Raw genomic sequence first — 288,358 nt, 5'->3', positions numbered from 1 at the left:
GTGGCTGCCTTGCAGATTTCAGCAATCGGCACGTTACGGAGCAGAGCCGTCGTGGCAGCTTTGCCCCTGGTGGAATGAGCCTTAGGCTTACCTCCTAAGGTCTTATTAGCCTTCTGATAACACAATTGTATGCAGGACACAATCCATCTAGAGATGGACTGCTTAGAGGTCGCAAGACCTGTCCTGACCGATCCATAATTGATAAACAACTGGTCAGACCTACGAATATCTTTGGTTTTATCCAGATAAAATTTCAACACCCTCCTAACATCCAGAGAATGGAGAGACCTCTCCGCTGGGGATGAAGGGTTCTGAAAAAACGTAGGCAAAGTTATAGTCTGGTTGACATGAAAATCAGAAATAACCTTGGGAAGAAATTTAGGGTGAGTACGCATAACAACCTTAGCAGCATGAAATACAGTATAAGGTTCATTACAACACAACGCCTGAATTTCACTCACCCTGCGGGCCGATGTAATGGCCACGAGGAACGCCGCCTTCCAGGACAGGTGCTGCAACGAAGCCTTATGAATAGGTTCAAAAGGTTCCTTCATCAATCTGGACAGCACCACATTCAATTCCCATGAAGGCGAGGGAAGCCTGACAGGAGGGAATACTTTCTTCAATCCTTCCAGAAAATCTTTGATCACGGGGATCTGGAAAAAGGAAGTCTGTGAAGGGCATTTCCTGTAGGCAGTCAATGCAGCCAGATGAACCTTAATGGAATGCACATTAAGGCCAGACTGCGCCAAATGTAAAAGGTAAGGAAGGATGACATCCTCCTTACAGGTCGTAGGATCATGGTTCTTAGACTGGCACCAGATACAAAACCTCTTCCACTTGTAAGCATATGAAGTCCTAGTGGAAGGTCTCTTGGACTCCTTCAGTATGTCCATGCAATCATCGGGCAGATTCAGATGGCCATATTGCACTATCTCAGGAGCCATGCCGCCAAACTCAAAGACGAGAGGTTGGGGTGTAACATCCGTCCCCCGAACTTCGTGAGAAGGTCCGGCCTGCACGGCAACCGAATGTGAGGAAGGAGAGACCGGTGAAGTAGGTCCGTGAACCACCATGCCTGGGCCACTCCGGGGCGATGAGTATCATCCGAGCTCTGGACCGGGCCAGCTTGATGAGCACCGCCGGAATCAGGGGAATGGGAGGAAAGGCGTACAGAAAGCTGTTCGTCCAGTCGATCCATAACGCATTCCCCAGCGTCCCTTGCTGGAAGTACCTGGAGGCGAAGTTTCTGCACTTGCTGTTTTTGGCGGTGGCGAACAAATCTACGTCTGGAGTTCCCCACCTTGCGAAGACTTCTCCTAGTACTTCGTCGTTTATGACCCATTCGTGGTTTTCCTGAAGCAGTCTGCTCAGTGCGTCTGCCTGAACATTCTGCACACCTGGTAGATGGGTGGCCGTTATCGTCAGTCCTCTGGCCAGGAGCCAGTGCCAGATCGTCTGCGCCTCCTGTGACAGAGTGCGCGATCTCGAGCCCCCCTGCTTGTTGAGGTAATACATCGTGGTGGTATTGTCCGTCTGTACAAGCAGAGAGTTGGTCCGGAAGGACGGAAGAAAGGCCTTCAGTGCCAAGTGAACAGCCCTGAGTTCCAGGAAATTGATGTGATACGTGGCCTCCATCGGTGACCACGTGCCTTGAATCTGTAGAGTCCCAGATTGCGCTCCCCATCCCAGAAGAGACGCATCCGTCACAACAGTCTGCGTGGGAATGTCCTTGTGAAAGGGAACCCCTCTGAGGAGATTCTCCGCCGAACACCACCACTTCAGAGACTGAAGAGCATGCAGCGACAGTCGAATCTTGTCGTCCCAAGATCCTTTCCTCTGATCCCACTGGTCCTCCAAGCACTCCTGCAACGGTCTCATGTGCAGCCGTGCGTGTGGCGTCAGGAAGATACAAGAGGCCATCGATCCCAGTAGAGAAGACACCGTCCTCACTGTTGTAGATGGAGTCGTCATAAGAGCCTGAGCTTTCCGAAGGAGTGATAATCGTCGCTCTTCCGAAGGAGACACGCTTGCTGACAGCGTATTGATGGAGGCTCCCAAGTACTGTATGCATTGGACCGGAGTCGGGACAGACTTGGCCATGTTGATGTGCAGCCCCAGCTTGTTCAGGAGAACGCACGTCTTCTGGAAGTGTGCTCGCGCTTCCGAGAAGGAGGATGCCTTGATCAACCAATCGTCCAAGTAAGGGTAGACAAACACCTTGTTCTTCCTCAGGTGTGCTGCTACCACCGCCATGCACTTCGAGAACGTTCTCGGCGCAGACTTCAGTCCGAATGGGAGTACTGTGTATTGATAGTGATTGGTGCCGACTTGGAACTGCAGGAACTTCCTGTGTTTGTGTGCAATGGGCACATGGAAGTAAGCATCCTGTAGGTCTATAGCGCAAAGCCAGTCTCCCTGTTGCAACTGAGGGTAAATCTGATGCAACAACAGCATGCAGAACTTTTCCCTGCGAATCCATTTGTTTGCTTGTCGCAAATCCAGAATGGGCCTGAACTCGTTCTTGTCCTTCTTGCGAACCAGAAAGAACCGGGAGTACAGACCTCTTCCTCTCTGAGACCGAGGTACGTCTTCTATCGCCCTTTTCTTTAACAGGACATTCGCTTCCGCCTGAAGCTCACGCAGTTGAAACTGCGAACTGACCGGGGGAATCGCTGGAGGAGGGCTGGTGAACCGAAGACTGTATCCATTGCAAACAATATTCAGCACCCACTTGTCCTGAGTAATTTTTCTCCACTCTGCCAGAAAAAGTTGTATGCTTCCCCCTACCGGAGTGGGTAACGGATCCGGGGGAAGTAAGTTCCTAGGGCCTAGACCCAGCCTGGCCCTTGGGCGCCGGAGCCGACTGCTGGCCTCCCCTGCCCTTCTGCCGCTTCTGGAACGGCTTACGGAACTGCTGCTGCTGTTGCGAGTGCCCCGAAGCCTGTCCTCTTCCTCGGCCCTGTCCGCCGAACCGCCGCTGGAAGGAGCGGTACTGCTTCTTGGTCTCCTTGGGCTTCTCCAGGCCCACAGCCGTAAGCGTTTCTGCCTCCGCCTTCATGCGGGCCATTTCATCATCCGCATGCTTTCCGAAGAGGGTCTCTCCGGAGAACGGCAGATTGGCCACCCTCTGCTGTGCGTCCGGTTTCAGGGACGTAAGCCGGAGCCATGCGTGGCGCCGTTGGTTGATTCCGTGGCAGAATCCGTGAGCCGCCAACAGGGAAGAGTCCGCTGCCGCGCTGATTATCTGATTGGCCACCAGCATCCCCTCACTCAGGACTTCCATGAAGTCTTCACGCTGCTCCCGAGGCAAATGCTCCGCAAAGCGCTCGAGGGAGTCCCAGAGGGCGCGGTCGTATCGGCCCAACAGAGCCGTGGCACTCGCCGCTTTCATGGATGTAGCGGAGGTTCCACAGACTTTTCTCTCCGCCGAATCCATCCACCTTGACTCCTTGTCCGGGGGAACCGTGGAGGACGGAGTAGTGGCATGCTGCTTGCGGGCCGCCGTGACGATGACAGAGTCAGGCGGAGGCTCCGCTCTCAAAAAGGCCGGATCCGAGTCGGGAGCCCAGTACTTCTTTAGTAATCTTGATGGAGCCGCCCTTGTCACCGCCGGGGTGAGAAACAGAGCCATAGCCGGTTCTTCCAGGCCCGGCACCAGAGGCAGGAGAGGACGAGCCAGGTGCTTCTGATGTAGAGTCTCGAAAATGACCGACGTCTTTGGAGTAGGCACCGTCAGGGATATGCCTAGCTTCGCAGCGCCCCTCAACAGGACGTCCTGAAACGCCACCAGGTCATCTATCGGGGACACTCTGGTGTCCGGTGACCCCGATAGGGTAGGGGAATAATCCCTGGTTCCAGAGGACCTCGTGTGTGAGCGAGATTCGCGCCTCCTATGGCGGTGTCTCGATCTCGTGGATGATCTGCGCCGCGATCTCTCCTTCCTCCCAGAGCGAGAGCGAGACCTGCCAGCTCGCGGGCGCTCCTTCGGTCTACGTGGAGGGGTCTTCCGTGGTTCCTCACGGGGTTTCGTCGGTTCCTCCCGGGGTTTCGGTTTTGCAGTCCCCTTAGGAGGAACAGGCAGGGACGGCAGGGAAGTGGACCTCGGAGGAGGAACCTTCGGCTGCGGGGTGGGCCCATGCAGAGGGACCGGAGGTGGAGGAGGGTCTCCTGAAGGCAGTGGCGGCTTGGGTGGAGGGTCCTCCTTAGGAACAGGGGGAGGAGTCGGAGTCCGTGGCCGAGATGGGGTGTACACTTCCGAGTACACCGAGCCCGGTGACCCTTTAGGCGAAGGGCGCGGAGAGCCATCCCCATCCGCAGGCGACCGCTTCCTCTTGTGCCCCCCACTGGAAGCAGCGTGACTCCTGGGACTAGAGTCCCTTTTTCGCCGTTTTGGAGAGGGTGACCTACTCCTCGACGCTGACCGCTGTCTGCTGGACGCAGAGCGACGCTTCTCCGGCGTCGAATGACGCTTCCTGGACTCCGGCGTCGATCGCCGTCTCCTCGGCGTCGACCCTCTTCTCCTCGGCGTCGACCGTCGACTCCTCGACGTCGGCCTCCTCTTTCGCGACTTCTCACGTCGCCCTCTCGACGTCGGGCGTTCCGTCTTCGACGACGAACGCCGCCGTCGTCTTGATGTTCCCGACGTCGAGGAGCCCCTCGACGTCGATCGACGGTGTCGCCTCGACGGCGACCGACGGTGTCGCCTCGACGGCGAGCGTCGGTGCCGCTTCGACGGCGAGCGCCGATACACGTCACTTTGCCTTCGGCGTCGGTAGGAAGATCTCGACGTCGACGAAGACGATGACGTAGACGGTGGTTTCGACGTCGGCTTCTCCTTCGACGGCGAACCGCCACGGCGTCTCGACCCGGAGCCCCGGGGAGAAGGGGAGCACGCCGTTGTCATCCCTCTCAACGCCGTCGTCGATGCTATCGACGTCGACGGAGAATGGGACCGTTTGCTGGACTTCCTGCCCCCGGGGAGCCCCCCAGGGGCCTCAGCAGAGGCAGAGGGAACCTTCCCAGGCTGCCCAGACCCACCTGCAGCCCGCAGACGCCTATCCTCCAGGCCAGCCAGCCTGATCTTCAATCTGTCCCTCAGGGTACGAGCAGAAAGCTGCTGGCAGATGACACAATCCTCAGGGACATGATCTTCTGGAAGGCACACGATGCAGACATCATGGGGGTCACTCTTGGCCTTCTTCCTCTCACATGCTGGGCACTTAACAAAAAGGCCAGGCATTTTGGAGCCCCAAAACGCCTAAAACAGCACAAAAAGGAGAAGAGAACACCAAGAAGTAAACTGCAACACTTTTTAGAATCAAAAGTGCAAAAACAATTCCAATAAACCCTTGAAAAAGGGAGAGCTCAATGCCAGGGTCCTGTAAGCAGGAGCCGGAAAAAAGAACTGAAAGTGGAGGGACCTGCTATGCATTCTGGGATACTGGGAGAAGTTCTGGAAAGTTCTCTTAAAGGCACAGTATCCTATTTAAGCCACATAATGGCAGCCTATGGGGCTTGTCTGTCCCTACCTTCCTCTCTATCATTCCTGAGTCTTTGACTGGGGGAGGCAGGTTTCTCTATGGTAGAAACTAGCAGGCTGTACTGTGTGTGGTGTTTTTTTGGTGGAATTTCTAGTTGAAGTACTGGACAGTGTAGCCTGTGGATATAGGCTGCATTATTTGTCTTTAAATTCTCTCTTAAGTGTCTTTGCAGTTTCTGCATTGTTTTGACAACTTAAGAGATTATTTTTGATTGCCGGGGTCCACGCACATGGGCGGGACTATTCCCTAGATTATGACTATACACAGAGATCCCCTACTACAGAACAAGACTGCCCAGCTCGACGAGTCCCGGATTCCCTGGCATCTCTGACCTCTACCTGCATCATCAACCCAGCTGAGATTCGTGGGTGCGACGAGACATGAGGGACCGGCCATCTTCAAGACCTGCACAACGCTTATCCAGCACGACCGCCGATGGATCCTCGAGTGAGTGCTTTGGGGTTTGAGAAGCCCTAACCCTGAGCAGCTCCAGCACCGAAGTCCAGCCCCCCAGCATCCACGAGATCTGCGTGGGGCCCTTCTGCTCTTTGCTGCTCACCGCGTTGTCCGGTCAGTTGCCTGCTGGCTAGTGGCCCTCCTGACGACAAACCACGACGATTACACCGCTGGTCTGGTTGCTCTAGACTGGCCCTTGCTCCCCTCCAAAAGAGGAGCACCACGGACCCTCCTGGTCCACCCAAGACGCCATCTTGACTCCACCGCGTGGGCTTGCCTTTGCTAAGGCTTGTTGCTCCAATCCTGGTTCCAGCAGCGCCGACAGCAGACACCTTCGTGGGACAGCTCGCACCTCCATCCTGGTCGCCGACAACGCCTCCTGGTCTGAGGGACAGCAGAGTCCAGCGTCGCCCACTCACCTGGTCGAGGTGACTTCATCCGGTGCCATCCTGGTGCCCACCTAATCACTGGCTAGTGATTAAGAACTGAGTCCCCTCTGCTTTCAGGTCATCTCCATCATCGATCCAGGCTTGGATCCCTCCGAATATCTTCACTGGTCGCCTGCCAGCAACTTCTTCTTTCAGGCTCCATAGACTTCAACGAGGATTCCCGGCGTCTTTTGAACCCTATGCAGCCGCAGCCCCTGGGCTAGGTAACCTGAGCATTTCGGTGCTCCAACGTAGGTTCACTATCCAAGTGTCCAGATCCTTTTTCGTTTTCAGTCTAGCTAGTCGGATTCGTCCGGAAACAGTAACTTTACAAATACTAGCCTCCATAGACTTTGTCCCGCATCCCGCGTGAGAGTGCACACTCTGCACCCGATCTCCATAGGCCTCCTGCTCCTAACCTTAGGGTTCAGTAGTGTAGTCCTAGCGATCCTGAAGCCTCTGGATCTTGTTACTTACCTGCTAGTATTTCGCATTCCATTTTTAGTGTATATGGTTTTTCGTGCCTGTGAGAAGGTGGCCTGATATGCAGTGCTCACTATTCTAGTGAACACTATGTATCAGTCCAGCAACCCTTATTGATGATTGGTTGTAAGTCAACCTTATAGACCAGCTATCCTAGTAGCGTGGATACGAGCAGTCTAAGGCTAAAGACTCGAGAGGGCGTGTTAAGCCAGCTGTTTAACACACATATACCCCTTGAACACCAAGTGAAAGGACACCACACAAGTGTTATGAAAATAAACAGTTATTTATTAAGTATCACAACAGCCCTGTACTCTTTATGAGGACAGGGTACTAAGCACAAACCAAAACTCTTACAAAAATACTTAAGTTAGCACCGTATATACAAATGCCCGAGGGGCACGTGAAACCATATACTTGAAAAGTGGAATGCGAAATTACTAGCAGGTAAGTACAGTACTAATAGGCTTTGGAATCGCTAGGACTTGACTATAGAATCGTTAGATTACTTCTAGGAGACCCAGGGGACTCGGGTGCAGTGTGTGCACTCTCACGCGAGATGCGGGACAAAGTCTATGGTAGCTAGAAATTGCAAAGTTAGTGTTCTCGGGCGAACCCGACCTGGTGGGAGGAAAACGAAAGTAGATTCTGACCCTTGGATAGTGAGGCTATGCTGGGGCACCGAAATGCCGAAGTTACCTAGCCCAGGGGCTGCAGCTGCATAGGACTCAAAAGACGTCGGGAATCCTCGTTGCCGGACCAGGAGCCTGGAAGAAAGAAGTTGCTGGCAGGCGACCAGTGAAGAAAGTTCGGTAGATCCAAGCCTGGATCGATGGAAGATGACACCTGAAAGCAGAGGGGACCAAGTTCGAGACTACTAGCCAGTAGTCAGTGGGCACCAGGAGGGCACCGGATGGTAGCCACCTCGACAAGGTGAGTGGGTGACGCTGTGACCGCAGATCTCACGGACCAGGAGGCGTTGTCGGCGACCAGGATGGAGGAGCGATCTGTCCCACGATGGATGAAGCTGTCGGCGTCGCTGGACCCAGGATTGGGCAACAAAGCCTTGGCAAATTCAAGCCCACGCGGTGGACTTAAAATGGCGTCTGGAGTGGACCAGGAGGGTCCGGGGTGCCTCTCTTGAAGAAGGAAGCAAGGGCCAGTCTGGAGCAACCAGACCAGCAGCAGTGATGTCGTCAGGCGTCGTGTAGAAGGCCACAAGCCAGCCGGCTAGTAGCCACACAGCGCGGTGAGCACGCAAAAGCAGAAGGGCCCCACGCAGATCGTGGAGATGCTGGAGGGCTGATCTTCGGAGCTGGAGCTGCTCAGGGTTGGGGCTTCTCGGACCCCAAAACACTCACCAGTGGAAGACTCGGTGGGCTTGTTGCAAAGAAGTCGTGCAGTCTTGGCGATCGTCGGTCCCTCGAGGTCTCGTCGCACTCACAGTTCTCAGCTTTGCTGTAGAGGTGAGTAGAGGTCAGAGGTACCAGGGAAGCCGGGTCTCGTCGAGCTGGGTCGTCGGATTCGTGAAGAAGGACTTGCAGCAGACCGCAGTGTTCTTAGGATGGTGCCCGCTTGATGCAGGGTGACTACTCCTTAGCCACAAGGGAGAATCTTGAAGAAGAAATCTTGAAGTCCTTTCGAAGAAAGTCGTGTCTTGATTCCAAAGATTATCTAATTTGAACAGGGGGCCCGCTCCTATCTTTATACTAAAAAAGGGGGCTGACCCGGTGACTAGGTCCTGCCTATGGGTGGGACCAGGAGGGGGGTGGTTACACCCCTCTGCCATGCCGGACTTCCCCAGGCCAGGGGCTGGTGTGCCCCTGGAACTGGTTCAGAATGGGCCTATGCGTAGTGAGCACCGGGGTGCCACTCAGCAGTCACCTTCCTGTAAAGCCCTGCCTACCCAGGATACACAAAACCATGTCTGGGACGGTGCTAGCACCGCCCCTGACAGGAAACCCTTTGTCCAGGCCTCCCTCGCTGGAAGGACTCCCAGCAGCAGGAGGTCAGACTCGTGTCTGTGGTGGCAGCATCCATTTTGTGGAGCTGAGGCTTCAGTTAACTTTAACCGGGGTTCACAGTTACCTACATGTCGTGTCCCTCTAGAAGGGTGGAATGCTAACCCCGTCGCCAGAATTGGCCAGGGGTTAGTATTCCAATTCGTATGACACCTTACTCGACATGTTTTGATAAAGCAATACCAAAGTTAGCATTTAACCGCGAGGATTATAATGCACTTAAGAGTATATGGTATGCGATATCATGGAACAGCTATTAGGACTTGATTCCGCAAGCTGCAGACAGGCTCAGCTCATGCCAGAGCACCATCTCACACGATTCCAAGCACTCTGCCTTCAGGATTGTCAAGGCCTGCCATAGGAGTGACTGATAGGAATCTGTGTGTCCATTTTAGGGTTAGGTATAGGTATACTACACCTACAGCAAAGGGTGATTACACGACTCTGCCCCAGCTGTCATGCAGCCAGTTGTGTCAAATTTAGGAGGCCAGCCAGGGGTGGCATAATACATGCTGCAGCCCCTGGCAGCCCTGGGTACACCCATGCCCTGAGTTACAGGGTCTGATAGGGTGGCCCAGTACCAATTGGAAATGTACCTAGGGTACATGGAATCCATTTTAAAGAGAGAGCAGTAGGCCTGGGGTCCTGATTGGCAGGATCCCAGGTCGACTATGTCAAAAACCAGCTAAAACACAAGGCAAAAAGTTGGGGGCAACCATAGTCAGGAGGTACCTTCCTACACAACCCCCCCCAAACGAAAGGAGATAAGGCTATCCTTGTCCAGGTAAGCCTCTATTACCTAAGTGGCCATATAAGGAAGGACCAGCTCTGGCTTGGTTTCCCCCTGTGTCATGGTCCACTAGGCAACCCCTCACCCTAAGGGTATCTGAGGGTCTCCACCATAGGGAATCTCTGTCTTTGGTGTGTCTTGGGAAAGGAGAAGGCTGATGCTGGGGTGGAGTACTGAAGTGAGGCTCCTCTACCTTTGGGCTCAACTTCCTCCAATCACCATTCATCATGTGTGCCTTTCTTCCTTTAGCTGAGATGCACTGAGCTCTCAGGGTCAGTCTCTGGCTACCTAAAGCTGGAGGCTGAGTCCCTCTGTTTGGCTTACTGGAGGGACAGGTCAGGTCTGGGGTTTTTAGGCCCCATGTTTGGCTGTGCCCAACAGTGTCCAGCTGGGGGAGTTCCCTAACTACTTTTAAGGGGGATCCCTCAGGAGTCTGTTCTATTTTCACTTGGCTAGGTTTACCAGCTTCAGTGATCCTAATCTGCTGATTAAGGGGTTCTTTTGGACAGGGGGCCCTTTGGGGTCCACCACTGGCCTCCCTGACCTCTTCAGCCCTGGGCTGACTGAGGCAGGGTAGAGAGGTGCAGTTTACCTGCTCCAGACTGGGTCCCACCTGGGAAGGGTCCACTGCCATCAGGGGCTCTGCCAGGCTAGGCCTGACTACCTCTGGGGCAGTTCCTTCAACAGGGGTAGAGTCAGTTCCCTGAGGAGGCTGGCTCTCACCTAGTGTCTGGGAGGGGGAAGTCTCTTCTTCCTCCTCAATGCTCTCTGTTTGAGTGGAGTGATCCATTGTTTCAGGCTTCACAACCTCACTATCTGTTTGAGTAGAGGCTGAGACCATTTCAACCTTGCCAACCTTTTCAGGAGGGCACTCAGTTTGTGTTTGGGCTGTGACTGTCACAGCCCTCCTATCCTGTTCTGGAAAGTCTGTCTGAGCCTGGGCAGTGGCCTTCCAACCTTTTCAGGGAGGACTGGTGCTTGGACTGGGGCTGTAGCTATTACTGCCCCACTAACCTGTCTGGATAGGCCGATCATTCTGGAATGAGTTTCTTGTTCCACCTCAGCCCATGCTGAGAGTTCCAGGTCATTCCCCAGTAAGCAATCTACAGGTAGGTTATCTGTCACTGCCACTCTCATGGGCCCTGTGACATTACCCCAGCTGAGTTTGACCACTGCCATGGGATGCCTTCTCTTCATTCCATGAATGTCTGTCACCTGATAAGTAAAACCAGGGGTCAGTTGAGCAGAGGGGACCAGATGGTCACTCACCATGGTGAGGCTGGCCCCTGTGTCTCTGAATGCCTCAACTTTCTGACCATTCACTAAAACTTCTTGTCTATACTTTCCCAAAATGTGGGGTCCAGTAGTGAAGTTGGCAAACCCCATGCCAGTCTCACAGACAAGAGTGTGGTCAGGGAACCTGGCTAGGCCATAGTCCTCCTGATTGCCCAAAGTAATGCCCACCACATTCTTGGGGGCACTCCCACCACCTGGGGGATTACCACTAGTGGTAACAGGAGGTCTGGGAGTGTTACTTGGGGGTATGTTTTCCTTATTGCTATTTTTAGGGCACTTGACATCACTTTTGTAATGGCCCACCTGTTTACAGGTATGGCAATAAGGTTTCTTCTGTTCTGAAGGAGTGTTCTGGGACCCATCACCCTTGTTGGAGTTTTGGGGCCCTTGGGAAGTCTTCTCTGTGGATTTATCCCCACCCTTCTCTTGAGGCTTGGTTGATTCCTTTTTCTGGTCACCACCCTGGTTTTTAGGCCTGACCCTGGTTCTGACCCATTTGTCTGCCCTCTTACCCAATTCCTGTGGAGAGGTCAGATCAGAGTCTACCAGGTGCTGATGTAATAACTGGTTCTGACAATTATTTAAGATTTGCTCCCTCATAATTAGATTATACAATCCTTTAAAATCAGTAACCTTACTACCCAGTAGCCAGCCTTCAAAAGCCTTAGTGGCACAATCAACAAAGTCAGTCCAATCTTGAGACTGAGTTTTCTGGGTGTCTCTGAACAGCATCCTGTATTGTTCAGTGGTTAAACCAAACCCATCAACCAGTGTATTCTTCAAGATTTGGTAATTGTTAGCATCCTCAACTCTAGTAGTGAGGAGCTTATCTCTACCTTTACCATCAAAGGAGAGCCACAAGATAGCTGCCCACTGACTTTGGGGAACACCCTGCACAGTGCAGGCTCTCTCCAAAGCAGTAATCCATTTGTGGATGTCATCCCCTTCTTTAAAGGGGGCACTATCTTATTCAGGTGCTTTGTATCAAAACTCCTTTCCCTATTGCTAGGTTTATTGCTGCCACCAGTGGGCTGTAGCCCACATAATTCTTGCTCTCTAGCAAGGGCAAGTCTCTCTTTGGCCAGGGCAAGTTCTTCCCTTTCAATCCTCAGTTTGACTGCCCTTTCTTCAGCTTCATACACTCTCCTCTTAGGGGAAGACATCCCTCTGTGAGAAGAGTTGAGAGAGCCATTGGTTCGAAGGGATCTGTTAGAGCCTCTTGATAGAGACCTAACTCGTCCATTCCCAATGTTAAGCTGACCTGAGAGTGGCCCCAGGGGTCCCCCAGTACCAATCTCATGTCTGCTTAAGTTGGACCTGGTTAGTCTTCTGACTTCTACCTGTCCCTTATCTGCCTCATCCCCTGACAACTGATCATCATCCTCATCCTCAGCATCATCTGCTTCCTGGAGAGGATGGTCAGTGCTATCAAAGGGTCCCTGTAAGGAGGGCAAACTTCCTTCTGGATTAGAAGGGTCTGGGTTACCAGCCCTACTGGCATCATAAGCCTCTAAGAGTCCAATCAAAAAGGAAGTGGTGGGGTTAGACCCCTGTTTTAGTTTCCTGAGAGTACACACTTGTCTCATCTCATGGAAGCTAAGAGCAGCATATTTTGAAGTAAGGACCTGTGGAGGGTCCACTGACACAAGGGGATACTCAGAGTTTCCTCCTTTGTCTGACATGCTGATTCTAGTGTGGTGTAAGTGATGCACCTACCTACACTATGTGTTTGCCTACTGATCTCTTGCTAAGAGTTGCAGCCAAGGTGTGCTAGGCCTTGAGGAGCTGCAACAGCTGGTTCAGTAGAACTCAGAGTATTCTAAGCTTAGTTATATGTACTAACAGTACTTATGTGATCTTTCAACAAGATATTCTTAGGATACGTGTGGTAAAACAACAGCAAGCTCAAATCCCAACCGCTGCTCACCAATGTGAGAAGGTGGCCTGATATGCAGTGCTCACTATTCTAGTGAACACTATGTATCAGTCCAGCAACCCTTATTGATGATTGGTTGTAAGTCAACCTTATAGACCAGCTATCCTAGTAGCGTGGATACGAGCAGTCTAAGGCTAAAGACTCGAGAGGGCGTGTTAAGCCAGCTGTTTACCACACATATACCCCTTGAACACCAAGTGAAAGGACACCACACAAGTGTTATGAAAATAAACAGTTATTTATTAAGTATCACAACAGCCCTGTACTCTTTATGAGGACAGGGTACTAAGCACAAACCAAAACTCTTACAAAAATACTTAAGTTAGCACCGTATATACAAATGCCCGAGGGGCACGTGAAACCATATACTTGAAAAGTGGAATGCGAAATTACTAGCAGGTAAGTACAGTACTAATAGGCTTTGGAATCGCTAGGACTTGACTATAGAATCGTTAGATTACTTCTAGGAGACCCAGGGGACTCGGGTGCAGTGTGTGCACTCTCACGCGAGATGCGGGACAAAGTCTATGGTAGCTAGAAATTGCAAAGTTAGTGTTCTCGGGCGAACCCGACCTGGTGGGAGGAAAACGAAAGTAGATTCTGACCCTTGGATAGTGAGGCTATGCTGGGGCACCGAAATGCCGAAGTTACCTAGCCCAGGGGCTGCAGCTGCATAGGACTCAAAAGACGTCGGGAATCCTCGTTGCCGGACCAGGAGCCTGGAAGAAAGAAGTTGCTGGCAGGCGACCAGTGAAGAAAGTTCGGTAGATCCAAGCCTGGATCGATGGAAGATGACACCTGAAAGCAGAGGGGACCAAGTTTGAGACTACTAGCCAGTAGTCAGTGGGCACCAGGAGGGCACCGGATGGTAGCCACCTCGACAAGGTGAGTGGGTGACGCTGTGACCGCAGATCTCACGGACCAGGAGGCGTTGTCGGCGACCAGGATGGAGGAGCGATCTGTCCCACGATGGATGAAGCTGTCGGCGTCGCTGGACCCAGGATTGGGCAACAAAGCCTTGGCAAATTGAAGCCCACGCGGTGGACTTAAAATGGCGTCTGGAGTGGACCAGGAGGGTCCGGGGTGCCTCTCTTGAAGAAGGAAGCAAGGGCCAGTCTGGAGCAACCAGACCAGCAGCAGTGATGTCGTCGGGCGTCGTGTAGAAGGCCACAAGCCAGCCGGCTAGTAGCCACACAGCGCGGTGAGCACGCAAAAGCAGAAGGGCCCCACGCAGATCGTGGAGATGCTGGAGGGCTGATCTTCGGAGCTGGAGCTGCTCAGGGTTGGGGCTTCTCGGACCCCAAAACACTCACCAGTGGAAGACTCGGTGGGCTTGTTGCAAAGAAGTCGTGCAGTCTTGGCGATCGTCGGTCCCTCGAGGTCTCGTCGCACTCACAGTTCTCAGCTTTGCTGTAGAGGTGAGTAGAGGTCAGAGGTACCAGGGAAGCCGGGTCTCGTCGAGCTGGGTCGTCGGATTCGTGAAGAAGGACTTGCAGCAGACCGCAGTGTTCTTAGGATGGTGCCCGCTTGATGCAGGGTGACTACTCCTTAGCCACAAGGGAGAATCTTGAAGAAGAAATCTTGAAGTCCTTTCGAAGAAAGTCGTGTCTTGATTCCAAAGATGATCTAATTTGAACAGGGGGCCCGCTCCTATCTTTATACTAAAAAAGGGGGCTGACCCGGTGACTAGGTCCTGCCTATGGGTGGGACCAGGAGGGGGGTGGTTACACCCCTCTGCCATGCCGGACTTCCCCAGGCCAGGGGCTGGTGTGCCCCTGGAACTGGTTCAGACCGGCCTATGCGTAGTGAGCACCGGGGTGCCACTCAGCAGTCACCTTCCTGTAAAGCCCTGCCTACCCAGGATACACAAAACCATGTCTGGGACGGTGCTAGCACCACCCCTGACAGGAAACCCTTTGTCCAGGCCTCCCTCGCTGGAAGGACTCCCAGCAGCAGGAGGTCAGACTCGTGTCTGTGGTGGCAGCATCCATTTTGTGGAGCTGAGGCTTCAGTTAACTTTAACCGGGGTTCACAGTTACCTACATGTCGTGTCCCTCTAGAAGGGTGGAATGCTAACCCCGTCGCCAGAATTGGCGAGGGGTTAGTATTCCAATTCGTATGACACCTTACTCGACATGTTTTGATAAAGCAATACCAAAGTTAGCATTTAACCGCGAGGATTATAATGCACTTAAGAGTATATGGTATGCGATATCATGGAACAGCTATTAGGACTTGATTCCGCAAGCTGCAGACAGGCTCAGCTCATGCCAGAGCACCATCTCACACGATTCCAAGCACTCTGCCTTCAGGATTGTCAAGGCCTGCCATAGGAGTGACTGATAGGAATCTGTGTGTCCATTTTAGGGTTAGGTATAGGTATACTACACCTACAGCAAAGGGTGATTACACGACTCTGCCCCAGCTGTCATGCAGCCAGTTGTGTCAAATTTAGGAGGCCAGCCAGGGGTGGCATAATACATGCTGCAGCCCCTGGCAGCCCTGGGTACACCCATGCCCTGAGTTACAGGGTCTGATAGGGTGGCCCAGTACCAATTGGAAATGTACCTAGGGTACATGGAATCCATTTTAAAGAGAGAGCAGTAGGCCTGGGGTCCCGATTGGCAGGATCCCAGGTCGACTATGTCAAAAACCAGCTAAAACACAGGGCAAAAAGTTGGGGGCAACCATAGTCAGGAGGTACCTTCCTACAGTGCCCCTCGGGCATTTGTGTAAATTGTGCGACTTAAAGTATTTTCTTAAGAGTTTCTTATTGTGCTTAGCTCCCTGACTCATAAAGAGTTCAGGGTAGACTTGTTATAAATAAATATACTTTATTTTTCATAACAACTTGTGTGGTGTCCTTTCACTTGGTGTTCAAGGGGTATATGTGATGGTATAACAGCTGGCTTAACACGCCCTCTAGAGTTTAGCCTAAAGACTGCTCTTGTCCATGCTACTAGGATAGCTGGTCTATAAGGTTGACTTACAACCAATCATCAATAAGGGTCGTTTGGAATGATACACAGTGATCACTAGAATAGTCAGCACTATATATCAGGCCAACTTCTCACAGTCAGTTCTTATACACAGCTTTTCCACGCCAAAAACGCAGAGCCATGTAAAAAAACAACACTGGTGCATTTGAAACTAGGGCCCTGAAAGGGGATGACCTTAACCCTAGATATCGGTTCACAGATCGGGGAGGATGGGTGGGGCGGTAAGGAATCTAATACTAACTACTGTTTCTTACAGATATATCATTACCGAAGGTCCTGCAAAGGGACTCCCCGGCCCAGGGCAGTGGTAGCTGCCGTGGCCCGAGTGGAATGGGCCCTCAGCCCAACAGGAGGCTCCTTCTTCGCCAAGGAGTAACAAGCCTTGATACACAAGACGACCCATCGAGAGATAGTCCGCTTGTGCACCGCCCGTCCCTTCTTAGAGCCCACGTAACCAACAAAGAGTTGGTCATCCACCTGGAACTGGCGTGTGCGATCTAGATAGAATGAAAGCGCGCGTTTTGGGTCCAGACGGTGGAGCCGCTCTTCCTCTTTTGAGGGATGCGGTGGCAGAAAGAAGGTGGGCAAGGTGATAGACTACCCGATGTGGAAGGCCGTGACAACCTTGGGCAGGAAAGAGGGTCTAGTCCGCAACAAAACCTTGTCCGGATGGACAGAAAGGAAAGGAGGTTTGGATGAAAGAGCCTGGAGCTCACTCACTCTCCTGGCAGAGGTGATGGCAACCAGGAAAGCAGGCTTCAGAATAAGAAGGCGGAGAGGACAGTTGTGAAGTGGCTCAAAGGGAGCGCACATCAGATAAGTAAGAACAAGATTCAAGTCCCACTGAGGCATCACAAACGGAACAGGGGGAAACATGTGTGTGATGCCTTTCAGAAAGCGAGTTACAATGGGGGACTTGAACAGGCAGCCTTAGAAAGGCTGAAAGGGCAGGAAGGAAGCCCTTGATAGTGCCCTGAGCAGAGCCCTGCCGGGCAAGAGAAAGAAGGAAGAGAAGAAATTCAGAAAGAGGGGCAGAGAGAGGATCCACAGCCTTTGCTGTGCAACATCCCACAAATCTGTTCCACCTGCAGGCATTTACCGACTTTGTGGAGGGACGCCTGGCTGCCAGAATAACATTACAGACTTCAGGAGGCAAGTCAAATGGCTTCAACTGTCGCAGCTCAATCTCCAAGCATGGAGGTGGAGACTGGACAGGTTCGGGTGGAGGACCGTCCCCTGCTGCTGCAACAGAAGGTCCTCTTGAAGAGGCAGACAAACCGGGGGATCGACTGACATACTGAGTAGCTCTGGATACCAGTACCTTCGTGCCCAGTCCGGAGCCACAAGGATGACTTGGGCCCGGTCGCGTTTGATCTTCTTCAGATCGCTGGATAGAAGTGGTATAGGCGGAAAGGCGTACAACAGACCGGAACTCCTCTCGCGACGAAAAGAGTCTCCGAGCGAGTGCTGCCTTGGAAATTCCAAGGCGCAGAACTGATGACATTGCGCGTTCTCTTCGGTGGCGAATAGATCTAACCGAGGCTCTCCCCACTGCAGAAAGAGACCTTGCGCCACGTCCGAGTTCAGACGCCATTCGTGATCCATCATGCACCGTCGGCTGAGTTCGTCCGCCCTGGCCTTCAGAGAACCTGCCAGGTGTAGAACCACCAGGGTCACGCCCTGATGTGCCAGAGGCGCAGAGCCTCCTGGCTGAGGGTCCACGACCCCACCCCGCCCTGTTTGTTGCAGTACCACATGGCGGTGGTGTTGTCCGTGAACGCCTGCAATACACTCCCCCGTACAGAGGGGAGGAATGCCGTCAGTGCTAGACGAATTGCCCGCAGCTCCAAAAGGTTGATATTGAGCCGGGACTCCACCGGAGACCAGAGGCCTCTGATCTCCGCCTCTCCCATGTAGCCTACCCAGCCCTGGAGGGACGCGTCCGTCACAACTACGTCCTCTGGTTGGGGAAGGGAGAGGGATCTGCCGCTGACCCAATCGCGGTCCGTGAGCCACCACTGCAGCTGTCTCGCAGTGCCCTCCGAGATCAGGACATGGTCGGACAGGTTGCCCTGATGCTGGGCCCACTGAAACTTCAGGTCCCACTGCAGAGCCCACATCCACCATCGGGCGTGATGCACCAGAAGGATGCAGGAAGCCATCAGCCCCAGAAGTCGCAGCGTCATCCTGACCGAGACTCGGGATAAAGGCTGAAGATCGGAATCAGAGCCTGAATATCCCGAACCCGCTGTTCGGGAGGATAAACCCGAAACTGCAGCGAGTTGAGAACCGCTCTGATGAAAAGGAGCTTCTGAGAGGGGCACAGGTGTGACTTCGACACATTGATGGAGAACCTCGGCAGGTGCAGGAGGTCGGCCGTAGTCTGGAGGTGGCTGACGACTGTCTGGGGCGAGCCCGCCTTCAACAACCAGTCGTCAAGGTACAGGAAGACTGAAACCCCTAACCTGGGCAGATGAGCTGCGACCACCGCCATCACCTTCGTGAACACCCGTGGGGCGCTGGTAAGGCCGAAGGGGAGCACGGTAAACTGAAAGTGCTCGTGGCCTATCGTGAACCGCAGGTAGCGCCGGTTGTCCGGCAGGACAGGAATGCGGAAATAAGCGTCCTGCAAGTCCAACGCTACCATCCAGTCTCCTGGGTCCAGGGCAGCTACGACCTGAGCCAGTGTCAGCATTTTGAACTTCTCCTTCAGGAGGAAGCCATTGACGCTCCGTAGATCCAAGATAGGGTGTAGACCCCCTTTGCCCTTCTTGGTTACCAGAAAGTAGTGAGAGTAGCAACCACACCCTACTTCTGGCCCAGGAACGCGCTCGATGGCCCCCTTGGCCAAGAGGGCCGTAACTTCCTCTTGCAGAAGTCGCAAGTAATCCCCAGACACGCGGTGGTATTGCGGTGGCATGGCTGGAGGGGTCGCCTCGAAGGGGAGGGAGTAGCCCCTTCGGACGATTTGCAGCACCCACCTGTCCGATGTGACAGTGCGCCAGTGGAGGAGGTGATGGCGAACCCTGCCCCCCACTGGCGTCACATGGGCCTGAAAGCTCGGACTAGGAGGGTTTTGAGGCGGATGCTGCAGGGGTAGGTGTGGACTGACCTCGCCGTGTTCCCCAACCGCCGCCACGGCGGTTTCCACGGCCGCCACCGCGTTGGAAATTAGTCTGCGGTGCGTGGCTGGCAGCGCGTGTGGGGGCGCCCCTTCCTTGGCCACAAAAGGAGCGAAAGGCACCCGATTGCTGGCGCGGAGCTGAGAGGCCCAAGGACTTGGCCGTAGCCCTGGAGTTCTTAAAGCACTCAAGCACATGGTCTGCCTTGTCGCCAAAAAGGCGACGGCCATCAAACGGCATGTCCATGAGTGTATTCTGGACATCAGCCGAAAAGTTGGCGGACCTCAACCAGGCGTGGCGTCTTATCGCCGCCGTCGTTGCCATCGCTCTGCCCAGTGAGTCGGTGGTATCCAGCCCACACCGGATGGAAAAACGTGCTGCATCTCGACCCTCCGCAAGGGCTTGGGTGAGTTTAGCCCTGACCTCCGCCGGGCATTCTGCCAGCATGTCCGTGACCGTGTCCCACAGAGAGTGGGTGTAGCGGCCCAAGAGGCATGCGGTGTTGGAAGTCCGCAGTCCCAAACTCAGGGAGGAGAATACCTTCTTGCCGTATTGTTCATACCTCTTGGATTCCCGATCAGGCAGAGCCGTCGGGAATGCGGTCTGGGAGTTGGAGGCCTGGATGACCAGGCTCTCGGGGGTGGGATGGGTGGACAGAAAACAAGGGTCGCCCGAGGCCGGGCGGTGGCGTCTAGCCACGTTCCTATCTACAGGCGGATCTGTAGCGGACCTGGACCAAGTGCCCAAAAGAACGTCAGTCAAGGCCTCATTAAACGGCAGCAGAGGCTCAGCCGAGCTTGACTGCGGTTTAAGGACCTCAGTGAGGAGGTTAGTCCTCACGGCCGCGAAGGGGAGCTCAAGGCCCAAGGCCTTGGCCGCCAGTGTCAGCACCACACTGTAGGTTGCCCCCTCCTCCATAGTCACCGTAGGAGGGGAGACAAAACCAGTGTCCGGCTAAGTGTCCAGACCACTGGCATTCCCAAGTTCACCTGTCCAGTTCTGCTGGGACTGACAATCACGTGTCAGAGGGTCCTCAGACCCCTCCCAATACACCTCATCACCCATCTCCTGATAATCAGGGTTGTCAAAGGATGGGGCCGGTTCATTGAAGTAAAAATTTCCAATCAGCGTCGAATACGGCACCGAGCGGCGCCGCTCCGACACCGGAACCGGATCGAGGGAGGTATCGTGGACGGCGTCGCCCGAAGGCGGCGCCGGAGGTGACACCCTAGGGATAGGCACTGGCGAGGTCGTCAGGTCAACCGGCGACGGCCCGGATCCGGAAGCGGATCCAGCAGGGCCCTGCGGCGCCGCTCCGAAGGCGTCGGGCCGAAGCACCTGACCCGCTGGGGCCCCCAGACGCGTCCGCTGGGCCCGAAATCGCCGCGGAGCCCGTCGGAGGAGAGAGCGACCTCATGGCCATGAGGAAGCGCTCGATCTCCTCTGGCGTCGCGTCCTGCCGATAGAGCCGCGTGGGCGGTGTCACCCGCACCCCCGGCCGCGTCACGCGAGCGTCAGGGGGAGTCGAAAGAGCGATGACATCTCTTCGACTTCTTGTGCTTACCTGACGACTTCGAGCCCGAAGACTCCCGGAGCTATGATTGCTCTGACACCGCGATCGTCCCTCGACCTCCGTCCGGACCGGGACCTCTCGCAGCGCGGGGCCGACTGCCGGAGCTCAAGCCGCTTGCGGGACCGCTCCCGCCCAGCTTTCGACGTCAGGGCTCGGCAGTCGGGGCAGGCCTTGTCGTCGTGGTCCAAGCCGAGACAGTGAAGGCACCGGAGGTGAGGGTCGGTAACCGACATCAGTCGGTCGCAGTCCTTACGGGGTTTAAATCCAGGCATCCTTACCGGCACCGTTCGGAGTCGAGAAGACTCACAAAAATGATCAAAAAGGATCGAAAAAGTTAGTAAAAAATTGACTATGGGTACCACTTTTTCCGGATCTGCGCTGCTGGCGCGGAAAAAAGAAGAACTGACGTCAGCGCGAGGGCGGCGTCTAAGTACTCCGGCGACGTCATCCCGGCGCCAACGACGGACGCGGAGCCGCAGACGACGCCTGCCGACGCGCAAGGGTACTGCTACGCAAAGGTTTCCGGATCCAGACTGACGCCTGGGGATATTCTAAGGTAACGAATCTAATACTAACCTGTTTCTTTCAGATTTTCTAATACAGACAATATATTTAATAGTGGGCTTTGGGTCAGCTTGTTGATCATGGCTGGATGGTTTTGTTGTCAGTCTTGTGTATCTGCTCTTGACTTGATGGTTTTGCTCACTATTCTAATATCTATCCCACCCAGGACTATTTTGGTATCCCAGCATTACGATTGAATGGGTTGTATCATTCCACTCCTCACTTAAGGGGACTACTCTCGTTTGACAGCACAGCTGTTGCCAGACCGAAAGCGATCAAGAGTAAATTAGTTTTAAGAAGGATAAGTTACTTACCTGTAATCCTAGTTCTATTCCAGGGGTATCCTCATCAAAGTCATAAGCACTGAATATTCCCGCCCATGTGCTGGGACACCGGGAATTTATCATTTTTTCTCTTACCAATGCAGCTCCCAACTAGGAGGCTAAACAATGTAATAACACACATAAAACTGCATTTGCAAATGTATAGAAACACAAGAGGGCGAGTAGCATTTGAACTGTTTTTAATGAGTAAAACTAATGAAGAAAAAACTGCAAATAGAGCAGACATTGTTAGCCTACAGGCTGCATTGTAAACCAATAGCATAGAAAATTAAAGCATTTTTACACAAAAACTGGCACCGTGCCTTTAAGGCAGCCATGACCCCAAGCTTACCATCATGCCTCAGGGGTGACAGTTAGACTTTGATGAGGATACCCCTGGAAGAGGACTACAATTACAGGTATGTAACTTATCCTTCTCTTCCAGGGGATACTCACCAATAGTCATAAGCACTGAATAGAATAGCAAGCCCCATCTTCCACCTGCAGGTAAATGAGAGTAAAATGACCCAACATACAATAACAACCGCAATCAGCTGTTAAACACATTCATCGAGGAGGCCTGGCCTACTTGGGTGTCTGCTCTGGTGTCTGAATCTAGACAATAGTGCCTCATAAATGTATGGACGGACCTCCAAGTCGCTGCCTTACAGATTTCAGATATAGGCATGTTATGAAGAAAAGCAGTCATTGCCGCTTTTCCTCTGGTAGAATGCGCCTTAGGAGTAAACCCAATGGGCCTCTGGGCTAACTGATAAGCTAGCTTGATAAGGAGTAGATTCTGTCCTGTAACTCCAGTTCTGTAGTAGGGGTATCTCTGTTATAGTCATAATCTAGTGAATAGTCCCGCCCATGTGCGCGGACCCCGGAGCAATCAAAAATAATCTCTTAAGCTGTCAAAACATGCAAAACTGTATAGACACTTAAGAGAGAATTTAAAGACAGATAATGCAGCCTATATCCACAGGCTACACTGTCCAATACTTCAACTGGAAATTCCACCAAACACCACAACAGCACAGCCTGTCCAGGGTTTTCCACAGAGAAAAACCTTGCTTTGAACAGCAAAACCCTCTGGAATGATAAGAGAGGAAGGAGTGGACAGACAAGCCCCATAGGCTGCCATTATGTGGCTCAAAACAGGATACTGTGCCTTTAAGAGAACTTCCCAGAAGCCTCACAGTATCCCAGAATGCAGTGCAGGTCCCTTTCACCTTCAGTTCTTTTTGAAGGCGTAACACGCCAGACCTGTAGCATTCCTTACATGAATATCTCTCTCCACCGGGGAGGAGGGCGGGCGCTTATGACTATAACAGAGATACCCCTACTACAGAACTGGAGTTACAGGACAGAAACTACTCCTTCTGTAGTAGGGGATCTCTGTGTATAGTCATAATCTAGTGAATAGAATGGCAAGCCCATCCCCACACCAAAGCGGCGGTGGAGAAACGAGAAATAACACCACTATCGTGCGAACAAATTTCGCAGCGAAGCCTGCCCAACCTGAGCATCTGCCCTGGTATCAGTGTCCAGACAGTAATGCTAAGCCAAGGTATGGACCGTCTTCCAAGTGGCGGCCATGCAGATTTCTGCAATCGGAACATTAAGCAGCAAAGCAGTCGCGGCAGCTTTGCCCCTGGTGGAATGAGCCTTAGGTTTACCTCCTAAGGTCGTATTAGACTGTTGGTAACACAATAGTGTACAGGACACAATCCACCTAGAGATGGACTGTTTTGAGGTAGCAAAACCGGTCCAGACTGATTCATAATAGTCAAACAATTGATCTGAACCACGAATATCTCTTTGGTTTTAGCCAGATAAAATTCCAAAACCCTCCTATCATCCAGGGAATGTAGGGACCTTCCCGCTGGAGATGCCGGATTCTGAACAAACGTAGGCAAAGTTATTGTCTGATTGACATGAAAACCAGAAAGAACCTTAGGAAGACATTTAGGGTGAGTATGCGTAACAACCTCAGCAGCATGAAATACAGTATAAGGTCCTTGGCAACACAACGCCTGAATACCACTCCCCCTGCGGGCCGATGTGATGGCCACGAGGAACGCCGCCTTCCAGGACAGATGCTGCAACGAAGCCCTATGAATAGGTTCAAAAGGCTCCTACATCAATCTGGACAGCACCACATTCAATTCCCATGAAGGCGAAGGAAGCCAGACAGGAGGGAATGCTTTCTTCCAGCCTTCCAACAAATCTTTGATCACAGGGATCTGGAAGAAGGAAGTCTGAAGGGCATTTCCTGTAGGCCATCAGCGCAGCAATATGAACCATAATGGAGTAGACATTAAGGCCCGACTGCGCCAGGCGTAGAAGATACAGAAGGAAGACATCTTCCTTACACTTCGACAGGGCATGGTCCTTGGACTGGCACCAGATGCAAAAACTTCTTTCACTATTAAGCAGAAGAAGTCCTAGTGGAAGGATGCTTAGCCTCCTTCAGTATGTCCATACAAACTTCTGGTAGATTCAAATGGCCATATCACACTATCTCAGGAGCCATGCAGTCAAACTCAAAGACGAGAGGTTGGGGTGCAACGTCTGCCCCCTGAACATTGCGAGAAGGTCCGGCCTGCAAGGCCTCCGTATGAGAGGACGGAGAGACCGGTGAAGCAGGTCCGTGAACCACCACTGTCTGGGCCATTCCGGGGCAATCAGGATCATCCGCGCCCTGGACTGGGACAGCTTGATGAACACCGCCGGAATCAAGGGAAAGTGTGGAAAAGCGTACAGAAAGCTGTTCGACCTGTTAATCCAGAACGCATTCCCCAGCTTCCCCACAGGCAGTACCTGGAGGCGAAGTCTCGGCATTCGCCGAAGACTTCTCCTAGTACTTCGTCGTTTATGACCCACTCATGGCTTTCCTGAATCAGTCTGCTCAGCACGTCTGCCCGAGCTTTCTGCACACCTGGCAGATGGGTAGCCGTTAGAGTCAGTCGCCAGATCGCCCGCGCCTACTGCGACAGAGTGCGCGATCTCGAACCCCCCTGCTTGTTGAGGTAATACATTGTGGTCAAATTGTCCGCCTGTACAAGCAGAGAGTTGGTCTGGAAGGACGGAAGAAATGCCTTCAATGCCAAGGGAACAGCTCTGAGTTCCCAGAAAATGATGTGATACGTGGACTCCATCGGGGACCACGTTCCTTGTATCTGCAAGTCTCCGGAAAGCGCCCCCCAGCCGTGGGGAGACGCATCCGTCACGACAGTCTGTGTGGAAATGTCCTTGTGAAAGGGAACCCCTCTTAGGAGATTCTCCGCTGAACACTACCACTTCAGAGACTGAAGAGCACGCAGAGACAGTCGTATCTTATCGCCCAAGGATCCTTTCCTCTAATCCCACTGATCCTCCAAGCACTCCTGCAAAGGTCTCATGAGCAGCCGTGCGTGTGGCGTGAGGAACATACAAGAGGCCACCGACCCCAGTAGAGAAGACACCGTCTCCACTACCGTAGATGGGGCGGTCACAAGAGCCTGAGCCTTCCCAAGGGGAGATAATCGACTCTCCACCGAAGGAGACACGCTTGCTGACAGCGTATTGACGGAGGCTCCCAAGTACTGTATGCACTGGACCGGAATGGGGACAGACTCGGACATGTTGATGTGCAACCCCAGCTTGTTCCAGAGAACGCACGTCCTCCTGAAGTGCGCCTGAGCTTCCGAGAAGGAGGAGGACTTGATCATCCAATCGTCCAGGCACGGTTAGAGAAGCCACCTCGTTCTTCCACAGGCGTGCAGCTACCACTGCCATGCACTTCGAGAATAGTCTGGGCGCAGACTTCAGCCCGACTGGCAGTACTGTGTACTGATAATGATGGGCGCAGACCTGGAATCGCAGGAACTTCCTGTGTGCAATGAGCACATGGGAGTATGCATCCCCTAGAACTATGGCACCAAGCCAATCTCCCTGTTGCAGCAGAGCATAAACCTGATGCAACGACAGCATGCGAAACTCCTCTACTGCGAATCCACTTGTTTGCTTGTCGCAAATCCAGAATGGGCCGGAACTCGTTCCTGTCCATCTCACGAACCAGAAGAACCGGGAGTACAGACCTCTCCTCTTTTGAGACAGAGGTACGTCCTCTATCGCCCTTGTCCTAGACAGGATAACGGCCTCTGCTTAGAGCTCACACCGCTGAAACCGCGAGCCGACCGGAGGAAGTGCTGGAGGAGAGCCGATGAACCGAAGACTGACTTAGACCCAGCCGGCCTTTGTTCGCCGAGGAGCCACAAGCTCTCCTGCGTATGCGCACAATATACTTGTAAAGCATCAAATGGCGGCCCGGGACCACCGGCAAATCCTGGGAGGAAAAACGCCGCTAGAAAGGGCAGAAGGCCTCAGGCCGTTCTCCATGCCCCAAACCTACAGCCGTCCAAAAGTCTCCGATTATTGCCACTCACTACTCTCATGGCAACCCAAGGGTTGCCCAAAGAACGGGAGAGTAGAAGCACACTGCTGAGCCGCAGGCTGCAGAGACGTCAGGCAAATAAAAGTATGGCAATGTAGGACAAACCCACAATACCTGGGGGTCGGCAGGAGAGAAAAACTTCGCTCCGACACCGATGCCTAGATCCGAAACTATCAGGCCCATTAGACCACCTCTTGTAAGGCTTCCCTCCTGTCTCTCGGCAGAGGAACCACAAATCAGTGAAGAAAACCCCCCCACAGAGGGATCTCACAACAACGGTCCAACAACCGCGGGCCACAGCGCGAGGCCTACATGCCGCCACCCCTGCGACCAAGTCAGGAGCACGGTCGGAGCCAGAACCTCCTGCCAGGCGGTAGTGGACGAAAGGTAAGTCCCGCCAACCAGTAAAGAGTCGGAGAGGGACTCCCCGTACTCATGGCAGACGCATCCCTGGCATCAAGGCACGGAGGTTCGCAGACTGAGGGGCAAAAGGCCCCTGGGGTGGTGGACGGAAGAGGGAACCGAGGGGATTCTGAAACATCCCCGGTGGTCTCACCAGTAGTGGTTGAGCAGGAGGCGACCTAGCAGACGTGCAGGCATGCAAGCACTCAAAACTAAGCAAAAGGACAAACGTCCCTCGTGTACACGTGGTGAGTAACCACAAACTCCTCATCAGAAGGGTTCCTCGACGCTGATCAACTGCTCTGCGTCGTGAGTGGAAGGTGCCGGGAACACAAAGTCCCCTCTACGACGGGAGGCTCACCAAGTAGCGAGGACTGGAACCAGACCCAGGCGTCAAGAGCCGGCAGTACTCTGCGGCTGTAACCCATGACGCCGACCTCACTACGACGTCACCATCACTAAGACAGTGACTGTCTCTATGACAACCAACACTCAGACGTCAAAATGTCACTAGGTGTCAACCAAGGAGGCGCCGAGCCATCCCTAACGGTGACGTCCTGACCCACCGGAAGAGGGCAGAGCCCAAGTGACCAATGCCCCAAAAGGAGCATCACTGCTCCATGACGTTGAGCCTCACCGCTCCATGACGTCTAGCCTCACTGTCCCATGACGTCGAGCATCCCTGCCCCATGACGTCGAGCATCCCTGCTCCATGACGTCGAGCATCACCGTTCCATGACGTCGAGCAACACTGCTCCATGACGTCGAGGCACCCCATGACGTCGGGGAACCCCATGACGTCGAGGTACTCCATGACGTCGACTTCGAGACACTCCATGACGTCGACGTCGAGACACTCCATGACGTTGACGTCGAGACACTCCATGACGTCGACGTCGAGACACTTCATGCTCGAGGCCCTTCATGACGTAGAGGCACCTCATGACGTCGAGGCACTTCATGACGTCGACGTCGAGGTACTCCATGACGTCGACGTACTCCATGACGTCGACGTCGAGGTACTCCATGACGTCGAGGTACTCCACGACGTCGACGTCGAGGTAATCCATGACGTCGACGTCGAGGCACTCCATGACGTCGACGTCGAGGCACTCCACGGCGTCGACGTCGCGGCACTCCACGACATCGACGTCAAGGCACTCCATGACGTCGACACTCCATGACGTCGACACTCCATGACGTTGACGTCGAGACACTCCATGACGTCGACATCGAGGCACTCCATGACGTCGACGTCGAGGCACTCCATGACGTCGACGTCGAGGCACTCCATGACGTCGACGTCGAGGCGCTCCATGACGTCCAGGCACTCCATGACGTCCAGGCACTCCACGTGCCGACTGGAACCGCGTCATAGCTCAGACGTGCCCTTACTGGGGATAACCCCAGAGATCACAGCATGGGACTCGGTAGAGGATCTACCCTCACCTCACCCAGAGGCTGAAGATGCCTTCAAACTCCTCTGTTTGAAACCTGGAAGCCGAAGCCCCCTAGAAAAGAAGGTACAGAGAAGACAGGTGTCCAAAGACACAGGCAAGCACAGAGTACAAACCCTGTGAGCTTCAGCTTTGGCCTTCAGTTCAGCTGCAGACAAAGCACATGTCAGACTAGAAATAGTCTAAAGACAAAAAGACTGCAGAAATTCTGCCAAAAAACCACAGCAGAATGCAGATAAAGGCCAAAGACGTCGAGTGAAGCTACAAAAATCCAAAAATATCACAAAAATAGTATAGAAAAAGCTCCGAAAAGAAGAGCTAATGCTCCAGGGTCCTGCTAGCAGGAGCCGGAAAAAAGAACTGAAGGTGAAAGGGACCTGCACTGCATTCTGGGATACTGTGAGGCTTCTGGGAAGTTCTCTTAAAGGCACAGTATCCTGTTTTGAGCCACATAATGGCAGCCTATGGGGCTTGTCTGTCCACTCCTTCCTCTCTATCATTCCAGAGGGTTTTGCTGTTCAAAGCAAGGTTTTTCTCTGTGGAAAACCCTGGACAGGCTGTGCTGTTGTGGTGTTTGGTGGAATTTCCAGTTGAAGTATTGGACAGTGTAGCCTGTGGATATAGGCTGCATTATCTGTCTTTAAATTCTCTCTTAAGTGTCTATGCAGTTCTGCATGTTTTGACAGCTTAAGAGATTATTTTTGATTGCTCCGGGGTCCGCGCACATGGGCGGGACTATTCACTAGATTATGACTATACACAGAGATCCCCTACTACAGAAATGAAACTATCCATCTGGAGATGGATCGCTTTGAAGCTGGAAAACCCGTTCTGATCGACCCATAATTAACAAAAAGATTTTCTTGTGGACTTGGACCTATCCAGATAGAATTTTAAAACTCTTTTCAGGTCCAGGGAGTATAAAGCCCTCTCAGCTGGAGTGGAGAGATTAGGGAAAAAGGTGGGCAGAGATATGGTCTGATTTACATGAAAATCTGACAGCACCTAATGGAGGAAAGAGGGATGAGTCCTCAATAGGACCCTACTAAGATGGAAGACGGTATAAGGTTCCTTAAAGCGGAGGGCCTGTATCTCGCTCACTCTGCGAGCTGACGTGATCACTACAAAGAAAGCTGCCTTCCAAGAAAGGTGTTGTAAGGTTGCTTTGTGTATGGGTACGAAAGGCGGACCCATCAATTTTGATAGCACCAGGTTTAGCTCTCAGGGTGGTGAAGGAGGCCGGACTTGAGGGTAGACCTTTTTTAGACCTTGTAAAAAGTCTTTAACAACCTGTAATTGAAAGAAAGAAGGTTGAGAAGGTGATTGCCTATACGCAGTGATAGCTGCTAAGTGCACCTTAATGGAAGGAAACTTCAATCCTGCTTTCGCCAGATAAAGCAGGTATGGAAGGATGACCTCTTCCTGCCCTTTGGTTGGGTTACAGTTGTTTTCAACACACCACATATAAAAACGCATCCACTTGCAAGCATATGAGTGTCTAGTGGACAGTCGTCTTGTTTCTTTTAAGATGGACATGCAGTCCTTCGGCAGTCCTCAATGGCCATACTGGAGGACCTCAGGAGCTATGCTGCCAAGATCAGTGAGGGAATGTTGGGGTGAGGAATCCTCCTGTTCATCTTGGACAGCAGGTCAGGTCTGCAGAGCAGCCTCCTGTGAGGGCATTCCGACAAATGTAGAAGGTCCGGGTACCACCACTTTCTCAGCCAGTCCGGGGCAATGAGTATCATACTTGTGTGGGAATGTGACAGCTTGGTCACCACCTTCGGGATGAGAGGAAGGAGTGGAAAGGCAAACACATATACCCCTGACCAGTCTATCAAATTGGCATTCCCTTTCGACCCTGGTCAGTAGAACCTTGAGGGGAAGTCTCAGCATTTTGTATTTTTCGTCGTTCACGAAGAGGTCGATGGTGGGACGACCCCAAGTCTGGAATATGTCTTCGACGACCTCGTAGTTGAGAACCCAGTCTTGTCTGTCTTTGAAGTGCATCCGCTCTCGCGTTCTGTTCTCCTGGCAGGTGGACTGCTGTGATTGATAGATTCCATGCCAAAAGCCAATGCCAGAGGGCTTGAGCTTCCATTGACAGTGTGCGTGAGCGAGTTCCCCCCTGTTTGTTCAGGTAGTACATGGTGGTGGTATTGTCCGTCTGTATTAAGATTGAACTTGTCTGAATCGAGGGGAAGAAAGCCTTGAGGGCCAGGTGAACTGCTCTCAGCTTCAGCATGTTGATGTGATAGGACCGCTCTTTTGGTGACCATAGACCTTGTGTCTGGAGAGATCCATGTGAGCTCCCCAGCCCTGGAGGGAAGCGTCCATGATCAGGGTTTGAGAGGGAGGTGCTTGGTAACAAGGTATCCAGACTTGCATACTCTCCTTCCTCATCCACCAAGGTATGAAAGCTCTTGCCGGGTTTGAAAGACTTATCTTGTCATCCCAGCAAGCTGTCTGCTGGTCCCACATGTCCTCCAGATCCTGCTGAAGAAGAAGCATTTGTAGCCTGTCATTGGGAACCAGGAAGATGCAGGATGCCATCAGCGCTAACAGGGAGGCGACAGCCTTCTGTTGTCCAGAACAAGTTTGCATTTCTGAATGATGGAACACTGTCTCTCCTCCGAAGGAAACACTTTTCCTACCTCGGAGTCTAGCAGAGCACCTAGATAATGTATTCTCTGTTTGGGTTGTGGAGTAGATTTGTCAAAGTTCACATGGAGGCCCAGTAGGTGACAGAGCTCTAGACATTGCAGGAAATGACTCCTCGCGCTGTGTGGTGAGGGACCCTTCAACAGCCAGCCGTCCAAGTACGGGTACATGAAGATGCCTTTGCGGCACAGTGCAGCTGCCACTACTGCCATGCACTTCGTGAACACTCGGGGAGCTGACTTCAACCCGAAGGGTAGGACTTTGAACTGGTAGTGAGAAGATCCCACCAGGAACCTGTCTGTGATGCCGATTGACCGGAACGTGAAAGTATGCATCTTGCAGATCCAGCTAACACATCCAATATCCCTGCCTGAGATGTGGTTATATTTGATGGAGAGCCAACATGCAAAACTTCTCCCTTCTGATTGATTTGTTGAGTATTCGCAAGTCCATAATGGGTCTGTATTCTGCTCTTCGACCCTTCTTCTTTACCAAGAAGTATCTTGAGTAAACTCCTCTCCCTCTTTGACATATTGGCACCTTCTCGATGGCTGACTTTCGGAGAATGGCGGCAACTTCCTTCTGTAAGATTTTCAGCTGGTGAGACGATGGTGCGACCGGAGGGATTGAGGGAGGGCGATGGCAAAAACGTAGAGAGTACCCATTCTGCAGCGTAGCTAACACCCACTGGTCCTTAGTGATAGTTCGCCACTCTTCGAGATGATTTGCGATACTTCCCCTCACTGGAGTGGTAAACGGCGACAGGGGAAGTGGGCACTCATTGTTTGGTCTGCGTCTTGGCGGTGGTGTTAGACTGATTTCCTCTTCCTCTGGAGGAATGCCTGCCCTAATACTGGGATCTTTGCTGAACTTTCTGATCCTGATTTTTCTGCCAATGAGGGGTTTGAACCCTCTGTTGGCAGGATCACCAATTGTAAGGCCTGAATCGTTTGCGAAATTTGTGAGAAGTTGGCCTGATATATAGTGCTCACTATTCTAGTGATCACTGTGTATCATACCAAACGACCCTTATTGATGATTGGTTGTAAGTCAACCTTATAGACCAGCTATCCTAGTAGCATGGACAAGAGCCGTCTTTAGGCTAAACTCTAGAGGGCGTGTTAAGCCAGCTGTTATACCATCACATATACCCCTTGAACACCAAGTGAAAGGACACCACACAAGTTGTTATGAAAATAAAGGATATTTATTTATAACAAGTCTACCCTGAACTCTTTACGAGTCAGGGAGCTAAGCACAATACAAAACTCTTAAGAAAATACTTCAAGTTGCACAATTTACACAAATGCCCGAGGGGCACGAAAAACCATATACTCCAAAAGTGGAATGCGAAATACTAGCAGGTAAGTAACAAGATCCAGAGGCTTCAGGATCGCTAGGACTACACTACTGTACCCTAAGGTTAGGAGCAGGAGGCCTAGGGAGATCGGGTGCAGAGTGTGCACTCTCACGCGGGATGCGGGACAAAGTCTATGGAGGCTAGTATTTCTAAAGTCACTGTTTCCGGATGAATCCGTCTAGGTAGACTAAAAACGAAAAAGGATCTGGACACTTAGATAGTGAACCTACATTGGAGCACCGAAATGCTCAGGTTACCTAGCCCAGGGGCCGCGGCTGCATAGGGTTCAAAAGACGTCGGGAATCCTCGTTGTAGTCTATGGAGCCTGAAAGAAGAAGTTGCTGGCAGGCGACCAGTGAAGATGTTCGGTGTGATCCAAGCCTGGATCGGTGATGGAGATGACCTGAAAGCAGAGGGGACTCAGTTCTTAATCACTAGCCAGTGATTATGTGGGCACCAGGATGGCACCGGATGAAGTCACCTCGACCAGGTGAGTGGGCGGCGCTGGACTCTGCTGTTACTCGGACCAGGAGGCGTTGTCGGCGACCAGGCTGGAGGTGCGAGCTGTCCCACGAAGGTGTCTGGAGTGGACCAGGAGGGTCCGAGGTGCTCCTCTTTTGGAAAGGAGCAAGGGCCAGTCTGGAGCAACCAGACCAGCGGTGAAACCGTCGTCAGGAGGGCCACTAGCCAACGGGCAAGTGACCGGACAACGCGGTGAGCAGCAAAGAGCAGAAGGACCCCACGCAGATCTCGTGGAGGCTGGGGGGCTGGACTCCGGTGCTGGAGCTGCTCAGGGTTGGGGCTTCTCAAACCCCAGTGCACTCACTCGAGGATCCCTCGGCGGTCGTGCTGGTTAAGCGTTGTGCTGGTTTTGAAGATGGCCGGTCCCTCAGGTCTCGTCACACCCACGAATCTCAGCTGGGCTGATGATGCAGGTAGAGGTCAGAGATGCCAGGGAATCCGGGTCTCGTCGAGCTGGTCAGTCTTGATCCGGAGGAAGGACGTGCAGCAAACCGCAAGCGCTTAGATGGTGCCTGCTGGTGCAGGGTGGCTACTCCTTAGCCACAAGGGAGAGTCTTCAGAAGGTATCAAGAGTTCCTTTCGTGGAAAGTAGTTCAAGATTCAGAGTTATCTAATTTGGGAAGGGGTCTGCTCCTACCTTTATCCTAAGAAAAGGGGCTGGCACGCGACTATGTCCTGCCCATGGGTGGGACCAGGAGGGGGGTGGTTACACCCCTCTCCTTTGTCCAGTCTCTCCCCAGCTCAGGGGCTGGGGTGCCCCTGGAACTGGTTTGAGCCGGCATATGCACAGTGAGCACCGGGGTGCCACTTGCAGTCACCTTCCTCTCAGCCCTGCCTACCGGGGATACACAAAACCTTTCTGGGGTGGTGCTAGCACTGCCCCTGACAGGAAACCCTTTGTCCGAGCTCTCCTCGCTGGAAGGACTCCCAGCGGCAGGAGGTCAGACTTGTGTCTGTGGTGGCAGCATCCATTTTGTGATGCTGAGGCTCGAGTTAGCTTTAACCGGGGTTCACAGTTACATACATGTCGTGTCCCTCTAGAAGGGTGGAATGCTAACCCCGTCGCCAGAATTGGCGAGGGGTTAGTATTCCAATTCATATGACACCTTACTCGACATGTTTTGATAAAGCGATACCAAAGTTGGCAACTAACCGCGAGGATTATAATGCACTTAAGAGTATATGGTACGCGTTATCATGGAACAGCTATTAGGACTTGGTTCCGCAAGCTGCAAACGGGCTCAGCTCATGCCAGAGCACCATCTCACATAATTCCAAGCACTCTGCCTTCAGGATTGCTAAGGCCTGCCATAGGAGTGACTGATAGGAATACATGTGTCCATTTTAGGGTTAGATATAGGAATACTATATCTAAAGCAAAGGGTGATTACACCACCTTGCCCCAGCTGTCGTGCAGCCAGTTGTGTCAAATTTGGATGGCCAGCCAGGGGTGGCATAATACATGCTGCAGCCCCTGGTAGGCCCTGGGTACACCTATGCCCTGGATACCTAAGGTATGCTGAAGAGGGACTGATAAGGTGGCCCAGTATCCAATTAGATATGTACCTAAGGTACATGGAATCCATTTTACAGAGAGAGCAGTGGGCCTGGGGTCCTGAATAGCAGGATCCCAGGTCAACTAAGTCGAAAAACCAGCAAAACACCAGGCAAAAAGTTGGGGGCAACCATAGTCAGGTATCCACCTTCCTACATAACCCCCCCCCCCCCCAAACGAAAGGAGATAAGGCTATCCTTGACCAGGTAAGCCTATATTGCCTGAGTGGCCATATGAGGTGGTATATGCACTGGCATGGTTACCCCCTATATCATGGTCCACTAAGCAATCCCTCGCCCTAAGGGTATCTGAGGGTCTTCACCATAGGGAATCTCTACCTGTGGTGTGTTTTGGCAAAGTAAAAGGCTGGTGTGGGAATGGAGTACTGAAGTGAGACTCCACTACTGTTGGGCTCAACTTCCTCCAATCACTATCCACCATATGAGCCTTTCTTTCCAGGACTGAGTTGCTGTGAGCTCTCAGGGTCAACCTCTGGCTACCTAAAGCTGGAGGCTGAGTCCCTCTGTTTGGCTTACTGGAGGGACAGGTCAGGTTTGAGGTTTTTAGGCCCCAGGTTTGGATGTTCCCAACAGTGTCCATCTGTGGGAGGTCCCTAGCTAATTTTAAGGGGGATCCCTCAGGAGTTTGTTTTATTTTCACTGGGCTAGGACTACTAGCTTCAGTGCCCTTAATCTGCTGATTGGGGAGTTCTTTTGGACAGGGGGCCCTTTGGGGTCCACCACTGGCCTCCCTGACCTCCACAGCCCTGGGCTGACTGAGGCAGGGTAGAGAGGGGCAGGTTACCTGCTACAGACTGGGTCCCACCTTGGAAGGGTTCACTGACATCAGGGGCTCTGCCAGGCTAGGCCTGACTACCTCTGGGGCAGTTCCTTCACAAGGGGTCAGATCAGTTCCCTGAGGAGGCTGATCCTTTCCTAAAGTCTGGTGGGAGGGAGATTTCTCTTCCTCCTCAATGCTCTCTGTCTGAGTGGAGTGATCCATAGTTTCAGGCTTCACAACACTATTATCTGTCTGAGTTTGAGCTGTGGCCATCACAACTCCACCAACCTTTTCAGGAAGGGACTCAGTTTGGGTATGGGCTGTGACCATCACAGCCTTGCCAACCTGTCCAGGGAAGGCATCTTTCTGGGATAGGGCTGTGACTGGCACAGCCCTCCTGACCTGTTCAGGGAGGATATCTTGGACTGGGGCTGTGGCCATCACTGCCCCACTGACCTTACCATGGAGGTTTACCATTTTAAAATGGGTTTCTTGCTCTACCTCAGCCCAGGCTGAGATCTCTAAATCATTCCCCAGTAGGCAATCCACAGGCAAGTTTGGTGACACTGCCACTCTCTTGTGACCAGTGACACCTCCCCAGCTGAGATTGACCACTGCTATGGGATGATCTCTCTGTACTCCATCAATGTTGGTTACCTGGTATGTGGCTCCAGGTATAAGTTGCCTTGAGGGGACTAGGCTCTCAGCCACCATAGTGATGCTAGCCCCTGTGTCTCTGTAGGCCTCAACTTTTGTACCATTGATGAGGGGCTCCTGTCTGCACTTGCCCAAAGTGTTGGGACAAGTTGTGAAGTTGGCAAACCCCATGCCAGTCTCACAGACAAGAGTATCTAAGTTTGGGGACCTGGTTAGGCCAGAGTCCCCAGGAACTCCCAAAGTAAATGCACCCAGATTCTTGGGGGCACTCCCACCACCTGGGGGATTACTACTAGTAGTAACAGGAGGCTGGGAAGTTTTATCTGGGGGTATGTTCTCCTTATTGTTGTTGGCCTTTGGGCAACTGATGTCAGTTTTGTACTGGCCTACCTGTTTGCAGGTATGACAATAAGGTTTCTTTTGGGTATTGGAAGGATTTTGGGACCCACCCTTTTCAGAGGAATTTTGGGGCCCTGGGGTTTGATCAGAAGATTTATTCCCACCCTTCTCTTGAGGCTTGGTTGATTCCTTCTTTTGGTCACTACCCTGGTTCTTAGGCCTGACCCTGGTTCTGACCCATTTGTCTGCCCTCTTACCCAATTCTTGTGGAGAGGTCAGATCAGAGTCTACCAGGTGCTGGTGTAATAACTGGTTCTGACAATTATTTAAGACTTGCTCTCTCATAATTAGATTGTACAATCCTTTGAAATCAGTAACCTTACTTCCCAGTAGCCAGCCTTCAAAAGCCTTAGTGGCACAATCAACAAAGTCAGCCCAATCCTGAGACTGAGTTTTCTGGGTGTCTCTGAACATCAACCTGTACTGTTCAGTTGTTAAGCCAAACCCATCAACCAGTGTATTCTTCAGGACTTGGTAATTGTTAGCATCCTCAGCTCTAGTAGTGAGGAGCTTATCTCTACCTTTGCCTTCAAAGGAGAGCCACAAGATAGCTGCCCACTGACTCTGGGGGATGCACTGGACAGTGCAGGCCCTCTCCAAAGCAGTCATCCATTTGTGGATGTCATCCCCTTGTTTAAAGGGGGGCACTCTCATACTCAGGTGTCTAGTGTCTAAACTCCTGTCCTTTTCTCTAGGTAAAATGCTGCCACCAGTGGGGTCTGCCCACTCAATGTCTGCTCTCTAGCAAAGGCAAGTCTCTCTTTGGCCAGGGCAAGTTCTTCCCTTTCAATCCTCAGATTGACTTCCCTCATCTTGGCCTCATGCTCTCTCCTCTGAGGGGATGTCATCCCTCTGTGAGAAGAGGTCTGAGAGCCATTGGTTCGAATGGATCTGTTAGAGCCTCTGTATAGAGACCTAACTCGTCCACTCCCAATGTTAAGCCTGCCTGAGAGTGGGCCTGGAGCTCCCCTAAGTCCATTCTCATGCCTACTTAAGTTGGTCCTGGTGAGTCTACTGACTTCTACCTGACCCTTGTCTGCCTCATCCCCTGACAACTCCTGATCCTCCTCCTCTCCTTCACTAACTGTTCCATTGAGTTGGAGGTCAGAGTCCCCAAGGCTTCCCTCTAAGGGGGGCATGCTCTCATCTGGATTGGGAGGGCCTGTGCTAGAAGCCCTCCTGGTATCATAAGTCTCTAAGAGACCAATCAGGAATGGGATGGTCGGGTTAGAACCCCGTTTTAGCTTCCTGGAGGTACACACTTGTCTCATCTCCTGGAAGCTAAGAGCTGCATATCTTGATATGACCTGTGGAGGGTCAACTGACACAAGGGGGGCCTCTGAGTTCCCTCCTTTGTCTGACATGCTTTTCTAGTGAGGTGTAAGTGGTGCACTTACCTACACTATTTGTTTGCCTACTGATCCCTTGCTAAGAGTTGTAGTCAGGGTGTGCTAGGCCCTGTTGAACTACAACAGCTGGTTCAGTAGAACTCAGAGTATTCTAAGCTAAGTTATATGTACCTTGGTACTTATGTGATCTTTCAAATGATATTCTTAGGATACATGTGGTAAAACAACAGCAAGCTCAAATCCCAACCGCTGCTCACCAATGTGAGAAATTGGCCTGATATGCAGTGCTCACTATTCTAGTGATCACTATGTATCAGTCCAAATGACCCTTATTGATGATTGGTTGTAAGTCAACCTTATAGACCAGCTATCCTAGTAGCATGGACAAGAGCAGTCTTTAGGCTAAACTCTAGAGGGCGTGTTAAGCCAGCTGTTATACCATCACATATACCCCTTGAACACCAAGTGAAAGAACACCACACAAGTTGTTATGAAAATAAAAGGATATTTATTATAACACAACAGCCCTGGACTCTTTATGAGGACAGGGCGCTAAGCACAATACAAAGCTCTTAAAGAAATACTGAAAGTCGCACAATTTAAACAAATGCCCGAGGGGCACGAAAAACCATATACTCTAAAAGTGGAATGCGAAATTACTAGCAGGTAAGTACTACTCTCATAGACTTTAGAAACGCTGGACCTACAATGCTGAACCCTTAGATTAGAAGCAGGAGGCCTAGGGACGTCGTGTGCAGAGTGGAAACTCTCACACGTAATGCGGGACAAAGTCTATGGATCCTAGTAAATGCAAAAGTTAGTGTTCTCGGGCGAACCCGACTAGGTAGGTCAAAAACGAAAGTGGATCTAGACACTTAGAGAGTGGATCTACGCTGGAGCACCGTGGTACTCGGTTTACCAAGCCCAGGGGCTGCGGCTGCATAGGGTTCAAGTGTCGTCGGGAATCCTCGTTGACGAACCAGGAGCCTGAAGTGGAAGTTGCTGGCAGGCGACCAGTGAAGATGTTCCGGGCTGATCCAAGGACGGGATCAGCTGAAGAAGAGTACCTGTAAGCAGAGGGGACCAAGTTCTGAATCACTAGCCAGTGATTAGGAGGGCACCAGGATGGCACCGGACGAGGTCACTCAGCCAGGCGAAGAGGTGACAATGGATTCTGCTGCTGCACGGGCCAGGGGCGCTGATGTCGACCAGGCTGGAGGTCTGCGAGCTGTCCCATGTCGGATGTCTGCTGCTGGCGATGCTGGATCCGGTGAAGGAGGCAACAAGCCTTGGCTACGGCAAGCCCACGTGGTGACACAAAATGGCGTCTTGGGTGGACCAGGAGGGTCCCCTTCAGGAGGAGACTAGGGCCAGTCTAGAGGAGCTAGACCAGCGGTGAAAACAACGTAGGTCGTCGTCTGGAGGGTCACTAGCCAACGGGCAAGTGACCGGACAACGGAGCAGCAACCCAGGAGCAAAAGGGCCCCATGCAGATCTGGTGGATGCTGGGGGGGGGCTGGTCTTTGGAGCTCGTGCTGCTTGGGGTTGGGGCTTCTCTTACCCCAGTGCACCCACTCGAGGATCCCTCGGTGGTCGTGCTGGTTCAGTGTCGTGCTGGTTCTGATGATCGCCGGGTCCTCTGGTCTCGTCGCACCTACGGTTCTCAGCTGTGCTGTAGAGGCAGGTTGAGGTCAGAGAGGGCAGGGAGTCCGGGTCTCGTTGAGCTGGGTAGTCTGGTTCTGGAGGAAGGACGTTTCAGCAAACCGCAAGATACTTAGGTGGTGCCTGCTGCTGCAGGGTGACTACTCCTTAGTCACAAGGGAGAAATCTTAAGAAGAAGTCTTGAGTTCCTTTCGTAGAAAGTAGTTTCAGGATTCAAAGATGATCTAATTTGGAAGGGTCCCCGCTCCCACCTTTATTCTAAAGAAAGGGGCTGGTACGGGACTAGGTACTGCCCATGGGTGGGACCAGGAAGGGGGGTGGTTACACCCCTCTCCCCTGCCGGACTTTCCCCAGCTCAGGGGCTGGTGTGCCCCTGGAACTGGTTCAAGCCGGCCTATGCATAGTGAGCACCGGGGTGACACTTGCAGTCACCTTCCTATTCAGCCCTGCCTACCTAGGATACACAAAACCCTGTCTGGGATGGTGCTAGCACCGCCCCTGACAGGAAACCCTTTGTCCAAGCTCTCCTTGCTGGAAGGACTCCCAGCAGCAGGAGGTCAGACTTGTGTCTGTGGTGGCAGCATCCATTTTGTGATGCTGAGGCTTGAGTTAACTTTAACCGGGGTTCACAGTTACATACATATCGTGTCCCTCTAGAAGGGTGGAATGCTAACCCCGTCGCCAGAATTGGCGAGGGGTTAGTATTCCAATTCGTATGACACCTTACTCGACATGTTTTGATAAAGCGATACCAAAGTTGGCAAATAACCGCAAGGATTATAAGGCACTTAAGAGTATATGGTACGCGTTATCATAGAACAGCTATTAGGACTTGGTTCCGCAAGCTGCAGACGGGCTCAGCTCATGCCAGAGCACCATCTCACATAATTCTAAGCACTCTGCCTTCAGGATTGTCAAGGCCTACCATAGGAGTGACTGATAGGAATATATGTGTCCATTTTAGGGTTAGATATAGGGATACTATATCTAAAGCAAAGGGTGATTACACCACCTTGCCCCAGCTGTCGTGCAGCCAGTTGTGTCAGATTTAGATGGCCAGCCAGGGGTGGCATAATGCATGCTGCAGCCCATGGTAGGCCCTGGGTACACCTATGCCCTGAGTTACAGGGTCTGATAAGGTGGCCCGGTACCAATTGGTAAATGCACCTAAGGTACACGTGTCAATTTAGTGAGAGAACAGCTAGGCTGTGGGTCTGATTAGCAGGCCCACAGCCAGGGAAGTCGTAAACCAGTGAAGCAAAAAGCAAAAATCTGGGGTGATCATAGGATTGCAGACCCTACTCTCCTACATGACCCCCCCCCCAAAACTTTGGGACAATAAACTAACCTTGACCATGTGAGTCTTCTTGCTCTAAGTGGAAATACCTGGAGAGCCCATCTGCATTGCCATGATCAGTGCCAGGTCTCTGCTCCACTGTAAAATCCATCCCCAGTAAGGAAATGGACCACCTAAGCAGTTTGGGGTTTTCACCCTTCATCTGATTTAGCCACAAGAGGGGCTTATGGTCGGTCTGAATCTTGAAATGAGTGCCAAACAAGTATGGCCTCAGTTTCTTCAGGGCCCAAACCACAGCAACGGCTGACTAATTTTTCTCGCTGGGGGTCAGCCTTCTGCTTATAAAAGCAAACGGCTGGTCATGACCATCAAAATTCAGCTGAGATAGAACAGCTCCCACACCCAACTCAGAAGCATCTGTTTGGACAATGAATGGTTTGGAGTAGTCTGGACTCTTTAGGATAGGTGCTAAGCACATGGCCTGCTTTAGGTCATCGAATGCTTTTTGACAGCCTGCTGTCCACTGAACTTTCTTTGGCATCTTTTTACTTGTCAGTTCATTAAGTGGAGTCACAATTGATCCATAATTTCTGACAAATTTCCTGTAATAACCAGTCAGGCCCAAGAAAGCTCGAACCTGAGTCTGGGTGGTTGGAGGAGCCCAGTCCTTGATGGACTGTATCTTGCTCTCCAGTGGCTGAACCTGGCCTCTACCTACAAGGTGGCCCAGGTATACAACCTGTGTCTGCCCTATCTGGCACTTTGTGGCCTTGATAGTGAGACCTGCTTCTTGCAGTGCCTCTAACACTTTCCTCACCAGGTGATCCTCCCAGGTGGAACTAAAGACAGCTATATCATCAAGATATGCTGCACAGAAGTCATCCAGCCCAGTGAGAACTTGATTCACCAGCCTTTGGAAGGTGGCAGGTGCATTTTTCAAACCAAAGTGCATTACCACAAATTGATAATGCCCACCAGGGGTAGAAAATGCTGTCTTGGGCTTGGCATCCTCAGCTAACCTGATTTGCCAATACCCAGCTGTCAGGTCAAATGTGCTTAAGTAGTTGGCAGAAGCCAATCTATCTATAAGTTCATCTGCCCTTGGTATTGGGTGGGCATCAGTCTTAGTGACTGCATTGAGGCCTCTGTAGTCTACGCAAAAACTCATCTCTTTCTTACCACCCTGGGTGTGAGGCTTTGGCACTGGAACTACTGGACTAGCCCAAGGGCTGTCTGAGGGCTCAATGACTCCCAGCTCCAACATTTTCTGCACTTCTGTCTTAATGCAGTCTCTAACATGATCAGGCTGCCTGTAGATTTTACTCTTGACCGGCAAGCTGTCACCAGTGTCAACCTCATGGGTACACCAATTGGTTTGACTGGGTGTCAGAGAGAACATATGTCTGAAGAATTGAAGAACTTGTTTGCAATCCTTCTGTTGATGGTCAGAGAGGCTGCCACAAAAGACAACACCATCTACTGATCCATCATCAGGATTCTGAGTGAGCAGGTCTGGGAGAGGGTCACTCTCCTCCTCCTGTCCCTCATCTGTGGCCATGAGCAAGCTCATGTCCTTCCTGTCAACATATGCTTTGAGCCTATTCACATGGAGCACCCTGTGGGGGCTCCTGGGAGTTCCAAGGTCCACCAGGTAGGTGACCTCTCCCTTTTGCTCAAGGATTGTGTGGGGCCCAGACCATTTGTCTTTGAGTGCTGCTGGGGCCACTGGCTCCAACACCCACACCTTCTGCCCAGGCTTGTACACAGTCAGGACAGCCTTTTGGTCATGCCAATCTTTTTGGAGTTCGTGGCTTGCCTCAAGGTTTTTAGAAGCCTTTTCCATATACTCAGCGATCCTGGAGCGGAGACCAAGTACATAGTCCACTATGTTGGTTGCAGGCTTTTTGAGAGGTCTCTCCCATCCTTCCTTCACCAAACATAGGGGTCCTCTCACAGGATGCCCATACAGAAGTTCAAAAGGGCTGAAGCCAACCCCCTTCTGTGGGACCTCTCTGTAAGCAAACAAAAGGCAGGGTATCAGGACATCCCATCTACGCCTGAGCTTTTCAGGTAGTCCATGAATCATCCCTTTTAGGGTTCTGTTGAACCTTTCAACAAGCCCATTGCATTGTGGATGATAGGGTGTGGTGAACTTGTAGTTGACACCACATTCCTTCCACATAGCAGGCAAATATCCTGACATGAAGTTTGTACCTCTGTCAGAGACAACCTCCTTAGGGAAGCCCACTCTGGAGAACACTCCAACTAGGGCTCTTGCCACAACAGGTGCTGTAGTGGTCCTAAGGGGAATAGCTTCAGGATACCTGGTGGCATGGTCCACCACCACCAGTATAAACTTGTGCCCTGATGCTGTCTGGGGTTCGATTGGACCAACAATGTCAATCCCCACTCTTTCAAAGGGCACCCCCACCACAGGCATTGGTATAAGGAGGGCCTTTGTTGTGCCACCTGACTTACCACTGGCTTGGCAAGTGACACAGGAGCGACAAAACTCCTTGGTATCTCCATTCATGTGAGGCCAGTGAAAGTGTGAGACAATTCTGTCCCAAGTCTTATTCTGGCCTAAGTGTCCTGCAAGGAAAATCTCATGGGCCAAGGTGAGAAGGAAACCTCTCAGAGACAAGGGGATGACCAGCCTCCTGGTTTGGGGTCTCTTGACTTAGAGTACAGGAGTCCATCTTCCCAGTATACCCTGTGGGCACCTGTGGCGTTCCCTGCAGCCTCAGCAGCAGCCTGCTGTCTGAGGGGTTCAAGGGAAGGGCAGTCTAACTGTGCCTTCCCCAGGTCTTCTCTGGAGGGTCCCCCTGAACCCAGAAACTCAACCTGATCAGGTTCAAGTTCTTTAGGCTCAGTTTCCCTCAGCTCTTTGAGGTCAGCCTCCTCCGAGACTTGATCCACAACCTGGGGCAAGGGGGAAGGCAATGCCTTAACCCTACTGCTCTTCTTCTTGGAAGGTGTCTGGTCCATTGTTCCAGGATCCAGCACCTGTTCAGTGGGGCATCTTCTGGTCTGTGACCTAGTCACAGCAAGCACATGTGCTGGCAAGCCTAACATTTCCATGTGAGTCCTCTGCTCCACGTCTGACCATAGGGATGACTCCAAATCATTGCCCAACAAACATTCAACTGGGAGGTCTGAACTAACAACAACCTTCTTTTGGCCACTTACCCCTCCCCAGGAGAAATCAACAATTACCATACTATGGTGGGTAGTGACATTGCTGGCATTGGTCACTAGGTACTCTGGTCCTAGCATGATCTGTCCAGGGTCCACAAAGTTAGGTGTCACCATTGTGACACTGGCACGAGTGTCCCTGTAGGCCTGAGCCATCTTTCCATTGATAAAAGGTGTCTGTCTGTATTTGCCCAAAGTATTGGGACTGGCATCAGGGGATATATCCACATCCCCTGTACAGACAAGGACAGCCTGAGTGAGTGTGCCAACTAAGTTGTCATACCCCTCAGAACCCAAGGTTAACCCAACTAATCCCTTGGGAGGTGCACTACCACTACTGGCTGTACTAGGGGGTGCAGTTGCCTTTGGGGCTGTAGTGGTAGGAGTTTGCCCTCCTTTCTTGGTGCACTCACTAAACCAGTGAGTTTTACTTTTACAGTATTGGCACCACCTTTTAGACTGGCCTTCTTGAGTCTTCTTTTTCTGCTGTGAAGCCTGACCCCCACCCTCTTTGGTTTGTTGGGGGCCTGTCGAAGACTTCTGGTCATTTTGCTCATTCATAGTATTACCCTTCTGGTCTGCTTTCTTCTGACCACCCTGGTTCTGGCCCTGGTTCTGCTTAACCCTTGTTCTGACCCATCTGTCTGCCTTCTTTCCCAATTCTTGGGGAGAGGTCAGATCTGAGTCAACAAGGTGCTGATGCAACAACTGGTTCTGACAATTGTTTAAAATCTGTTCCCTCATGATCAGATTGTACAATCCTGTATAATCAGTAACCTTACTGCCCAGCAACCAGCCCTCCAAAGCCTTAGTGGCACAATCCAAAAAATCAGACCAATCCTGAGACTGAGTTTTCTGTGTATCCCTGAACAGCAACCTGTACTGCTCAGTGGTTAGGCCAAACCCATCTATCAGTGTACTTTTCAGGGCTTGGTAATTGTTAGCATCCTCAGCTCTAGTTGTGAGGAGCTTATCTCTACCTTTGCCTTCAAAGGAGACCCACAAGACAGCTGCCCACTGACTCTGGGGGACGCACTGGACAGTGCAGGCCCTCTCCAAAGCAGTTATCCATTTGTGGATATCATCCCCTTGTTTAAAGGGAGGCACTATCTTACTCAGGTGTCTAGTGTCTAAACTCCTGTCCTTTTCTCTAGGTAAAATGCTGCCACCAGTGGGGTCTAGCCCACACAATTTCTGCTCTCTAGCAAGGGCAAGTCTCTCTTTGGCCAGGGCAAGTTCTTCCCTTTCAATCCTCAGATTGACTTCCCTCATCTTAGCTTCATGCTCTCTTCTCTGAGAGGATGTCATCCCTCTGTGAGAAGAGGTCTGAGAGCCATTGGTTCGAATGGATCTGTTAGAGCCTCTGGATAGAGACCTAACTCGTCCACTCCCAATGTTAAGCCTGCCTGAGAGTGGGCCTGGGGGTCCCCCAAATCCATTCTCATGCCTGCTTAAGTTGGTCCTGGTTAGTCTACTGACTTCTACCTGACCTTTGTCTGCCTCATCCCCTGACAATTCCTGCTCTTCACTAACTGCTGCATGGAGGTTGAGGTCAGGGTCCCCAAGGGTTCCCTCTAAGGGGGGCATGTTCCCATCTGGATGAGTAGGATCTGTGTTAGCAGTCCTCCTGGCATCATAAGTCTCTAAGAGACCAATCAGAAATGGAATTGTAGGTTTAGAACCCTGTTTTAGCTTCCTGGATGTACAGATTTGTCTCATCTCCTGGAAGCTAAGAGCAGCATATCTGGAAGTGACCTGTGGAGGGTCAACTGACACAAGGGGGGCCTCTGAGGTCCCTCCTTTGTCTGACATGCTTCTAGTGTGGTGTAAGTGATGCACCTACCTACACTGTTTGTTTGCCTACTGATCCCTTGCTAAGAGTTGTAGTCAACGTTTGCTAGGCCCTGTTGAACTACAACAGCTGGTTCAGTAGAACTCAGAGTATTCTAAGCTAAGTTATATGTACCTTGGTACTTATGTGATCTTTCAAATGATATTCTTAGGATAAGTGTGGTAAAACAACAGCAAGCTCAAATCCCAACCGCTGCTCACCAATGTGAGAAGTTGGCCTGATATGCAGTGCTCACTATTCTAGTGATCACTATGTATCAGTCCAACAACCCTTATTGATGATTGGTTGTAAGTCAACCGTAGACCAGCTATCCTAGTAGCATGGACAAGAGCAGTCTTTAGGCTAGACTCTAGAGGGCGTGTTAAGCCAGCTGTTATACCATCACATATACCCCTTGAACACCAAGTGAAAGGACACCACACAAGTTGTTATGAAAATAAAAGTATATTTATTTAGAACACAACAACCCTGAACTCTTTATGAGGACAGGGTGCTAAGCACAATACAAAGCTCTTATGAAAATACTCAAAGTCGCACAATTTACACAAATGCCCGAGGGACACGAAAAACCATATACTCTAAAAGTGGAATGCGAAATTACTAGCAGGTAAGTACTACTCTAATAGACTTTAGGATCGCTAGGACTGGACTACTGAACCTTCAGATTACTAGCAGGAGGCCTAGGGGGGTCGGGTGCAGAGTGTGCACTCTCAAGCGGGATGCGGGACAAAGTCTATGGATGCTAGATTTCGTAAAGTTAGTGTTATCGGACGAATCCGACTAGGTAGAGCTGGAACGAAAAAGGATCTGGACCTTTGGATAGTTAAGCTATGCTGGAGCACCGAAATGCTCAGGTTACTTAGCCCAGGGGCTGCGGCTGCATAGGTCTGAAAAGACGTCAGGAATCCTCGTTGCAGTCTATGGAGCCTGAAAGAAGAAGTTGCTGGCAGGCGACCAGTGAAGAGATTCTGAGGGATCCAAGCCTGGATCGGTGATGGAGGATACCTGTAAGCAGAGGGGACCAAGTTCTGAATCACTAGCCAGTGATTAGATGGGCACCAGGATGGCACTGGATGGAGTCACCTCGACCAGGTGAGTGGGCGACGCTGGGCTCTGCAGTCTCACGGACCAGGAGGCGTTGTCGGCGACCAGGATGGAGGTGCGAGCTGTCCCACGAAGGTATCTGCTGTCGACGTCGCTGGACCCAGGATTGGGGCAACAAGTCTTGGCAAATGCAAGCCCACGCGGTGGACTTAAAATGGCGTCTGGAGTGGACCAGGAAGGTCCGGGGTGCTCCGCTGTTGGAGGGAAGCAAGGGCCAACCTGGAGCAACCAGACCAGCGGTGTTGTCGTCGTGGTGCGTCGTCAAGAGGGCCACAAGCCAGCAGGCAGGTAGCCGGACAACGCGGTGAGCAGCAAAGAGCAGAAGGGCCCCACGCAGATCTGGTGGATGCTGGGGGGCTGGACTTCTGTGCTGGAGCTGCTCAGGGTTAGGGCTTCTCGAACCCCAAAGCACTCACTCGAGGATCCCTCGGCGGTCGTGCTGGATAAGCGTCGTGCAGTTCTGAAGATGGCCGGTCCCTCGAGGTCTCGTCACACCCACGGATCTCAGCTGGGCTGATGATGTAGGTAGAGGTCAGAGGTGCCAGGGAAGCCGGGTCTCGTCGTGCTGGTCGGTCGGATTCTGGAGGATGGACGTGCAGCAAACCACAGTGTTCTTAGGTGGTGCCTGCGGGTGCAGGGTGACTACTCCTTAGTCACAAGGGAGAAATCTTGAGAAGAAGTCTTGATTTCCTTTCGTAGAAAGTAGTTTCAGGATTCAAAGATGATCTAATTTGGAAGGGGGCCCGCTCCTATCTTTATACTAGGAAAAGGGGCTGGCACGCGACTATGCCGTTTGCAGCTTGCGGAACCAAGTCCTAATAGCTGTTCCATGTAAACGCGTACCATATACTCTTAAGTGCATTATAATCCTCGTGGTTATTTGCCAACTTTGGTATCGCTTTATCAAAACATGTCGAGTAAGGTGTCATACGAATTGGAATACTAACCCCTCGCCAATTCTGGCGACGGGGTTAGCATTCCACCCTTCTAGAGGGACACGACATGTATGTAACTGTGAACCCAGGTTAAAGTTAACTTGAGCCGCAGCATCACAAAATGGATGCTGCCATCACAGACACAAGTCTGACCTCCTGCTGCTGGGAGTCCTTCCAGCGAGGAGAGCTTGGACAATGGGTTTCCTATCAGGGGCGGTGCTAGCACCATCCCAGACAGGGTTTTGTGTATCCCAGGTAGGCAGGGCTGAGAGGAAGGTGACTGCAAGTGGCACCCCGGTGCTCACTGTGCATATGCCGGCTTGAACCAGTTCCAGGGGCACACCAGCCCCTGAGCTGGGGAAAGTCCGGACAAGGGAGAGGGGTGTAACCACCCCCCTTCCTGGTCCCACCCATGGGCAGGACCTAGTCACGTGCCAGCCCCTTTCTTTAGTATAAAGGTAGGAGCGGGCCCCCTTCCCAAATTAGATAATTCTGAACCTTGACTACTTTCCACGAAAGAACTCTTGAACATTTCTGAAGACTCTCCCTTGTGGCTAAGGAGTAGCCACCCTGCACCAGTGGGCACCATCTAAGCACATGCGGTTTGCTGCAAGTCCATCCTCCGGATCAAGACTGCCCATCTCGACGAGACCCGGATTCCCTGCCATCTCTGACGTCTACCTGCATCATCAGCCCAGCTGAGATTCGTGGGTGTGACGAGACCCGAGGGACCGGCCATCTTCAAGACCTGCACAACGCTTATCCAGCACGACCGCCGAGGGATCCTCGAGTGAGTGCTTTGGGGTTTGAGAAGCCCTAACCCTGAGCAGCTCCAGCACCGAAGTCCAGCCCCCCAGCATCCACGAGATCTACGTGGGGCCCTTCTGCTCTTTGCTGCTCACCGCGTTGTCCAGCCACTTGCCTGCTGGCTTGTAGCCCTCCTGACGACGAACCACGGCACTTCCATCGCTGGTCTGGTTGTTCCAGACTGGCCCTTGCTCCCCTCCAACAGAGGAGCACCCCGGACCCTCCTGGTCCACTCCAGACGCCATCTTGAGTCCACCGCGTGGGCTTGCCTTTGCCAAGGTTTGTTGCCCCAATACTGAATCCAGCATCGCCGACAGCAGACACCTTCGTGGGACAGCTCGCACCTCCATCCTGGTCGCCGACAACGCCTCCTGGTCCAAGAGACTGCAGAGCCCAGAGTCGCCCACTCACCTGGTCGAGGTGACTTCATCCGGTGCCATCCTGGTGCCCATCTGATCACTGGCTAGTGATTAAGAACTGAGTCCCCTCTGCTTTCAGGTCGTCTCCATCATCGATCCAGGCTTGGATCACATCGAACTTCATCACTGGTCGCCTGCCAGCAACTTCTTCTTTCAGGCTCCATAGACTGTAACGAGGATTCCCGACGTCTTTTGAACCCTATGCAGCCGCAGCCCCTGGGCTAGGTAACCTGAGCATTTTGGTGCTCCAACATAGGTTCACTATCTAAGTGTCCAGATCCTTTTTCGTTTTCAGCCTAACTAGTCGGATTCGTCCGATAACACTAACTTTACGAAACCTAGCATCCATAGACTTTGTCCCGCATCCCGCGTGAGAGTGCACACTCTGCACCCGATCTCCCTAGGCCTCCTGCTCCTAACTTGAAGGTTCTGTAGTGTAGTCCTAGCGATCCTGTGTAGGAGATTGGATACCTGACTATGGTTGCCCCCAACTTTTTGCCTGGTGTTTTGCTGGTTTTCCGACTTAGTTGACCTGGGACCCTACTATTCAGGGCCCCAGGCCTACTGCTCTCTCTGTAAAATGGATTCCATGTACCTTAGGTGCATTTACCAATTGGTACTGGGCCACCTTATCAGACCCTGTAACTCAGGGCATAGGTGTACCCAGGGCCTACCAGGGGCTGCAGCATGTATTATGCCACCCCTGGCTGGCCATCTAAATCTGACACAACTGGCTGCATGACAGCTGGGGCAAGGTGGTGTAATCATCCTTTGCTTTAGATATAGTATACCTATATCTAACCCTAAAATGGACAAATAGATTCCTATCAGTCACTCCTATGGCAGGCCTTAACAATCCTGAAGGCAGAGTGCTTGGAATCGTGTGAGATGGTGCTCTGGCATGAGCTGAGCCAGTTTGCAGCTTGCGGAACCAAGTCCTAATAGCTGTTCCATGATAACGCATACCGTATACTCTTAAGTGCACTATAATCCTCGCGGTTATATGCTAACTCTGGTATCGCTTTATCAAAACATGTCGAGTAAGGTGTCATACGAATTGGAATACTAACCCCTCGCCAATTCTGGCGACGGGGTTAGCATTCCACCCTTCTAGAGGGACACGACATGTATGTAACTGTGAACCCCGGTTAAAGTTAACTCAAGCCTCAGCATCACAAAATGGATGCTGCCACCACAGACACAAGTCTGACCTCCTGCTGCTGGGAGTCCTTCCAGCGAGGGAGGCTTGGACAAAGGGTTTCCTGTCAGGGGCGGTGCTAGCACCATCCCAGACAGGGTTTTGTGTATCCTGGGTAGGCAGGGCTTTAGAGGAAGGTGACTGCAAGTGGCACCCCGGTGCTCACTATGCATAGACCGGCTAGAACCAGTTCCAGGGGCACACCAGCCCCTGACCTGGGGAAAGTCCGGCATGGGAGAGGGGTGTAACCACCGCCTTCCTGGTCCCACCCATGGGCAGGACCTAGTCGCGTGCCAGCCCCTTTTCCTAGTATAAAGATGGGAACGGGCCCCCTTCCAAATTAGATCATCTTTGAATCCTGAAACTACTTTCTACGAAAGGAACTCAAGACTTCTTCCTAAGATTTCTCCCTTGTGACTAAGGAGTAGTCACCCTGCACCCGCAGGCACCATCTGAGAACACTGCGGTTTGCTGCACGTCCTTCCTCCGGAATCCGACCGACCAGCACGACGAGACCCGGCTTCCCTGGCACCTCTGACCTCTACCTACATCATCAGCCCAGCTGAGATCTGTGGGTGTGACGAGACCTCGAGGGACCAGCCATCTTTAGAACTGCACAATGCTTATCCAGCACGACCGCCGAGGGATCCTCGAGTGAGTGCATTGGGGTTCGAGAAGCCCTATCCCTGAGCAGCTCCAGCACCGAAGTCCAGCCCCCCAGCCTCCACCAGATCTGCGTGGGGCCCTTCTGCTCTTTGCTGCTCACCGCGTTGTCCGGCTACTTGCCTGCTGGCTTGTGGCCCTCTTGACGAAGCACCACGACGACAACACCGCTGGTCTGGTTGCTCCAGACTGGCCCTTGCTCCCTTCCAACAGAGGAGCACCCCGGACCCTCCTGGTCCACTCCAGACGCCATTTTTAGTCCACCGCGTGGGCTTGCATTTGCCAAGACTTGTTTCCCCAATCCTGGGTCCAACGACGTCGACAGCAGATACCTTCGTGGGACAGCTCGCACCTCCATCCTGGTCGCCGACAACGCCTCCTGGTCCACGAGACTGCAGAGCCCAGCGTCGCCCACTCACCTGGTCGAGGTGACTCCATCCGGTGCCATCCTGGTGCCCATCTAATCACTGGCTAGTGATTCAGGACTTGGTCCCCTCTGCTTACAGGTGTCCTCCATCTTCGATCCAGGCTTGGATCCATCCGAATCTCTTCACTGGTCGCCTGCCAGCAACTTCTTCTTTCAGGCTCCATAGACTGCAACGAGGATTCCCGACGTCTTTTCAGACCTATGCAGCCGCAGCCCCTGGGCTAGGTAACCTCAGCATTTCGGTGCTCCAGCACAGCCTCACTATCCAAGGGTCTAGATCCTTTTTCGTTTCAGCTCTACCTAGTCGGATTCGTCCGATAACACTAACTTTATAATTTCTAGCAACCATAGACTTTGTCCCGCATCCCGTGTGAGAGTGCACACTCTGCACCCGATCCCCCTAGGCCTCCTGCTAGTAATCTGAAGGTTCAGTAGTCAAGTCCTAGCGATCCTAAAGCCTATTAGAGTAGTACTTACCTGCTAGTAATTTCGCATTCCACTTTTAGAGTATATGGTTTTTCGTGCCCCTCGGGCATTTGTGTAAATTGTGCAACTTTGCGTATTTTCTTAAGAGCTTTGTATTGTGCTTAGCACCCTGTCCTCATAATGAGTCCAGGGTTGTTGTGCTCTAAATAAATATCCTTTATTTTCATAACAACTCGTGTAGTGTCTTTTCACTTGGTGTTCAAGGGGTATATGTGATGGTATAACAGCTGGCTTAACACGCCCTCTAGAGTTTAGCCTAAAGACTGCTCTTGTCCATGCTACTAGGATAGCTGGTCTACGGTTGACTTACAACCAATCATCAATAAGGGTTGTTTGGACTGATACAAAGTGCTCACTAGAATAGTGAACATTATATATCAGGCCAACTTCTCACATTGGTGAGCAGCGGTTGGGATTTGAGCTTGCTGTTGTTTTACCACACGTATCCTAAGAATATCATTGTGAAAGATCACATAAGTACCCAGGTACATATAACTTAGCTTAGAATACTTTGAGTTCTACTGAACCAGCTGTTGTAGTTCAACAGGGCCTAGCACACCCTGACTACAACTCTTAGCAAGGGATCAGTAGGCAAACAAATAGTGTAGGTAGGTGCATCACTTACACCACACTAGAAGCATGTCAGACAAAGGAGGGCACTCAGAAGCCCCCCTTCTGTCAGTTGACCCTCCCACAGGTCACTTCCAGATATGCTGCTCTTAGCTTCCAGGAAATGAGACAAATCTGTACATTCAGGAAGCTAAAACAGGGTTCTAACCCTACCATTCCCTTTCTGATTGGTCTCTTAGAGACTTATGATGCTAGGAGGACTGCTAACACAGATCCTTCTCATCCAAATGGGAACATGCCCCCCTTAGAGGGAACCCTTGGGGACCCTGACCTCAACCTCCATGCTTTTTAAAGTAAAGGAGTTAGGTCCTTAAAGTGTGGGAATGGCTGAACCTTATATGTACGTTTATAGAAAAAATATATGCCAACCCACTTTGTTTAGTTTGCTCTGAGTTATTAGCAACAGATCAATATGAATTTTGATATGTTAGGTATATTTATTTTTACCTTCTCTTTAAATACTCTTTTGTGCAAAAATCATTGGTTTCTATGTCAGAAAAACAACACAACATATATAACAAATATATACATCAACTTATACACAACATTTACCAAAAAACATTATTACATACATATATGCATTCACTATACATTATACTTTCATTATACACAATATTGCTTATGCAAATCTCTTTTAGACTGTTCCAAAGGCAAATCTCAGCTCCTTGCCTCGTTAACCATCAGTGATTTACAATTATAGGAACAGTAGTGAACAAAGTCACGATCAACCGGAGATAACACACAATATCAATTCTGTGAGTCAATAGTTGTAAATATTTTGAAATGTTATCTCCGTTCTGCCGACGCGTTTCGAACACCACACAATAGTTATGGGTTCTCCTCAGGGCCTTGTCACTTCTATCTGCATGTGTATAGGAAAAAAGAGAAACACCAAAAAACGTTTCAGTGTAAGTTTCTCTAGCCTCATCTTTTGCAGTGCTCACATTATACTGCATATCAGGTCCATATTACCTTTCATGTAGCTGCAGTTGTCCTATGTCAGATTTTAAGTCTTTAGAGCTGCAATCTAAAGAATATTAATGAATCCTATTAGAGCCAGACTTGGATTGAACCTTTAGGTTACTTTAACAAAAACACTGCAAGACATACCTTTAGATGTCTTTTTGGGTCCGTGTATGGGCGTCTCCCTATGGCTCGGAAACACTTGTCACCTACGGGCAATGCAGGAGTGGTTTACTAAATGTGGGCTTGTATTACCTCTCAAACGTGTGCAACACCTTTTAGCTATCTTCCTACCTTATTAAGTGCACCGATCACTTTGGGAGCGTCTCACTCCATGTTCACGTTATTTTGTGTGCGCGGGCAATCTATCAAAAAAATAATAACATAGAACAGGTTCTAAGTTTGTTTGTTTCTATTTTAGGGGGGCTATATTAGATTCATCGCCCGTCCGTACTGACCTTGTTTACAACGGTCCTCTGGACTCTAGTTGTGCGCGCCACTTTGTTCCTTTCAAGTTACTTCCCAGTGGATACACTGTTACGGAAACAAAGCAGAACGCGCATTAAGTCCCCATTATTTGCTAAAATCCCTTCGCGTGTACTCCATTTCTCATTCAGACTCTCCTTACCTCTTTGCACCTCGATGTAGCTCTTCCTCACTTCATTATGGAAGGCGGCGGCCGTGTAACCTAGTTACTTATGGCGGTCATGTGACCTATGGAATTCTGGGACTTGTAGTTTTGCGCTTTTGGTCGTTATGGGTTTGAGTTGCATGGACTAAAAAAATAATTTAATTTGTTGCCCGGGGGTTTATATTTACGCATTGCCACAGTATTGGTTTTCCATTCTTACATTTAGGATCACCAGTCTCTCGTGGAGCCCTATGAAAATTCTCACATTTTACATTATAATCTTGATACCTCAGAGAGAGTGTTTAATCCGTTTTGCGCGCTGTTAAATTTTAGAATCAGGTACGCCTCTTTTCTAAGCAAAGTATTTTCCATGTCAATTGGACCTTTATTTCCTGATTGCACTATAGAACACAGTACAGTCCATTTAAAGTCCATTTCGCTGTGATTTGAATCCAAGAAGTGTTGGACCATTGGTGCACTCAGCACCTTCTTTTTAATTCTTGACCTGTGTTGAGTGATCCTGCTGTTGACCTGCTGTGTGGTTTTGCCTATGTACATTTTTTGGCAGGCACAGACTACTGCATAGACTACATTACGTGTCCTGCAGTTCGAGAATCCGTTGTTCTTCCACGTAACGCCCCTATGTTCAAATAAATGTAGGAATGGCAAACCAATACTGTGGCAATGCGTAAATATAAACCCCCGGGCAACAAATTAAATAATTTTTTTAGTCCATGCAACTCAAACCCATAACGACCAAAAGCGCAAAACTACAAGTCCCAGAATTCCATAGGTCACATGACCGCCATAAGTAACTAGGTTACACGGCCGCCGCCTTCCATAGTGAAGTGAGGAAGAGCTACATCGAGGTGCAAAGAGGTAAGGAGAGTCTGAATGAGAAATGGAGTACACGCGGAGGGATTTTAGCAAATAATGGGGACTTAATGCGCGTTCCGCTTTGTTTCCGTAACAGTGTATCCACTGGGAAGTAACTTGAAAGGAACAACGCGGCGCGCACAACTAGAGTCCAGAGGACCGCTGTAAACAAGGTCAGTACGGACGGGCGATGAATCTAATATAGCCCCCCCCTAAAATAGAAACAAACAAACTTAGAACCTGTTCTATGTTATTATTTTTTTGATAGATTGCCCGCGCACACCAAATAACGTGAACATGGAGTGAGACGCTTCCAAAGTGATCGGTGCACTTAATAAGGTAGGAAGATAGCTAAAAGGTGTTGCACACGTTTGAGAGGTAATACAAGCCCACATTTAGTAAACCACTCCTGCATTGCCCGTAGGTGACAAGTGTTTCCGAGCCATAGGGAGACGCCCATACACGGACCCAAAAAGACATCTAAAGGTATGTCTTGCAGTGTTTTTGTTAAAGTAACCTAAAGGTTCAATCCAAGTCTGGCTCCATTAGGATTCATTAATATTCTTTAGATTGCAGCTCTAAAGACTTAGAATCTGACATAGGACAACTGCAGCTACATGAAAGGTAATATGGACCCAATATGCAGTATAATGTGAGCACTGCAAAAGATGAGGCTAGAGAAACTTACATTGAAACGTTTTTTGGTGTTTCTCTTTTTTCCTATACACATGCAGATATAAGTGACAAGGCCCTGAGGAGAACCCATAACTATTGTGTGGTGTTCGAAACGCGTCGGCAGAACGGAGATAAAATTTCAAAATATTTACAACTATTGACTCACAGAATTGATATTGTGTGTTATCTCCGGTTGATCGTGACTTTGTTCACTACTGTTCCTCTAATTGTAAATCACTGATGGTTAACGAGGCAAGGAGCTGAGATTTGCCTTTGGAACAGTCTAAAAGAGATTTGCATAAGCAATATTGTGTATAATGAAAGTATAATGTATAGTGAATGCATATATGTATGTAATAATGTTTTTTGGTAAATGTTGTGTATAAGTTGATGTATATATTTGTTATATATGTTGTGTTGTTTTTCTGACATAGAAACCAATGATTTTTGCAGAAAAGAGTATTTAAAGAGAAGGTAAAAATAAATATACCTAACATATCAAAATTCATATTGATCTGTTGCTAATAATTCAGAGCAAACTAAACAAAGTGGGTTGGCATATATTTTTTCTATAAACTCAACCTCCATGCAGCAGTTAGTGAAGGGGAGGAAGAGGATCAGGAGTTGTCAGGGGATGAGGCAGACAAAGGTCAGGTAGAAGTCAGTAGACTCACCAGGACCAACTTAAGTAGGCATGAGAATGGATTTGGGAGACCCCCAGGGCCACTCTCAGGCAGGCTTAACATTGGTAATGGACGAGTTAGGTCTCTATCCAGAGGCTCTAACAGATCCATTAGAACCAATGGCTCTCAGACCTCTTCTCACAGAGGGATGACATCCCCTCAGAGGAGAGAGCATGAGGCCAAGATGAGGGAAGTCAATCTGAGGATTGAAAGGGAAGAACTTGCCCTGGCCAAAGAGAGACTTGCCTTTGCTAGAGAGCAGAAATTGAGTGGGGTAGATCCCACTGGTGGCAGCATTCTCCCAAGAGAAAAAGACAGGAGTTTAGACACTAGACACCTGAGTAAGATAGTGCCCCCCTTTAAACAAGGGGATGACATCCACAAATGGATGACTGCTTTGGAGAGGGCCTGCACTGTACAGTGTGTCCCCCAGAGTCAGTGGGCAGCTATCTTGTGGCTCTCCTTTGAAGGCAAAGGTAGAGATAAGCTCCTCACTACTAGAGTTGAGGATGCTAACAATTACCAAGTCCTGAAGAATACACTGGTTGATGGGTTTGGCTTAACAACTGAACAGTACAGGTTGATGTTCAGAGACACCCAGAAAACTCAGTCTCAGGATTGGACTGACTTTGTTGATTGTGCCACTAAGGCTTTTGAAGGCTGGCTACTGGGAAGTAAGGTTACTGATTTCAAAGGATTGTACAATCTAATTATGAGAGAGCAAATCTTAAGTAATTGTCAGAACCAGTTATTACACCAGCACCTCGTAGACTCTGATCTGACCTCTCCACATGAATTGGGTAAGAGGGCAGACAAATGGGTCAGAACCAGGGTCAGGTCTAAAAACCAGGGTGGTGACCAAAAGAAGGAATCAACCAAGCCTCAAGAGAAGGGTGGGAATAAATCTTCTGATCAAACCACAGGGCCCCAAACATCCTCTGAAAAGGGTGGGTCCCAGACTTCTCCCAACACCCAAAAGAAACCTTATTGTCATACCTGCAAACAGGTAGGCCATTATAAAAGTGACAGCAGTTGCCCCAAGGCCAACAACAATAAGGAGAATATACCCCCAGGTACTACTCCCAGACCTCCTGTTACCACTAGTGGTAATCCCCCAGGTGGTGGGAGTGCCCCCAAGAATGTGGTGGGCATTACTTTGGTAAACCAGGTGGATCATGGCCTAGCCAGATCCCCTAACACAACTCTTGTCTGTGAGACTGGCATGGGGTTTGCCAACTTCACTACTGGTTCCCACATTTTGGGGAAGTATAGACAAGAGCCCCTTATCAATGGTCAGAAAGTTGAGGCATACAGAGCCACAGGGGCCAGCATCACCATGGTGATTGACCATCTGGTCCCCTCTGCTCAACTGACCCCTGGTTTCATTTATCAGGTGACAGACGTTCATGGAGTGAAAAGAAGGCATCCCATGGCAGTAGTCGAGCTCAGCTGGGGTAATGTCACAGGGCCCATGAGAGTGGCAGTGACAGACCTGTAGATTGCTTACTGGGGAATGATCTGGAACTCTCAGCATGGGCTGAGGTGGAGCAAGAAACCCACTCCAGGATGATAGGCCTACCCAGAAAGGTTAGTGGGGCAGTAATAGCTACAGCCCCAGTCCAAGCACCATTCCTCCCTGAAAAGGTTGAAAGAGCAGTGGTAGCCACTGCCCAGGCTCAGACAGACTTTCCAGAACAGGATAGGAGGGCTGTGAGAGTCACAGCCCAAACACAAACTGAGTGCCCTCCTGAAAGGGTTGGTAAGGCTGTAATGGTCTCAGCCTCTACTCAAACATAGTGGGGTTGTGAAGCCTGAAACAATGGATCACTCCACCCAAACTGAGAGCATTGAGGAGGAAGAGAAATCTTCCCCCTCCCAGACACTAGGTGAGAGCCAGCCTCCTCAGGGAACTGACTCTACCCCTGGTGAAGGAACTGCCCCAGAGGTAGTCAGGCCTAGCCTGGAAGAGCCCCTGATGGCAGTGGACCCTTCCCAGGTGGGACCCAGTCTGGAGCAGGTAACCTGCCCCTCTCTACCCTGCCTCAGTCAGCTCAGGGCTGCAGAGGTCAGGGAGGCCAGTGGTGGACCCCACAGGGCCCCCTGTCCAAAAGAACTTCCCAATCAACAGATTAGGATCACTGAAGCTAGTAGACCTAGCCAAGTGAGAATAAAACAGACTCCTGAGGGATCCCCCTTAAAAGTAGTTAGGGATCTCCCACAGCTGGACACTGTTGGGCAAAGCCAAACATGGGGCCTAAAAACCCCAAACCTGACCTGTCCCTCCAGTAAGCCAAACAGAGGGACTCAGCCTCCAGCTTTAGGTAGCCAGAGGTTGACCCTGAGAGCTCATAGCAACTCAGTACTGGAAAGAAAGGCACATATGGTGGATAGTGATTGGAGGAAGTTGAGCCCAACAGTAGTGGAGTCTCACTTCAGTACTCCATTCCCACACCAGCCTTTTACTTTGCCAAAACACACCACAGGTAGTGATTCCCTATGGTGGAGACTGTAGGAGAGTAGGGTCTGCAATCCTATGATCACCCCAGATTTTTGCTTTTTGCTTCACTGGTTTACGACTTCTCTGGCTGTGGGCCTGCTAATCAGACCCACAGCCTTGCCGTTCTCTCACTAAATTGACACGTGTACCTTAGGTGCATTTACCAATTGGTACTGGGCCACCTTATCAGACCCTGTAACTCAGGGCATAGGTGTACCCAGGGCCTACCAGGGGCTGCAGCATGTATTATGCCACCCCTGGCTGGCCATCTAAATCTGACACAACTGGCTGCACGACAGCTGGGGCAAGGTGGTGTAATCACCCTTTGCTTTAGATATAGTAGTCCTATATCTAACCCTAAAATGGACACATAGATTCCTATCAGTCACTCTTATGGCAGGCCTTAACAATCCTGAAGGCAGAGTGCTTGGAATCGTGTGAGATGGTGCTCTGGCATGAGCTGAACCCGTTTGCAGCTTGCGGAACAAAGTCCTAATAGCTGTTCCATGATAACGCATACCATATACTCTTAAGTGCATTATAATCCTCGAGGTTATATGCTAACTCTGGTATCGCTTTATCAAAACATGTCGAGTAAGGTGTCATACGAATTGGAATACTAACCCCTCGCCAATTCTGGCGACGGGGTTAGCATTCCACCCTTCTAGAGGGACACGACATGTATGTAACTGTGAACCCCGGTTAAAGTTAACTCAAGCCTCAGCATCACAAAATGGATGCTGCCACCACAGACACAAGTCTGACCTCCTGCTGCTGGGAGTCCTTCCAGCGAGGGAGGCCTGGACAAAGGGTTTCCTGTCATGGGCAGTGCTAGCACCATCCCAGACAGGGTTTTGTGTATCCTGGGTAGGCAGGGCTTTAGAGGAAGGTGACTGCAAGTGGCACCCCGGTGCTCACTATGCATAGGCCGGCTAGAACCAGTTCCAGGGGCACACCAGCCCCTGACCTGGGGAAAGTCCGGCATGGGAGAGGGGTGTAACCACCCCCCTTCCTGGTCCCACCTATGGGCAGGACCTAGTCGCGTGCCAGCCCCTTTTCCTAGCATAAAGATAGGAGCGGGCCCCCTTCCAAATTAGATCATCTTTGAATCCTGAAACTACTTTCTACGAAAGGAACTCAAGACTTCTTCCTAAGATTTCTCCCTTGTGACTAAGGAGTAGTCGCCCTGCACCCGCAGGCACCATCTAAGAACACTGCGGTTTGCTGCACGTCCTTCCTCAGGAATCCGACCGACCAGCACGACGAGACCCGGCTTCCCTGGCACCTCTGACCTCTACCTACATCATCAGCCCAGCTGAGATCCGTGGGTGTGACGAGACCTCGAGGGACCGGCCATCTTCAGAAGCACGCCGCTTATCCAGCACGACCGCCGAGGGATCCTCGAGTGAGTGCTTTGGGGTTCGAAAAGCCCTATCCCTGAGCAGCTCCAGCACCGAAGTCCAGCCCCCCAGCATCCACCAGATATGCGTGGGGCCCTTCTGCTCTTTGCTGCTCACCGCGTTGTCCGGCTACTTGCCTGCTGGCTTGTGGCCCTCTTGACGAAGCACCACGACGACAACACCGCTAGTCTGGTTGCTCCAGACTGGCCCTTGCTCCCCTCCAACAGAGGAGCACCCCGGACCCTCCTGGTCCACTCCAGACGCCATTTTAAGTCCACCGCGTGGGCTTGCATTTGCCAAGACTTGTTGCCCCAACCTGGGTCCAGCGACGTCGACAGCAGATACCATCGTGGGACAGCTCGCACCTCCATCCTGGTCGCCGACAACGCCTCCTGGTCCGAGAGACTGCAGAGCCCAGCGTCGCCCACTCACCTGGTCGAGGTGACTCCATCCGGTGCCATCCTGGTGCCCATCTGATCACTGGCTAGTGATTCAGGACTTGGTCCCCTCTGCTTACAGGTGTCCTCCATCTTCGATCCAGGCTTGGATCCATCCGAATCTCTTCACTGGTCACCTGCCAGCAACTTCTTCTTTCAAGCTCCATAGACTACAACGAGGATTCCCGACGTCTTTTCAGACCTATGCAGCCGCAGCCCCTGGGCTAGGTAACCTCAGCATTTCGGTGCTCCAGCATAGCCTCACTATCCAAGGGTCCAGATCCTTTTTCGTTTCAGCTCTACCTAGTCGGATTCGTCCGATAACACTAACTTTGTAATTTCTAGCAACCATAGACTTTGTCCCGCATCCCGCATGAGAGTGCACACTCTGCACCCGATCCCCCTAGGCCTCCTGCTAGTAATCTGAAGGTTCAGTAGTCAAGTCCTAGCGATCCTAAAGTCTATTAGAGTAGTACATACCTGCTAGTAATTTCGCATTCCACTTTTAGAGTATATGGTTTTTCGTGCCCCTCGGGCATTTGTGTAACTTGTGCGACTTTGCGTATTTTCTTAAGAGCTTTGTATTGTGCTTAGCACCCTGTCCTCATAAAGAGTCCAGGGTTGTTGTGTTCTAAATAAATATCCTTTTATTTTCATAACAACTTGTGTAGTGTCTTTTCACTTGGTGTTCAAGGGGTATATGTGATGGTATAACAGCTGGCTTAACACGCCCTCTAGAGTTTAGCCTAAAGACTGCTCTTGTCCATGCTACTAGGATAGCTGGTCTACGGTTGACTTACAACCAATCATCAATAAGGGTTGTTTGGACTGATACAAAGTGCTCACTAGAATAGTGAACATTATATATCAGGCCAACTTCTCACAGAGACCCTCAGATACCCTTAGGGTGAGGGGTTGCTTAGTGGACCATGATATAGGGGGTAACCATGCCAGTGCAGGTACCACCTCATATGGCCACTCAGGCAATATAGGCTTACCTGGTCAAGGATAGCCTTATCTCCTTTCGTTTGGGGGGGGTTGTGTAGGAGGGTGGATACCTGACTAGGGTTGCCCCCAACGTTTTGCCTGGTGTTTTGCTGGTTTTCCGACTTAGTTGACCTAGGACCCTGCTATTCAGGGCCCCAGGCCTACTGCTCTCTCTGTAAAATGGATTCCATGTACCTTAGGTGCATTTACCAATTGGTACTGGGACACCTTATCAGACCCTGTAACTCAGGGCATACGTGTACCCAGGGCCTACCAGGGGCTGCAGCATGTATTATGCCACCCCTGGCTGGCCATCTAAATCTGACAAAACTGGCTGCACGACAGCTGGGGCAAGGTGGTGTAATCACCCTTTGCTTTAGATATAGTAGTCCTATATCTAACCCTAAAATGGACACATAGATTCCTATCAGTCACTCTTATGGCAGGCCTTAACAATCCTGAAGGCAGAGTGCTTGGAATCGTGTGAGATGGTGCTCTGGCATGAGCTGAACCCGTTTGCAGCTTGCGGAACAAAGTCCTAATAGCTGTTCCATGATAAAGCATACCATATACTCTTAAGTGCATTATAATCCTCGCGGTTATATGCTAACTCTGGTATCGCTTTATCAAAACATGTCAAGTAAGGTGTCATACGAATTGGAATACTAACCCCTCGTCAATTCTGGCGACGGGGTTAGCATTCCACCCTTCTAGAGGGAGGCAACATGTATGTAACTGTGAACCCCGGTTAAAGTTAACTCAAGCCTCAGCATCACAAAATGGATGCTGCCACCACAGACACAAGTCTGACCTCCTGCTGCTGGGAGTCCTTCCAGCGAGGGAGGCTTGGACAAAGGGTTTCCTGTCAGGGGCGGTGCTAGCACCATCCCAGACAGGGTTTTGTGTATCCTGGGTAGGCAGGGCTTTAGAGGAAGGTGACTGCAAGTGGCACCCCGGTGCTCACTATGCATAGGCCGGCTAGAACCAGTTCCAGGGGCACACCAGCCCCTGACCTGGGGAAAGTCCGGCATGGGAGAGGGGTGTAACCACCCCCTTACTGGTCCCACCCATGGGCAGGACCTAGTCGCGTGCCAGCCCCTTTTCCTAGTATAAAGATAGGAACGGGCCCCCTTCCAAATTAGATCATCTTTGAATCCTGAAACTACTTTCTACGAAAGGAACTCAAGACGTCTTCCTAAGATTTCTCCCTTGTGACTGATGAGTAGTCACCCTGCACCCGCAGGCACTATCTAAGAACACTGCGGTTTGCTGCACGTCCTTCCTCCGGAATCCGACCGACCAGCACGACGAGACCCGGCTTCCCTGGCACCTCTGACCTCTACCTACATCATCAGCCCAGCTGAGATCCGTGGGTGTGACGAGACCTCGAGGGACCGGCCATCTTCAGAACTGCACGACGCTTATCCAGCACGACCGCCGAGGGATGCTCGAGTGAGTGCTTTGGGGTTCGAGAAGCCCTGACCCTGAGCAGCTCCAGCACCGAAGTCCAGCCCCCCAGCATCCACCAGATCTGCGTGGGGCCCTTCTGCTCTTTGCTGCTCACCGCGGTGTCCGGCTACTTGCCTGCTGGCTTGTGGCCCTCTTGACAACGCTTCACGACGACAAAACAGCTGGTCTGGTTGCTCCAGACTGGCCCTTGCTCCCCTCCAACAGAGGAGCACCCCAGACCCTCCTGGTCCACTCCAGACGCCATTTTTAGTCCACCCCGTGGGCTTGCATTTGCCAAGACTTGTTGCCCCAATCCTGGGTCCAGCGACGACGACAGCGTATAACTTCGTGGGACAGCTCGCACCTCCATCCTGGTCGCCGACAACGCCTCCTGGTCCGTGAGACTGCAGAGCCCAGCGTCGCCCACTCACCTGGTCGAGGTGACTCCATCCGGTGCCATCCTGGTGCCCATCTGATCACTGGCTAGTGATTCAGGACTTGGTCCCCTCTGCTTACAGGTGTCCTCCATCTTCGATCCAGGCTTGGATCCATCCGAATCTCTTCACTGGTCGCCTGCCAGCAACTTCTTCTTTCAGGCTCCATAGACTGCAACGAGGATTCCCGACATCTTTTCAGACCTATGCAGCCGCAGCCCCTGGGCTAGGTAACCTCAGCATTTCGGTGCTCCAGCATAGCCTCACTATCCAAGGGTCCAGATCCTTTTTCGTTTCAGCTCTACCTAGTCGGATTCGTCCGATAACACTAACTTTGTAATTTCTAGCAACCATAGACTTTGTCCCGCATCCCGCGTGAGAGTGCACACTCTGCACCCGATCCCCCTAGGCCTCCTGCTAGTAATCTGAAGGTTCAGTAGTCAAGTCCTGGCGATCCTAAAGCCTATTAGAGTAGTACTTACCTGCTAGTAATTTCGCATTCCACTTTTAGAGTATATGGTTTTTCGTGCCCCTCGGGCATTTGTGTAAATTGTGCAACTTTGCGTATTTTCTAAAGAGCTTTGTATTGTGCTTAGCACCCTGTCCTCATAAAGAGTCCAGGGTTGTTGTGTTCTAAATAAATATCCTTTATTTTCATAACACCTAGTGTGGTGTCCTTTCACTTGGTGTTCAAGGGGTATATGTGATGGTATAACAGCTGGCTTAACACGCCCTCAAGAGTTTAGCCTAAAGACTGCTCTTGTCCATGCTACTAGGATAGCTGGTCTACGGTTGACTTACAACCAATCATCAATAAGGGTTGTTTGGACTGATACAAAGTGCTCACTAGAATAGTGAACATTATATATCAGGCCAACTTCTAACATCCTGAAGCCTCTGGATCTTGTTACTTACCTGCCAGTATTTCGCATTCCACTTTTGTAGTATATGGTTTTTCGTGCCCCTCGGTCATTTGTGTAAATTGTGCAACTTGAAGTATTTTCGTAAGAGTTTTGTTATGTGCTTAGCTCCCTGACTCATAAAGAGTTCAGGGTAGACTTGTTATAAATAAATATCCTTTTATTTTCATAACAACTTGTGTGGTGTCCTTTCACTTGGTGTTCAAGGGGTATATGTGATGGTATAACAGCTGGCTTAACACGCCCTCTAGAGTTTAGCCTAAAGACTGCTCTTGTCCATGCTACTAGGATAGCTGGTCTATAAGGTTGACTTACAACCAATCATCAATAAGGGTCGTTTGGACTGATACATAGTGAGCACTAGAATAGTGAACACTGCATATCAGGCCAACTTCTCACAGGGAGTACAGACCTCTTCCTCTTTGAGACAGAGGTACGTCTTCTATCGCCCTTTTCCTTAACAGGATATCGGCCTCCGCCTGGAGCTCGCGCAGTTGATACTGCGAGCTGACCGGAGGGATCGCTGGAGGAGGGCTGATGAATCGAAGACTGTATCCATTGCAAACAATATTCAGCACCTACTTGTCCTGAGTAATTTTTCTCCACTCTGCCAGAAAAAATTGAACGCTTCCCCCCACCGGAGCGGGTAACGGATGACGGGGAAGTAACCGCTCAGGGTCGAGACCCGGCCGGGCCCTTGTTCGCGGTAGAGGACTGCTGTCCACCTCTACCCCTCTGGCGTTTCTGGAAGGGTCTTCGGAACTGCTGCTGTTGTTGCTGCTGCTGTTGTCCCGAAGACTGTCCTCTTCCTTTCCCTTGCGAGCCGAACCGCCGTTGGAACTGACGGTAGGGTTTCTTGTCTTTGGGCTTCTCCAAGCCCACAGCCGTCAGGGTTTCCGCCTCGGCCTTCATCCGGGCCATTTCGTCATCTGCGTGTTTACCGAAGAGCGTGTCCCCGGAAAACAGCAGATTGGCCACTCGCTGTTGCGCCTCAGGCTTGAGCGACGTAAGCCTGAGCCATGGCGGCGTTGGTTGATACCCTGGCAGTAGCCATGTGCAGCCAACAAGGAGATATCCGCCGCAGCACTGATGGCCTGGTTCGAGACCAGCATCCCCTCCTTGAAGATTTCCATGAAGTCCTCCTTCCTGTCACGCGGCACAAGGTCCGCAAACTGCTCCATGGAATCCCAAAGCGCACGGTCATATCGTCCCAGTAATGCAGAGTCGCTGGAAGCCTTCATCGTGGTGGAAGAAGTCCCACATGCCTTCCTTCCCGCCGCATCAATCCAGCTGCTCTCCTTATCCGGAGGCACGGTGGAGGACGGGGAGGTACAATGTTGCTTCCTGGCCGCCGTCACTATCACTGAGTCGGGCACTGGGTCCATCCTCAAGAAGGCCGGGTCCGAGTCCGGTGCCCTGTATTTCTTCAAAAGTCTGGACGGGGCAGCCTTCTCCACCGCAGGTGTAAGAAATAGCTCTTGTGCCGGTTCAACCAGTCCTGGCACCAAAGGCAACAGGGGGCGAGACAGGTGCTTCTTGTGCAACGTCTTGAATATCACGGACGTCGTAGGTGTAGGAGCCGTCACCGTGATACCCAACTTTGCAGCCCCCCTCAGGAGAACCTCCTGGAATGTACAGATGTCGTCGATCGGAAACACCCTAGTCTCCGGGGAATCGGACAAAGTAGGTGAATAGGAGCGGGTCCTAGAAGTCGTACTGGACCTGGACCTATGCCTCCTATGGCGCCGTCTAGAACGGGTGGAGGACCTGTGTCTGCTCCTCGATCGTTCTCTCCGTCTGGAGCGCGATCTCGATCTCCTGGGCCTCGGACGGTCAGCCGGAGTCTCCGGGACGGCCGACTTGGGCTTATGCGGTTCCTTAGATTTAGGAGTCTTCTTGGGAGGGGTCGGGAGCCTGGGCAACGAGACCGACCTCGGCGGAACCGGCGGAGGATTTTCAGGCGCAGGTGCCCGTGGTCCGGTTGGAAGTGCAGGCAGCGGAGGCAACGGAGGATGGGTAGGAGCCCTCGGATGCGGACCTCTTGGTAACGGAGGAGGAGGTGTAACAGACTTCTTCGGAGTATACACCTCCGAGTGCACCGATCCCGGTGACCCACCATCCTTCCCGGACTGAGGGGAGCCCCCCACAGCCCTAGGCCGCGTAGTACAATCTCTCGACGCCGGCGAACGGTGACCAGACCTCGAACGTCGGTCCCTCGACGTCGAGCGTCCCTTCGGCGTCAACCGTCTCCTCTGCTTCGGCGTAGAACGCCTGCCATGTCTCGACGTCGACCCGAACCATCTCGACGACGATCCTCTGTGTCTCGACGGCGATCTCTTGCGCCTCGACGGCGACCGCGACCGCCTCGACGTCGCCTTCGAATGTCTCGACGTCGACTTCGTCTGCCTCGACGTCGACCTCGACTGCCTCGACGGCGATCTCTTCCGCCTTGACGGCCACCTCTTCTGCCTCGACGGCGAACGCTTGTGTCTCGCCGGCGACCGCTTCCGCTTCGACGGCGGTCTCGACGACGAGGATCCCCTCAACGACGATGATGTCTTGTCTCTCGACGGCGAACGACGGTGTCGCCTCGACGGCGAGCGCCGACGCCGGACCGGCCGACGCCGAAAGCTCGACGTCGACGTCAAAGACAACGACAAAGACAAGGTCCCGGGGGTCGACGGCGGCCTATGCAAGTCCCTCGACGTCGACGGGCGACGTTTTCTCGACCCAGAGCCCTGGGGAGACGGGGAGCCGGCCTTGGACCTCCCTCTCGACGTCGTGGTGGGTGCCACCGACCCAGACGGAGAATGGGGACGTGTGCTGGACTTCCTGCCCCTGGGGAGCCCCCCAGAGGCCTCAGCATGGGCAGATGAAGCCCCTCCAGACCCACCTTGCGCCTTCAGTCTTCTTTCTTCGAGTCCCTGAAGCCTGATCTTCAGTCTGTCCTTCAGGGTCCTGCCAGAGAAGCCTTGGCAGATCTCACACTCCTCAGGGATGTGGGAAGAGGGAAGGCAGAGGATACAGACCTCATGGGGGTCTGACTTGGCCTTCTTCCTGGAGCACTCCGGGCATTTGTTAAATAATGCAGGCATTATGGACAACAAAAGGGTGCAAAAAACCAAGAAGAAAGTCACCAAAGTACTTTAAAAGTACACAAAATCGAATTTAGTGAAAAAACACCAACAAAACCTTTGAAAAGGGAGAGCTCAATGCTCCAGGGTCCTGCTTGCAGGAGCCGGAAAAAAGAACTGAAAGTAAGAGAGACCTGCAGGGCTTTCTGGGATACTGTGAAGTTCTGGAAAGTTCTCTTAAAGGCACAGTATCCTATTCTGAGCCACATAATGGCAGCCTATGGGGCTTGTCTGTCCATGTCTTCCTCTCTATCATCCAGAGGGGTTTGTGCTAAAGGCAAGGGAAATCTGGACAGGCTTTGCTGTTTTGTGGATTTTTGGTGGAATTAGGCTGCATTATATGTCTTTAAATTCTCTCTTAAGTGTCTGTGCAGTTCTGCATTTTTTCAACACTTTAAGAGATTTAAGCGTTGTGCTGGTTTTGAAGATGGCCGGTCCCTCAGGTCTCGTCACACCCACGAATCTCAGCTGGGCTGATGATGCAGGTAGAGGTCAGAGATGCCAGGGAACCCGGGTCTCGTCGAGCTGGTCAGTCTTGATCCGGAGGATGGACGTGCAGCAAACCGCAAGCGCTTAGATGGTGCCTGCTGGTGCAGGGTGGCTACTCCTTAGCCACAAGGGAGAGTCTTCAGAAGGTATCAAGAGTTCCTTTCGTGGAAAGTAGTTCAAGATTCAGAATTATCTAATTTGGGAAGGGGGCCTGCTCCTACCTTTATCCTAAGAAAAGGGGCTGGCACGCGACTAGGTCCTGCCCATGGGTGGGACCAGGAGGGGGGTGGTTACACCCCTCTCCTTTGTCCAGTCTCTCCCCAGCTCAGGGGCTGGGGTGCCCCTGGAACTGGTTTGAGCCGGCATATGCACAGTGAGCACCGGGGTGCCACTTGCAGTCACCTTCCTCTCAGCCCTGCCTACCTGGGATACACAAAACCCTGTCTGGGATGGTGCTAGCACCGCCCCTGACGGGAAACCCTTTGTCCGAGCTCTCCTCGCTGGAAGGACTCCCAGCAGCAGGACTCCATGCGCATAGGCGTGAGCCGAAATAGTAGCCCCATCAGCTGCCACGCTGATAACTTGGTTAGCCACCAAGCTGCCTTCCTGCAAGATCTCTTCAAAGTCCTTGCAGTCTTCCCGTGGCAACTTCTCTGCGAATCTCTGCAGGGAGTCCCAAAGAGATCTGGCATACCGGCTCAAGAGAGCTGATGCACTGGAGACCTTCAACATAGAGGCTGAAGTGCCACAAACCTTCCTTCCCCACGAATCCTGCGTTTTGCTCTCCTTGTCTGATGAAACAGTAGAGGAGGAAGCAATAGAATGAGTCTTTTTTGGTGCAGCAATTATCACAGAATCCGGAGAGTGATCAGATCGAAGGAAGAGTGGATAGTCTTCCGGTGAGCAGTACTTTTTCAAAATTCTAGCTGGCGCAGTCTTAACTGTCGCCAATGTTAGAAAAATGTCCATCATTGGCTCTATGAGGCCTGCTACCAATGGTAGAAGAGGTCTAGATGCTGCCCTTTGGTGAAAAGTCTCAAATATTATAGAGGACCTACTCTGTCGAGTCGGCATAGGAATGCATAGCTTTGTTGGCCCTCTGCCAAGAATGTCCTGAAAAGTTGTCACATCATCCACTGGAGAGACTCTCAACGGTGGACTGTCAGTGAAGGTAGGTGAAGAGTCTCTATGGGACGTGCGAGTGGAAGAGGAGGATGGAGTTGGAGATCTGTGCCTTCTCCTCCTGCTTCTAGATCTAGACCTCCTTCTGTGCGAATGCGCCGGAGTGCGAACTCTGGCTCTCGAAGGAATACGTTCTCTATCCACAAACTATAACAGACGAGCCAACGGAGATCTGTGGAGAGGGCTCGAGTAATGATGCTCCGCCGTGGCTGGAACTGTGGCCCAGTGATGTAATGGCCTGTTCCATTGTGGAAAAAGATGGATGGAAGGCGATCTGTGCCTCTCTCGCCCCTCAGGAGACTGTGTAGGAGGAGGAGAGTTCACCTTTTCTTGCGCAGGCCTGGTTGGGGAATCTTGGTGTCCCCTGGACACTGGGCTGCTGGATGTCAAGATCCCCACCTCTGGAGATCTTGACGTTGATCCTCTATGAGAACTGGTGGAACCTGTTCTAGACGCCGGAGACGGTGACGAGGACAGGCTTACTGGATGTGAGGCCTCTTTGGATTGGTGCCTCAACGTTGATCTGGAACGCCTCTGCACTGACTGTCTACTCAACGGAGACGCCTGCCTCAACGTCGACTCTCTTCTCCTGGAAGGAGGGTTCAATCTTGTAGCCGAGAGGCCTCTTGACGTCGAACATCTACTCAACGCAAATGGAGCACCGTGCTTCGACGTCAGCCGCCTCTGTTCTGAAGACTGCTGTGTCTCGCCGTCGAACGACGGTGGGCTGCCGTCGACGGAGAATTCTGCCTCGACGTTGACGATGGAGTATAGTGTATGGACGTCGAAGAACCTTGGACTGGCTTCAACAGAGTCTTCTGCCTCGAAGAAGCTGTCCTGTGCCTTAATGTCGAAGATATTTGGACTGATCTCGGCGGAGACGTGTGTCTCGACGTCAATCGCCGATGATTTTTTTTAAACATATTTTATTGATTTTAATTTGAACGTATACCACATACCAATACAATATGGAATTCTTAATTTATGCCTGTCTCACATAGTCGCTTTCCAAATACTTATTTTTACATGTACATTTTAACAATATTGACATTGAGTTTCTCCATCATTACCCACTTTATAAATGAACAGCCATTATTTCCGCATTGGGGCATTACATGCAACTATAAGATTTCATGATTTCTACCGAACTCTTTTGAACCCCCCCCCTCCCTGAACTTCCCTGGTCACAGTTCCTTTACTGCTGCTGTTTTGAACTATTGGTAACATATCATATACCCAAATTACGTGTGTTTAAACATACAACATCTCTGTATTACACAATGAGTCGAGGCATGGGTATCACATGTTAAAATTTTACATAAAACAACTAAACATCTATATCCATATCAGTTGATTTCAACTCTTCCACCATAGCCTCCAATTCCAGTGTTATAGGTGTCTTACGCAGTCCCCTTATTTCTTCTCTGTGCAGTGCTGCACCCTCTGCTTAGCTCCATTCTATCATTTCCGTGTGCCACTTTGACACTTTAGGAGGTTTACTTGATTTCCAACGCATTGTAAGGGTTCTACTAGCCAATATTAGTACAAGATCTATGAATCGATATTGTGTCTTGTGTTTGGATAAATGCTTGTGCGAACCTAACAGGCATTCCTACACTGTGTCGTAGATCCCATGATTTGCTGCTGTCCCGGTCACCCTTCTAATCGTGTTCCAGTATCCCCTTATTGTCGGGCAGCCCACAGCATGTGTATTAAGTCCGCCCCTTCTGTCCTACACCTTGGGCATGAATGTTGTGTGTGGGGGAACATTTTGTCCAATCCACTTGGGGTCAAATAAGCACGGTGTAACACCACAGTTTGGATAAATTTGAATTTTGAATTTCTCGCTACTTTTCTGAGATGCTCAATGATTGCCGACCATTCTTTATCTGTCAGGCCTCTACCTATATCCCCCATCCAGGCGAGCTTCAGGGCATCCAGAGAGACCCGTGTATGAGCGCTGATACCGTTGTATATCCAGCGGATCAAGTGTCTACATTTTCCCATGTAGTGTACTATCTTAAACAGCTCATTGCTGGTAAGTTCCGTTCTTAGAGGCACTTAATACATTTTTACATTTTGGAACAGCGCAGCGTGCGTTAAGTACAGGTGTGTTGGGGCTCCCGTCTCGTTAACGAAATTGTCGTGATCGAGCAGTGTTTCATTACCAAATAGATCCGCTACGGTGCTAACACCCACTTCAGTCCAGGGTGTTAAACTTGCAATTGGTGAGTTTGCCACTCGCTAGTGGGATACCTAACAGTGGAATATTGCCAGCGTATGCAGGACGCGCATTCGTATATCGCAGTGCCGCTTTCCAACATTTAAGCGCAGTGTCTAACAGAGGGGGCAAGTCTCTTAGGGGGTCTATGTCCTGGCAATAACATTCCATTACCTACGTCCAAGTCAGTATATCCTATTTCCTGTAGATTACGTCCCGCCAACCAGTATGATAACCATTTGAGTAGGCATGCATAGTAATAGGCGCGGAAATCAGGAACTCCCAGTCCCCCCATATGAGTGCTTACTTGCAGTTTCTTCAAACTTATACGTCTTCTACCCGTGCCCCATATAAGGTCTATTAACATAGTATTCAGTATTGCGAAGGTGGCCGGCGGCACAATTAATGGCAAATTTGTAAAATAATACAGTAAACGTGGCAGAACAACCATTTTCGCTAGTGCTGCTCTTTCCATAAAAGACAATGGCAGTGCAGTACAAAAGGTGACACTGGACCGTAAGGCTTTAATTGCCCTATTAAGGTTACCTTCAAGCATATCTGCATGTGTCCTTTATATCTGGATGCCCAGATACTTAAACGTGGTTGGTGCTATCTGAAGTCTGGTATCTCCGAATTCTAAGTCCATGTCTTCCATATGTTCCGTAAAGAAAAATGCATGCGACTTTGTATTCTTCAAATTGTTTGTATAAGTCAAACATTGGGGCTAGGGGCAGATGGAGGTCTCGTATATATACAATAATATCGTCGGCATAGGCCGAGAAGAGATGTGTTGTGTTCCCTATCGGTATTCCCCAGCCCAGGAAGTCCGGTCTCATTTTCATTGCCAAGGGCTCCAGTGCCAGAATAAAGATAAGAGGCAACAGTGGACAACCCTGTCTGTTTCCTTTATGTATTGTATATTCTTCCGATATGTGCCCACGCTTTGTTGCACGTGCTGTCGGGGCCTTGTATAGTAGACGCAGCCATGCTATGTACCCTTCCGGTATCCCAAACTTCAGTAGCGCCTTAAACATATATTCCCAGTTTATTGACTCAAAAGCCTGCCTAAGATCTAAAGAAATACAGCCCACATGAGGGAACCGTTTTGGCGCTTCTGACAGTAAATAATGTCATTTCCTAATGTTTAGCGATGTGCTTCGCGCAGGCAGAAACCCGGTTTGATCTATATGTACCAGTTCTGACAGATATGGCAATAACCTATTGGCCAGCACTTTACTCAGTATTTTGTATTCAGTGGGCAATAACGACAGCGGGCGGTAGTTAGCCATATCCACTTGGTCTCTCACGGGCTTTGGTAGCGATATTACTAGCGACTGTGCAGTGGTAAGAGGTAAGGAGTCTTTCTCCCAGGCCGCTTTGTACAGGTCCGTCAGTTGGGTTACTAGTGTTTCTGCATATGTGGCATAGAATTCAATGGGAAGCCCATCCATGCCAGGGGTCTTATTACGTGGGAGCCCCTTCATAGCGCTTTTGATTTCATGTGGCGTGATGGACCCCGCCAGGTCTTTTTGTGCCGAGATCGGGAGCATTGGAAATGGTAAAGGGGAAATAAAAGCCTCTATTTGCTCACTGGTGGCAGTTGCTGTTGCACTATATAATGTGGCGTAATATTTCCTGAAGGCCTTATTGATATCTCCCTGACTAGAAACCCTTGTTCCATCCTCCATGCTAATTTCGCTTATCACTACTTTATGAGGGGTATGCCGTATCAATTTAGCAAGCAAATTTCCTGCTTTATCTGCGTCTGCATGTGCGCGCCCGGTATATGCCTGATAGTATATGACTCTAAGTGATTCCAAGAGGTTGGCGTGTTTAATTCTTGCCTCCTGGAGTGGGCCCTTTTATTCTCCGTCAATCCTCCTGTTCTAGTCTGCCCATTCGTTCTTCCACTTCTACCAAGGATCTATGGAGTTCCTGTCTTGTGCCCACTGTCACACTAATCGCCTTACCCCTTATGACTGCTTTAAAGGCATCCCACTCCACCAGCCTACTAGTTGCCGTGTTACTGTTTTCTGCAAAGTAACAATCTATAGTGTGCGAGAGGTCACTACGGAACACTGAGTCTTCCAGCAACTGTGGCCACAACTGCCACGTAGGGACCGGGGTGGGTATTTTACCCCATGTAATAACAAACTCCTGTGGGTTGTGATCTGAGAAAGTCTTGAGCAGGTATGTGGAATGAAGCACTTGCTTGGCTATTCTGTTAGAGCAAAATATTCTGTCACTCTTAGTGTGTAGGTCATGTACTGCAGAATAGAAGGAATATTCCCTTTGCCCAGGATGACGCATCCTCCACAAGTCGCATAGTTCCCACCCAGAAGCCCACCTTACCAATGCTTCGGTCTGTTTGAAAACCCCAGCTCAGTGTACTGGCGGGTGCGACCTATCTAAGGGCACATCCATGACTGTGTTACAGTCCCCCCCTACGATCCATGGACATGTGTCCCGCCCCACCAGCGCCCGATCACTGTACCCCAAAATTTATCTTAGTCAAAATTAGGGGCGTAGACTGTTCCCAGCACTACCAGTTGTCCATCTAGTGCACCCCTCACAAACACATATCTACCTAGTTTATCAATTCTCTGTTCATGCGCCACAAACGGTACAACATGTCACACCCAGATCGTGGTTCGCCTTGCGTAATTAGAGTAAGAGGTCGAGAAAATTTGGCCGCGCCATTTCTTTCTGAGTTTCATCGCCTCGTTTTCCACCATATGTGACTTTTGTAGGTACACTATCTGTGCTTGATGGCGTAGGAGGTGCGCATGTATTCTATGTCGTTTGTGTATTGTGCCCATACCTCGTATGTTCCATGTTATAATGGTATATCTACCCAGCGTATGCATTGTTCCAGGCGTTGCATCCAATTGGGTGTTATCATGGTTCGCGATGAAAACAATACATCCACACATTCATGAACTACGTGACCATCCCACCCCCCAACAATCCCAATACTCTGGTCTCCAAACTATACCAGACCATAAAACAAAACTGAACTAAGAAAAACATAATGGTAATGAAGAGAGCCTTCGCCATATGGGGGGCTGCACCTGCGCTCTGCATGCGGAAGTATGTTACTTTGGTCCTCTATTCTTAAGCTACTACGGTAACGGGGCCTTAATAATGCCTTCTGCGATAAATCTGATACTAATTTAAAGTGGGCAAACATAGTTACATCTGACAATTACATAAGAAAAATCAGTACTTGCACAAGTTCATCAACCAAACAGGTCTGTGATCAGCTATGGGGTGGCTGAAGGAAACAGGGCCACACTGCCCTCGGAGTCCGACCCTTGCAACACCTCATCTTCTGTGGAGGACTTTAGTGTCTATTCGTGGGGCATTCGTGAATGTAGCCGTAGCGACGATCGCTTGCATCTTGCTCTGTCGTATTTGTTGCGAGGTGACATGAAAATGTGTAGTGGTCCTTCTTGATCTTCCACCTCTTCGACCCGTTGAGGCGCCTGCTAGGGATCGATGCCGGTCTTCAATTTGCGTGGCGATCTCCACAAAGTTGGTTAGTTCCATTACTTCAAGCCAGTCCTCAACGTCTCCAGGACTTTTAAAATAGTAATCTTTATGATCGTACATTATTTTTAATCGTGCCGGGAAAAGCAGTGCGTACTTCAGGTTCAGGTCCCTGAGTCGTCTTTTAACCGCCATAAAGAAGGACCGTTGTCTCTGAACAAACATTTAGTAATCCAGATATAAGGAGATTCGCGCATTTTCAAAGTTTGTCGGCACTGCTTCCCTGGCCTTTTGCAGTAGGGTATCCCGGTCCCGGAAGTTCAATAGTTTGACTATAAGGGGCCGCGGTCGAGCACCCGGCTACGGCCTTCCGGTGGGTATTCTATGTGCGCGCTCTAGGCAGTATTGCACGGAGTGTCCCTCCATCGTGACGTGATCTCTGAACCACTGTTCCATATATCCAGATGCGTCAGATCCCTCACTTTTTTCCGGCAATCCAATCACCCGGATGTTGTTCCATCTTGCTGTCCCTTCCGCGTCCTCAACACGTTCAACTAAAGTGGCAACCTGTGTCTGCAGCTGTTTCACATCAGTTTCAGTCTGTTTTTGCCTCAGTACCACCTTGGCAAGCGTCGCCTCATGGTCTTTAACCTTGTCCGCCGTCTTCACGTGATCTGCCCTAAGCAAGTTCAGGCTAGTGGTCAGGGTCCCAATTTGAAGTTCAATTGCTTTTCTAGAGTCTCTCACTTCCTTTAGTAAAAGGTCCAATTTATCTATCGGAGCAGGTACCGTCGTGGGAGGGAAACAACCAGACGCTGGCGTGCTGCCCACGCTGTTCGTGACTTCTTGGACAGAGTTCGTACAGCTGTGGTCCTGTTGCTTTGCCCTGTTCCGTCCCATGTCGCCGAGGTAGTATGGTGCACGACAGCAACGGCTGTTTCTTACAGGGCAGTTGATCTGTACTGTATCCTGCCGCGGTGCTGCCGGCACTCCAACTGCTTCCTCAGTCGGACAGATATTCTACACAAGCAGCCCACATCACATTAGTAGGACTATGCACTGGGCGGGGGAATCACATCCCAGCAGTCAGGGGTATGCACGTGGAGAAACACATCCTTCAATCTTCCTTATCCCTCCTGCACAATGTCCCTCATCCTCTTCGCTGTAGTGACCTCCTAGAACCGCTACTGCAACCCCAGTTCTGACCATGGGGCACAATCTCACTTAGTGGGTTCTCGGACCGTACCACCACAGGCAGGTCCTAGAGTTTCATATACTATATCAGGCCTCTGGTTGTGCCACACAGCCTACCTTTCGCCACCTGCACTCAGTCTCCCCTTTTAAGTCCGTGCAGCAGGGTGTCCTGTCTGCGACGTGTGGGGGTCACAGGTTGTCCACTTCAACAGCTCCACAACAGCATTCTTGGCAATGTTGGGCACAGGTGTACTCCACAGCGTCACACCCCAGACACTGCAATATCACAGCCACAGGTAGCACAAAACAGTTGTAGGAGGCACTCCGGTTGCTTGGGCAAAGGAACCGATCGGAGCACTCCTCTGTCCTCACCGCACCAAATTCTCCCTGCCGATTGGCCCCCGTGCGGGCCATTCAGCCGCAATCACTCCCAGCCCCAAACAGCAACCAGTGCGCGCCGTCAGTGCCCTTGCGCGTCTCTGCTCCGTAATCCACCGTCAAGGGAAGAGAGCAGGCCGCCTCTATCTCTGGCTGTACATCCCATCCATGCCAGCAGGAAATCGGTATCTACTTTAAACAACAAGGGACCCCAATTAGTATCAGCGAGGGACCTCGGGGAGCTTATCATACAAACAAAACAATGGTCCCAAGCAAGGAGACAAGGGATAGTGGGAAATGAATATAGACTCAGTCAGTTCTATATTGCCGAAGACATGCCCAGCCGGACAGAGGTCTTCAAAGTTTATACTTAAATAAGGGTTTGAAACACAAAATAACACCTTCAACAATTCTCGTGCGTGGGGCACAAGCCTGTACCCAACCACGACAATACGTAGACATAGACAACACACAAAAGGGCTTGCAAGGCAAGGGCTTGCAAGGCAAGAGCAGCAATCTCCAAGTTCCAATTATACAGAGAAATTCTTATAGGTACCATTACATAGTATTATATAGTAATTCATTATACAGGTATATGGTACTCAAAGTCAAAGTCAAAAGATTTTTATTTGTTTCGGTACTCGACTGAGGACCACAAATATCATAAAAAAACAATTTACAGAGCAATACAGTTCAAATTAATATAATATTAAGAAAGATTTTAAAAATTTATAAAAATTAAAACATACAAATTCATTTGGTGGTTGTTTGCACACTAATATTAGTTCCCTTACCGATGTAATTCTATTTTTTCGGTATATGGGATTGAGGTATCTTGTCCGAGCTTTTACTACATTGGAGTTAGGGCATACAAATAGGAGGTGTTCGATGTTCTGGTCACCCCCTTGACATAGGGAACATAAAGGGGATCCACCGGGTGACCATCTTTTTGTAAAGTTTAACAAAGGTAAAATACCTAATCGCAACATGGTGATTGCCCTCCTTGCACCATGTGTGAGAGAAAACCCTATATATGGCTGTACATGCTTATATTCCAATGATTCAACAAATAGTTTATAAGTAGATCATTTTTTACAGTGTGCGTAATCAAGTTCGAAGCTCAGTTTGGGGGTGAAGCTTTTTAGAAAGAGTTTTAGCTGCGAGGCTGACCAGGACAGCAAAATGTCCGTACTGATTTTGGCAATTTGAAAAGCCACCGTCATATTTCCGAAGAATGTTTGTTTAGTGGCATCTAGATCAAAAATCTCAGTTTTCAGCAGTGATCGTAAAGTTCCTTCTTTTGCGTGGAGGAGTTTATAAGCCCACCTGATCACGTTAGCAACAGCTGTCGCAAAGGAGCTTGTGATAGAGAGTTCTAGTCTTAGGGCTTGGACCGATGTAGATTCAGAAACCTTCATGATTTTTTTCAGGATTTTTCCTTCTTTTTGGCCCATATAAGCCCACTGTTTTATAGGGATATTCTCCGTGACGTAGGATAAAACAGGGGGGATCTTTACTCTGTATGTTTTTAACATTGACGAGAAATGCCTGTTCCCAGTAGCAGAGTAAAGTCTAGATAGAGCCCCGGCATGAAGATCAGATTTCCTTTTTAGATTGTTTATCTGCTTTGTGTTATTTAAGTTCTTTGTGAAAATCCTACCGAGATAGTATATTCATTTACCTCTTCAACTATACCTCCTCCAAGGCTCCAACAATACTTTGCACTTTTCTTCCTACAACAGAAGCAAACAACTTTTGTTTTCGTCAGATTCGGAATTAGAAAATTGTCATTTGAGTATTTATGCAGAATATCCAGGAGTTTTTGTAATCCAAAGGGGGTAAGGTCAAACATCACAATGTCGTCAGCATAAAGCAGGCCATGTATACTTTGTGCAGCGATTTTTGGAGGCAGACTTGAACCTTGTTGAAGATGATATGGGAGGTCACTGATGTATAATGAAAATAATATCGGAGCTAAAAGGCACCCTTGTTTAAGTCCGTTGGCTGTTTGAATAGTTTTTGTCAAACCTTTTTCGCACCCCATTTGAACTTGACACCAGGTGTTAGTATGGAGATTCACTACAATCTGCAGCAGTTGTTCCGGTATTCCTAATCTCCTTAGTTTGTTCCATAATGTAGGTCTGTCAACACGATCAAAGGCAGTGGAATAATCTATAAATGCTGCGTATACCGTCTGAGATTTCCGTACTGTATATTTGTCCAGAATGGTCTGAAAGATTGAGATGTTATCAGTGACAGAATGATTAGGTCTAAAACCTGCTTGAAACATAGGTATTAGACCCAGCGAGAATGCCCAGTCTTTCAATCGATCCAGTACCTCTGCAGCAAATATTTTTCCTGTAGCATCCATCAATGCTATTTGGCGATATTGGTATATGGTACTCAAAAAGTCGATGGCGTTTCGGACCCCCTACTGAATGATGGGGTCCATCATCAGGACAAAACAATAATTGCCTTAGAATATAAGCCTCTTTAGCCTAAGGAGAAGAAGGGGGAACAAAAATACATTTAGTTTAGCCAATCACATAACATGATACTAAGGACTGGTGACATTGTGTTGTGGTTATACTAATAATCGCTTATTTCCAAGGCGGAGACAGCGAGTGATATTTACATTATAGTGTTCGCAGGCATGTGACTGAGTGATGGAAAACATACTGGTGGTGACTTTTGGTGACAGGCATACAGCTACGATGCCCGAGTTGTGAAGAGTGTACGTGGATAATTCGAAGAAGTTAAAAAATGAGTAGTTACATCAGTGCCAAGCAAAAACGGCGCAGTGAGACAGTTCAGTTCCAATGAGAAAAGTCTTAGGCTCACCAAAAGAGCGTAAGGTCAGAAGTTCACAGACGAGCTTGAGATGAATTAAATTTCAGCAGGGCCAGGAACTTGGACGGATTGTGTCGAGGACATGGGATAGCTAAAATGAGAGAGGGTAAACTTCAGTAAGGATTCAGCAGAGTAGAGCGAGGGGTTGGAGGAGGGCAGCCAATACTATGCTCAGGAGGATGAGCGGGAGACGGTCACGTTATTACGTTAAGGGTGAAGAAGTTAATAGAATGGCTTACCGGGAAAATTTAAAGACTGTTGTTCTCCGGCCCAAGGGCGGAACACGTTAATTACCTAGTGTCCGCTTGTACCTATATAGGTAAGGGTACAAGTTTTAAAAGGCAGAATGGAAATAACCAGTGGCGTGTTTGGCCAGAATTGAAGGGATGCTTACCGCAATCCGGATACTACCGGTAGCGCCGGGTCGCGCTGGGGTCATGGAGCCAGGGGTGGCCTGCAAGGGAATAAATAAAGCCCAATAAGGCAACCGGGCATTTGGGTTTAGGTGACCACAGAAGGGAGAGCATGGCGCGAGGTACGGTCTTACCGGTTCAGTCGGCAGCAATGGATTTCCTGGCTGTGGGTGTCATGTGACCAACACCATTATAACATGGTTGGCCATTGGCTGTGGTTGGGGCATAAGAATAGAGGAAGGACTACACATCAGTAGCCATATTGGGTGGAAGGAATGAAGGCAGAAAGCAGATGAAGGGTGCAAACACGTGACATTTGTGACAATAAAAACCAGGTTGCGTAGAGTGCATTAAGTCATCGAAGCGCATTTAAGGAGTCTTTTAAAATACACAGTTCTTTCACTTGAGTTCTTTTTACGGAGGACTGTGCAGAGCAAGATCAAATTAAAGTGGTCCAATCCTCTTGCTGGTTAAGACCAGAGTTCAGACTGTCTGTCCTTATTATCCATTTCAGCTCTTCCTTGTTGAGCAGAAGATTGAGGTCACCGCCTCGTGATGGCATTGTCACTTGGTTTATCACCGTCCAACGAATGTCATTTTCTGTGTGTTGCTTGGAGGTGAAGTGCTCAACCAAAGGCGCATTAGGAGTCCTGCAGCGTATTCTGCTTTGGTGTTGGGAGATGCGAAGCTTGATTTTTTGTTTGGTTTGTCTCACATAAATGAGGTCACAAGGGCATAAAATTGCATATATAACATTGCAGCTGTTGCAGTTTGTAAATGTTTTCAACACATTTCTGATTTCCTTGAATACAAATTCTTTACCCTCAATAGTGAAATCACATACCACACATGTACCACACTTTGAATGGCCCTTAAGAGGCGTTGTAGCCCAGTGGTCATCAATCGTTCTTTTTAGGGGAGCGGGGGATGGTAAAGCTGCCCTCACTAGATGATCTTTGATGTTTTTGCTTTTTTTGAAAGCAAAGAGTGGGCGTTCCCAGTTGAGTTGCCCCGAATTCAAAATATGCCAATTCTTTTTAATGGTTTTCTTGATTTTGTTGGAGACAGTGGAAAAGGTCGTAACACATACCAGCTTGTTTGTAGTGGGTTTGGGTTTTTGTTCCAAAAGGGTCTCACGTGGGCAGTACCATGCGCGTTTCATAGAGTTTTTAATGAGGCGGCGTGGGTAGCCCCTTTGTTTCAATTTGGTAGCTAGAATGCTCGCCTCAGAGAAATAGTCTTCTTTGTGGAAATTATTCCTTCTCAGACGAAGGAACTGTGAGTATGGTAAGCTATCTTTCAATGCCCTAGGATGGCAACTATTGTAACTCAAAAGAGTATTTCTCTCGGTTGGTTTGCGGTATAGGGAAGTATAGAGTAGCCCATCCTGGTGCTGGATGTTTAAGTCCAAGAAGGGGATATTTGTTTTGCTGTGAGTAAGGGTGAATGTCAGACCACTGCAGTTATTGTTTAGCCAATGTAGTAGGGCTGGAAAAGTGTCAGTGTCGTCACTCCATATCATGAAGACGTCGTCTATATAACGTCTCCATGTAAGGATGCCCTGATAGAATGGATTGCTGTCAACGAGAATCGTATTGCATTCCAGCCAATCCATGTAGAGAATAGCTAGGGTAGGCACAAAAATCGCTCCCATGGAGGTGCCACGGACCTGTTGATAGTATTCATTGTCGTATGTGAAGAAATTTTGTGTGAGGCAGATTTCAAGGAGCTGGATTATAAACAATGTGGGTACCCTATGGGGACGTGTTCTTTGGTCAAGGATAGCCTCCATTACAGACAGTGACTCTCTCTGGGGAATGTTCGTATATAACGATTCGACGTCGAGAGTACATAGGGTCTCGGTGTTGTGATTGAAAGGGTGGTTCTCAACAAGATTTATCATATGTGTGCTATCTTTTATATAGCACCTGGTTGCTGGAACAAAGTCTTTTAAGAAAAAGTTAACGTAGTGGCCCAATGGTTCCAATACCGAACCGCATCCAGAAACAATCGGGCGGCCTGGAGGTTGGTCAAGCCTCTTGGGCACTTTGGGCAAGGTATAAATAACTGGGGTTCTTGGAGTGAGAGTGTTAAGAAAGTCATACTCATGTTTGGTCAAATAACCATTATCCAAGGCCTCAGTAGTGACAACTCTGATTAAGGCTTGAATTTCCTTTGTGGGATTAGTAGGAAGTCTACAATAATGGTCAGTATTTGATACTTGACGTAATAGTTCGTCTTTGTAGTTATCAATGTTTTGCAACACAATTCCACCCCCCTTATCTGCTGGCTTGATAATTAGATTGGGGTTGTTTTTTAGTGTGGAAATGGCTGATTTTTCTTCTAAAGAAATATTGTACGGTATGAAAATGTGTGATTTCGCCAGATCAGAGGTTTCCTTAAGGACCACCTTCTCAAAAGTTATGATTTCCCTGGGAATCATACCCGCCGTCGGGGAAAATTTGGAGGGTGGTCTGAAAGGTGTAGTCACAGGTTTGGGTTCAGTCAGGTTAAGTTCAAAAAAAGCACGTAGCCTGATTTTACGGAAAAAGGTCATAAGCTCAGACTGTAAATCAAGGAAATCGGGGTAGGTAGTGGGGACAAAAGATAAGCCTTTACTCAAGACAGATATTTCATGGGAAGAGACTGTGTGGCTAGATAGGTTAAACAGAGGGATGGTAAGTTCTGTGTTCGGGGCCTCTGTTACCATTGGTAGAATCTGTTCCGGGTCTGTCGTTCTCCCGGAGGGTTCTGCCATCGTGTTTGTTGCTTCACCCGACCTTTCTTGGGGGGTTCTTGTTGGCCTCTGGCTAAAAAATGGTTTTGGTGACGTTGAGGTCCGCCACTGGGGCCCTCCCCGGCGTCTGAATTATCTGAAGATTCGGCTGATGAGTCAGTAAAACCAACAACCGTATTCCTTCTATTGAAGCGCCCCCAAGGTCTCGGTGTGAATTGGTTTTGGTTGAGATTGCGGATGGTATAGAAGTCCTTCTGAAGGTAGGGGTATGCGCGTTCAGAAGTGAATGATTTAATATCTTTTTAAACCTTATTGGCCTTCTTATTTTGTTCTATCCTGTGAAATTCCTGTGCAGTCTTCTAAATTTTTTCAAGGAGTTTCTTTGCCTCAGTATTAGTATTCTTTTCCGTTATTTGCTTCTCTAGATCTTTAATGATCTCACCTAATTTCTTTAGTTCCTCAGAGGCGGTTTCAATTCCCAGAACAAGCCAATGCCTAGAGCAGGTGGTACCTATATTGCTAAACCCTAGGATATATTTCGGGTTGTTGGTAAAGACCCCTGGTATATTTCGAACCTGAAGACCTAAAGGTATCGTATTAGACCTTAAGTAGTCAGTGAGCATAATAGTCATAAGTTCCAGACGAACATATTTCTTTTTTTGCTTTTCTAAATCCTCACTTAGATTCGAGCTTGCAGCTGCAGCTGGTTCCACGCCACTGGTTATTTCCATTCTGCCTTTTAAAACTTGTACCCTTACCTATATAGGTACAAGCGGACACTAGGTAATTTACGTGTTCCGCCCTTGGGCCCGAGAACAACAGTCTTTGAATTTTCCCGGTAAGCCTTTCTATTAACTTCTTCACCCTTAACGTCATAACGTGACCGTCTCCCGCTCATCCTCCTGAGCATAGTATTGGCTGCCCTCCTCCAACCCCTCGCTCTACTCTGCTGAATCCTTACTGAAGTTTACCCTCTCTCATTTTAGCTATCCCATGTCCTCGACCAAATCCGTCCAAGTTCCTGGCCCTGCTGAAATTTAATTCATCTCAAGCTCGTCTGTGAGCTTCTGACCTTACGCTCTTTTGGTGAGCCTATGACTTTTCTCATTGGAACTGAACTGTCTCACTGCGCCGTTTTTGCTTGGCACTGATGTAACTACTCATTTTTTAACTTCTTCGAATTATCCACGTACACTCTTCACAACTCGGGCATCGAAGCTGTATGCCTGTCACCAAAAGTCACCACCAGTATGTTTTCCATCACTCAGTCACATGCCTGCGAACACTATAATGTAAATATCACTCGCTGTCTCCGCCTTGGAAATAAGCGATTATTAGTATAACCACAACACAATGTCACCAGTCCTTAGTATCATGTTATGTGATTGGTTAAACTAAATGTATTTTTGTTCCCCCCTTCTTCTCCTTAGGCTAAAGAGGCTTATATTCTAAGGCAATTATTGTTTTGTCCTGATGATGGACCCCATCATTCAGTAGCGGGTCCGAAACGCCGTCGACTTTTTGAGTACCATATACCTGTATAATGAATTACTATATAATACTATGTAATGGTACCTATAAGAATTTCTCTGTATAATTGGAACTTTACAGAGATTGCTGCTCTTGCCTTGCAAGCCCTTTTGTGTGTTGTCTGTGTCTACGTATTGTCGTGGCTGGGTACAGGCTTGTGCCCCACGCACGTGAATTGTTGAAGGTGTTATTTTGTGTTTCAAACCCTTATTTAAGTATAAACTTTGAAGACCTCTGTCCGGCTGGGCATGTCTTCGGCAATATAGAACTGACTGAGTCTATATTTATTTCCCACTATCCCTTGTCTCCTTGCTTGGGAGCATTGTTGTGTTTGTATGAGCAGGAAATCGGTAGCTGGTGTTCGTCGCTGCCCTCGACAAGTCAGCCTAGCAGCAAGTGGTGCAAATGCAAATGGCAGCCGTACACTATGGCCGCCCACCAGGCCCTCGCCCCAGGTCCTGCAATCCGATCCGACCCTGGTGCATCAAGTCTCTAGAGGGGTTTTATAGTCCGCCTCTTCTTCCCAATAGCAGCGCATAGTGAGGGGGGCCTCGGTCATCCCGAAGAAGGTAGGCCGCCGCGCAGCTGCGGGCTCGCGTGATGGCGCCTCCGGTTCCGTGAGCCCCACCCCGTCCCGGTGCAGCATCCACAGGTCCCGCAACAGCGCTCACCTCCTCCGTGCTACCCAGCCTCAGGATCGCAGGTGCTCCTCCTCAACGTGTGCCAGCTCCAGCCTTCGTCCCCAGTGCTGCAGGATTTTCTACACTTCAGGCCTGCGATTTCTTGCTCCCCTAGTCCGTGCAGTAGTACTTCAGGGGCAATATCACTACAGCCAGTCACACCCGCCCCCGCACAAGCGGCACCGAGTGTTCGTGCTTATTACGGCTGCATGTTCCTGCAGTCGTAGCTGCCTGCATTTAGTGTGTGGCATATCATTTCCAGGATTCTGCTGCCCGGATCCGGAGCTCGTCTAGAGGACGACCGCCATGCTTGGCTGCTGGCCACGCCCCCCCCATCGCCGATGATGAGGCGATGACGGAGTGATGTGTCTCGACGTCGATCGCCTAACCGGCGTTGACGGAGACTTGTCTCGCAACGTTGATCACCGCCTGGTTGACTTCAACGTTGGACCTGTAACCTTCGTCGACGTTGATCTCATTGTCGATGTTTGAGAATGATGCTCCTGCATCAGCGTAGTCTTCGACTTTGTGTGAAAATATTTTCATTTTCTATGCTATTGGTTTACAATGGAGCTTGTAGGCTAACAATGTCTGCTCTGTTTGCAGTTTTTTCTTAAGGAGTTGTACTCATTAAAATCAGAGTTCAAGTGCTATTTGCCCTCTGTGTTTTAATATATTTGCAACTGCAGTTTTTATGTGCGTTATTACATTGTTTAGCCTCCTAGATGGGAGCTGGGAGCTGCATTGGTCTGAGAAAAATGTATATATATATATATATATATATATATATATATATATATATATATATACATATATATATATATATATATATATATATATAGAGAGAGAGAGAGAGAGAGAGAGAGGGAGAGAGTATATATATATATATATATATATATATATAGAGAGAGAGAGAGAGAGAGAGAGAGAGAGAGAGAGATAGAACACTGCACTGCACATGGGCGGGAATATTCAGTGCATATGACTTTTGATGATGATCCCCTGGAAGAGAAGGAAGTAGTTCCATTGCCTTGGCAGAACCATTAGGTGGTGTGTCACAGATTTCCATGACAACAGTAACCGAGGATACAGACTGAATGGTTATTCCAGCAGAGACTACAGTGCAGAAAGAGGTATCAACATAGGAGCTTCTATTATTGGTTAGAGAGAGATTTTCTTGGCAGAAGATAGCTCTCTACGTGTAATTTTAGCGTCACATAAGGTACACAGATTGCACAGTCACAAATAACAAGTAGCAGAAAGAGCACAGGTGCAGAGCTGGGAAGGTGCAAAATAATACTGAGGTAGAACGCAAGGCCGAATTTGATTCTTATCAATGCGGATATTCCCAGGTGTTCAATCATTTTCTGTTATAAAGAATTACATATTACACATAGATTGCACAATCAGAATTATTAGGTGTCAGAATGAAAGTTAGTGCAATGTTAAGAGAGAATCCACTCATATCAAGCTAGGGAGTTGGCTTGCTGAGCCTGTATGTGGAGAATTGTGAGCTAGATGAGGAGGGAAGAATAGGAAATAGCTAATATGTCATTCAAAATGGAAGGGATTTCAATATTAATTTAAAGTTTGCCCAATGAGGTGGCGTTGAGTACACTCGGAGGAAGAGAATTCCAAACTCTGGTCGCACTCTCTGAAAAGGATTAAGCCACAGATTATTCCTTTTTAAAGATATGCTATTTCAGCATTCCGTGATGGTCTAGAACCACCAGAAATCTTCCGCTTGGCAGCTAGGTTACTGTGGAGTAGATGTGTGTAGGGTCTTGCATGTGGACCAAGCCGTTATGTACATAGCTCTGGCTTCGAACAGTAGTCAGTGAAATGATAACTGTAGCAATATGATATGGTACTACCTTTTGGGCCCAGAGACGAAACATGCTTCAGCATGTGAAAAAGCTTTCAGTGGAGTGAAATACATTTTTGGGAAGACCAGTTAAGAGAGAATTGCAGTAGCTGATTCAAGGCAGTACCAATGATTGAGTTAGCACTGTGAGATCTTGTTCTAGAGTGAAGCAGCAAATTCCCTAGATAAAATGAAATTGAAAGATGCAGATTTGGCCATTGTGTTGAGTTGTGACGGTACATTGAGTCTTTTGTCTAGATGACCCAAAGCCAATTTGGCACTGTTGAAGAAGGTGGGCTTGTTGTTGAGGATATTGACTGAGTCCAACTATGTCTGTATTACTAAAGGTGATTAAGATGCCTAAATGAGTATGGTGGGTTCAGCTTTAAATTATGGGAAATCATGAACTCCTGAACCATGTTTAGAGTGTTGGCTAGGTGGAGGACGGTGCCTGGGGTAAGATTCCTGGAGGTTCAATATAGAGGTTAAATACTGTTAGAGCTGTGACCTCTCGTGTTGTTGGTTTGTTGACTGAAGTTCCACAGTGTGCAATATATTTGGAATATACACAGCACACTATCTCTTATTTTATGACTGTGGGTGGTGCCCAGGAACCTTGAGTTTTATATTTTATAGTGAGTTTGAGAGTGTGTGAATGAGTGTATAAATGATGCGAAGGTGGGAATAAGGCATAATACAGAATAATTTGTCTATAAATAACCAATTATGTTTAACGCCTTAACCGCAGAGGTTTTTCCGCCGCGTTGCAGGCGTTCTATTGAGTGGGTGTGGCTGCGTCGGCCGTTGGCTGACGGCAGCTCTAAGGAGGGAGTGCTCCCGCACGGAAGGGGTTAAATATTAAACTTTACATAAAGTTGTGAAAATAGCTAGAGGTTGCACTTTGTACAATGTAGTAACTTGTTTGGATGCTGTCTCAAATGATGTATACATAGAAATGAATGTAAACATATGACAACTAATAAATAAAGTTTTAAAAAAAAGTTGTGTTAATCTATTGCTATGATGGTTTTGAGTGGGAATATAAATTGAATATTGCCTAACATTTTTAGTAATAAGTGTAATAGATTATCTAGGGGCCCGATTCTCAGAACTAATTAAAGATAAAATTTACAGAAGGCATTTAGGAGTCCTAAAGTTAGTACTCCTAACTTTAGGACTCCTAAATGCCTTCTGTGAATACCGAAATGAGTAAGTGCCTACTGTGAATACCAAAATGAGTAAGTGCCTTCTGTGAACACCAAAATGGTAGTACGTTTAGGATTTTGTCTTTATTTAGTTCTGTGAATCGGGCCCTAGATTCGGAGATGTACATGTGGTGACAGGCACTACAATCTTATATACAGTTCCCGACATTGGGTCAGGCATCACAACTATCAAGGTTCTTTCCGTGATCCCTTCAGGAATGAGTCTGCCCCCTCCCCCTTCTCTCCCAGTTCCAGACCGTAATATGTTATCCATGGAGCCCATATCTTTCTGAACTTTCGGGGACAGCCCCTTGCTTTGTACGTCACTGGTTCCACAACCATATAAACATGTCCTCCATCCCTTAAGTATGGGAAGGTGGTGGGCCCCCCAGTAGCGACCTATATGCCTTTTGGCAACCACCAGTCTTAAGTTAGCCAATTTAACTTTTGTGACGGAGCAGATCCACGTCAGTGGGGATTCCCAGTAGAAGAAATCGAGGTTCCAACTCAATTTGTGCCCCCAAGATGTTGTTCAATTCCTTGACCACCTCACTCCAGTACGTTTGCATCCTGTTGCACTCCCATATGGTGTGTATTGAATGTCCTACACTCAGTGTGGTATCTAAGACAGTCAGGGGTGTCAGCCCTCCCCATATTGTGGAGCCTCGCCATGTCAAAGTAAGTCCTACTGTGGATTTTGTATTGAATAAGACGCAGTCTCAATTTAATCACCACCTCACGCAGAAGCATAAGGGCAGCCTCCCAATCTATATCATCCGTTGGGCCAGTGGTGAGTTCCCATTTAGCTCTAAGCGGGCCCAACCTATCCGGCATGTTGTTAATTAGTGTTTTATAGGTCAACGAGATGGCTTGAGTAGGACTCTCTTCTTGCAGGAGCCTGCCTTCCAATGGGGCACATTCCGGCAATACCACCTCATCTAGTCCCTCCGTCTGCCAGGCATGTTTCAGTCTAAGATAGGCATAGGCTTGATTGGCGCGAAGTTACTAAGCAGCTTGGAGCGTAGTGAATGGGGCCAGTGTCCTTTTTCTAAGACATCCCCTATTTTAGAGATCCCAATTAAATCCCACTGTTTAAAGCCTCTTAGCTTTCCAAGTTCAACTAGTCGTTTTCCTTCCCATAAGGGGGTTTCCCTCGTGGGTCGCCTGTCCCATCAAGTTTGCTTCTCAGCAGCTTTCCATGCCTCCAGTACTCTTTGGGTATCTGGTAGGAGTCGGCTACTACCTTTACCTCTGTATATACAGTGAAATTGCGTACATTCCCAGATTTGCAGTCGTTCCAGCATATAAGTGGGGTGGTCCCCGGGAGCGTGGTTCCATTAATTGTTTACAAGATGGGCTGCCCTATAATATGTTCTGATGTCTGGTAAGGCCAAACCCCCATTGTACGGGTTCCCCTGCAATATTTGCAGTGCTATTCGTGGATAAGCCCCCATCCCAGAGAAGCAAACGTAGTTCGCTGTTGGGAGTTGTAAACACGACCTCCAGTATTTTACAGTAAGTATTTTGCAAAACATAGGGCAACTGGGGAAAGTGATCATCTTGTACATCGCGGCCCTCCCCATGATTGTCAGAGGTAGCTTCATCCTCCTCATAGTATCTTCTTGAAAATATAGAAGGACTTGCCTTACATTTCAGTCTAGGCTGGTTGCTACCTCAGTGCTGATATAAAGCCCGAGGTAGGTGAATCCTTCTGTGGACAATCGTAGGCAGCAAGGGTCGGACTGGGGTTCCACCACTCCGCCCACCGGGTATAGGGTGGATTTACTCAAATTAATACTGTGTGGCAGTCATATTCCTCAAAAATTTGCAAAACTCATAGCGTGGCTAGATGGATGCGAGTGGGCGTCTCGAGTAGTGCCTGAAGTGGAAGGGACGGGTTCCGTTCCGGTCACAGACCCACAGGCTATAGCTGACACGTTTGCTGATCACTACAGCTCAGTTTATACAACGAACAGCAAGTTCACGGAGGCAGATAATGCTGACTTGCTGAGAAATATTCAGCTTCCTGTTCTATCCGATGAAAATAGAGAATACCTAGATTCCCCTATCACTGACGAAGAGGTGGCACAGGCGATCTGGGGAGTGAACTCGGGCAAAGCTGCAGGGCCCAATGGGCTCCTCATCGAACTGTACAAATTGAACTCAAACAGACTAGCCCCCCACTTCAGATCTATGTGGCTTGAGAGTAGGGAAAAGGGTCTGCTGCCGTATGATCAACGAGTGGCAAATATTGTGGTAATTTATAAAGACGGTAAGCCCAGAACTAGCTGTGCCTCGAATCTGCCGATATCACTCTTGAATGTGGAGCCTAAGGTCCTCTCCAAATTATTGGCGACACGGCTGATCAAGGTCATCCCCACTCTGATACATCACGATCAATCGGGCTTATTTATTTGCAGTCTTAGCCAAGTTGGGCTTTGGAGAGGAATATTTTAGCTGGATTCGACTCCTGTACTCAGGCCCGATGGCCTGGGTGGTGGTCAATAACCGCAAGTCTCATGACTTTCAGCTTAGTAGGGGTACCCGGCAAGGGTGCCCCCTGTCCCCACTTCTGTTTGCCTTAGCAGTGGAGCAGCTGACGGCTTGGATCAAGCAGGATAGATCTATCCGCAGAATGCGTTGGTCGCCGGACTGGGAGGACAATGTATCGCTATATGCGGATGACGTCCTGCTGCACTAATCCTAGGGGCTCATTGATCTGCCTGCTTGACGTGCTGGCGATCCATGGCAGATATTCGGGATTTACCATAAATTGGCTCAAGTCGGTGGTCTTTGTTGTAAGTGGGGACCCGCCACTAATTCCTAGCGGCTGCCCCATCCAACTGATGTTGACTGGGTTCCGCTACCTTGGAATATATGTGACTTTAGATTCTACGCTCCGGCGTGCGAGAAATTTGGATCCACCCCGGCAGAGACTTAAAAACGATGTCACGCGCTGGAGGGCTCTTCCTCTGTCCATGTTGGGCAGGGCTGTCCTGTTCAAGATGATGGCGCTCCCACGTTTTCTTTATGCACTTCAAAACACGATGGACCCGGTTCCCGCGCCCTATTTCAAGGAAATTGAGAGTCTCCAGAGACAACTCCTATGGGAGGGCAGACCACGTATCGCATTCTCCAAACTGACCCTAAACTGGTATGACGGGGGAATTAGCCTGCCAGATGTAAGGAAGTACTACTGGGCGTCCCAACTGGCGGCTAACAATCACAGTGTCTATGGGCGTCCAGGTGACCCGGGGCATGCCATGGACAAATGAATGCTCCCGGGGGGACTATAATAGGGCACTGTACGCGAAACCTCATAGATACCCGTTGACCGGGCCCACCACACATGCCGTCCATGTTTGGCATGCAGCCACCAAGCACCTGCAATGGGAGAATAAGCTTACGCTAACCACACCACTGTGGGGTTTGGAGAGACTGGGTAACTGGAAGTCCAAGGGGTTCGATAAATGGGACATTATAGGCTTATTCCAGATCAAGGACATCTGGGGGGAAGGAACGGTACTCCTGTTCACAACTCTGAAAGCACAATATAACTTGTCGGAAGCCGAACGTTTTCGATATCTACAAGTCCGCCATGCATTATTAACTCAGGTGCCCAGTGGCACGTCACTCCCGGAAGTCTCCCCCCTTGAGGATAGGGTGCTTGATGGGTATCTTCCCAAGAAAACCATTTCCCTAATATATAGGTAACTGATCAACAATATGGAGGATCCATTGCAGGCTTTAAGAGGGAAGTGGTCCAGTGCCGGACTGGAATTTGATGATGAAGACTGGCAGGAGAAGTCTCCTCCCCACGAGTAGTTGCGATCCCGACCAGGCCGAGGCTTGTGCAGCTCAAAATCTTGCATAGGGTTTATGTCACGTGTCCGGGCCTGGTTTGCATGGGGTGGGCGGAGAAGCGATGAGTGCAGAAGGGGGTGTGGGGAGGTTGGAACGTTCATGCACATATTGTGGCATTGTCAACAGATAGAACGGTATTGGGCAGACATCCATTCCATATTGCGGTCCGTCTTGGGAGTGGATCTACAGCCGGAGGTTCGAAGATGTATATTGAACGTCTGAGAGCCCTCAGATCTTAACACTTACACCACACAGTGGGTTACACATGCATTCATGATAGCAAAACGAAATATCGCACAATTGTGGTGTGCCGGTCAACCGCCCCGAGTAAAGAAGTGGGAGGAAGATCTAGATTGGTGTATGTACAGAGAAAAGTCAGTCTTCATAGCAAGTGGTTGCCCTCGGATGCGGAGTAAGACCTGGGGTGCGTGGAATCGATATAGAGGTGAAATCTGTCTCCCACCAAGCGCTCAGAGGGACTCGGATGCTCTTGATACCCCTCGAACTGTCTCATGTACAATAGTGACCTGCTTCGTATATTTGAGTTATCTCTGTGATGGAGGCAACAGCCTGCTAGTATTTGATTTGCTGTACATTTGTCGAATTGTTTAATAAAAAGAAATTTTTTTTAAAAATCGCAAAACTTGTGGGACTGTCTCGGTGGGATCCGTGACGTATTACAAAATATCATCCGCATATAAAGATATGCGTTCCTCCTTTAAAAATTGGGACTCGCCTATGAAACCACCTGACCCTTGGGAGGCGCTAACAACTCCAGCCAAGGGCTCCCGAATTAGGGCAAACAAGAGAGGAGACAGGGGACAGCCTTGCCTAGTGCCTCTTCGAATCGGCCAGCACGCGGCGGTAACTCCATTTACCCGGACAGTAGCCTCGGAGCATTATATAACAGGGCTAGCCAGTCCTGCAATACTGGACAAAATCCAAACATTTCCAAGGCACATCTCATGAATGGCCAATGTATGGTGTTGAACGCCTTCTCGGCGTCCAATGAAAGGAGCAGATGAGGGCTATCCCGACTCTGAACCGTATCCATCCAATTAGTCAGACTCCTCAGGCTAAATCGTGTGGTTCGCTTTGGCATACAGCCGGATCGGTCTCTGTGTACCAGGGGGGTAATAACCGTCAGGAGGCGCTGTGCAAGAATAGTGGCTAAAATTTTGGTTTCAATATTGAGCAGCGATATGGGTTGATAGGACCCACAATCTTCCGGAGGCTTCCCTGCTTTATGAATTAATACTACTGTAGCAAGTGGGAGATCTCTTGGGAGGATCCCCAGCTCCTTTGATTCCCTGAACATGTGTAGTAAATGTGGGGCCAGCAAGCTACTATTTAATCTAAAAAATTCTCCTGGGAGTCCGTTTGGGCCTGGGGATTTCCCGGACTTTTGGCGGCCAATGGCCTCTGCCACCTCGTCAAGAGTAACATCTTCCTACAACCTATTATTTCTTCTTGGGAAAGTGAGAGAAGCTCAATTGCTTCTATTGAGGTACCATTTTTATCAGAAGACTTTGGGGAATGCGGGCTGGGTGGAATTATGTGGATCCATGCAGATTCCAGATCTTTCCATCACAGAAATGTAGGGAAAATTAGTTTTTTGTGACAAAGTTTGAGGTTTGCAAGGGATTCTGGGTAACAGAACCTGGAGAGAGCCAGACAAGTCAACCCATCTTAGATTCCCCTGGGTGTCTAGTTTTCAAAAATGTATAGGTTTGCTAGGTTCCTTAGGTGCCGGCAGAACTAGGGTTCAAAAACCACAGCTAGGCACTTTGCAAAAAAGGGTCAGTTTAAACTGTAAAAATGTGGTGTGTCCACATTGCGTTTTGGGATGTTTCCTGTCGCAGGCACTAGACCTACCCACACAAATGAGGTACCATTTATATCGAAATACTTTGGGGAATGTGGGGTGGGTTGAATTTTGTGAATCCACGCAGATTCCAGAACTTTCTATCTCAGAAATGTGAGGAATATTTTTTGATAAAGTTTGAGGTTGGCAAGGGATTCTGCGTAACAGAACCAGGGGAGACCCAAAAAGTCACACCATCCTGGATTTCCCTGGGTGTCTAGTTTTCAAAAATATATAGGTTTGCTAGATTTCCCTAGGTGCCGGCAGAGCTAGGGGTCAAAATCCACAGCTAGGAACTTTGGAAAAAACGGTCAGTTTGCACTGTAAAATTGTGGTGTGTCCCCGTTGCGTTTTGAGCCATTTACTGTCACTGGCATTAGGCCTACCCACACAAGTGAGGTACCATTTTTATCTGGAGACGTAGGGTAACACAGAATTATAGATCAACTTTTATTACCATTGACTTTCGATGCATTTCTGCCTTCCAAACGAAAGACAATGTGTAAAAAAGAAGTCACTTTGAAAGATGTCCAATAATTCTCACACTAGTATGGGTACTCACAATTTCGGAAGTGTGCAAATAGCTACTGTTCTAAACTCGATATTTTGTTCCAATTTCACAAATACATAGGTGTCTTTCATACCGATTTTTCATGGTATATATTCTCCCACATGAATTGCTATTTACCCGGTACACAATAAAAACCACTGCAAGACGCTGCTCAGTTATTGGCTCTGCGTTCGTCGGGTTCTTGGTGAACCTACAAGTCCTATATATCCTCACGACCAGAAAGGTCCGGTGGATACAACGGTATATTGCTTAAAATAATCTGTCATACTTAAAAGAAGTTACAGGTAAAAACGCTTGGCACAAATGGGTGTTTTTTTCAACTCATTTTCAATTTTTCCTATTTTCAACTGTTATTTTCTATGTAAAAACCCTGAAGGATCCACACAAATGACCCCTTACTGAATTAAGAATTTTGTCTGCTTTTCTAAAATGTATAGCTTTCCATGATCCATCACTGCTTTCATAACTATTTATACCATTAACTGGAAGAAGGTTGAAAGTACAAAAAATAGGCAAAATTGGCTATGTCCCAGTAAAAAAACTGTGTAAACAATATTGGTTTTCTGACAAAAAAGTCTGTCAGTCCCTGAAAGCTGGGAAGATGGTGATTTCCGCTATAAACCCTTTGTTGGTACAATTTGCAGGGGAAAAAAACAGATGCTTTCATTTGCAGCACTTTTTCCCATGTTTCCATGAAAAATGTAGCTGTATTTTGGCTAATTTCTGGGTCCCCTCCAGGGGAATCCACAGACCCCGGGTACCTTTAGAATCCCCATGATTTTGGATGAAAAGTTAATTTAGCGTTGAGACCTTATGCGGTCAAAAAGTTACAAGTACCTAAGCGCGAACTACGTCAAATACCGTATTTTCCGGCGTATAAGATGACTTTTTAACCCATTAAAATGTTCTGAAAAGTCGGGGGTCGTCTTATACGCCGGATGCTAAATTTGAAGGAATGTTTTCGTGCGTTTTTACATAGCGCAGACTACACCCGAAGGTGTCAGACTGCTTCTGCATTATATAAAAATGGGCTGATGTGAGCAACAATAACAATGGACAAATTACAAAAGCAAACATTAAGTTACTTGGATCAAAAGTGACAATAGCGAGCAACCAAAATACATGAGGTAGCAATCGGTACATTCCTGGAGAAAAAGTGATAAGTGTGCAGGTTACAAAAGCATACAAAGCATACAAAGCATACAAAGTACGAGCCAAAATAAAAAAAAATACATTCTCAAAATGGCTATGCAGGACTGCGTTCGACTGCACTGGAAGTGGGGGTAGTCTTATACGGCGAGTATAGCACGAAACCTACATTTTATTAAGCAAAGTAGGGGGTCGTCTTATACGCCGGGTCGTCTTATACGCCGGAAAATACGGTAGCCAAAAAAAGGATTAGCACAGGGGAAAAGGCCTAGCAGCAGAGGGGTTAATAATAAAGAGCTGTATAAGATCACGGCTAATTAGGACGAAATGCTCTGTTTTCACAATTGTGGTCACCATTTCCTGCATAAAGCAAGTACTCCATGTGCTTTATTTAATTATAAACAATGGGAAAACTCATAATACAGCTAACTCAGAGTCTTATTTTCACAAATTAACACCATCATGGAGTCGGAAAAGTATGTTAGCTAGCACCAAACTAATATATTCTACATCCTTTTTTTCTCTGTTGTCTTTAGAAGGGTTTATCTTTTAGAACGACAATGTTGACTTAAAATTGATTTGGGGAAGTAAAGATTGGCAGGTTCAGGAAACCAAGGCTATTTTTACAGCATGTCTTATACCGCACCAAATGATTTTCCTGAACCAAACTGTGCAGCAAACCTCCTGTGTTTTTGGTCTTAATCTCACCTCTCCCCTATAAGAGTATAGCAGAGTGTTACAGCCGTTATTGCATTTCTGGACTCCCGACGGCCAACTGCAGTTGCTTAGGTCGCCCGACCAACTCCTTTTACCGGAGTTAAGGTGTAATCATAGGACCGGGTGCCTACGCTGCTGATTACCTGAACAGCCTTAAGTCCTGACGCATGTTCACAAGGGGTTGCCAAAGATTAATCTGGGTGCTGCATGTGCCAGCACGATCAAGGCGGGCCATTGCGAATGCTGATTGAAGCCACTCTTCCGTTCTTGGGGGGCTAGGATCTTTCCATTTTCCACAGATTTCCCTACGGGCCAGCAAAATAAGACATAGCAATAATCCTCTGTCCTTCACTGGCAAGTCCTTTGTTGAAATGCGGTCGTCGGCAAAAAAGACCAGAGACATATTTACTACTATGTTCAAATCAAAAATCTTACGAAGAAATTTCCCGACCCCTTCCCAGAACGGGACCAATACGGGCACTCAAAAAAAACATGGATGTTGTCTGCTTTAGGGGCCATACATCTGTAGCATTTTGGCACTGGGATGGTCACAAACTTTGCAATTTTTGCTGGGGTGTAGTATATTCTGTTGGTCACAAAGAAGAGATTCTTCTTTAAATTGGCAGATTTAGTGTATTTGTAAAGAAGTGTTAAGGAAGGTTCTAAAAGATCCCCTATATTGGGCTCAAAGGGACATTGATTCCATGCGGAGGCCTGCGTTGAAATGTTCTGGTCGGATGCTTCCACAAGTTTCCTATACCAGATTGAAACTTCTTTCTTCAGCGGTTGCGGTGATAAACAAAGAAGCTCTAAATCCCAATCTCCCCTTATCCCCCCGATCTCGACCTCACACCACGATTTTAGTTGTAAAAATTTAGACCTGGATAAACCAGGGCCTATTCTGGCTCTTAATGCCTCCCAAGGGTGTATTCCATTCGGGTCCCCCAGATCTGACCAGATAGAGACTCCAGCTCTCCTAACAGATACAGCCAACCCATCTTTAAGGCACAGGGGCGTCCCTGGTGAGTCCCAAACAGGTGCGTGGTCTGAATAATAGTTTATCCCGCACCTAGTCCTTACTTTAAGCCAGGTTTCAAGTGCATTCCTTAGAACATTCAAACGCACTTTCTTAAAAAAACTTCGGTGACCCAAATTTATAAAGAAACCCTTCTGTACTGTCGCCCCTCTCGTTCTTAACCAACTCTTCAAGCAATAATCCCCCTACTGAACCTCCCGGATTTGCCAAGAGCATTCGTGTGGCTTTAAATTGAAATGCTACCAGATACCAGCTAATATCTGGAATGGCAAGCCCGCCCTTAACCAGCCGCCGCCTTAGTTTTTTCCATGACAGTCTCACTCCTTTATCTCCCCATATGAAACTCCCGATCTTGCTCTGTATTTTCTTAATGCCCTGCTGTGGTAATGTCAAGGGAATGGCATTACAAATATAGGTTAGTTTGGGATGGATGGTCATCTTAACCAGGTTTACCTTGCCGAATATGGTTAAAGGGAGGTTCTTCCATCTAGCGAACAGACAAACTAATTCCTTGGTAACTTTCCCTAGATTCAAAGGAGCAATTCTGTCAAGATCTCGGGATGGTTACTACTGGATCCCTTGTATAGAGGATAATATTGTCCGCATATAGAGCAATTTTTTACGAGAACTGCTTAGATTTAAAGGGGAGGATTTGATCGTCTAACCTTATTGCCTGGGCCAACGGCTCTATATATAGGTCAAACAGCAGGGGCGATAGGGGACACCCCTGCCTAGTTCCCCTCTGTATCTCAAAACTAGGGGTGAGTGAGCCATTAATCAAGATCTTAGCTGAGGCTCCCTCATAGCACTGTCTTAGGGTATGAATAAACACCGGCCCACAACCCATTACTTCCAATACCACCCAAAGATAAGACCAACAGACTCGGTCGAACGCCTTGGCGGCGTCTAAAGCGATTATCGCCAAGGGTTCCCCTCTAGCTGTGGCAAGGTCGATGTTACCTATAAGAAGCTACGTTTGCTCCTGTATGTATCGTCCATTCATAAATCCCTTTTGCAAACCTCCTGTCTTGGCCGGATAAGATAAAAGATTTAAATACACCAAACATTTCCACATTTGCACGATTTATGAACTGGCAACAATTCACAAATTACACAAAGGAAACATTAGACATCATGCTTAGTAATGGCTAAGTTAATTTAGCGTTGAGACCTTATGCGGTCAAAAAGTTACAAGTACCTAAGCGCGAACTACGTCAAATACCGTATTTTCCGGCGTATAAGACGACTTTTTAACCCATTAAAATGTTCTGAAAAGTCGGGGGTCGTCTTATACGCCGGATGCTAAATTTGAAGGAATGTTTTCGTGCGTTTTTACATAGCGCAGACTACACCCGAAGGTGTCAGACTGCTTCTGCATTATATAAAAATGGGCTGATGTGAGCAACAATAACAATGGACAAATTACAAAAGCAAACATTAAGTTACTTGGATCAAAAGTGACAATAGCGAGCAACCAAAATACATGAGGTAGCAATCGGTACATTCCTGGAGAAAAAGTGATAAGTGTGCAGGTTACAAAAGCATACAAAGCATACAAAGCATACAAAGTACGAGCCAAAATAAAAAAAAATACATTCTCAAAATGGCTATGCAGGACTGCGTTCGACTGCACTGGAAGTGGGGGTAGTCTTATACGGCGAGTATAGCACGAAACCTACATTTTATTAAGCAAAGTAGGGGGTCGTCTTATACGCCGGGTCGTCTTATACGCCGGAAAATACGGTAGCCAAAAAAAGGATTAGCACAGGGGAAAAGGCCTAGCAGCAGAGGGGTTAATAATAAAGAGCTGTATAAGATCACGGCTAATTAGGACGAAATGCTCTGTTTTCACAACTGTGGTCACCATTTCCTGCATAAAGCAAGTACTCCATGTGCTTTATTTAATTATAAACAATGGGAAAACTCATAATACAGCTAACTCAGAGTCTTATTTTCACAAATTAACACCATCATGGAGTCGGAAAAGTATGTTAGCTAGCACCAAACTAATATATTCTACATCCTTTTTTTCTCTGTTGTCTTTAGAAGGGTTTATCTTTTAGAACGACAATGTTGACTTAAAATTGATTTGGGGAAGTAAAGATTGGCAGGTTCAGGAAACCAAGGCTATTTTTACAGCATGTCTTATACCGCACCAAATGATTTTCCTGAACCAAACTGTGCAGCAAACCTCCTGTGTTTTTGGTCTTAATCTCACCTCTCCCCTATAAGAGTATAGCAGAGTGTTACAGCCGTTATTGCATTTCTGGACTCCCGACGGCCAACTGCAGTTGCTTAGGTCGCCCGACCAACTCCTTTTACCGGAGTTAAGGTGTAATCATAGGACCGGGTGCCTACGCTGCTGATTACCTGAACAGCCTTAAGTCCTGACGCATGTTCACAAGGGGTTGCCAAAGATTAATCTGGGTGCTGCATGTGCCAGCACGATCAAGGCGGGCCATTGCGAATGCTGATTGAAGCCACTCTTCCGTTCTTGGGGGGCTAGGATCTTTCCATTTTCCACAGATTTCCCTACGGGCCAGCAAAATAAGACATAGCAATAATCCTCTGTCCTTCACTGGCAAGTCCTTTGTTGAAATGCGGTCGTCGGCAAAAAAGACCAGAGACATATTTACTACTATGTTCAAATCAAAAATCTTACGAAGAAATTTCCCGACCCCTTCCCAGAACGGGACCAATACGGGCACTCAAAAAAAACATGGATGTTGTCTGCTTTAGGGGCCATACATCTGTAGCATTTTGGCACTGGGATGGTCACAAACTTTGCAATTTTTGCTGGGGTGTAGTATATTCTGTTGGTCACAAAGAAGAGATTCTTCTTTAAATTGGCAGATTTAGTGTATTTGTAAAGAAGTGTTAAGGAAGGTTCTAAAAGATCCCCTATATTGGGCTCAAAGGGACATTGATTCCATGCGGAGGCCTGCGTTGAAATGTTCTGGTCGGATGCTTCCACAAGTTTCCTATACCAGATTGAAACTTCTTTCTTCAGCGGTTGCGGTGATAAACAAAGAAGCTCTAAATCCCAATCTCCCCTTATCCCCCCGATCTCGACCTCACACCACGATTTTAGTTGTAAAAATTTAGACCTGGATAAACCAGGGCCTATTCTGGCTCTTAATGCCTCCCAAGGGTGTATTCCATTCGGGTCCCCCAGATCTGACCAGATAGAGACTCCAGCTCTCCTAACAGATACAGCCAACCCATCTTTAAGGCACAGGGGCGTCCCTGGTGAGTCCCAAACAGGTGCGTGGTCTGAATAATAGCTTATCCCGCACCTAGTCCTTACTTTAAGCCAGGTTTCAAGTGCATTCCTTAGAACATTCAAACGCACTTTCTTAAAAAAACTTCGGTGACCCAAATTTATAAAGAAACCCTTCTGTACTGTCGCCCCTCTCGTTCTTAACCAACTCTTCAAGCAATAATCCCCCTACTGAACCTCCCGGATTTGCCAAGAGCATTCGTGTGGCTTTAAATTGAAATGCTACCAGATACCAGCTAATATCTGGAATGGCAAGCCCGCCCTTAACCAGCCGCCGCCTTAGTTTTTTCCATGACAGTCTCACTCCTTTATCTCCCCATATGAAACTCCCGATCTTGCTCTGTATTTTCTTAATGCCCTGCTGTGGTAATGTCAAGGGAATGGCATTACAAATATAGGTTAGTTTGGGATGGATGGTCATCTTAACCAGGTTTACCTTGCCGAATATGGTTAAAGGGAGGTTCTTCCATCTAGCGAACAGACAAACTAATTCCTTGGTAACTTTCCCTAGATTCAAAGGAGCAATTCTGTCAAGATCTCGGGATGGTTACTACTGGATCCCTTGTATAGAGGATAATATTGTCCGCATATAGAGCAATTTTTTACGAGAACTGCTTAGATTTAAAGGGGAGGATTTGATCGTCTAACCTTATTGCCTGGGCCAACGGCTCTATATATAGGTCAAACAGCAGGGGCGATAGGGGACACCCCTGCCTAGTTCCCCTCTGTATCTCAAAACTAGGGGTGAGTGAGCCATTAATCAAGATCTTAGCTGAGGCTCCCTCATAGCACTGTCTTAGGGTATGAATAAACACCGGCCCACAACCCATTACTTCCAATACCACCCAAAGATAAGACCAACAGACTCGGTCGAACGCCTTGGCGGCGTCTAAAGCGATTATCGCCAAGGGTTCCCCTCTAGCTGTGGCAAGGTCGATGTTACCTATAAGAAGCTACGTTTGCTCCTGTATGTATCGTCCATTCATAAATCCCTTTTGCAAACCTCCTGTCTTGGCCGGATAAGATAAAAGATTTAAATACACCAAACATTTCCACATTTGCACGATTTATGAACTGGCAACAATTCACAAATTACACAAAGGAAACATTAGACATCATGCTTAGTAATGGCTTCTACAATTCTTCAGACACCAATCAGAAGGGCTGGTTAGTGTAGCCTTTAGGTTCTAACGGATGTAAGACTTGTTTTCTGGTTGACATTTGTGGGTTTAAGACCTGTGGGACTGACCCAAGATACATGGAGACACAACACCAGGGGGTGGTAACAATTTACATTGTTGTGAAATTATGACTTAATTGGCTAAAAACCTCAACACTGTCTCAGGTGAAACAACACTTGTACCTTCTTTCTGATGACATGGGAATACAGGACTTTTTACTAGGACTTCGAAATCCACGTCGAAAGTGCTTTCTCTATGCAATATACAATGAAGTGTGGAAAATTTCATAGCAGGAAGCTGCTGAGAGATTGCGAGAATTTGATGTGGCAAATTTAGAAAGGACCCTGGAAGGAGTAGATAAGTCTATGACTACTCTAGCTACCAGAATATACTCTCTGGGTAACATAGTGTCGTCTGCAATTGACATAATTCAGAGTGACATGTCTTCGTTACAACATGGGGAGTCGCAGCTTAAAGCTACAATGTTACCGAGATACCCTCTGCAGACACTTTGAGCTGGTCGTGTTCTATGGGAACCCCTTAATGCCACTGGCTTGTTTTTGCCATATAATCATACCAAAGAATAAACAGTCATGGCAAAGAAAGACGCAACCTATATTACGCTACAGATAGGGAAATTGGAAAAACTGCCATTCACAGTTGATGAAACACCTTCCACGGACTGGATAATCCATGGAATTTTTTCTCTGCCAATTTTTACAATTAACTTCCAATACTACCTACAACATCATTAAGTGGGCAGATATGAAGCACTAAGAGAGGGGTATGAAGAGAAGTCATGGATCTTACCTTTCAAGTTCTGATGTTGGAATAGGGAGACTGAGGTTTTCCTTAGCTGGGCTGACTGCGAGAGTACCTTGGGACATTCCTTAGTTTACAGGGAAGTTTTGCTCCATGGCGATTGTAATGCGTCTAAAGCAAACTTGTCATGCTACTTGAAAGGTCCCCAGCTGCTGTGATCCGTCCGGCTTTCGGATTACTCTTGAATGGGAGTTAAATGATGCTGAATGATCAAGGCTGCCGTGGGATGAGAACTGTGTGTTGTCTATCTGGTAAAAGTCTCTGAGGGTAGGGTGTTGAAATATCGATTACAAAAATATAGTTTACAAAAATATAGTTGTAAAAATATCGTTTACAAAAATATCGACACCCTATACCTAAACAGGTACGTACATAAATATCTACTCAAAAATATTGTTGTAATAAATATAGATGTAAAAAATATCGACTTTTTAAATTAATTAAAATTACATTAAATAATAAATAAATAGAAGTACTATTAACAAAATACATTACATTACTTTTATTTTTTGACTATTTAAAATAAATTAACTACACTTTTTCATTATAAACTTAATAAATTTGTACATATACATATATTTAATACATTACTTTATATAAGAACAATAATACATACATATAATTAAAATATAAAATATATTATTAGTTAAAACATTTGATAGCGAAGGGGTAAAAATTACTATTCCCACTCCAGATGGTGCAACAGTAGGGAAAGCGTTGGATAGCGTAGGGGTAAAAATTACTATTCCCACTCCAGAGGGTGCAACAGTAGGGAAAGCGTTGGATAGCGTAGGGGTAACAATTACTATTCCCACTCCAGAGGGTGAAACAGTAGGGAAAGCGTTGGATAGCGTAGGGGTAAAAATTACTATTCCCACTCCAAAGGGTGCAACAGTAGGGAAAGCGTTGGATAGCGTAGGGTAAAAATTACTATTCCCACTCCAGAGGGTGCAACAGTAAGGAAAGCGTTGGATAGCGTAGGAGTAAAAATAACTATTCCCACTCCAGAGGGTGCAACAGTAGGTAAAGCGTTGGATAGCGTAGGGGTAAAAATTACTATTCCCACTCCAGAGGGTGCAACAGTAGGGAAAGCGTTGGATAGTGTAGGGGTAAAAATTACTTTTCCCACTCCAGAGGGCGCAACAGTAGGGAAAGCGTTGGATAGCGTAGGGGTAAAAATTACTATTCCCACTCCAGAGGGTGCAACAGTAGGGAAAGCGTTGGATAGCGTAGGGGTAAAAATTACTATTCCCACTCCAGAGGATGCAACAGTAGGGAAAGCGTTGGATAGCGTAGGGGTAAAAATTACTATTCCCACTCCAGAGGGTGCAACATTAGGGAAAGCGTTGGATAGCGTAGGGGTAAAAATTACTATTCCCACTCCAGAGGGTGCAACAGTAGGGAAAGCGTTGGATAGCGTAGGGGTAAAAATTACTATTCCCACTCCAGAGGGTGCAACAGTAGGGAAGGTGTTGGATAGTGTAGGGGTAAAAATTACTAAATGTATTTACATTGTTTAAAAATTAACAAATCTTTATTTTTATTTAATTAATCATTAATTAAATAATTTTTCAATTAAAATGTAATTAATTCACTACATTTTCACTTAAAAATTCCACTACACACACCTAAAATTAATTAAACAATTAACATAATTAATTTACATAATTATTAATCAATTAACTAATTGAAATTAATTAACTATTATTTATTACACTATTTATATTCAATTAACACATTAATTAATCAATTATATTTACATTACTTCCCACCCTACTCCCCTATAAACCCACAACCCGCTACGGAACTATTAACACTAAATTCAACATAAAATACATTATTAACTAATAAAATACAACAAAAAATACTACTTTGACAACCAATACTCATTAAAACACTAAATTACTTATAATTATTTAAAAAACGATATTTTTGTAAACTATGTTTTTGTAAACGATATTTATTACAACTATATTAATGTTAACGATATTACTTATCTGTCTGTCGATATTCTGGTCAAACTATATTTTTGACATCGATATTTCTTCTTGTAGATATTTCTGCGGCGATATTAAGGTTAGTCGATATTTTTACGACGATATTCCCGCTCTGCACTGTCTCTGAGGCTATACCTTGCTGTACACAAGTACTGTTTCCACCGGCCTGCACAGGTAGGGATACAACACTTTGACCTTCAAGAAAACTAACAAATGTGTGCTTTGACGATGTAAGCAGACTGAAAGCCGCCTTGTTCCAGGAAGATGTGGCCTTAGCATCAGCAATGGAGAAGTTTGATCTTCAAGTTGCAAGGTTGTCTTCTGTGATACAGTTGCAACTCCGCACTAATTTCCTACATCATTTTTGGGAGATTGTGCACTGCATTTTCAACATGTATAATACAGCAGGAGTGGCTCCGTTTTTTGAGTCAATTGGCTCCGGGTTGGTTAACACCGTCCAGACAATCTGCGGAGTTATTCCATCATTTATACACTCCGTGCTTGGAAGCATTTTTGGAGGCTTATCCTTGTCCTGTTCATCAATCAATCAATCAAACAATTTATATAGCGCGCTACTCACCCGGGAGGGTCTCAAGGCGCTGGGATGAGGGGTCCGTTACTGCTCGAAAAGCCAGGTCTTGAGTGGCTTTCTGAAGGAGAGATGGTCGTGGGTCATCCGTAGGTGGATGGGGAGGGAGTTCCAGGTCTTTGCCGCCAGGTAGGAGAAGGATCTTCCTCCGGCGGTGGCTCTGAGAATGCGTGGTACTGTGGCGAGTGCGAGGCTGGTGAATCGCAGCTAATGGGTGGGCGCGTAGAAAGTGAGGCGGTTGTTGAGGTACTTGGGACCCAGGTTGTGGAGAGCCTTGTGTGTGTGGGTGAGGAGCCTGAATGTGATTCTCTTGCTGAAGGGAAGCTAGTGCAGGTCTCTCAGGTGGACGGAGATGTGGTTGTGGCGGGGGATGTCCAGGATGAGTCGTGCGGAGGCGGTTGTGTATACGCTGGAGTCTTTTCTGTAGTGTGGCTGTGGTTCCCGCATAGAGGGTGTTCCCGTAGTCCGGACGGCTGGTGACCAGGGCCTGGGTGACCGTCTTCCTGGTTTCGGTGGGGATCCATTGGAAGATCTTTCGAAGCATGCGCAAGGTGTTGAAGCAGGATGATGAGACGGCGTTGATTTGTCTGGTCATCGAGAGGGAGGAGTCCAGGATGAAGCCCAGGTTACGTGCGTGGTCCGTTGGCTTGGGGTGGTGCCCAGGGCAGGTGGCCACCAAGAGTCGTCCCAGGCGGAGGGGGATGATCCCAGGATGAGGACTTCCATCTTGTCTGAGTTCAATTTCAGGCAGCTGTTCTTCATCTAATCAGCGACGACTTTCATTCCTTCTTGTAGGTTGGCTCTGGCGGTGGCGGAGTCGTTGGTGAGGGAGAGGATCAGCTGGGTGTCGTCGGCGTAGGAGATGATGTTGAGGTTGTGTTGGCGTGTGATGGCTGCGAGGGGGCTCATGTAGACATTGAGGAGGGTGGGGCTGAGTGAGGATCCTTGTGGTACGCCGCAGATGACTTCGGTGGCCTCGGATATGAAAGGGGGGAGGTGGACTCTTTGGGTTCTTCCGGCGAGGAATGAGATGATCCACTCCAGTGCCTTCTCTTGGATTCCGATGTTGCTGAGGCGCTGTATTAGGGTGCGGTGGCAGACAGTATCCAACGCTGCAGAGAGGTATAGGAGGATGAGGGCAGCTGTTTCCCTGTTGTCGAGCAGGGATCTGATGTCGTCTGTAGCTGCGATGAGGGCGGTCTCAGTGCTGTGGTTGGCTCGGAAGCCGGACTGTGAGGGGTCGAGGGATCCGTTTGTCTCGAGGAAGGCGGCGAGCTGTTTGTTGACGGACTTCTCGATGACTTTGGCAGGAAAAGGGAGGAGCGAGATGGGGCGGAAGTTCTTGAGGTCGGTGGGGTCTGCTGTCGGTTTCTTCAGGAGGGCGCTGAGCTCGGCGTGCTTCCAGCTCTCCGGGAAGGTGGTGGTGTTGAAGGAGATGTTGATGATGTCCCGGAGCTGGGGTGCGATGATGGAGTCGGCCTTGTTGAAGACGTGGTGGGGGCAGGGGTCGGTTGGGGATCCGGAGTGGATGGTGTTCATCGTGCGGGTGGTGTCCTCGGTGCTGACCGGGGTCCAGGCGCGGAGGGTAGTGTTGGAGGGCGTTTATCAGTGTTCGGGACTGTGATTTTAATTCCTCTGCTCCACAATGGATGTCCCATCACATGGTTGGGGGCTGCCAAGGGACACAAGGTGTTGTTCCATGCAGAGTTGAGCATCAGGCAGCTGTTGCTCATCCAGGTTGTGAAGTTCTGCATTCCTTCCTGGAAGTTGAGTCTGGTGGTGGTAGGGTCCTTGGTGAGGGAGAGGATGTGCTGGCTATCGTCGGCGTAGAATACTATGCTGAGGTTGTACTTCCGGACGATGGTGGCGAGGGGGACCATGCAGATATTGAAGAGGGTTGGGCTGAGAGATGATCCCTGGGGCACTCTGCAGTTGATTTCTGAGGGTTCGGGGTGGAAAGGTGGCAGTCTGATCCTTTGGCTTGTGCCGGTGAGGAATAATCGGATCCAGTCGAGGGTGGTTCCTTGTATGCCAGCATCTTGTAGTCTGGCGGTAAGTGTGCGGTGGGAGACGGTGTTGAATGCTGCTGATAGGTCGAGTAGGATCAGGGCTTTGGCGTGGCCTCGGTCAAGGAGGATGCGGATGTCGTCTGTGGCGGTGAGTAGGGCGGTCTCGGTGCTGTGGTTGCTGCGGAATCCTGATTGCGAAGGGTCGAAGAGGCGTTGTCCTCAATGAACCCTGTCAGTTTTACATTGATGGTTTTCTCTGTGACTTTCGCAGCGAAGGGGACGAGCGAGATGGGGCGGTAGTTCTCGATTCCGTCAGATCTGCTGAGGGCTGCTTAAGCAGGGGCCTGACATCTGCACGTTTTCAGTCGTCGGGGGAAAGTGCCAGTCTCGAAGGTGGCGTTGATGGTGAGTCATAATTCTAGTACTATGGCGGTGGCGGCTCTGTGTTAGATGTGTGTCGGGCAGGGGTCTGTGGGGGTCACCGAGTGGATGCCTTTCATGGTCAAGGCTGTGTCTTCGGTAGTGACCGGTAACCAGGAGGAGATGGTGGGTTGGCTGGCGACGCCGGATGGCGGGATGGTTGCTGAATCATGTGTAGGGTCGTTAAAGTTGTCATTGAGGTCCTGGGTAAGGGTGATATCCGTGACTTTGCTGGGGTGTTGGTGAATTCCCGGATGACGCTGAAGAGTTCCTTGTCAAAGATTTCTTTTATTAAGCATCAAGCTGAACAAAAAAAAGCATTGACATTAGATCTACCCAAGGGCGCGCAGGCTCCAGGGTTGCAAAACAGGCAGCTATATTGAGCTCAGCTTCATACAGCTCCGGTCCTACCACACCCCCGCTCAAAATGAGTGATGCTTATTTAGAAAAAACATAACCCGAGGAGGTTCTTCAACCTAGAAACTGTGCTCCAAACATCCTCTCACCCACCCCGCAAAAACAACTCCGCCCCAACCTGGTGGTGAATAGATTGTATGGAGAAGTTTTGGGGCATTACTGCAGTGTCTCGACACCAAGAGGGAGCTCAGGGCCCCCTCAGGTCGTATCTTAAGCGACGCTCTGTTTCAAAGTGACCCAGGGGCAACTTATATTTGAAAGAGCTGCATAGCCCGCGCAGTCGGAGGGCAGACAGCAGAGGGCAGACCCTGGGGAAAAAAAGGCGACCAACGGAACCCAGCTGAGTGCCAAACCTTTATAGTTAGCTCTGAAGTTGTCTGGCAGGCGTTCCATGGAGAGTATTCTTCACAACCAGGTGTGCCACAATGATGTCGCTGGGGTTTCTGTCTTCTTTCAAGCGGCTGCTATGGTGAGCTTGGCCGCCCCGAGAAATGTCCACATGATCCCCTTGTCGGCTTTGGTTAGGTGTTCTAAAGTTGGATCTCTAACATCCAGGAGAGCAAAGGCCATGGTGACTGGAACGGGGTACCCCAGCATATCTTTAATGTGAGATAGGATCTCATCCCAAAAAGGCTGAATCATCGGGCAGTCCCACCATATGTGCCTGAAATCCCCCTGAAGCCAGCATTCCTGCCAGCAGAGATCCGAGGCATCAGGGAAGATTCGTCAGAGCTTAGTAGGGTATAAATACCAATTGTGTAATGTCTTGCAGTGTGCTTCTCTTACTGCCATAGAGTTGTTATCTTTTGGAATGTCCCTCCAGACGTGTTTCCATTCCATCTCAGTTATTTCCCTGCCTAGGACCCGTTCCGAGAAGGTCATGTATCGTGCCTGGGGAACATGTAGGGTATGCAGTAGGATGTCATAGAGTGCTGATATAGCGCCTTTCATGGTACCTGCCCTATAGATCACCAACTTTTCCATGTTTGTAAGGCCTCTAGTGGCCGCCTCTCTAACGTGTGGGGTCTTAACCCAATGTTTAAGCTGACGATAGTGGTAATGTTCACTCTGGGGGAGTGCAAATTCCCTCTTACAACTGTCAAAAGTTAAAACCTCATTATTATGAAACAAGTCAGATAGTTTGATGCACCCTCCCTCCTTCTAACAATCGAAGGGCCCCTTGTGTAGCGCCGGAGGGAATGCCGGATTAAAATGGATGGGTGTATGGGGGGATGGAAATGAGGCCCAACTCTCCCTAAGTGTAAGTTGGTTCCAGATGGTTAAAGCTGTGCGAGTGGGGGTGTTAATGTATGCATTGGGGGGCCGATCTCCCCTCGGTTACCAGAGAACATCCCATATAGATCTTCCCACTATGGAGCGGTCCGTATGGAGCCAGTGCTTATCTGATTCCCTCACTGACCATTCCGTTGCCACCCGCAATTGTGCAGCCTGATAGTATAAAGTGAAATCAGGTAAAGCCAAGTCTCCCTTATCCCTTGGACGTCGAAGCATGTGATGGAGCAGGCTCGCCCTCTCTCCCAAATAAATTTAGTGATTAACGAGCAGAGAAGTGGCATTAGAGTTCGCTCAAGCTCGATGGCTAAGGCTTGAAATAGGTATAAAAATGTGAGCAATACCGTCATTTTAACTGCGTTGATCCTCCCAAGCCACGAAATGTAAAGGGGCGACCACCGTTTAAGGTCGTGTTGAAGTTGTGCAAGCAGAGGAGGGTAATTCGCTTTGTAGAGATCGCCTAACTTGGCCGTGAGCTGTACCCCCAGATAGAGTAAAGAGTGTTTGGCCCATTGAAAGTCCGTATGGTTTCTCAATCTGTTCACTTCAGCAGTGGGGAGGGTAAGGTTAAGTATGGAGGATTTGGATACATTTACCTTATACCCCGCCACTTGCTCAAACTGACATAGTTCTCCCTGCACTGCCTGCAGCGAGGAAACCAGGTCCGTAAGTGTGAGCAGTATGTCATCGGCAAAGAAAGATGCCTTGTGCTCATACCCGTTAAAGGGAAAGCCTGGGATTTCGTCGTTGGATCTGAACCTGATCACCAGGGGTTCAATACTGAGGGCGTATACGAGGGGGGAAAGAGGGCACCCCTGTCGGGTGCTTCTGCTCAGGGCAAAGGGGGAAGAAGGGCAACCATTTTCCATCACTCGAGAGGTAGGGAGGTGGTAGTTGGCCTTCACCATATTGAGGAATGAATCTCCAAACCCAAACTTCCGCATAGTTAAAAAGAGGAAAGCCGAATCCACTCTATCGAAGGCTTTCTCTGCATCCAAACTCACTAAAACGGCAGGGATTTTAAACTTAGAAGCCTCCTCAATCAAGTGAATGGTCCGCCTGATGTTCTCATGCATTTGCCTGCCTTTTATAAATCCCAATTGGTCAGGATGTATTAGCTCCGGCATCAGATTTTCATGCCACGCTGCTAAGATTGCGGAGTAAAGTTTTGCGTCAAGATTAAGAAGCGCCATGGGTCTAAGTGAGGTACTGGGTTTTTCAGAACCGGTACTGATCCGGTAACCCAGCGGTGTCAGGGGCAACACCCAAAGACCTCAAGTACTTTCCTGATTCAGACCACAGAAACACAAGTCTTCTAGGTGAAGTCAAAGATCGAATTTATTGGCTGCAACCAAGTAACAAGCGTCCTAGAAGTACAACAACACGGTGTGTATATTCTCAGGAGACTGCTCAACATTACAGAGCCAGGCTTCTCTTTTTATACAGAATATTAAGCTTCAGGCAAACATTCTTAGATGTACAGTGCAAACATTCTTGGATTTACAGTGAGCTATTCACATATTTTCACTACAAAGAAAAAGCAGAGTCATGATGACAAGTCCACATTTCAGTGTGTCCAGTTCGTAATAAATTACCCGGCAAGGCCCAACATTTCCATCAGATATCAGTGTACCCTCAATAAAACCGTGCTCCTCCTTATCATAAAGCAAAAGAAGAGAAAAGAGCAGGGACAGGTGTGAGCAAGATTTGGGCGGGTGTGTGTGTGCGATGGGAACAGTTTATGGCCTATTGTGCTTTGATGCTATCTCGTTCGGCCACTGGGAGAGAACTGACCAAACAGGTTTGGCTTGGGGCAATGGTTCCAGCTTGCCCAGGTCACAGAAAAGTCAATTAAGGTGTATGTGTCCTTTGATATCGAATTCAGCTGTAGTTACAAGCCTATGTGAAGGGCAACTCACAAAATGGCTGCCAAGCGTAAAATGGAAGCCAAGGGTTCAGGACAAGAATGGCGATTTAGAGGTGAAATCGCCAATCGAATATGACGCAAATGCTTGTACATGGTGTACTAGCCATTATCGGTCTTTTGATATAAAAATCGTCATGCTATGACAAAGTTTGTTGCACAAGTCAAAATTTTCAGAACTACAAACCCTCCTTTTGCCCTTACATAGGCAATTTAACCTAATCTCATGCTAATCTGAGTCCAGGTCTATATTCCTAAAGTCATTGAGATGTTGCTGTAACATGATTCTGGTACTCAGTTCGTCTTTTGACACAGGCTTCCTTACACATGATGTAACACAGAGGCCACATATTGCAGGAGCGCACTGCACGCACAGACAGAACAGGAAAAGAATGGCTAAGACCATCCCAATGACCATCAGAATTTTCCATCCCCAGCCGGATATCAGTTCCCAGAACCATCCCATAAAAGACCAATCCCCTTTATCCATATGAATAGATTCGGAAATTTTATGCAGTTTGGAGATGGCCTGAAACACTGTTGGAGCGTTATCTGGAATAAAGACACAGCAACTCGATTGGATCAGTTTACATACCCCACCTCGGTCTGCAAGTATGACATCTAATGCGACCCTGTTCTGAAGGGTCATAAGACGATCAGATTGGAGCTCAGCAGTCAAGTTACTAAGGGCACCAGCAGTTTCAATTACGGTGGATTCAACCACCCTTGCTAATTGCCTTATGTTTCTGCTGTTAACCATCGGTCCCCAGAACGGCAGAAAACCCTTTGCGAAATCCCCAAATTCTTCTCCTGCAGTGTCTTCATTATTCAAGACACCTCTAACTATCCTTGTCTTATGGTAATCTGCTGCTGCTGTGTAACAGGAACGAAACAAAACATGTGCCCGAAAAGTCAGGGGGCAACCATGTATAGGCTCTATCATGGCAGATGAAATAGGTGCCCTTAGCTGCTAAAAACGAAGGGGAAGTCTGAGATGCAAAAACATACGTTTCAGTACAGACACTCTTCCCTAACTGAGCTCTGGGATTCTTGCCAGTACCTTGCAGACACAGATGACCCTGATGGGGTACAATCCAAATCGGGGATGATCTCTTAGCTTGCTGTTTCTCACTCAGAGTAGCTCCATATCCGGTCGCGTTCCATCCTATGTATACTAGCGTCTCATCTCTCGGGATAGTCTCATAGGAAATATCTTCCTTAATCATATCTACTATACCCTTAACTAGAGCACTATTCTTAGGATTGTCTGTTACAGAACGTAGGGGGTAGACTTTATGTGCATAAATGAACATTGTCCTATATGCCCACACAGAACCATTGTGACTGAATGGCAGGACAAGGTAAGGGATACCTTTATCCGTTGTGTGAGGCATAAGACCACACACCCAACAGTTAGTCGTGTTCATTACTAGTTGGTGTTGGTGCAAGAGCTGAATGAAGGAGTTATTAATAAACTCTAATCTCCTAGCTGACTCATGTTCAGGAAGGGGTTGAAAAGAATGTGCAGAGACAGTAGGAGGAGGTATGGGCGATGTAGTCGGTGCAAAGGTCACTTGTAAAGAAAACAGTACACATCCTATTAAAAACATCATTGCACTTAATAACAGGAAAATGCATAATAATAAAAAACGTTTCTTTGTCATCAATCCACATATTCTTGTTTTAAAGTTCACAGCTTTGGCAGATCTCTCCATTTTGAAAAACTCCATCCTCTCTACAATGCTGCCCGCGATGGGAGGTTGATTCTGCTAAGAAATGCTTCTGTTGATTTAGGGCAACTCCCTTAGACCAACCAGAACTGTCGACCTAACGTCGCCAGCTGCACCCCAAAGACTTTGGGCAATCGCAGCCCTAGCAGCGGAACCCGGATGGCGGTTCGAAAAAACAAAAATAAGCAAGTTTCTCAGATGGGAGAGCTGCGCTTTCAAAAATAGTACTTGGGGGAAAGAAAAACCTTTATTAGTTGATTTTTATTAGTTTGTTTTTCTTGGCCTCAGATTATACCGTTGTTGTCCTGGTATTGTATGGTCTTGAAACAAGACTTCAGGTTCTGTAGTGTCCAATCGGGCTGATGATGGTACGGCTGGTTGCAAAATATTGTCACTCTCTTGTTCTGTAATTGTTCCTTTCACACAAGCATCACTGAAAGGTATGAACCGTGGCACAGATTCAGTCATCTGAGTCGGCGACACCCTCCTGGACCCACCGGTCATAGGGCAAAGGCAAGGGGGTCCGTTTGCAGTGGATCCCGTGGATCCAGTTCTTCTTTCCTTCCACACGAACGGCTGATCTTGTGGAAAGAAGGACAAGGTGTGGGCCGGTCCACCTGGGCTGTTCGTTCTTTGTTCGTTGAAAGTTTTTCACCAACACCCAGGATCCAGGATCGATTTGATGGCCTGGAGCTTCAGAGACCGGCGGCAGAGAGTCATGGACCTGTTGATGTAAAACAGGCAATTTAGCCGTCAATTTGTACAAATAGTCAAGCAAAACAGGGTGTTCAATTTCACTGAACCTGGTGGGTCTGGGCACCCCCCATATGTTGGCCGGACGGCCGAAAACAATTTCATAGGGACTAAGTTTCACCCTGGAATGTACAGTCATTCTGGAGGATAGGAGTGCTAAGGGCAGAGCGTCAGGCCATTTAAGACCAGTGCTCGCTTGAATCTTGGTTAACTTTAGTTTTAGGGTGCCGTTGTAGCATTCTACTAATCCAGCTGATTGGGGGTGGTTTGCAGCATGGAACTTCTGTCGGATGCCTAGCCCTTCACATACTTTCTTCATCACTTGACCCACAAATTCACTCCCATTGTCACTCCAGATCATTCTAGGCATTCCAAATCTAGGGAAAAACTCTTTCACACGGGCTTTCGCTGTGGAAAAGGCAGTATTGTCCTTTAGGGGATATGCTTCTACCCATCTTGAGAAGGCATAGACAACAACGAGTACGTATTTTAAATTATTGCACCTCTCCATGTGTATGAAATCTAGCTGCAAAACCTCAAACGGATACGTAGGAGGTGCAAAATGACCAGCTGGAGTTGGGGTTCCCCTACCAGGATTGTGTTTCAGACATACCATGCAATTTTTAACCACGTTCTCTGCACACTTAGGGATTCCAGCATTTTGCCATACTGCAGCCAACAACTTGCAAATCCCTTTCACGCTGATATCAGCCATTCCATGAGCCATTGTAACCACTGCAAGCACGTACGCATTGGGTAGCAACCATCTCTGATGCTCTGACAACTCAACCCAACAACCATTTGCATCCATTTTACCCGTACTTTCTCTCCATGTGTTCAACTCTTTCTCTGTAGCCTCAGATTGGATCGATTTCACACTCTCTATCGTGTCCTCACACATTCCAACATCACCAACCCATCTTGCAGGACCTGCAACATACATTCGGCTTGTCACCTTCCTGGCTGTTCCTTTTGCAACTTCATCAGCAAATGCATTCCCACGACCAACATCATCAGTCACCTTCTTGTGAGCACTACATTTTACAATCGTAACTTGTAGAGGCAAGGTCAGTGATTCAAGAAGCTCATTCACCAACTGACCATGCTGGATCTTGGCTCCATGCGAAGTCAGAAACCCACGTTCACGCCACAGACGTCCAAAACTATGAGCCACACCGAAGGCATACTGATGCTTGAGCTGAGTTATGTGGAATACGTGCAGTTTCAACAACTGTATGCAAAGTGGTGACAGCATATGCTGCAGTCGTGTCACCATTCGGAAGCTTGAAGCATGAACCATCCACCCATAAGGTACCATCGCATTCAACAAGAGGAGTATCTTGGAGGTCTATTCTCCCTTTCGTCTCTTCTTCTGTTCTAAGAAAACAATCATGCTGTTCTTCAGCATTCTCTGCCTCAACTGGAATTGGCAACAACGTGGCTGGGTTTAATGTGCTGCATCTTTTGATGTGCACATGGCTCGCTAACAAAGTTAGTTCGTAACCTAACAATCGAGCACTAGTTAAGTGCTGTGTCTTGGTTCTGTTCAATAATGTGTCCACTGCATGTGGAACCATGACCACTAACGTGTTATTCATCACTAAACCAGCAGACTGTCGAATCGAAACAGCTGCTGCTGCTGTTGCTCTTAAACAACTTGGCAAGGCTTTAGCTACTGTATCCAAAGTTGATGAAAAATATGCACATGGACGCTGCTTGTCTCCAAACAACTGTGTCAACACTGATAATGCACAACCCTCTAGCTCATGGACATACATTGTAAAGGGCTTACTGTAGTTGGGGGTACCCAACACAGGAGCCGAACATAATGCTGTGCGCAATTCAGAAAAACTTTTCTGACACTCTTCAGACCAAGGCACAGGATTGGTGTATCTTTATATGTTAATGCCACCAATGGTTTGGCCAGTAAAGAAAAATTTGGAATCCACTGTCTACAGTACGATGTAATACCCAAGAAAGCACGCACTTCTCTCTGTGTTTTTGGCACACTTAATTTTGCTATTGCCTGGATTCTTTCTGGGGTCAGTTTCCTTCCCTCCTTCGATAAGAGATGACCTAAGTAGGTCACTTCTTGTCGACAATATTGTAATTTAGACAGGGACACTTTGTGATGCAGATCACACAAATGACGCAACAATGACAACGTGCCTTCTTTACATATTTCCTCAGAATCTGCAGCAATAAGCAAGTCATCAACATACTGAATGAGTGTAGCGCCTTCAGGTAAAACAATCGTATCAAGCTGCGTTTTTAGAGCTTGACTATATATTGATGGACTTTCACAGTAGCCCTGGGGAGCGCGTTTAAAGCGGAAGCTTTGTCCTCCTAAACTGAAGCCAAAAATATCCCTACTTTCTTCAGCAATTGGGATGCTGAAGAAAGCATTCTTCAAGTCAATTACTGAAAACCAGGTTGCAGAGGCTGGGATCATAGTCAACAGGGCAGTAATGTCCAGAACAGCTGGAAATTGTGGCACTACTATTTTATTCACCTCTCTAAGGTCAATCACAAATCTGTACACAGGTGGCTGAGAGGGGTCAGTTCTTTTCAAAACAGGCAGAACAGGACTATTGCAAACATTGCCTCTTGTCTTTTCAATCACATCTTTTTCAATCAGATCGCAAATGATCGCTAACAGCGCTTTTTCACCTTCACTAGAAATTTTGTATTGGGGAATTCTTGGCATCCTAACATTAACATTCAATGTCACAACATATGGTGGTATTTCCAAGAGACCCACATCGTTAGGACCAGTAGCCCAAAGAATAGCAGGTAGAGATAGAAATTCTATCGGAATTTTATCCCTCGACAAATACATTGGAGAAACCACTTTCTTACCTAGTGTAAGTTGTACTCCCGAAGGAGAACAGTACAAAGTTGCATACAATCTTTTTAACAGGTCCAATCCCAACAAGTTTTCACCACAACCTGTTGTTAGAATAAGGGGTGCTTTGAATTCACAAGGACCAACAGACAGGGACATAGGACATGAAATCGGGTTCCTAACCGGGGCGCCAGAAAAACCTACAGAAACATTCATTTCGCCAGACAAAGGTGCGCCAGGGAGTTTTGAGTGCATCATAGAACTCTTTGTAGCACCAGTATCCAACAGAAAAGGTTCTGACACACCTGATGTAATCACCTCAACGTATGGTCCACTCTGATCTACTGGAACTGAAACAACTCCCTCTCTTTGTCTATGGCTGTCCTAGCAATCATTACCTTCCATATACTCATCTTCTGCACAGTAATCATCAGCGTAGTACTGAGCTGTCCTACCAGATGCGTTAATCTGCTGATCAAACCTATTCATAGAATCCTGAGGCGGAAGGGAGCGTGCATTCTGATGGACGTTTCCACGTCCTCCACCTCTAGGTGTTTGCTGAACACCTCTACCTCTTGTGTTTGACACACCATTTGCGCGCTGTAACAGGATAGGGCAACTATACTTAAAATGACCCTCTTCCTTGCAATACGAACACTGATTGGGACCCACAGGAACGCGTGGCTGAGTATACTCTACTCTTGGCTTTTGGAACTGTTGAGGTTGCTGATAATTATTCTGATAATTATTCTGACCGCCATTATTCTGGCCACTACCACCACGTGGCGGGTATGCTTGCTGTAACAGAACCTTTGTTTTTAACTCTTTAGTTTTCTTTTCTGCTCTATCTTTCTCATCTTTGTCTCTATTTTCATAATATTGCGCAGTAGCCAATATCTGTGCTGAAGAGGAAACTGCCCATGAACTCTCTGAATCCTTCAACTTTTTACACAAATCTGGAAGTAGATTGTGCACAAATTTATCGACGAACAGTCGCTGACCACCTTCTGTGTTCATATCTTGACCACTGTGGTCGACAAACGTTTCTTCAAACCTGGTGAAGAAATCAGACACCGTTTCATCTTTCTTCTGCTTACACGCAGCCAACTTATCCCAATTTACACGCATCGCAGGCATTATAGTTTTCATGTAATCAATGATCCTACCAGGGAGTTCTGCTACCAAAGGCTCAGGTTTAGCACCACCAGTTTGTAGGGCATCTGCGGCAGCAATATTAGCCCAAAAATCGCCTAATTCCTGATTATGGTTTGTATGACGAATCTTTCCCCATAAAGGCTGCGGGACAACATTCCCAAATAACATATCGATATCGGCCAAGTTCATAATGCATGAACCTGCAGTCTGCGACAATTCCTTGTAATACCCTGCAGGATTTTTACGGGGATCAGGCAATGTCTGCTTAAGGGCTAAAACTTCGGCTCGCTTCCATGGGACGTGTACCCACACACGCTGAAAATGTGGCAGGATAATAGGGTTAGCATTCGCGTCCCCATCTCTCCAAACTGGGGGAACCTCTCTCATAGGATATTGTCTTCCCTTCTTCTTGGCAGAGGAATCATAATCAAACAACGAATTGGAAAGACCTTCAGTCCTAAGTGATAACAACGTTGCAACTGCTTTCCTAACATCTGAACCCACAATTGTACCTTTTGAAAATTCGAACCGTACATGGCTCAACTCGGGCGGGTTAGAGTCCAAATCATTCTCCTCTAAGTCTTCGCATAGAAAAACACACATTTTCTCGAAAACGTACCTCTGCTTTGATGCTTCCCATTGATGGAAGACATCCATAACACATTCTAGCTCATATCTTATCGGGTCAGTAACCCATTTATGTGCCAAACGATCCAATACTTCTTACTCCCTAGAATCAGGCAGTTGGCTACGCAACTGCTTGTGTTCAGGGGCATGAGTATGGCTTGCCGCTCCAAACAAAGGATATAGAAGACTAGAAACAGTGCTTGCGACTCTCTGGCGGACAGACGGAGAAGTCGAGGAAAAGACAAGTGGGTAGGCAGGGTGAGATGAGGCAGATGCAGAGGCAGTGTCAGGAGGAGTACCAGAAGTGGTAGTCAATACAGTAGTTAGAGTTGCAGGAAATATAGGAGGAGCAGGTGTAAAAGCTGATGGCCTTTGGGGAGGCTGCACCGGAGGAACAGGAGCCAGCTGAAAAGTAGCTGGTGGGTGCTGTGGAGGTATAGGAGGCATAACAACCATGGGTTGCACAACTAAAGGTTGTGGAGGTGCTGTAGCATTTTGCGCATGGGGGGTGGTGAACTTAACAAATGCGACATTAGGGGATCTTTTTCAAGCTCTTTTGCTACTTCCTGCTGAAGATGCGGCAAAACTGGGTAGCATTTATCTATTACCATTTTACGTTGCCTGTGCAACTGCTCACTCATCTGTTCTTCTTCATTGTCTTTATACTGCATAGCAGCTTGCATTATCGAGATACCCCTTTGTCTCTTATTTTTCTTCGCTAATTTAATTTCCTTTTGTTTGGCCTCCTTACGCCATAGGCGGAAAGAGTCAAACATCGCCGGCCGGGCTTTCTTCTTAAAAAGTTTAACTTCGAGATTATCCAGGATTTCCGTATCAAAGCTACCATATTGGGGCCATTTTAAAACACCATCTTTTCAGGTGTATTTTATCCACACTTCATTGTATGTGATGGGGCCTACTCCATGTTTTACATATAATTCATAGGTTGGAGTTCCAATCAGAGGAACCGGACACGAGTCCTCCAGTCGGGAGTCCCTATTATTACAACCAAGACAAAACAAATTTCCAAGTCTGCTAAGACCAGGCATCTTCGCTCTCTAGTCTAGCTTCAAACTTCAAAGGAATATCGATTACGATATTTCTCGTGAATACACGAGTCCTTCGGCTTTGGCGCTTGCAAGTTCCAAATCAAAGCGGTCCCAAAAGGGGACACCAAACAAACTAAGGACTGGGAGACGCTCCACTTATACTTAACTGAGGTATCGATTACGTCACCAGAAGACTCGTCTAACGTTTCGCTCTCCCAAACATCAAGGGTCCAAATCAGGGCGATAGTCAGGGCAGCAGTCCTTTGTAGCCGTCGGGACGCAGGGAACCTCGCAGCAAAGACCTTCGGAACCACGTCGACATACAGGGGTCGCTGAAGTGGCTGGCCGTCCTCCGGAATTTTCACACGAAGATCCTCACGAACCTCTGGCTTGGACCGGTACCGCTGATACCGACCCACGTTGGACGCCAACTGAGGTACTGGGTTTTTCAGAACCGGTACTGATCCGGTAACCCAGTGGTGTCAGGGGCAACACTCAAAGACCTCGAGTACTTTCCTGATTCAGACCACAGAAACACAAGTCTTCTAGGTGAAGTCAAAGATCGAATTTATTGGCTGCAACCAAGTAACAAGCGTCCTAGAAGTACAGCAACACGGTGTGTATATTCTCAGGAGACTGCTCAACATTACAGAGCCAGGCTTCTCTTTTTATACAGAATATTAAGCTTCAGGCAAAAATTCTTAGATTTACAGTGCAAACATTCTTGGATTTACAGTGAGCTATTCACACATTTTCACTACAAAGAAAAAGCAGAGCCATGATGACAAGTCCACATTTCAGTGTGTCCAGTTCGTAATAAATTACCCGGCAAGGCCCAACATTTCCATCAGATATCAGTGTACCCTCAATAAAACCGTGCTCCTCCTCATCATAAAGCAAAAGAAGAGAAAAGAGCAGGGACAGGTGTGAGCAAGATTTGGGCGGGTGTGTGTGTGCGATGGGAACAGTTTATGGCCTGTTGTGCTTTGATGCTATCTCGTTCGGCCACTGGGAGAGAACTGACCAAACAGGTTTGGCTTGGGGCAATGGTCCCAGCTTGCCCCGGTCACAGAAAAGTCAATTAAGGTGTATGTGTCCTTTGATATCGAATTCAGCTGTAGTTACAAGCCTATGTGAAGGGCAACTCACAAAATGGCTGCCAAGCGTAAAATGGAAGCCAAGGGTTCAGGACGAGAATGGCGATTTAGAGGTGAAATCGCCACTCGAATATGACGCAAATGCTTGTACATGGTGTACTAGCCATTATCGGTCTTTTGATATAAAAATCGTCATGCTATGACAAAGTTTGTTGCACGAGTCCAGAATTTTCAAAACTACAAAAGGAGCAGCAGAGCTGTGGATTTTTTCCAAGTTTGGAGATTACCGTAATCACTGCTTCTGCCATAGAGCCTGAGACCCTAATGCTATTGCTCTGATGCTATTGCCTGAAATAGAGCCGTGAGATGAGGGGTGAACTTCGCGGAGAAACATTTATAAAATTGTGCCGTGAGGCCGTCAGGCCCAGGGGCTTTATGAGTTTGGAGATAGCGTTCTGAATCTCTTTCTGTGTTATGGGGGAGTCTAATGCTTCAGCTGACGGGTGGGAACGCCGCAGGAGCGGGAGATCATCTAGAAATTGTTGTTGTAATGCCATGTCGGGAATGGTGCCTTAATAAAGCTGGCCATAAAAATCACCAAAAATGTTAGCTTTAACAGTGTCGGAGTGTGTGAGCTGTCCCTGGTGATCCAGTATCCCCCCGATAAAATCCCGTTCCCTCTTTACTCGCAGTTGTCGTGCCAGATGGGGGCCCAACTTATTGCCCTGTGCGAAGGAGAACTGACGTAGTTTTAACAATGTGTATCCGCTCAATTTGTATAAATGGACCCAAGTTTACCCCGAAGTGCGGTGAGTTGTCTCTGTAGGGCTTGAGTTGGCGTGGCTTTGTGTGCTTGTTCCGCTAACTCTAATTCCCACTCAAGGGCCTCCCTTTCTCTCATCCTCTGTTTATTTAGGATCGAATTGAGTTGAATGCATTTCCCTCTCAATACCGCCTTAAAGGCGTCCCAGTTGTTCTGCGGGGATGTGTCTTGTGGATCATTGTGTGTAAAGAAATCAACGATGGCAGCCCTTATGTCCTCCCTAGCAACCGCATCCCAAGTGAGAGCTAAAGGGAAATACCACAGAGGAGGCTCAGCAGAAGGCCCGCTCCAGGTACGGCCCAGGGTAATCAGGTTGTTATCTGAGACAGCTATCGGGAGTATCTGTGCAGCCTGGATTACTCCCAGTAGGGATTGGCTGACGAAGATGTAATCTATTCTGGAATACGTCTGATGGACGTGTGAGTAGTGTGTATAATCCTTTGTGGTAGGGTGAATGGATTGCCAGGCATGGCTTAACCCAAGATCAGTTATTTTCTGTCTGACCCTATTTGAAAAGGTATTGATAGCTGCCCTATTAGTACTGGTACTGTCAAGGGTCCCATGCCACGTGAGGTGGAAGTCCCCCATAAGTATAATGGGACCTTCAGCGAATCCCCCTATCTGGTCAAGAGCCTGGGAGAGGAAAGTAGATTGCCCTGAGTTAGGAGTGTATATTAAGATATAAGTGCACAGCCTCCCCCTCAGCCGCCCCTTAACCATTAATAGTCTCCCAACCCGGTCTGTTTTGACAGCTTTGGGCAGAAATGTCATTGTGCTATGGAAGAGTTATGCAACTCCATTGTGTTTAGTGGAGGTGGATGATGTATAAATCAACGGGTACGCCCTGTGATGAAGCGTAATGACTTCTGCGCTTTTGAGATGTATCTACTGCAATGCCACTACTTCAAATTTGCGATCCGTTAAGTATTTCCAAATTTTCTGACGCTTCTGGGGGGAATTCAATCCCCTGACATTCCAGGAGGCTACATTAACTATCAGGTAAGATGCTCCCTCCCCCTCCCCGTATATGCCCGCAATACCCGTCACCACAGGCTGCGCCTCTTTTAGTAAGATACACGACAATGATCTCCAGCCTGCCCCACCTCCCTCCACCATCATGACCATAATACAATAAGCCTGGCAGTCAAAAAAATGAAACCGCATTCCCCGAAAGTTACCACCGGGACCCCACCCTCCCCCCAACTTCCCCAAAAACTGATGGCCAGAGGAACAACGGGTCATCGGCACGGACATCCTCTAGGAACAAAAGGAGGAATAGTGGGTAGCACGGGTAAGGCCAGCACCCCCGATCGCAAAGCCAAAGTCACTAGCGAGCAGTACGGTACTGAGTGGGATAAAATAAAAACCTCAGTGTCTTTAGTGATCAGGTCATGCTTCAGCCACTGCCAGACCGGCCTCCCCCGGCTCCAGGAGGGCCTCCATGAACATCTTCATCAATTTCCGCGTAGAAAGTCCAACGCCAACGTATCCGGCGAAAATGGGGATGTGGTCCCCCAGGTGGGGTGAAGATGTATCAGCGGTTCTTTGTAACTGTGTGCCAAGGGTTGGGACTTCTCCTGGGTAGAGCCGCCTTGGCAGAGGACCCCGGGGTTGGGGACTTCTCCGGCAAGGGCAGCCCCAAGATGCGGAGGCCGTTGGAGAGTTCAGTTACATGGTGTGTCTTGTTTCCATGTTCAAAAACAAGGCCGAAGGGAAATATCCATCGATATCAAATGTTATAATCTTGTAGTTTAGCGGTAATTGGTCTCACTGTTTGCCGGCGGGCCAAGTTGCGTGGGCTATATCTTGGAAGAGAGAGCAACTATGGTGGTCTTGAAAGGACACCTCTTTCTTTTTCCTGGCAGCAGAAAGGATGGCTTCCTTCACTTTGAAGGAGTGGAGTTTGACCAAAACATCCCTTGGGTGCTTACGACTCCCCAACTGTAGTGTGCCCACACGATGGGCCCTGTCCATCTTCAATTTCAGTTGATGTGGGGAGAGAAGTTCTGCAACAAGGCCCTGTCCAACTTCACTTTCAGTTGATGCGGGGAGAGAAGTTCTGCAAAGAGGCCAATTACAAATGCCTCCTGATCGGGCCCCTCCGCCCCTTCTCTCAAGTCCCGGATCCGAATGTTCTCCCTCAGAGTTCTGTTCTCCAAGTCTTCCGCTTTGAGCATTACTTGCTGAGGCTGGACTTGAAGCATTTGTTGCAAATCTTGCACTTTGGAAGTGGCCGTCACCAGGTCTTGCGTTTTTTCCTCCACCTCCAGTATTCGGGTTCCCACCGTGTCCACATATTGCCGAGGGTGGCGAGTTTCTCGGTGAGGTCAGCTTTCAATTGGTCCACCGAGGACTGTAGGTCTTGTTTAATCTCCAAGCATAGCTCAGCTTTAAAGTCGCGGAGGGTAGCCACCAAATCATCTCACATGAGCGCCATATTTGGCAGTTGGACATTATCCTCTGGGGTGGGGGTCTTCTCTGGTGCCTTAAAGTACCGGGAGACTTTGTTTGTTGTTTTCTTGGGCGACATAAGGTTACCGCCTTGCAAATGCTTGATCAAAGTCACCAAATTACTCCAAAGCCTGTTAGTTGGCTGATCGGTGGTCGCCTGGGTCTTGATGGGTGCTCCCTGTTAGCGATGGGTTTAAACCCCTGCTGATTAGACTGTGCCAGTGTCCAGTTATTCCGGTGTGTGCTCCTCCCTCATAAAGGGTGTCGGGTCTCTGCGGCCAACTGACTGCTGGTACCCCCGTTAAGAGCAAGCAGTGGTAGGCCTGTGCTGTCAGTGGCTGTGAGAAGTTGGCCTGGTAAATGATGTTCACTATTCTAGTGAGCAGCTTGCACCAGTCCAAACAACCCTTATGGTGATGGTTGTAAAGTCAACCTTATAGACCAGCTATCCTAGAAGTAGCATGGACAAAGCAGTCTTGGGCTAAACTCAAGAGGGTATGTGAAGCCAGCTGTTTTACCATATGCAATCCCTTTAATACCAAATGAAAGGACACCACACAGGATATATATTCAAAATATATATGTATTTATTTCTTAAGAAATCCCCTGAACTCTTTATGAGCACAGAAGCACAAGTGCATAACAAGTAACTTAATATAACATACAAAAGTTGCACAATTATGGATAGGGCCGGGTGGCCCGCTAAACCATATATTAAACAAGCATTTGCAATGCAATAGGTCTCGCATTAGGAAAGTTTGAGCTATTGGTATTGTAAATGACAATTTTTTTATTTATATTTTGTTTTTGAAAATAACTAAATTAATAGCTTTGTCATTTACAATGCCAATAGTTATAACTTTCGCAAATGTGACACCTATAGCATTTGTAATGCAATATGTGTTGTATTTACGTGACTTACATGTATTGATATTACAAATAACAATGGCTATTAATTTTTTTTAAATAGTTAATAATTAAATAAAAGTTATTGTAATTTATAATGGCAATAGCTTAAAGTTTTGTAAATAACTTTTGTGAAGATTATGTTCAGTGTATTTTATTCCAAGAACAGAAGTGAAATATTAACATGTTTTTGTTACGTTTGTAATAAAGCTTCAAATATTGAGAGAGCATATTTGAACCAGGTGTTGTTGAATGGTCGCAGAGATTGATGATGTGGTGGCGCTGAGTGATGTTGTGATGGCAAACGAGTGATGCTGTGGCGTTCAGTGATGCTGTGGTAGCACATAGTGATTTTGTGAGGGTGAGGGAGTGTGAGGGTGAGGGGGTGTGATGGTGAGGGGGAGTGAGGGGGTGTGAAGGTGAGAGGGGGTGAGGGTGTGTGTGAGGGTGAGGGGGTGAGAGGGTGAGAGGGTGAGGGGGTGTGAGGTTGAGTGAGGGGGTGTGAGGGTGAGGGTGTGTGAGGGTGAGGGGGTGTGAGGGTGAGGGGTTGTGAGGGTGAGTGAGGGGTTGTGAGGGTGAGTGAGGGGGTGTGAGGGTGTGTGAGGGTGGGGGGGTGAGGGTGTGTGAGGGTGAGGTTGTGTGAGGGTGAGGGGGTGTGAGGGTGAGGGGGGTGTGAGGGTGAGAGGGGGTGAGAGTGTGTGAGGGAGAGGGGGTGAGCGTGTGTGAGGGTGAGGGGGGGGTGAGGGTGAGTGAGGGTGTGTGAGGGTGTGTGAGGGTGAGGATGTGTGAGGGGGAGGGTGTGTGGGGGTGAGGGTGTGTGAGGGTGAGGGGGTGTGAGGGTGAGGGGGGTGTGAGTGTGAGAGTGTGGGTGAGGGGTGCAAGGGTGTGAGGGGGAGGGTGTGGGGTTGTGAGGGTATGGGGTGGTGAGGGTGTGGGGTTGTGAGGGTGAGAGGGTGAGAGGGTGAGGGAGGGTGAGGGGGGTGACCGGGGTGAGGGTGAGTGAGGATGCGGGTGTGTGAGGGTGAGGGTGTGTGAGGGTGAGGTGGGTGCGGGTGTGTGAGGGTGAGAGGGTGTGTGAGGATGTGTGTGAGGGTGAGAGGGTGTGTGCGGATGTGTGTGAGGGTGAGGGGGTGAGGGGGTGAGGGTGTGTGAGGGTGAGAAGGTGAGTGAGGGTTTCTGAGGGTGAGACGGTGTGAGGGTGAGGGTGTGATGATCAGTTAACCTTTGCGAAAAGCCTTCCACTGCACGTGAACACATTTTAGTTACATGTGATCCGATTGAGCTAGAAACTATTTTTTCTTAAAATATGCAGATGAATCAGCAGATGATGGATTATGTGGCAAATGCAGCATATCCGTAATTATGTGAACAAAACCACAGCCGCAGAATTCCAGTGGCCTTGGATATGATGGATTTTTAACTCAATACATTTTGCAGTTTCATTGCAAGATGTATATTTACAACAAGGGGTGGTGAGGGACAGAGTCTCTGAATTAAACAGAAAGCTCTCACCCAGTCAAGAGATCAGGGCTAGATCCAACACCGTTTTTTAGCTCACTGCACCATCCCAGTTTCAGAACCCGGCTGTATGCAAATTAGTCTGTTCCTGTCCCAGTGCATGATGGGAACAGGGCAAACCAAACTACAACAGCCAATTCTTACACTGGGAAGGAAACAAGCTCCCGGGGACCGGTTTCTGGCATTACAGCCGTCTTCGGCCCGGTTTGCTTGAATCCTGATGGTGCAATGAGCAAGGGTCTCACATCTGAGAATACCCTTCCACGCTTAGGGTGGACAAAAATATTTACAACAAGGGGTGGTGAGGGACAGAGTCTCTGAATTAAACAGAAAGCTCTCACCCAGTCAAGAGATCAGGGCTAGATCCAACACCGTTTTTTAGCTCACTGCACCATCCCAGTTTCAGAACCCGGCTGTATGCAAATTAGTCTGTTCCTGTCCCAGTGCATGATGGGAACAGGGCAAACCAACCTACAACAGCCAATTCTTACACTGGGAAGGAAACAAGCTCCCGGGGACCGGTTTCTGGCATTACAGCCGTCTTCGGCCCGGTTTGCTTGAATCCTGATGGTGCAATGAGCAAGGGTCTCACATCTGAGAATACCCTTCCACGCTTAGGGTGGACAAAAATATTTACAACAAGGGGTGGTGAGGGACAGAGTCTCTGAATTAAACAGAAAGCTCTCACCCAGTCAAGAGATCAGGGCTAGATCCAACACCGTTTTTTAGCTCACTGCACCATCCCAGTTTCAGAACCCGGCTGTATGCAAATTAGTCTGTTCCTGTCCCCAGTGCATGATGGGAACAGGGCAAACCAAACTACAACAGCCAATTCTTACACTGGGAAGGAAACAAGCTCCCGGGGACCGGTTTATGGCATTACAGCCGTCTTCGGCCCGGTTTGCTTGAATCCTGATGGTGCAATGAGCAAGGGTCTCACATCTGAGAATACCCTTCCACGCTTAGGGTGGACAAAAATATTTACAACAAGGGGTGGTGAGGGACAGAGTCTCTGAATTAAACAGAAAGCTCTCACCCAGTCAAGAGATCAGGGCTAGATCCAACACCGTTTTTTAGCTCACTGCACCATCCCAGTTTCAGAACCCGGCTGTATGCAAATTAGTCTGTTCCTGTCCCAGTGCATGATGGGAACAGGGCAAACCAAACTACAACAGCCAATTCTTACACTGGGAAGGAAACAAGCTCCCGGGGACCGGTTTCTGGCATTACAGCCGTCTTCGGCCCGGTTTGCTTGAATCCTGATGGTGCAATGAGCAAGGGTCTCACATCTGAGAATACCCTTCCACGCTTAGGGTGGACAAAAATATTTACAACAAGGGGTGGTGAGGGACAGAGTCTCTGAATTAAACAGAAAGCTCTCACCCAGTCAAGAGATCAGGGCTAGATCCAACACCGTTTTTTAGCTCACTGCACCATCCCAGTTTCAGAACCCGGCTGTATGCAAATTAGTCTGTTCCTGTCCCAGTGCATGATGGGAACAGGGCAAACCAAACTACAACAGCCAATTCTTACACTGGGAAGGAAACAAGCTCCCGGGGACCGGTTTCTGGCATTACAGCCGTCTTCGGCCTGGTTTGCTTGAATCCTGATGGTGCAATGAGCAAGGGTCTCACATCTGAGAATACCCTTCCACGCTTAGGGTGGACAAAAATATTTACAACAAGGGGTGGTGAGGGACAGAGTCTCTGAATTAAACAGAAAGCTCTCACCCAGTCAAGAGATCAGGGCTAGATCCAACACCGTTTTTTAGCTCACTGCACCATCCCAGTTTCAGAACCCGGCTGTATGCAAATTAGTCTGTTCCTGTCCCAGTGCATGATGGGAACAGGGCAAACCAAACTACAACAGCCAATTCTTACACTGGGAAGGAAACAAGCTCCCGGGGACCGGTTTCTGGCATTACAGCCGTCTTCGGCCCGGTTTGCTTGAATCCTGATGGTGCAATGAGCAAGGGTCTCACATCTGAGAATACCCTTCCACGCTTAGGGTGGACAAAAATATTTACAACAAGGGGTGGTGAGGGACAGAGTCTCTGAATTAAACAGAAAGCTCTCACCCAGTCAAGAGATCAGGGCTAGATCCAACACCGTTTTTTAGCTCACTGCACCATCCCAGTTTCAGAACCCGGCTGTATGCAAATTAGTCTGTTCCTGTCCCAGTGCATGATGGGAACAGGGCAAACCAAACTACAACAGCCAATTCTTACACTGGGAAGGAAACAAGCTCCCGGGGACCGGTTTCTGGCATTACAGCCGTCTTCGGCCCGGTTTGCTTGAATCCTGATGGTGCAATGAGCAAGGGTCTCACATCTGAGAATACCCTTCCACGCTTAGGGTGGACAAAAATATTTACAACAAGGGGTGGTGAGGGACAGAGTCTCTGAATTAAACAGAAAGCTCTCACCCAGTCAAGAGATCAGGGCTAGATCCAACACCGTTTTTTAGCTCACTGCACCATCCCAGTTTCAGAACCCGGCTGTATGCAAATTAGTCTGTTCCTGTCCCAGTGCATGATGGGAACAGGGCAAACCAAACTACAACAGCCAATTCTTACACTGGGAAGGAAACAAGCTCCCGGGGACCGGTTTCTGGCATTACAGCCGTCTTCGGCCCGGTTTGCTTGAATCCTGATGGTGCAATGAGCAAGGGTCTCACATCTGAGAATACCCTTCCACGCTTAGGGTGGACAAAAATATTTACAACAAGGGGTGGTGAGGGACAGAGTCTCTGAATTAAACAGAAAGCTCTCACCCAGTCAAGAGATCAGGGCTAGATCCAACACCGTTTTTTAGCTCACTGCACCATCCCAGTTTCAGAACCCGGCTGTATGCAAATTAGTCTGTTCCTGTCCCAGTGCATGATGGGAACAGGGCAAACCAAACTACAACAGCCAATTCTTACACTGGGAAGGAAACCAGCTCCCGGGGACCGGTTTCTGGCATTACAGCCGTCTTCGGCCCGGTTTGCTTGAATCCTGATGGTGCAATGAGCAAGGGTCTCACATCTGAGAATACCCTTCCACGCTTAGGGTGGACAAAAATATTTACAACAAGGGGTGGTGAGGGACAGAGTCTCTGAATTAAACAGAAAGCTCTCACCCAGTCCAGAGATCAGGGCTAGATCCAACACCGTTTTTTAGCTCACTGCACCATCCCAGTTTCAGAACCCGGCTGTATGCAAATTAGTCTGTTCCTGTCCCAGTGCATGATGGGAACAGGGCAAACCAAACTACAACAGCCAATTCTTACACTGGGAAGGAAACAAGCTCCCGGGGACCGGTTTCTGGCATTACAGCCGTCTTCGGCCCGGTTTGCTTGAATCCTGATGGTGCAATGAGCAAGGGTCTCATTGCAAGATGGCCACCTTCTGCTATGTTTCATTACATTTTTTTTGTAGTTATGGCATTTCAGTTCAGGCAGCATTTTTTAATATTTCTACTTTCATTTTTCAAATGTATTTTGCTCATGCGTATTGAACTTTTGTGCCTGTTCTATTGTGGATGGGTAAGTGGATGAATGCAAGAATGAGTCAGTCCGTTAATGAATGAATGTATGAGTACAAGTCTAGGTGTCAGAATACATTTATGAATAATTATTAGGTGCTTAAACTCACCAGTGAGTGAACAGGCAGATTTAGTCAAAAGCTAGGCATATTTGAATTGCCAGTGCTTGTTGCTTCAGTGGAAAAATTCTGGTCAGATCTATCCTTTTCAAATCCACAAAGGTGAAAAGTTATGTTTCTATTTAAAGGAGCTTTGAAAAAAAATTGTTTAGAAAAAACAAACGAAAAAAGAGTGCTTTGAGGTTTATCCGCAAAGCTGTGTTTTTTTTCTATATTCCTGCAATGGGATTTACTCTTTTGACAATCCAATTACATTCTCCAGAGGAAAAAATACTGCAACCTTCAGGAGAAATGCCACTTACTGTACAAAGCCCCAGCAGCAGGCTATTACCGCTTTGACTGGTTAGAGAGAAACCACCTGCAGAAATCGCCCTTTCACTGTTTCCCCAAAGCAGAACTGTCCAAACGATGATTAATCTGATCACTGAATAAATTGAGGAACTGACAAGGGGATAATGGGAAAGAGAAAGCAGAGCCGGGGAGCGAGCAGCGGGTGCATGTGCTCAGCGCGGATGGGTGGAAGAAGATGGATGACCCTCGGAACGCTTGACACTTAAGTATATTGTCTTTGGCAAGAGGGACGGTGCTCCGCTGCGGCCAAATTCGAGCAAACAATGCTACATATGTCACGCTGACACACTTTCTTCGGCTATCAGAAAGGAAAGTACGGACGCAACTTCCTTTGTTTGGCATCCATGCTAGAGGAGCGGTTCATTAGTAGGAGAGTGGTGACAGTTGTCCGCAGTGCTTAGTTATATCAGGCAGTTGTCTTTCAGGAAGGAGATATAAGTGAAGACTAAACTTGGATTGGTTTGCCTCTTGAGGGTGCGTTAGTCATTGGTTATTAGCTGGAAAAATCACCTGTATGCTTATTTCTTTAGATCTGATGGCCGGTGGCGCAAGCGCAGCGCAGTTGTCCATATGGGTCAATGGCTGCGGCCCGCGACTGTCTGCCGTATGGTGCAGCCGCTGAGTGATGTCAGGCGGGTGCACGCACTTCCGCGCAGGAGCAGAGCGCTCTTGGCTGTTTCTCCGCTTGCTGCCGCAGCGCTGCCCGCGGCGACCCGGAAGCTCTTGGCCGGCCGGCCAATCCGCTCGCGGCCGACCGGAAGTCCCGCCTCCCGAGGTCCGCGAGCTGCCGGCGCATGAAGCGCCCTGCCGTCCGGGGTAGCCCGGGTCCCCAGGAGGAGGCCGGGGAGAAGGAGGAGTGTGGCGCCTGTTGCGGGGCTCCTCTGACCTGAGGGAGCCCCGATTTAGATGAGGAGACGCGCCACGCCGCGCCATGAGGAGCCCCGCCGGAAGAGCGCAGTCGGTGAGTGGGGCCCAGGGCTGATGTGAAGTGCGTGCGTGCCTGTGTGTATGCTTGGGGGGGGGTGAAGGGGAGGGGGGCGTGTGTGCGCGCATGTGTGCATGTGTGCGCGAGGGAATGTGTGTGCGCATGCGTGACTGTGTGTGATTGAGAGAGAATGCGAGGTAGGGGATAGTGTGCCTGTATGTGTGCCTGTATGTGTGCCGTATGCCTGCGTGTGCATGCGCGCGCCTGTGTGTGTGTGTGTGCGTGCATGCAGAGGGGTGGGGGCCGCCTGTGTCTGTGTGTGAGCAAGGGCTTTGCACCGCGCATGCGTAGCTATCAGACGCTCGCTCCCGAGGTGAAATCTGACCTCGTCAAAGCGCGCGTCTGGTAGCTGTCCACATTCCTAAATACGGGCCACAATAGGTCTGAAGCAGACACCTTCAATGCTCACGCATTGAGGGTAGGTCTGCTCGACCTAAAAAGTGGTATAAGTATCACGTCACGAACAATGGTAAGGCCTAGGGCCTTGGGAATCGCTGGGGCTACACTGGACTAACAATGGTTAGGGAGCAGGAGGCCCACGGGATGCGTGTGCAGAGTCTAAAGGCACACGTGTGCACTCATAGAAGTCAATGGGTGCGTAAAAATGGAAAGTTAAAGGTTTGGGAGTCTTCCGATTGGACTAGAACTTACCACTTGAAACTAGGAGTGTAAACCTTTACAGGAGCACCGTAGTACTTGTGTTACCTAATGCACAGGAAGCGGGTGCATAGGTCCCAAAGTGTGTCGGGTGATCTATGGAGCCTTGGAGGAAAGATGCTGCAGGCGGCCAGAAGAGAAGAGTCCAGGTGGATCCAAGGGTGGATCGAAGATGTAGAGGACCTGAAAGCAGAGGGGACAGAGTCTGGGTCACTAGCCAGTGACCAGGATGGAACCAGGTGATGTTGCGTTGCAATCAGGTGCTGAGGAGTAGCTTGTCTCGGCAGCCACGTGGACCAGGTGGCGTCGAGGACGACCAGGAGGCAGGCACGGACTGTCCCGCGAAGGCTCTCGCTGTCGGCGGTGTCGGCTTCAGGATTGGAGTCAACAAGCCTTGGCAAAGGCAACCCACGCAGGAATCGATGTAGGCTTCTTTCTCAGACCAGCAAGGTCTGAGGGGCTGCTTCTTTTGAGGGAAGCAAGGGCCAGTCTGGAGCAACCAGACCAGCGGTGTAAGTTCACAGAATCGTCGCCAAGATGGCCACTAGCCAACGGACAAGTGACCGGGCCGACGCGTCGAGCAGGAAAATGCAAAAGAGCCCCACGCAGAACTCGTGGAGTGTGCAGGGCTGATCTTTGGTGCAGGTGCTGCTCTGGGCTGGGACTTCTCAATCCCCAATGCACAGCTTCGAGGAGGCCTCAGGGGCTGCACAGTTAGCAGGTCGCAGACTTTTCAAGATGGCCGGTCCCACGTCTCTCGTCGCCTCCATGGGTCTCAGCTTTGCAGGGACTGTGGATCGGGCTGTTGGATGTCTGGAAATCCGGTTCTCGTCAGGCTCTGGGCTCGGGCGGCGGCAAAGCAAGTCGTCGATCGCTGGATGGTGCCTGCTTGTGCAGGGTGGTCACTCCTTGACCACAAGGGAGATTCTTCAGTCGTCTTCTTCCAAAGTAGAGTGATGAAGGTCCAGAGTTTCGTTTCAAAGTTTCAGTCAGGATAATCTAAAGTCCTGTGACTCAGCTCCTACCTATATACGAATCTTAGGGGCCGGATTACCTGCTAGGTCCCGCCTACGGGTGGGACTAGGGAAGGGGGTAGTTACACCCCTTTCCCTTTGTCCAGTTTCGCGCCAGAGCTGGGGCTGGAGTGCCCCAGCACTGGTTTGAACTGGCCTATGCATGGGACACCTTGAGTGCCCCAGGCAGTGTCTCAATCCTTTCAGCCCTCCCTGTCCCAATACACAAAGTCCTGTCTAGGGTGGTGCTAGCACCTCCCAAGGCAGGAAACCTATTGTCTAAGCCACCCTCGCTTGAAGGGCTCCCAGCAGCAGGAGATCAGACTTGTGTCTGTGGCAGCAGCATTCATTTTGTGATGCTGAGGCTCTGGTTAACTTTAACAGGGAATAGTAGGAACAACATGTCTTCTCCCTCTAGAAGGGTGGAATGCTACCCCCGTCACCCGAACTGGCGAGGGGGTAGTATTCCAAATCGTATGACACCTTACTCGACATGTTTTGATAAAGCCAAACCAGAGTTAGCATTTAACCGAGAGGTTCATAATGCACTTAAGAGTATATGGTATGGCAATATCCTAGAACAGCTATAAGAACATGGTTCCGAAAGCTTTAGACAGGCTCAGCTCATGCTAGAACACCATCTCACATAAAACCAAGCACTCTGCCTCCAGGATTGTTAAGGCCTGCCATAGGAGTGACTTATAGGTGTATATGTGTCTAGATACAAGGTTAGATATAGGTATACTATATCTAAAGCAAAGGGTGATTACACCACCTTGCCCCAGCTGAGTGATCAGCCAGTTGTGTGAATTTGGGTGGCCAGCCAGGGGTGGCACAATACATGCTGCAGCCCCTGGTAGGCCTTGAATGCACCTATGCCCTGGGTACCTATAGTACACTGTACAGGGTCTCTTGAGGTGACCCAGTATTCAATTGGACATGTACCTAGGGTACATGGAGTCCATTTTAAAGAGAGAGCAGATAGCCTGGGGCCCTGATTAGCAGGATCCCAGGCCAACTAAGTCGAAAACCAGCTAAACACTAGGCAAAAAATCTGGGGTAACCATAATCAGGTATTCACCTTCCTACACAACCCCCCCCCCCCCAAACGGAAGGAGATAAGGCTATCCTTGACCAGGTAAGCCTATATTGCCTAAGTGGCCATATAAGGAAGTACCTGCACTAGCATTGTTACCCCCTGTCTCATGGTCCACTAAGCAATCCCTTACCCTAAGGGTATCATAGGGTCTCCACCATAGGGAATCTCTACCTGTGGTGTATTTTGGCAAAGTAAAAGTTTGGTGTTGAGATGGAGTACTGAAGTGAGGCCCCCCTAATGTAGGGCTCAGCTTCCTCCAATCATCTTCCACCATATAGTCCTTTCTTTACTTGACTGAGTTGCACTGTGCTCTCAGGATCAACCTCTGGCTACCTAAAGCTGAAAGCTGGGTCCCTTTTGTTGGCTTACTGGAGGGACAGGTCAGGTTTGGGGCCTTTGGGTCCCCGGTTTGGCTATGCCCAACAGAATCCATCTGGGGGAGGTTCCAAACTAAGTGTAAGGGAGATCCCTCAGGAGTTTGTGAAGTTTTCACCTTGCTGGGGCTGCTAGCTTTGGTGCCCCTAATCTGCTGATGGGGTGGTTCTTGGGGACAGAGGGCCCTTTGGGGTCCACCACTGGCTTTCCTGGCATATGCAGCCTAATGTCTGGTGGGAGGGAGTCTTTCTTTCCTCCCCAATGCTCTCTGTCTGAGTGGAGTGATCCATAGTTTCAGGCTTCATAACACTAAAATCGGTTTGAGTTTGGGCTGTGACCATCACAGCCCTACCAACCTTTTCAGGAAGGAACTCTGTTTGGGTGTGTGTTGTGACTTATCACAGCCCTGCCATCCTTTTCAGGGAAGTCTGCTTGAGCTTGGGCTGTGACCACCACAGCCCTTCCAACCTCTTTAGGAAGGAATTCTGCTTGGGCTGGGGCTGTGGCCATCACAGCCCCACTAACCTTTTCTGGAAGGCCTACCATTTTGGAATGGGTTTATTGTTCTACCTCAGCCTAGGCTGAGATCTATAGATCATTCCCCACTAGACAATCAACAGGCAAGTTTGTAGACACTGCCACTCTCTTGGGACCAGTGACACCTCCCCAGCTGAGATTTACTACTGCCATGGGATGATCTTTCTGCACTCCATCAATGTTGATCACCTGATAGGTGAACCCAGGTAAAAGTTGTCCTGAGGGAACTAGACTGTCAGTCACCATAGTGATGCTAGCCCCTGTATCTCTGTAGGCTTCAACTTTCTGGCCATTGATGTGGGGCACCTGCCTGTACTTGCCCAAAGTGTTGGGACAAGCAGTGAAGTTGGCACACCCCATGCCATTTTCACAGACAAGAGTAGCTAAGTTAGGGGACCTGGTTAGGCCAGAGTCCACCTGATCTCCCAAAGTAAACTCAGCCAAAGTCTTGGGGGCACTCCCACCACCTGGGGGATTACTACTAATAGTAACATGAGGTCTATGAGTATTACCTGGGGGTATGTTCTCTTTATTGTGGGCCTTTGGGCAACTGCTGTCAGTCTTCCAGTGGCCAGGCTTTTTACAGTCATGGCAATAAGGTTTCTTCTGGTTAGAGGAAGTGTTTTGGGACCCACCCCCATCATTGATATTTATTTGATATTTGATATTTATGGGTATTTATAGAGCGCAGACATTCGCTCCGAAAGGAGCATCTTGGCGCTAGGTTCGCATGTGACGAGTACGTGAGAGATGGAACGAGATGAAGAAGCTGAAACTAGATAGCTGCCAATACCGAGGTGTCTGATTGTTGGTACACCCATGTCTTTAGAAGTTTTCTGAAAGTGCTCTCCTTGTCCGTTAATCTAAGATTGACAGGTAGAGTGTTCCATGCCCTAGCTGCCAGGACGGTAAAGGTTTTCCCACCCCTGGTTTTGTACTTAAATCTTGGAATGGTGATAAGATTTTTGCCAGAGGATCTCAGACATCGCGGGGGGTTGTAGCGTGTGAAGCGCTTTGCAAGGTAATGGGGCCCTGAGGTTTTCATAGTTTTGAAAACGGTAAGGAGGAGTTTAAAAAGAATCCTTTTGTGTAATGGTAACCAGTGGAGAATGTTCAGCGCCATAGAGGCTGATGACCTTCTAGGAAGTCCCAGCACCAATCTAGCAGCTGCGTGTTGTATACTCTGCAGCTTTTTAAGGGTGGACTTTTTCACTCCCGCCATTAAACCATTACAGTAATCAAGTCGGGAGAGTATTAGAGCTACCGCGACTGATTTTCGGGCTGCAATGGGGAGGAGATCAAAGAATTTTTTTAAAGACTTAATAAGTCCAAAACAGCGTCCAGCCGTGATCCTGACGTGTTCATCGAAAGAGAGGGATGAATCGAATTGCACGCCCAGGTTCCGTGCTGAAGGTACAGCGCTGGGTGGGGCCTCAGATCCTATGGGCCACCAGTCCTTCAGGCAGAAGGATAGATCTTTGCTCAGCGGTATGATTTCAGTCTTGGCGCTATTACATCTTAAATGATTTTTGTTTAGCCACTGGAAAACATCAGAAAGACAATTTTGGAAACGCAAATCTGCGTTCGTACACTTTTTGTCGATCGTGACGACAAGTTGTGTGTCGTCAGCGTATGACGTGACGAGGATCCCATGAGATTCTATCACAGCGAGGAGGGGGGCCATATAGATGTTAAAAAAGAGAGGACTTAATATGGACCCCTGGGGAACTCCTGATGTTATAGGTTTCTCGCTGGATAGATAGAGACCCGGGGACACAGTTTGGGACCTATTAGATAGGAATGATGTAAACCATGCCAAAACTGTGTCTGTCACGCCAATCTCTCGCAGTCTGTTGATCAGGATGACGTGCGAGATGGTGTCGAACGCTGCTGTTAGATCAAGCAGGATGCGGACGGCCTGCCTGCCCTCATCCTGCAGGAACTTGATGGAATCAGCTAGTTCTCTCAGAGCTGTTTCGGTGGAATGACCGGAACGAAAACCCGACTGCTGCGGATGCAGGATGTTACCAATCTCTACTAAAGTTTTTAGCTCTTCATATACTAGCTGTTCCGTGATCTTACCAAGGACAGGAAGTAATGAAATGGGGCGCATGTTGGTAAGGTCAGTGGGGGATTTGTTCAGCTTCTTCATCAGAGGCTTCACTATAGCCTTCTTCCAGTCATTAGGCACTATCCCGGACTCAAGAGATTCATTAATGATGGTGTTGATATAAGGGTTAACTGTATCGATCAAATGGTGCAGGATGCTGGGAGGGCAGGAGTCAGTGGGGGCTCCTGATTTACATGCCAGAATTGCCTTGCGTGTTTGTTGAATGGAAACAGGTTTGAAATTAGAAAGCGGGGGATAATTGTCTGTTACCTCGTAAGAGGTGGTCAGAGGAGAAGAGAAGTCTTTCTGAATATTAACAATTTTCTCTACGAAAAAGTCTGCGATTTGATTGCACAGGCTTGCAGATGGAGGGATTTCGGGCGCGAGAGTTTTGGGATGGGTGAAGGACTTAACTATCGTGAAGATAGTTTTTTGTTTTTGTTGGACATCATTTATGGCTTTAGTAAAGTATTCCTTTTTTGCCGTTTTTATGTTGGAGAGATATAATTTCCTTTGTTGAACATAAAGTGCCCTTGAGGCCTCATCATACGTTTTTCTCCATTTTCTTTCTAGTCTTCTGCATAGAAGATGGCTATCGGATAGGGCCTGGGTGAACCAAGGTGCGTTAGGTTTTCTTTTATGCTGTTTCACATGTTGGTTTTTAGGTACGGAGTTCTCCGAGACAATTTGATCCATCCAAGTATGGAAATTATGAGAGTCGGCTGTTACGTCTCCAGTTGGTTTCGGGGATTTAGGTAAAGGTTGAGAGTCCAGCTTAATGTGTTCCGTCACTTTCCTCCAGTTGACTGTGAAGGAGGAGGGGGGGGTGTTTCTTGCTGGGCAGGGTGGGGGCTTGTATCATGATGTCAAAAGGAATAAAAGAATGGTCAGTCCATATTTGAGGTATCGGAAGGGACGTGGTCAGAGACGTAAGATTAGAACAGATACCATCAAGGGTATGACCTGCAAGATGAGTGGCCGCAGTGACATGTTCGGATAGTCCAAAGATATTTAATGAATGTTGGAAGGAAATGGCATGGGGGTCCACACAAGACTCCAAATGCAAATTCATATCTCCTAATAAGGTGAAATTGGGATAGCGCAGTATAAGTGTTCCCAGGACCTCATCTAGTGAATCAAGAAAAGGGGTGGCATTCCCAGGAGGACGGTATATAAGTCCCCCCGGAAAGGAGGTAGCGGCATTAATTTTGATTGAGAAGCCTAAGCCCTCACTTTCTTTGAGGTGGTCTAGGTCAAATATATGACAGGGGAAGGTTTTTTTAATGGCAAATGCTACCCCACCGCCTCGCCCGAGCGGTCTGTCCCGCTTAAAGATAGTAAAATCAGGGGGAAGGGCAGTAGCCAAATCAGGATTGGATGAGTCATTGAGCCATGTTTCGGTAATAAAAAGGGCATCTAAGTTGTGGCCTGATATTAGATCAAGTATGTCTTGGCTGTGACAGGCTAGGGATCTAGCATTAATGAGACCTCCCTTGAAGTAAGTGGGATTAGTATTCAAGGGGGAAGATGAGTGAGATTCTTCAGAGGTTAAAACAGGGGGTGTCCATTTACAATGTAAGCATGAGAATGGGCTGGATAGGGGGTCAATGGGGGGCAATCGGCGTAGTGATTAACTGTGTAAGAACGTAAGGCGAGTAAATGTTTACTATCATACCTGATTGTGGGAGGTAATTGGGCAGCATGCCCCGCGCCCGGCGTGGATCGGTCGCGGACGGGCGCAGACGGGCTTGGCTTAGTCGCGGCTTCGGCGCGCGTCCGGCGCGCGTCCGGCGCGCCCGCTGCGCCGTCTGGCCGGCTTGCACATGTTATAGAAAGAGAAGAGGGCGGGAGGACAGCGCGACTAGAGCGCTGTCCGCGCCTGACTCAAGATGGCGCCCACCGCCGCCGAGTGTCGGCAAAAGCGGTTGTGCCGGCTGAGGGACTGCTGGAAGTGTTAAAGTGTCAGAGTGCCTAAGTAAAATATTCCCCTTAACTTTTTCAAGCCCCCCAGACAAAAGCGGAACAGTGAGGTAGGAAGTGATCAATTTAAAAATTTTAAAAAGCGCTCCAAAAGCAGGATGAGTAAAACACAGTAAACAAATTAAACAGCACGTAAAGAAGTGCACGCAGCTCGCAGCCCCAGTTCCCTCACCGGGGAGAGCTCCTCTGGAGTTTTGGGGCCCTGGGGAAGTCTTGTCTTTAGATTTATCCCCACCTTTCTCTTGAGGCTTGGTAGAATCTTTCTTCTGGTCACTACCCTGATTTCTAGGCCTAATCCAGGTTCTGACCCATTTATCTGCCCTCTTACCCAATTCTTGGGGAGAGGTCAGATCTGAGTCCACCAGGTGCTGGTGTAGAAGCTGGTTTTGACAATTACTAAGGATCTGCGCCCTCATAATCAAATTATACAATCCTTTATAGTCATGTACTTTGCTGCCCAATAACCAGCCCTCCAGAGCCTTAGTAGCACAATCTACAAAATCAGTCCAGTGTGTGTCTTCTGGGTATCCCTGAACATCAACCTGTACTGTTCAGTGGTTAAGCCAAACCCATCAATCAGAGCACTCTTCAGGACAGTGTAATTGTTATCATCATCATCACTAACTGTGAGGAGCTTATCTCTACCTTTTTCTGAAAAGGAGAGCCACAAGATTGCTGCCCACTGACTTCAGGGTACCTGCTGTACTTTGCAGGCCCTCTCCAAAGCAGTTATCCACTTGTGGATGTCATCCCCATCTTTTTAGGGGGGCACAATCTTACTCAGGTGTCTATTGTCATAGGACCTGTCTTTATCCTTAGGGATATTGCTGCCACCAGTGGGTTCTACCCCACCTAACTTCATTTCTCTCTCAAAAGCAAGTTTCTCTTTGGCTAGGGCAAGTTGCTCTATCTCAATTCTGAGATTGACTTCCCTCATCCTAGCCTGGTGTTCTCTCCTCTGAGGAGAAGTCATTCCCCTCTGAGAACCCCTAGAGGCATTGGAGTGATAAGAATCTCCTGAGCGAGATCTCTCTCTCCTGCACCTCTGATTAAGCCCACTTGGAAGCCTGAAAGGGGCTGTCCGATTCTCAGCCTCAAATTGGCTTACGTTAGCCTGGCAAAGTCTCCTTACTTGGACCTGGCTACCTACCTCATCCCCAGAATCTTCCCTAACCCCATCCTCATCATCCTCTATGACAGGGGGGGGGTCAGTGGCATCCTCTGTAGAGGGCAGGACCTCTTCTGCACTCCCTGTAGGGACTGCACCTGAGGCTTTCTTATCCTCATACTCATCTAAGAGGTCTAGGAGTTGTTGAAGTGTAGGGTTAGACCCTTGCTTCAACCTTCTTGTTGTACACAAGTGCCTCAGTTCCTTGAAACTGAAGATAGCAAATCTGGAGGGTGCCTTGTGAGGGTCACTCTCCACAGGTTAGAGTCCACTGGGCTCTCCTGTGCCAGACATTGCTCTAGTGAGGTGGATGTGATGCAACTACCTACACTAAGTGTTTACCTACTAAACCTATCTAGTAGTTGTAGTCAGGGTGTGCTAGGCCCTTTGCTCTACAACAACTAAGTTCAGTAGAACTTAAGTATTCTAAGTCGTGTTATATGTACCTATAGGTACCTATGTGATCTTTCAAATGATATTGCAAAGATTACAATTGGTAAAACAACAGCAAGCTCAAATCCCATCGCTGCCACCAATGTTAGAAGTTGGCCTGGTATATGATGTTCACTATTCTAGTCATGGGCGTCCGCAAATTTTTTTTCAGGGGGGGGCAAAATGTTAACATATCCCCCTGTTTTTCTGACTGCTTCCTCCATTCTCCTGCGTTTGTCCCGTTTTTTTATTGCTTCCTCCTTTCATTTTTCTGAGTATTTTCTCATACTTTTGCCTTATTTTTACTGCTTTTTCCTTCCTTTCCACTCCCTCGTTTTTCTGACTGCTTTCACATGCATTTGTAATTTTTTTACTGCTTTTTCCTTAGTCTCCCCCATTGTTCTGGCTGTTTTTTCCTGCTTCTGCATTGTTTTTTTACTGCATTTTCCTTCCTCACCCCCTCCCCCCCATTGTTCTGACTCTTTCTGCCCTGATTTTTACCCTCCTCTCCTAAAAGTCTCCTGTTTTCCACCACATTTCAGAAATTCAACAAAACCAGGCAGGGCTTGCCGTAAAACATACAGGCTGTCAAAAAGCCCTAAAACTTCAAGTTTTAAATAGTTTTAAATTAATCTATTGTTATATCTGAACACAAAGCGCAGGACAGAGAGGCTGCTTCTCTCTCTGAACTCTCTCTGTCTGACTGGAGAGGAGCTTGCGCAATGTGCACTTGCTGGGGGCCGGTCAGAGTTGGACCATGATTGGTCCAGCTCTCAATTTGCATCATGTCAGGCAATTAGTAGGTGATGTGGTAATCCGCTATCATTGGTAGCGCTCAGCTACCCAATGACACTGCTAGCTGTCTCGCTGTCTGCAATGCCACCGGAGCCTCCTGATGGCTGTCCCATGTGATTGGTAGCTGAGCGCTATGCTAAATGTCATTTGTAGTACCATAGCGCTCAGTTACCAATGACATGAGTCATGTGAAGAAATATTAACTAAACAAGCATTGGCATAGCCAATAGGTCTCGCCTTTGGGACCTTATAATAGTTTAGCTATGCAACCGTTGATGTTATTGCACCCAGTATATTATGCTGGATAACTAAACACATAAAATCCCAAAGGTGAGACCTGTTGGCTTTGCCAATGCTTGTTATATGTTTGTTTCCCTTCAAGTAGGAGTCCCACAGGACCACATGCGGCAACCATGCTGACTCCTGTGGGAGGAGGAGGGATAGGGTAGGGGTAGTGCAAGCACATGGCAGAGAGAGCAAGGAGGAGGGTGGGAGAAAATCACAAGTTAGACAGCTTAGGGAGCCAAACAAAAAGATGGTAAAGAGGCTTGCTCCATGGGAGGGACAAACACAATGTTGACAAGCTGGGCATGAAAAGTCATCAAATAAGAAGTAGACAATTGAGTGACAGTGAGGTCAACAAATGGTAAGCAGTGGGTCCCACTGCAAGCACCTGTATTTTCTTGGTAAGTCCAAAATATGTCTTTTGCAACTGCACTGTTTGGTAGGCTCAACCTAAAAGAGTGGTTGAAATGTAGCAAAAGATTATGGCTGTGCTACCGGATTCGAGACAGAGCCCAGTTCAGATGCTTCTCTGCTTCTTTTTGTAGTAGCGCTGCATACTTCACTTCTGCAGTTTCTAAGCGGTGTACATAACAGATGCCACTATGTCACATTTTATGTCCGTTCATTTATCGATCTCGGAAGGAAGGTCGAGGTGCCCTGGCAGATTTCACCTTGCAGACTCCAGAACACCACAATGTTCTTAGCACTCTAAAAATGAACAAACTATACGATGGAAACGGAAACTACTCACTTTGGGCCGTTCCGAGTTCACCTGTAAAATTTTTTTTTCAAATATAAAAGTTTATTTTTCACTGACAAATCGGCTGTGTTGTTTCAGACAACGAGGAATCGCTTGGGGTAGCTGTGTTTCCATCCACATGAGCAGGGAGTGAACTTAAACAGGGCCTGTGCGACAGGGGCTTTCTCCACTTTGCTTCACAAAACTCTCTGATGGGGCCGACTCAAGAGCTCTCTTTGGCAGTGAGGTCAGAGTGGTCCATTGTACACACCTCAATAAAATAGCCTTCATATTTAGACTACCAGCACACACGTGCCATTATATGCATGGAGGAAGTTACAATAAATCTGTTCAATTTTATAGAATACCCTTGAAGTGCCACCCTGAGCTCCGTGGGTATAATACGAAGTGCCCAGGTTGTGTCATCCAAAGGACATTTAATGTCATTATATGATCATCTAAAGTGCCAGTCCAAACATAACCAACATTTCGGATAGCTGCACCAGTATGACCCGCACCAGACCAGAGATCCAGGGGGGGGCAAGCGCCCCTCCTTGCCCCTCCCTGCGGACGCCCATGATTCTAGTGAGCACCTTGCACCAGTCCAAACAACCCTAATGGTGATGGTTGTAAAGTCAACCTTATAGACCAGCTATCCTAAAGGTAACATGTGTAGGAAGGTGGATATCTGACTATGGTTGCCCCCAACTTTTTGCCTGGTGTTTTGCTGGTTTTTCGACTTAGTTGACCTGGGGCCCTGCTATTCAGGACCCCAGGCCCACTGCTCTCTCTGTAAAATGGATTCCATGTACCTTAGGTACATATCTAATTGGATACTGAGTCACCTTATCAGTCCCTGTACAGTGTACCTTAGGTACCCAGGGCATAGGTGCACCCAGGGCCTACCAGGGGCTTCAGCATGTATTATGCCACCCCTGGCTGGCCATCCAAATCTGACACAACTGGCTGCATGACATCTGGGGCAAGGTGGTGTAATCACCCTTTGCTTTAGATATAGTATTCCTATATCTAACCCTAAAATGGACACATATATTCCTGTCAGTCACTCCTATGGCAGGCCTTAACAATCCTGAAGGCAGAGTGCTTGGAATAATGTGAGATGGTGCTCTGGCATGAGCTGAGCCCGTTTGCAGCTTGCGGAACCAAGTCCTAATAGCTGTTCCATGATAACGCTATACCATATACTCTTAAGTGCATTATGTACCTCGCGGTCAAATGCTAACTTTGGCATAGCATTATCAAACCATGTCGAGTAAGGTGTCATACGAATTGGAATACTAACCCCTCGCCAATTCTGGCGACGGGGTTAGCATTCCACCCTTCTAGAGGGACACGACATGTATGTAACTGTGAAGCCCGGTTAAAGTTAACTCGAGCCTCAGCATCACAAAATGGATGCTGCCACCACAGACACAAGTCTGACCTCCTGCTGCTGGGAGTCCTTCCAGCGAGGGAGGCTTAGACAAAGGGTTTCCTGCCTTGGGAGGTGCGAGCACCACCCCAGACAGGATTTTGTGTATTAGGTAGGACAGGGCTCAAAGGAATGAGACATGCCTGGGGCACACAAGGTGCCCTGTGCATACACCGGTCAGAACCAGTTCCTGGGGCACTCCAGCCCCAGAGCTGGCGCAAGACCGGACAAAGGGAAGGGGGTGTAACCACCCCCTTCCTGGTCCCACCCAGAGGAGGGACCTAGTCGTAGTGCAGCCCCCTTTAGCCGGATAAAGGTAAGAGCTGGTCCCATTCCAAATCAGATTATCCTGAACAACTTCCCAAGAAGAAACTCTGGACTTCGACGTTCTGCTCCACAGAAGACTGAAGATATCTCCCTTGTGGGCAAGGAGTGTCCACCCTGCACCAGCAGGCACCATCAGCGTACAGCGGCTTCCCTTTGTCGTCTTCCTGCAAGGATCCAGACTTCAGAGCCCGACGAGACACGGACTCCCAGACCTCTCCGACTTCTACCCACATCTGCAGCACAGCTGAGACCCGTGGGTGCGACGAGACACGTGGGACCGGCCATCTTGGAAGAAGCAGCACTTCGCTCCAGCACGACTTTAGAGGCATCCTCGTCCAAGTGCTTTGGGGACTGAGAAGCCCCGACCCCGAGCAGCTCCTGCATCGAAGATCAGCCCTCCAGCATCCACGAGATCTGCGTGGGGCCCTTCTGCCTGTTTGCTGCTCGACGCGTTGTCTGGTCACTTGCCGGCTGGCTTGTGACCTCCTAGATGACGAACACCGACAACTTTGCTGCTGGTCTGGTTGCTCCAGACTGGCCCTTGCTCCCTTCCAAAAGAGGAGCACCCCGGACCCTCCTGGTCCACTCCAGACGCCGTTTCCACTCACCGTGTGGGTTGCCTTTGCCAAGACCTGTTGAACCCGAATCCGGAGACGACACCGCCGACAGCGAGAGCCTGCGTGGGACAGCTCGTGCCTCCATCCTGGTCGTCGAAGGCACCACCTGGTCCACGTGGCTGCAGAGACAAGCGTCCACCTTCACCTGATCGCGATGACGACATCTGGTTCCACTCCTGGTTCTACTCCAGTCACTGGCTAGTGACTTTGAACATTGTCCCCTCTGCTTTCAGGTTCTCCTCTTCACTGATGCACCCTTGGATCACACCGGACATCTTCCTCCTGACCGCCTGCAGCATCTTTTCCTCCAGGCTCCATAGACTTCAACGCCGGAACCCGACACGACTTGGCACCTATGCACCCGCAGCCTGTGGGTGAGGTAACACGAGCATTTCGGTGCTCAAGGGTAGCTTGACTCTCCTAGTGTCCAGTTCCACAGTCGTTTTAGTCCTACCTAGTCAGGGACGTCCGTACTCACCTTTTCTTTAAACTGTACTGTCCATAGACGATTGTACGCATCTCGCGTGTGAGTTCACACTCTGCACACGCGTTCCGTGGGCCTCCTATTACTTACCTCCAGTTAGTATAGTGTGGTCCCAGCGATCCTGGACAGCTCCATTTCTTTGATTGACTTTCGCATTCCATTTATTTAGTATATGGTTTGTTGCGCCCCTCAGGCGTTCTTGTAAATACTGTGCGAACTCGTATTTACTTTCAAGTATTGTCATGTGCTTAGCCCTCTGACCTCATAAAGAGTTCAGAGGTGTATGTTAGTTAATAAATATCTGTTTATTTTCATAACAACCTGTGTGGTGTCCTTTCACTTGGTATTCAAGTGGTTATATGTGGTAAAACAGCTGGCTTCACATGCCATTCAGAGTTTAGCCTAAAGACTGCTTTTGTCCACGCTACTAGGATAGCTGGTCTATAAAGTTGACTTACAACCAATCACCATAAGGGTTGTTTGGACTCATACAAGGTGATCACTAGAACTAGTGAGCATCATATATCAGGCCAACTTCTCACATTGGTGTGCAGCGGTTGGGATGTGAGCTTGCTGTTGTTTTTACCAAATATAATCTTGAGATATCATTTGAAAGATCACATAAGGTACCATAGGTACATATAACAAAGCTTAGAAATACTTTGAGTTTTACTGAACCAGCTGTTGTAGTAGAAAGGGAGTAGCACACCCTGACTACAACTCTTAGCAAGGGATCAGTAGGTAAACCCATAGTGTAGGTAAGTGCATCACTTACACCTCACTAGAAGCATGACTACCCATGGAGAGTCTGCAGAGACTCCCCTTGTGGTTGTTGACCCTTCACAGGTCACTTCCAGATATGCAGCCCTTAGCTTCCAGGAGATGAGACAATTGTGTACCTCCAGGAAACTAAAACAGGGTTCTAACCCTACCACTCCTTTTCTGATAGGTCTCTTAGAGACATATGATGCCAGAAGGGCTTCTAACACAGGCCCCTCTAATAAAGATGAGAGCATGCCCCCCTTAGAGGGAACCCTTGGTGACCCTGACCTTAACCTCCATGGAGCAGAAAGTGTAGAGGAGGAATAGGAAGAGGAGGTATCAGGGGGTGAGGCAGACAAAGGTCCAGTAGTAGTCAGTAGGCTCACCAGGACCAACTTAAGCATCCATGAGAATGGGAATGGGGGACCCCCAGGACCACTCTCAGGCAGGCTTAACATTGGGAATAGACAAGTTAGGTCTCACTCCAGAGGCTCTAACAGATCTATTCATACCCATGTCTCTCAGGCATCTTCTCAGAGAGGGGTGACATCCCCCCAGAGAAGAGAGCATGAAGCTAAGATGAGGGAAGTCAATCTGAGGTTTGAGAGGGAAGAACTTGACCTTGCCAAAGAAAGACTTGCCTTTGCCAGAGAGCAGAAATTAAGTGGGGCAGACCCCACTGGTGGCAGCATTATCCCTAGAGATAAAGACAGGAGTTTTGATACTAGACACCTGAGCAAAATAGTGCCCCCCTTTAAACAAGGGGATGACATCCACAAATGGATGACTGCTTTGGAGAGGGCCTGCACTGTCCAGTGCATCCCCCAGAGTCAGTGGGCAGCTATACTGTGGCTCTCCTTTGAAGGTAAAGGTAGAGATAAGCTCCTCACTACTAGAGCTGAGGATGCTAACAATTACCAAGTCCTGAAGAATACACTGATTGATGGGTTTGGCTTAACAACTGAGCAGTACAGGTTGCTGTTCAGAGACACCCAGAAAATTCAGTCTCAGGATTGGGCTGACTTTGTTGATTGTGTCACTAAGGCTCTAGAAGGCTGGCTACTGGGAAGTAAGGTTACTGATTACACAGGATTGTATAATCTAATTATGAGAGAGCAAGTCTTAAATAATTGTCAGAACCAGTTATTACACCAGCACCTGGTAGACTCTGATCTGACCTCTCCACAAGAATTGGGTAAGAGGGCAGACAAATGGGTCAGAACCAGGATTAGGCCTAAGAACCAGGGTGGTGACCAAAAGAAAGAATCAACCAAGCCTCAAGAGAAGGGTGGGAATAAATCTTCTGATCAAACCACACCAGGGCCCCAAAAATCCTCTGAAAAGGGTGGGTCCCAGAATCCTTCCAATACCCAAAAGAAACCTTATTGCCATACCTGCAAACAGGTAGGCCATTGGAAAACTGACAGCAGTTGCCCAAGGGCCAACAACAATAAGGAAAACATACCCCCAAGTAACACTTCCAAGCCTCCTGTTACTACTAGTAGTAATCCCCCAGGTGGTGGGAGTGCCCCCAAGAATTTGGGTGGGTTTACTTTGGGAGTTCCTGGGGACTCTGGCCTAACCAGGTCCCCTGACTTAGATACTCTTGCTGTGAGACTGGCATGGGGTTTGCCAACTTCACAGCTTGTCCCAACACTTTGGACAAGTACAGACAGGAGCCCCTCATCAATGTCATCAATGGTTCAAAAGTTGAGGCCTACAGAGACACAGGGGCTAGCATCACCATGGTGATTGAAAGCCTAGTCCCCTCAAGGCAACTTATACCTGGAGCCACATACCAGGTAACCAACATTGATGGAGTGCAGAGAGATCATCCCATAGCAGTGGTCAATCTCAGCTGGGGAGGTGTCACTGGCCCCAAAAGAGTGGCAGTGTCATCAAACTTGCCTGTAGATTGCCTACTGGGGAATGATTTAGAAATCTCAGCCTGGGCTGAGGTAGAGCAAGAAACCCGTTTTAAAATGGTAACCCTCCATGGTAAGGTTAGTGGGGCAGTCATAGCCACAGCCTCAGTCCAAGATGTCCTCCCTGAACAGATCAGGAGGGCTGTGCCAGTCACAGCCCAATCTCAGACAGATTCCTTCCCTGGACAGGTTGGCAAGGCTGTGATGGTCACAGCCCATACCCAAACTGAGTCCCTTCCTGAAAAGGTTGGTGGAGTTGTGATGGCCACAGCTCAAACTCAGACAGATAATAGTGTTGTGAAGCCTGAAACTATGGATCACTCCACTCAGACAGAGAGCATGGAGGAGGAAGAGAAATCTCCTTCCCACCAGACTTTAGGAAAGGATCAGCCTCCTCAGGGAACTGATCTGATCCCTTGTGAAGAAACTGCCCCAGGGGTAGTCAGGCCTAGCCTGGCAGATCCCCTGATGTCAGTGGACCATTCCAAGGTGGGACCCAGTCTGGAGCAGGTAACCTGCCCCTCTCTACCCTGCCTCAGTCAGCCCAGGGCTGTAGAGGTCACGGAGGCCAGTGGTGGACCCCAAAGGCCCCCCTGCCCAAAAGAACTCCCCACTCAGCAGATTAAGGGCACTGACGCTAGTAGTCCTAGCCAGGTGAAAATAAAACAAACTCCTGAGGGATCCCCCTTAAACTTAGTTGGGGACCTCACACAGATGGACACTGTTGGGCACAGCCAAACCTGGGACCTAAAAGCCCCAAGCCTGACCTGTCCCTCCAGTAAGCCAAACAGAGAGACTCAGCCTTCAGCTTTAGGTAGCCAGAGGTTGACCCTGAGAGCTCACAACAACTCAGTCCTGGAAAGAAAGGCATATATGGTGGATAGTGGTTGGAGGAAGTTGAGCCCAACATTAGTGGAGTCTCCCTTCAGTACTCCATCCCAGCACCAGCCTTTTACTCTGCCAAAACAGACCACAGGTAGAGATTCCCTATGGTGGAGACCCTCAGGTACCCTTAGGGTGAGGGATTGCTTAGTGGACCATGATATAGGGGGTAACCATGCCAGTGCATATACCACCTCATATGGCCACTCAGGCAATATAAGCTTACCTGTTCAAGGATAGCCTTATCTCCTTTCGTTTGGGGGGGGGGGGGGTTATGTAGGAAGGTGGATATCTGACTATGATTGCCCCAAAACAGTCTTAGGCTAAACTCAAGAGGGCATGTGAAGCCAGCTGTTTTACCATATGCAATCCTTTTAATACCAAATGAAAGGACACCACACAGGATATATATTTAAAATATATATGTATTTATTTCTAAAGAAATCCCCTGAACTCTTTATGAGCACAGAAGCACAAGCGCATAACAAGTAACTTAATATAACATACAAAAGTTCCACAATTATGGATAGGGCCTGGTGGCCCACAAAACCATATATTAAAAAAGTGGTATAAGTACCACGTCACGAACAATGGTAAGGCCTAGGGCCTTGGGAATCGCTGGGGCTACACTGGACTAACAATGGTTAGGGAGCAGGAGCCCACAGGATGCGTGTGCAGAGTCTAAAGGCACATGTGTGCACTCATAGAAGTCAATGGGTGCATAAAAATGGAAAGTTAAAGGTTTGGGAGAATTCCGACTGGACTAGAACTTAACCACTTGAAACTAGGACACTAGGAGTGTAAACCTTTACAGGAGCACCGTAGTACTCGCGTAACCTAACCCACAGGAAGCGGTGCATAGGTCCCAAAGTGTGTCGGGTTTCTTCGTGGAGATCTATGGAGCCTTGGAGGAAAGATGCTGCAGGCGGCCAGAAGAGAAGAGTCCGGGTCGATCCAAGGGTGGATCGAAGATGTAGAGGACCTGAAAGCAGAGGGGACAGAGTCTGGGTCACTAGCCAGTGACCAGGAAGGAACCAGGATGGAACCAGATGATGTCGCGTTGCAATCAGGTGCTGAGGGGAAGCTTGTCTCTGCAGCCAGGAGGCGTCGACGACGACCAGGAGGCAGGCACGGACTGTCCCACGAAGGCTTTCGCTGTCGGCGGTTTCGGCTTCAGGATTGGAGTTAACAAGCCTTAGCAATGGCAACCCACGCACGAATCGATGTAGGCTTCTTACTCAGACCAGCAAGGTCTGAGGTGCTGCTTCTTTTGTGGGAAGCAAGGGCCAGTCTGGAGCAACCAGACCAGCAGTGTAGTTTCACAGAATCGTCGCCAAGATGGCCACTAGCCAACCGGCAAGTGACCTTGCAGATGCGTCGAGCAGGAAAATGCAAAAGGGCCCACGCAGAACTCGTGGAGTGTGCAGGGCTGATCTTTGGTGCAGGTGCTGCTCGGGGCTGGGGCTTCTCAATCCCCAATGCACAGCTTCGAGGAGGCTTCTGGGGCTGCACAGTTAGCAGGTCGCAGACTTGTCAAGATGGCTGGTCCCACGTCTCTCGTCGCCTTCACGTGTCTCAGCTTTGCAGGGACTGTGGATCGGGCTGTTGGATGTCTGGGAATCCGGTTCTCGTCAGGCTCTGGGCTCGGGTTCCGGCGGGAGGTGGTGGCAAAGCAAGTCGTCGATCGCTGGATGGTGCCAACTTGTGCAGGGTGGTCACTCCTTGACCACAAGGGAGATTCTTCAGTTGTCTTCTTCCAAAGTAGAGTGATGAAGGTCCAAAGTTTCTTTTCAAAGTTTCAGTCAGGATAATCTAAAGTCCTGTGACTCAGCTCCTACCTATATACGAATCTTAGGGGCTGGATTACCTGCTAGGTCCCACCTATGGGTGGGACCAGGGAAGGGGGTGTTTATACCCCTTTCCCTTTGTCCAGTTTCCCGCCAGAGCAGGGGCTGGAGTGCCCCAGCACCGGTTTGAACTGGCCTGTGCATGGGACACCTTGTGTGCCCCAGGCAGTGTCTCAATCCTTTCAGCCCTCCCTGTCCCAATAAACAAAGTCCTGTCTGGGGTGGTGCTAGCACCTCCCAAGACAGGAAACCTATTGTCCAAGCCTCCCTTGCTGGAAAGACTCCCAGCAGCAGGAGGTCAGACTTGTATCTGTGGGAGCAGCATCCATTTTGTGATGCTGAGGCTCTGGTTAACTTTAACCGGGAATAGTAGGAACAACATGTCTTCTCCCTCTAGAAGGGTGGAATGCTACCCCCGTCGCCAGAACTGGCGAGGGGGTAGTATTCCAATTCGTATGACACCTTACTCGACATGTTTTGATAAAGCCAAACCATATTTAGCATCTGACTGCGAGGTTCATAATGCACTTAAGAGTGGTTCCGAATGCTGCAGACAGGCTCAGCTCATGCTAGAGCACCATCTCACATAAAACCAAGCACTCTGCCTCCAGGATTGTTAAGGCCTGCCATAGGAGTGACTTATAGGTGTATATGTGTCTAGATACAAGGTTAGATATAGGTATACTATATCCAAAGCAAAGGGTGATTACACCACCTTGCCCAGCTGAGTGATCAGACAGTTGTGTCAATTTGGGTGGCCAGTCAGGGGTGGCACAATACATGCTGCAGCCCCTGGTAGGCCTTGGATGCACCTATGCCCTGGGTACCTATAGTACACTGTACAGGGGCTCATAAGGTGACCCAGTATCCAATTGGAGATGTACCTAGGGTACATGGAGTCCATTTTAAAGAGAGAGCAGATATCCTGGGGCCCTGATTAGCAGGATCCCAGGCCAACTAAGTCGAAAACGAGCTAAACACTAGGCAAAAAATCTGGGGTAACCATAGTCAGGTATCCACCTTCCTACAGTGGCTTCAGGGGATTTCCCCTCCAATTAGCTGGTTGCAGTAACCTCTCACTGTATCTTGCCAGCTGCAGCACAATCAATGCCCCACTCCAGAAGCCGCTGTCAGTGCCTGTCCCTGCCTTGCCGCCATCTTAGGGTCAGGCATAGCCCTCATGGTCCGTTTCTTCTCAAAATCATGACTGCTCCAGTTGTCAGAGGTGGGGGTCCCTCTTCACTTCACTCATAAACCGCTAGGTGCACCCATCTGCCGCTCTACCCTGAGCGTAGCGTTCCTGCAGCACCACTTGCGGCGCGATGCTCGCAAAATGGCGCCATCAGGGAACCGCCCGCACTCACCACAGCAGACTCGTTGCTCGCTCCAGCTTGCGAGGCTGCAAACCTCTGCCAGGTCAGAGAGCCCCTCTGAAGCGGGGGGAGACCCCCGGCAAACTCCACCATTGTGCGCAGCTGTCCGCGGGGCACCCGATTCAATCTCTTACATCATGTTGCCCCGCGCCCGGGATTGCTGCACCTCTGCCTTTTTGACACCGTCTCGCGGACCCCCAGCGTTTCTTGCAGTACCGGCTGTCCAGGCAGCTCCAGGGAGGCAGCAGGTGTCTGGGAGGTAAGTGGGTCATTCACTATGCTGCTGATAAGCCCATTTCGTGATCGGCAGGGCCCGGAGCTGAGACAGTTTACAACCGCTCCGCCATCTTACTTGGCCATGCCCCCTGAAGAGTTCCTTGGAGTTGCTGGAGTTGGCGAGGATTGTATTGTGGATGAAGGTTCTTTCGGTGGTTCTGATGCGTTGGTGGTATTCCGTCATGGCGTTCTTATAGGTGGTGTAGTTTTCAGGTGTCTTGTTGTTTCTCCAGTTCTTCTCCAGGCGTCTGCATATGTGTATGGCTTCTTGGAGGTTGGTGTTGAACCAGGCATCTTTCCTAGGGCATTGTCTGTCGGAGTTGCGTAGCGGGCGAGTTTTTCTGCGCAGTTGGAGATCCATGTGTGACATTCCCTGACTGCGGGGTTGGTGTCAGTTGCAGAGGTGTGGGTGTTGTGGCTGAGGGTGGAGTTGAGCTGCTCCTAAGTGACTCTGCTTCAGTTCCTTTGCAGGGGGGGCGGAGGGGGTTTGGGCAGCTTGGGTTTGTCGACGCGGAAGTGTACGTAGTGGTGGTTGGACCACGGGGTTGGTTGGTGTGGCTGAAGTGGATGCTGTTTGTTCCAACGAAGATTGGGTCAAGAATGTATCCTGCCTTGTGGGTCAGTGTGGTGACAATTTGTTTCAGTCCGATGTTGGTGAGGTTGTCTCGTAAGGTGGTGGAGTTGGGGTCGCTGGGGTTGTCGAAGTGGAAGTTCAGGTCACCGATGGGTATGTAGTCCATGGAGGCGATGGCGTGGGGTGCGATGAGGTCGGTGATGGAGCCGGCAAAGACGGCCCGAGGGGCGGTGGTTCTGTAGGCCAGGGTGCAACGGAGTGTGGAGTTAGGGCTGGTCTGAACCTGGAAGTGAAGGTGTTCGGCGGCAGGCAAGTCGTTGAAGGTGAACAGGCGGAGGGAGTTTTTGTGTGCAATGGCAAGGCCTCCTCTTGGGTGGTTAGGGCGGTCCTTCCTCTGGATCTTGTATCCATCAGGGATCGCGATGTCCGGGGCGGAGAAGGCGTTGGCCCAAGTTTCTGTAAAGAAGGCGAGGAAAGGTAAGAGGGTGTCCAGGAGGTTCCAGATCTCCACGGTGTGTCTGTGCAAGGAGCGCACGTTGAGGAGGATACATCTTAGGGTGGACGGGGTTGGCCGCCGGAGTCTGTGGTGAAAGTCTGGCGGCAGTGGCGGCAGGAGAACTGGCCGTGGGTTGTGTTCGGCTTGGCCTGCTGGCAGTAGTGGTTTCTTCCGGGGTTGAGCACGAGGAGGGCGGCTGAGTCATATCGGTAGATGGTAGGAGATCCAGAGTCCCTGGCGATGGTCGGGTCGGGTTTGGGCACAGAAAAGCTTGCCTTTGGCGCGTCCTTCATCGCACCAGTTACGTGTCCACAGCGGCCGCCATTAAATAGGGAGGGGGGAGGACCGTGCAGCTGGGAGGTGGCGCAGGGACCAGCAGGGGGGAGGGGACACAGAGACAGCAGCGGCGGGCACGGGGAACAGGCAATAGAACCTGAGGGAAACGGGCAACAGAATCAAAAAAAGCAAAGAAATCAAAAGTGAAAGGCAAAAGGCAGTAAAGCAGGCAGACAGAAACCAAAACAAACCAGGCGACAATAAAACAGGCGATGGGGAACAAGCTAGGCAGTGCGAGGTGCGCACGAAGAACGGCACAGAGCACTGCAGCCTCGAACACCTACCAGGTGGAGGAGAGCATGGTCTGCAGCAAGGCACAGCACAGCGGAGTTGCTGGGGAAGAGCAGATCTCAGACCAGAGGTTTGTGGTTGTTGCTTGACAAGGGTTAACACCCTCCTCAGCTAATTACCCAATTTCTTACAATCAGTAACAGGCTCAATTCATTAGATTGAGAGTGTGGAATGTTCAGCAGTGTGGTGTTGCGCTCTAGTGTTCCCGTCACGTGTGGTGACACGGAATGCTGGGAGCACGGGGAGGCCATTTTGAAAAGAGCCGCAGTTATCGAGTGGAAGCTGTTCCCGGCGCTCTCCGGGGATTAAAGACCCGCAACGAACATCACTTGTGACCGCTTCATTATTTGCCTTAAGACATCACCAAAAATTGGCGACGAGGCTAGGGGAGGCGCATCGGCAGTCCCGGCAGACCGCACAAGTGCACGCCCAAAACTTACCAGGACCAGGAAGTGGCCGGCAACCCCCGGAAAGCGTGGCAGCGGGACACGGAGCTGCCTCCCTGCAGAGACCTCTCTACAAATCCACCAGCATATCGGCAGAGCAGCCGGGGGCGGCGTGAGGCAGCGTGCAAAAGGCACGAGTCACCGCAAAGGAGCAGACAAGGAAGCCTGCATTAACCGTGAGTGGGGCAGTGCCCAACACCTGTGAAGTGGCAGAGTATGCATGGGGATCGCGCAGGGCAGCAAGTAAGGAGCCAGTCACTCTCCAGGGTAGCCGACAGCAGCTGGGAGTGACACGGTGCCCAACACTCTCTGGCACACAGCCTTCCTCTGCCACCAGGCCCACAGTAACCCTTCAGGGATGCCCAGTTGCCACGAGTGACCTAGCCACAGCTACCCAAGGAGCCCCCACGCTCCAGCCCTTCTCACAAAGCCCAGGTCAACCTCTGGCACCTGACCCTGCGCACCAAAGCCAAGACCACGTGGGTGACGACCTCACGTCCCAGGCAGGGTCTGCTGTGCAGCATGACCAAGTTGCGCCTGCGCACACGACAGAAGGCTCTCCACCGCAAAGGCCGGCCAGTATGTGTGCACAAACATTCTCCCTTACGAACCCGGTCCCCTTTCTGCCAAAACCTGGGGAGCTGGCCATGAAATGGGAAGACTGGAAAGGATACTTTTTAAACTATTTATCTGCGCTGGAAGACAAAGGGGAGGACGTTTTTCAGAGTAAATGCAGAAAAAACATCATGTTGCACAACTTGGGTCCGGAAGGCCTCAGAGTGTACTTGAACATGGTAAAAAAGACTAGCCCCCTGAGGAAGACGATGTATTCCAACACGCGTTAGAACACCTGAACAGTCATTATCAGCCAGTAGTATGCACTGCCATTGACCTCTTTAACTTTTTTCAACGGAAACAGTCTACAGGGGAGTCAGTAGATGACTATGTAGCGGTGCTTAAGAGGTTAGCTATGACACGCAAATTTGGCGTGCTTTACGATGACTTCATACGTGATCAGATAATCATGCACACTGTGAACACGTCCATACAAGAGAAGATATGGGTCAGTGGCGATTCCCCCCTCCAAGAGATAGTAGCCAATGTCAAGAAGGCTAAACTCTCAAAATGGTGTGCAGAAGCGGCAAAGAGAGACAGAGTAAGTAAAGCCACGGTTTGCAAAGTAATGGACACTACCTCCCAAAAGCACAAGCCGCCGTCCACAGCAGGCACGAAACAGCCCAAGAAATTCACACCCAAGACGCCTGCATCCCAAAGGACCCTTTAGAACCAAATGTTTGTATTGTGGGGTTATGGGACATTTTGAGAAAGTGTGTAGGCGCAAGCCACGCATGCCTAGCAGGGTGGGAGTGCACCAGACACGCCCCAACGTAATTACCTCTTGCATGATGGTTCATGTAGTTCATTATTTCTCGGTCAATTCAAAGTGTTCATAGCCAGTGCTGTATTATTAGTTTCAATTCGTATCCCTAGACACGTGTTTCATGATTCCTCAATCGTCAGTAGGGAAAAAAGCAAAGCTCATAGGTTGCAGGGCGTGCTGCCTCATCTCTCAGGACCAGTTCCACTCACAGCATGAAGATGCAGGCTCCCGAGCTCGTCAGCTCACAAACTTTATATTCTTAGCAGGGTGGGAGCGCACCAGACACGCCCCAAAGTAATTGCCTCTTGCATGATGGTTCATGTAGTTCATTATTTCTCTGTCAATTCAATTCAAAGTGTTCATAGCCAGTGCTGTATTATTAGTTTCAATTCGTATCCCTAGACACGTGTTTCATGATTCCTCAATCGTCAGTAGGGAAAAAAGCAAAGTTCATAGGTTGCAGTGCGTGCTGCCTCATCTCTCAGGACCAGTTCCACTCACAGCATGAAGATGCAGGCTCCCGAGCTCGTCAGCTCACAAACTTTATATTCCTAGCAGGGTGGGAGCGCACCAGACACGCCCCAACGTAATTACCTCTTGCATGATGGTTCATGTAGTTTATTATTTCTCGGTCAATTCAATTCAAAGTGTTCATAGCCAGTGCTGTTTTATTAGTTTCAATTCATATCCCTAGACACGTGTTTCATGATTCCTCAATCGTCAGTAGGGAAAAAAAGCAAAGTTCATAGGTTGCAGGGCGTGCTGCCTCATCTCTCAGGACCGGTTCCACTCACAGCATGAAGACGCAGGCTCCCGAGCTCGTCAGCTCACAAACTTTTTTATTCTTAGCAGGGTGGGAGCGCACCAGACACGCCCCAACGTAATTACCTCTTGCATGATGGTTCATGTAGTTCATTATTTCTCGGTCAATTCAATTCAAAGTGTTCATAGCCAGTGCTGTATTATTAGTTTCAATTCGTATACCTAGACACGTGTTTCATGATTCCTCAATCGTCAGTAGGGAAAAAAGCAAAGTTCATAAGTTGCAGGGCGTGCTGCCTCATCTCTCAGGACCAGTTCCACTCACAGCATGAAGATGCAGGCTCCCGAGGAGCAACCTATGAACTTTGCTTTTTTCCCTATTGACGATTGAGGAATCATGAAACACGTGTCTAGGGATACGAATTGAAACTAATAATACAGCACTGGCTATGAACACTTTGTATTGAATTGACCGAGAAATAATGAACTACATGAACCATCATGCAAGAGGTAATTACGTTGGGGCGTGTCTGGTGCGCTCCCACCCTGCTAAGAATATAAAGTTTGTGAGCTGACAAGCTCGGGAGCCTGCATCTTCATGCTGTGAGTGGAACTGGTCCTGAGAGATGAGGCAGCACGCTGTGCAACCTATGAACTTTGCTTTTTTCCCTACTGACGATTGAGGAATCATGAAACACGTGTCTAGGGATACGAATTGAAACTAATAATACAGCACTGCCTATGAACACTTTGAATTGAATTGACCGAGAAATAATGAACTACATGAACCATCATGCAAGAGGTAATTACGTTGGGGCGTGTCTGGTGCGCTCCCACCCTGCTAAGACTATAAAGTTTGTGAGCTGACGAGCTCGGGAGCCTGCATCTTCATGCTGTGAGTGGAACTGGTCCTGAGAGATGAGGCAGCACGCCCTGCAACCTATGAACTTTGCTTTTTTCCCTCCTGACGATTGAGGAATCATGAAACACGTGTCTAGGGATACGAATTGAAACTAATAATACAGCACTGGCTATGAACACTTTGAATTGAATTGACCGAGAAATAATGAACTACATGAACCATCATGCAAGAGGTAATTACGTTGGGGCGTGTCTGGTGCGCTCCCACCCTGCTAAGACTATAAAGTTTGAGAGCTGACGAGCTCGGGAGCCTGCATCTTCATGCTGTGAGTGGAACTGGTCCTGAGAGATGAGGCAGCACGCCCTGCAACCTATGAACTTTGCTTTTTTCCCTACTGACGATTGAGGAATCATGAAACACGTGTCTAGGGATACGAATTGAAACTAATAATACAGCACTGGCTATGAACACTTTGAATTGAATTGACTGAGAAATAATGAACTAGATGAACCATCATGCAAGAGGTAATTACGTTGGGGCGTGTCTGGTGCGCTCCCACCCTGCTAAGAATAGAAAGTTTGTGAGCTGACGAACTCGGGAGCCTGCATCTTCATGCTGTGAGTGAAACTGGTCCTGAGAGATGAGGCAGCCAGTCCTGCAACCTATGAACTTTGCTTTTTTCCCTACTGACGATTGAGGAATCATGAAACACGTGTCTAGGGATACGAATTGAAACTAATAATACAGCACTGGCTATGAACACTTTGAATTGAATTGACAGAGAAATAATGAACTACATGAACCATCATGCAAGAGGTAATTACGTTGGGGCGTGTCTGGTGCGCTCCCACCCTGCTAAGACTATAAAGTTTGAGAGCTGACGAGCTCAGGAGCCTGCATCTTCATGCTGTGAGTGGAACTGGTCCTGAGAGATGAGGCAGCACGCCCTGCAACCTATGAACTTTGCTTTTTTCCCTACTGACGATTGAGGAATCATGAAACACGTGTCTAGGGATACGAATTGAAACTAATAATACAGCACTGGCTATGAACACTTTGAATTGAATTGACTGAGAAATAATGAACTACATGAACCATCATGCAAGAGGTAATTACGTTGGGGCGTGTCTGGTGCGCTCCCACCCTGCTAAGAATATAAAGTTTGTGAGCTGACGAACTCGGGAGCCTGCATCTTCATGCTGTGAGTGAAACTGGTCCTGAGAGATGAGGCAGCCCGTCCTGCAACCTATGAACTTTGCTTTTTTCCCTACTGACGATTGAGGAATCATGAAACACGTGTCTAGGGATACGAATTGAAACTAATAATACAGCACTGGCTATGAACACTTTGAATTGAATTGACCGAGAAATAATGAACTACATGAACCATCATGCAAGAGGTAATTACGTTGGGGCGTGTCTGGTGCGCTCCCACCCTGCTAAGACTATAAAGTTTGAGAGCTGACGAGCTCGGGAGCCTGCATCTTCATGCTGTGAGTGGAACTGGTCCTGAGAGATGAGGCAGCACGCCCTGCAACCTATGAACTTTGCTTTTTTCCCTACTGACGATTGAGGAATCATGAAACACGTGTCTAGGGATACGAATTGAAACTAATAATACAGCACTGGCTATGAACACTTTGAATTGAATTGACTGAGAAATAATGAACTACATGAACCATCATGCAAGAGGTAATTACGTTGGGGCGTGTCTGGTGCGCTCCCACCCTGCTAAGAATATAAAGTTTGTGAGCTGACGAACTCGGGAGCCTGCATCTTCATGCTGTGAGTGAAACTGGTCCTGAGAGATGAGGCAGCCCGTCCTGCAACCTATGAACTTTGCTTTTTTCCCTACTTACGATTGAGGAATCATGAAACATGTGTCTAGGGATACGAATTGAAACTAATAATACAGCACTGGCTATGAACACTTTGAATTGAATTGACCGAGAAATAATGAACTACATGAACCATCATGCAAGAGGTAATTACATTGGGGCGTGTCTGGTGCGCTCCCACCCTGCTAAGAATATAAAGTTTGTGAGCTGACAAGCTCGGGAGCCTGCATCTTCATGCTGTGAGTGGAACTGGTCCTGAGAGATGAGGCAGCACGCCCTGCAACCTATGAACTTTGCTTTTTTCCCTACTGACGATTGAGGAATCATGAACAACGTGTCTAGGGATACGAATTGAAAGTAATAATACAGCACTGGCTATGAACACTTTGAATTGAATTGACCGAGAAATAATTAACTACATGAACCATCATGCAAGAGGTAATTATGTTGTGCGTGTCTGGTGCGCTCCCACCCTGCTAAGAATATAAAGTTTGTGAGCTGACGAGCTCGGGAGCCAGCATCTTCATGCTGTGAGTGGAACTGGTCCTGAGAGATGAGGCAGCACGCCCTGCAACCTATGAACTTTGCTTTTTTCCCTACTGACGATTGAGGAATCATGAAACACGTGTCTAGGGATACGAATTGAAACTAATAATACAGCACTGGCTATGAACACTTTGAATTGAATTGACCGTGAAATAATGAACTACATGAACCATCATGCAAGAGGTAATTACGTTGGGGCGTGTCTGGTGCGCTCCCACCCTGCTAAGAATATAAAGTTTGTGAGCTGGTGAGCTCGGGAGCCTGCATCTTCATGCTGTGAGTGGAACTGGTCCTGAGAGATGAGGCAGCACGCCCTGCAACTTATGAACTTTGCTTTTTTCCCTACTGACGATTGAGGAATCATGAAACACGTGTCTAGGGATACGAATTGAAACTAATAACACAGCACTGGCTATGAACACTTTGAATTGAATTGACCGAGAAATAATGAACTACATGAACCATCATGCAAGAGATAATTACGTTGGGGCGTGTCTGGTGCGCTCCCACCCTGCTAAGAATAGCAAGCCACGCATGCCCTCTGTGAAATGTGTCATGCAGGACTGGGACACAGAAGAGGGGTGGGCGAGGAAGAAGAGGATTGTGTTCTGTGCATTGATAACCAAATTTTGGACATAGACCGTTCCAGGAATAAGAAGCCTTCATGTGTATTATTCATTGGGGGTACAGGTATCCATGGTTGCAGACTCAGGTTCCCCGGACACCATCATCCAACGCAACATCTGGGACCGCGATTGCGCACACACCATAGGCACTCACCTGCTCCCCACAGACATCCACCCAGTCACCTTCACAGGGGATCTTATTCCCATGGTGGGGTTCTGCCCACTTTAGTTTGAGTTCAAGGGCAGAACCATGGAGGGCAACCTGAACATGGCTGAAAAAGGGCCCTAAGTGTTGGGATAGGTTGACCAGGGAGCTTTAGGGATTCAACTAAACCACGGGGGCACGGCGCAGGTACTCATGACAGACCACACACAAACGTATGAGAACAACACTTCGAAGGCAGACTTTCCAGCCATCTTTAGTGCACCATAGGGAAACTCACAAAGTTCACATACAAAATATGCCTCAAGGAGGGCGCCAAGCCAGTAAATCATAAGGTGAGGAACATTCCATTCAATTGTAGGGACACAGTACAACAGGAACTACAATGCCCAGAGGACAACGGAGTAATAGAACCAATCGAGAGCGCAGAATGGCTAGCGCCATTAGTAGTAGCCCGGAAACCCAATAGAAAAATGCGCCTCTGCATAGACTTGCGAGAACTCAATAAAAACATAGTAGTAGACAAATTCCCGTTGCCAAAAATAAATGAGATGTTGGCCCAGACCAAAGACATTAAATGGTTCTCCACGATAGACCTCACCTCGGCGTACCACCAGATTGCACTAAACCCCACCTGCAAAAAACGTACATCTTTTATCACGCCATTTGCTTGCTACAGATTTCTGAGGATGCCCTTCGGATTGGCATCCGCCGCAGTAGTGTTTCAGAAGTTGATGCACAAGCTATTCAAAGACACCAAGGGAGTGCAATACTTCCAGGACGATATCCTAATAATGGGAAAGACCAAAGCAGACCATGACGCCAAGCTAGCCGCAGTGTTACGCATACTAGCACAGAACGGTCTCACAGCGGAGTGGGACAAGTGCAAATTTGGCCTATGCTTAGTCACATACCTGGACCATAAAATAAGCGACAAAGGAATCACGCCCAAACGTGCCAACGTGGAAGCTATTAAGAACACACCCACACCCCGAAACAAAGAAGAGGTCCGTCCGCTCCTTCCTCGAAATGGCGGAATTCTATAGCAAATTTGTGCCACAGATCGCCATCAAGATGCACCACCTACGCCAGATACTCAAGGAAAGGAACGCCTTCGCATGGCCGGTGGGTGCCCACGAGGAAGTCCAACAAATAAAAGATGATGTTTGCGCCGCCGTGCCTCTACTCGGCTTCTACCAAAAATGCATTATTCATTCTCACCACTGACACGAGTGACAGGGGAGTGGGCGCTGGAGTATTGGTGGCCAGCAATGGACAACCAAGTGGAGAAGCACGTCCGGGCTTGTGAGGAGAGCAGTAATGCCAACAAAACACAAACCATGCTACGACCTCCAATGGGAAAGTTCATTAACCCCATCAACCCAAGGGAAGAACTGTCAGTGGACATTCTGGGCCCAATTCTGGATGCACAGAGTGTTCCTAAGTACGCCACTGTCCTCATAGACCGATATTCCAAGTGGGCAGAAGTTGACCTATGTGAAACTGCAGACACAGATACAATACTAGCCTTTCTCACCGCCACATTCTTAAGAGAAGGCATACCAAAGGTCATCACGTGTGATAATGGCCCAAAATTTACGTCGGATAAATAGAGAGAATTCATGGAACGGAATAGCATCGTGACTAAGCATACCCTGTGTATCATCCGGCGGGTAACGGTCTTGCAGAGAGGTTTAACCGAGTGCTCATGGGATCGGTACAAGCAGCCATCAGCACTAGAAAGAACTGGGAGTCGGAACTCAGATGCACAGTTTGGGCGTACCGCATTACCCCGACTATGACTGGGTATAGTCCTCTCAAGATCCTGCGGGGTCTTGATCTGTTCACGAGAGACAGTGCGGCATGGATGCAGCTCAGCCTACAAAGCAAATGGTCGCCAGTGACAGTGCGCAGCAACTTGGAGAAAGCACAAAGAATTTAAACGGACCATTACAAAAAGCGACACAAAGTCAAGGAAGTGTCACTGGAGAAAAGGGAATGTGGCAGAGTGAAGCTAGCACAGCTAAGGAAAAAAGGAGACAGCAAATTCGGCGCTCCACTGCAAGTAAGGGACATTTATGCCAGATCTGCCTTGTTAAGCGATGGAAAGGTATGGTCCCAGGACAGAATGGCCTGATGCAATAGAATAATGAGATGGGACAAGACAGGAGCGGAACCACTAGAGAAGAAGGACAGTTGGTGCCTGGACGAGGAAGAACGGACACCAGAAACAGAAGAGCAGAGAAGTAGGACCTCAAGCACCAGGAAAGAAGTGACTGACAAAATCAGTGCTTAGAGGAATCCGGAGGATGCAGACAAATACACACCGCAAGAGAACCAAAGTACTGGAGGGTCAGAAAATGGGCGTCAGACATCCTTGATACCAAGCACTGATCATCCCGGCAACACTAGCGAAACAAGAACACGCACTACCTCAACACACACACGCACAAGCAGGGTTGTGGTATTACCGAGGAGGTACAAGGAGTATGACATGAAAATATAACACCTTTCTTACACCCCACTCCTACCTAGGCCTTTGCATCTTCTCATGCAAACCCCCTTAGTCCATGTATCCCTCAGCAACCACCCACGTTGTTACTGTTCTGTTATTGGGTCGTTGTAAAGGGTGGAGATATGTGGTGTTGCGCTCTAGTGTTCCCGTCACGTGAGGTGACTGGGAATGCTGGGAGCGCGGAGCGGCCATTTTGAGGAGAGCCGCAGTTATCGAGTGAAAGCTGTTCCCGGCGCTCTCCGGGGAATAAAAACCCGCAACAAACATCCACTTGTGCCCACCTCATTATTTGCCCTAAGACATCACCACAAGCAAACCACCTGCAGTTGCAAAAGATACCTGTGCTGCTGTTGTAGAGGGGTGCTGATGATGACATTTATTGTTACTGCTTCTGTAGTTAGCTTATGATTGAGGGGGGCCTGGAGAGGAGGCTATTGTTAAAATACATCTGCAAGGAGATTGTTTTTATGGCGGCTATGATTTATTTTGCTGTGCATCATTTATTTGGGTCTATTGAAATATGATGTTCTCTTCTCTGTTTCCTTTAATACTTTAAAAAAAAAAATGGAAAAGTCTAATATAAGAAGTCCAATAATTTGAATACCTGTCCAGCATAAAGCTAAAAACAAGGAACTGGGTGACCTTGGGAACTAATTCTAAAAAACAATACTATATATTAGATCAGTCAAACAATCTAATAGGCTTCCCCATACAACAGTTCGCACAATTTGAAATCTGTAACATACTCTTAAATAGAGCTGTTATGTGTAGCTCAACAAACATGGAAAAATTGCAAATAGCTGCTTGTAAGCTTAGAATCATTTAAAATACAAACGATAATCTGACAGAAAACAAAGTATGCAAAACAAGGCACAAAAAAATATAAAAAATAATATAAATAATAATATAAAAAATAAAGGACCCTATATTAATAAATTTAACCTTTACCAAAACATGCACATTCAGGACCAATGATTTAAAAATGATTTTTTAAAAACATACATGAACTTAAGTAAGGGATAAAATAATCCCTAGAAAAACGATTAAATGCCTTCAAATACTGAGTCACGATAGGTTCACAGCATTAATTTATCAAAGATTCAAATTGGTTGCACACAAATCTCCTGAACTTGTTTGACAGGTTGTGTTGGGTGGCATTTTAGGCTCCGAGTGAATTTTCCCGATTCATGCCCTTATATAGGCATAAAAATCAATCCCTTATTTAGACATAGCCGATGCAGACCAAATACAGGCATGGCTACTTCCACCCTACCAAAAATCACAACGATTTCTTGGGAAATCGGCTTAAGCAGTTAGGGAACCTCCCCTTGGTTGAATATTGATTTGTCCAAGAACTCATGTACTTTGCAAAGAACAACTATTCCCTAGGGGTTCTATCCTGACGTTATTATGCCCGACTTCACGTCAATCTATGGCATTCCTAAACAGCTTTAAGGTATAAATATACCTTCACTTGCTATGGCAAACTACGGTGTTTCGGAGCAGTTCGACTATCTACTTGCCCGACCAAGCTTGCTACAGCAAGTGCAGAAGGAAGCCGATCCTCCAGCTGACGCACTGATCAAGAGGCTGCCTTTCTCTCGCCAAGAATCCAGCTCCGGTGTTTCCAAGCTCCCCTAGCGGAAATGGAGTCCTGAGACAGAGATACCAGACCTCCTTCATTCTAACCAAGGTATGGAGCTGATTAGAACCTACAGAAACCTTTGGTAGATTCTTGGCAAAAACAACTAAACCTATGCTACACAATACTCACTTCTTCCCGCGTACTAGACTTAGGTTAGGTACATTGGGGTAGGCGTATTTAGAAGCACCAGTTGAGCATTTTAGTCAATGTTATTTATGTATGTATTTTTATATGGCTTAGAAACCATACAATACTTTTACGGTATTATTTTATAATACTATTCTCGCTGTATGCATTATACTTTGCAGTCTGCTTAACGATTGTAGCAGTTCACTTCTCTTGTATGAGAAAGAAGACTGTTCAATAAACCTTTAAATTAAAAACGCCCGTTCTCTACAAACTCTGTTGAAACGAAGCATGCACGATTGACTGAGTGAAATAATTATCTATTGTTTCCACGACTCTAGAGATATATGTCTTATTCTTGGGAAACAAAGTTGTCATGTTTATGCGGTTGTCAGAAACTAATCCCTTCTTATGAATTCGAGAACGTTTCTGGTGACCTCTGAGATAGCTGGCACTCACTATTAGGTTTAGTATATTCGATAGAGACCTAGTCGACCTCAGTCCTACGTCTAATCTATAGGATATATTATTCCAATGCGCAGAGCCTATTGGGAATATAGGAACTACACTAAATGACGCCCAACGTTTGGTAAGGCAATAATTTAACGCTAAAAACTAAAGTAACTCAGTCGTGCTTTTCTCAGAGACCCCTTTTTCCGTAACTCTCCAATAGACGTCTGGAGTGGGTAAAGGTATAAAATATCCACCATAGCTGAGTAGGACGAAAATCCTATGTATTAGTTTTTGGTTATTTCAAAGTTGAAGGATACAGTGTTCCAAAATATTGTGCACCTCATCTTTGTTTCCTTGAAACTTGCTCTGCAAACTTTCATTAAACAAAAGTGCCGGATATCGACACCGAGAACGGTGGAGCTGCAGTAAATCCAGCAGCTTTTGACATAACAGGTTTCCAAGAGACCGACGCGGATGCTATAAGCATTCCAGAAACTTTAAGGAAAGCCATCACTATGAAACCTATAAGGAGTGGCCTATCAGCAAGAGGTCGTAGGGTAGTTTTTGTGATAGAGGCACATGAATATCATCCGACAGAGGTATTATATTCATGGATAGTCTCCCTGAAGGAAAGCCAAGAGCAAAAGTGTTTCACTTCTACAAATAAGATGAAGCTCCAGAGGAATACATTCCTTTCGAGGATGTTGAAATTCCATTAACATACGAAGAGCATGTGCTCTGGTTTAAAGGCACCCTAAAACATACACATCCCATTACCAGGCTCGGTCCACTAGGTAGACCAGGAGCAACATGACCGGTGTTAGCCAGCTATACACCACATCCTGCCATTGAGAATATGACAGATGTGGAACTATTAGTTCAAATAAAAGAGCTAATTAAAATCCATAGACAATTGGTTCAATATGTCATGCAGACCTTTACTGTCCAAACAGCAATAAGGATTCAACAACACACCCCTTACCAGGGGAACACAAATAAAATTACACCACAGACTATACAATCAGTCATTGGCAAATTACCCGCAAAACGGGAACAAATTCCATTCTGGATAGCTCAAAAAATTACTCCAATCGAGGCAGTATTTCCTGATACTACCCCTCATGAGAAACACAGGATTCTAACAATCTGTTTACCAATGGGGATCGCACCACACCTGGAGGACTATGACACTTGGGGTACAGTCTTTGCTGCAATCTACAGCAAAACACATGGTGTTCTGTCTATGGCGGTAATACCAGACGTCCTGAAACCGATTAAAAATGAATACGGGGAAGAGCCTGCTTTAAATCTGGGTATGACACTACTGAAAGATTTCAAACAGGTCTCAACAATAATATTAACTAATATTAAAGGTGAAGCAGCATCCGTGGCGATCCGTCAAAAGTTAAGAGAATTTGATGTAACTGAGCAACCATATGAACTGGCCAGAATAATCGAAAAATCTTATGAAGAACTAGGTAGAGACAGTTTGGGTGGTACACAAGTGAAACCCCAACTGACTGAAAGTCCTGAAAAGGTCATTATTAAAAACACTCCTACTGCTCCCAAAAAGAAGTGGGAGAACACTAAACCAACTTCTAAAGAGAAGCGTTCTCAATCTCTAGGTGGGTCTCCTCAAAAGGAGCCCTCTGAAAGGAGGTATAACCTCAAGAATAGGGATAATTTGAGAAAACCTGATAGATATCAAGATACTGATACAAGTTCATCTCGTACCTTTCAGACTTTATCACAGAAATCCGAAAGAAGAGGACGATCAGAACACAAGAAAGAACGCGTGAAGTCCAAAGACGATCAACACGTTCCAAAAAATAAGAAAACTCAATTCACCAAAAAGAAGGTAGCAGGTCTAAAGATCAAACATGCCGAGGATCTTGAGGACACAACTCAAGATCGGGGAATGGGCTCAATGTTCGACAGCGCAGCATAAATCAACATAGCTCGCAAAAACTTGAAGGATCATCTGGAGACAGTGGACATGAATGAGTACATCCAAGTTGACACTGCGGATACCAGGGTTAGTGTATATGAAGTAACACTCCGGATGGAGAGGGAAATAACTAGAAAAATAAGAGCACTCTTTTGGGAGAAGCTCTCTCAAGGTTATGACATTCTTCTAGCTGAACAAGACTGGCCACCTGAATTTGTCAGTGAGTGCCCACATGGCGAAGAAATCATTATGCCAGCCTTCTCCAACCACATTCAGATTCATTTAAAATATACCTTGTGAGAAGTTGGCCTGGTATATGATGTCCACTATTCTAGTGGGCACCTTGCACCAGTTCAAACAACCCTTATTGATGGTAGGCTATAAAGTCAACCTTATAGAAAGCTATCCTAGTGGTAGCTGTGGAGAGCAGCCTTCAGGCTAAGACTTGGAGAAAAGTTAGGCAAGTTGTTTTACCATTTATAATCTCATGAGTACCAAATGAAAGCACACCACACAAGATATATATCAAATATATATATATGTATTTATTCTAAACACAACCCCTCTGCACTCTTTATGAGGTCAGAGGTAAAAGTAAAATAGAAGGAACTTAATTAGCATACAATAAGTTGCACATACTATATATACTAAAATAGTGGTATAAGAACCACGTGAGGAATAGAAAGCAGGCATAGGGCCTGTGGAATCGCTGGGGCTTCTAGGAACAACCAAAGGGTAGGATGTAGGAGGCCCACATGAGACGCGTGCAGTGTCTAAACACAGCAGCGGGTTACCATTGACTTTCTATGGAGAATAAACAAGTTACAAATTTAAAGATTAACGGCACATGGAGGTGAACTGCGATGGAACCTTTTTAGACTAGGACACTCGGAGAGTCAACACCCACGGGAGCACCGGAGTACTGTTGTTACCACACCCAGGGAAGCCGGGTGCATAGGTGTCTTTTCGTGTCGGGTTTCGTCGTCGATTCCAATGGAGAGCTGCGAAGAAGTGCTGCAGGCGACCAGAGGAAAAGTGTCTGGGTGGAACCAAGGGTAGATCGGAGATGTGAAGAACCTGAATGCAGAAGGGACAAAGTCTGGGTCACCAGCCAGTGACCAGAATGGCGTCAGGAAGATGCCAGCCGATTTTGGGTGCTTCCAGGTGAGAAGGTGACGTTTGTCTCTTCAGCCACGAGGTCCAGGAGGTGTCGGCAACAACCAGGAGCTGGATTCGAGTTGTCCCACAAAGGTTCTAGTTGACTGCGTTGTCGGTATCCGGATTGGACCCAACAAGCCTTGGCAAACGCAACCCACGCAGGATGTCGAGATTGGCTTCGGTGCAGACCAGCAAGGTCTGGGGAACTTCTCTTTTGGGGAGAAGTTGGAGCAAGCCTTGAGCAACCAGGAAAGCAAAGTAATTCAAGGATTGGTATTCGTGGGGGCTCACTAGCCAACGGACTAGTAACCACGAAGACGCGTTGAGCTGAAATGCACAAAGCGGGCCCACGGGACACTCGTGGAGTGTGGGCCTCTGAGCTTCAGTGCAAAAGGTGCTTGGGGCTGGGGCTTTAAGCACCCCAATGCAGAACTTTGGGATACCTTGGGAAGTAGGTGCAGTTTGCAAAATGCAGGATGTCCAAGAGTTTCGGTCCCACGTCTCTCGTGTCCGCCACAGGTCTCAGCTTTGCTGGGAGCACAGGTCAGCATCGGAGATGTTTGGAAGTCAATGTCCTGAGTCGCAGATTCTTTAGGATCCGGCGGGAGCCTCGAAAATGCAGACCAGCAAAGATGCAGTTGGTGCCTGTTTGAATAGGGTGGTCACTCCTTGACCACAAGGGAGATTTCTTCCGTCTTCCAGTCGAAATGGAATGTCGAAGGTCCAAGATATATGTTGCAGAGTTTCGTTCAGGATAATCTAAAGTCCTAGGGACTGGGGTTCTATACTTATAGTAAGTTTAGGAGTTGGACTAACTCTAAGGTTCCTCCTACGGGTGGACCTGGGGTGGTTACATCCCTTCCCCTTTGTCCAGTTTCGCGCCAGAGCTGGGGCTGAGCGCCCCAGCAACCGGTTTGAACTGGGAAATGCATGAAGCACCTTGTGTGCCCGAGGCAGTGTCTGGAAAGCATTCACTGAATGGAGCCCTCCCTGCCCCAATACACTAAGAGCCTGTCTGGGGAGGTGCTAGCTCATCCCTGGGCAGGAAACCTATTGCCCAAGCCTCCTGTGCCGGAGTTTCGTCCAGCAGCAGGAGGGCAGACTCATGTCTGTGGCAGCAGCATCCATTTTGTGTTGCTAGGGCTCTGTTTATCTTTAACCGGGTTTACCAGTAACCACATTTTTTCTCCCTCTAGAATGGTGGAATGCTACCCCCGCCGCCAGGACTGGTGGGGGGGTAGTATTCCAAAGTGTTTGACACCTTACACGACATGTTTTGATAAAGCCAAACCAAAGTTAGCATTAACCGCGAGGATTATAATGCACTTACGAGTATATGGTATGGCTATATCATAGAACAGTTATAAGGAGATGGTTCCAAAAGCTGCAGAGGGGCTCAGCTCATGCTGGGGCACCCTTTCATACAAAACCAAGCACTCTGCCTCCAGGATTGTCAAGGCCTGCCATAGGAGTGACTTATAGGTTACTATGTGTCTATACAGAAGGTAGATATATATATACTATATCTAAGTACGGGGTGATTACACCACCTTACCCAGGCTGTAAGTACAGACCTGTGGTGTCAGTTTGGAAGGCTAACCAGGGGTGGCACAATACATGCTGCCTAGGCCTAGGGTGCACCTATGCCCTGGGTACCTAGAGTACCATATACAGGGGCTCACACGGGTGGACCAGTGACCAATCTGGTATGTACCTAAAGTACATGGTAACAATTTAGAGAGAGAACAGGCAGGCTGTGGGCCTTATTAGCAGGGCCACAGCCATAATAAAGTCGAAAAACCAGCAAAAAGTGGAGGTAACCATAGGAAGCAGACCCTACTCTCCTACATACCTATGCCAGGAAATGGGCAGTGTCCCAGGCTCCTGCATTATATAAGAATTATATAAGAATCAAGTAGGATGGGATGAGGATTCTCCTCAACATAAAATCCAGTTAAAAAAATCAACTAACTGCACAAAGGCAGTATCCAGTTAAGCAAGAAGCTAAAAAACAGGTCAAGGAGATATTAGATCAACTTGAATACCAAGGGGTGATTGAAACATGCACCTCATCCATGAACAATCCTTTGTTTCCTGTCTCCAAACCAGACAATACATATCGTCTAGTTTTGGATTACAGACATTTAAACTCTTGTTGCAAAACTTTTACAGCACAAAATGCACACAGTGCAGCACTAATGAATAACATTGTGCGTAAAAAATATAAAACCACATTAGATATTTCAAACGGTTTCTTCTGTCAAAACATTGCACATGAAAGTAGGTATTTGACCGATTTCTCAATCATGGGGACACAGTGTCAATTCTGTCGCCTCCCCGAGGGATTCAAGAATAGTCCAGGGTTATTTTCAACCAGAGTAACAGAGTTACTACAAACTTATGATGATGAGGCATTATCATATGTCGATGACATCTCTCTAACAGACGATGACTTGGATAGGCACTTGAACAGGGTGAACACCATAATATTGGGCTTTGCCTCTAAAGAGTATAAATTCAATATTAAGAAATCGAGAATTGCCCACTTAAAAGTCCTTTTCCTAGGATACGAATTATCAAGTGAAGGCAAAAGCCTGGCAGCAAATTTTCCTAGAGAAATGTGCCCTGCTCCAACCTCCAAAAACGCTGAAAAACATACAGTCGATTCTAGGTTTCCTAAATTTTGAACATACATTCTGAATTACGCAGAAAGGGTTAAACATTTCTACAAAATAATCAAACCAGATTTCAAAACAGTTAATTGGACACAAAAACACACAGAAATTTTGCGTTCAGTCCAAATGGACATGTTGGCAACACCACATTTACAGACTTGTGTAAACGTACGCAACCTAGTGATCCGAATCATCCCAGGAAGATGCTGATTCACATACTTGTTCTACTTTAATGAAGGAGAAAAAGTACCAATAGCTTACAAATCTCACTTGTACACACAAGCTGAAATGAAATTCACTTCTACAGAAAAAATTCTGACAGCGGCTCAAACTGCAGTAGCAAAAGAGAGAGCCCTCGCACAGGGTAAGCGCATAATGGTCGTTACTCCTGTAACTGCCTTAGAGGCAGTGATGAAAGCAAGCATTCCGAATGCAAAAGCTTTACATCGGTGATGGATACAATGGGTTAATTCTCTTGCTGCAACAGACGTTGAATACGTTTTCGGCCCTTATTTGAAAACACAAGAATTTCTACAATATGAACAAGAATGTCCTCTGCCTACTGAGATTCTGTCTCTAGAAAAGTATGAATTTATAATTTACAGACGGATCAGCATAGTCCGCTATAGGAGGTAAACAAGCTTATAGTGCTGCGTGCGCGATCGTTAAAGGTCGCTGGCAAGATGGCAAATTCCGACCAATGGTCACTAAAACTCAGTCTCTAGGAGATTGTACAGCTCAGCGAGCTGAACTACAAGCATTCAAGATGGAAAATACTGATCGCGAATTCCCCACACTCATAGTGTCCGATTCGTATTATTGTGTTCAATCTTACAATGAATACTTGCAGAACTGGATTGAAAATGGGTTCAAAGATGCAAAAGGTGGCACAATTAAGCATAAATTGGTATGGGAACAAGTAGTTCAGTTACGACAAGAACTACAAAAACTCACGTGATCCATACACTGAGTCATCAACGTGATGTCGTTCACGTTGCAGGGAATTCATTGGCTGATGAAGCCGCGAAGGCAGCTGTGCAAACGGCTTTCGTAGCTGCAATGACTCGTTCAAAAACAAAAATAGACGGCGAAATAATGCTAGCTGTCAATGCGACAAGCAAAGGCAGCGGTACACCGTTACCTCAAAACTATCCACTCAAATAGTCATACATAATTGACGCAAACTCAATTCCTTTTGCTCGAATTCCTGGAGTGGGGGATAGAGTAATTGCAAACAGGAAACGTAGAGTAGCTTTGATACATGAAGCACATTTGGGAGAGGGTTTGATACATCAGAGGATCTCTAAATCTATACTAGAATTAAAAGAGACACACTGGTGGCCGGGGCTGAATGGTCACATTCACACATTTGCAATTAACTGCCATAACTGCAATAGAGATCGCAGCAGAGAACGAAGCCAGATACCTGACTACAGTGTAGCCAGCCCAGTACAGACACCTTTGTTAGACAGCATTAGACTTTCCACACACAGACATCCTTATGGACAGACGCGGTCCCACAAATATGAAGACAAGATTCATTTGGATGTGGCCACAGTTAAGCATGGGCGAATTTTGCGAATTCGCAATCTGCGAATTTGTGGATTTGCGAATTCGCAATCCGCAAAATTCACGAATTCGCGCAAATTATTTTATTTTTGCGAGTTTGCGGGGCACTTTGCGTGTTCGCAGGTGTTCGTGACGAGCTTTGCGATTTCGCTGGTTTTTTTGCCTGGTTAATCACTGCCACCTTCTCGTTTTTTATGCCCATCTGCCTTCTGTACCACTCGTTTCTGTGCCCTTCTGCCCTCTACCCCACTCATTTTTTGTCCCCTTCTGCCCTCTGTCCCACTTTTCTGCCCTTCTGCCCTCAGCCCCACTTAGAATGGCGCCGGCAAGCTGCCAGCGCCATTCAAAAATAGCTGCAAATAGCTTCAACAGGAAGCACTAATAGATAAAGTAAAGCAGGTGCTCGAGTTGAAGGTCAAATTAAGTTACACAATCATTAATCACCCCAAGTTTGGGGTGATTAATGATTATGTAACTGAATTTGAGCAGCACCTGCTTTACTTTATCTATTAGAGCTTCCTGTTGAAGCTGACTTTTGTAACTATTTTAGAATGGCTCTGGCAGCTTGCTGGCGCCATTCTAAAAGAATTACAAAAGTCAGCTTGAACTTTTGACCCAATCCATTCCGCTCGCGGATTTTGCGGGAAATTTGCGAATCTCGCGGATTGCGAATTTACCGAAAATCGGCAAAATCCGCGAGCAGAACGGATTTTCCGCCCATGCTTAGCCACAGTGCTCGGATGACGCTCGAACTGTTATAAAAGATTTGCGAGTCTTTATCGGCACATACGTAGTCGGCACGCTACATTCTGACCAGTGTCCTGCGTTTAGCTCTCGAGCTTACAAAGAGGCCATGTCCAATTTGGGCGTTGCATTGCGGTATTCTAGTCCATTCCATCCTGAGGGAAATTCGGTAGTGGAGAGAAAAAAACGGGACATAAAGCAACCTATAACAGCTAGGGTACTAGGCTCGGGTGATGGGTGGGTCATACATCTAATAAAAGTGTCCAACAAAGTCTTAACAATCTGCCAAGAAGTTCTCTAAGGGGTATCACTCCTTATGAAATCCTATTTGGAACTAGAATGATTCTTCAGGACCTCCATCGTTTGGCTGTTTTGCAGGACTTAAATGAAATAAGATTCAGACAAAGTAACGTACTCCTGAAGCCAATAACCACTGAAGAGAAATCATCCGTCCCAGCAAGACCTGTCTGGATTCCAAAGATTGGGGATCTAGTCAGAGAAAAGATTGCGGACAAGAACGAATTTGAGCCTTCTTACAGACAACCAGTACCTTTCCTAGCCATCCATGGATCAAGAACAGTCTTACTGCCGCACCTTGATAGTATAAAGGAGAACAGGTTCGTGTCCATCGACCTGGTGAAACTACATCATGTGGCCGATCATAAGTAGAAGGCTAAGTGGACTCCAAAGATGTAGCAGAGGCCCTAATTGGCTACAATCCAAGAGGCTCAAACTGAGACATATCACCTTTGAAGAATCTGCAGTGCGAAAAGACAGACTATGCAACAAAGCCATGGAACTTGTACCTCTTGAGACCCAAATAACAGTTCGTCAAGAAATGCCTGTCTACAATGAAATAGCAACTGACTATACAAATGTAACAAGTGATCAAGTAGTTCCAGCGATTTCACCAAATCCTGATAAAATCCCTACAATTGACAGAACTGCATATGGCTATTTCATTAACTTTGATACTTTTCAGAGGATCCCAATAAACCTGAACTGACGCCAGCTAAAAGAACTTTCAAAGAACAAGCTACAGAACTTTTTCATCAACTGGAAAAGACTTATCTTGTTTCACCATGGATTGAACTTCGGATTGTGTTGGGTGTACTTTTTCTTTTACTTTGGTTGAATCTTGTATTTACTTTGGGAATGCTGATAAATAGAAGATATGTTAAAAAGGACACAGCACTGCAAAGCAGAGACTAAATCATTGACACTGCAGGCTATTGGCAATGAACAATGGACTCAATTAACGGGATGATTGGTGAACATTACATCCCAGAAGGAGAGGACATACTTTTTATTTATGTATTTATTTATTGAAGTTTTGTATAGCGCTAGCTGGACCAGGGGTATTAGAGCGCTTCACAGCAAATACAAATAAGCATCAAAAAGACAGTGTGGACTGTAAACAATGGCAGGGAGCACAGGCGGGAAGTAAAAGTCTGTACAATAACAACAAGAGCGCACTACAGGACGGAGATCGAGAGCGAGTCATCCGGCTCTGGGATCAAAGAGATAGTGTTCTTTCACAGTCAGACGTGGGGTTCTCGTTACGATCCAGAACGCTCCGGGGAGGGCTTTGAGTAGCATCTTGAATTTCGGGAAGGAGGTGGTCAATCTGATATGGGGGGGGGGTGGAGTTCCATATCTTGGGAGCATTACCCGCAAAGGACCTACTAGATGTTTTGTGTTTCTGTGATTTCAGAGGAATGAGTAGGAGCGTGTTGGACCTTCTGAGGTTCCTAGACTGACCGGCCTTTTTGAGTTTGTTGGACAGATATTCTGGTTTGCCTGTATGCAGGGCTGTGTGTGTGAAGCAAGCTGTACGGAAGCTGCCTCGTTGGTCAATAGGGAGCCACTTCAGATCCTTGAGAGCCGAGGAGATGTGCTCGTATTTCTTTGTTCCCGTGACCATTCTTGCTGCGGCGTTGAGGGTAGTAGTCAGAGGTCCCAGGTGCGATTTGGCTGTTCCAGTCAGAGTTGCAATGCCATAGTCAATTCTGGAGAGTACCAGTGCCTAAGTGGCCTGTTTCAGGTCTTTCGTGGGGAGGAAGGGTTTCAGTTTGTAGAGAAGTTTCAGGTTAAGGAAGGCACTTTTGGCAGTTTTTGCGATGTGTTCTTTCATGTCCAGTTAGGGGTCAAGAGTGATCCCTTGGGATTTTACGGAGTTTGTAGGTACAAGAGGAATGCAGGTTCTAGATCGAACAACTGTATCGGGGTGATGCGGGGGTCACGGAGCGACTCTCCCCCCTCACGCAGGTACACAGCTATGGGGTTCAAGTACTCTGCTAAGTTGGGGAGGCGGGTAGTTCTAAATCCGTTAAGCTGGGAGGGGGGCGAAGGGACGGGATCAGTTAATGGCAAAGTTACTAGATATGTTTCAAGTTTTCTGTTACAAGGTTATCAGGAAAATAGCTCTAAGGTATTACATGACATGCAGATCTGAAATAGCTCAGGATAACTCCACTACAACCAATGATTATGGCAGACACACACCAAGGTGACGGGGACGGAGCCCGACAAGCGCACTCCACCCAGCGACTGGGCCTCCCACTGACTGTGATTTCATGGAACGTAAATGGATTAAGAGACAAAATTAAGCGTGGGTTGTATTACAATATCTCAAACGGAAGTCTCCAGCAGTGGTGCTCCTCCAAGAGACCCACCTGCAGGGGACGACAGTTAAAGCTCTGGACCGCTGGGGCTTCCAGATGGTGGTACACTCGGACTTCACCTCTGACTCTAGTGGGGTTGGGATTCTTGTAAACAAGCGTTTCCCTTGATAGTGACTGGGTCCCAACATGATGAACAGGGCAGGTTTGCCGTACTCTCGTGCCAGTGGGATGGCAGGCAATACAATGTGGTATCAGTATATATACCGCCAACGCTACACCAGATCGCCTTCCCAGATGTCAGGAGGTTCCTGCTTACGCTTCCCCAGGGGAAACTGATTATGGGGGGAGATTTTAATGCCACCATGAACGCAGACATTGACCGACAGCACCCAAGAACCACAAATAGCTCCACTCACAGACTCCGAGAATTTGTGGAGCGCTTGGGCTGCTAGATATATAGAGAACTAGGCACCCAGAGGACAGGCCGTTCACATTCCATTTAGGAGTGCACAATAGCCTATCCAGGCTCGACTATATCTTTACTCTAGCCACAGGGACACTTGGTCTAGAGGAGATCAGACACTTGCCCCAAGGGCATATCGGACCACTCCCCAATCCTAAAAACGGATGTATGACGTTACAACGCATGCTTTTACCACGCATGCCTTTACAACGCGTTTTTTACATCTCAATCCATTACAACGCGTAGCGCTTTGGGGTGCTGGATAGTGAAAAGTTTAATTTTCTATTCCAACACCAGTCCCCGTGGACACTAGAGAAGGTGTTGGATAGAAAATTAAACGTATTCCCTATCCTAGAGCGCCCCCCATGGTTTGCGTTGTAATGCCTGCGTTGTAATGGTAGTGCGTTGTAAAAGTTTTGTTGTAAAGGTTGTTCACCCCTAAAAACATATGCACCATATACCCCACAAAACCAGAGGTTATTCCCGATCTGCCCTGGGTATTTCAAGGATCGTAAGATAAGCAAAGACCTCATTAGGGCGAAGAAATGCTATTTCAAAGAAAATCAACACTCGGTTTCATCTCCTACTACACTATGGGAGGCATACAAGACGTTGCTCAGAGGACATGCTATCTCCCTAATTTCGGGTCATAAGCGAGAGAGACAGAAACACATTGACGAGCTGGAAATAGAGGTCGCGCAGGCAGAGGCGACCCTGGCAATAAGCGTAACAGGGGAGGCCGCACATGTTATGTTATGTTATAACAATTTATTGTGCGCACTACTACCCTAAGGTGTCTAGGCGCTCACGGTCTCCAAGGGAACTGAGTCAGAAAAACTAATTGTTAAAAAGCCAAGTTTTGAGCAGCTTCCTAAACTCAAACAAGAAGGAGGACTTCCTAATAGAGAGTGGAAGGGAATTCCATTCCTTAATGGTATTATAGCTGAAGCTCCTTCCTCCTCAATTGGATCTTTTGACTCTAGGGGTGAGCATCAGGAAAGCATTGGCTGAACAAAGCAATCTGTTAGGAGAGTACCAGTTAAACAGATCTTTCAGAAATTGTGGTCCTTCTCCATGTAAGGCCTTGAAGGCCGTGTAAAGAGCCTTGAATTTAATCCGCTGGTCGACTGGTAACCAGTGTAATTCCCGAATTCCTGCACTGATAGACTGATATTTAGGGACATCCAGGACCAGTCTCACAGCGGCGTTCTGTACTGCCTGCAACCTTCTAAGTAAGTTGGACTGTAGCTTAATATACAGTCCATTACAGTAATCCACTTTGGATAACACCAAGGAGGTCATCACCGTTTTTCTAGAACTTATAGGAATGAAAGGCAGAATTTTCCATACCATTTTAATAGTAAGGAAAGCGGAAGAAATAACCTTAGAGACTTGGGCCTTCATGTTAAGTTTGTCATCTATAATGACCCCCAGCTTATTAGCCTATGCCACTGGTGTGGGAGTAATGCCCAAAGTATCTGGTCGCCAGACTGGAGACCACTGAGGGAAAAGGTTGCCAAATAGCACCACCTCAGTTTTTCCTGAGTTCAGCTTAAGGCAATGTCTCCCCAACCAGTCGCTTAAGGAGACCATACATTCATGGACTTTAGTTGAGTAATTGATGCCCTTATCCACTGCTGAGATGACCAACTGAGTGTTGTCAGCATATTAAGTTGGACAAAAGTTAAAACTCCTAATCAGAGGGGCTAATTCAGAGACGTACATATTAAACAGTGTGGGGCTCAGCGAAGACCCCTGCGGCACCCCACATGGGAGAATGAAAGGTGGAGATTTAAAATTGCCCAATTGCACCGTCTGTGTTCGGTCCGAAAGGTATGACGTTAAGTGGGAAAGGGCTCTTCCTCCAATCCCGATGGTTTTTAGGCGATTGACCAAGCTCGTATGGTTCACAGTATCAAACGCAGCGGACAGGTCAAGGAGAACAAGGGCAGCCGATCCCCCACAGTGTAGTGTTTTACGGATCTCCTCCCTGGTTTTTATAAGAGCTGTCTCGGTACTGTGACCCGCTCTGAAGCCGAACTGACTCTGATCCAAGATTTCGTTTGCCGCAAAAAATTTGGAAAGTTCAGTGTTTAATTGTTTCTCAAAGATTTTGGCGGGAATAGGGAGTCTAGCAATAGGACGATAGCTAGCAGGGTCTGAATTATCTAGATTGGCTTTCTTTAGGTGAGGCAGGATGCAAGTTTATTTCTAGATTGTAGGGAAATGCCCATGGATTAACATTTGGTTAAACACATCGGTTAGCAGTGGGCTAATGATATTACTGATGTTTTTAAGAATCCTAGGGGGACAAGGATCATCCGGGGATCCAGATTTAGTGGAAAAAAGGAGGGTAGATACTTGTTCAGAGCAAGCCGGAGAAAACTCTAGGAAAGTCACTTTGCCCGCTTGTATTTGTACTGCGTTATTAGAAGCAGAACTGTGTGTAGCAAATAGATCATATATTTCGTCCACCTTAGTCTTGAAGTAGCGGGCAAGATGCCCGAGCCTTCTGCTTCCTCGTGCAAAGCAGGTTGACTTTGACCTAGCTTAGCCTCCAGGGTACTCTGGTCGATTTTTTGCCATTCTCTGCCAGGAGTCTTACTGCTAGTCATATTACCAGCCGAAGCAGCTTGTAACTAAACAGGACGGCATGGTGATCCGACCAGGTCAAAGGGAGAGAAAGAGTTTTAATAATGGCTGGATTATTGGTGAAAAGTCCGTCCAAAGTGTGCCCTGCTACATGCGTGGGATAGTGTATGATCTGCTGTAACCCTACTTCTGTGGTGGCTCCAAGAAGTTTGCATGTATCGCTCTCTTCTGGAAGGTCAAGATGGAAATTCATATCCCCTAGGATAGTAAAGAATTCTGAGTGAAGCCCTAGCTCTAATAATGAATGCACATTGGTAAGAAACCTGTTTTTAGGGCCGGGAGGTCGGTAAATTAGAATCCCAATAAATGAATCTTGGTCATTATTGGATATCTTAAAATGGACAGCCTCACAGTCCGGTGAAGGTACAGATGAGCAAAAGGTGTTAAGCTCCTTTCTTGAGTGGTCTACCCTGTCTGACAACTTTGTTCCCCTGGGGGACAGCAATGTTAAAGTCCGAATCAGATGATTGGTCAGCCCAGGTTTCAGTGACAAACAGGATGTCCAGTTTCTTGTTAGTGATAAAATCCGCGATTTCAAACTTGTGTTTGATTAATGATCTTGCGTCAATAAGTGCTAGCTTGAGTTCTCTAGATTCCTTGGCAGAGCTGTTTAATATATCCTTGGATTTGGGTGGGCCCCTGGCGCTCCTTGCTGTTTTAGTTAGACATTCTGGGCACTGAAATTCCACTGCACTATGAGGCGCTTCACAGGGAAACAGTACACATGTTTTATTCCTATGAAGGCGGAGGGCATGAAGATAATCCCCTGAGTAAGTAAGTGGGTCCCTGTCTAAGATACAAGATCTAGGGGCGGACGGACGCAGACGGGCTTGCCTTAGGCGCGTATTCGGAGCGGCGGCTGCGAGCGTCCGCTGCGCGTCCCCTCCAGCCTGCTGATAAGTATGAGCAGCTGTAGAACTAGAGCGTCAACCTGGGCGGAAGTTTGGCCCTTGAAGCGTGTGAAAAACTAACTGGTCTTCCCTCCGCAACAAGCGGTACAAACCTTGGCGGACCGGGGAAGCCAGACAAGTGACAGGTGAGCAGGAACGTTTAAGTGCGAATGTTGTTGAAATATTAAAATACAATTTAAAAAGGTTAAAAGCCTAGGCTAAATTCAATACATAACAATAAACAGTGAATTAATTAAAATAAAGCACAACTCACATCTGAGCAGCAGCAAAGTAAAATTAGACTACCAGCAGTTGAAAACAGCTGCGCATCCCCTCCAGCCTGCAGTTAAGTATGAGCAGCTGTAGAACTACAGTGTCAACCTGGGCGTCAACCTGGGCGAACTGCAGCCCCGGAAGCGTGTGAAAAACTAACTGGTCTTCCCTCCGCAACAAGCGGTACAAACCGCGGTGGACCGGGGAAGCCAGACAAGTGACAGGTGAGGCGGTACGTTACAGTGCAAATGTTGTTGAAATATTAAAATACAATTTTAAAAGGTTCAAAGCCTAGGCTAAATTCAATACATAACAACAAACAGTGAATTAATTAAAATAAAGCACAACTCACATCTGAGCAGCAGCAAAGTAAAATTAGACTACCAGCAGTTGAAAACCGCTGCGCATCCCCTCCAGCCTGCAGTTAAGTATGAGCAGCTGTAGAACTAGAGTGTCAACCTGGGCGTCAACCTGGGCGGAACTGCAGCCCCGGAAGCGTGTGAAAAACTAACTGGTCTTCCCTCCGCAACAAGCGGTACAAACCGCGGTGGACCGGGGAAGCCAGACAAGTGACAGGTGAGGCGGTACGTTAAAGTGCAAATGTTGTTGAAATATTAAAATGCAAATTAAAAAGGTTCAAAGCCTAGGCTAAATTCAATACATAACAACAAACAGTACATTACTTAAAATAAAGCACGAATCACATCTGAGCAGCAGCAAAGTAAAATTAGACTACCAGCAGTTGAAGACACAAAGACTACTCTTGGCACAGCAGGAATATAAGACATTCGCACATGAAGAGGCCGCCACTAGACTGACTAAGACACAACACACGGTCTATGAGCAGGGAGATAAAGCAGGTCGGTTGCTGGCTTGGTTGGGAAAGAGAGAAAGGGCACATAATTAGATAGCTCAGATAAGATCCACAGATGGGGGCCTCGTAACTACACCACACCAAATCACTGAAGTACTTGCATGACACTACCAGACAATTTATACACCCCTTGCCACTGCAACGGTGGACGAGAACATAGCATTTATTCAGGACATACGCATGCCTGTGCTGGAGGCGGAGGCCATAGCAGCCCTAGAGGAAGATATTACCCCGGAGGAACGTACACAATACATCAGGGCGCTACACTTGGGGAAGGCGTTGGGGCCTAACGGAATCTCAATTGAGTTTTATAAGCGGGCTGCCCCACAGCTTGTGCCACACCTACTAGCCATGTACAGGGAGAGTCTAGACAGAGGGATATTGCCTAAAGACCAGAGACTCGCCACAATAGTTGCGATACATAAGCCCCGTAAGCCGCCCCATGAGTGCACATCCTATAGACCGATCTCCCTCCTCAACACGGAGGCCAAAATACTAGCCAAGACGCTGGCAACCAGGCTGCAACCGCACTTATCAGAGGTGATTCATCCAGACCAGTCCGGCTTTATGCCCCACCGGAACACAGAGCTAAATCTCAGAAGGCTAAATGGTGTAATGGAACGTAAATCGACCATTGCAGAAGATGCAGCTATACCCTCCCTAGACGCCTGAATTGTCTTTGGATTGAATAGATTGGCCTTTCCTTTTTGCAGTGCTTAGTCGTATGGGGTTCGGACCTAAGTTCTGTGCATGGGTCCAGCTACTATACACGGAGGCAGTGGCGCAGGTAGTGGTGAACGGCGATTTATCATCGGAATTCCAACTAGGCAGAGGGACACGACAAGGCTGTCCTTTATCGCCACTCCTATTTGCGATAGTCCTTGAACCACTGGTGGCATGAATTAGGCAAGACCTGACTATACGAGGGATAAAATGGGCCAACGGATGATATACTGCTGTACTTAACGTCCCTGGCGCGATCCATCAACTGCCTCTTAGGCATTTGTGCGGCCTATGGGCGCGTATCAGGATATACCATTAACTGGGAGAAGTCACTTTTATATGTCTTACATGGCCCTCCTCCACGACTCTCGCGTGGATGTGTGCTCCATATAGTCACGGACGGGTTTAAATACCTGGGGATATTTATCACACATGACCGCACACAGTACGGAACACCCATCTATGTTCACGCCTAAACAGTACCTTATCCAGAGGCCCCATACTGGTATTATATCTAGGTATATCCACAATAACCCATGTGAAATCATTTTCAGAATGGCCCATCTCTATGTAGTGTCTAGTCATGCGTGTGTTCGTTTTCTTGCATCTAAACACACTACGATGTTCAACCATTCTATGCTTAACCTTACGTGCAGTCACCCCAATATATATTAGTGAGCAAGGGCAAGTAATCATATAAATTACCCAACTCGTATTACAATTGGTATGTATCCTGAGTTGCCAAGGAGTTTTCAGACCCATATCCAATTGCTTCATATGTTTGGTAAGAGGGCACACGGAACAATTTCCATACGGAATACTTGGCTCTCCATACATACCAAGTATGGTAATCTTAATATTTTTCACTTCGTAGCAGAGTGACAATATGTTGGTCCTGACGAATGCCACAAACTTTTAGTCATCAAGGCAGACACATGTTGACGTGACATATAGGAAATATCCATACCCCTATTTCTCACACTTTTTATTTCTATCCGCTTAGGACAACTATTAAAGTTTTTGTGTCCTTTGTAGAGATAGTTTTAATTCACTATTTTTTCATTTTTTGCACTCTGCCCCTCACTCATCGTAACATTGGATGTAATAAAACACCTCAAGCTCCTCTCCGGAGGGAGAGTCGTAGCCCACACTGTGTACCTTGTAGTCACAGTGTGCAAGAGGGAACCCAATGATGAAGCATGTCATCTTCGGGTGAGTGAGGGTTCTCGTCTTTAAGACAATTGTCTTTAATATTCATGATTTTTCACATTCCTCTTGTGTCAACTTACGATTTGGGTATAGTTTCTAAAACCATCCGGGTATATTTTGTGAGTTTTGTAGTTTAGGAGTGGTGCCTTGGATGGTAACAATTTCTCCTTGTTTGACCTTATAGTGAGATTATAATTACCTTACACGCGCAGATGTTGGAGTGGGGGGAAAGAAGTGTTTTTTAGTGGTAATAATTGTGAAAACTCACAAAGCGGTTCTCTCCTATGTCAGGGTATAAACTTACAAGGGGCCTGCGATGGTTCCTCGAACAACTTATCCTGCCACCTGCAAGGTTCACCAGCTGCAATGATTGATCCAATTTTTAGGCAGCTTTCTAATGGAAGTTACATTATGTTGAATTATCACATGGCATGTTTCCAGGTTTAGCCTATCTCCTAATTGTGTCAGTCAGGGTCACTTGCTGTATGCAAGTATTGTTTCCAAAAACCAAGCCAGACCGGGAGTCGCCGTTATGACCTTCACTGAATATCTCTTCTATACGAATTGATAATTCGAGTAGAATGAAAGCCATTCTTTTACAAAAAACTGTGCCATTGACCTCGGCCAAAGAAACCTATGATCTGCAAGTCACAAGGACTTCTGCAGAGATACACACCCTATTAACTACAAACTGCCCTGTACATTTCTCAGAAATGTTAGGTCGTATCTTAAACATGTCTGATACGAGTAGTATTGTACATGTATGTAAGACGATTTTTTCGGGACTGTTAGCACCTTTTGAAGCAGTCCTAGGAATTTTTCCAAACGTCCTGCACTCTGTGTTTGGCGGACTGCCTCTCATTTTGGGACTCGCAGCAGGGATACTATTTGTGCTCCTTCTGCTCCGATATGGCAAGCCAAATCACCAGCGATACCCAGTTCAGCATGGAGAACACTCTTCTGGTGATGAAGTGTCGTGAGCGCATAGTCCAAATTTTGGGATTAACTTGTTTAAGAGAATTAACCCCTTCGATGCTGAGCTCGTCATGATGCATGGTGCTCATGTGCTCATGACAGGCTGAGCTCGTCACAAGCCCATCCATTGGCATTGACCTCCAGCACAGGAGGAGAATAGCCCAAGCACCCAAAAGGTTAAATACCACATGGTTTATTACATTCAGACCAATCTGGCAAGATTGCATCTTACCTGTTCTACGATGCCTGCTATGAGGAGAAGAAGGTGTGTTAGACATCTCTCTCACACTCCCATCAGTCATGCCAACGGATGTTGATGCTTTGCTGGATGCGGTAAAGGCCCATGCGCAGTGTTGTCCCCACCGGCTACTAATTCTGATGACGGCATTCATTGAGATCTCACAGATGCATAATGCTGGCGGTGCGGTACGAGAGGAGAGCGGCACACAGGTATCCAATTTGAACATTGCTAACGCGACCAACGCTGACGGCGATGCTTCGCATCTTTCTGCAGTTAATCTTCTTTAAGAGGTATTCCAACTCTCACCTACAATGGTAGACAAATTCTTTTCAGACTTAGAAGATTTGATGTTTTCTCCAAACAATTACACTGACTTTTGAAATTGGCACACAGTGTTCTGAGAGACTCTGAATTCGACCTTCAGTTTTCAAAACAAGTTTCTAACTTTGGAACTCTTTTTTCTATGATAAAGCTTTTGTTTTTCCAATTTTTTATTTTTTGGGCACAAAGTAATCTGCTCATAGTGGAACGATTCATAGAGAACTAGAATTTTTTGAAAAACTTCCAAGAGACAATATTTGACCTTCTCCGCATTCAAACAGTTTATATAATCTGCCATGGAATGGTCACGACTTTTTCTTCTGTAATTAAGAGCCATTTCATAAATGTATTTTCATGATTCATTCGGATAGCATTTTCAAATGTCATCTATATGCTTTGAATGAAACAATGCTTTAAATGCGTACAGCACTAATGCTTTTCGTACACAACGAGTACCAATGCATTTTTATGTATTTGGGTGGGTTTTTAACACATCATGTTTAGATATGTTTTAATGTGTTTAGAACTTAGTAATGTCGTACATAATAAAGTGAAGTGGGTGTTGTGTGACGTTTTAGGCTCCGAGTGAATTTTCCCGATTCATGCCCTTATATAGGCATAGAAATCAATTCCTTATTTAGACATAGCCATTGCAGACCAAATATAGGCATGGCTACTTCCACCCGTACCAAATGTCACAACGATTTCTTGGAAAATTGGCTTACTCAGTTAGGGAACTTCCCCTTGCTTGAATATTGATTTGTCCAAGAATTAATGTACTTTGCAAAGAACAACTATTCCCTAGGGGTTCTTTCCGGGCGTTATTATGCCCGATTTCACGCCAATCTTTGGCATTCCTAAACACCTTCAAGGTATAAATATACCTTCACTTGCTATGGTAAACTACGGTGGTTCGGAGTAGTTCGCCTATCTACTTGCCCGACGCAGCTCGCTACAGCAAGTGCAGAAGGAAGCCGACCCTCCAGCTGACGCACTGATCAAGAGGCTGCCTGCCTTTCTCTCGCCGAGAATCCAGCTCTGGTGTTTCCAAGCTCCCCTTGCGGGGTGTTGGAAAATGGAGTCCTGAGACAGAGATACCAGACCTCCTTCATTCTAACCAAGGTATGGATCTGATTAAAACCTAGAGAAACCTTTGGTAGATTCTTGGCAAAAACAACTAAACCTATGCTACACAATACTTACTTCTTCCCGCGTACTAGACTTAGGTTAGGTACATTGGGGTATGAGTATTTAGAAGCACCAGTTGAGTATTTTAGTCAATGTTATTTATGTATGTATTTGTATATGGCTTAGAAACCATACATTTCAGAACCTTCTTGCCCATCAGTCTGGATGAGTCCAGTCAAGCGATACTATCCAGTAAATCTGGCTCTCCCTTTGATCCCTGCCCCCCTATGTTGTTGCACGTCTTAGCAGACACGGTAAACCCGATTATTAATAACATCATCAACTCCTCCCTGTCCTCTGCTGTGATCCCGCTGGAATGGAAACTGGCGGCGGTGAAACCTCTGCAGAAAAAGCCTCTAGCAGATCCTTCAACACTCTCCAACCTTCGTCCTATCTCGCTGCTTCCGCTACTTTTTAAACTCACGGAAGCAGCCGTGAATAAACAACTGACAACGTTTTTAGAGGAGGAGGATATTCTGCACCCTAATCAATCTTGGTTTAGGGCATCGCACTCTACAAAATCTGCCCTTCTTTATACTGTAGAGACTTTGAGGACTGCCATGGATCAAGGGAAAAAGGCTGTCCTTATTCTACTTGATCTATCGGCGGCCTTCGATATGGTGTCACACTCCGTACTGATCGGCCGCCTAGCAACATCAGGGGTAGCAGGGACTGTGCTTGATTGGCTAAAGAATTTCCTCAGCCATAGGAGGCAAGTCACGGTGCTGGGAGAGTATTGCTCTGAAGAAAAAGCAATGCCAACAGGGGTGCCTTAGGGCTCAAGTTTGAGCCCTGCACTGTTCAATTTGTACATGACCCCACTGATCGAGCTGATTACATCTTTCCACATCAGCACCATATCGTATGCTGATGATACTCAGCTCATCCTTGTACTAGATGGCGAAACGGTGAAGGCAGAGGAAAATCTTAGAGATTGCCTCGCCGCCACCTTCGTTTGGATGAGGAAAAATCATCTCAAATGTAACACAGGAAAAAACGAAATTCTACCGCTCGGGCCCCAAAACCCTTTTTCCCCCAGATTATGGTGGCAGCTAGACGCGGAGATCCCCCCAAACACTATTGATACGGCCCGCAACCTGGGGATTAGGTTTGATGAAGAATTATCATTTAAGCAGCAAGCAGGGGCTGTGGCAGGGTCTTGTTTCAGTATCATCAGAGGACTCACAAAATTCTTTGATTTTCTTCCACTGGCAGCCAGGAAGACGGTGGCGGTAGCACTTATAACATCTGGTCTGGACTACTGTAACAGCCTATATGCAGGATTAAATAGATCAGTCCTGCATATGCTACAGATGGTCCAGAACGCTGCCGCCCGTCTGGTCCTGAACTGGCCAAGGAGGTCATCTGCCTCGGCTGCGTTTAGGACCTTGCACTGGCTGCCTATCCACAAACGTGTACTGTTCAAAATCTTGGTCATCACTTTCATACCACCAGCAAGGACCCAAGTATCTCCTAACTCGGTTCAGACGTTATGTACCGTCTCGTACCCTCAGGTCCTCGAACATGAACCTGCTACTGATCCCCAAGTTCAGGTTATCCACGAAGGGAGGAAAATCTCTCGGAGTACTGGGTGCCAGGGCTTGGAATAAGCTTCCACCCAAATTGTGACAAATCCCCTTTGAGAACCAATTTAGAAAGGCCCTGAAGACTTGGATCTTCAACCTCCCGGATACAGCATGTATGACTCTGGTATAAACATAAGGACACAGGCGAGGATGGGACTGATGTGTGAGTAGTTTTTCCGGCCTATTTCCATCCTAGGTTACGGGCTACAGCGCCAAGATGCTCCTTTGAGTGATAGCTGCGCTCTATAAAAGCTTACTTACATTACATTACATTACAATGCTTTTACAGTATTATTTTATAATACTATTCTCGCTGTACGCATTATACTTTGCAGCCTGCTTAACGATTGTAGCAGTTCACTTCTCTTGTATGAGAAAAAAGACTGTTCAATAAACCTTTTTATTGAAAACGCCTGTCTCTCTATTTCTTTCCAAACTCTGTTGAAACGAAGCATGCATGATTGACTGAGTGAAATACTTATCTATTGTTTCCGCGACTCTAGAGATATATTTCTTATTCTTGGGAAACAAAGTTGTCATGTTTATGCGGTTGTCAGAAACGAATCCCTTCTTGTGAATTCGAGAAAGTTTCTAGTGACCTCTGAGCTAGCTGGCACTCACTATTAAGTTTAGTCTATTCGATAGAGACCTAGTTGACCTCAGTCCTACGTCTAATCTAGAGAATATATTATTACAATGCACAGAGCCTATTGGGAATATAGGAACTACACTACAGTTGGCAAAAAAATATCTTTAGAAGGCACTACAACTAAAGCTCAATTAAGCAGCAGACACAGAATTAACTACCAACTACTGGTCAATCTCTTTACATAATAACAAGCATTAGATAAAATATTAGCCTAGGTAATTCCCACATTTAATATACCGCTCGTGCGTTTTTCAGGGACAGCAACAGATTACTCTGCTAACTGACAGACATTTTAGCGAAAATTCTGCAACAACTCTAGCACCAGCACAGCCACTGACAAAAATCCCTTTATACAGTCTCATCCTTCATTAGACTTTGGAGTGATTTGCATATGTGTCACTTGCTTATTCTACTTTGATGCAATACCAAAGCAATGGTGACAATTAACACCACCAATTGCTTTTTTACTCTTACTCAAAGAACTATAGAAGGGTGGCCTCTATTAGTACTTCTATTTTTAATCAAGCAACGACCATTTTTAACATTTTTTATTGAAAACCATGGAGAACATGATACAGTAGTGACAGGAGAAATCATATGCAGAAAGATAACAGATGTAGAAGTTGGGTAATACATAACAGGCTTACTGCAAACACAAACTAAATTTTAAAAAGGGAATGTGAAGTGCGAGATGAGGTTGAAAGGAGAGATTTAGGAGTGGAGGATCAATGGATTCATGAGCTTGCTGTGCTAATTCTTTGTGCGGGGGCGTGGCTTGGACGCCGATGGCGATGGTCGCCTGAGAGCTCAGCTCCGGGACTGAGCCCACTTTGATCCTGCAAATCGGAGTCCGCGGGGCACCCTAACCCCTGCAATCCGACGACCGGACCGGTGGGGACCTGCTGGGACACCCGGTAACACTCGAAAATCGGCTGTTCTGACAGAAAACCGAAGTTCAGGGGGTCCGCGGAGTGGGACCCAAGATGGCGCCCAGACCTTCTCGACTCCTTGGCCGGGACCCTCGACCCGGAGGAGCACAGTAGGACACCGCGCATCCTCTACATCCTGCTTCCCTGGAACACGATACTTTGGGTGACGCTTGGAAAGGGTCCGGGCACGGTGGCCGACCCCAGACGGGCTGTTGGCCGAACTCTCATCGTTGTCAGAACGCGGGCGCCCGGCGACCCTGGGTGTGAGGACGACCCCACGGGCCGCACCCGACTGCCCCCCCACTGAGTGACTGAACTCCATGGGCAGCACAGCGCCCTGGCGCCACAGAGTCTCCGGCGACACTGGTGACTCTCACTCCAGATCCTCATCGGCCAGGGGGGCCTGCCCGACCTGGCGCCGCTCGTCCCCGCCTCCTCCTCATTGGCCTCCGACGACACGGTGGTGGCGCGGCCCGAGGTTGCGGAAGGGCAGCGGGTCCTGGAGACGGCGATCGACGACTCTCGGCACAACGACAACGTGCCAGGAGAGACATAACCGACGGCCGCACCTGGTGGTGACTCGGACGGACCTTCCTCCGTGGGACTCAATCGCCATGGGGAAACCGAGGGGACCCAGAGGGACCACCCAAGCCGCCTCGGATTCGGAGGCGCCGGACAAAGAGGATCGAGGGGACCCGGAGAGCTCCGGTGGTCCCCACTTACAACAACAATTTGACCGAGTCCTAGAGGCGATCGCGACCACGTGCTCAGCCCTGCAGCAGGACATTGCCCAGGTCGCGACGAGCCTGGCCTCCTCAGGGCGGACCACGGTAAGCTCTCGGATAGAGTTAAGGAGGTGGAGAGCTCAGTTAAGACCTTGGAGCCGGCACAGAAAACCCTGGCCGCGACTGTGAAGGATGCCCTATCCCAGATTGAGGCCTTGGAGAGACGAGCGGAGGATGCTGAAGGACGCAATAGGCGGAACAACATTCGGGTGGTGGGCCTGCCGGAAAAGATCGAAGATGGCGACATGGTGGCCTATCTGGAAGCTTGGCTCCGGGACACAGTAGCCCCTGAAGGCCTGTCCTCCTTTTACACCCTGGAGCGGGCGCACAGAGTGCCGGCGAGACCACCGCAACAGGGCCGATGGTAGCGCGTCTGCTGCACTTTCGGGACAGAGACCTCATCCTTAATGCCGCCAGACATAATGGCCCTTATAAGGTGGAAAATAGCCAGGTGAACATTTTCCCGGATTACACGTACGAGACTCAGCGCAGGCGGGCCTCTTTCCTGGCGATCAAGCGCGAACTCCGGAGCGAGGGCATCCAATATTCGCTCCTTTTCCCTGCAAGGCTCCGCATAATCGTTGATGACAAGACCCAGTTCTTCGATTCCCCAGAGGAAGTCTGCAACTGGCTTGAACTCTATAGAGCGGGTAAAGATGGCTTCAGCTCGTCGTCACAGTTGGCTGTGGAACCTGGGCAACAACGACGGTCCAAAAGACTTCGCAGCCGCCGGTCAAGACGGGCAGGCCTTCGACAGTGGAGACAATGGCGGAGCGGAAGGGAGTGCTGGAGATGGTGTCTACTCTATCGGGGTCACTAGGTGGCCCCATTCTTGAGGAATCGAACCCTGGAGGCGAAGGGGCACCAACAGACACTGAGGACTCGGATACCGATAGTATCCACACGCCGGTGATAACTCCGAACTCAGCTGAGGACATATTGAATGGACAGGGATGACGGGGTGAGCTACTTCATATTGGGTGGGGGTTTGCAGCGGGGGTGGTTGGGAAGGCGATTGACTATGAACTCCGATGAAGGGGGGGGGAGCCCCGATCAGGATGTAGCTTTTTGTTCTGGGCTCAATTTAGTCTCGGCAGTCCGGGAATCGAGGGCCCATTACAGGCGCCCAGCCCGCACCTAGCCCTTAAGGCCTTCCTGCGGTGGCGACCGCAGGGTTAGTCGGAGATTGTGGGATAGTTTGGGGTATGGTTTGGATGGGAACTAGATGGCACTATTTGGGTCCTGTTCTGGGGAGGGTGGGTAGGGGTTTGTTTCGAACGGGGGTTGTTGTTCTTTTGTTGGGGAAAATGGCCGCCATCAGTGTTGCATTGACTGTTGCTCGCTCGTCGTTGGAACCTTGGAGGGGGGACCCGGAACAGACGATATGGGACAATGGCTGATGTTGCTAATGTGAAATGCATCACTTGGATTGTACGGGGGCTCCACACTATGTCTAGACGCCACAAAGTTCACGCTTATTTAGTGCGTAGAGGGGTACAAATAGCGCTGCTGCAGGAGACTCATCTCAACAAGGCGGAAGGGGCGGCGCTACAGCGTAGATGGAGAGGGCAGGTCTTCTATACCTCGTACTCAGCGTATGCAAGGGGGGCGCTTATATGGATCAGGGCTGGGGTCCCCTTTCAGGTTACGAAGTCGGTGGTGGATCCAGAGGGGCGCTACGTAGCTCTTTCAGGCACACTGGGGGGTAGGGACTTGAACATTTGCTGTATTTATGCACCTAACGTGGACCAGCTTGCCTTCCTCTCCAGGTTATCGGGTTCGTTGGCCCACTGCTTCTCAGGACCCCTCCTACTCGGGGGTGATATTAATTCTGTGGTGGACGTGGAGGCCGACCGCTCGCACCCCCCCCCCTCCCGGACTCCCCAGTTCGCCGGGTAGCGAAAGGGAGGAAGGAATGGCAGGCGCACTGGGGGCTCACGGATATCTGGAGAGCACAACATCCCGACACTAGAGACTACTCCTATTTCTCGGGCCTGCATGAGTTGCACGTGCGACTGGACGGGTTTTTGGGATCGGCGGAGTTGATGTCCGCGGCGGTCCGGTCTGAATATTTGACCAGGACTGTCTCGGACCACAACCCTCTCCTGATGGACCTTCGATGGTTTCCCGGGGTCCCTAGTGTGCCCACCTGGAAACTGCGCCCGGAGATGTTAGAGGACATAGTCTTTAAGGCGGACCTGGAGGACAAAATCTCAGAGTACTTCGCATCTAATGGGGGTACTGCGGGATCGAGAGCGTTGGAATGGGATGCCTTTAAGGTGGTGATCAGGGGCTACTGCATTTCTAAAAAAGTGGGCATGCGGCGAGTCATCCTTGATGACTTGGCTGCGGCTGATCGGAAGCTCCGCGAGATGGAGCTTCGCCGCCCCGGACACCCTGAACTCCAGGAGCGCACGGCGGCAGCGAGGGAGACGGTGGCGGCGGAGGTCGAGCGGCTGCGCTGCTTCGACTACAAGGCCTACACTACTAGGTCGCTCACGGAGGGGGATAGATCGGGCGCACTGTTGGCGTGGCTAGCCAATCCTACCCGCCGGACCTCTCTGACGACGTCCATGCGCACGGCGGAGGGGGCTGAGGTGCACACTCAGCCAGAGATCTTGAGCTGCTACCTGCGATACTATGAGCGACTGTATCGTAGTAGCTCTGCCAGGGACCCCGACTTGATTGAGGACTACCTGAAACCCCTGGAGTTGCCAACTTTGGAGCCGGACGTAGCGAAAGCTCTGGGCTCTGACATCGAACTAGATGAAATTTGTGGCGCCATTAAAGGGATGGCGAGGAATAAGACCCCGGGCCTGGATGGCCTCCCGGTTGAATTCTACTCCGCCTATGCTGACCTCCTGGCGCCGCGGCTGCTGATAGTCTACAAAGAGGCGAAACGGTTGGGTCGCCTCCCCGGCTCGATGTGCGAGGCCCTAGTGGTTCCCCTCCTCAAGCCTGGTAGAGAATCGTCTGACCCGGCATCCTACCGACCTCTATCAATGCTGACGGTCGATTATAAGATCCTGAGCAGCATTTTGGCATCAAGGCTGCTGGGGCACATGCGTTCTTTAGTTCACGAGGACCAGGCTGGATTCATTCCCAAGCGGAACACGACCATGAATATTCGCAGGCTGTTTCGCATACTGGGGGAACCGCACTTAGAAGCCCTGTGCCCGGTAATCCTTTCGGTGGATTTGGAGAAGGCCTTTGATAGTCTGGAATGGGACTACCTGCGCAGTGTACTGCGGCGATTCGGTCTGGGTGAGGGATTTGTCAGGTGGACCATGGTATTGTATGCCTCGGCGTCGGCCAGGGTGAGGGCAGGCCCTCTGATCTCCTCGCAATACCCGGTGGAGAGAGGCACGAGGCAGGGTTGCTTGTTGTCCCCGCTGCTCTTCGCGCTAGCGGTGGAGCCACTGGCGCTGCTGCTCCGGTCAGGGGCGCACTTTCACGGTTTGCGGACGCCATCGGGCCCACATCGGGTCTCGCTTTACGCTGATGATTTGTTGCTCTTCCTCGAGGACCCGGTGGCCGCCTTGAATGGGGCCGCATCGGCGCTCACGGCTTTTGGGGAGGTCTCAGGCCTCCGGGTGAATTGGGCCAAGACTTGTCTGTTCCCGGTTCGTAGGGGAACGCCCAGCCCGACATCGGTGGAGAGATCAGATGGGAACCTGACTGTTTCAAGTACCTGGGGGTATACATTTACCACGACCCAGTTGACCTCCAGGATGGGAACATAGCTCGCTGTACTCGTGCGTTGCGCGGTAGCATGGACTTCTGGGCTACCCTGCCGCTCTCGGTGGCAGGGCGGATCGCTCTACTGAAAATGGTGGCACTCCCCCGACTGCTCTACTACTTCCGTGCGCTGCCGATTTGGATCCCGCCGGCCACCTTTCGACTACTGCGATCTATGGTGGTGGGTTTCCTCTGGGGCTCGGGCAGCCGGAGAGTGGCCCTCAAGACCCTGATGAGGCCGAAAGCCGAGGGTGGCCTTGCTGTGCCGAACTTTGAGAAGTACTATCTGGCGGCGCAGCTGCAGACCTTCACCCAGGAGGTCGCTAGGGAGTTCCGAGGCCCGGAGGCCGGGAGGGGCGCCGGGATGGCTAGGCATGTTATCTCCTTCATCACATTGCGACAACGTCTGGCCTTGCAGGACCTGACGCTCGAAGAGAAGACCATTCGATTATGTTGGAACCGTGCCCACGCCCGGGGACAGTTGCGGTTACCATATGCACCTGAAATACCACTGGGTATGTTGACGGCCCTGCCTCACGGGGGAGATTGGTCACGCCTGGGGCACTGGGAGGACGCGGGATTGCAGCTAGTGGGGGACCTTTATGAGGACGGGGCGTTATTGCCCTTCCAAGAGCTCATAGATCGCTTTGACGTCCCTCGTGGCGATTTCCTTTTGCACACGGCTCTGGTCCGGGCGATCCAGGCGCACTGGAAAAACGGGCTGGAGGAACCACCTACGTCCCCAGTGTGCCAGTATGTTATGATGTCCGCGGGGACGGTCAAGACGGTCACGTGCCTGTATGGTAGGTTGATTACTGAGGGGTTGACCCCCCTCACCACTTTACGATCCCGCTGGGAGGCAGACATAGGGAAGGAGATTCCGGAGACGACCTGGTCACAACTTATGAGGCGGGCCTGGAAGGGCGCACGACACGCCCGATTCCAGCTAGTCCACTTCTACGTGCTCCATAGGGCCTATCTGACCCCGGCGAAGATCCAACAGTACTTTGCCGTGGATTCGGCGGAATGCCCCAGGTGCCGGGCGCCTGAGGCGGACCTCCTCCACATGTTGCGGTCTTGCCCGGCGTTGTCCTCCTATTGGCTTGGAGTAGGAGACACCTTGAATAGGGTGACGGGGAGGTTCTTGTCGGTTGACGCGGCGGTGGGGCTCCTACACTGGTTCCCGCATACCCCAAAGAATAAAATCACAAGCAAATTTATTGATCTGGGGCTTCTCCTCGCAAAACGAGAGGTGACCAGGAATTGGAAGGCAAGGGTTGGTCCAACGGAGGCTAGGTGGCACAGCGAACTTTTGAAATGGACGGCGGGGGAGAGCACGCTGCGAAATCAACTGGCCAGAAGACAGAACAACGAGAAAGCGCAGGCGGCAGCACTAGAATGGGAGACGTTAGTGCAGGCCCTCAGGGATTATTGCGCTCCCAGCGATTCCGAGAGTGAAGATGCGGCACGTCCCGAGTCCCGATAGTCAACTGTAGGTTAGTTATCTATTGAATTTTCCCGGAGGTCTCCCATAGGCTTTCCTACACGCATTGCAACACACTGATGGCGGGGTTGGGGGGGTTTCTACTTGACTCACTGGGTTGTTGGGGGGTTTTCTTTTGTTCCTTTTGTAGGATGATTTAGAAAAGCAGATGACGTTCTATGGATCATCCGGACCAGCTTCGACCTTCTAGCGGATCCCCATTGGTGTTCGCCGCCCGACCTTCGGGTTGTGGGCTGAATGGCTGTGTACACTTATAGCTTGACGAGCGGGGATGAGATTGATACCGCTTTTTCTGATTGTGATTATATTGCTGGTCCAATATGTACTTTTGACTGATTCCTGCAATAAAAATTAATTTAAAAAAAAAAAAAAATCTTTGTGCGAAGCATCTTTGCTGAATGAAAATCAGGGTAATATAAAAATCCATAATAGTTCCTCTTTTGTGAGCTAGAACTGTAAAGCAATATGTGCCAATGGGTACTGGAGATGTTGTGAGAAAAGGTTTTGATAAAAAAATTCAATCAAAGAGAGAGATGGACCAGGACAAAATGTCATTCTACTTGCTCAGTAGAGGGAAGAAGTTAAGCCATGTGTGATAAAGCTCTAGTGCTGGAATATTTGGGGCACGCACAGAAAAGATATATCAGACACAGGAATATTTTGAGCATTGATATGAAAAATATGAACGGACGAGAGGAATGTACAAGAACTGGAATAAAATGCCACAATACTCTAGGAGCTTTTGAATTGTTTGAGGAGAAGATCAAATTTAGTCCAGAGCTTAAAAATATTCACTGGACGGTTTGCATTATGCATTACGAGGTTTTCCCAGCAGCATGCACAGCAAACCCAGGCCCACCGTGCATGGCTGTAAGTTTGAGATTTTCAGATGATATATAATTGTTTTCGAGGCAACTGCTAAGATCTGATCAAAAGTATGCAGAAAAAGTATGTTACTTATCTGTAATCCTAGTTCTCTTCCAGGGGTATACTCATCAAAGTCATAAGCACTGAATAATCCCCGCCTACGTGAGGGATCCCGAAGCATATACAAAATAAAAATACATATATATATATATATACAGTTCCACTTCCTTCGCGGATGCCGGGACACATAAACATCGGTGCAATCCAGGGGCAAAGGTTACCCTGTAGACAAATTCAGGCTCACAAGGCGTAGCCAGCACGGCTCCGCAAATGCACTCTCCCCGACAAAAAAGATTACTCCCAATCCATTAAGTGCACTTTCGAAGTATTCTTTTAATCCATCATGTGCAGCATCGTGAAATTGAACAATGAAAACAACCCCAACGCGTTTCGGCAAACCTTCGCCTTGGTCACGGGTAATACATTGTCAGTTTTCCAAACAATAAATAAAGTTGACACGTGATCTGTGCTCAAAATAAACAAAGGACTTTCAACCCCATTTTTAGCAGCCATCTTAGAGTGGAGTAAAATACCATGTATCTGATAGATCCCCCGTGTTAATACAACTCAAATGTATCTGATGACAATCCTGTCAACTGTTTCAGGCAAGGAAATAAATACAAAAAGCAGGGGTTCATTAGGTCTCACACATTCTATCCATATATCTGAGTGAAACCTGATTGCGCATTCAGTGCATCACACGCAGTGGTGTATATGAGTAATCAGCCTTACCCATTGCGCGCCCCTATCAGAAAGACTAATAGTGCTTAACTGGGAGACACTGTGGTGGCATACTTTAACGTAAGAATTAAGTGTCATTCATCAAATTAGACAAATACATAGTCCCAAGTGAGAGTCTATATAAGCATCAATAAATCTGATACCACTAAACAGTTGTCGCCAGTGTCAAGTCCCAAGTGAGAGAAAAAACTCATTCTTGCATCAGCATAGATATCATAGATATCACCAGGCGACAACTGTTTGAATGACACTTAATTCTTACGTTAAAGTATGCCACCACAGTGTCTCCCAGTTAAGCACTATTAGTCTTTCTGATAGGGGCGCGCAATGGGTAAGGCTGATTACTCATATACACCACTGCGTGTGATGCACTGAATGCGCAATCAGGTTTCACTCAGATATATGGATAGAATGTGTGAGACCTAATGAACCCCTGCTTTTTGTATTTATTTCCTTGCCTGAAACAGTTGACAGGATTGTCATCAGATACATTTGAGTTGTATTAACACGGGGGATCTATCAGATACATGGTATTTTACTCCACTCTAAGATGGCTGCTAAAAATGGGGTTGAAAGTCCTTTGTTTATTTTGAGCACAGATCACGTGTCAACTTTATTTATTGTTTGGAAAACTGACAATGTATTACCCGTGACCAAGGCGAAGGTTCGCCGAAACGCGTTGGGGTTGTTTTCATTGTTCAATTTCACGATGCTGCACATGATGGATTAAAAGAATACTTCGAAAGTGCACTTAATGGATTGGGAGTAATCTTTTTTGTCGGGGAGAGTGCATTTGCGGAGCCGTGCTGGCTACGCCTTGTGAGCCTGAATTTGTCTACAGGGTAACCTTTGCCCCTGGATTGCACCGATGTTTATGTGTCCCGGCATCCGCGAAGGAAGTGGAATTGTATAAACTTTTAATGCCGGTTGACCGCGTTTCACTATGCCACAGTTAAGTGAGCGGTAATGGACTTGGAGAAGCCTGGCACTACACGTGTGTCGGAAACGATTTTCTCCTCCGCTGTGAGCCGTTATCCTGCGAAGGTTTGTTTACTTTCCAAATCGGGACGTGGCAACGTGGATGGTGAGTCTCAATTTTGTTTGTTTCCTAACACCGTTGTGTGCAAAGCGCTGATACAATCACTATTGGTAGTTACCTGCGTCTGCAAAAAAACTTGCACGATCGCTCTCGAACTGCTCACCATTACTGAGACGGAACTTTCTGTTTGGCAAGCCTAATTCAAACGCAACTTTCCCGCGCACGCTTTTCAGTTTGATGCTTAGACTGAAGTGCGTTGTTTGGGTCCCTGACAGATCCTGTCGATTAGACCAATATGCTGTGCTACTTTATGGTACTTGGCAAATTGTGCATGCAGGAGGGGAAAGTCCCCGCGTGATTATTGGACAATGGATAATGATGCAGAAGCACGGAGGAGATTGCGGGCACAATCGATGTTTGTGTTAAACGCGAGTGGGTCGGCCAGCACTGACCCTGCTCCACCTGGCAAAGTGACAATTAATAAATACCAAAGATTGGAGAAGTTAATACGCAAAGAGATATCTCGTTGGTGGGAGGCAATTACCATAGAAAAATATCAAGAAGAAAAGAGAATCCCTAGGGGTTTGAGGATTTTAATTGCCCCCTCACATGAGGAACCAGATATGGAGCTGGCAGAAGAGTGGGCTGAAAACCTAATGGACTGCTCAAACCGTATGCTATCGATTTTGATCAAACACGCATGGAAGGACAGAATGGCGTTGTTGAAATTGATCGCTGAGCTCAAGGAAGAATTAATAAAGGAAGATACTAATGACAACTTCACAAAGAAAATGGAAGAAATCAATAAAAAAATGGTGAAGCATGAGGATGAAATTGTGGCCAAAAAAGAAAGGAAATTTCTCAGAGATAAAATCGACTATCAGAGTGGTCGGATTTTTACTTTTAGCCACAAGTACGACAACATAAAAAGAAAAGGAGTGCAAGCCAACATTGATGCTGTAAATGTGGCAACAGAAATATCAGAGGAGGAGGTAGTGGAAAGCGACGTATCAGAAGATGGCCAGGTCCTGGCAACCAAAAGTGTAACCAAGAGTGCTAATAAGGCTTCAAATTTTTGGGAGGAGTTCAAGGTAATGAATCAAACATCCCAACAACAGAACTGGCAAATAGACAGAGGACGGGGGCAAGGAAGAGGATACAGAGGAAAAGGCAGAGGAAGAGGAAATCGTGGAGGAAGTACTCCAAAGACCAACAGCCAACCAGGAGAGGCGGCTGGAACAAGTGGAAACACAACAACCCCAGTGGGAGTGGAAACACGGGGTCAGAAAAAAACAAGAGGAAAATGAATCGACGAAACGTGGTAAACTTATCCTCTCATATACTGTCTGATGTTGAAAATGATGTCTTGCAATTTGGTCTTTCCTTTTGCCCTTCGGCTAATTTTAACTACTCCCAGGAACGTATAGACCTTTTTAAATTCACTAGAAAACTCAGGTTACAAAAATGGAACAAGCTCAAGGTCAAGAATACGGCCTTGAATGTTTCAAACATAGAGCCAGCACGTGAGACCATTGATGAGGTGATTACCTTGATAGCCATGCAAGATTTGGAGCTTGGCACGCCTGCTAACACTCCACGTGATGCAATGTCCATGGGATTTAAGACAGATCTGAATTATCCCAACCCATTTAAGCCCAAATCCACTTTTAATCCCACACTACCAGCATGTGGCATTGATACTTTTGAAACTTTGGTCATCAATGATTTCAAGACTATGGCTAAGAAAAAACATTGGTTTAATGACAATCTAAGTAAACAGGAAAGACTAGCTGTTAAGTCACTAGAGGGTGACTCTTCTATTGTCATTCGCCAATCTGATAAAGGGGGTAATGTTGTTTTAATGAATGTGGCTGACTATATCAATGAGGGTATGAGACAACTGAATATGCCAGACTGTTATGAAATTTCTTCCCTACAGGCAATCGAGAAGAGCAACAGTACCTACTATGAGATGTTAAACAACTGGCGCTCGAGTGGTATTATTGAATGGGATGAATATTCTTTCCTATTGAACCGTCATCCTAAAGTAGCGGTACTGTACCTACTGCCTAAGCTTCATAAAAACTCAAGCAATCCCCCTGGCAGACCCATAGTTTCTTCGATTGGTTCTCTTTTAGAGAACACGTCGAGATATATTGATTTCTTTCTGAGACCCTTTGTTGAAGCAGTTCCATCTTATCTCAAAGACAGCAGAGATTTCATAAAAAAATTGTCTGATTTTATCTGGCAGGACAGATACATACTAATTTCTCTGGACGTATGTAGCCTATACACATCTATCAGGCATGATGATGGTATTAGGGCTTGCCAGAAATTCTTGAACTCCAGATCAATTTCGTATCTAAGTCATACGGAAATGATCATCGTAATGATGAGATTCTGTCTGGAAAACAATTTCTTTGTCTTTAATGAGAAACATTATAGACAAAGACAAGGTACGGCGATGGGAACTTGTTTTGCTCCCAGCTTTGCTAATCTTTTCATGGCGAGCTGGGAGCAGCAGGTAGAGAGGACCCATCAGATGTATCGTGGCCATGTGAAACTATGGCTACGGTACATCGATGATTTGTTCATTATCTGGGAGGGCTCACAACAGGAGGCTGTGGATTTCATTGACGATTTGAATGACAATGACTTGAACATCAGGCTAGAGGGTCAAATGAGTACTGAGATGATGGTGTTCCTAGATTTGCGTGTCAAGGTATGCGATGGTAAACTTACAACCAACCTTTACCGCAAAGAAACCGCGGGTAATACTTTACTACATGCGGAAAGTGGACACCCGAAAGCCTTAATAAAAAGCATTCCTTTTGGTGAATTTCTCCGGGCTCGGAGAAACTGTAGCACTGATCAGGATTTTCAGACTGAAAGCGAATGCATGAAGGAACGCTTCATTGAAAGAGGTTACCAATCCTCGATCATAGAAGCAGCACTGATTAAGGCTAGTAATATCAGTCACTCTTCCTTACTGACTCCCAATGAAGGTTTGAGACCAAGAGAAGACGCTGAGGTGATAAGATTCATATCTACCTACCATGTTAGATCTTGGGAAGTACAAAAATGTCTCAAACGCCATTGGAATATTTTGAAAACTGAACCGACTTTAGGGAATGTTTTGGGTGATAACCCTAGCATGACTTATAGGAGGGCTCATTCCTTGAAAGACAAACTGAGTAGGACTGATGTAAACAGTATCACGAGTAAGGGTTCAGATGTTCAAGGATTTTACACCTGCATGAAATGTAAGGCGTGCAGGTACAGCAATAACATCAAGAAAGTCTTTTTCCCTATAGAAGCTACAGAAAGAACGATAACCAAACATCTCACATGTCTATCAGAATACTGTGTTTATGTACTGATATGTCCTTGCTCCAGGAAATACGTGGGGAGCACCATGTTCCCAGCGAAAAAACGTGTCCTGGAGCATATGAGATCAATAGACAACAAAGACCAAACCTCTCCGATTGCTCGCCACTTTGAGGAACAGCATAAGAGCAACAGGAACTTGTTAAGATTCTTTGTGATTGACAAGCTTCCTGTTATGAAAAGAGGGGGCGACAAAATTCGTAAACTCAGACAATTGGAGAGCAGATACATTCTCGAATTAGATACCCTGATGCCAAATGGGCTTAATTCTGAAGAGGAAATGAAGTGGCATCTGGGGGAATGAGAGCTTTATTTAAGTGTTGTCTAATTATGATGAATTTTGGTCTATTCAGTAGATAGTTTGCTAACACAACAATACTGTTTAACTTGTAAATATGAAATGCCTGCATTTGATTCCGTGCTTTTCTGCTAATTTTTATTTATTTATTTTACTGGGTTTTACGTCTCTCACTTATTTTTACCCATTGTTCAGGACTTACAACTTTCCAGTTAAAGCATATGAGAGAGCATATATGATATACGTTTTTCTGATTGGTCCATTGTTTTATTTTTTACCTTCAGGTTATGGAAGTTCACTGAAGCACAGATAGAAACCTCACTTGGGTGGTGACTGGTGATATCTATGCTGATGCAAGAATGAGTTTTTTCTCTCACTTGGGACTTGACACTGGCGACAACTGTTTAGTGGTATCAGATTTATTGATGCTTATATAGACTCTCACTTGGGACCATGTATTTGTCTAATTTGATGAATGACACTTAATTCTTACGTTAAAGTATGCCACCACAGTGTCTCCCAGTTAAGCACTATTAGTCTTTCTGATAGGGGCGCGCAATGGGTAAGGCTGATTACTCATATACACCACTGCGTGTGATGCACTGAATGCGCAATCAGGTTTCACTCAGATATATGGATAGAATGTGGGAGACCTAATGAACCCCTGCTTTTTGTATTTATTTCCTTGCCTGAAACAGTTGACAGGATTGTCATCAGATACATTTGAGTTGTATTAACACGGGGGATCTATCAGATACATGGTATTTTACTCCACTCTAAGATGGCTGCTAAAAATGGGGTTGAAAGTCCTTTGTTTATTTTGAGCACAGATCACGTGTCAACTTTATTTATTGTTTGGAAAACTGACAATGTATTACCCGTGACCAAGGCGAAGGTTCGCCGAAACGCGTTGGGGTTGTTTTCATTGTTCAATTTCACGATGCTGCACATGATGGATTAAAAGAATACTTCGAAAGTGCACTTAATGGATTGGGAGTAATCTTTTTTGTCGGGGAGAGTGCATTTGTGGAGCCGTGCTGGCTACGCCTTGTGAGCCTGAATATATATATATATATATATATATATATATATATATATATATATATATATATATATATATATATATATATATATATATTAGTTGCACTAACTATATATCGCGCACCCGCAATCCACTGCTGATGATGTCACATATTACATCATTCATGACATGGTCAGTGACATCACTGATGACATCACTGATGACATCTCAAATGACATCACTGATGACATCTCAAATGACATCACTGATGACATCATCTAGTGTCTGTGTGTTTTTGTAAAGTTTAAATATGTTTTACATATTGAAGAATGAGTGGATGTATGGAAGACTGAGTGTGTGTGTGGCTGGCTGGGAGGTGTGTGACTCTGTGCATATCAATGTGTACTTGTATCAGTGATTGTATAAGAGAGTAAGTATGTGTTAGTATATGTGTGAAAAGTATGGTGTTCTGTGTTTAACTGTATAGATGAGGAAATCGAAGTGTGATTGATTCTTCACAGGACTGACTAGGTGTATGAGTGCATATGATAGTGTTGTAATAATGAGTGACTGTATGTATGAGTGATTGTATGGGTGAATGAGTGAATGTGTGTGTAGACGTAGGAATCAGTGAGTGCGTATGTAGTAACTGGTATTGGTGTGTCATGATGTCATCAGTGATGTCATTTGAGATGTCATCAGTGATGTCATTTGAGATGTCATCAGTGATGTCATCAGTGATGTCACTGAAGTATGGTGTTCTGTGTTTAACTGTATAGATGAGGAAATGGAAGTGTGATTGATTCTTTACAGGACTGACTAGGTGTGTGAGTAACTCCATGGATGAGTGGCAGTGTGTGAGTGTCTGCATAGGTGTATGAGTGCATATGATAGTGTAATAATGAGTGACTGTATGTATGAGTGATTGTATGGGTGAATGAGTGAATGTGTGTGTAGACGTAGGAATCAGTGAGTGCGTATGTAGTAACTGGTATTGGTGTGTCATGATGTCATCACTGATGTCATTTGAGATGTCATCAGTGATGTCATCAGTGATGTCACTGACCATGTCATGAATGATGTAATATGTGACATCATCAGCAGTGGATTGCGGGTGCGCGATATATAGTTAGTGCAACTAACTATATATGGAATTTCATTGGTTTTTTGTCAATAAAATGTCCAGCTAACTATATATGGTCTCTAACCTATGGTTTTTTCAGTGAATTTTCAAGGTTTTGTAAATGCAAATTCCTAACTATATATGGTCTATAACCTATGGTTTTTTCAGTGAATTTCATTGGTTTTTTAAAAGCTAATATCTATAGCTGTAAAATATATTCTTTATTACGTGACGTATCACGTAGCCACGTGAGACGCCTCATGACGCGTCGCATAACCGTGACGTATCGGTTCTGCAGCGCAAACAAAACCCGTAACGTAAGCGTGCCGGAGCACGCTTACAGATATATATATTTTTTTTAACCTTAATTAGACAAAATCCACACGTGCACATATCTTGAGGCCTTGCAAAGGCACATCAAACAAACAGTCCCTACAATTTTGCCAAGTTTGCTGGAAATCTATTCCCTTAATTTTTTTTTTACTGTTTCTCTTGGTTTTCCCCTTGTTACGCTTACCGGGACGCTACCCGGTACGCGAACCGGACGCTCCAAAAACACAAGATGGCGGACTCCCGTTACGCTGCCGGTTAGCTGCCCGGTTCGCGTACCGGGAAGCGCCTCTACCGCGAAAAATCGCGGGGGACTTTAATATCCCCCTCATAAATCCTAGGGGGTCAGGAGGGGTTTACCTTGCCCCCTTTCCTTCATTTCCCGTTTCTTTTTTCACCACATCTTGTCTCTCGAACCTACTGAGAGACAAGATGGCGGCCGCTCCGGACTGTTTACAATGTTGACAGCTACGCTGCCGGTTAGCTGCCCGGTTAGCTGCCCGGTTCGCGTACCGGGACGCGCCTCTACGGCGTAAAATCGCAAAATTTTTTGCCCCGCGGGGCACTTTAATATCCCCCTCATCAATCCTAGGGGGTCAGGAGTGGTCTACCTTGCCCCCTTTCCTTCATTTCCCCCTTCGTTTTTCACCACATCTTGTCTCTCGATCGTACCGAGAGACAAGATGGCGGCCGTTCCGGTTTGTTTAGAATGTTGACAGACACCGGAGAGCCAATCAGATTCGCTTCGCGAAGTTCCGTTACGCGTCAGGTACGCGAACCGGGGCGCTAACCGGAGCGCTGTCACAGATATATATATTTTTTTAAACGTTAATTTCTCAAAATCCACTGGAGCACATATATTGAGACATAGCAAAGGCACGTCGGGCAAACCATATCTACAATTTTGCCAAGTTTCATGTAAATCTATTCAGCCGTTCGAGCTAAAAGTGAGTCCAACCGCCCTATGGAAAAATGAATGGGGAAAACGCGTTTTGGGACCCCCCTTTGTTCTCGGCCCCCCCTTGACGAAACCCCACCAAATTTTCAGGGGCTGCTCAGAAAAAAAATGTGCCATTTTCCTGAAAATTTCAGCCAATTCCGTCCACAAACGCCAAAGTTATTAGACATAGAATTTTCAGAAATCCCATAGAGAAAAAATCCTAACTATATATACCCACTGGCTATCGCCAGTAGGTAATATACATATATAAACATATGTAATCTGCATATCTATATAAATATAAATGCATGCATACATATACATATATGCATACATATGCATGTTATTTACATGAAAGTTTTAAAAACACTAATAAAAGCAAAGCTAAAAAGCCACCTCATTACAAACAGAATGGCTTTAACTTAAACGAGGGCGAGATCTATTGCATTTTCAATGCTTGTTTACTTTGGTTCTATCAAGAAGGCATTCAGATGTGTCACACATTTGCCATAAATTCTGAATGTTAGCACTCTAGTTGCTCATTAGATCACTGTAGTAAAGCTAGTGCTCACCAGGGAAGTCTGCTGCTAATCATGGTTTGCAGCCATTTTCCCGCATTTTTTATCCCGCAGACTTTCAGTCCGCATACCATTATCCCGCAAGGTCATTGAGCTCGCATACCATTATCCCGCATTTTTTCAAAACGCATGTGCATTTATCGCGCATGCCTTTACAAAGAATTACGTTTTAAAGGCATGTATGGTAAATGCATTTGCGTTGTGAAAACCACGATGACGAGAGAGGTAAGTGGGTTTGTGTTAATTTTTTCGTGGGTTAGTGATTGTGTAGTGTAGTGTAGTGTTGTGTAGTGTAGTGTTGTGTTAGTGTAGTGTAGAGTTGTGGTGGTTGTTTAGTGTAGGGTCATGCTGGGGGTAGTGTTTTAGGGTTTAGGGTTGTGTTGTAGTGTTTGCGTAGTGTAGGGTCATGCTGGGGGTAGTGTTTTAGGGTTCAGGGTAGTGTTGTAGTGTTTGCGTAGTGTAGGGTCATGCTGGGGGTAGTGTTTTAGGGTTTAGGGTTGTGTTGTAGTGTTTGCGTAGTGTAGGGTCATGCTGGGGCTAGTGTTTTAGGGTTTAGGGTAGTGTTGTAGTGTTTGCGTAGTGTAGGGTCATGCTGGGCGTAGTGTTTTAGGGTTTAGGATAGTGTTGTAGTGTTTGCGTAGTGTAGGGTCATGCTGGGGGTAGTGTTTTAGGGTTTTGGGTAGTGTTGTAGTGTTTGCGTAGTGTAGGGTCATGCTGGGGTGTAGTGTTTTAGGGTTTTGGGTAGTGTTGTAGTGTTTGCGTAGTGTAGGGTCATGCTGGGGGTAGTGTTTTAGGGTTTTGGGTAGTGTTGTAGTGTTTGCGTAGTGTAGGGTCATGCTGGGGTGTAGTGTTTTAGGGTTTTGGGTAGTGTTGTAGTGTTTGCGTAGTGTAGGGTCATGCTGGGGGGTAGTGTTTTAGGGTTTTGGGTAGTGTTGTAGTGTTTGCGTAGTGTAGGGTCATGCTGAGGGTAGTGTTTTAGGGTTTAGGGTAGTGTTGTAGTGTTTGCGTAGTGTAGGGTCATGCTGGGGGTAGTGTTTTAGGGTTTAGGGTAGTGTTGTAGTGTTTGCGTAGTGTAGGGTCATGCTGGGGGTAGTGTTTTAGGGTTTAGGGTAGTGTTGTAGTGTTTGCGTAGTGTAGGGTCATGCTGGGGGTAGTGTTTTAGGGTTTAGGGTAGTGTTGTAGTGTTTGCGTAGTGTAGGGTCATGCTGGGGTGTAGTGTTTTAGGGTTTTGGGTAGTGTTGTAGTGTTTGCGTAGTGTAGGGTCATGCTGGGGGTAGTGTTTTAGGGTTTAGGGTAGTGTTGTAGTGTTTGCGTAGTGTAGGGTCATGCTGGGGTGTAGTGTTTTAGGGTTTTGGGTAGTGTTGTAGTGTTTGCGTAGTGTAGGGTCATGCTGGGGGTAGTGTTTTAGGATTTAGGGTAGTGTTGTAGTGTTTGCGTAGTGTAGGGTCATGCTGGGGGTAGTGTTTTAGGGTTTTGGGTAGTGTTGGAGTGTTTGCGTAGTGTAGGGTCATGCTGGGGGGTAGTGTTTTAGGGTTTTGGGTAGTGTTGTAGTGTTTGCGTAGTGTAGGGTCATGCTGAGGGTAGTGTTTTAGGGTTTAGGGTAGTGTTGTAGTGTTTGCGTAGTGTAGGGTCATGCTGGGGGTAGTGTTTTAGGGTTTAGGGTAGTGTTGTAGTGTTTGCATAGTGTAGGGTCATGCTGGGGGTAGTGTTTTAGGGTTTAGGGTAGTGTTGTAGTGTTTGCGTAGTGTAGGGTCATGCTGGGGGTAGTGTTTTAGGGTTTAGGGTAGTGTTGTAGTGTTTGCGTAGTGTAGGATCATGCTGGGGGTAGTGTTTTAGGGTTTAGGGTAGTGTTGTAGTGTTTGCGTAGTGTAGGGTCATGCTGGGGTGTAGTGTTTTAGGGTTTTGGGTAGTGTTGTAGTGTTTGCGTAGTGTAGGGTCATGCTGGGGTGTAGTGTTGTAGGGTTTTGGGTAGTGTTGTAGTGTTTGCGTAGTGTAGGGTCATGCTGGGGGTAGTGTTTTAGGATTTAGGTTAGTGTTGTAGTGTTTGCGTAGTGTAGGGTCATGCTGGGGGTAGTGTTTTAGGGTTTAGGGTTGTGTTGTAGTGTTTGCGTAGTGTAGGGTCATGCTGGGGGTAGTGTTTTAGGGTTTAGGGTTGTGTTGTAGTGTTTGTGTAGTGTAGGGTCATGCTGGGGGTAGTGTTTTAGGGTTTAGGGTAGTGTTGTAGTGTTTGCGTAGTGTAGGGTCATGCTGGGGTGTAGTGTTTTAGGGTTTTGGGTAGTGTTGTAGTGTTTGCGTAGTGTAGGGTCATGCTGGGGGTAGTGTTTTAGGGTTTAGGGTAGTGTTGTAGTGTTTGTGTAGTGTAGGGTCATGCTGGGGGTAGTGTTTTAGGGTTTAGGGTAGTGTTGTAGTGTTTGTGTAGTGTAGGGTCATGCTGGGGGTAGTGTTTTAGGGTTTAGGGTAGTGTTGTAGTGTTTGTGTAGTGTAGGGTCATGCTGGGGGTAGTGTTTTAGGGTTTAGGGTAGTTTAGTTGTTTAGTGTATGCTAAAGGCATATTCGTTCTAAAAGTTTTCGTTATTTTAATTTGCGGCCTAATAGTACATGCGGGATTTTTTTTGCGGACTGATGGTATGCGGGATTTCGTCATATATTCGCTAATCATACTTTCTATGGCAAAATGAACCCCCTCATTTTGTTCCTTTTTAAATTAAATGTTTTAAGAGTTACCACTTTATTCCAATCAAGATGGCTTCAGGTGTGCCATACCTTTGTAATAAGTAGGACTGTTAGCACTCTAGTTGTTCTTTAGAACACTCTGGGACAATCTGTCATTGGGCTATAGTTGGGCTACATCTGGCTGATATTTGGGCTACATTTGGTTTTTTGTCTCTGGTGGCCATCTTTGGGCTACATTGGGCTACATTGGGCTACATTGGGCTACATTTGGGCTCCAACATATATATAGCCCAATGTAGCCCAATTTATATTTTTCAAAGTTAATTTTCGTACAAACCACTGGAGCCTATATCTTGAGACATAGCAAAGGCACATCGGGCTACCAGTCCCTACAATTTTGCCAAGTTTGGTGTAAATCCATTCAGCCGTTCAGGCTAAAAGTGAGGCCAACCGCCCTATGGAAAATTGCATGGGAAAAACACGTTTTGGGACCCCCCTTTTTTCTCGGCCCCCCCTTGACGAAAACCCCCCAAATTTTCAGGGGCTGCTCAGAAACAAAATGTTCCATTTTCCTGAAAATTTCAGCCAATTCTGTCCTCATAAGCCAAAGTTATTCGACATAGAATTTTCAAAAATCCCATAGGAAAAAAATCCTAACTATATATACCTACTGGCTATCGCCAGTAGGTAATATATATGTATGTGTAGACAAACAAGTACATATATAAATGTATATACATAAATATGCAGCCTAATGCACTTCCAAGAGGCTAATATGCCAAAATAACATGGATTTTTTAGAAAAGAAAATAATCTCTAGTATAAACACTGCAACAGAATACATATACTGTAATAGTGTTCCAACACAGCCCTTTACTTTCAGAAAAACAGGCAGATAATAGCAGGCAATTAGCCTATAGGCTGCATACCAGAGAAAAGATCACAGCAATAGAAATTGTTGGCACCCTGCCTTTAAGGATTCCAAGAACCTGAACACCGTGCCCTTAAGTCCTCCAGGAGCACCCCTGCTCCCATGATGCACCACAGGTGACAGTTAAATCAGTTCTTCTTTTACGTGTACAACAAGAGAGGGATCATGGTCGGAACACTGAAACCAATACCCGACTGCTAATACTCGTCCTGGGAGGTGGGAGGGTTGCTTATGACTTTGATGAGTATACCCCTGGAAGAGAACTAGGATTACAGGTAAGTAACTTATCCTTCCCTTCCAGGGGATACTTATTAATAGTTATATGCCCTGAATAGAATAGCAAGCCCATACCCACTTCCATGCAGACATGTAGCAGTATAAGTATATCAAAACTTCAACATTTCACAGACAGGAACACCCAAACAGATTTCTCAAAGCGGCTTGCCGATACTGGGCATCCACCTGAATATTAGAGTCCAAACAGTAGTAGTGAGTGAAAGTGTGTACAGATCGCCACGTGGCTGCTTTACAAATTCCTGCAACAGGTACATTCCAGAGGAGAGCCGTGGTAGAGGCTTTTCATCTGATAGAATGGGCCTTAGGTTTGTCCGGAAGAGTCTTATTGGCTAGTTGACAGCAGAAGCATATACAAGAGACAATCCATCTAGAAATAGATCTTTTGGAAGCCGCAGTCCCAGCATTTATAGAACCATAGTAAACAAATAGCCGGTGTGATTTTCTCGAACCCTTAGTTTTGTCCAGATAGAACTTCAGAACCCTCTTAAGGTTCAGAGAGTGAAGTGATCTCTCAGGAGGAGTGATGATCTGACTAATATGGAAATCCTACACCACCTTAGGTAGAAAACTCTGTTTGCATGGAAAACAGTATAAGGTTCCTTACAACACAATGCCTGGATCTCGCTGACCTTGCGTGCAGAGGTGATAGCGACTAGGAAAGCACCCATCAAATTAGCCAAAACTATATTAAGCTCCCAAGGTGGAGCAGGAGACCTAATCAGTGGGTAAACCTTTTTTTATCCCCTCAAGAAAATCTTTCACTACAGGGATTTGAAAAAAGGAAACCTGTGTCGGAGAAATTCTTTAAGCCGCAATGGCAGCTAAGTGAACTTTTATGGAGGAGAACTGCAGCCCAGACTCGGCCAAATGTAACAAATTCGGCAAGATCACATGCTCTTCCCCCAGACTGGATCATGCCCATTGTTCATGCACCATAAATAAAAACACTTCCACTTGAAAGGGTGGGATTTCCTGGTGGAAGGTCTCTTGGCTTCCTTGAGAATATTCATACACTCCGAAGTTAAGTCTAAATATCCGTATTGAAGGACCTCAGGAGCCATGCCGTTAATCTCAGGGAAGAGAGGTTGGTAGGAAACACTTTCCCCTTGTCCTCGGTCAGCATGTCTAGCCGACATGGTAACCTCCTGTGTGGGACTTCTGACAGCTGAAGAAGGTCTGGGTACCACCACTGACAAGGCCACTTCGGAGCTATTAGGATCATTCTGGTGTTGGTCCTGTAGAATTTGTTGATCACAGCAGGAATCAACAGAATTGGTGGAAATGCGTACAGTAATGCCTGAGACCATTCTATCAAAAGGGCATTATTTCTCACAGAAACGTGGCTTAAAGACTCGTCCATGCCAGATATCAACCTGGCCATTCCCCCTGGTTTCCGATTACTAGGTATTAATCGAGATAACACCAAACCTGGAGGGGGTCTCGCGATAATTGCTAAATCCCACCTTACTCTGAGCTCGACTAAAATTGCTAACCTCGGTCTTATCGAGGCCATGTATTTTACAATTAAGGATGCCGCATGCACTATTTTTGCCGGTATCCTGGTATACAACCACCCCCCCGGGCACTGCTTCCTCCCTCAATGCCCTGATGCACTCAATCGCGGACGTTTCCCTTAAACACTCGCACTTCACAGTGTTGGGAGATTTTAACCTTCATATTGATAACCCTTCCTGTGCTCTAGCCTCTTCAATTTTGGAAACCCTACAAGGACTGACCTTGTCCCAATTAGTTAAAGGCCCCACGCATAAAGCTGGTCATACGCTTGACCTGATCTTTACAAATCACCCTGGCATAACGGTCCTTCCCTCACTTCCCCTTACATGGTCTGACCACTTCCTTATCACCTTTTATATTGCCAGACCTTCCCTTCCCCTCCCTCTTCCCTCAATAGAGACAGTGGTCGTAAATGGACCAAGGTTACCTGCGAGGCTATTGACTCCCGATTTCAGTACCACTTTAATCATACGGAAGATCTGGATAAGGAAACGGCAAGATACAACTTTGCCCTCACTTCAGCACTTGACTCCATCGCTCCTCTCGCTCCCTTGGCGTCTGCCAGATCTCGTCCGTCGGCCCCTTGGTTCTCCCCGTTGCTACGTGAGGAAAAAAGCAAATGCAAAAGGCTGGAACGTATTTGGCGCCAGAACTACGATCCAGTGGCTAAATTGGCTTATAAAACTGCTTTAAACAAATTTCAAATGCTCAAACGTTCCTCCATGAGAACATATTTCTCTAGCCTCATTCAACAGGCGCAGAACTCGTCCAAAACCCTCTTCACGATTGTAAAAGATTTTGTTACCCCTTCGGCCATCAAAACCCAATGCAGTCCTACCCAAGACCTATGCAATGGTCTCTCTGATTTTTTTCAGGACAAAATTACTAAACTTGCCTCCTCATTTGTCTCTGTCTCGCCCAACCCTCCTCCAGATCCTTCTCACCTCACTCCATGCTCCTTTAATTCCTTTAGTGAATTACCATTTGACTCTGCCCTATCACTACTTCATCAAGTCAAGTCTGGCTCACCCTTGGACCCAGTACCTGCTAAAGTGATGGGCAATCTTGCCCCTGTCCTCATCAATCCCCTCCTCTCCATCTGGAACTCCTCCCTGACCCAGGGTCATTTCCCTTCGGTTTGGAAACAAGCTGGCTACTTCCCATCCTTAAGAAACCCAACGCCGATCCCTCTCTATTTTGCAGTTACCGACCCATCTCGCTCCTGCCTAAGCCAGCTAAGGTGTTGGAGAAAGTTGTTCAGAAACAACTCGCCCAGTTTCTGGAAAACGAACAAACTGTTACACGATTCTCAATCCGGCTTTCGTACCGGCTACAGCACCGAGACAGCGTTGCTGGAAGTTTCCGAAACAATCAGGGAATCAGTGGATAGGGGTGAGGAGGCCATGTTGGTCCTCCTCGACCTATCCGCTGCATTTGACACGGTTTCCCATGTCATTCTTATATCTCGACTTCAACAGCTGGGGATTGATGGCACTGCCCTGGCATGGATCAAATCCTTTCTGTCCGGACGGACCCAAAGGGTATTGTTACATCCATTTCAATCCGAAGACAAACCCCTCTTGTGTGGCGTGCCCCAGGGCTCAGCTTTGAGCCCTTTATTGTTCAATGTTTATCTGGCCCCTCTTGCCAGGGTAGTTGAGTCTTCAGGAGTCAGGGTGGTCTCTTATGCTGATGATACTCAGCTTGTTTTTTCATTTAGAGACCATTCTGACTCCCTCTTCTCCAACTTTCGAAACTGCCTTGGCAACATTTGCACCTGGATGGCTGCTAACCATCTCGCCCTCAATACTGAAAAAACAGAGGTCCTCTTTTTCAGCCAGAAAACTACTCCCCCTGCAACTCTTTGGTGGCCCAGCGTTCTTGACCCACCTCCTATACCAGTGCAATCAGCCCGCAACCTGGGCTTTATATTTGATAACACCTTGTCCGGGAAAACCCAGGTCAATAAAGTAGCGGCGGCTTGTTTCAACAAATTGCGTATGATCAGGAAGATCTTTCCCTATCTCCCCCAGTCTTCCCGTAAGACAGTGGTCCAGGCACTTATCACGGCACACCTTGATTATGCCAACAGCCTCTATGCCGGTGCCCCCCAATATCTCATGGATCGACTTCAAAATATACATAATGCGGCAGCTAGGCTCATTGGCAACACCCCCCCCCGTAACTCGGTCAGAGCATACCGAGAGGAGCTGCATTGGCTTCCCATAGCCCGTCGCATTGACTTCAAGGTTTTGATCCTTGCCTTTAGGGCAATTAATGGCACTGGCCCTGGCTATCTGAGCAGAAGGCTTAAGATAGCCTCCTCAGTAAGGCACCTGAGATCCAACAGTCTACGCCTACTGATCGTCCCTCGATTTAGACTCACTCGCACTGGTGGCAGAACTTTTACCGTTACGGCCGCCAAGCTTTGGAACAGCCTACCTTTGGATCTCAGGTTCTCCGAATCTGAACTAGTCTTCCGTCGCAAACTGAAAACATGGCTGTTTTCCAAGCACTAGCTAGCAAATTCTTGTGCAGACTTGCTCTTGTGACAGATAGTCATGAACTAGGCAACCCCCTCTGTGATTAACAAGTAGTCTTAGCACCGGGACACCCCCGCTGGAGGTAGCCGTGCGCTCTATACGCTTCTTAACCTCTTCGCCGCTAATGACAAGGGTAACTCGTCATGGAGTTTCCATTGATTTCAATGGAAATTACATTGAAGAGCCAGAAGCAGCATGGCATCCAAGTGGTTAAATAATAATAATAATAAATAATAATTGCCCGTGAACCTGGTTGGAGAAACCTGGATGCGGGGGTTTGCCGCGTCTGCAAACAGATCAATGTCTGGCACCCCCCATTGCTGGAAGATGTCCTGCGTGACTTCGTCGTTGAGCACCCATTTGTGAGCTTTGAGGAAATCCCAGCTTAGGGCATCTGCCTGAACATTTTGAGTTCCTGGAAGATGAATGGCCACTATGCTTAGATTTCTTGCTAAAAAGCCATTTCCAGACGGTCTGTGCTTCCAGAGAGAGAGGCCTCGACCTGGTGCTCCCCTGTTTGTTCAAATAATACATTGTGGTGGTGTTGTCTATTTGAACCAACAGCTGGACTGGAGAGAAGGAAACAGTGACTAGAGAGCTAGATGAACAGCTCTCAGTTCCAACAGATTGATATAATATCCTCGCTCTGCCTCTGACCAAAGACCTTGCACTTGAAGATGACCCATATGAGCTCCCCAGCCTTGAAGGGAAGCATTCATGATGATTGTCTGAATAGGAGGGTCCTGGTGAAAAGGAACTCCTTTCAGAAGGTGAGAATGCTTCATCCACCATCTGATGGAATCCCTGGCTGATTGAGAGAGAGAGAGACTCGGTCTTAACAAAGACCCGATGTCTGCATCCACTGGTCCTATAGAGATTGTTACAGAGGTCGCATGTTCAATCTGGCGTACCGTGCGATGAAGATGCATGACGTCATTGCCCCCAGAAGTGATGAATCTTGGCAGGCTGTGGGGCATTGAGAGCTGAGGATATTGTGACATTTCTCTTTGTTTGAGGACAACCATTCCACCAAAGCACACAGGCCTGCCTTTACGGTATCCAATGACGCCCCCAGGTGGTGGATTCTCGTGGGTCGGGTTGAAGATGATTTGGTGCAGGCAACGGTGATCAGGAGAGCACAATCCTACAATGTAAATATATTTTGGACTAATACAGTGTAGAGTCCAGGCAACAACAAATCCAAATGATGTCAGTAATTCCAAATAGGATGCAGGACAAATAGATAAGTAAAGTTCATGTTTTGTTTAATCTTTTCCTTTATTAATTTCTTAAAAGTGATTATCCAATTGATAAAACGACAGCCGACACGTGTTTCGTCCGTACTCTGAATTAGTACAAAGACTTTTTCAAGGCTAATGGGGTACGGTATTACGGCATTTGTGTATTGTCAAATCACTTGGAAAATAGAATCAACTCGATGCTCCTGAATGCATAAGTAATCACAGTCCAAGTGGCCCGATTAAATAGATTGAAAAGTATGCTGCTGGATGAATATCAAATTGGGGATTCTTAACCATCAGTTCAGTAGTTAGCTAAGTATGGTCCACAGTGGGGCAAGAGGATTGAGGTGATAAAAAGTAGACTGCTGCATAAGTCCTGGTCAAAGCATTCCAAGTAGCGGCGGTATGTCTCGCCGACGACACCGATTGTGCTGCCTTCGACGTCGACCGCCCCTGTGGTGTCATGCTTGAGGACTCTCCCCTCCGCGATGAAGTCCTTGATGCCGGTCTTTCGGCGTCAACCGTCCTTGGGCCGAGAATGAATCTTCGACGTTGATCGGCCTCAGGACCGGGAATGCGTCTTAGAGGCCGACCCTCTATGGTCTTTCATTCGATGATGAATTCTTCGTTGGCGACGGCGATTTAGATGCTGTCAGTCTATAGGCTCGCGGCACAGTCTTAGTCGCCGAACCTCTCGATGTCGACCTTGTTAGGGAGGCGGAGATGTAGACGATGACAAGTGACTCAACGTCGAAGGGTGCTTCGCCGTCGACAGAGGTTGATCATGATCAGCATACCTCGAGTCCGACGTAGATGGCCTTGACGTCGACTTCCTTCTCAGCGACAGAGGCTCTAGCCGTCTCGACGGTGATGAATGCCATGCCTGCTTTCTAGACGTTGATCTCAACGCTGACAGCAAACATTCAGGGATCCGCTTCCTTTTTGCCGCTGGAGAAGCAGATCTTCGCCGTTTTCTATGTTCTCCATGAGAGGAGGGCTCTTTGTGAGCAGGAGTGCTCCCAAGGCCACTTTTGGAATGACTCTTTCCTCTCTCCAGCAAAGCATGAAGTTTAACTTTCTCCCTGTCACAGAGAGTTCTCTTGGAGAATTGTTGGAAATAATACCAAGTCTCAGGGTTGTGTGAAGCTGGTAAACACACGATGCACACTGAGTGTAGGTCCCATTTTGCCATCTTCTTCCCACAGGAAGGACATTTAGTGAATAAAGCTGGCATTTCTGAAAGAAACAAAGTTGTTAATTTGTCAGAAAAAACACCATTGAGCCACCCTGAGGATTCCTGGAGGAGCCTGACAACATGTGTCAGGGGTGTGTCCTTGCCCCAACCCTATTCCTCCTATATATTAACACCTGCATCTCCTACCTATTAAACTGTGCTAATTACTTCCCAACCCTGGCAAGGGGAAATATACCCGCACTACTTTTCGCTGAAGACACTTTAGTCTTGACCAAAACTACGAGGGGCTTTCAAAAATTTCTTGATATTTTCAACCGATTATACAAAGAATTTGATCTCGAAATGAATACGTCCAAGACCAAATATATGATTTATACCAAGAGAGGCAGAGTGAGAGGGGTCATTAGGTGGGCTATGAAACACTGGAAAGGGTTCAGCAGTTCGATTATCGGGGTATCAGGCTGGATAAACAACGGTTCCTGGGACCCGCAGATTACTAAGAGCACTTTAATCATTAAACATCAAGCTGCAGCCACACACAAAGTTGCCAAAAAGCAGCCTAGACTCCTGCCCATCCAGCAATTAAAATGTAAAAGCAGAAGCAAGGGTGGCAGCGCTATACGGGGTACAAGTATGAGCCCATTTCAAAATAAATGTCTTGAGCCCAGCAGAAATCAACTTGCTTAGGCGCCTTCAGGACTTAGGGAAAGGCACACAGTTGGTCCCTCTTTGCCTTCACTTGGGGATCAATGAGATACTGGTGCATATAGTGTTGAGAACCTTACTGTTCTGGGTTCGTATTTGGAGTACCCATGAATCGTGTCATCTTAGTAAGGGCCTACAGGAAATTATTGGGTCCAACGCGAAAGGGGAAGGACCGATGGTTGGGGTTGCTTAAAAATACCTCTATAGAGCTGGGACTAGAGAGGTCCGAGTTTAGGAGTAGTAAAGTTAGGAGTAGTAAAGTTAGGACTCCTAACTTTAGGACTCCTAAATGACTTCTGTGAATATCGAAAGACTTAAAGTTAGGGTTTTTCTCAGTTTAGGAGTAGTAAAGTTAGGAGTCCTAGCAGGACTCCTAAATGCCTTCTGTGAATACCGAAATGAGTAAGTGTCTTCTGTGAATACTCAAATGAGTAAGTGCCTTCTGTGAATACCAAAATGAGTAGTAAGTTTAGGATTTTGTCTTAAGTTAGTTCTGTTAATCGGGTCCCTAGTCTTGTCCTGTAAGAGCAGGCAGAGCACATTCGTCTAGGTAGTTTTGACACTTTGAGAAATCCAGCGTTGTATTTTTGTCGTATAATTTTTTATAGAAATTTTTCAATATCTCCGCTATTTTATTTGGGTCGGTATGAACGAGGCCTTGCGAGTCTTTTAACGCATTAATTGTTTTTTTCTACATTTTGAATTTTATGATGCTAATTCTTGCCAATCTTTATTAGATGGACGTAGTTTGTTACTTTATTGTTTACTAATCCAGACCCCAGGTCTGGTACTTCATGTATCTTCTTCACTATTGTATTTAATAGTAGATCATCTCTAGACAAGATGTGTTGTTTCTACAAGTCTGAGAAATCTCTTTCTAGTTTCTGGAGAGTGTTATTTGCAACGTTATTCATAGCCGATCTTATTTTGAGAATTAAATGTAAATGTAAATGTGCTGGATTTGTAAAGCACACTGCTGCCTGTAAGCGTCCTGGCGCTGAAGACCGCTGGGGAACCCGTCCTGGCTTTCCCTGTGAGATGGTCCCTTCTGGGTATCTCCAAGGTGGAGCCAGGCATCCCCGGCGTCTGTGGGGGGCCGTTGTAGAGATGAGGCAAGCTTAATGCCCAGACTTGCCGAGTGTGGTCCCTGGTTAGAGTAGGCACCAAGGCGAGAATTATCGAGTCCGTTAACCCTGGTCCACGACCCTGCAGAGTCGGGAATTGAACCCTGGTCCTCGGCCGTTCTCTGCTTCCGGGTCTGCCGCCTCTAACCAGTGAACCCCTCTCACTGTGGTTTTTAAGGCTTCACAGTGTATGAGGTCAGAGGTATCACCTATTTTATTCTCTTCAGAAAGTTTCTGTTGACCTCTTCAATTAGTAGTCTATTCTTTTTCGATGAAATGGTTTTGTCATTAAATCTCCAGAGAGGTGGGGGGCGTGGCTAGCCGAGCAGCGAGATGGCCGCTCTCTGAGTGAGCTCCGCCGGCTACACTAATTAATCCTCCATTTATCCTGTTCCTGGTGCCTGCGGACCCTCGTTCTTCCCGGGTTCGGCTCAGACCACCCAGGTGATCCTTCAGCTTAAGTTTGGGGCGCGGAGGCAGCGTCGCTTAGGAGCGGCGGCGGCCTGAACATTTGCCGACCTGCGCGCCCGCTCTGCTCCTCGCCGGAAGTGCCGGTCACTGGGCGTTGCGAGGCACTGTGGGCCGCGGCTGTGGAGGCCCCTGGTGATCTGGCGAACTGTACTGCGAGACGTCGCCTTCCGGGGAGCTGCCGCCGTATGCAATACCGGTGAGTCCCGATTACGGCTGAGGAGCGATTGGACCGCTGAGAGGCTGCGAGACGCATGGGGAGACCGGCGCTCCTTAACTGACTGCAACACCAGCCGGGGCGCCGCGCTGGGATCAGACGTCCACCCGGAGCAGCGCTGAACTGTGGGGAGCCCCGGTGATCGGCAAGGGGGTCGCGCCTGCACTTACTGCATTACCGCGAAAGCCGAGGACGGTGCACAGTGAAGCTGCGGCGAGGCGGGGACGGCTTGGTACTCCACCCGCTTCGCCACCACGCCGAGATCTATCGTCTGCCACCCGCTGTGCAGAGCGGAGCACCACTCAGTCATTTGTGCATCTTGCTGCTTGAGTCCCCGGGGTCTCCGATAATACGGACTTCCCGGCTACCACGCGGTCTCGCCATAGAGAAATGGGCGCCCGCCATTTTGAGGCCTGACGTGGTCCGCTCTGTGCGCTGCAACTCAAGGGAGCCACTGGGCATCTACGCCTATTTTACACACAACTGGACTGGGGCACCGACGACTCATAGCCACGCCTGACACGCCCTGGCACCACCCGGACAATTGCACGGGGGCTGAAAACTTGCGGAAAGAGGCGCAAAAGGGGCGCTGCTCCTTCGCGAAGATCGCGGTCCCCTCCAAACTGCAGAGATGGGGAAGAACGAAGCAAAGCAGTCTAAGATCAGCTTTGACAACAAGAGACCCCCGAAAAACCCGGCGACAGAGACGGAGTGTGGCGCATCGTCGTCGCAAGGTGCACCTCCGGACATCGACTTTGGGGCCCTAATTATGGAGGTGAGAACCAGCTTAAAGAGTATTGACGCTAAACTTGATAACATGGCCACACAGCTTGAATCCGTGAAAACTAAGGTGGACGCCCACGAGACCAGACTGGATTGCCTTGAAAATAGACAAACTGAATGCTGCGAATTCCAGCAACAGGCCAAGCAACATATCACGTCGCTGGAGCGGGAAATCGACAATCTACGCGCCAAATCGGACGATTTGGAAGCACGTTCCAGAAGGTCCAACATCCGCATCACAGGCATTCCGGAGACTACAAACATAGGCAAGATGGAATCGTTTGTGTCGGACCTCCTACATGAACTGTTCGACCCAGATCTGTCCCCAGTTTTCACGGTGGAAAGAGCGCACAGATCCCTTGGGAAAAAACCTCCGCCAGGCGCCCCTCCACGCCCCATCCTGGCTAAACTGCTCAACTACCAGGATAGAGACATCATCCTGCGTTTGGCGAGAGAGAAGGGTAAGATCACGCATCAAGGAAATAACATCTCCTTCTACCCGGACTTCACCCCACTAGTGCAAGCAGCCCGTAAGAAATTCCTGCCGGCGAAAAGGGTGTTGCTGCAAGCTGGTGTGCCATACTCTCTCCTTTACCCGGCAAAACTGAAGATACAACACGACAACACCTCACACTTCTTCACAGACGCCAAATCTGCACTCAAGTTCGCTAAACACATCTGTGCTGGAGCCAGAAGAAAATCGCCACGACTGGAGGATGCTTCAGGCCACCTCAGTGACAATGACTGAAGCGACTACGGCTTTCACTCTGTGCGGCTGCACATTTGCTTCTTCGACTCACGATTGGGAGTCCGAATCAGCCTTGGACACAGGTCTGTTGCATCTGAACTGAGTAACTGGGGGTAAGTCACTGACGCGCCCTCGAGCGCCAGACTGTAGCTGCTGCCTCCGCGCTTTCTTTGTGACTTTGGTTAATTACGGACTTTGTGGACCCCGGGATGGGGGCACTGTTAGAGCCCAGGAACTTTAACGTTTGAATGTAGCCACCCCGCGTATACGGGGGTGTTTGCTGGGCGCACCACGCCTCATGGGGTGCCTCCCTTGGTTATTGATGTTGGGGTTTTTCCACGCCATGCGTGCCTGTTTTTGGGGAATGTCACGACCTGATTGGGGGGTTGCTGAGGGTGGTGGGGGGTGTTTAAGAAGTTGCAAGTTTTAGTTCTGAACTGGTGCAATGTACTGCTACAACTGCCTATCTGTTTGCGCACTGTGCTGGTAGTCATGATGTCTAGGCGGCCTTCTTGCTTTTGGGGATGGGGGCATCGGGGAGGGTTCCGACACTATAAAACATTCTAGATGGGGGGAATTAAGCTCTGGACTTGGAACATTAGAGGCCTTGGGGACTTCAAGAAAGCCCGTTTGATGCATGGTATACTGTCTAGACATAATGTAGACATTTGCTTCTTACAAGAAACTCATCTCCACGTGACCCCTTCGCCCCGTTTGAAAAATTCCCGATGGGCTCATGTATACTCTTCCATTTACTCCAACTATGCGAGAGGCGTAGCCATACTAATTCGCAGAGGGTTAGATTGGCGTGAGCACTCTCAAGTGCGTGATGTGGAAGGGAGATATGTTTTGCTGCATGGTTCTTTGCAAGGGCGACCTATTGTGCTGGCTGCAGTCTATGGCCCAAATGTAGACGATCCAGACTTCTTCAGAGGTGTTTGGGCGGAGATTGCGTTGCTGGACTGCCAGTCGGTCGTGCTGGGGGGTGATTTCAACATTGTATTGAATGATGACATGGATCGAAGAGGTGTGAGCAGACCACAGCATGCTAGAGCACGCCAGGCGGTCTTGGATGTCATGAGTGAGGGTATGCTTTCTGATGTGTGGAGAGCCAGGAATCCAGGGGTCAAAGTGGGGACCTGCTACACTTGCCATAAAGCTGCCTGGTCCAGATTGGACTTCTGGCTGGTGTCTCCTGAGGTTGCGACTTGGGTGTCGAATGTTGATATCATGGCTAGATCACTGTCGGACCATGCTCCGTGTATGTTGGAGCTGCGCCCCCCTGACACCATCAACAGGGCGTTCCAATGGCGCCTTCCCCCACACGCGCTCACAGACCCGGTGTTTGTAGAGGAGATTAGGGAAGACATCATTAAATATTTTACTGAAAATGCTGGGTCTGTCTCCTCTGAGGCCATTGTATGGGATGCCTTTAAAGCTGTGATCAGAGACCAATGCATAGCACGGAAAGCAGGGGTCCTACGCTCCATCAGAGACACGTTAGCTAAACTGGAGGGGGAACTGAGAGACCTTGATACTGCTTTTAGCTCTGACCCGTCGTTAGAGATTGCTGGGAATCTGAAAACCAAGCTGCTGGCCTTTAATGAGGAAGCGGAGCGGGAAGTGCGGTTCCTGGGGAAACATGCTGAGGCACGCAGGTACGGGGAGGGAGACAGGCCGAGCAGGACCCTTGCTAGGTTGATAGCTCCTCGCACACAATCCAACTATATCCACACCATCTATGATAGAGCCGGGAACCTAGCGGTGGGTCAGGAGGCTGTGTTAGGCGCGTTCGCAGATATTTATGCAACCCTTTACACCTCCAAGCAACCCACGACACCGACCTCCTTGCAAGACTTTCTTGACTCCGTTGCCCTCATATGGTTTAACAACAACCACAGACAATACATGGATCTCACTGTCACAATACAAGATATCGCTCAGGTGATTAAAAGCATGCCGGCCAACAAAGCCCCTGGCCCTGATGGCCTGACTACATCCTTCTATAAAACTTATGTTGATGAACTGGCACCGAGACTACACTCCGTGTTTGTCGAAGCTCTTGAATTAAATTCCCTGCCAGACTCTATGCGTGAGGCCTTAATAATCACACTCCTCAAACCGGATAAAGATGAACAACACCTGGACTCCTACAGGCCCCTTTCTCTTATAAATGTAGATGCTAAAATTTACACGAAGGTAATTGCAGATAGATTACAGCCAATGTTGCCTATGATTGCGCTCCCTGATCAGTCAGGATTCATCCCTGGCCGCGCAACGTCACATAACCTCAGAACAATTTTCTCTGTCCTTCACTACTTGCACCCGTCAGTACAGGCGGCGGTGGTGTTCCTGGACGCCACCAAAGCCTTTGACTCCTTAGAGTGGCCTTACCTTTTTAGTGTTCTGGGACGGATGGGCTTCAGTCAAAACTTCATGACCCTGATCAGACTACTATACACGGAACCTAGAGCTAGGGTGAGTGTAAACGGGCTCGTTTCCAAGCCATTTAGTATCTCAAGGGGGACCAGACAGGGGTGTCCTCTATCCCCGCTCCTTTTTGCTATTGCGATGGAGCCGCTTGCGGCTCGAATAAGGCAACACCACACTGCAGGGGCATTGGATTCAGCGCTAGGAGCTTGCTAATTTCGTTATACGCGGATGATGTCACCCTATACGTCATAAATCCCAAGGACAACATGAATCAGCTACTCCGAGAATTTGTGAGGTTTGAGGGCCTGGCGGGGGTATCCATCAACTGGCCAAAGTCGGTTGCCTTCCCCCCGACGGAGGAAACAGATCGCCCTGCTCCGGACTACCCCCTGAGATGGGAGACGGAAGCGGTCAAGTATTTGGGGGTCTGGATCAGCCGAGATGTGCAAGAATTATGGTCGCTGAATTTCGGGAGGGCGGTGGACTGGCTGGAAGGGAAGATCGAGGTCTGGAACAAACTACCTCTATCCCTGGTTGCGAGGATAGCCTTGGTGAAAATGGTGGTTCTCCCCAAATTCTTGTATTTGTTCGTGAACGTACTGCTGCCTATGACAACACACTTTCACGCTCGTGTCCGCTCGCTGCTGCTGAAGTTGGTGTGGGCCGGTGGGCAGGCCAGAGTCTCCTGGGACCTGCTCACGCTTCCGCTCCGACAAGGGGGCCTGGGGGCCCCTGACCTGAAGCTTTATTCCCTCTGTGCACAAGCTCAGTTTCTGCATTTCTGGGCCTACCCCACTCCCTACCAGCCGCATGCGGCGGTGGAACTAGCGGTGGTCGCCCCCTTGCCACTCCGAGTGGCACTACACGGGAAAGTTACATGCCCGTCGCGAGAGGTGGACACCGTGGAAATGGTCCGCTGGGCCTGACGCGAACTTCAGAAAAGAGCTGGGCTCTCCTTACTTTATGCGCCGGCTATCCCCCTGAGGGTCAACCCGATGCTACCTTGTTTGACCGCCAGAGGCGATGTCCTCACGATCCGTGGGGAACGACTACTCACCTTTGCTGATTTATATCCTGACGGCACCTTTTTCGAGATGGACGAGAACGGGGATGTCCAGCCCGACTCTTTTGCAGACACGTTGCTGTATCATTCCCTTAGGGAGTCCTGCAAAAAGTTAGGTCCCCGATTCCCGGAGGAACCATGCACACTGGCCGCCCTCCAAAACTTGCTTTCACGACCTTCCCCCAAAAAGCTGGTATCTAGACTGTATAACTGCATGCAGGAGCAGGCCCCGCTGACGGTGGCCACGGCCAAGCAAGCTTGGGCTGCGGACTTAGAAGACCCGTTGTCAGATTAAACATGGGAGTACTGCTGTAAGCAACTCACGGCACTATCTCCGAACTATCGGCTGCGGCTCATCCACTTCAAATTCCTACACCGATATTATCGCACGCCGGCACTGTTACACCGCATGGGCATCCGTGCGGATGCCTCTTGCTGGAAATGTGGAGGGGAAGGAGCGTCCTTTATCCACGTGGCTTGGAGTTGGCCCAAGCTAGATGCATAATCAAAGCCATTAATCAAATCACACATAGAAATGATACGCCGACCCCACTCCTGGGTCTGCTAGGTTATGTTAAAGATACTGAACCCTGCGACAGGAAACTACATGCACTACTCCTTTTATACGCCAAACGACAGATCGCACTGCATTGGGGCAGAACGGCTCTCCCCTCATTCAAGGGGTGGATTAGGGATGTGACGTACGGCCATACACAACTGACGCACTACTGGGAGACCATGCCCACCGCTTCCAGACCTACTGATATCTGGGACCCATTTATACAGTGGACTAGAGAACGTGCGAGCTCGGACACCTCGGGTAACTCACCTGCTACGAGTGTTTCAGATGATATGGGCTGAATGTGTGAACTGCGTGGCTGAGTGATTGTCGCTCCATGGACCTGCGCTAGTGCGGACCGGCCCTGTCCTGTCGCACGCTCTGAGCCTGTGGTCCCAACTGCCCCTGGGTATGGCACTGGCCCCCCCCTCCCACTGGCCCTCTTGCGGCCTCAATCCCAACCCCCCCCCCCCGGCCTCCACGTGCAAAGTGTGGAAGTCACCACACTCCCATCCTAACAGTGGCTCGTCCTTACTCGTGACGGTCCGGCGCAGGTCCATGAGACCTTATGGTTGGCTGATGTGTTATATGGCTGTTTTCTTTTCGTACTTGCACCTACGATTGCTGTTTTTGGTTTTTGTTTGTTGGCGGGATATGTTGGGAGAAAAACGGTGCTGTTAGACGCATCCTTTCCACATGCCGCAGCAGCTGGTTGTTGACCGCTGCTTGCCCCGTAGCGGCTTAATTGCTTTCCGATGCCTTTAAGTGTCAACAACACTGAGAGAAAAGTAAGACCGTTTACACGCTGAAGTTGCACTGCGTACATCTAAAATATTATTGTATTGAATGTCTATCTGGGAGTATTGAATTCGGCCGGATCACGGCCCCTACTCTGTTTTCCTGAAACTTGTGCATTCTGTACCTGATAGCGGCCTGCCTCCGGGTTGTTGGCGTGACGCAGTGTGAACCTTCTATCTCATTGTTACACAATAAATGTCTTACACCAAAAAAAATAAAAAAAAATAAAAAAATCTCCAGAGAGGTTGTTTTGTGCATGGAGCAGGATCAGTAATAGATAAGGTGATTCAGGAGTGGGCTGATATCACCCTTGGTTCAATAGTAGTTTGGTCAATCCGAATAATGGCGTTTCCAGATACAAGAAGGTAGTCAATGCGCGAATATGAATTATGGGTGTGAGGATAAAAAGTGTAGTCTCTTTCTGTGGGGTATTGTGCTCTCCATGTGTCAATCAAGTTAAACTCCTTACATAGGATTTTGAGCGCTTTGTGTGATTTGATCGGTCTGAAAGGGCAGTGTGAGTACCTGTCTAGTGCAGGATCTAGTGGTAGGTTGAAATCGCCTGAAAATATGATTGATGCTGAGTCAGGGACTAGCTTGCGTTGTTTAGGAAGTTCATCCCCAAAGTCAGGGTCGTCCTTGGTGGGTGCAAATATGTTTGTGATGTAGAATTCTGTACCCTGTTTGGCTAGTTTTGAAATAATCCATCTCCCCTGGGAATTAGATGTGCTTGTGATTAAGTAAATGTTGGCTTTTTTTTTAATGAGTGTTAAGACTCCATTTTTCTTATCCATGGCAGCAGAATCTATTACTTCAGAGTATTGATTAAATCTAAGTGAGCTAAGATTTGTGGCGTCAATCTCAGTTTCTTGCATAAGAATAATATCCCTTTTCTGTTTGTAGTTGTAGTTGAGAATTTTCCTCTTTTTGATTGAGTGGTTGATACCTTTAACATTCAAAGATATTATCTTAATATTCCGAGTTGTTGAGTTCATCGTTATTAGTGTACGGACGGTCTATACAGAAGAGAGCATTAAGAGGTATTGTGTAATAGCAGTTCAGGTATCTAGTAGTTCTTAAAGTGAGCAACATTTGTTTTTGGGGGCTCATCTGTGTTAGTGTGTGTTTCTTTAAAGAACAGTGCTTGAAGTGCCAATCACTATAATCATGTAAACATATAGCTGTTGTGGGGTTCGCCTTCTTAATGAAATTGTGAGTTGTTTAGATTATCCTTGTGTGATAAGTTTGGGTCATTGTTCTCTTGGTGATGCTGACAGAACGGATTTTGAGGCTGACAAGATTTAAGAAAACAATGAGAAAAACCAAACCACCCCTTCTGGTAACCCGTCCTGCACCCCCTCGCCCCACTCCCTCAAGTAGTGAACAGGCATGACAATAAGAGGAAGAAGAAGCATTCCTCCAGGGAAACAAAGATACTAATCGAATTATCGGCAATCAGCAGGTGAAGTTAAGGCATTTTAATTAACAATTAAAACCATATGTTATGAAGCTAGTAAGAGATCATAATACTGCAGCTATTACAATTGTTAACATGAAGGACCAACTGTGATTTGTAGAACACTGAAAACATTTATGAACTGCTAAGAACGTATGCTATGGGAGTCTGCAGGATTGTTAATTCTTGACATATTGGCCAGTATGAAGCTGGTTGTGTAGAATAAGGTTCCTTTGAATATGGTTGACTCTCTGTTTGTCAAATTGATCAGCACGTTAGAGTTAAGGACGTACGAACTAGTGAGCTAGGGAGCTAAGAGGACAAAGTGGAGAGCAATGGTCAGGCGGAAGATCCCTCGTTTATATATGAGGAGTAGGAACAGTAAGTGGTGCTAGTTTCTCCCATAATATCTGTAGGTTCTTTGTGTCAAATAGGTAGCACACTTGTAACAGCAATGGTGTGTGCCAGGGATATTGTGAGGTTACAGTTACAGTACGAACAGGTTGGAGGACAAGAGCAAAAAGAGGATACCAGTAGGCTGCAGAGTGTCCCTTCTAGATTATGGTCCTTAGATAGTTTTGGTATATTCTTAAGTTTCGGCTCAAACATTCTGGGAAGGAATTCCTAACAGAGTATGTGAGGCGTTGTGCTTAATAGAACGTTTGTACAATTGAGATTTATAAGATCCTTTTAACAAACTAACATCCTGTAGAGTATATTGTTAATCATTAGACATTAAGTGCCTGAGAACTATGATTACTAACACTTCTGAACATATACAAAATTGCTGTTCTATACCAATAGCTTACATGCGAATAGTCCTTGTATAAATTAGTGAACACTAAGACAGTGCACTGTCTAGAGCTGACAGATTCTTACAGACTTACACAGAAGTTAAGTTTGGACATCTTACTAGGTATGTTGTGGTTTTGATGTGTCCATTAGACTCTTCTTTCTCATCAATAAATTTCTTTGAAGTAATGGGGTCCGTGAAGATGCAAGGAGTCCCTTGAACTGGAACGCAATATTTAGCTGGACCAGCAAAACAGAATTGGTAATACAAGATCTTAGGTCTTGTGCGTAGGGCCAGGAAGCCTTTCCTCGTTCCAACTGTAGTCTTACAGTAGTCCTGAGATATGAAGATTTTGATGTCCTTCCATACTATGTGGTTTTGCTTTCTCATGAAGGTTAAAATTAGCTCAACATGCTGGTATCTAAGTGGTTTAGATACAATTTGTCTTGGAGATTTCTGATCTGGGAGATTCCTCGTAGGCACTCTGTATGCCCTATCGAAGTCTAGAAATTTGGTAAAAACTAGATTTGTGGCTTGTGTGAACCATTTTTCTAGAAAGGCGCTGCATGATCTAGCTGATTCTTCTTCGCCTTCCGGGATTCCAAAAATACAGAGGTTTCCACGCCTGTGCCTGTCCTCCAAATCCGAAAGGAGCTTATTCATTGAGATTGTGGTAACACTGGGCGCCTGGAAGGATTTGATCAATTTAGAATCAGAGTCTTCCAACTGGCTGATCCTGCTTTTTGCTACTGCAAATCTAGAGTTGGTTACTCTCATGTCTTGACGGATTGCGGATATTTCACTTTGCATAATATCAGTATTCTCTTTTGTTGATTTCGCCAGATCCTGTACATCTGCAATATTGCTTAAGATGGTTTTCATGGTGGAATTCATGTCTTTCTTATTTTTAGTTGGAGAGTCTGGATTGAGCGGGTCGGCTTACACTCTAGACTTCTTTTCTTTTCTTTCTCTGCCATGTTTTGCGCAGGGGTGGTATTTGTTGTAGAACATGTTTGAAGGCAGCTCTGCAGGATTTACTCTCCCCTTAAGGATGTGGATTGATTTGCTGGTTCTGCTGTTCAATTTTTATTATCATTTGTTACGTAATCTCTTTTTTTTGGGTTGGCATGTTATATGTGTTATACTATTGCGAGCCACTTTTTATTTCTTTACCATTTGGGCCTGAGAGATGATGCATACTCATTATTCTCTGTGTTGTAGTTAGCAGAAGAGTAGGTCATATTGGGTCAGTACCTCTGACCCCCTATGGCTTGTAAGAGTGCTCATTTAGGCGCCGAACCCAGTATTTCCTTACCAGTATTTTCCTTACTGTATGTCTGATATTTATTTCAGTTATGTCTATTGTTTCTGTTGTCTCTGTTACATCTGATTTACTCTGCTGTTTCTGTTGTTTCTGCTGCTTTCTGCTGATTTTTGCTGTTTTACCTCTGTTTACTATGCTGTTTTCTGCTGTACTCCTGATGCCTCCCTCACATTATTTTACTGCTTATTTTGCGGATTTTCTATATTTGTTTAGAGACACCCACCATTGTGTTGCTCTTTTGTTGCTCTTTATACATGTGACCTTAGTACTTAGTACTCAGTATTTGATTGCTTGGTTGCCGTGCTTAGATACTCGCTCACTTTTTTACCACGTGTGCTGTAGCATATGCCAAGTTGGTAGTGCCAAGCTAATAGAAAGAATACTCCTTACTGAGGCACGCTGTGCCCAGTAAACAATTTAGTGAAGTAGATCTTATGGTTGATGGGTGGCCGCCATCGTGTTAATCGCATTCACATGCACATCACGCGCAGCACTCGAGTTTGTAAGATGGGATCTGTGTTTCCTACAGTTCACAAGAGATTGACACAGGCACTGTACAAAAAGTTTGCGATGGTCTCCTGTGTTAGAGTAACGTTGGCACTCTGCAAGTGGTCTAACTTCTAAGGATTGTTAGTGACGTGCCAGCTGTATTTCATTAAAACGCACTTAGTTAACGGCCGTACTAGTACAGTGCGTTAGAGTTACGTTGGTCCTCTGTGAGTGGCCTCACTTTTAAAGATCGCTAGAGCTAGCGACCTCCATGTTAGGGGCAGGCAAACAGTCAGGCAGTGACGTGCCGGCTGAATTATATAAAATCACTTCACTCTACAATTAGCTAGCGACCTCACTTGTAGAGAGCTGACATTGCCGATAATAGTCTGCAGCTTCCAACCTGGAATATCGGGACCCCTTCGGCACCAGGAGGCTGTTTATGGTGTGGCGGTGAGGTAGGAGAGACCCGGTTGCTTCCATAAGTTCTGTGTCTAACACCGAGCATGTGTTGTTTAATTTTAATGAGCTTGAAAGATGCCTTGCATCAAAACAAAATCCTTCATTGTTGTTGGTGCCTTATCGGTGAGCACATACCGCAAATTTATCTTAGAGAAGTTGTTTTCCTGTGAGGTGATGCAGGCTCAAGCCGCCATCTTCCTCGGCTCCAAACCACGGGAAAGGAAACAGCTAAAATGTTCCACGTTTGTAAACATCCACAGCCATCACATGCATTTCTACCCTGGAATCACTCATACAAGACTGAATTTATGAAGTGACATCTACAGAACGTAAACATTCTGCTCCTTCAAACCAGGGTGGAAATTTTGTGTGGTAATCGTGTGAACAGGATTTTTTAAACTTGCTGCAACGTGCCATTCTTTGTTTCTGTTTCATATAGCCCACAAATGCATGCTTTCAGAGATCAGAGTAAATCGGTATACCTTTGGTAGCAGTAAAGCAACAAATATTCCCACCACATGCAGGATCCTAAAACTCGTAATAAGGATAGTGAGAACCATGTACGAAGTGGCAAGTACTTGAAGGATATCTTTTGCCATGCATGCTGTAGTTCTCAGGAATTCCCTTAGCCCCATCCTTCTGACTCACGATTGCCCAGGTTCTATAGGTAAATTAGCGAGAAGTTATGGGGCTCCTTGTTACAGATGATGGGCTCTGATACATGCACCCACTTCATGAAACACACTTATCTCTGATCAATTTACAATATTTATTGTGGGCACGGACAGGATGATTGAGGAAAAAGACACTTTGAGTGGCAGAATGGAAGATTAGCAAACTGTACTCTGCAAAAAGCTGGCTCATCCATTTCAATATAAAAATACATTTCTTAAAAAGATCAGCGATGTGGTGACACTCTGCCACAGAAGGACCTAGTCAGTCTTGTGCTTGTTATAAACAGAGGAAGAGAGAGGAGAGGATGCTGGTGTTGGCTGTGGCAAGGCACTTTGGGACACGGTTCAAAGCACAGCTTAATGTGATCAGCTGTGCAAGCTCTGCTGAGTGTAACACTTTTGCGTGACAATCTCAAGCAGTGTGGTAATGCGGGGACATTGTCGAAAATGCATTATTCTAACACGAGATTCGTGGCACTTGGCAGGACTGAAAGGTCAGAACTGTGCTCATTTCCAATTGAATTTCCATCATTGTATATATAGAGAGCCAAGCTATAAATATGGTCGGGCATGAAAAAGAGAAATCAGATGATAGGAACCGTAGCTTATTACCCAACTCTTGATAGTATTTTGAGCATCTCTTGTAAGTCATTTGTAATGTAATGTAATGTAAATGCCATTTGTAAAGCGCACAGCTACCTCCAACTGAGGTGTCCCGGCGCTGTCCGTAAAACGCTTAGGAACCCTTCCTGGTTTTTCCCTGTGGAATGTCCACTCCTGGGCACCCCAAAGGTGAAGCCAGGCATCCCAGCGCTGTTGGGGCCATTGTGGAGATTAAGCAAGATATTGGCCAGAGTTGCAGAGTGGGACCCATGATTAGAATAGGCACCGAGGCGAGAATTATCAGGTCCAAGGAAATTGAGTCCAAGACCCGCCGAGGCGGGTATTGAACCCTGGTCCCGGACCAGACCTCTGCATCAGGGTCTGCCGCTCTAACCATTTGAGCCACACTCCACAAGTATTGACAAAGTCAGAAATATCTCCATCACCATCTTTCTGCAACCTCCTTTGATGTTAAAAGTGTGTGTACCCATGTGTGCCTTAAATGGCCTTTTTAAAGTGACGAAGTGGAGAACCTTGAGCTGCTATGCTCTTGACCTTGCTTTCAATGTATGCCTTTAACGAAGAATACTTTTGTTTAGAATAAGGTGTAGTACCTGACTACCAACTCTAAAGTATTTTGTGACCATAATATCCTGCTCAAAATATCACAAGTGCATAAAAGTTGAGGAACATAATATAGAATGTAAAATATATTGTTTTACATTTGTTAATAATATTGAGATTTAAAATATAATATTTTAAAATATTCTTGTAGGTAATACAAATGTAATGCATGTTGTATTATGTATATGTGTATTATGTTTATATATCAAAATGTTACAGTTTAGTTATTCACTTCTAGGGTTGTGGGATTTATTGGTGAATTGGGTTCGTAATGTTATAATGTAAAAATGTATTAATTCTGATTCAGTAATTATTATATTATTAGTTTTATTGTATTTAATTAACTGATATATGTAATACTGTATTTATAATGTTACAAATGACTGTCTTGGGGTTTCTTGGAAGGTAGTTTTTTATAATAAGGAAGAATAACATGTAAATATTGGATAAATACATGTGATATTATTTTGTTCATTTATTAAAGAATAATACATGTTTAAAATACAATTTTGTTTTACTATTAAAATAAGTATATAACTAAAAACAAGTTTAATTTAAATAATATAAAGGGGTTCAACATTTTTAAAATCTTAACTCTTACTCTTTTGGATTTAGAAAAACATACATTTAGATAGAGGCCACAATAATGTTTTCTTAAAAATATCAAATGATTTAAGTAAAAATTAATTACAATTTTATTGTCAATATATTTGTTTTTAATAAAAAATAACTACAAATATAAAAATTAAAACCTAAAATATAGATTTTTCATTATTGAATACTTTTTTCATTTAACAAAAATGAGTATATTTGGAGTTAGGATAATAAATTGCATCCTCTTTTATCAATATTGGTATTTTCAAAGATGTTTATAGGTCTGGTGTATAGTAATCCTAACCCCCTCCCTCTGAATTGTATAAATTCTCCCATATGTTTGTGGGACAGGAGCTGAAATAGTAAGTTCATCCCCTCCAAATATGTATGTACTATACCCCGAATTTATATAAGAAGGGTTAAAATAATAAACATGCTGCCACTTCCATGTCAAAATTGTGTATTTTCCCAATGTGTAATGGAAGGGAGCTAGAATAATACATTATAGCAGTGTTATTTTTTTAATATATTTGTATTGCTTTATTCAACAACTCACAACTTTCTGTTGTACAAAACAATATGTCATTGACATTTAGGGTCAGATGTAGGTAGCCAAATACCGGTCGGTAACGGCCGAAATTCTGTATTTTCGGCCGTTACCGACCAGTATTGGGCAATTGAGATGTAGGACATCAAAAAAGACCGATTCAGTAAATACAAATCTGTAATTTACAGAATCTGAATTTATCGGTAAATAAGAAATGCAAAAAAATGACACTCGAGATGGAGTTAACTTCTAAAATACCGAATTTCATGAAATTCGGTATTTAAGAGTCGGTAATTACCATGGATTGAAAGCAGGTGGTAACCAGGTGCAGGCTATAAAAAAGGCCCCAAAATGCAACAGGGTGACCAGAATGGTGGCATTCTACTTGATAGCAAGGCAGATACAGGCAGGAGTAGAGAGGGTCTGGAGACGGGAGGAGCATAACGCTCTTAAAACTCACTGAGGCAGATACATTGCAAAGGTACAGGTTACATCCCCCAAACCAATCTGGACTTGATCAAGGACCTGCACCCACTCCTGGAGCACCCAACACCAAGGGCGCACGCCATCCCACCCCATGTGCAGGTGCTCTGTAGCCTACACCTGCTTGCATCTGGGAGTTACCAGGGGGTGATAGCTGCGGTAGGTGGGGTGTCCCCGAGCTGCCTGTCCCGTTTCTTCAGGAAGTTCCTAGAGGCCATGATGCAGAGAATGCATCTTTACATCAGCTTCCCTGACACACATGTGGAACTGCTCAAGACCAAGACTGACTTCTATCAAATGGCACACTTCCCACATGTCATCGGCTGCATTGATGGCACCCACATACCAATCTGCCCACCTGCTGCTACAGAGTACATTTACAGAAACAGAAAGTACACCCACTCAATAAATGTGCAGGTGATCTGCGACACTGGCAAAATAATTACTGACATTGTGGCCAAATTTCCAGAGAGCACCCACGACTCCTACATATTCCACAACAGTGGGATCTACACATGCCTGGCTGCTGGAGAATTTGGGAAAGGATACCTGCTAGGTAAATCACTGTGACACACCCTGATAATTACTGCAGCTGAATGTTTCAAATGGTAAGTAACTAATGGCACTCTCTTTCCCACCTAGGCGATAGCGCTTATGCTCTGCGGTCCTTTGTTCTCACTCCCTACATGAACTCATCAACCTGGAGTGAGAGACGTTACAATGTGGCACAGAGAGCAACACGCAACGTTGTGGAGCACACATTTGGACTCTTAAAAAGCAGGTTCCGCTGCCTCCACAAGAGCGGAGGTGCACGTCAGTACACAACTATCATCTGCTGTAAAATCATTGCAACCTGTGCCATGCTGCACAACCTTGCCACCAAGAAAGGCACAGAAGTTGATATGACTTATCATGAGGACATTGATGATGGAACTGAACAGCCAGAGCCCTATGCAGCAGGAGTAGCGCCAGCAACAGATGGGAGACTGAGACGGGCAAAGATCACATGCAGCTATTTTTAAGTAAGTAAGGAGACACAGCCAGGAGTTGAATGTGAATGACGTAGTTTAATGGGCACTACGGTAAATGACAAATGGCACACCATGGTAGTCCAATTTGTGACAAACTAACCAGGCGGTCACGGGTTACTTCACCCTAACAATGTCTCTGGAGTGTGGGCAGCATTAATGTCTGCGCCCACGTACAACAGTGCGGGATGCCCGATGCTGGGTTTCAACACTGGCTGTTGAGCCAGGGCCTGCAGATTGGCGCCTGCTGCTCCTCCGTATGTCTTGTATGGGTGTGCTACTGCTGCTCCTGCTGGTGGTGTCTTCAGTGTCCCCCACACCTAGATCTCCAGCGTTGGCTGACTGGTTGGTCAGCAGCAGTTCCATTGCAGATGTCACCCCCCATCCCCCTGGAGACATCTGTGCAGCAGTGAACAAGCCCCTCTTGCATCGCCACAGAGCGCCTACATAGCAGTGAAGTGACAGTTGCCAGACGGTTCACCGCCTTGGTGTGATGCTGCATACACTGCCTCTCCCAGCGCCTTTGTGTACGGTCCTCATCAAGTTTATAGCAGAGTGCCATCATGGACTGGGACATGTCCTGCATTCCCTCTGCCATTTCCCTCATGCTCTCCGCCATGGAGCTGATGCCAGGTTCATATTGCCCATGTTGTTGTTTAAGTGGCGCATCTGTCTCTGCACTGATAGTATGGCTTTTGCCTGCAGGCGCTGCACTTTCCCCCATTGTGACCTCCAGCCCGCAGAAGACCCCGTCACCATGCCCAGTTGTGCTGCTCTCCCGGACCCTACGGCGTCTTGCACCTGTGTGCACACCTCCGGAGGCGGACTGCAGCCCAGCATTGTTTGCCGCCAGTGGAGCAGTATGGGTGTCACCCTCCCTTTCTTCCTCAGAGGACGCCACCATGAGTTGGAGAGGGGGTACATCATGCATCATGGGCCTTACCACTTCCAATGACTCTGAAGCTGGCGAGGGAGACTGTTCTGGTGGGTTCTGCTGTGGTGAGTCATACAGCAGAGGCGATGATGGCTGTGCTGTTGTGGCTGCCTCTGGTGTGGAAGCTGCCTGTGCTGTGGGTGCGGGTGGTGTTTTAGTGCTTTGCCCTGCACTCCTGCTTGCATCCTCACTCCTTTCCATTTGGGGTGCCATTTTCTCCCTCTCCTACGCTGTCCTGCGCGATGACTCTCCTGTAGACAGATATGGACATTGGCTCAGTGGTGCTGCAACCCTGTATTTCAATATTCGCAAACTCTACCTGCAGTGGTGGGGAGCCGTGAGGGGAACGGCCAAGTAAACCCTTCACCTTTCCAGCCGTGAGGGAAACGGCAAAACGCGACGCAGAAACAGGGACTCTCCTGGCCATATCGGGAACAAAGAACTTACATTTCCCAGCAGCCCCGGGACCTGGCGCGCTCGTGACGCTCCCGCTGCGCCTGGAGGCGCCTCAAGAACGCCGAGCACCGAGCGTGCCTGGGGGCATTCGCAAACTCTACCTGCAGTGGTGGGGAGCAGTGAGGGGAACGGCCAAGTAAACCCTTCACCTTTCCAGCCGTGAGGGAAACGGCAAAACGTGACGCAGAAACAGAGACTCTCCTGGCCATATCGGGAACAAAGAACTTCATTTCCCAGCCGCCCCGGGACCTGGCGTGCTCGTGACGCTCCCGCTGCGCCTGGAGGCGCCTCAAGAACGCGGAGCACCGAGCGTGCCTGGGGGCATTCGCAAACTCTACCTGCAGTGGTGGGGAGCCATGAGGGGAACGGCCAAGTAAACCCTTCACCTTTCCAGCCGTGAGGGAAACGGCAAAACGCGACGCAGAAACAAGGACTCTCCTGGCCATATCGGGAACAAAGAACTTCATTTGCCAGCAGCACCGGGACCTGGCGCGCTCGTGACGCTCCCGCTGCGCCTGGAGGCGCCTCAAGAACGCAGAGCACTGAGCGTGCCTGGGGGCATTCGCAAACTCTACCTGCAGTGGTGGGGAGCCGTGAGGGGAACGGCCAAGTAAACCCTTCACCTTTCCAGCCGTGAGGGAAACGGCAAAACGCAACGCAGAAACAGGGACTCTCCTGGCCATATCGAGAACAAAGAACTTCATTTCCCAGCAGCCCCGGGACCTGGCTCGCTCGTGACGCCTCCGCTGCGCCTGGAGGCGCCTCAAGAACACCGAGCACCGAGCGTGTCTGGGGGCATTCGCAAACTCTACCTGCAGTGGTGGGGAGCCGTGAGGGGAACGGCCAAGTAAACCCTTCACCTTTCCAGCCGTGAGGGAAACGGCAAAACGCGACGCAGAAACAGGGACTCTCCTGGCCATATCGGGAACAAAGAACTTCATTTCCCAGCAGCCCCGGGACCTGGCGCGCTCGTGACTCTCCCGCTGCGCCTGGAGGCTCCCCAAGAACGCCGAGCACCGAGCGTGCCTGGGGGCATTCGCAAACTCTACCTGCAGGGGTGGGGAGCCGTGAGGGGAACGGCCAAGTAAACCCTTCACCTTTCCAGCCGTAAGGGAAACGGCAAAACGCGACGCAGAAACAGGGACTCTCCTGGCCATATCGGGAACAAAGAACTTCATTTCCCAGCAGCCCCGGGACCTGGCGCGCTCGTGACGCTCCCGCTGCACCTGGAGGCGCCTCAAGAACGCCGAGCACCGAGCGTGCCTGGGGGCATTCGCAAACTCTACCTGCAGTGGTGGGGAGCCGTGAGGGGAACGGCCAAGTAAACCCTTTACCTTTCCAGCCGTGAGGGAAACGGCAAAACGCGACGCAGAAACAGGGACTCTCCTGGCCATATCGGGAACAAAGAACTTCATTTCCCAGCAGCCCCGGGACCTGGCGCGCTCGTGACTCTCCCGCTGCGCCTGGAGGCTCCCCAAGAACGCCGAGCACCGAGCGTGCCTGGGGGCATTCGCAAACTCTACCTGCAGTGGTGGGGAGCCGTGAGGGGAACGGCCAAGTAAACCCTTCACCTTTCCAGCCGTGAGGGAAACGGCAAAACGCGACGCAGAAACAGGGACTCTCCTGGCCATATCGGGAACAAAGAACTTCATTTCCCAGCAGCCCCGGGACCTGGCGCGCTCGTGACTCTCCCGCTGCGCCTGGAGGCTCCCCAAGAACGCCGAGCACCGAGCGTGCCTGGGGGCATTCGCAAACTCTACCTGCAGGGGTGGGGAGCCGTGAGGGGAACGGCCAAGTTAACCCTTCACCTTTCCAGCCGTAAGGGATACGGCAAAACGCGACGCAGAAACAGGGACTCTCCTGGCCATATCGGGAACAAAGAACTTCATTTCCCAGCAGCCCCGGGACCTGGCGCGCTCGTGACGCTCCCGCTGCACCTGGAGGCGCCTCAAGAACGCCGAGCACCGAGCGTGCCTGGGGGCATTCGCAAACTCTACCTGCAGTGGTGGGGAGCCGTGAGGGGAACGGCCAAGTAAACCCTTTACCTTTCCAGCCGTGAGGGAAACGGCAAAACGCGACGCAGAAACAGGGACTCTCCTGGCCATATCGGGAACAAAGAACTTCATTTCCCAGCAGCCCCGGGACCTGGCGCGCTCGTGACGCTCCCGCTGCGCCTGGAGGCGCCTCAAGAACGCGGAACACCTCCCGCCCCGCGGGACGCGCGCAGGAAGGCGCCGGGCTAAGCTCGGGCAAAGGGCGGGCCCTCTGTGGCCCTCAGAGGCCAGAGGAGGCCGGACCGGGCCAGTCCCCTTGGCTTTAACTGTAAGGTAAAATGTGACATCGACTTTATGCTTATTAACACTTGCTCACTCTAAAATCCTTGCTACGGTTCCTATTTTGAGCCCTTACTGTTGACCTACTACCTTCATGTCACGTAAGGTGACTTCTAAGAGCTGTGGCGCGCAGAGGAGCGAGGCCACGGGTCCCATGGATTGCTATCTACAAAGGGTAACCTTACCTATCACTCATGAACTAGATAGATTAGAACAACGTTTGCCCACAGATAGCGTGCTTTGTAATCACCCTGTCACACAGACAGCTAATGCAGCATATGGATCAGCCTTGCTGGAAGAACTGAATGACCTTTGTAAGACCCAGTATGTCGCAGTAGATTATGTAACCAAGCAACTTCATGCCCTGGTCAGTCCCCTAGCAACTCCTAACGCCCAGCCCACTACGCCATTACTGATAGACTTTAACATACCAGATGCCCTCTCCCCATCTCCACTTGTAAAAGTTAACAGTAATCATACAGGGCCCCTAATCATCCCACCCGCCAAAAGGAAGCAATACGGGACTACACGGTTGGGGAGTGAAGCCAAAGAACGAAAATTGTGTCCAAGTTCCCTAGCAACGACTACACCTACCCCGAAAGCAGCCAAGATACACAAAACTCTGGAATCTCCTGCTTCTACCTCCCAGGCAATTTTACTGGACCTTATAGAACGGCTGGTTACCTCTATTATATCCCCACTGATAGCAAGAATAAATAGTCTAGGAGAAAAGCTCAGTGACATTGAGATGACAGTTAACGCCAGTACGACATTAATAAAGAACATGGCAGAACTCAGCCAGCAACCTGTTCTAGCTGCCACTGTGGTGCATGAATCAGCTACTCAAAGCAATAATAGTGGGATTAAACCAATAGTTGCACATAGGACATCACATAAAAATCCAAACGTAGTTAGCCACTCCACTATAACCCAGAGGCCCAACCCCAAAGTAAGGTCGACCCTAGGCCCAACACCTCATAATGTGATAGCTGATAACCAAGGTACCATCTCTGGAAGAAGTGACCATATAAATTTACCCCCAATAGCCGCCCCTTTTGTATGTGTTCTTTCGGGTGTCCCACCACTTAAGAAAGGAATACCTGAAACACAGCACGACTTAAGAAATAAAGTCGTTTTTTGGCTAACGAAAAACAGACCGCTGCCACCTAATATTGACGGCTCGATAGTAAGCGTCAGAAGGGTGGGTTGGCTGGGACGCTCCCTAAAGATACTAAAGGGGACCTTGTCTTGGTAAGATTTAGAAATGAACGTGTTGTCCCCTATCTACAATCCTGGCAGCCCCAATTGGGAGATGGTCCTATATCTACAAGGCAATTACATGACTTTTATCCCAGGGCGTTTTTTCCTCACCCCGTTAAGACCAATAGCAGAGAACAACCATCAGTTGGCCAGAAGCGTATATGTACAAACTGTTGGTAAAATGATGACTTCAAATTAATTTTGGACCTTGCCCCGAATCTGGTGTGGATTACATTACATTAATTTAGACCGGGGAAGCCCCTAACTGATTTCTGTAAAATGTTGTTTTCTTTTAACCGTGTAAATAACTATTTTTATTGAAATGTAATTATTATGACTGTTTTTAATGATCTGTATGCTTTTATGATTTATATTTTTTAAATCGAATAAAGCTTAATAATTGAAAATTGAAATTCAATATTAAAATACAATCCTGTCACACAATATCAATGTTCTCAACTGCTTCTGAATGTAGTGTGTGGCATGCTTTGCTGTTTTGTGTGATGACTGTACTGATGTATGTTTCAATGGCTACCTCTCCCATGATGCATTGCTGGTGTATCCCAAAACCTGTACTGGAGTATGAAACTCACAGCCACATTGGGGAAGGGAGACAGGGAAGGGGGGAGGATTGCCTTACCTTTTTTTGTTGCAGCTCGGGCTGAGCTGTCAGCATCCTTGATCCCAAAAACACTCTCGGGCTCCAGGGTGGACTCCACCAGCTGCTCCAGGTCAGTAAGGGCAGGTGATCGGCTCCTTCCTCCCCCTGTAACACTGGCCTCTTTCTTCTGTGCTGACAGATTCTTCTTTGTTATGATCCTGAGATCATACCAGCGTTTTTTGAGGCCATCTACTGCTAGTGTGGTCACCCCTATGGCATTCACCTTCGCCTAGATTCCCAGCCAGGTGTTCCTATTCACAGCCTCTGCTACCTGCAGAGACTGTTTCCCAAAAAGCTGGGTGTGGTGTTTCACCACCTCGTCCGTCAGCACCTGCAGTTCGCCTGTGCTGAACTTTAATTTTCTCTTGCGGTCTGCTACTTCCCTCTGTGAGTCCTGGGATTCCATCCTGCACTTCTGCTCAGCTCAGTACAGCCAGTAGCTCAGTGTCTCACAGCTCTCCAGAATGTTCAGTTGGTCTGCACCTGCATGGGTGTGGCCACTTCCTGGTCGTGGGGTGGGGTGGATGAATAGGATTGGTTGGTTCCTCTGTTGCTTGGTTGTGGGGTGGGGTGGATGTACATGATTGATTGAATCCTCAATTGCTTGTATTTTGTATCTCCGATTCTGTCATTTCCATTCATTCCTATGGGCCTGGAGGCCTGGAGGCCCATAGGAATGAATGGGAATGAATGAATGAATGGGAATTACCGAATCGGTATTTACGGATTAGGTGAATACCGAATCGATAAATACCGAATCAGAGATTCTGATTTTTACAGATTCGGTAAATGTTACCAAATTATTTGCTACATCCCATTTACCGATTTTAAAATACTGTAACGGTAAAATTCAGTATTTTAGAATTGGTAAAATAGGATTACCTACATCTGGCCCTTAGTCTCTATTACGGTGTGAGATAAGTCCAACACATTACAAGTGCAGGCACCACCTCCTCCAGCAGTGTAATTTCTCTCAGTGTTCGGTACCTATATGACCTACAAACTCAATTCTTCTGTCTCCCGGTCTGGCCCCTCAACTTGCAAGTCTCCTATCCCCACAGACGTCTCAAGGGTTGTTGGGGCTCTCATCCCAGTCCATACAATTCCATTCACACTCCTCATATCTTCCAAAACTACCTGGACAGCCCCTTGCCTTTTAGACAACCCTTTCTGCCTCAATGCAATGGGTTAGAACAAATATCCACTGTTTACGCTTTGCTAGGATGAAACCCAGTGAGCAGAAGAGGAGGTACCACTTGGGTAGGTCAACGTCATTTGGTATCCTCAGTATAAAGGACTGCAAGGTACCCATGATCCATATCTCCAGCATAGAGGTAAGCTCAGAAATCACTGTAAGCTCTTTAGTTGAATGAACGCAGGCTTGTTTTCATTATCACATCTTGGGGGGTCAATCAGAGTTGCCTCTCAATCTATATCCTCCATCTCAATCAATCAATCAATCAAAGCATTTGTAAAGCGCTCTACATACCCGTGAGGGTCCCAAGGCGCTGAGGTGGGGATGCTACTGATCGAAGAGCCAGGTCTTGAGAAGTTTTTTAATGGCCAGCAGATCCTGGGTCTGTCGTAGGCTGGTAGTTAGAGCGTTCCAGGTCTTGGCGGTGAGGTAGGAGAAGGATCTGCCGCCGGCTGTGGTTTTCCAGATACGAGGAACTGTGGCGAGGGTCGCAGAGCGGAGGTTACGGGTGGGGGTGTGGAAGCTGAGTCGGTTGTTGAGGTATGTTGGTCCGGTGTTGTGTAGTGCTTTGTGTGCATGGGTGAGAAGTTTGAAGGTGATTCTCTTGTTGACGGGGAGCCAGTGTAGGCTTCTCAGGTGGGGTGTAATGTGGCTGCGTCGGGGGACGTCGAGGATCAGTCGTGCCGAGGCATTCTGGATTCGCTGTAGTCGTCTCAGGTCAGGAGCTTGGTTGTTGTTTCTGAGTAGAGGGAGTTCTCGTAGTCGAGTCTGCCGGTGATGAGGGCCTGGGTGACGGTTTTTCTCGTGTCGGGGGGGATCCATTTGAAGATCCTGCGGAGCATCCGAAGGGTGTTGAAGCAGGACGCAGAGACAGCGTTGACTTGCTTGGTCATGGAGAGGGTGGAGTCGAGGATAAAACCCAGGTTGCGTGCGTGGTCGGTGGGTTCCGGGGCTGTGCCTAGTGATGTGGGCCACCAGGAGTTGTTCCAGGCTGATGGGGTGGGTCCGAGGATGAGGACCTCCGTCTTGTCTGAATTCAGCTTCAGTCTGCTGTCTTTCATCCAGTCGGCGACGGCCTTAATTCCTCTGTGTAGGTTGGCTTTGGTGGTGAGGGGGGTCTTCGGTGAGGGATATGATCAGCTGGGTGTCGTCGGCGTAGGAGATGATGTGGAGGTTGTGCTGTAGTGCGACGTGGGCGAGAGGTGCCATGTAGATGTTGAACAGTGTCGGGCTGAGGGAGGATCCTTGTGGGACGCCGCAGATGATCTCGGTGGTGTTTGAGCGGAAGGGTGGGAGGCGGACGCTCTGGGGTCTGCCGGAGAGGAAGGATGTGGTCCAGGCTAGGGCCTTCTCTTGAATTCCGGCGTCATGGAGGCGTGCTGATCATATGCTGTGGGATTGCCCCTCCTTGGGAGATTATTGGCAGGAAGTTGGGCGGGCCCTTAACGCAGCGACAGACAGGGATATCCAGTTTACTAAAGCGGTTGGAGTCCTACATTGGTTCCCGCATACACCTAGGACTAAGATGACTAGTAAATTTATAGACTTGGGGCTCATCCTGGCCAAGCGGGAGATCACGAGAAACTGGAAGTCCAGAGTGGGGCCCACGTATAAAAGATGGTATGGAGAATGTCTGAGATGGGCCGCGTGTGAAAGTACCCTACGGTACCAGTTGGCCTGGAGGTTGAATGATGAGAAGGCGCTGGAGAGGGCAACGGCATGGGAGGTGATGGTGCAGGCATTCCGGGATGTGGACGATGAGGGGCAGGATGGCGAGAGTGCACTAGCTGGAGCAGACCCTAACACTACACAGGAGAACACACCTTAGCGAAAGTTTACTTCCTCCTGCAACACACCAGACGCTTTTACACTGTTAGCCCAGCGCAGAGCGACCACGGGGGTGGGTGGGTAGGAGGCTGTTTTGGAGGGGAATTGGGGTACCGAAATTTGGGGAGGGGGAGGGGAGAAAACCACAAAAGCGTCCCAGGATTATTTGCTTGATGAAGCGGTCGGACACTGTAAGGAGCCACAAGAAATGGGCAGGGTTGAGGTCACCCGCGCCAAGCTCGAGATGAAACCCCCTGCCGGCGATCGACTGGATCTAACTAAGACTGTACATGATGTGTTGCTAATGCTGAGTATATTGTCTGTACATTTATATTGGTGATGCAATAAAAATGAAGTTAAAAAAAAAAAAAAAAAAATGGAGGCGTGCTGATAGGGTGCAGTGGCAGACCGTGTCGAAGGCAGCTGACAGGTCCATCAGGATCCTGATGTCGTCGGTGGCGGCGATGAGGGCGGTCTCGGTGCTGTGGTTGCTGCGGAAGCAGGTTTGGGAGGGGTACAGAATGTTGTTGTCTTCGAGGTAGCGGGTTATCTGTTTGTTGACAATCTTCTCTGTCACTTTTGCCGGGAACGGAAGCAGGGAGATGGGCCGGAAGTTCTTGAGGTCTTTGGGGTCCGCCTTGGGTTTCTTCAGGAGATGTTGATTGTTTTCCGGAGGTGGGGTGCGATGGTTGTGCTGGCAATGTTGAAAACGTGGTGAGGGCACGGGTCGGATGGGGATCCGGAGTGGATGGAGTTCATGGTTTTGATGGGGTCTTCGTCGCTGACGTTGGACCAGGCGGTCAGGCGACTGGTGCGGGTGGAGGTCGCGGGGATGGTGGTCTTGGTGGTGGGTGCGGGGGTGTCGCAGTTGAAGCTGTCGTGGATGTCGGTGAGCTTGCGGTGAAAGAAGGTGCCCAGGGTGTAGCACCGGTCTTGTGATGGTGGAATGTCGTTGGTGTTGGAGCTGGGGTTGGAGAGTTCTTTCACGATGCTGAAGAGCTCTTTGGTGTTGTGTGCGTTGTTGTCTAGGTGGTCCTTGAAGGCGTTCCTTTTGGCGATCCTGAAGAGTTGGTGGTGTCTCCGGGTGGCGTTCTTGTGGGCTGTAAAGCTGTCTGGTGAATGGTCGTGGATCCATTTCTTCTCTAGCTTCCGACAGGTGTGCTTGGAGGTCCGGCGGTCTTCGGTAAACCAGGCGGCTTTCTTGCTGGTGTGGTTGGTTATGGAGATCTTGGGAGGGGGGGGCGAGGGTGTTGGCGCAGTCGTTGATCCATTGCTTAAGGTTGGTAGCGGCGGAGTCAGGGTCGATGGGGTCGGCGGGTGGTCTCAGGGCAAGGGTGGTGGTCAGTTGATCCTTGGTGACCTTGCCCCAGGCAGCTGTTGGGTGCAGTGGTGTGTGGTGGGTTTCCTGAAGGTGAAGTGAACGCATCTGTGATCGGTCCAGTGGGGAACGGTGATGTGGTTGAAGGAGACGTGGGGGCTTGCGTAGAAGATGGGGTCCAGCGTGTGTCCAGCGGCATGGGTGGGTGTTGTCACGAGCTGTTTGATTCCGAGATTAGCGATCAGGGCTTGTTCTCGAGGTGGAAGTTCAGGTCCCGGAGGAGGATGTAGTCCGTGGAGGCGAGGGCGTGGGTGCTGACGAGGACGGCGATGGTGTCACTGAACTGTGGTCGTGGTCCGGGTGGTCTGTAGAAGAGGGTTCCTCTGAGGGTCGTGTTGGGGTCGGTATGGATCTGGAAGTGTATGTGCTCAGCGGTGGTGAGGGTGTCGTCGGTGGTGGTCGAGACTCTGAGGGTGTCTTTGTGGACGATGGCGATTCCCCCTCCAACTCCGTTGGCGCGGTCTCTGCTGGAGATCTTGTAGCCCTGTGGGATGGCGATGTCTGGTGCTGAGGTGGCGTTCAGCCAGGTCTCCGTCAGGAAGGCGACGTCAGGTGCGGTGGAGTCTACGAGGTCCCAGAGTTCGATGGCGTGCTTGTGAGCGGAGCGGGTGTTGAGGAGGATGCATCTGAGGTGGTTGGGTTCTCTGGTTGGAGGTTTGGCAGGCTGGATGCTGGTGTATCTGCAGTTCCGGCAGGGGAAAGGCCCTTGGGTGTGCTTCGGGATGGCCTGGCAGCAGGGATGGTATCGTCCGGGGTTGAGTGCGTGGAGGGTGCTGGAGTCGTAGAGCATTCAGGCGTTGCGGGGGCGCGGGGTGCAGGGGTTCTGGCGCTTGGCGCGTTCAAAGCGCGGATGGCACAGACAGGCTTGCCATTGGCGTGCCAGCGGCGCGCCCGCTGCGCTTCCGAGCGGCGTCCTCCATAGGAGGCGAAGTGGGAGGGAGGGGCATCTGGAAGGCGGGAGCGGGGCGGCCAATGGGCGAGGGCACGGGACACAAAAGGCAAAAGGGGAGGCGCAGGGGAGCAGTGGCGGGAAACGGGGAGTTGGGGGGCATAGAGGATAGGGGCGCAAAAAGGAACGCCTAAGAACAGAAAACCAAAAATACAAAATATAAATGCCAAGTTGGAGAAAACAGATTAGCAGTACAGTGGAAAGCGCAACACAGTCACCAGGGGCACACCAGCGGCGAAACCTCGGCAGCGGCAGCAGTGGGGCAGAAACACGGGCACAACAGGAGGAGCCGTGCGGGGTGGGGAGCGACCTGGGGTCAGGTCACACTCACTGCCGCGCAGCGACCTCCATAAGAGGCCAAGTGGGAGGGAGGAGCAGCTGGGAGGCGGGAGCGGGGCGGCCAATGAGCGAGGGCACGGGACACAAAAGGCTAAAGGGGGCGGAGCCACAGGGGAGCAGCGGCGGGAAATGGGGAGTTGAGGGGGCACGGAGGGCAGGGGCGCAAAAAGGAACGCCTAAGACCAGAAAACCAAAAATACAAAATATAAATGCCAAGTTGGAGAAAACAGATTAGCAGTACAGTGGAAAGCGCAAAACAGTCATCGGGGGCACACCAGGGGCGAATTCTCGGCAGCGCCAGCATTGGGGCAGAGACACAGGCACAACAGGAGGAGCTGTGCGGCATGGGGAGCGACCTGGGGTCAGGTCACACTTACTGCCGCGCGGCGACCTCCAGAAGAGGCCAAGTGGGAGGGGGGAGCAGCTGGGAGCGGGCGGCCAATGGGCGAGGGCACGGGACACAAAAGGCAAAAGGGGCTGGCCGCAGTAGAGCAGCGGCGAAAAGCGGGGATTTGGGGGGGGCACAGAGGGCAGAGGCGCAAAAAGGAACGCCTAAGAACAGAAAACCAAAAATACAAAATATAAATGCCAAGTTGGAGAAAACAGATTAGAAGTACAGTGGAAAGCGCAACACAGTCCCCAGGGGCACACTAGCGGCGAACCCTCGGCAGAGGCAGCAGTGAGGCAAAGACACGGGTACAACAGGAGGAGCCGTGCGGCGTGGGAAGCGACCTAGGGTCAGGTCACACTCACTGCCGCGCGGCGACCTCCATAAGAGGCCAAGTGAGAGGGAGGAGCAGCTGGGAGGCGGGAGCGGGGCGGCCAATGGGCGAGGGCACAGGACCCATATTGTTTTCCCACCAAGCTCCGAAAATACAAAGGGTGTCCTGTCTATTATTAATAAGTGTGCTGTAGGTTTTGGAAACAGCCTGACGTTCTGAAGGCCCTTAGATGGCAAGGTGGTGCGGCTGCTGGGAGTGAGTGTTGCTCAGAGGTGGAGAACCTTCATTGTCCAGACCTGGCGGGCAGCAGGGCCGGGTGAGGTGGTTCCCCCCTCCCTCTGCCATGAGTCAGTCCAGGCCCTGCGTTGCTGTCATGGCAGGGCCGCGTCACGCTGCGAGGCTGGCCTTGCCTTGGGGGCAACAGCACATTCCGACTCCCTTGCCTGCGGAGATTGTCTCTTGCGCTGCTTGAAGGCTCGGGGATGCCAAAGCAAGGACTGCGGTGGGCGATTTCCCACTTGGAACACCCACTCCTGGCCACCTGCTGGACCAGAACTGTAGCAGTAGCCAGTGCAGGCAGTGACACAATTCACCTGATCCTGAGCAGGTGCCAGGCGGGAGATATCGTGCCCTCTACCGTGGGCCCCCACCGGTTCTCCCCAAGCGTTTTTGTGCCTGGTGGTGGTGGGCTGCCTATGGCTCCAGGACTGGGGTGGCCCTGAGTGCTATTGGGTTGACCGCTGGGGGGCAGCCCGGCCTAACAACATAAGGAGTCATAATCAGTGGCACTGGTAGTGCGCCTGTGCCAAACCACTGGCGCCTGTGAGCCCTGCTGCATGGCAGACGGCCACGGATCCCTCCCCGCAGGCAAGTGAGAGGCACTGTGACTACCCACAACTCCAGGGTTGCCTGGCACAGCCGCGTGAGGCACATCCTCTGCCACCTGGCTTCCTCCTCCTCCTGAAGCCTGCGGTGACCAACAACCCAGGGAGCTCACAAACCGGTTTGTGGCTGCTCTGCGAGGCCTCATCAAATAGGGCTAACATGGCTGGAGTTTGGCTTCCATAATATGTTTGCCTGGGACTATAATACTGTGTGGGACTGCGTGATGTGGGCCCGAAATTAACCTGGCAGAAGCCCGGTCTCTTGCCTATTTGTATCCTGAGGTGCTCACTCTGGGGAGACTGAGGGGCCTTTCAAAGAGTGGCACACCATAGCTGTAAGTGGCACTTTTCCCCAGCTTGCCATCTGTTCCTCGGGCGGCGTGGTGCACCGATTATTTGGGCCTGGTCTGCTGTGGCTTCTGGTAGAGCAGGGTGAAGAATCTGGACCTGTGGTGGGGAGCGGGCTGCCGAGGTCCGACGAGGATCTGCAGAGGGGGTCTGCTGACCCCTCCTGCAAGGACACCGACTGACATATAGGGTGCGACTGGCGACTTGCATGGGATTGAATGCCCATTCCAGTGTTCTAGCAACTGTCCTCTTTTGAAGAGCAATAACCCCACGGTCGCCATGAGCCACCAACCTTCCTGCTGAGCCATCCGTCCGGGTGGGCAAACTTCATCTGTAGCCCGCAACAGGTATGACTAAAGACACAGAACTCAAACCTCCCAGACAGGGGAAGATAGACCGATACACAAGAACAATGACACGGCAAGGGGCATCTGATGAGAATGCGGTCTCCATGTCTGACAAGGCAGCACTCCTATTTGCAATCCAATCCTCCTGAGAGGCACTGGAGGGAAAATTTGGAGAGGTTTGTTCGAAAGTCACACTGCTGCAACAAGGCCTTTGTAATATCTCAGAAAGGGTCACAACTGCCGAAAAGGAGGACTCAACCTGGGACCATGGCAAAGACATGACGGAACTCACTACCACCATGAGGGAAATGGTCTGGAGAGTGGATGATGCAGAAAAGAACATACAATGGAACAACTTGCGCTTTGTGGGCTTTTCAGAGGGAGACAACATGAGGGCGTTCTTGGAGACTCCCCCAGAACAGTTCTCCTCCTGCTTGTGATAGAACATGCATACAGAGCGCTAAATGCAAAACCTTCCCCGGGGGCTTTGATGAGGCCCATGATTGCCTGATTTCTGAACTTTCGTGATGGAGACATGATTATTAGGGAAGTGCACCCGATAGGCGAGATCCGGCATGACAATTCTAAGATCATGGTGTTCCCTGACTATTCTTGGGAGATACAGAGGCAGCAACGCACCTCTGAGTCGGTCTAAACAAAGTTGAGGGCCCTTCAATTACAATAAATGCTGCTGTTCCCGGCTAAACTCAACGTTCTTTACGATGGAAAGGGCCTCTTCTTCCAGTTCCGAGGAGGCATGGGCCTGGATTGAAAAACGACCCCCATGATGGGGGCCTAAGGGTCGACCTGTGGCATTGGAGGAGAGGACAAGGCCTAAGACCTTTAATATGAGGAGGTTGCGCCGCAGAGGCACCTCGACCTCGAGATCCGGTGGGATACCACTGTCAGCCAAAAAGACAGGAGCATTGTCCAAGCACTCCCCTTATACCAGGAGTGACCTGGTCCAATTGTCAAAAAAAAAAGAACACCCTACCCCATTGAAAATTGCTGTGTCTGACCTCGCATAGAGGAGTCAATCGTCTGACGATCATCCACTGATGATAAACATTACCAACTTGGAGCCTGATTCTCCAGGTAGGACTTCCCCGACAATCGACGGGGACCAGCTACAGGATGGTCCAGTCGCTCAACACAGATACTGTGCCATGGGGAAGCTGAAGAAGTAAACAAGAGTTCCCCCACAACACCCTCGTTGCTAGTGGGGAGGGTGTATGTTCTTTCTCTTTCTCCCCTCCTTTTTTTCTTTTCTTTTTTCCCCCTTCTTCCCTTTTTCTCCTCACTTTTCTCTCCCTGTTTCATTTCAGTGTTGGTTTAATTTCTTGACAGCTATTTTGAGTTTCTAATTTCACAAGGGGGTGGGCTTCAGACCTCTCATATCCTCTTCAGGCCAGGTGTAGATCAGATACTTTGGGTCGAGTATATGGGGAGGAACCAGGAGGTGGGGTGGGGGGCATGGTTGGGATTGGAAAGCGTTTTTGTTGCATTATGTATTTCTTTGTATTGTTCATTTTTTTTTCTTTTTTCCAAAAACCTTTATTGAGTCATGAAGCACGGTACATCAATGCAATAAAAGCAAGTTGGTACACACTGTATCATTTAGCAAAATATCGGCATCTTCCCATGCATGGCAGTGTGAAGCAATAAACAGTTACTCAAAAGAACGTGCAACGAATAACCCCTAACTCCCCCCCCCCGCACATAGTATTATAGCACTGTGGTTAATAGACCGAAGTAACAGATCAAAGCATAGGTAAGTCCTGATGTTTCAATTGAGAAAGAAAGTCCACCACACTGCAAGTACAGCAGTATCACAAAATAATCCAATAGTTGCAACAATCAAGTAACACCCAGATGGAAGACCGCCAGTTGACCATAGTCCTGTAGTCAGGCGCTCAAAGCACCTTATAAGTAACTTATACCATGCCAGCGAGCAAATGTGAAGTGCACGCAGAAAAGAGTGTTTCCTAATCGGTGATTATGGTACACCTGCAGTGGACACAGCCGCCTCAGCCAGGTCATCTTCCTCTTCTGCCCGCTGCTTATGGAGATATGCAGTGAAGGGTACCCATATGTCTTTAGGTTGAGACCTCGGGGCAGGAGTTCTGCGTAGTCGTGTAATCTCTCTTGCCAAGTAGACAGGGAGCGAATCCAGCACTTAAACTTTGGGGCTCGACCTCTGCCCCAGCGGCAGGCAATTAGGCGCTTGGCAAGTAGAAGACTAAGGGCCAGAAATCTTTTGTGGCTAGTGGTGACGGGCTGCGTCAAGCCCAACAGTGCTTGGAGTGGGCATGGAGTCAGAGCTACGCCTAGCATGCTCGCAAGACCAGCGAAAACTTGTTCCCAATACCTGGCGACCTGGGGACAGGAACACGCTAGATGTATAAAATCTGCTCCAGCGGTGCCACAGCGAAGGCAGCAGTCTGAGTCGCGCAAGCAAAGTCTTTTCAGTCTAGCAGGTGTATAATATATTCGGTGAAGGAATTTATAATGTAGTAGCCGCAGTCTGTTATTGCCTGTAATCGCCCGTGTCTGAGTACAACTAATCTCCCATTGTTCGTCCGTTAGTGGCAAATCAAGGTCTCCATCCCACTCCTTCCTGGCCTGAATGATATTGTTAGTAGGTGCGGCCTGTGCATGTTTGTAGAGTGTGGATATCACGTGTCTCGGGTTTTCGGGCTGTACAATGGCGTGAATAGGAGCGAACGTGTCTGGCTCAGTGGGGAATGAAGGGGTAAGGGCCTTGACATTTTGCCTCAGTCTGGTAAATAGAAAGGTATCCATACAAGAAGGGGACATATCACCGAATAACTGTGCCGCAGTACGGAAAGTACCCTGCACGTATAAGTCTACCCAGCAGCAAATGTTCCGTTTCCGAAGCAATTTGTGACATATGATTTCGCAGGTGACCTGCAATCTCGGCTCACTAATCAAGGGAAGGTTGGGTGAGTAGACAAATGGACTTTCAAGGGCCTGCGCCAATCGATTCCAGGCCTGTACTGTTCAATCTACAGTGGAGGGGTCTCGGCTCCTCTGGCTCACCGAGGTGTGAATATAGCCAGTTGAGACAATGGGAGCCACATAGCCCTCTTCGACAGCCAAGTGCGCCATGTATGGCGGCGGGTGATACCAGTATACAGCAAAGTGTACCTGTGCACAGTCATAATATCTTTCAAAGTTCGGTACTTCAAACCCTTCTAGATGAAACGGAAGCATAAGGGTGTCGAGACTAAGGCGTGCCTGTTTCCCACCCCAAATCAATCGCGTGATCAGGAACCTAAGGGAGCGAAAGAAAAAATTGCAGGGATTATACGGAATGTTCAAGACAAGGTATAATAATTTTGGCAATATGTTCATCTTAATTAATGCAATGCGGCCCGCCATGGAGAGAGGGAGGTGCAGCCACTTAGTAACATTGTCGGTGATTTTTTCAAGTGTCGTGCCGTAATTTGCACGCATCAGTTCCTCCTTGTTCTTGTGAATATGGATGCCCAAGTACTTCAAGTCATCCTGTTCCCACACTAACGGGTAGTCGAGTTGAAAGGGGGGGGTGTTATCCATGAGCGGGAACATTTCCGATTTCGTCCAGTTAATTTGCACTCCAGCAATTCCACCAAATTTTGTAATTTCGCGTAAGACCGGATTTAAATTATCACAGGGTTTTTCTATGTAGAGCATGAGATCATCCGGTATAGTGAGACAAGGAGTGGTCGGGTACCATAAATAAGGGCGCGATGATTATGTTTTTGTCGGAGCATTGCAGCTAAGGGTTCAATTGCAATGGCGAAGAGGATAGGGGATAACGGGCACCCTTGGTGGGTGCCCCTTTGGACAGTGAACAGGGTGGATCTGGAACCATTGAGCAACACAGTAGCCATAGGCTGATGATAAAGCAACTTCACCCAGTCCAGGAAACTGAAGGGCATCCCCATATATTGCAATGTACCAAGCAGATAGTCCCATTCTAGTGAATCAAAAGCGTTGGTATCGTCTAGGAACACTGCCATGGCGTCGCATTTAGTGTCGAGGTCCTGGAGCACAGCGTGAAGGGTACGCAGATTATGAGAGGTAGCCCGATTGGGCACAAAGCCGGCCTGGTCCGGCAGGACCAGACGCTCCATGAGGAGGTTGAGCCCTGTAGTCAATACCTTGGCAAAGATCTTGGTGTCGCAGTTTAAAAGGGATAGCGGACGGTAGGAGTCGCAATGGGAAGGGGGCTTACCAGGTTTAAGCAGGGAGGTGATGAGAGCCTCTCGCATAGTGTGGGGCAGGCTACCTTCTTCCAATGCGGCATAGTATACTTTCTTAAGAATGGGGGCGAAAACTTTGTAAAAATCTATAGGAAGGCCATCTGAGCCTGGAGCTTTGCCCGACCGCATACCCATAATAGCCTTGTTAATTTCATCTAGTTCTAGGTCTGCGTGGAGAAATTTCTGCTGAGCCTTACCCAGCCATGCCAGAGCTACATCCTCAAAGTATGTAGAAAGATTGAGGGGCTCAGTTCTGTGTGAGGAGTACAGTGCTTGGTAGTGGTCCCTAAATATGCGTATCAGGTCAGGGAGGTTCCTATGGACAACTCCAGCTTCGTCATGGATTTCTTTAACATAATTAGCAAACCTAGGGGGTTTGACCTCATTAGCCAATGCTTTCCCAGGTCTGTTGCCCTCTCCCTATATCCGGGCCAAGTGCGGGCGTCCAAGGAACTTGCTCTCTCTGTCAGCTAGTTGTGAGTATTCAGAAAGTTCATGAGTCGCAAGCTCAGCAGGGTTACGATCAATAGAATGCTCCAGGTCCCTCAGTTTGGTCTCTAGATTATGCAACTCGTTGTGCAGAGATTTTAAAATACCCCCTCCTTTAGTAATGCACCAACCCCTTACGGTTACTTTAAAGGCTTCCCAAACAGTAACAATACTGTCGACGGACGAAATGTTGCGCTCCAAAAAGTCTAAAATATCTTGTTCCAATTCTGCCTTGAAAGCGCGTCATGGAGGTGCGCCGGGTTAAGACGCCATGAAAGATACGGGGAATTTTCTAGAGGAATCAGTAGTTCCAAGAGGACTCGTGAATGGTCGGAGAATGTGCGGGCCAAGTGGGAAGCGTGCCGCAGCCAGGGAGCGACCCCCGCAGTAATGAAGACATAGTCCAAACGTGCCCAAGTAGAATGGAATGTAGAGTAGTGTTTGCCTTCTCGTAGCTCGGGGTGTACGTATCACCAAGCGTCTGTCAAGTGATGATCCTCAACTATGTCGCAGAGGGTGCGTTGTGTGGTAGTGTAGTGTGCAGGGAGCGGTCGAGATCTGTCTAAGAAAGGCCCCAGCGCAGTGTTAAAGTCTCCACCCCAAATGACGTGTGTGATGCCCAGTGTTTGGATTTTACCCCATAAAGTCAGCAGGGAGGAGGGATTATCTACATTGGGGCCGTAAAAGTTGGCGAACAGCACGTCGTGTGTGCATAAGCGCCCCCATACCAGACAGAATCTACCCTCCTAATCAGTTTCACACCCAGAGGGCGTAAAGGCCACCCCTCTTTTTACCAGAATTGTAACGCCCCTGGCATAATTGGAGTAGGGCGAGAAGGTGCGACTTGAGGCCCACCAGGCCGCGAATTGCAGAGAGTGACCAGGAGCAAGGTGTGTTTCCTGAAGGAGAGCTACGTTTATACCATGTCTATCTAAATATCCTAGAATCTGCCTGCGCTTTCTAGGGTCATTAAGTCCTCTAACATTCCAGGAAGTTAACCTGACAGTCTGGCTTGTTCTAGGACTATTCACAGGGAACATAGGTGTAATTAGCTTGAAGCGGTGGACAGGGATGTGGTGGAGAGTCAATTAAGGAAATAGTTCAGGAAAGAGCGCCACCTGTTAGGTACATTGCAAATATCAATAACTCTTCGGAATGAACATCACGATTTCCCACCCCCCTCCCACTTCACCCACACTGGCAACCCCAACTCGCCAGGAAATAGTGTCCCTCCCCCCCTGATCAGTACACTGAGTCCTTGCACCCAGCTAAGAAAGTCCTTAACATCAACAGTCATTAAATAACAATGTAATGCCCTTTGCAGGGGCCACTAGGAGCTCCCGTCCGTTACGCTCAACCTCCTTATTCCACCTATCCACCACCAACTGGGTCACAGGGGTCGAGCTGACAGGACGGAGGTGAGCGGCCAGGAGTCAATGTTTGCCATTAATTCAATAGAAGTGTTATACATCACCAGTCAGATGATCGTCGTTGTGCCATCAAGGGGATCCCCAGCTCTCGGCTGCCACTACAAGAAGACTATGCCTCAGGAAGGTTCTGACATGGGAGAGTGGGAGCGTGAGCGGCGACGTGCAGCCGCCTCGCGTGAGGATGATCTCCTGTCTCGTTTCAAATATTCCTTGGCCTGCTGGGGTGTCTGGAAAATGTGCTGACATCCTCGATGGTGGATCCGTAATCTTGGAGGGTAGAGCATCGCATATTGAATGCTGCGGGATTGGAGTTGTTTCTTCACCGCCAAGAACTTTCGTCAAGCATCTTGCACCGCCTGGGTGAAATCCGGATGAAAAGACAATATGGTGTTTTCAAATTGCACTTCGCCCTTTACCCTAGCTAGTCGTAATAAGGTATCTCGGTCGCGATAATTGAGGAATTTCATAATGATCGAGCGAGGAGTCGCTCCCGGAGGGGGTTTAGGCGCAAGGGAGCGGTGTGCTCGCTCAATGACCAACTGTGGCGAGAAAGAATCCCGTCCGAAAAGATCGCCCAGCAAACGCTCAATGTAGTCTTCCAGACGGCCCGTGTTGGTAGACTCCGCCAGGCCCAGCATGCGGACATAATTCCTTCGGGACCGGGCCTCCAACTCCTCATTTTTGTCCGCTATTACTTTCAACAACTTGTCCATATGCGCCACTTGTTGTCGATTAGAGGTAGCACCGTCCTCCAGATCCGACACTCGTTGTTCAGCTTCTTTAAGGCGCTCTTCGTGTCCATCGAGTTTTGCCACCACATTATCTAGCCTGAGGTTCATGGAAGCAATTTTGGATTCAATAGAGGTGAGGCTTTGTTGCATGGTCATCAGGAGGGTCTTCCAGCCTTCACCTCGTGTTTCCGGCGGATCTTCATCACCCTGGGTCTTAGAGTTAGAGTCCATTGTTTTGCGACAGTCAAATAACAGCTTCGACTGTCTGGGTTCCGTTTTGCCCATCACGGCAGGGCGAGTAGAGTGTGACTGTGGTGAGGAAGATGAGCAGTGGGTCCTCACAGGTCTTCCCGGTTGCTCGAGCAGGTCCAGTTTGAGAAGTACTGGGTAGACGTTCCCCCAAGCCTATCTGCCTAGGCAAGCGCAACTCCGTAATATAGCGTTGTTTGTGGGGGAGGAGGAGGAAAGTGAAGTGAGTTGTATCAGCTTGAACACCCACTCCCGAATGGTGTAGGTATACCCAGCGTCGACAGTGGCCTCCCAGTTGTCTCCCTCCCAAGAGCCGCCACATCAATGCAGGTCTGCTCTCAATATGAGGAAGGTGAGGATTCAGTGTCCGGGAACGTAGCTTTGGACTAGACTTCGTGTGTTTGGAGGAATCAGTGGTAGCGTATTGCACCGTGTGGAGACAGTTCTTTCAATAAGTGCATGTGCCGTGACTTGGGCGCGGAAAGCAACAGAGCGCAAGTATGGCCGTGAGATGGGGCCAGATATGAAGAGGTGGCAGTATCAGCGCAGGGTACTGCAAAATGGCAGCCAGAATAGTGCAGTCCCCGGCCGTGCACGGCGCTCCTGGGTCTCCCAAGTGTTATGCTGGCTCGAGGCAAGGAACAGATCAGCGCTCTGGCTAGGAGATGAGGGGCCCAGAGCGGTCCAAGGCGAGCGCTGCGCAGAAAGGCGTGAGGACCCGGGTGAACAAGGAGCGTCAAAATGGCGGGTCCGTCCTCAGCGCCACATTCTCCCACGGTACCGCTCCAAGCAGACACTTCACTGTCCTCCAATATCAAGCGATGTATTCCGTCCTCCCCAGCCTCCAGCTATCTCACGGAAGCGTAAAGGTGAGGGGGCTCTCCCCTGGTCGTAAGTCGCCTCAGGCACAGCCGGTAGACACAGCGGCTATCAGCGGGGGTAGCGAGGGGGGGGGGACGCTTCTCATTCCTGGGCATGCACAGCAGTAGGGTCCAAGGGGGGTCCACGTACCTGGCCGAAGGATGTTGGGCACCAAGCAGTGTGCTATGGGCAGCGCCGATCTTATGACGTACGGCGATCGGTAGGCCCGCACATCCCCGCCCTCGCGTGTTCTCCCGGGCCGATCAGCAGTCCAGCACTTGCGCCAGCTTCGCGGCGCGGCAGCTACTCTCACCGATTCTGGGCTTGTTGTAATAGCCACGGAGCTGGTAATTGCACCGAGTGTGCCCCACAACCTGTTGTATGCTGTGGTGGCGTTTGACGGCTTCAATTCAACGGCAGGCTGGGGATTATGACTATTTTTCACTCGGCAGGACGAGAGCTCTACGCTAGAGCGGCCATGCCAGTCTAGCGCCACCTAGTGCCCCCCCTTCTTTGTATTGATCATAATATTGATGACAGACATTGACACAGATTCACGATACACTTCACAAAGACCAATATTTAGATGCACTTAACACATGTCCTATGGGATGGCACAACCAGAACAGTGAGAGGATACTCCCCTTATGGTCTTGACATGGAAGGTCAATGGCCTGGCAAGCAAATTCAAATGAGGACTGGTCGCGCAATATTTGAAACAGTTACAACCGGATGTGGTTCTCCTTCAGGAGACGCAACAATGGGACACTGTGTAGTGCCCCCAACCATAGCACAATTGCTGCTGCATGTGCAATGTATAAACCAATATTCGTCATCTTAAACCTTTTCAATCTGTACTTTTACATTTTCCATTCCTTATATTCATTAACCGTTTGCAATCCACATGTAGGATGATGCCAATTTTCTGAGTTTCAAGTATTCCTGATGGGCCATCCGAACCTCTTCTTTCAAGAATATGCACTGAAGCAGATTTCATTAAAATAGCAGTTTATTTGCAAACCCAATGCATTTCGCGCCTCCATGGGCACTTCGTCAGGGGTAACTGCTAGTTCATTGCTGGAATTCACTTTAAAATGCCAAACTGACTTAAAAGGGGGGAGGCGGACTCTCTGAGTTTTTCCAGCGAGTAACGAGATGATCCAGTCCAATGCTTTTCCTTGAATTCCGATGTTTCTGAGGCGTTGTATCAGGGTGCTATGGCAGACTGTGTCGAAGGCTGCAGAGAGGTCAAGGAGGATGAGGGCGACAGTGTCTCCGTTGTCCAGTAGTGTTCGGATGTCGTCTGTTGCTGCGATGAGGGATGGTCTCAGTGCTGTGTTTGGCTCGGAAGCCAGACTGTGAGGAGTCGAGTGATTTGTTGGTTTCGAGGAAGGCGGCAAGCTGATTGTTGATGGCTTTCTCAATGACTGGCAGGGAATGGGAGGAGCGAGATGGGGCGGTAGTTTTTGAGTTCGGTGGGGTCAGCTGTGGGTTTCTTCAGAAGGGCGCTGAGTTCGGCGTGTTTCCATCTTTCTGGGAATGTGGCGGAGTTGAGGGAGCAGTTGATGACGTCTCGGAGATGGGGTGCAATGATGGAGTCTGCTTTGTTGAAGATGTGATGGGGGCATGGGTCTGTAGGGGATCCTGAGTGGATGGAGTTCATCAGGCGAATGGTGTCTTCTGTGGTGATTGGGTTCCAGTCGAAAAGGTTATTCGGAGGAGGTACAGGTTCGGAGGTGAGTGGGGTGGACTGGTTTGCGGGTTGGTTGTCAAAGCTGTTATGAATGTCGGCGATTTTGTCATGGAAAAATGAGGCGAGGGAGTCGCAGAGGACTTGAGAGGGGGTGATGTCGTTTGAGCTGGCGGTGGGGTTGGTGAATTCTTTGATGATGTTGAAAAGTTCCTTGCTGTTGTGGGCGTTGTTGTCTAGTCGGTCTTTGAGTGCTGATTTCTTGGCTGTCCGGATTAGTTGGTGGTGTTTGCAGGTGGCGTTTTTGAAGGCGGCTTGGGTGATAGTGTTTGGGTCTTTTTTCAAAGTTTTCTCAAGGGAACGACAGAACTTCTTGGATTTCTTAAGGTCATCGTTGAACCAGGGGGCGTTCTTGCTTCCTTGCTTGATTTGATGTTTTTTCAAGGGTGCTAGGTTGTCGGCGGTTTGGGTTAACCATTGTGTGAGGTTGATGGCTGCTTGGTTAGGGTTCGTTGAAGAGGCAGGGGGTTTATGAAGAAGCGATGTGGAGATCTGGTCGATGGTGATTTTGTTCCAATTTCTTCGCAGAGTTGGTTGAGGGTGGTTGTGGATCGTGGTCTTATTGTAAATGAAGTGGATGCAACTGTGGTCCGTCCAGTGGAGGGGTGTGGTGTGAGTGAAGGAGATATGCTTGCTGGAAGTGAAGATAGGGTCGAGTGTGTGTCCTGCATAGTGTGTGGGGGTGTTAACAAGTTGTTTGAGTCTGAGATTGGCGAGATTGTCCAGAAGGGTGGTAGTGTTACTGTCGTTGCTCTTTTCCAGATGGAAATTGAGGTCTCCCAGTAGAATGTATTCTTCCGAGGGGAGGGCGTGTGGGGTGATGAAGTCAGTGATGTCTTCGCTGAATTTTGTACGGGGTCCTGGTGGCCTGTAGAGGTGGGTGCCTCTGAGTCTGGTCTTGGGGTCGGTGTGGATCTGGAAGTGAAGGTGTTTGGCGATAGCGAGGTTGACTTCTGAGCTGGTTGAGACACGGATGGTGTTCTTGTGGACGATGGCGATGCCTCCTCCTGTTTGGATGGTGCGGTCCTTACGGATGATCTTGTAGCCGTCCGGGATGGCTATGGTGATGTCTGGAGCTGAAGAGGCATTCATCCAGGTTTCTGTTAGGAAGGCGATGTCCGGAGAAATGGTGTTGAGTAGATTCCAAAGGTCAATGGCGTGTTTGTGAACCGAGCGGGTGTTGAGAAGGATGCATTTAAGGTGGTTGGTGTTGGATCTCTGTTTGGTGTTTGTGGGTTTGGTGTGGGTCTTGATGCAGGTGAATTTGCAGGAGTGGCAGGTGAAGGGTCCATGGGTGTGGCCTGGTGCTGCTTGGGCGCAGTTAGGGAGTCGGCCGGGGTTAAGTGCTAAGAGGGTGGAGGCGTCGTATGTAATGCGGGAGGGGTGGGTGATGCGGGGACCAGGGGGTCTGGCGCTGGGCGTGGTCCAGGCGCGGACGGGCGTAGACGGGTTTACCTTTGGCGCACCTTCGGCGCGCATGGGGCGCGACCGCTGCGCGTGAACGCTGCACGTGAACGCTGCGCGTCAGCTGTTCTGACATAAGTGGATAGTGGAGGGGGCGGAGCGAGGGAGGGTCAGCTGGGAGGCGGGAGCAGGGTGGAGCTACGGGCTGGGACGAGGCACAATCACCAAATGGCGGCAGCAGAGCAAAAGCGAAACCAGGGTGAGTTTCTTTAAGTAAACAGGCTAAATGTGGGCAGAAGCACCGTCACAATGGGGCAAAAGCTCCTCTTGCCACTCACTGCGCACCAGCTGATAAGCGCTACAGAAGTGGATGTGCACGAGTAAGCAGCAGATACAAATCAGGCACAAAATTAACTGCAGGCATGTAAAGCGCTACGCTGCAAATAAACAGAGAAGCAAGGCGCTACGATTCCAGCAGCAGATAGGCAAAAGAAGCAAGGGGCTACGATACCAGCTGTAGAGGGAGCGCAGGGAGCGACCGATACTGCCAGAGTCAGGGCGGTCACAGCGCTGGGTCAGGCGGCTCCTTCCTGTTGTGTCCGTGGGAGGGAGGGTCAGCTGGGAGGCGGGAGCGGGGTGGAGCTACGGGCTGGGACGAGGCACAATCACCAAATGGCGGCAGCAGAGCAAAAGTGAAACCAGGGTGAGTTTCTTTAACCGCATGCGCGCTAGCGGAATTCCGCTCCGCGCTGAAATTTTTTAAAACGCATGTTACGTGACGAGCTGGGCTCGTCATCAGCGTGCGAGGAGGCTACGCCATGACGAGCCTAGCTCGTCATCAGCGTGGAAGGGGTTAAGTAAACAGGCTAAATGTGGGCAGAAGCACCGTCCCATTGGGGCAAAAGCTCCTCTTGCCACTCACTGCGCACCAGCTGATAAGCGCTACAGAAGTGGATGTGCACGAGTAAGCAGCAGATACAAATGAGGCACAAAATTAAACTGCAGGCATGGAAAGCGCTATGCTGCAAATAAACAGAGAAGCAAGGCGCTACGATTCCAGCATCAGATAGGCAAAGAAGCAAGGCGCTACGATACCAGCTGTAGAGGGAGCGCAGGGAGCGACCGATACTGCCAGAGTCAGGGCGGTCACAGCGCTGGGTCAGGCGGCTCCTTCCTGTTGTGTCCGTGGGAGGGAGGGCCAGCTGGGAGGCGGGAGCGGGGTGGAGCTACGGGCTGGGACGAGGCACAATCACCAAATGGCGGCAGCAGAGCAAAAGTGAAACCAGGGTGAGTTTCTTTAAGTAAACAGGCTAAATGTGGGCAGAAGCACCGTCACAATGGGGCAAAAGCTCCTCTTGCCACTCACTGCGCACCAGCTGATAAGCGCTACAGAAGTTGATGTGCACGAGTAAGCAGCAGATACAAATCAGGCACAAAATTAAACTGCATTCATGTAAAGCGCTACGCTGCAAATAAACAGAGAAGCAAGGTGCTACGATTCCAGCAGCAGATAGGCAAAGAAGCAAGGCGCTACGATACCAGCTGTAGAGGGAGCGCAGGGAGCGACCGATACTGCCAGAGTCAGGGCGGTCACAGCTACACTGCCTATAATATGATACCAGAGACAAGGCGGGTAAAGTCCTGGATTGACTGGGCTGTAGGGGATAGGAAGCCTGGTGGGTTCACAGCAAATCTGACCAGGTGGGAAACTGATTTGAAACAAACACCTAGATTGTTCAGGAGTTTGCCCTATAATATGCAGAGTTCTATGCAGCTAGACCACTTCTGATTCCCCCACTATCGTGTCCTATCTTGCCTTGATCCACAATCCCATACTTGGTGCGGTAGACCATGAGTCATTGCCAACCTGAACTCGGGGAAGACTCCGGCCCAAATGGCATTCCGACCTTATTCTATAAGTGCTATGGCCCCACACCAACTAGGCTTTTTGCAGGAGGTACGGGACGAGGGGAAACTTCCTTCTGATCTTCAAAGACCCATTATTACAGTACTTCCCAAAATAGGGAAACCTAGGAACCGTTTTGACTCTTACCGCCCGAACTCCCTTCTCAATGTTAAAACAAAACTCCTGGCCACCACTCTAGCCAAGCATCTGCTGCAGGTCATCTCACCACTGATAGTCAGGATAGCCAGTCAGGATTTATGTGCGGCAGATCAACACGCCACAACCTACTCAGCACACACAACTGTCTGGCGCCGGGCCAGTCCCAGCGGGATCCCCACGTCTTCTTGTCCCTAGTGAAAAAAGCATTCAATGCTATTCATTGGCCTTTTTAGGTCTCACAACAGGCGACGCAGCGTGAAGAGCTGTCGCCAGCGAGATCTATTGTTGCTGACTTGCCTCGGAAGTGGGACAGGAGATGGGCACGCGCAGGGGCGATTGGAGCTGATGCACACGCACGTACAGACACGCGGTGTGCACATCTCCTGTCCCCCTTCCGTCCACGCAAGCCAGCTGCATGCAGTAACAGCGCCTCACAAGACTGATGCAATTTCACTTTAGTTTTGTTAATGCGCACACGCGCAACTCGGGATGTCCTTAAGCCCGGTGAGCGGTGCGCTATTTTTTCTAACAGCCTGTCTATCCTATAAACCAAATCACATTATGACATAGTAAGTAAAACACCTTCACCCTTATAAATATTAAACAATGTCAGAATGTACAGAACGGTTTTCACGCTGTATCCTAACAAGCACAGTGAATTGCGTTGGCTGTGCAAGGGGTAGAGATGTGACAAGCACTTTCACGGTGTTTACCTTGTGCCGCACAACGTGAGGAGCGAGGGTGATGCGCCATCCAGCATTTCACACTGCGCTTTCTCCTGCTCTGCTTCACCCGTCAGCACTTGCCCGCCTCTTCCACACCTCAGATGCTGCTCGCTGAATGCAACCCATGCAGCTCCGAGGAAACAAGATTCCTCTGACTGCAAGCCCTCCCCCTTACACACTGACACGCGCACGCACGCCCCATCCGTTCCCCCATGATTAAAGCCAGGGGATTTATGACCCAGTGCCATCCCTTTTCCCTCCGGGATGGGTATTATTAGCCCTGTGACCTACTGCACCAAAAACCTTCCCCTCTGGGGCATTCTGTTCTTTTGTAGCTCCCCGCCCGAAAGTGATTCCTTATGGCCCCACAGCCTGGCCTCTTCACTTAAACTTACATTGATGTCTCAGCTGAGATTCATTCCTACACCCCTCGGCCTCCGCCTGCGTTCTCTAAATTTCCTGTACGGCCATACAGACAAAGAAGAAACTCCGACAGATGGTGATCCCGTATGCCATGATTTCAGAGTAGACGGAGGCAGGGTGATGTCAGACAAGAAAAGAACAGGTAAATTAAACCAGCATTTTTCCAAAAGCTGTTTGAATGCAGCAGAATGCAGTGTCTTGCACCAGGTCGTTGTCCAGTTATAATCATGGATGGCAGCCAGACAAACTCGACTAGTATAGTGGTGATTATTCGTCGCGTCACATGTGTATGTGAGCAGTGATGTGAGCGTTGTTTGTGTCAAGCAGATTTAAATTTAAAAAAGAAGGAAACAGCCAGAGGCGCAGTTGGGTTGATAGGTCACGCCTCATCGCAATGTACGGTAGGCAAAAAAGGGCCCAGAATGTAATTACTCACTGATGTTTACTCCACTGGACATCTATACGCTCTATTAAGGTGTAGGAGGGCGCCACAAGAGTTTGCAGAGATAACTGGTTTCAAAATGCCATTTGCATCTGACATACTGATAGGCTGTTGCAAAATTGTGCCTTTTTCATTTAATTGTAACTTTTTTTGTAATGAAATGCTTATTAGCGACTCTTACAGCTGCTTTTTCACCTTGGTCTTTAAAGTTAGCATTACCAACCGCATGAAGACTAACTCTTTCAATAGAATTCTAACAAAACTAAGGTGTTTGTGACGCAAGTTATATTTGAGGTCATTCCGGAAACATATTTACAATGCTGTTGAACCCCCGTGACGCTTCAAGGACAGCACAGATTGGGTCGTAGTTTTTTTTTATTTTACAAATAACATCAGAGCTGTGGAACCTCTCTCTAAGACTCCCTGCTGAGAGCGCGCGGGAAAATGGTGTTCGATTAGAAACTCGCACATCGGCAATTCAGATTTTGCAGCTGCTTCCGCCTAATAACGTAGCGCCCATTCAGGGATGTTTTTAAAAGTGCCACCCCGGATCTGGAAATCTGTTCAGGACGGGCACCCGCAATAAAACTCCTAAACTTCAGGAGATCTGGTTTTGATAGTTAAACAGAAACACTTCCGGCGTGACTGTACAGATGTTCTACAGGAGCGGTTGCAGCTAACTTTTATGGAGCAATTCTTCATTTAAACAAAAATGTTCTTTAATGTAACCGTGGCGGACAGGGGCAGAAAATAGTCCCGGGCACCAAAATAAAAGTGGCTCACTTTGTGAATTAGATAACCAAAGGTCTCGCATTTGCAAGAGTTTGAGCTATTGGCATTGTAAATGACAATGCCTTTTATTTATGTGTTTTGAAAAGCTGGAAGCGGTGCGTAAACACGCACTTTATACTTCTATTCCTTGCTTACAAGAAGCAAGGCTGGCAGTAAGAGGCGCAGGTATTGCAAGCCTTGCATCTTGTAAGCAAGGACTCTAAAGTCCAAAGTGCGAGCTCGCAGGTTTTCAAATCACACAAAAAAATGCATTGTCATTTGCAAAGCCAATAGCTCAAACTCTCGCAAATGCGAGACCTATTGCATTGCAAATGCTTATTTTAAGCAGACGTTACTGAAGTTCGGTTTTGGTCCTCATTTTGGAAATGGGTGGCAATACTGTATCGCAACCCATTGGCGACTGTGAAAGTGAATGGGAGGGTTTCTACTATGATCCTTATTGGCAGGAACACCAGGCAGGACTGCCCTTTTTCCTATCTATTGAGTGCCCTCACAATCGATTCCATAGCCTGTGTAGTCTGGCCTCACCCTGGCATTGCAGGGTTTCAGGTATCACCCTTGGAGAAGCAGGACGTTTCTGTATGCAGACGACATGCTCCTGTACATGACGGATCCACAGACTACTATACCAGCACTATTCCAAGTGCTGAGAATCTATGGGACCCACTCGGGATATAGGGTTAACTGGGGCAAGTCAGTGTTACACTCCCCACAAGGTTCACTTGCCGCCCTGGTACTGTCCCTTGATCTTCCCTCAGCAGTTGGTGGTTTTAAATACTTGGGTATCTTTAAGACTGCACAGAGGGATCTTTGTGCTGCTGGCAATCTGGGTGGCGTGCTAGACGACTTTCGGGTTGATGTTCCAAATGGAGGAGTCTTCCACTCACACTGATGGGCTGGGAGGCCCTTTCCAAAATTATTACACTCCCCAAGCTCTTATAATCACTGCACAATATTTACTATTCTATTCCCGAAAAGTCGTTCTTGAGGATTAATGAGGGGTAGACCCTCGAGAACAATGTTTGGGGAATAGTACAGACCCTGCTGTGGGATGGCGGCCATCCACGAATATCACTCCGGACGCTGCAGCGGTCTCAAATTAATGGTGAGCTAGCACTATCAGATATAGAGGGTTATTACTGGGCTTTGCACCTAATGAGGATCAATGACTGAATTCACTCTTCACAAGGCCATCCCATATTCAGATTAGAACTCACAGGACAGGAGAAGCACTCCTTTCTGCACTATCTATATGGAGAGAAACGCGCCCTCAGCTGGGCAAAGCCTACACAGGTGACCCTGGCTGCATGGGCCCAGGCAAAGAAGACACTGGGATGAGCGCCTAAAATCATGAGGCAGACACCCTTATGGGCAGGGACATGGCTAAAGGGAGTTGTGAAATTGCGTTGTTTTAAGAAATGGGACGCTATAGGCATTTCAATTATTGGAGATATCCTTAAAGCAGGAGATATTATGCCCTTGTTTTCTGCGCAGACGACTTCTCGTCTACGCCCTTCACAATTCCTTAAATATGCCCAGCTCTGTCATGCTTGGCAAGCGGAGGACTTGGCTGACATTGATTTTGTGGCATACGCCCACACTTGAGGGTAAGATTTAATGGAAGAACCAGTTAAACAGACAGTTTCTCAGACATACGCACCATCAACAACAAAATGCCAGACACACTGTCTAAGCTAAGGGAGAGGTGGTAGCGGGACCTTGGTGAGCTTGAGAATATTGATTGGGAGGCTGCACTGATGCACCCGCAGGTGGTGGCTATTAAGGCGTGCCTTCGCCTCATTCTATTCACAACTCTCCACAGGCTCTATCTAATATAATCACAATAGACTATTCAAAAAGGGAAAAGCGTTGTCCCCGTCTTGTCTTCGCTGCACCATGGCAATAGGCTCCTTTCCACACAAAATTTGGAACTGCCCCAACATACAAATCTATTGGACCGGGATTATTCAGGAACTTTCCCATATACAGGAGACCTCGATCCCATCTGACTTGAAATTCATCCTATTGGGCATTCCAGATGATGTTGACTTTCCCTGTTTTGTTCCTTAAGTCTTATAGTGTCCAAAAGGGATATACCAGCACACTGGGGCGTGCCAGAGACTCCCCCTCTCCCTGAAAGGAGAAATGGGATGGACATTTACATGGCATCTGAATCATATCATATTAGATCTGGGGTCTTCTATGGACTGGACATGATGGGAGCTAGTTCAGGTGAAATGTAAATGTAAATTGATACTTGTATAGCGCACTACTCACCCGCAAGGGTCTCAAGGCGCTTGTACGAATACCGCTGTGGAACCCATCCTGGCTTTCCCTGTCAGGTTTCCACTCCTGTGCACCCCCAATGTGGAGGCCAGGCATCCTTAGCGTTGTGGGGGCCGTTGTGGAGATTAAGCAGGCTATACCCCAGAGTTGCAGAGTGGGACTCCATGATTGGAACAGGCACCAAGGCGAGAATTATCAGGTCCGTGGAATTTTGAACCCAAGACCCGCCAAGGCGAGGAATTGAACCCTGGTCCCGAACTAGATCTCTGCATCAGGGTCTGCCGCTCCAATCATTGAGCCACACTTCTCCACAGGTATGACAGATGACAATGTGTCTAGGTAGGCCTGTGGGGGATAGTATATCTACTTCATGGTGGCCCATGTATTGTCCAGGATATCCTCTTTGTTTGTGTTTACGGTGTTTTGGTGCCTAGTTGTGGAGCTCACATTGTATACTAAGGCCTGTGTGTGTCTGTGCAAGAAATTTGATGATGATGGCGCATGTAGTGCTTAACTGTCTTACTGCTAATATTTTACTTAAAATGCAAATGTAAGTATAAAATAAAAAGTACAAATAAATGCTCCCATGCTATACGGGTCAATGTAATGTAGGAAGTGCCATTCGAGGGACACTGCCATCTCATAAAAGGGTCCGATGTGTGCAGTCCAACTTGTTGAAGTAGATCTAAAGTACAGGTCAGGCAGTGTTCTGAAGTACACAGAGGAACTTGAGCAAAGCGATCATCTTAAAAGTGAGGCCCTACCAATGACTGAAAACGGCAACCGCCTGGCTTGGGAGTCCGGAGAAACCGCCTAACAGGTTCCGTTCCAGGAACAGAGACTGGCAAGATGTGATTTCGATACCCAGGTGCGCTTAACTTCTGGGGGGATCAGAGCAATTGCGGGCCACTGTCCAATTTAGTATGGGATGGATTTATCTCAGTAAATTTTGTATCACACATACTTTTCAAAATTTCAGTAAATTTTGTATCACACATACTTTTCAAAATTGTGAAATACCAACAGCACTGCAGACAGCAAGGTCTTTGGTGTAGGAAAGTAGGATCTTTCTGGTGTAGCTAGCCCTACCTTTTGCTTGGTGTCAGTGTGTTTTGACTGTAATACACTGGGATCCTGCTAATCAGGACCCTGGTGTCTGTGTTCTCTCTCTCTCCTCAATTTACTGGTAAGTACTTTGTACACCACACAATTGGCCTACTGATGTACCCCTTTAAGTCCCTAGTATATGGTATTAATGCACCTTGGGCACTAGTACACCAGGGGTCTCCCATGGACTGCATAATGTATTATGCTACCCATGAAAGCCCACACAAAATATCTGCTGGTCTGCAATTGCAGCCTCGTGAAATGGTGCACGCAACTTTCACTTTAGATATAAGGCTTTCCTTATATCCCGGTCACTGCACTGAAAACTTAAAAATCAGCCCCTAAGGTAGGCCTTGCAGCCCCCAGGCAGAGTGCACGGTTCTAAGTATTAGGGTGACCCTGCACTAGCAGAGACATTCCAACAGACCTCGGAGTACATTCTCTGGCTTTGTATGTGCAGGGAAGCCATTTTAGGGTAATTAGTGGACACTGGCAAAGTCGAGATGTCGAACTATATAATGGCTTCACCGAACCTGGTCATATTTGGTACCAAACATGTTACCATGTATTGGGGGTGCCTTAGAGCCCCCCCATGTCTACCTGTGTAGATTTGCAGGATCTGCGTGCAAGCTGGTTCTGCTGCTGACCCCAGACACTGTTCTACCCTCCTGCTGTTGAGCTTAACTCAGGCAGGGGGAATGCAGAACAAAGGATTTCCTGTAGAAAAAAGGTGTAGCAACCTCTCCTTTAGAAATACATGTCTTAGGTTAGGGTGGGGGTTTGCCCGAGCACCTCCAGACTGCTCTGGTGCCCTCCTTGCATAAACTGGTTTTGCCCAGTCCAGGAGCTCTTGGCTCTTGCTCTGGAGCTAAACTACACAAAGGACAGAGGAGTGTCCACCCTCTGTCCAGCTCCTCCCCTTGGAGGTGCCCAGAGTTCCACCAAGTCGCCACTTGATTCTGCCATCTTGAAACTTAGATGGGCAAAGGGCCCCTGGAGCATCTGACTTTTCAGTTCACCAGAGTAGCGTCCCTAACCCCTGCTGATAGGTGAGTTACCACAGAAGTAGTCCTACCCCCTTTCTGGTATACTTAAGGGTTCCCCTGAGAGTGGATCCTTATATTCGTCCTAGACACCATCAAAATCTGTCAAGACCTGTCTGAAGACACTTCTGCTACTGGACTCTGCTGCTGGATCATGCCAGGAGCCAAGGCAAGACTGCTCTTAGGGTGAAGATTCCTACTGCATCTTTGTCTCCGTGCTCTTCCAAGTTTCTGCAACTCTGTTGCCTTGCATCCCCTGAGTCTCCCACGACTCTGAAAGCATCCAAGCAAGAAGGTATCTCCCTTGGAGTGAAGGAGTCACTCCCCTGCATCAGCAGGCATCTCAACGTCGACGACGGTTTGCTGATCCTGCTGTCCCATGGACACCTTCCATCTCTGCAACATAGGTGCTGGTTTGTTAGCTCCCCAGAGGCCTGACCAGTCTTTCCTGCAACGTGGGAGACTGTAATCCTGCTCCAGCTGACCTGAACTGTATCCCTGTGCACCACGTCTGTTTGTCGTTGTCAAAGCTTGTTGACTCTCCTGACTGACGATCTTCAAGCTCCAAGAAGCCCCAGCATCAAGCATCGCACAGCTACAAGAGTGCTGTCCTCCCTGCATCTCCTAGGCGTGGGCATTCATCTTCTGTGTGCTGCTGAGGCCTTCTTGCGACTCCATGTATCTGCTGCCAGAGGGTCCTACTGGGGTCTCCATCGATTCCTGCTGGCTCGCCTGCATGCTGTGGGTTAGCCCTGACTTACTCTTGCTAGGTTAGTCCCACATCCCTTGGTGGTCTTCATCTAAGCATTATTTCCTGCAACCCGACTCTTGTCTTCGCCAAGGCTTGTTGGTGGTCCGGCCGGCAACTGACCCTCCTGTTGTCTTTAGCCGCCATGGGACAGCTAATGGACGGATCCTATGCTTCTGCATCGTCACCTGGGTTCCACAGCTGCTACATCAAGACCTGCATGCTACATCAAGCACATCCGACAAGGGGTGGCATTGTACTATGGCTCCTCCTGGACATCTCTGGGCGGTTTGGACTCTGTCCCCTCTTCTTTCAGGTACTTCTAATACAGAAACCATGGTTGGGTTCCACCGACCTGGTTCACAAAACGCTGTAGCCACCGGCCTTCCAAGAGCGTCCACTCACATCAACGGGCAGTGCCGACACCACTTCTCACCTACTCACCTACGCACCAGGGTATCCTGGTTATCCACGGGTGGGGTGGCACTCCAAATTTCCTTGATCCGACTGGTCTTTTGGGAAGGGTCCAGAAACTGTAAAATAGCAACCGCGACTTTCCCTGTATCATCCTACGGACATTTGACCCAGTGTAACTTCTCTGCACCCGGGCGCCTGGGGGAAACCCTAGCTCCTTACCTTTGGTGGTTTCATGCTTCCCGTAGCGTCTTCATCCTTGGGTATAAGTCCTGGTTTGGTACTCACCTTGCACTCCATTTTCTTAGTATATGGTTTGGCCCTCCATAAGGGCCCATGTGTTTTTTATGCTTTAATTACCTGTTTTAAAGTATTTCCTTGAGTGATTTATCAGTGTAAGGGGTATATCAAATAGTTCTTAGTGTTGTCTTTGATAAACACATAAGTATTTTTCTAACAATGGTGTGGTTCTTGTGTGTAAGCTTCGCTAACTGACTATGCAGATGTACCCGCTTTACACCCTCCTGAATAAGCATTAGCTGCTCTCCACAGCTACCCCTTGAAAGCTTTAGTTATCAGAGACCACTACAACTATCACTAAGGGTTGCCTGGACTAAGTGCAGGATGCCTCACCAATAGGTATACACCACATACTGAGCCAGCCTCCTACAACTGGCGCAGCAAGATACAATAAAATATCGTTGGCGTAGAGGGACACTTTTTCCAGCTCTCCTGACACCTCCAGGAAGCCTACCACATCCCCTCTAATATGCAGACAACATACCAATGGATCCATGCAAAAGGCAAATTAGAGCAGTTTGGGGTATGTGATTGTAATCTTTCAAAAAGGGATTCTTATCATATACCCCAAATAGATTTTAAAAATCTACAGGTAGTGACCAGAATTTCTGATGTATGGATAACTCCTGACATAGTGTTACAGGCCCCTAATATACAAGAAAAAGGAGAAGCAAAAACGTATTTACTTGTGGTCCATTCAGTGTTAATTAGGTGGTAGACAACCCCTACCCACGTGAATCATAGACAAATACATACGTTTCATGAACGTTAGCGGCGAACAGTTCCATGTGAAGCTGTATTTATGGTAAGACACGGCTATCCTCAAAAGCTATGCTAGGCCCCGGGAAATTACAAGATACACCCCATCAATGTCCATATTTCAAATTAACGGTAGTCGTTATGGCATAATTATCTAAACCCTCCTTTGTGTAAAGGAAGTACCAAGAGTGGCCGGAGCACTGGCATCACATTAAACACATTAAAAGGTAAAACCTGTAGATTAGCAAAAGAAACCTAGTTCTTGTTTCTCTAAGTGGGCCAACCTCCATTAAGATGAAATATACTTCTGCTATCCTCTTAAAGCGCTGTACTCAGCCCCTACTTATTCAATGTACAATCCATCTATTGTCCATACTTTAAACAACAATAGTTCTAATAACATGGTTTTGTGGTACAAAGTAATTTAACTCTACGTCCCACCTTGGTAAAGTTATAGTTTCAAGAGTATTCGAAATTACAGACACACAAGTTTCTGCAAAACCCGGAAACCAGAGATGTGACACAACACTCACCTCCCTATAAGAACTGATCATCCGCAATCGTGGATCCTGGTACGTCCGTATGGCGTGTAGCAAAAGACGTCTAAAGTTACTGATTTAAATACATTAGTTTCCCCTAAACGAAATAGAAACAGGACCAGCCATCCCGAAAGACTAGACCTTAAACAGTGATACAATAGCATAGTGTTGGCCATCTTGGATTTGTGCCTATTATGTGTATCGTCAAGTGTGAGCTCAATATCTGAAGATACTGAGTGCATATTTTTATAAGACGTTTCTGGGCATTAAAAGAAAGAGACTTTTTCAAAGTAAAATCAAAAGTAATAACGAAACATATATGAGGAAATTAATTAGCATGTAATTAGTTTCTCGGTCCGATGTCGACAATCAAGGGGGATGGCAATGATTTCCAAATCATCAATCATGCAATAAAGCTTACCCATAAAATGTGAGGAAATTGGAATTGACCCTATACGGAAGGTGCATGTTACTAGGAAAGGTGAACAAGACTATATGTGTCACAGTCCAGTAGCGGTCATCATGGTCAGAGCATGTTTGTTTAAAATTCCCAATGTGCGACAACATACTAAAGGATCCTTGCAAAAGGCAAATTAGAGCAGAGAAAGTGTACATTCCTGACTGGTCCCACTCTCAACCTGAAATGTATCCGACATTGTTTATACAACAGCCTCACCCAGCTAGATAAGACAGGGCCAAATCTCAATTTCCACTGGACCTTCGAAGAGGTACAGTCACTTTATGGAGTTCAACCCCTTCTCCTCGTACAGGGCCATAAGGGCCATTGCTTCCTGTGTGCTCCGGTCATGATCAAGACAACTATGGAGGCGATGGAGAATAAGCTGTATAGTGTGGTAGGCATCAAGAAGACTGTCTAGTCGCTATGTGCCAGGCTGGGAATGGTTTTCACCAACCGAAGCGCAAGGATTTTTGCCAAAATCTTGTCCTCCGTGTTCCACGGGGAGATCAGTCTGTATGATGCACACAGGTTGCCAGATTTCACAGCTTTGTGTATCACAACAATTGTTGCACCCCACAGGTCTGGACTGTCGTTCACCCATCTCACATGTCTCGATATACATGGCTGGGAGATGTGACCCCGATCGAAAGCCAGTTTGCAGAACTACACCGGTATGCTGTTGGGGCTCACGGTCTTCCCAGTTTGTAGCGAACAAACCGCTTCCTATAGTTCTTCCAGGGAGCGTACTTGTTCCAGAAATTGTCTCTCTTTAGCATCTCCTTGAGGAATGTTGTAAAATCTCCCTCTGCAGCAGAGCGGCTCTCCGCGTGTAGGACTTGATTGTATTGTGAGGACACCTCTGTAACGTTTCCGTCAGTGACGATTCGTGACCCATTTGGCGATCCACGACACACCTGCTGCCTCAAGTTCACCCAGTCATCTGGCAGCATCCTACCTCATCTGCATTGTCATAAACCGATGTCAGGCAAGGTTATGAGTCAGAGCATGGTAGGTCCTACCAGAGCCTTCACACTGCGGAGTGCCCTCTGGGCCCCTATGTTCTCATAAGCTGCCTCAGCCTCTCTGATTTTGGGTTCAAGTGAAGTTAGTTTTGCTTCTTTCCGCAGGTTTTTTGCAATATATGACATTCTGGGTTATGTCCCACAGGACTGTCATGTAAGCTTCCCGAGGCCTTGTTTTCTTCGAATTCGAAGTAGAGAGATGAGTCTCTACAAAGCTCTTATACAACTTCGATTTTATGGAGCTTTCAGCTGTTTAGTCACCTACTGCCTCTCTGCCCCAGCCTTAGGACCCAGTGTGACCCTGAGCGGTGCGTGGTCCAAGATTCCCCACAGTAAGTATTTGGCATCTATGGTGTGGGGCATTCTGCGGACAAACACATAGTCAAATCTAGAGAATGACCTGTGATACCCTCAGAAAAAAGCGCAATTCAGGGCAGCAGGGTGTTTGGTTCTCCACAAGACCAAAAGGCCCAGTGAGTATGCAAATTGCGCCAGTGGTGGCTGGTGGTGGCTGGTGGTGGGTAGATGTCACTCGGGGGACAGCCTGTCCATTAATTGGTCAATGAAATTGTTGGATTCCCCCTTGTGAAGGAGATACACAGAACGGCAGTGGTAGATACACATGTTGCACATCAATTATTGAATACATGGGAATGGGCTATCAAATACAAATAACAATTTATACAAATCAAGAGGCAAAATAATTAATTAAAACTGTGCCACTCAGGGTAGAGAGTACCCCACTACCTTGGGTGCAGAAAACACAGGTGACCTTAACGGTGACCCGTGAAACTAGTATACAAAACAATTTACCCCGGCATTCACACTATGAATTTTTAAGTATGTGACATTATTAGGTCAGCACCAATAAGACCGAAATCTACTTTCACACAGGAGAGGACATGAGATTTTCGTATCCAATTATTCATGAATTTATTTTGCTCATACAAAATTGCAAGATTAGCTAAAAGCGTTCTTTTAACAATATTATTCAGAAATGGAAACCCCATAGGGTTGGAACAAATGTTTACAAAAGAAGTTTCTTAGATTGTAAAAGCATGATCCAGTCCTTGTCACTGAACACGGGAACAGCCAACACGTGTTACGTCACATCCGTTACTTCCTCAAGGCTGTAGAGACAATAATGTAAACATACACAAACTATTATTTTTTGGCCTCACCTTACATAACACATTTGTCTGCTCAAGACCAAAAGGATACATAAGTGAGGATTTTTAGGAACAAGAAGAAAAAGATCAATCAAACCGTGCAGACAGAATGAGAAAGTACTGTGCCCAAGTGAGAAAAGACAATTTGTGCAAATAGCTAAATTTGAAAAGAAAGAAATAGAGACCATTCCAGAAGTAAAGAGAGATATACTAGAAAGAGATCCAGAGCCAAAATGCACAGTGATGCATCAGAAAAAAAAAATGGAAAAAATGTTGCTCCGTGTATAGATCGGAGATTTAGAGAGACAGATAGTATTATAAATTCTGACCTCTGAAGAGATTGCTAAACTACGAAGTGATGATAATTCGCCATTATTTTCATGTGGTCGAAATACGAATTCAGAGTCAAAGTAAATTTTGAGGGCTAAAATAAGAGCAGGATAGATTAGTGCAAAGTCAGGTCCATTTGACTAAATAGTTTATAGCCACTTCTTTGTGTGCTTACTTCCAAGTTACGTTGTGGAAGTCTTGCGAAACTTGGATCAAGACGTAAATAATAGTCAACAAAATCCTTCAAAATGGGATTCTTATCATATACCCCAAATAGATTTTAAAAATCTACAGGTAGTGACCAAAATTTCTTTTTTTTTTTTTTAAATCTTTTTATTAAAGTTTTTTCCCCCCATTTTTCCATATTTTCCATTACATTTCACAGCATTAAATTTCCAACGAAAAACAAAAGAAAAAGAAAGAAAGAGCACAGTAAAAATAAAAATAATTACATTCAAACGCAAGCTAATTTACATCATAAACATACATTTTGATAGTGAACATATCAGTTTTACATGTCAAACTTTTTTCACCACCTATATGTTATCTCCCAGCCTCTCTGCTCTTGATCTATTTTTCCATTGATCTATTGGTTGCCAAATTCTTCCCCCTAATACTCTCGCTCTTCTACCCTTCCTTTCATATATGGCTTTCTCCAAATTATATGTAGATAATAGCCTAGCGATCCAGCTTTGAAATGTTGGGGGCATCCTATCAAGCCAGGCCCCTGCAATTTCAATCCGGTATACCACTGTTACCATAAATAAAAATTCTGTGCAGAGGTCCGGTGTTCCTACAGAAACACCTAGGATTATTAGATCATTTGTTAATTTAATCTTGATTCCCAATTGGTTTTCCAAAAAACCCTCAATAGCTCCTTTTAGCGTGTGTAGTAGTGGGCATTGCGCAAACATATGAACAATGTCTGCTTCCCTTGCATCGCATCGTGGGCATGTAATCCCATTGACTCCCCCCCACTGTGCGATTCTTGCCGGAGTATGGTAGAGGGAGTACAATGTTTTGTAGTGTTGTGATTGTAGTGTCGCAGAGCATAGCACTGTTCGTCCTAAGTCTATCGATATCTGTAAATCCTCTATGGTAGATCCCACCTTCTCCACCCACTTCTCAGCATATTTTTCTCTATCATCATTTTTTAACAAGTACATTTCTGCGTATAGCTGTCGGATTGTGCAATAATCCTGTATACCAAGATAGTCCATTATTCAGCATTGATTAAATCCTATCAATCCACCTCTTTTTTTCATGAGAAAGCTTCTTATCTGGAGATACTTAAAAAAACTGTTGTTCAATAACCCATATTTCTTTTGTAGTTCCTGAAATAATATTACACCTCCCTCCGTGTCCAATAGGTCCCCTATCCTTCTAATCCCCTTGTTGTCCCAGTCCTTCATGATTTCATCTCGGAATATTTCGCCTGGGAGTGATTGATTTGTATACAATCGAGTATAGAAATTGTATCTCCCTATACCAAGCTTTTTAGCGATCGCCTTCCAAACGTTATAAACTGCTCTCAGAGTCTTGAACCTGGTATGTTTGAAATAATTATAGTCAATCGTATTTAGCAGAGCGTTCTCTGCCTCCCCCCCTAGCAATGCTCTGTAGACATTTATGCAATTTGTGCCATCACCAAGTTGTTCAACTCCTCCTCCCAGGAGCCCCTGTGAATACTGTAGGACAGCTGACAAATAATATAATCTAAAATCCGGTGCCCCCCAACCCCCCTTCTCCCTCGGTAATGTCATATAGCGATATGCCCTTTTGGTCTTCCCTTGAGCCCATATCAGTCTGTTAAGTACTTTTTCTATTTTGCTAAACCATATCTGCTCAAAAAATAACGGTATTGCTCTGAAAATATATAGAAATTTCGGAAACGTGATCATTTTGATCACGTTTATCCTACCCATTAGTGTCAAGTGCAAATTATGGATCCTTTCTGTGTTTCTTTTAACCTTAAGTAGAAGTGGTTCCATATTGAGCCCTACGAGTTTATCTAAGTCAGCAGTGACTTTTACACCAAGATATGTAGCTACTGACACCACTCTAACATCCTGATATGCCGTATTACTATTCTGCACAATCTTAGTCTTGCTTTTATTAATCGAGTAACCCGCTATTACTCCAAAATTCATCGCCTCTTCCACTATCGCTCTCCCTGGATTCGGTGTTATTATAGCTACATCGTCTGCATATGCCAATATCTTATGCTCAGACTCGTGTAACCTTACTGGCTGGATATTATTGTTGCTTATGAGTTTTCTTAAGAATGGGTCTAAATATAGAGCAAACAATAATTGTGAGGCTGGGCAACCCTGCCTCGTCCCTCATTTTATCTGAACTGCCTTTTTGTAACTCCTGTTAATTCTTATTCTTGCTGTTGGGCCTTGATAGAGAGCCTGGATTGCCCTGGTATATCTCTCACCTATCCCAAACCACTCCATCACCCTCCATAGGTAGTCCCAAGAGACCCTGTTGAAAGCCTTCTCGGCATCAAGAAATATAGCCGCGACAGGATCTCCTGCAACCCCTGCTGCGTCCAGAATGGTGATCATCTGTCTGGTGTGCTGGGTGGTTTCTTCCCCAGGGATAAAGCTGTGCTGAATAGTGCAAGATTGGAGAAGAAGCTGGTCCGTACCCGGTGGCATGGGCATCTTCTAACCAAGTATCTTAAAGAGAATATAATCCCCGTTGGGCTGCAAATCAAGATTGAACCGGCAATTTTCGTCGAGGTACCAAAATTCAGAGAGGGGTTCAGCCACGTGGCGAATAACTGTTCCCGTCACTGGATGGTCCTTGGCGTGGAAACTGCTACAGACCAGATCCAGATAATCACCGCTGAAATTAAGACCTTAAAAGCGGAAATAGCGGCGGACGCCAACTTTGCCAGTGCCAAAGAAACTTTGACCAATCTTGAGGCCACCCTCAAGGATTTTGATTTAACAACACAGAATCGGAAACTTGAGAAATTGGCAAGAGATATCAGACTGTATGACAAGAAAAAAACATACCCCTACTTACAGGAGGATTATTATCGCCAAGACCAGCAAGGCAGATTCACCAACCGGGGACGTGGTGGGTATAGAGGAAGGAGAAACTACCAAACATTCTCAGACTCCTCCTTCAGCTCCGAGGGTGAACAGGAACAACCTGGTCCAAGCTTCCAACCATACTACCCTGACTACGCATCATATCAACCACATCAATTCAACCCTTTTTTAGGGCAACGCCAATGGACATGGCGACCGCCACGCGGCAGAAGCAACAACTGGCAGCGCGGCCAACAACGTGGGACCCAGCAGGGCAACAACACTTGGAATGGAGGTCGTGGCCAACCACAAAAACAGGTCCAATTTCAGGCAGAACCCCAACACGGAGAACGAGTGACACGCAACAAAACCTACAGATGGTAACGAGCTATGAGGGTTACCCCAAACTCAGACTCCTCGGAGGTGCTCCACCTTTGACGGATAGCCCTGTCGTCAATATATCCAGTCTAGTCTTGAATGATGATGAGATCAAGGTATTGGGCAAAGGACTATCTTATGTCCCTACGAATATTCCCGACGCATTCTTGACTCGGAGTGAACTTTTTCAATTTTTTCGGAAGATTAGGCTAAGATATTTCTTCCGCAACTCTGAACCTTCAACACCATCATCGGTCACGGGTCTAAGACCACCCTCTACATTTGTTCCATTCAACAGCACGATGTCACATAAGATTCTTGCCTACGAATCCATTGTCATTAGAGATGTACAAAGACTATTGGAAACCAAACCATTCATCAAATACAATACCAGCAAGAAAGAGATAATGGCCCTGCAATCGCTTGCCAAGAATGAACAATTAATAATCAAGCCTGCCGACAAGGGCGGGGCCATTGTGGTACAGGACGTTACCGCCTATGAGTCTGAAATCATGAGACAACTGAATGATGGAACAAGCTATCAGCTCCTGAGATCAGATCCCTCGAAGATTATCGCCAATGAAATTCTGGAGCTCACCAAAGCAGGTCTGGAACAAGGTTTCTTATCGGAACTAGAATTTAGCTTCTTGAACAAAAAGTGTCCACGCCTGGCAACTATCTACACTTTGCCCAAGATTCATAAATCTATGATAGCTCCCCCAGGTCGCCCCATTGTGTCGGGGTGCGGCTCCATGCTTGAGCCACTTGGGAAATATATTGATTTTTTCCTTAAACCATTGGCTGAAGGTACTCCTGCTTATCTTCGCGATACGATGCACACCATTAACATTATTGAGAATTCTACATTTGATTCATCTAAACAACGCCTTGCCACATGTGATGTAGTATCCCTTTACACATCGATTCCCCAAGATGAGGCACTAATGGTCATTTTTGCCTGAATCAACGCCCTGCACCAATTCAAGTACCAACTGAGTTCATTGTTGCCCTATTACGCATAGCGATGACCAAAAACTTCTTCATATTTAGAGACAAATTCTACATGCAGACATCAGGAGTAGCAATGGGGGCGCCCTTTGCTCCTGATGTGGCCATTCTCTACATGGCGGCCTTTGAACAGGATACCATTCTCAGTCCAGTCAACCCATTCAGAGACCAGTTGGGTCTCTGGATGCGTTACATAGACGACATCCTGCTAATTTGGAACGGAGATTTGGATGGATTGATGTTGTTCTTTGGTTGGTTGAATAACCAATCGGGACATCTTAAATTCACGATTGAATCAGACAGACACAAAATCAACTTCCTTGATCTCACCATCTATGAATGTTCGGGGCATCTGCTAACAACACTTTATCGAAAGCCCACTGAGAGGAATTCTCTGCTACATTATAATAGCCACCACCCCAGAGCCCTACGAGATAATTTACCGTTTGGACAATTCCTGCGGATTCGCAGGAATTGTTCCAACAAGGACCACTACTTCATCGAATCTGAAGAACTAAAACAACGACTTTTGAGTAGGGGATATCCTAAAACACTACTCAAGCGAGCCAGGAAAAGAACTTGGTTTTATCCCCGAGACGAGTTGCTCACTCCGAAAACCGACAGAGGAGATCATCAAGAAAGGATTGTATGCGTGACTACCTTCAGCACACAGAGTAACAAAATTAAACGTATCATTAATCGCCATTGGGAATTGATTTCAGATGATATCCAACAACCAAACCCGCCACTACACGCATTCAAAAAAGCACGGAGTGTGAAGGATCATGTGGTTTGCTCCCTGTTGAAGACCAGAGATGACCCAACGGTTGCAACACTTTGGAACTTACCGGCCATAGTGGGCCATTTCAGATGTGGTCAGTGCAAGGCATGCGACAGTGTCATCCAAACCAAGGAATTTACGTACCGTGATCAAAGGGTTCCACTCAAAACACACACTAACTGTAACTCATCGAACATTATATATGCTATCCTTTGCCCATGCTTGCTGATATATGTAGGTCAGACACAGCAGAAGGCGAAGGCCAGAATTCTTCAACATATGAGCAGGATCAGGTGCTCAACACCAGGTGCACCCCTAGTCGAACATTTTTCAACAGCCGGCCACACACCGGAGAGTCTAAAGTGGGTAATTCTAGAGAATGCCACCTTGGGACCCCGGGGTGGGAATATTGCGAATATCTTGAATATACGGGAGTTGAAGTGGATGGTGAGGTTTGACTCCATTGAGAATGGGCTCAATGAACAAGATAGTTCTTTTTCACAATTGGCAACCTTATCTCTTACTTGAATGTCATGACATCAGCCCTACATGGTATACATGTAATTCTATCTAATGACATCAGCTCTACATGGTATATAATATATGTAATTCTATCTAATGCTCTGTAACAGTTGACTCTGGATGGCCTTTACCCTCATGTGAGAGGTACGCCGTACAACTTGCACCTTGCTTATAATATTGTTATTGCTTAACATCTCCGACAATTGACTGGGGGCCTTTACCCTCATGTGAGAGGTACGCCACGCCATGTTACATCCATTGCCATACTTTCTATTCTCCAGTGCCACATGATTTCGGCTAGCACTCTGCCCCCATCTAGGAGGTACGCCATAATATCCACATATATAGGTATGCCGTCACCGTCCAATTGTTCTCTCATAAGTGTTTATACGTATCATCTATGTCACTTATGGTTTTACATATTGTGAATGTCAAAATTATGAGACTATTACCTTTTTCACATAAACCCCTCACTAGCGTGCATTGCTAATGATTTCAAGATACTACCATCCGATTGCTCTCTCAAAAGTGTTGGGTGCATCTTCCATGTCAATTATGTGCTTTTACAGCGTGTGTGTGTTTTAATTATGAGATTGTAATCTTTTCGCATTTTCCCTGTACTAGCGTGCATTGGCAATATCTTTAAGAGATTACATATCGTTACACACATTTACAGAGAATCCTTCCCTCCGTAGTCTGTTTTCTATATCCATTTGGGTGCTCTGCACCACGTGACTCCGTTGTCATGGGGATATACCTAAACCCGGAACGAAGCATCGCCATTGCGATCCATGCTCGTTGCGGGACAGGACTGACTCCAAACCCGGTAAGCGCCCCGTTCAGACTGTAGACAACTGCGAAATGAAGTACACCGCAAGGGGCGGTCTGTTATATTATCTCCCGCTCTGTCATTGCAGTTGATGTCACGAAGCATTTTCCGACTGATCCGGACCTCGCAAGATCGATTTCCGATCGTTGCTACCCGGTGAGTCCCACCTTCCTTTTCAATTCAATTGTATGGGCACTGTACAAACCACTCGCCCTTTTACTGAGACTCTGGTCTTTTAAACCTTTTTCAGAATTACTTACGTAGCACCTTTGTGCACCAGCCCGACCCCACCACGATCGCCACAGGACCGTGTTCCTTTGGTGAGTTCTACTTGCTGGACATTGTTTTCAATATGTGGTGGTACCATTAGCATCTTCCCACCTGCTAACTCCGGGGTCTTTTGTATTTACATTTCTCAGCCTCGACTTTATCCATTGGGTCAGCAGAACACGCACAATTCGGGGTCGTCACCCTAATAATTTGTGGTAAGCCCCATTGTTACTCTAGTATCCTAGTATAGTATACGTCAATCCCAGTATAGTATACGTCAATTTAATGTACATGGGCAAGTGTCTAGTGATTTGCCGTTTTTTGACTATCAACAGCTCTTTCACTATAACGACGATCTAATTGAACCCAGCCGTCACATGGCACTACGATCTGATTTTATGCCTCTTTATGGTGAGTTTTCCATACTGCTATGGACTAATTGTTAGTCGAACTCTTGAATCCTTGGTTTTTGTTGTCCGGTTGCTGCGGTTTCGGACTGGCAACACTCCGTCTTTCCTCCATAGTACTTCTAGATAGTACTTCTAGTCAGTGCATAATTACTCATTTGTGCAAGGTGAATCTAACACGTATTGAGTTAAGTAAAGTCACGGACATCTATATGTGTGGCTTATGAATTCTATGTCGCAAGAATTGCTTTCTTCCCTACGACCTCATGTAAATACTGATGTGCTTTCCCCTTTTTTGAAACTAGTTTGGGATTCGTTTCCGTATTTTAATTCATATATTTTACATTGAATAGGTGTGTCCCCCTTTCCCCCGTCCTGATGAAGACCCTACAGCAAGGATAAATCTACCTGCGCAATAGAGGGTCGAAACGTCGACAACCACCCTTATCACCAACTCCACGCCCTGACCTTTCATTTATTGAACTTGTTGGAGTATGCTGTTCTTTTGAAATAATTATCTGAACTTTGCGGTCCTCATTCCTACACATATTGTGTAACATGGACGAGTAATGCCAATTGTTTGATTTAATTGTCACAAAAAATTTTCCTTCTTCCTCCCTCCACTATTTCCTCACAAGAACACTCCCCCCTCTTCTACTACCTTTGGGGCACTTCATGAATTATATTTCACATGTCAATATACGTTATATACTTGTCATAACCATTCACATTGTGATTAAAACAGTGTGAATAGACTTCTTTTGTGATTGGTTTATTATAGTTTCTGCATTGTATATTGTCTTTTGATTACTGGGACTCTTCCTTCTTAACGAATAGTGCAAACTAGCCCCTCGATCACCTTACTCAGTCTTTGTGCCAGTGCTTTGGAAAAGATTTTTGTATCTGCGTTTAGCAGTGTGATTGGTCTATAGGACCCTGGCTCTAGTGGCGACTTGTCTTTCTTTAAAATCACTATTATATCTGCCCCTGCCCACGATTGTGGAACTGCTCTACCTGTCTGTGCCTGTCTAAGAATTTCCAGCATATTTACCCCCAGTACGTCCCAAAATGTTTTATAAAATTCTACTGGTATTTGGTCGGGACCTGTAGCCTTCCCTGCTGGTAGTTGCTTCACAGCCTCCGTTACTTCTTGTAGCGGTAGAGTAAGATCTAGATTCTGTTTCTCCTCAATGCTTAATACATCATGCGGTATATCTGCCAAATAATCAGTAATCTCCTTATCCCTCTTGCTTGTTTCCTGACTATAAAGATTTTCATAAAAACTCCTAAAAGCCTGCTGTATTCCTTCTGGGGTGTTAACTATAGTTCCTGAGTGATTTTTGATTTCCTTTATTTCTCCTGCTGCAATATTTTGACGTGTCCGAATAGCTAGAAGGTTTCCTACTCTTTCATTAAATTCATAGCACTTTTCCTTTTTTGATAAAAAATTACTCGCCGCTTTCTGTGCCAGATGTTCACCTGCCTGTGCTTTGTTTAGTTCAATATCCGGTAATATCTCTTCTATTGTTTCTTGTTTAACTATGGCCTCAATTAGTCTATCTTCTAATCTCTCTAAGTCCCTCATTCTATTATCCATTCTATTTTTCTCCATCTTGCTCCTTCTTATTGTAAAGCTTAAAGTCTCCCCTCTGACCCCAGCCTTGAATGCATCCCAAATCATATTGACAGGTGCTGAATTCCAATTAGTCTCCCAGAATTGAGGAATCCATTCTTGCATTTGTCTAATATACCCTGAGTCTCTCAGTAAACTCCTCTCAAATGTCCATGTGCTACCTCTTGCCGTACCCCTATTAATCAGCGGGAGGCTTAATACCAATGGGTTATGATCCGACACAAGTCTTGGCCATCTTTCTATCTGTGGCCCACTCAAAATGGCTCTTGAAGTAAAAAAATAATCTAGCCTAGAGACCGTTCTATGTGGGGCAGAGTAGAACGTACTCCCTGTCCCTATTGGATTTTCCCCCCCAGACGCCATGTTATGTATAGCTTTATACGTTCTCCTCTTTCGACCTGCATACCCTTCTTTTTCCGAAAATCCAGTTACAAACAGGCCGTGAAAGTTAAAATCGCCGCAGCATATTATAGACTCCGGCCACAATGCCAATTCTGTATCAAAGTAGTCATAAATTCCCGGTTCATCTTCATTTGAACCGTATACTGATACAATTGTAAAACATCCAGCTAATGTCTCTATCTCTACTATGGCCCATCTTCCATCCTGGTCCGCTTTTTTTCTCTTAAGTTGGACTATCCCTTTTTTAGCTAATATGGCAACTCCTTTAGTTCTAGTTTCCTGATTTGTGTGTGCAAGTACTTCAAACCCCATCTGTTCCAACAAATATTTTTCTTTTCCAGGGATGTGTGTTTCTTGCAGACACATTATTTCTAGTTTAGACATTCTTAAAAATGCCGCCACTTTCTGTCTTTTATCTCCATTATTCAGCCCGCATATATTTAGAGAAATAATCCTTAATGCCATTTATAATTTCTGTCCTTCCCTATTCTTATACCCAACCGAAGTAACCTGATCTCATTATTGTATACTATTGTCAAAACTCCTTCCTTTCTGTTTGTTCTTGTGCTTTTGTTCAGTTGTGCTGTTTTTTTCCTGTATATCATCATTCCCCCTTTCCCCCCCGCCTCTCCCTCCCTTCCAGCAACACCCCCCCTTTCCCACCCCCCCTTACAGGCAAATAGGTCATACATGACCTATATGTGGCTGCTGTGTGTTGTAGAGTCGTTCCCTCCCCCCCCTGTATACTCATTCTCCCTTTCCTTTGCCTTGAAACCCTATTCCTATAACAACTATGTTTTTCTGCATCTTTTTCTCTTCATCCTAGCTAGTTCTTTCCTTTCTCTTTATTCAGCTCTGTGAGCTCTGCCAAATACTCTCCTGCTTTTATTTCTGAGAACATCATCCTAGTAACCCCTCCTGTGATCATTTTTAGTTTTGCCGGGTACATTAAGTAAGCCTCTGCCCCTTGTCGCTGAAACTGCCTGAGTCGCCACCTCCTCTCCACGGTGACATGGCAGAAGTCTGGTCGAGCAAAGAAAGTTACTCCCTGAGCTGTTTTTTTCGAGTCAGGTCTAGCTTTTTCTATAATTTCCTGCCTGGCCAAGAAATTTCCGCAGAATACCAGCATAGCTCTTGGTAAATTACCCTGTCTGTCCTTTCGTTTTTTGTTTATCAATGGGAACCTGTGTGCTCTTTGTACCTCTATCTCCCACTGCCATTGAGCCTCAGGGAAAGCATCTTTCAAAAGCTTAATAACAAAGCCTCTTGGGTCCTGGCCCTCGACTCCTTCCTCCAGTCCCAAAAGTCTCACATTATTATGCCTCTGGCGATTTTCGAAATCCTCCATTTTCCAATTCAAGTCCTCCGTTATCTTCGTCTGTTCCATCTTAAATGTTTGCCAGTCTGAGACCTCGTCCTCCAGTCTGCCCGTCCTTTCTTCAACCTGTACGACTCTCTCTTCCACATCCTCGTATTTTTTATTCATTTTTCTTATTGCCGTTTGTAATTTTTTTGTGTCATGCCTAGCCCTACGACTCTCTACTCTGGCTTCAGCTTGCATTGTTTTTAATGTGTTATACAGCACATCCATTGTTACCTGCTGCTGATTTCCACCTTTTGCCTCTTCTGTATGTACAACCTCTCCTTGCGTATCCTCCTCCTGATATATAGTGGATGTTGCTGAATAGTCCCACAAAAGTTTTTTATTCGTTTTATTCAAGTTAACAGAAGAGCCTTCTCCTCTACCTCCTCTCCTTGACTGCGGTTTCCTCCTTTTCTGTGTATTTTTACCCTCTGGCCCGCTGCTCCCTTCTGTATCGGTACTACAGGTAGTGACCAAAATTTCTTATGTACGGATAACTCCTGACATAGTGTTACAGGCCCCTAATATACAAGAAAAAGGAGATGCAAAAACGTATTTATTTGTAGTCCATTCAGTGTTAATTAGGTGGTAGACAATCCCTACCCATGTACACTCACGTTTCATGAACGTTAGCGGCGAACAGTTCCATGTGAAGCTGTACTTATGGTAAGACACGGCTATCCTCAAGAGCTATGATAGGCCCCTGGAAATTACAAGATACACCCCATCAATGTCCATGTTTCAAATTCACGCTTGTCGTTTTGGCATAATTATTTAAACACTCCTTTGTGTAAAGGACGTACCAAGGGTGGCCGGAGCATAGGCATCACATTAAACACATTAAAAGGTAAACCCTGTAGATTAGCAAAAGGAACCTAGTTCTTGTTTCTCTAAGTGGGCTAACCTCCATTAAGATGAAATATACTCCTATGATCCTCTTAAAGCGCTGTACTCAGCCCATACTTATTCAATGTACAATCCATCCATTGTCCATACTTTAAACAACAATAGTTCTAATAACACGGTTTTGTGGTACAAAGTAATTTAACTCTACGTCCCACCTTGGTAAAGTTATAGTTTCAAGAGTATTCGAAATTACAGACACACAAGTTTCTGCAAAACCCGGAAACCAGAGATGTGACTCAACACTCACCTCCCTATAAGAACTGATCATCCACAATCGTGGATCCCGGTACGTCGGTATGGAGTGCAGCAAAAGAGGTCTAAAGTTACCGATTTAAATACATTAGTTTCCCCTAAACAAAATAGAAACAGGACCGACCATCCTAAAAGACTAGACCTTAAAAAGTGGTTCTATAGCATAGTGTCGGCCATCTTGAATAGGTGCATATCATGTGTATCGTCAAGTGTGAGCTCAATATCTGGAGATACTGAGTGCATATGTTTATAAGAAGTTTCTGGGCATTAAAAGAAAGAGACTTTTTCAAAGTAAAATCAAAAGTAATAACGAAAAATATATGAGGAAATTCATTAGAATGTAATTAGTTACTCGGTCCGATGTCGACTATCAAGGGGGGGGGGGGGAGATTTCCAAATCATCCATTATGCAATAAAGCTTACCCATAAAATGTGAGAAAATTGGAATTGACCCTATACGGAGGGTGCATGTTACGAGAAAAGGTGAACAAGACTATATGTGTCACAGTCCAGTAGCGGCCATCATGGAAAGAGCATGTTTGTTTAAAATTCCCAATGTGCGATAATGGGGAATGGTTCTTCAAGTACATTTGGATTTGTGTGATCTACACATAAAGAGTATACTATATGTGTCCACTGACCTGGCAATTAGGTCGACCCCTAGAAGAAATGTATAATCATATTTTGGGATATAGATAGACTTGAGGTCCCAACACCTTCTGTGAGGCATGAAAACGTGAATTGCAGGGGAAATATTTAGAAACAGAATGGACAGAACATTACATAGTGAAGAGAAAAAGGTTTATATAGTGTACAAACAGGTTACTACAATGACCAATTTAGTTCAAAAATCGTGTAAACAATAAACACATGTCAGATGTCCAAAATCCTTTTTCTTTCTCTACCATGGACAGGGTTAGAGTGACAATGTACTCCAGGAACATTCAAGAAAACATATTAGGTTGTATTACAAAAAACAGAAACATTATTTGCTATAGTGTAAATTGCACAATCACATATTAGATATCCAAGATCTTATCTATCTTACCCAGAGTGAAGAGGTACATTGTGATCCAACGAAAAGCATTTTGTGAAACAAATGTCCATATACCAGCTTAGCTTGCTATGGATTGTTCTACTCAATCAGATTATTACAGAAATGTATAGATGTTACCAGTCTGTATCTTACTCAGATAGAAATACATGCAGCTCTTTGTCAAAATTAATACCTCTTTCCACAGCTCGTAATTAAAGGATCCATTGCGTCTCAGTTCTCCTCAGAGTTGATACTTTATCCCCCCTCAGGGGCTGGATTGTATATGTGTAATTCCATGAAACCTAATACCACTCATATGGTCTGGAGTGTGTGTGTAGTTGAAATGAACCGCAAATGGGTAACTGGAGTTGTTGTTCCGAATTGACCTAATGTGCTCTTGGATTCTTTCTTTAAGAGGCCGTAGGGTGCTGCTTATATATACATTAGTCAAGTGGCATCTGTGACAATGAGAGGCAGGTAACTCGGACATAATATGTCCCTCAAAGTAGTACCCCTTCTATATGACACCAATGATCTTTTAGATATAAATGTGTCCACTGATTTGTCCAATCTAAGTAAATGCCAGTGTTTATGAATAATCTTATAGATTTGATGGCTGTGTGTATTGTAGCCAGTAACAAAAGCTATTTTACGGTCCATACCTATGATATGGACATTGCCTGTTGAGTTCGGAAGCACAGGGCTCAATGCCTCAAACTCCAATTTGTGAAGCCGGAGTGCAGCGTATATACTAATAAAATCAATGATCTTCTAAACTTGGATCCCAATGCTCCTGCAAACCTGCTTACACATTTTCTCAATTTGAAAACATGGGATTTCTTTTCACCAGGAATTCAACACCTCACGACCCCTTTGGAGATACAGCATGTGAAAAGGGTATGTGTAGACCTCTGTTCAGACAAGCACAGTGATTTCCGGCTAAATGTGTTTCTCCTGCAGTAATACCAAGTCTGAAGCGTGCCTTTTTTATATATTGTGTGACTACTCCCCTCTTAAGCTTGCTAATGTGGCCATTAACGCTCTACAATTGACTTTTCAGTTGGTCTGTATTACCTGTAAGTGCAGTGGCTGTGGACGTTTCAAAACAGGCTTTCTCCTGTTTCACACCAGTCACTATGTATCCTCCGCATGCGGCAGCAAGCCTTCTGTGGGTAGGCCTGTTATAGACTGACAGATTCTCACCATCCCCTGAGGCCATACCTCCCCCCTGATCATGGCGATGACTTCAGTTGTTCCCACCCACAGGGGGAACCCCCAGAGTTGTACAGTCTGTGGCATAATGAACATCAAATGTGAAACTTCCCCAACTATTGATCGCAACTCACTGCCTACCTCATAACTCCCACTCCATCTCACCTCTAGAAATGAGGTATCTGGCACACCTGAAACAACACTCCTACACATGTCATGAAAGCAAATCCCCCCCGAACCCTACCTATAGACTCTGAATTGTGCAGAATCCCTTCAGTTATTTCTAGAATCTGACCCCAGATGGCTCCCAAGCAGAGCCCAGGGCAGTCCATGGTTTCACACCTTGTTTTATCTAGGTGCTGTGTGCCACTCCTGGTACCATCGGGGCTGCCAGGTAAAACCAGTTTCTACTCCCAGGCAAACATGTGTTTAAGACAAAACATCAGTGACTCCAGGGCCCTCTCGCAAGCAGACAGAGCTGCCTGATAGCCCCCTCCCTGTTCCTCTCTGGATAGGAATGAGTCCCTTTCACCATCTATATCGTCTAGTCTGTACTAATCTGGCATGCCAGCGACACCTATGTCTTCTGGTTCTGAGTGAAAGGACTGTCCCCCAGTAGTCTTTTTCTGAGTTGGTCCAGCAGCCTTGGTGATCAAAGGCACGGGTTTCTGTTCCATCAATCACCACGTTTCCGGATCATCGAAGAAATATGTTTTACCTTGGAAGATTTCCTTTATTCGGGTAAGGTAAAAAAGCATGACTTTTATATGCATTGCTCGTAGTTTGAGTTTCACTGCCACAAACGTTCATCTTTACTGCTACACCCTCGCTGTGCAGTCTGGGAAAATCATGATCGTATTTGATTCCAGCAGCATAGTTTGCCCGCTGTGAGTCACATTAAGGATGACATCCCTGTCAGAATAGTTATGCAATAAGAAGATAACCAGTTTGGGAGGGCCACCTGAAGGTGGCCACATGGGTCAAGGGACCTATGCACCCTCTCAATGACAAAACAGGAGGAAAGTGTGTTCGTGGGAACCCAGCAGAGGACCATTTGTTGAAAAATTGTTCTGGGGATAGGCCTTCCATACCTTCCAGGATTCCAATAAAGGGCAAGTTGTGCTGCCTGGATTTACCTTCTGCCTCTTCAGCGTGTCTCTCTAGTTGGAGCATCAACTCTCAAAGCATTTAGGGAACATAGTTCATCATCAGCCGAGGAAACTCAGGTCTCTCTCCATAATCCGCTCCATAACTTTTCGGAGATCTTGGCACAGCAGGGAATCCTCTCTCCTTTTAATCCCCCAAGGACCTCCCTTCACTTGTGTATGGCTTGGTGAACTTCTCAATATTCCCTTGTGAGGGTTTCAAGACCCTTCCTCGTTTCACCATTTTCCACCACATTGGAGTGCACCACATGCCCAGCTTCACGCTCAGCTCCCTGGCTGTTAATTGTTGACTGGGTCCAGTGTGCTGGCACTTCTAGGCACGGTAGTCAGGGAGGTAAGGCTCGAGAGAGAGAGAGAGAGAGAAAGCAGTTGTCCCTCGTCTCCTCTCCTAGATTCAAGGTCTGTGTGGGATTCCAAGGTCCCATTTCACTCTGGTCCCATGATCCTCTTTCCACCTGCCTCACAGATTGAGGCCGCTGGTTTGCCGTCTCAACTCATTGGGCGGCCATACTCCATGTTGTTTGGGCCTCAGTACTCAGGGAACAAGGAATGCAGACCTCCTCACGACTTATTCCTCGACTCAACCGCCATCTTCGGCAGCCCAACCACACTCCATAAAATGTTTAGCAATGTTATTAATGCAGTTTAATTAATTCATGTAGAAAAAGGGGTAGTATAATAAATATAATTTGAAATATAGCTATTAAAATAATAGCTTTTATGTTAAAGTCAAGTATTTGACTGCTCCATATTTTTTATGTTTCCCATGTTTGTTAAAATCAAGATAATATATTAATATACAATATTAAATTCATGTATTCAATTTCAAAAGATATTTATTTTTAAAGAAATATGTTTAATTATTTTTGAAAGTGTTTTCTTTGATATTTTT

Source organism: Lissotriton vulgaris, chromosome 9 (assembly GCF_964263255.1).
Source record: "Lissotriton vulgaris chromosome 9, aLisVul1.2, whole genome shotgun sequence".
Classification (NCBI taxonomy): Eukaryota; Metazoa; Chordata; class Amphibia; order Caudata; family Salamandridae; genus Lissotriton; species Lissotriton vulgaris.
This window is presented reverse-complemented; position numbering follows the sequence as displayed.